This window comes from Marmota flaviventris, chromosome 13, assembly GCF_047511675.1.
Source record: "Marmota flaviventris isolate mMarFla1 chromosome 13, mMarFla1.hap1, whole genome shotgun sequence".
Lineage (NCBI taxonomy): Eukaryota > Metazoa > Chordata > Mammalia > Rodentia > Sciuridae > Marmota > Marmota flaviventris.
The window spans coordinates 59,569,050-59,838,411 of NC_092510.1; the positions used below are offsets into that span (position 1 = coordinate 59,569,050).

At 33.7% G+C, this 269,362-nt stretch overlaps 1 protein-coding gene, 1 long non-coding RNA gene and 1 pseudogene across 5 annotated transcripts; 1 reads left to right on the plus strand and 2 right to left on the minus strand.

The window, feature by feature from the left end:
* Positions 1–122,230: 122,230 nt before the first annotated feature.
* LOC139701573 (uncharacterized) lies at positions 122,231–215,525 on the minus strand. 4 transcript variants are annotated; one of them, XR_011704118.1, is made up of 8 exons: positions 215,439–215,525; positions 198,827–198,882; positions 139,110–139,270; positions 137,394–137,636; positions 132,293–132,325; positions 131,061–131,203; positions 130,437–130,603; positions 122,231–124,462 (listed from the first exon to the last, which is right to left on the minus strand). It is a non-coding gene; the product is annotated as an uncharacterized lncRNA (long non-coding RNA). The 4 variants fall into 4 exon arrangements; XR_011704119.1 differs by lacking the exon at positions 130,437–130,603; XR_011704121.1 differs by lacking the exons at positions 130,437–130,603; positions 131,061–131,203; positions 132,293–132,325.
* LOC114089319 (U6 spliceosomal RNA) lies at positions 144,294–144,393 on the plus strand (annotated as a pseudogene).
* Positions 215,526–241,692: 26,167 nt separating the features above from the next.
* Positions 241,693–243,024, minus strand: Tusc1 (tumor suppressor candidate 1). Its single transcript, XM_027931098.2, has one exon. The coding sequence runs from the start codon at positions 243,022–243,024 to the stop codon at positions 242,422–242,424; it is 603 nt and encodes a 200-aa protein (XP_027786899.2). The 3' UTR covers positions 241,693–242,421.
* Positions 243,025–269,362: the final 26,338 nt, after the last annotated feature.

Here is a 269,362-nt window from a genome sequence, read left to right on the forward strand (position 1 = left end):
TTAGAGAGTATTTTTAATAAGATAGTAGCATAATTACTGCCATGTGTGCTTGTTTGTTTTTTGTTTTATTTTTAAGAAACTTCTGGCTACTGTGTGGGGAATGAACTTGGTAGGAGCAAGGGAGAAAGTAAAGAGAATAATTACATTTGATAGTATTCAGGTAAGAGATGATATTGGTCCTTACTGGGCAAAGGAAAATAAATTAGAACTAAGACAAATACTACTGTCATTTTGAAAAAGAAAAAAAATCAAAGATGACTACAGTAATTTGGCTTAAATAGTGTGTTTGATTTACTATGACTAGAATGGCTGGGAAGAGGAAGGGGTAATGTAGAGCAGGTGACAAGAGTCGGGGAACAAATGGTACTGTTTTGAACATGGTGAACTTGACAAACATTCTAAACATCTAACTTGCATGTGCAGCTTGCTGCTCCCAGTGGAGGATCGTGCCAGACAGGTAAAGGAGCATGGAAAATCCTGAGAGCCATGAGACTGAAGATTACCTAGGGAGTGAGGGCAAAAGGGAGCAAAAGTTCTAGACAAGTATTCTCAGAGACTCCAATATTTTACACTGACTTTCACATGATATTGGCAAAATATCCTAAAACATTCCCACTTTTATATTCTCCATGGACAAGATAGAAAACCCTGTCATATTATGCTTTATATACCACCATGGTGAATTTGAGTCAGATCCTCTCTTAATTCCTTTCAATCCTGCATTATTATGGTTTGGATATTAGGTATCCCACCAAAGCTCATGTGTGAGACAATGCAAGAAAATTTAGAGGTGAAATGATTGGGTTGGGAGAGTTTTAATGTAATCAATATATTAATTTCATGATTGGGATTAACTGGATGGTAACTAGAGGCAGGCAGGTGTGGCTGGAGGAGGTGGGTCATTGGTGTGTGCCTTTGGGGAATATATTTTGTCCTTGGTGAGAAGTCTCTTTCTGCCTCCTGATGCCATATTCTGAGCTACTTTTCTTTGCCACACCCATCCACCAAGATGTTCTGCCCCAACTCCTGCCAAGAGCAATGAAGTTGGCCATCTAAATAAACTTTTGAGTCCCAAATAAACTTTTCCTTCTCTAAAATTGTTCTTATCAGGTTTTTTTTTTTTTGGTCACAGCACAAAATGATGGATAAAACATGGCTTATTTCAAAATCATTCAGTATTACAGTAATTAAGTATTAAATTTAATTATTCTTGATTTACTGGGAAAGACAGAAAATAGGAGAAACTCCACACACTCAAACTTCACTGAAGGCCTTGAGTTTGAACAAGGGGATGCACAAATTAACTGCAGTGTAAGAATAGGGAAAAAATGCTAAATTCTTCCTCACAACAGAATGAAAAGAATTTTTTTTAGTAATTTTCTAAATTTTCAATCACTGAAAATGTACAAGTTAAGCCTCAGTAAGCATCGGGCAAAGACCCTTTGGAGGACATTTTTTTCCTATGTTCATCTCTCTTGATAAGTGAATAATTAAGAAAAAAATTGACCAATTCACTTTTGAATTTCCTACTATATTTTCTTTAGAATGTAAAGAAGGGCAAGAAACCTCTTTCACTGGGATCCAGTATACTTATGGATGGATGCGAACCACAAATTTTGCTCCAAGCTTTCTGGCAGCAAATATTAAAAATAATCATAAACCACACTCTAATATGATTTATAGGTTCCATAAGACCATGGAATGATCCACTAGATAAAAGTACATAAATAAAATTTTAAAACATACATGTGTATCTGATTCAAGAAACAGAAAATTTCCCCCAAATGTCTTTATACCAAGGTCAAAAGCATAAGTTGAAAAATAATGCAGTTAAAATACCTTGGTAGTAAATATCAAAACAATTCCAAGGGTTGTTATTCTCACAACAACATTGTAATCTATATAGGGAAAACATTATGATGTTTTCAACATTTATTAAAGAAAGATATGGGTATCAGTCTTGCGAATTCTCAGATTTTATGAAATGTTTTAGGCAAAAGTGAGCCACAAATGTATAACTAAACTAAGCCTGACTTTCATTCTGTGTATTTTAGTATAAGTATAGACTTCACTGGGGATATAACGAAAGCTTTGTTCAAATTCCTTGAATTTGCTCAGGCCTTGCTTTACATCCAGTTTGTAAGGTCAAATAGAACACTTTTCATTATATTTGGCTTTCTTTACCTGTGTTTTGAGTCCTTGCCTCTGCAGAAATCAATTCACTCTTTAAAATATTAAAATATTTAATGCACAAACAAGAAGAGTAGATGTCAGCAGCGTCACATTACCACGTTGCTCAGAATGAAGGGGATCTGTGCGTTCTGCCCAGCACCAGTCACAACAGAGAATGAAGCAGTGAACCTGAGAGCTAGCACTAGCATCAGAAGTCTACTTAATATTCACTAAGGGTATCTCAAAAATGTCAGGTCCTGCTCTTTAAACTTTTATTGTGCATCTGTGCATTTTCTGCCCTTTGAAAGCCCTGATTCACTAACTTTTAAGCCAATGATGAAAATATTTCTGGATTCCATTGAGACAAATTGAAAAAAAAATTGTCATTTAATGTGGTAATAATTGGCTGAAGAGTATTTCAGAATTCAAATCAAAAGGGAATTCTGGGAAATTTCCTAGAGGGAGAGAGACACAATGTGTCCTAAGAGTTAACAATCTGCATATAGTAAACTGTGAGAGAAAAAGAATGCACTAAATAACTTCATCATTCAAGAGCTATATAATGTTTTGAACAACCAATAAAAAAAAAATAAAGTTCCTCTATAAAAAAATAAAAATAAAATAAAATAAAATTGAAGACAAAAAAAATAAAATAAAAAAATAAAAAGTCTGATAGTTCATTGTTAAATAGATGCAAAAATACTCAACTTATTTAAAAAGCAAGACAAGGGCCTAGGGTGGTGACACAGCGGTAGAGTGCTCACCTAGCATGTGAGAGGCGCTGGGTTCTATCCTCTGCACCACATAAAAATAAATAAATAAAATAAAGGTATTGTGTCCAACTGCAACTAAAAAAATAAAAAGAAAAAAAGAAAGCAATGACAAAATGCAAAATCATTCTGTGATATTATATCACCTTTCTCCTTTATATGAGTTTATGTGAGGCAAGAGTTTTCAAATTATTTGATGAAATTGGATGAATTCATTCACTGAGCATTTATCAAGCTTACCAATCCAACTGAACATAAAAATCAAAGGCTTGAGTCAGGTATGGTGGAGCACACCTACAGTTGGAAAGCTCGGGAGGCTGAGGCAAGAAGTTCGAAGTCAGCCTCAGCAAGATAATGAGACCCTAGCAACTTCACAAGATGCTGTCTCAAAATAAAGTATAAAAAGGGCTGGGAATGTGGCTCAGTGGTTAAGTGCCCTTGAGTTCATTCCTGGTTCCAAAATAAATAAATAAATAAATAAAGGTGTGGTCCCCTACTGAAGAAAATAAATGACTTCATAAAGAAACCAGACATATATATACTAGTAATTATGAAAGAAGTATAAACAGTGCTCTTTGAGACATAAGAAAGGAAAATGTAGACCAATAATTAATCAGAGAATATAAACATTGATTCTCTTATTAAATTTCCAACTAGAAGAAAGAATATTCAGCAAGGATTATCAAGATTATCCAAACAAAAATAGTTCATTCATTTTCAAATTGATATTTCACCTAAAATCTGACTATCATGAGGCCGTCTTTTTGGACCATATTTAACAGTCATATAAAGTCTCATCTCATTGAACTAAAGTACAGCTTAATATTGTCTTATTTAATTAGTTGAAGTAGAAGAATTCAATTTTTCTTCATCTAATATCAAAAACTGTCACTTCTTTTAATATATTCTTCATCATTGATTACCAGCTATAGAAGAAGATATCATGGTGTCAGATTTACCTATAGAAGTTTTTTTTTTTTATTCACACTATACCCTAATCCTAAACATTTAGATTTGCATTTGATCATTTTTCCCCTAAACCCAAGAATTACTATCTTGGTTTCTACAATTATAGTTCTGATATTGTCAAAGCTTTCAGTTTTTTTTAAATTTAATATCAAAAATGTTACTTCTTTCAAAATAAATGAATAAAAGATAGATGATTATTCTTGGCTAATGATAAAAATATTAAATATATTATGCTATTTTTCTTTTTCCCAACCTACCAGGAAGATTTGTGTTAAGTACATTAACTTTGTCACTAGCATATTGTTTTTTAATCTCCTACTCTTCTTATTTGCCCTTATGTATTCTGTATGTCATTCAGGTCATTTTATGGGATATCCATTTCCTATTGCTACTGGAGCAAATTATCACAAATTTAGGTTTATAAACTCTACAAATTTATTATTATATAATTCTGGAATTCAGAATTTCAAAGTGAGTATCTCTGGGCTAAAAAACATCCAAGTGTTGGCAGGTCTGTCATCTCTTCTGGAGAATGTACAGGAAAATCCATTTTTTGCCTTTCCCAGCTTTTAGGACATGTTCAATTCACTTGCCTCCTGACCCCTGTGATCTTCAAAGTCAGTTATAGCCAGTAGTCTTTCCCATTATTCTCTCTCTGGCTTTGACTTCTGCCTATCTCATCCATCCCTATTTAAGGGCACTTTGTGATTACATTGAGTCTAATGGGGTAATCCACTATAATCTCTTTAACAACAACTGATTAGAAGCATTAATCCCACCTACAAATGCATGCCCCCTTTACTCTATAAGATATTCACAAATTTTTGGCATTAGGATGTACATGTTTTGTTGGTGTGGGTGGGGAGGATTGCTTATTAGACCCTCCACATCTGATTATGAAAGTAAACCATCGCTAGAAATAACATGATGATCTGGACTTCTAGAGAGAGCTCATGAGGAGATGCCAGTCTTTGTTTAATTGCCTTCAGCATAGATCCCTTAATTCAAAATATGTATAATGTTTTCCTGCTGCCTGGCTCTGTTAGGAAGTTTAGATTCTGATCTGCTTGGGGGAAACACCTAGGGAGAAGGTAGGCTATTTGTAAAGCAGAAGATACTGGGCATTCCTGGGAATCCTGTTATAAATTACTTAACAAACATTTAGCAGCTAGATGTTATTAGACTTGATGCTGGATGTTGAGGGAAAACTTGAAAAAACAATGAAATTGTCTATAGTCTTATAAATATTGCAATTTAATATAGCAAATAACAAACAATTTGACTGATACATAATAGTAAAACTACAAAATAACTACTAAATTGCTAGCTTTTTAAACATCAAGGGTTCCTACATATATAAGGATCAGAAAAAAACTCAGAAGGATATGTCTAAGCCAAGGTAAGCAGACTGATGTTAACACCATCTAAAATGTCTCTTCAGAGGCTCCCAGGAATAACTGTCATAAACTCTGGATATTTCTGCAAATATATGGATTCCTTGACCTCTTTACAGATATGCTAAAGACAGATTCTCTGGTACTAGATACAGGGAATCTGTATTTTAAGAATCTTCTCAAATGTTCCTTTCTACCATTAAATTTTATCAGCATTATTATTCTTGATGTTAGAAGGATCAAGCTATGGACTTTTGCTGCAATGCCAATGACAGTATTTTTGTGTTGTTGAACACCCCTATTTTAGGATGAGAATATTTCTACAGAGTTGAAAACCATAGAATCAAAAGAATCTTAGAGAACAGAAAGTGGTGCCACCAAAGCAAAACTGAAGCTGGTTAAATGATGCCTTTGTTATTCCTTGAACCATGGCAAACCTGGGGAGTTGTACTATTTTAGGCCAAAAGTATGCTACAGAGGAGATTGCTGACTTATTTTTTCAGCTGGGTGAGGTAGCATGTACTGTGATTCCAGCAGCTGGGGAGGCTGAGGCAGGAGGATCATAAGTTCAAAGCCAGCCTCAGCAATTTAGTGAGGTCCTAAGCAACTTAGCAAAACCCTGTCTCAAAATAAAAAACAAACTTTAAAAAGGAGCTGGGAGATAGCTCAGTGGTTAGGTGCCCCTGGATCTGATTCCTGATACCAAAAACAAAGAAACTTATCTTTTTAACTAAAGAATAATCACTACCAAATTTTACAGACATGGGTAAACCCTTTAAATAGTAGACAACAAAATGACAAGTAATGTAATTACACATTTTAGAACACTTTTCATAGTTATTTCTTTGGTTTCTGAGGCTTTTCAATCTGTGCACCACCTGTGTCTAAATCTCTACAGGTCTCCTTTCATGATGATACAGCATTCTTATTCATTCAAAAAAATAAAATAATATAGTGGGAACAATATTAAAATATTGAAAACAAGAACTCTATTTTTGAATAATAGGAAGGTATGTAAAATATACCATATGACTATTTAAAATTAACTTTTGGAAAAGAGTACACATAGGTAATATCCATCTAGAAATAGAAACAATATTCTCTTCTGCTATGGTTTAGATGTGGTATCCCCCAAAAGTCCACATGTTGAGACAATGCCAGGAAGTTTGTAGGAGAAATGATTGAGTCATAGCTTTAACCTAATTAGTGAATTAATCCATGATGGGATTAACTGAGTGGTAACAGGAGGCAGGTGGGGTGTGGCTGGAGGAAGTGGTACATTGAGGGTGTAGCTAAGGGGTTATATATTTGTTTCTGCTGAGTAGAGTCTCTCTCTGCTTGCTGATCAACATGTGATCTGCTTCCCTCTGCCACATTCTTCTACCATGATTCAGCCTCTCCTCAAGCCCCAGGGAATGAAGCCAGCCTTCTATGGACTAAGACCTCTGACACCATGAGCCCACAAAAAAACATTTCCTCCTCTAGAATTGTTCTGGTCAGGTCTTTTAGTTACAGCAGTGAAAAAACTGACTAAAACAAACTTCTTAATAATATGATCAAATAACACCAAACCAAGCAAAATTCAAATAAGAGAAAAATAGAGGTAGAAGTTCTTCACATTAGCCTAATATTTTAATTCAGAAGTGGAAAAACTAGATCTCTAGAACCAAATCTGGCCCAATACCAAATTTGATATAGTTACTGAGTTAGGAATGCTTTTTACACATTAAAAGGATTGAGAAATTATAAGGAACAGTAATATTGTGTGATACATAAAAATTCAAATAAAGTTTAAATTTCAGTGTTCATAAATAAAATTTTCTTGAATTCCAGCCACAACCCATTTGTTTACACATGGTCTGTGTTCCCTTGGCTGCCACACAGCAAAGTTAATAACTGATTTTTTTTAAGTAAAAAATTTGGTAGTTAGATTACACTGGTTTGAGTTTAATCATGTTCATTTTTCCTTGAGATTTTGAATCTCACTAAATATAAAATATTTATTATCTCAGATTTCTCAATTATATTTTAATCCATAATTTTCAAATTTTATGTTTACCCTGTGTTAATGTTATTAATATCTTATTAGTATTAATTTTAAGGGATAGGTTTTTGTATCACTTTTTTAAAATTACAGCAAACTATTTAATAGGAAGTATTTCATACCTATCACACTTATCTGATATGCATGATATGTAGTGGAAAAGCCAGAATATGTCACCCTGAAATATATGTCACATAGGCATAAGGATTAGTTTGAGCTAAAGACAGTTGAGAGGCACAGGAAAAGCTCTGTGCCTTCCCTCTATTTGCCTAAAAGTAGGGCATGAATTTTCAAAGATGTCCCTTATCTTTTCTCTCCTAGGAATTATAAAAGTTAATCACTGGAGACAACTTTAGACCTCTGGGGCTAGAGACTGCTCCTGGGGAATCCATGTAATGTACCTCATAAGTAGCTTGTGTGTACCTTTACTTTCCCATATATTTACCTTCCTAAGGTTTCCTGCCCTTGGAAGCCTACAACAAATTTACTTTCACTCCTCTAGAAATGTATTTTTGTTTGTTTTGGTTTTTGTTAAAGATACTGTATAAGCCTGAGTTCTAAGCCACCTATTCAAGTTAGTCATCTGTGGCTGCTCACATGTGTTACACATATGATACGCATGTTAATAGTCTTTTGTTTGTTTTCCCTCATTTTTCAGTCTTTTGTTCTAAGTCCCGAGCTGAGGATTTATCAGTGTAAAGGGAAAATGAATTTTTCTCCCTACAGTCACATAAATACGAATATATTTGTTTCAGGCCTCTCTAATTATAATGCACAATACATGTGTTACATGGATTATTTTATTTAGTTCCTCCAGACACTGTGTATGATATTCATTATTTCACTTAATCCCTAAATCAATCACACCTGGAATGTGCTAGAATGAAACCCATTTAACATATACATTTCCCAGAATTTACACAGAATTTACAATTTCCAGAGTCACACATCTACAACTCAAATAGTTTAATCTAACTCCATAGCCCATACTCTTATACATTGTTAGTACTTTGTGCTTTTAGTTATATATGTAAAAAAAAGATGACTACATAAATAATGATTAAAACAGTAGTACATAAAATGATTTTGTAACATTTATTTTAATTTCAAATAAATCCTTTGCTGTTTCAAAAATTTATCCTTGAATGACAACAAGGAACGGTATGCCATGTGTTGCCACATACAGCTTGCCTATGCCAGGGAAAGGCAGAACAAAAGGAACAATACGCCTTCATCTTTCTATCTAAACAGGCTGAATAGCCACGTGGACTGGCACACATTCTAAAAACCTCAGGGGAATCCACCTAAAATCATCTGTGAGACAGCAGGTGTAAATTGCATGAGGAAGAAAAGGAGGAAAACTGTCTGCTTACCTGCTGGAAATTACTCCTGGTTTTCTAATATTAAATTCATAACAAATAAAGCTAAATGATTAAATTGTCCCAACTGAAGACCTATAACCTTTCTAATATAAATCAGAGTTTAATTATTAAGGCCAGTATCTATTAAGATTGTCTTGATGCTGGGATCCAGAAAAGCCCCTTCGCCAGCCACTCTTTGAAACATGTTCCCAAGAAAAAACTCACAATCTTTATCTTAGGATGCAACTCACTTAGAATAGAATTAGAATGTCTGAAGATGTTCTAATCGAATTTTGTTAACACACAAGATGTATAGATCATTTGATGCTAGAAAATACTTGTGACAAATTTACTAATGTGAAGTATATTATGAAAGAAAAAAAGGAGACACGAGTCAAAAATTTATATGTATAAATTTAAGATGTCAAATCTCTATTTTTTCCCTTGATGAATGACTTTTGCTGCAAAAAGTCTAATATTTAAGGATTTTCCACACATCAGTGTCTTTATTAGATGTTTCATATATCCTATTTAACATAATTCCCATAACAGCCATCTGATACATGCTTTTTTCTCATCCAAAAATTGATTTGAAAAAAAAAGGACAAAACAAAATAGCTGGTGTAGATTAAGTCATTGTTCATGTTGATCACTGACTTCCTTTCCCCTTATTTATAGTGGGTAGCATGTACTTCCCTTCTCTCTGACTTTAGACTTATCCGAATGAATTGACTTGGCCAAATAGAAAAGCTGTAGATGACAGCAGAGGCTAAAATTGCACTTCACCATTGGGCCCCCTCTTTTGCTTCTGAATTGTATAAAAAAGTTTCTCTGGCATCTTAGTACTTTCCAACTGAACTCACAAAGCTGACTACAGTGACCAAAGACCATGGGCAAGAAAAATGTATTTACCACTGAGATTTTGTGTTACATTTAAGGTACCAAAACCTGATTAATATGGAAATCGGTGATGAGGAGATATCATAAAACAAAGTAAAAACAATCAACTGGGAAGAAAAACTGAAACATGTGTCATCATTCTGGGATTAACTTGCAGGCAGCAAAGAAACAACACTTATATGCTCCATATTATATAGTGGCCAGATATTCAGTAATTTTAGTAATAGTTACTTTAAAAAGAGAAAATAACATTTTGATGCAGATGGATGAATGTATGTGTGATTTTTCACAGTAAAGTACTACAAAAAGTAAGGAGTCCTTTTAATAATACAATAGAAACAAAATAAACACTAGCATGTTTTCAAACAAAGTTTAGAGCAGTCAGAAATTGAATGGCTGGAGAAAGGGGGAAAAAAGAAAGATTTAATGTCTCCTTCAGCACCATTAAAAGTTAGACAGGCTTTTTCTTCTGCCTTTTTAAAAATTTATCATCTTGAACTATATATTTTATTGTTAAAAACTTATTTTTATTTATTATTGGTACATTAGAATAATATATAACAGTGGGATTCATTTTGCCATATTTGTTCATATATATAGCTTGCTCAATCTCTTTTTCCACTGTCTTTCTGTTCCATCACTCCCCCATCTATTTTTGTAAAATCCCCTCTATTTATATTATTTGTTCTAATTAGTTATACGTGACAGTAGAATGAGTTTTGATACATCATATATAAATGGATTATAACTTCTCATTCTTCTGGTTGTACATGATGTCAAGTAACACTGATCATGTAATCATATATGTATATAGGGTAATAATGTCTTATTCATTCTACTATCCTTCCTATCTCCATATGCCCTCCCCTCCCTACACTCCCCTCTGCCTAATGCAAAGTATCTCTATTTCTCCCTAGCACTCTACCTCTTATTGTAAATTAGCATCCACATATCAGAGAAAATGTTTGGCCTTTGGTTTTGGGAAATTGGCTTATTTCACTTAGCATGATAGTCTACAGCTCCATCCATCTACCAGGAAATGCCATAAATTCATTCTTCTTTAATGCTGAGTAATATTTCATTTTGCATATATGCCACATTTTCTTTAACCATTCATCTGTTTAAGGGCATCTAGGTTAGTTCCATAATTTGGCTTTTGTGAATTATGCTGCTATAAACATTGATGTGGCTACATCACTGTAGTATGCTGATTTTAAGTCTTTTGGGGAGTAGGATAGCTGAGTCAAATTATGGTTTCATTCTAAGCTTTCTGAGGAATCTCCATAATACTTTCCATAATAGTTGCACCAATTTGCTTTCCCACCTGCAATGTATGAGTATGCCTTTTCCCCCACATCCTCACCAACATTTATTGTTGCTTGTATTCTTGATAATTTCCATTCTCACTGAAGTGATGAAATCTTTGTATTTCTCTAATAGCTAGAGATGCTGAACATTTTTTCCATATATTTGTTGACTGATTGTATTTCTTCTTCTTGTGAAATGTCTGTTCAATTCCTTATCCCATTTATTGATCAGGTTATTTGTTTTTTGGTGTTGAGTTAATGAATTCTTTATATATCCTGGAGATTAATGCTCTCTCTGAGGTGCATGTGATAAAGATTTTCTCCCATTCTATAGGCTCTCTCTTGATGTTATTATTTCCTTTTCTAAGAAGAAGCTTTTTAGTTTTAATCAATCCCATGTATCAATCCTTACTTTTACTTCTTATGCTTTAGGAGTCTTGTTGAGGAAGTCAGTTCCTAAGCCAACACAGTGATGATTTTGGCCTGCATTTTCTTCTATTAGGCATAGGGTCACTATTCTAGTGGCTGTCTTTGATCCACTTTTAGTTGAGTTTTCTGCAGGGTGAGTGAAAAGGGTTTAATTTCATTTTGCTACATATGGATCCCCAGTTTTCCCTGCACCATTTGTTGACAAGGTTATCTTTACTCCAATGAATGTTTTTGGTGCCTCTGTCTAGTATAAGATAACTGTATTTATGTGGGTTAGTCTCTATGTCCTCTATTCTGTACTATTGGTCTCCATGTCTGTTTTGGTGCCAACACCATGTCATTTTTGTTACTCTGGCTCTGTAGTATAGTTTAATGTCTGGTATTGTGATGCTTCCTGCTGAACTTTTCTTGCTAAGATTTGCTTTGTCTATTCTGGGTCTCTTATTTTTCCAAATAAATTTCATGATTACTTTTTCTATTTCTATAAAGAATTTCATGAAATTCCCTCTTTTAAAATTATTTTCCTTTCTTTTTCTCCCTAGCTTCCACATACCAGAGAAAACATTTGATCCTTGCTTTTTGAGTCTAGCTTATTATTATACTTAACATGATGTTCTTCAGTTCCATCCATTTATCAGAAAATTACATGATTTCATTCTTATTTATGGTTGAATAATACTTCATTGTGTGTGTGTGTGTGTGTGTGTGTGTGTGTATATATATATATATATATATATATATATATAATTTTCTTTATTGATTCATCTGTTGATGGGAACCTAAGATGGTTCCATAACTTGGCTATTGTGAATTGTGCTGCTCTAAATATTGGTATGTGTTACGTTTTATGTGTGAGGTATCCCCGAAAAGATCATGTGTGAAGAAAGGAAAAAAAAGAGTAAAATGATTGGGTTTTGAGAGCCTTAATATAATAAGTGGGTTAATCCATTGATGGGTATTAATTGGGTGGTAATTGTAGGCAGGTAGGGTGTGACTGGAAGAGGTGGGTGGGTCACTGGGGTCATAACTTTGGAGTATTTATTTTTTCCCTTGATGAAATGGTGAGGAATGCCCTCTTTATTCTTTCTGATTGTCATGTCTTTATCTATTTTCCTCCTTTACATTCTTATCCCATGATGTTCTGCCTCACCTTGGACCCAGAGTTATTTATAGACTGAGACCTCTGAAGCCATGAGTGCCAAATAAACTTCTCCTTCTCTAAAATTATTTTTTGTCTGTTCTTTTGGTCATAGCAGCAAAAAAAGCAGGCTAAAACAGTATGCATGTATAATTTTAGTATCCTTATTTTCATTCTTTTGAATAAATACCAAGAAATATGACAGCATGCTCCTATAGTGATTCCTTTCCTAGTATTTTCAGGAGTATCCATACTGTTTTTCAGAGAGGTTGTACTAATTTGCAGTCCCACTAACAATGTATAAGTATATATTTTCCCCTATATCCTCACCAACATTTATTCTTAATGATTTCCATTATAACTGAAGTGAGGTGACATCTCAGGGTAGTTTTGACTTCTACTTCCATAATTGCCAAGGAAATTGAACATTTTTTTCATATTTTTGTTGGCCATTTTTATATATTCATATGAGAAATATTCATTTAATTCATTTGCCCATTTATTGACTGGTTTGTTTGCTTTTTGGTGGTAAATTATTATGAGTTCTTTACATACCCTGGATATTAATCTCCTATTGGAAGAATAGCTGCAAAGATTTTCTTTCATTCTATTCTCTCTCTTAGGCTGCTTCTTGACTCTAGGACCCTGATTTCCCTTTACTTAGGACCTTTACTTTTGGAAAATTTCAATAGTAAATTCTTTCTCTGAACCTTTGAGATATAAATATCCTTTCAGCCTTTGCAGGTCTATAATACAAAAATGTCTTTCTTAAGCACCTGGGAGCCATTTCTTTGAAATGTAGTCATCAGAGAAGACAGTGCTTCCACTTCCTATTCTCTGTTGAAGGGTGGGCATCTACATTCTTTAATGATCACTATTTTGCAAACATCATAGCTTGTTTATAGAAAGAGAAAAAAAACATGTATAACCTCAAGAACCATTCAATGGCATATTTCTAAATGACATATTTCTATTCTTCCTCTAATGTCCTCTGGTAGGTACTTTTCCAATAGTTTACCTTAGTACTTGAAAATTTTCTGACCTTTTGTTTAACAGAGTTGAGTTTAGTTTCTATCCTCTATTGCAACAGTCTTGGACCAAGTATTCCTTGTCAGTTTACCTTTGGTGTAACTTTTCTTTTAACATTGGAAAAACCTTTAGATAAAGGACAAGCCTTAAATAAAAGAGTCTGGGTCTCCCAGTAACATTTGACTTTGTAGCACAGAGTGAAAGCAAGTCTGTAGCAGTAACATTCTTTGTTAAAAACTCTTGAAGTATTAAGAACATTTAGTAGATCTTCTAAGTTAAACAGCAAAACTAGTAGGAAATGTAGGAGCATGAGCCCATGTGATACTAAGGTACACAAACTACAAGTAATTTAGGAGTAATATGATACTAAGGTACACAAACTATAAGTAATTTAGGAGAATGAGAGATGGTTTGAAAAAAATTTTGGAAGTGACTTTTGGCATATGGACTTGAGTTAATCAAATATGTGGAAAACATAGTATTTCAAGAATGTTGTACTGGCTAAGATTCTATCTGCCTCAATTAAAAAAAATAAGATTTTTGAGATATAAAAAGGAATTCATCAGCAAGCCTACCAAAAAATATGCTCATTGATCTTTTCAAAAATGGCCAAGAAGAGTAATAGAAAGGGGAAATTTCTAAAGAAAAGGGTCTACAGCTATAGAGGCCAATGGATTGAGCTAAAATTAGGCCTAATCAAGGAGCATTTCCTATCCCCAGAGTTGGAGAATTACTCAATGAGATATCAGAATTGTTATAGACTAGCAATTGCTACAGGTCTCCCTATTTTTCTATTTGCAATGAAAGTGTTTACTGTGGTTATCTGTCTCTGTTCCACCACTATATGTGTGATTCATGAGAAGAGAAGAAAGCAGATAGATATCTTACCTCAGGTCTTCAGATCTGGTGGCACTACATTCAGATTTGACCAAGTCTGACCCTATGATAACATAATACTTTGAGAATGCTTTGGGGCATTGGGCATTTTCATATGTGGACATACATAGAGCGAATATTTGTGACAAAAAGGAATAATCTCTAGTGACCATAAAAACATCCTACACAAATATCTTGATGGTGGTAAGGTGTGATGCTGAATATGTGACCAGAGATATGAATATATGAAATGGTTTGATAATCTTGGGATGACATCTATTCTCTTTGGAAGAGCTTAGAGAGTTCCAGTTTTATATATGTATCTCTTAAAAGCGTCTAAATTTAAAAATTGTTAATTTACACTCACTAAGCAACAGAATCCACAGGAGAAAGAAAGTAAATATTTAAATATTAATTATTAATAAATGATTAAAATGCTATTCTACTTGCATCGCCACACATTTTAATTAGGTTAAAATAGCATACTGATTTGTATATTTAAATTGAGAAGAGTCTCCTTGGAAATACACATTTAATGCTATAGTGTTTTAGAGTTGTCCTTCAGCACATTTCAATAAACTTGGGTTAAAATCTGAGAATCCTGAAAATATTTATGAGAATATTGCAAATATGATCACCTCAACTGATTAATATCTGTAAGGAAAGGGGTACAGATTTTGGAATAAGATAGCCCACTTACCATCTCTTTGACCATGAACACATATTTTTAACTTCCTCCCTAAATATCAGAATCATTTTCTATAAAACATAGTTAAAATCAAATGCTTCATAGAGTTAGTGTGAAATTAATCGCTATGGTATATGTAAAGTTTCTATTGAACAGTAAGTTCTCAAAAAATTAATTTCACACCTTTCCCTCTGTGAACAGCCACATTTTCCCCTCACTGCATAAGGAATTGTTTATCTGACATGAAATATGAAGTTGGAATTTTTAAATAAATCTATGACTTAGAACACAAAATACTGAACTCCATTCATTATTATTTTCTAGCCTTTTATTTAGTGTTAGTTGTTATCAGAACGGGTTGTTCTATGTGATGAAGTCTTTTCCTGTACACCATAGTGGCTTTGTAGTGTTTATTTGCTGTTATAGTAAGGTATAAGAAAATAAAATTAGCTTAAATTGATATTATTTTAAAATAATAGGCTTTAAATTCAGGAGAATTTAAGTCATAAGAGGATAGGGATGGGAGCTGATCTATACTTATTAAAACTGTTTAGGTATGTCTCCAGATTGCTTCCCTTGAATTTTATGGGGCCAGTTGCTACATGTGGTAGAAGAAGGGTAAGGTGGGTATGTGTGATGTTGAGCTCATACATTGATGCTTGTAAAATAATATGCTATGTCTAAATAGGTTCAGAATTTTGAGGTGACATCTCTTCAGTTGGAGGTGCTCGAGAGTCTTTCTAATTCCACTTTCACATTCTCTTTCTTTAACAAGGCCTGCTCCACTATCCTGCTCTTTCAATGTACTCACAATATCTGTCCACATCTCAGGTGTACCCTACCTCCAATATATACCAAAGGCACAACATTCCTGAGGACTGCTAAGTAAAGTTTTGCCTATCTGTCATTTACACTTACAAAGAACTTCTAACTACTTAGTCCTTTGGGCCATATGCATTCTCTTCTCTATCAAGTTATAGACCAATGCAAAAATCATTGGCAAAAGCAATATTTTATTCCAAATGATTTATGTTTCCCTTCTCTAGTTTCCTATAATTCTCTCACTCTCCATAATAACAACACCCCAAGCCTGCACCTCAATCAAACTAAACCCAGTGTAGTTCATCTACGTTTTCTGAATGCCTGAGAACAGATTCTGAGCATTACAGTCATGTGAACAGTCTCAAAATAGTGATAGGAGATGCTTTTGTATCTTTGGAAATAACACATTGAATTTGAATTTTAGTTTTGTCACTATTTTTTCTGGTATTGGATAAATCACTTAACCTCACTAACTTTCAGTTCCTTTTATTTGTAAAATAGTAAAAGTTATTTTGGAAATGATATGTATGAATACCCCAATTCTGTTCTTTGAATTAATTATGTGAAATCCCTAGTACTTTCTAGGTATTTTTGACAAAATATGCTATGTGGACCACAAGCCTTTATTCTTTTCTTCCTTCCAGTCCCCAACTGCACTCTGACCTCTATGTAGATGTCTATATTTAGATTTGATCATTGCATCTACTGAAGTTAGATATCTATGTTACTGGCAGACTTTTTCCAAATTTAGAAAATTAGAGGTACGATTAATAAAGTGAAGTCAGATTGTTTTGTAACCGGGAATAAATTTTAGCCAAAGAAAATCCATCATAATTTTGGTAGCAAGTTGTTAGATACCTATTGTTATCTATTGTTTTGTTTTGTTTGTTTTGTTTTGTTGACATGTGTTAAAAAATGACATATTTAGTTTTGTGGGTCGTCATTGGCTTTATTTACAATTCAAAAATTGAGCAGAAGCCCCGACTAAAAGTGATTCAGAATGCTGTGCTATACCATATGCACAAGTTACATTATAGCCAGGTAAAAGAAGTGACATTGAAAACAAGGAAATTGGGCCACCCAGAGACAGCCTAATTGGCTACATATCATCTCACATCTCTCTTATTTGAACAGGGTTTGAACAGTTTTCTGCTTAGGGTTAGCAGAGACTTGGCTACTTGTTACAAGAATAGGTTAAGTCTGTTACGATATGAAGTAAGCATATAGTTCACAAAGTACTGAAAACTCAAATATAAACCAAACTTAATATATTCAGTAAACTAGTAGAATAACATTAGACTCCATAAAGTATGCTACGGAAATTGAACAGCTGCAACCTCTAAAGTTGTATTATGCTTTAAAAACCTTTACATATATTAATACAACACAAAAATTAAATGGTTAAGAACATATTCTAATTTATTAGATTTAAAATTGTTTAAAAAAAGAAAATCGAGTTTAAAATTAGAAATTATATCATTGAATAAATCAGTATTCTGCCATGTCTTCCAAATGTTAAAAAATGATTTACCACTTTTACTTTTTAATTCAATTTAATAATTAATTTGCATAAATGTATAATCATTACAGCTGTTCAGATGGGAGAATGACTCTAAATTTTACTCCATATGTACATTTTTGAAGAGTGGAATTTCACTGTAATGCTTAGGGTTTTCACATTATAGAAAAAAAAATCATTTTGAGCCAGCATTATGATTCATCATGACAAAGGCTCAGTTTATGGGATTGGACATATTTGGATTCAAATCTCAGCTCCACTATCTAAATAGTCACATAAGTTTATGCAATTTGCCTAAAATCTCAGCTTCCCTTCCTTCCTTACTAAAGAAATATGAAAGTATTTCTCGTGAAATCCACACACTCCTTCAGATGAAATGAAACAACAAATGGCTGCTGTGTATAGCATAAGCCACCTTTAGTCGTCACTGGATACAAAATAGCTAATATTAGCTTATACAGACTTACCTATTTTTAAAAATGTCATATTAAAACCTGGGGCAAACATTATGCTGAAGCTCCATGTAGAAAATTTAGCAGATATATGCTTTGGAAGAAAGAAACAGAGAAGAATCAGAAATTGACAAAATTGCCTTCTGATTATTGTGCATGGGAAAAGAATGAGACTAATTTCTGAGTGAAGATACATACAAGAGGATCACTGCTCCTGAAAGTGTGGTCTTCAGCATTTCTTGTGTGTACAATAAAGTATTTCCTTCCATAATTCTGCTTTAAAATCCTATTACATGTCGTTTGAAAGTATTAAAAAAGAAATTGTTTCTGGTGACCTTCTAACTAGAAAGAGATATGAACCTTTACAAAAAGGTATTCTGTATTAGAAAGCAAATATGTCAGAACCATTTTTTTTTTGGTTAGAGCTGTAAGAAGATACACAGAAAATTACCTTAACCATTTCATTTAAAATGGTCCAGAAATATCTGGCAAGTTGAAGCTTGCGGTGAATATGTAAATGAAGAGAAATGTACAGAATGAAATTTTACCTGGAAAACTGATTGAGAATACTTAGTGAACAAAGGAAGACCTTTCCTGAGATTATAAAAAATTGTCATAAATACACTTTTTTTGAGCAGCAACATAGGTTTTGTTTGTTTCATAACCTGTGAAGAAAAAATTAAATAAGAGGAATCAAACCTGACTTGTAAAAAAATGTAGGTGATTGCAGCAATAGATAAAATGTCAAAGAATTAGGATGAATCTCTAACCCATGATAGACTTTCTTGTAACTTTGGTGGAAGGGCTTTTCTGCCATAGTTAAAGTGTCTGTTAAGAGGAGTGGTCTGGCAGAATTTAAAATAAAAGAAAACAAAAACTGCTATATCTTTGGAGCTAATCTCTCCCAAGGTACTGAGGTACCTGAAATAATTTATAAGAAGAAATATTCTAAATTAAGATCCTTAAAATCACTAATTATTTCAAAGAATATATTTGAGCCCAGCCTGTTTATTAATTTAATGTCATTTGAGAGATTAAGCATGTCATCTGATTGTGAAACACAAAGTCATGAAAAAAGAACACTTATTGTCTAACATGTAGTATCTGGGCTTAATATATGCTGGCAGTAAAACAAGCTGGAGCTTTGTGGGACATTTGAAGGTCCCAAACTTGTGAAAGGACATTTTATAAAGTTTTGCATTGAAATTAAAAACAAAGAAATGGACATGCTTAAATTCCCAGAGTCAGACAATTGCAGTCATCTTTCAATCAAACCAAGAGGTGTTATTCATAGGTGTTATTCATACTCTGTGCTTGCCTAGAAAATATAAATGAGTTGAAAACATGGGTAGAGGATTGTGATAAACAGGCCAACAGCCCCCAACTCTTGCATTTGTGAGCTTGTACACTCCTTTCTCCAAGTCATGTGTGATGCTTTTCATAGTAGAATGTGATAAAGGTGGTAGATATCACTCTCCTATTTAAGCCATAATATCTAAGACATTGTCTTGCTTGCCAGTGTGTTCTTGTTGATATTGAAGAACAAAGCTGTATGATCACAAGGAAATGAATTCTACCAGCTGCAGATCCAAGCACTTTCTCCTCCCTGGATCCATCATACAGGTGAGAACAGAATCCTGGCTGACACTTTGCAGAGAATGCACATTAGCTGTGCCCAGATTTCTGACCCAGAGAATCTGTAAAAATTTGTTACACAGCATACAAAATTGATGAAAGGAAATCCATCAGTCTTCATGGATTAAGACTATCTACAGATAGAGGTATCTTTGGAATATTTTAAAGTTTAACAATTACTAATTTCTCTACAGATTCTTTTATGAGCATCGTGGTACACATTCCAAAAAAGCCTTTTTTATGCCCAGTAACTATATAAAGTTAGTTTTAAGCTTCAAGTTCAAAATAATAAAGGAAAAAGAACCCTATCAATTAAATATTTCACCAATGAATTTTTCCTTTTAAAGTTTTTAATTTTAATTGTAGTAAAATAAAATTTGTTGTTTGAGCTATTTTTAAATGCATAGTTATGTAGTGTTGAGGACATTCAGAATTTTTTTTTTATCTTGCAAAACTAAAACTACACTCATAAAAAAAGAATTCCTCATTCCTTCTTTTTTGGCTTCCCTGGCATCCAACATTCTGGTTTCTGCCTCTGGCTTTGACTTCTTTAGGTACCTCTGAGAAATAGAATCACAGTCTTTTCCCTCCTCAATTGGCTTATTTCGTTTAGCATAATGCCTTCCAGCTTCATCCAGGTTGCACCATGTAACAGGAGTTCCGTCCTTTTCAAGGCTAACTTCCTATGGCTTATATCTTCATCTGCTAATGAACAAGTGTTGCTGCCATGTTTTCCCTACTGTGAATAATTTTTCTATGATTGGGGGTACAAATATCCCTTTGAGACCCAGTTTTCAATCCTTTTAAGTAAAGCCCTGAAGTATAAGTTCTGGATTCTTAATTCAATTTTTAATTTTTTGGGGGAAAGTACTATTCTACTTTGCATAGCATTTCTACATTTCCATTAACAATTCCCAAGAGTTCCAATTTCTTCACAATTTTGACAACATATATTATTTCTGATTTATAATAGTAGACATTCTAATGGCCATGAGGTGGTAAACCTCATTGTAATTTTGACTTTTGCTTCTCTATTGATTAATGTAGGTGAGCAATATGTGTTTTGTTTCTGTGCTTATGGCCCATTTGTTTATTTTCTTTGGAAAAATGCCCATTCAAGTCCTTTCCCATTTGTTAATCAGGTTGTTTTGTTGTTGTTGAGTATTATGTATTCTTTAAATTTTCTGGATATTAACTCTTACCAGATATATGGTATTTTATATGTTCTTTCATCCTCTAGGTTGTCTTTTAACATTGTTGTGTCCTTTGATGCACAGAAATTTTTATATAGTTCAATTTACATCTATATATTTACATTTTGTTTCTCTGTCTCTTTCTGTCTCTTTCGCCCTGACTCCTCCAAATTAGAATTCCAGAGTTTTCCAGTCCCGGGTTCAAAGTAAAACTTGGAAATAATGATCCTACTTATGTATGTTTTCAACTGTGTAAAGGGAAATAATGCTATAGCTTTGCTTGGAAATATGATAGATACTATGCCAGATGGGTGACATATTTAGAAACATAGAATCCTAAAGCCTAAGATATCAAGACCAACTAAGAGAAATCATGTTCATGCTCCTGAAAAGCACAACTAATAAATCTCCCTCCTAGGTTTTATTTATGTAGTTGAATTCAAAATGTTTTATACAGATAAAGGAGGTCTCTCATCTTTTTTTTTGTTTTGTTTTTCTCACCTCTTCTGTCTAAAATCCTAATGTTGTAGGACTATGTGCTACAGTTTTTATTGAATGAAACATGAATCATTAATGAAGCATGAATAGCATCATGACTCTCACCTTACTTTGTTCAATATTATTGGATATTTGAGGCTTTCCATGGTGTAATTTTAATGGATGAGCAAATCCCAGTTCGGGATCTAATTTTTTTTTCCAGTTCCTCATTCTACTCTCAGAATAGGCAAGCCTTTCACTTGTCAAGAGTATGTATCCTCATTACTTTCTTGCTTGGTTTAAAAGTCACTGCAAGAGAAGAATAACACGGAGCTATAAAGGTTTTCTGATTCCCTTGCATGGGACACCCATTGGAGGTTTCATATGACCTTCACAGATATCACTACCACCACCCGCATCACACAATGGGATTGAATAGAATGATTCATCAGATACAGTTGAAAACTCCAGTCTTTGTGCCATTTGGGGGTGCTTGTCTCCCTTTTCAGTATATGCATTTCTTAAACCATAGGAAAGGAGATAGGCCAGAAGGTGTATTTCTCACCTCTATATTATTGGATTTATTTTTAGTTGGATCTGGGTTCTGAGAGCATCTGAACTTTGTCATTGGAATCATTGGGGAAAAAAAGTGTCTGAAAACCAAAACCTACTTTCCAGGTAGTTTGGGCAGTTTCAGGACATATATTGAGTGTAGCATAGAGCAGCAGAAGCAGTGCACAAACTTTTAGGTGCTGCACGCACAGGTGAGGGCTTTGTTCAGAGTAACTGTCTAACAACGCAATGCACAATGTTCATTGCAGAATTGATATGAAATTTGACATATATACCATGTCAAGTAAGTCAATCCATAAGGAATATGAAGAAAGTTGGTATTTCTCAAAAATGTCTGTATTAAAACCAACTCACCTTGATGATAAAAAAACAAAACCCAACTTTGTAAATATAAATAATTGTCTCTCTGGATGTCTCCTTCTTTACCTTTAAAATAACTGAGTTAATTTCTCAGTTCTCATCTCTTTTGAAATATATATTATGGAAAATCGTGATGTATATGGGAAAAGTGGTTCAGTAGATATGTACATGATGATATGACTTCCTGTACCTCATAACAGGTTCTTTCTTTATAATTCAAAGCAAATTATTAGCAGAGAGGCTAATTATAACACCTCATACAGTTAATGTGGTGTGATTAAATGTGGAAATATGAATACTGCAAAGGGTGAGCTCCTCACAGTAAATTCATCAAATGTACATTTCACATATGGCAAATTTCTTATGTGTATTTAAGGTTATAAAGAAGGAAGCATGCATGGCATGCATATCTGTGAATATTGATGGAGTATACTTTTATATAATCTATTTTAGCTACCATCAAATCCCCAACACATATTTGTATGTAATAAGGTATAGGCTCCATTTCTTTCAGGATCTTTAATAACCATCTCTATGACTATTACAAAATATTTGAATGAAAATATGTAAATTTTGTTGCTCAATATGTAGATATGGTAAGGGACAGGGTGATATAGTGAACCATGCTATATATTAGATGCATTTTGGGGGGGGGGGCTTACTTGATAATCATTTGTCACCAAGAATTAAATTAAACTTTTGTAGGAGTCATAAATTTTGAAGCCCAGAAACACTATAGAGAAATGAGTTCATGTGATCTCATTCTTTTACAGTCATCTCAGTCCCCACAAAACTTTTAAGTAGTGTATGTACTGAGCACAATAATAAATGGTTCTGAAGTCTTCCCTTTACTCTTGCTATACATTTTCTTTTCTCCTGCTTTTTCTTTTTTATTACAAGGTGTGCATAGCTATTCAGCAAACAATTATAGATGACAAACTATTGTACTAGTTATGTCATGAATAGCTAAAGAATATGCTGGCAGAGACATGAATAATGCTCAGAATTTTGCACTCAGTCTTTCAGTGCAGTATTACTATTAATTCATTCTAGAATTATACAGACATTAGCAAGGTACATAATTATGGTAATAATTTTCTGTAATATTAGAATGTCATATAAATGTTAGGATTGCTATTTCAGAAGAAGAATGATAGAAGTTTCTCTTATTCTGAGCTTAATCATCAATGAATTAGTTACCTCAATTGCTCACCAAAAAGACTACCTACAGAATGCTATGTCCTTCATAGCAGCAAAAGTTGCTGTATAGCATTATTTATGAAAAAGAAGACCCATCCAAGAGATTTGCAGTATATTCTTGATGAATCCAGGACAGCAGGCAAGTTTGGGTATAATTATGCTTCATTATATGCCATAAACATGTAAATGAAAGGTCAAAGATTTATTATTTTAAATGAATTCAAAGGGAGGGATGTTTTACACTATTAATAAGCATGTCCTTATTTAATTTTTAAGTGCAGACTTTCATATGCCAGGGTTTATTTAAAAGGAGCACATCTGTATGAGATCTATTTTACCTATAACAGTTGAGAAAAGTACATATTTAATGCGTTACCTAATATTCATTCATTTGTTCATTCATTCATCTATTTTATATTTATCAGACATACACACAGCACCAGTTCTGTTCATAATAGGCTACATTCTCTGCAGGAACAAATACCCTTATCTTATTGACTTAAAATTTAAAAAAAAGATATATTTCTTATACAACTTGTATGTTGGTGACAGGATGACTAGGAGCTCGGCTCAGTGTCATGCCCCCTTTCCTCTAGGAAAGCTACTGCAGCTGTGGCTGAGATAACAAATTGCCAAAAACTAGTGGCTAACCACCACCCAGCTGCATTGTCTTACAGTTCTGGAGGTCACAATTCTAAAATGAGTCTTACAAGACCACAATCACAGTGTCAGCAAGGCTGCTTTCTTCTGGAGTCTCCCGAAGGGGAAGAAACAACAATAACAACAACAAAAATGTTCTTTACCTCTTCCAGCTTCTACAAGCTGCTGATAAACATTGGCTTGTAACTGCCACACTTTAAACTCTGCTTCTTTTGTCATACTACCTTCTCTTCTGCTCCTTTTTCTTCTCTCTTATAAGAAACCTTGGGCTGGGGATATGGTAACGCACTCGCTTGGCATGTGCGGGGTGCTGGGTTCAATCCTCAGCACCACATAAAAGTAAAATAAAGATGTTGTGTCCACCAAAAACAAAAAAATAAATATTAAAAAACTCTCTCTCTCTCTCTCTCTCTCTCTCTCTCTCTCTCTCTCTCTCTCTCTCTCTATCTATCTCTAAAAAAAAAAGGAACCCAGAGAATACAGAATAACCTTCCCACTATTCTAAGGGGACCTCTATGATGTAAATCATCTTTCTGGGTCTCTTTTGCCATGTAAGGTGACACATTCACAGGTTCTGGGATGTGGATGACTTTGGTGACCATTTTCCAGTCCACCACATCAAGCGCAGCACAAAGGACAATTTCTTAATCTAGTTGTCACTGACTGAGCTTCAGGCTACATTTTATGTCTCTCATTGGATGGAGCCTGGATGACATATGTTTAAATATTTGGGGTAGAATACCTGTAAAAATGAAAACACAGGTACTGATTTGACCAAGATATCATCCCTTCTTCCCTGTAAATTCCCAGAAAGAATGTTACACCCAATTTTTCTCATTTGCCATGTGTATTGTTTTTGTTTTGTTTTTTGTTTTTTGCATGGTAACTGCCATATTATCCCAAAGTAAAAATTCTTCAAGAATTGGATATTCAGTTATTCTGGGAGTCTAAACAAAACAGATCTCCATATTTCAGAAGAGTTCATTGAGACTATAGACTCAAATTAATAACAAATCTTTACAAATTTGATGTCACGATAAATATGTTAACTAGGTTTAGCAGACACATATCATGTTCAGCTGAAAGACTGTTCCTTTCTGTGACAGAGGTGCTTTTCCACAACTCAGAGAAAGCTCTTTAAAGAGAAGCCCTTTTTTTTTTTTTAAATGATGAGTGTTCCTCTCATTTTTAAAAATATCTTCAGCAGCAAGTTTTAGGAAGAAACTGAGACATAAGAAAAAGAGAGATTTGCTGGAGTTCACAAAGGACTGAAATCTACAATAATGTTCCCGTCAGATAATAAAATAAACAAGCTGCTGACTGAGCAGTTACATTTTTAAATAATTTCAGTGCTATTGATCAAACTGAGAGCATTCTAAATAAAAATGTGTTTACTTATGAATCTCTAAATTGCTTTTCTCTTCTTGAAAATTTAAGTTAATGCATTGACAAGAAGACAAAGGTTATTTCGTAGTTGAAACAAATGTGAATTGGCTAACCCGAATTGAGCTGCTAAATAGTAGCAATCTTTGGATCAACTTTTCTTAGAGTTTATATTTGTTAATTAGTTTATATTTTATGGAACCATGAAGAAAGTGTCGAGCTGTTTTATCCCAAAGATCTGTTAAGTGTATTTCTAGATTCAGCAACACTTTAGGTTTTAGAGTTTGCAGTGCCTGATGAGACAGCAGTGAGCATCCTGTGAATGAATTGTGAGTAGTGAAATTAAGTTGTTTGCAAAGCTGTCTTTTGGGCCAAGGCAAATGAAGTGATCTGAAACTAATGGGCACTTGGCATAAGCCTTGGAACATTACCCTGAATGGCTTGGACAGGTGTCATTTCAATCAAATCACTTAAGTATTCTGTACTGAAATCTCTATTTTGTGCAAGACAGATATTATATATTTGATTTTCTTTGCCTCTCAAAATTACTTTAGACAGATAAAATTTCTTTAGATTTTCAAAGTATTTTGAAAAAAATCAGACTTGTAGAACATTAATATAATCTCTTCATGTTATACTAATATGGCTTAAAAATATTCTTGCACTTGGATTGATGAAAATTATTTTAAGAAGTTAATCTTAAATGGATTATCTAGAAAACAGAATGTACTATGGTCAATAAAAAATGATCTTTTAAGATTATTTTATCATAAATAATAAGTTTATAAAAATAAACTTATAAAATAAGTTTATAAAAATAAATCACTAAAATTGGGAATTTTTTGAGCCATGGTTCAATAAAATATGATGGTTCATGGTTCCATAAAATATAAACTAATTAACAAATATAAACTCTAAGAAAAGTTGATCCAAAGATTGCTACTATTTAGCAGCTCAATTTGGGTTAGCCAATTCACATTTGTTTCAACTACGAAATAACCTTTGTCTTCTTGTCAATGCATTAACTTAAATTTTCAAGAAGAGAAAAGCAATTTAGAGATTCATAAGTAAACACTTTTGAGCCATTAAAAGTAATACTAATGAAACTGATGCTGCACTATTGAATATTACATAGTGTTACATGAAGTAAAAATGAGTCCTGTTTACTAATATCCAAGCTATATTTCCCATAAGGATGGAAACTAGAAGAGATGTAAAATTCGAATGAATGATGTGTTTGGGTTGAATGGTGAGTAATGTTTATTTAACACATTTCTTTAATATCCTATAATGCTATATAGTTTTAAAATTTCAAAATTTTAAATTAGAATTTTATGATAAAAAATAAAAACTCTTATAAAAATCTGCTGGAATGTTGCCTGATTATTTTGCTCTTCCTGTCCTGTATTTTCTTTATTTCTGTTCCCTAAACTCCACCCAAAACACTCTCCTCACTGGAAGCTCTCTCTGTAACTCAGGGTGCTGTTTGGAGGTTTGACACTCACTGTGTTCTGATACTGAGAGTATTCTACAGAGACCTCAGGCTCTGTCTAGCTGTTTCCTTTCCTGACTGCCCTTGGGTCATCCACACCACTAGCTGTAAAATGCCAACAAGAAAATTAATGGACCATCGGCCTATAGCCTGATTCCTCCCTCAGGGAACCTGACTCTGGGGAGCCACTAAAAGGGCAGGGAAAATGTGCAGAAACCTCATGGGAATCGGAAGACATGAAGACAGCTGGTGGATACGGCAAAGCATGTCCCTGTAGAAACTTGTCATGCAGAAATAGTGTGACCTGATTCTCTATGAATATACATTTTATTGTACTGAAAGTAGACCAAGCATCTAACTCTGTAAATACATCTATTAAAAGAAAAGATAATCTAGGTGTACTCAGAACTTTGTATGCATGATCTCCTTTAACTATCATAACAATTCCAGAGAAAAAGTATAATTACCAGTTTAGCACTGAGCAGAGTAGGGTCCTGAAAGACCTATTAATGACTTTCCCAATGACACTAATCTTAGACACAAGAGAGTTCCTGAGCCTTTCTCAGTTCTATACAATATTGGAAAAGAAGGTAATCAGGGTTGCACAAAAATTATAGCAAAACAACAGAACATCTTTTTTCCTAATAATGGAAATGAATCAACAGCCCAGGGCCTTTATTTTAGCTACTTTTGAAAGCTTAATTTGTTAATTAGATGTGCTTTGATAATATAAGCTTTCCTAATGAGTCCATCAAATGTTGATAATCCATTTTGTTTATTTAAACAACCAAAATAATACCTTCAGTTATTTTACTGTGCAATCCCATGTTTTAGAGCAAATAGAAGCAGTAAAAGTCTATAGTGACAAATTTAGCCTGTAACCCAAAGTCCCACATGTATACACTATGTTTCTACTTGCCTTCTTGAAAGTAAACACGGTTACTTTTCATTTCTACTTCTGGGTTCTCATTTGATCTTGACATCTCTTGCTGTCCAGGCCCACTCTTCTGGAGGTAAGAGTGCAAGCTGATTCCATACATGATGAAATGGTGAAGACAGAAGGGAATCTTTATTGGCTCCTGTGTGCAGGCATAGTTCTGGGTCACGACTTCATACATTCTTAGTCTTTCTTAGTCTTTATAGTTAGCCTTCAAGATAGTGTTATTTCCATTTATACTTGTGAGAACACTAGGTATAATAATTTTCCCAATAAGATAATCCTACTGACAAATTAGTAAAGCCAAAATTCTAAAACAGAGATTCAAATTTTTTCTCTAATACACCAATATTTCTTATTTTCCCAAGAGTATCTCAAATACAATAATACTGCCCAAATCTCACCTCTCTGATGGATTTAATGTGGTATATGTATTCTTAGTTGTAAGTCATTGAAACTGACTTTGGTCAATTCAATTTATTTCCAAGATTATTAGAAAATTCTAAGAATCTCTAGCAAGACTGCAAAGACATAGAAAAATAGCAGGACCAAGAATAGATACCCCCAAAACACAGCTCATTATGCCACAGAACTAGTTCTAATCAGATATCATAGCCACCACCAACTATCAAGCACTTCTTGCCACAGCATGCACCATCACCACTTGCATGTTGCCTTTGGAAACTCAGGTGGCTCTCTCTTCCACTGAAGCCTTCCACCTACATGGGTTCTTCAGTGACTCTGTTTCTCTGTCTGGTATTTCCTAATTCAAAGTTGCAGTGAGGCATGAAGTCTGACAGGGAGAGACCATGCTATATACTCACATTTTGGCCATAAGAGGCACTGGAATATCCAGTCTGTGATAACTGGGAGCTTCTTTCATTATAGATCAATTGCCACTGCCTTTTACCCAACTCTAAACTGCTGATCACTATCATCTTTACCAGGGTGGCTAACAAAGTTCAAATTTCAAATAAATATTTTAGCTTCTGTTTCTCATTCTTTTGGCTTAGGAATTCATATGCTTCCTTTAAATGCAAATAGGAACAGCTAAAGAGGAAAACATATTTCTATCATTAGACTAACCCCTTAGATTCTTCTGCTTTATAAGACTATCCCAAGTAAAAGTCAAACTTCTAAAGATGGAGTATAGGGGGAAAAAAAATCATTCTGATCCAAGTTCAAGTTTAAGAAAAAAAAAGTGCAGGGCAAGAAGATTTCAAAGAGGAAGAAACAACTCTTTTCATTATTGCTCAATTGTCTATTCTGCAAACCTGAGAAGTATTATTAGGAAAAATGACTGAAATAGAAAAAAAAAAAAAAGCAATGTAAGAGAAAGTTTCCTTAAATGAGAAATGTATTCATTTAGCCTTTGATCCAACACATTTGAGCACCTATACCATCAGGCACAGGGCTAGGTACTTGGGATTCAAGAAATTATAAAATCATTCCCTTTTTTCATAATGTTTTCTCTCTTCATATCTGGGGTACTCAGAAGTTCACAGACAGTTCTTTGTCAGGAGCTAATTCCTAGGAAACCGAACTTGCTCATTTCCTTCTAAAATATCTACATGGCATGAAATGAAAGTAGATTGCATTGGTTCAGTCAGTGTTTAATTTTCTGAAATCATAATTTGAGCCATACATTCTCTTCCATTCAAATGACTGCTGTCTGGGGATCCTCACAGCAGCCTTGAGTTAGAAATACTCAGATCCTTCCCTGGCTGTCACTGCCTTGTTTAACTGACCCCAAGCACATGAGTTAAACATCTCTGGGACTCCATTTTTTTATCTCTAAAAGAAGGATAAAAATACCAGCCACCTGTTGTGAAGATCAGGGAGCTAATGTGTCTCCGAAGCTTTAAAAATCTCTGGCTCTAAGCCTTTTGCTATCAACGTATTAAGAACAAAGACAAGTCTTTATTGCTTTCACCCAAATGCTGCATTCAAAGGAAGAAAGAAAAGAAAAGAAAAACATAATATTTGAGTTCCACAAGGCTTGAAGGTTATTTTGTATTAGTTTGAATTTCAAACTGTTTTTCTCTGTTGTACTCTTGGCACTGCCATTTTTTAAGTACAGCACTTCATTTGCATAGTAATTACAAAGTTTAACAAATAGCATTAATGTCTGAAAGAAAGAGGTACACTCCATTTAAATTACTGACAGTATTACATTACACATTTTTAACTGCAATTTAAAAAAAAAAAAGGAAAGCTATTCCATCCTAATGTGCTGTACAGATTCCCAGAGCTCAGCAATATTTGTGCTTTAAGAAGGTAAAGTCTCTTCCTGTGCTCTTTAGTGATTTCTAAAACCCTATTCATAAATACTGATTAGGCACTATTTCACCATAGGACAGAGCCCTGTTGGCACAACTCCCTACTCGGAGCCAAATTGGAAATGTTAGTACAGTAAATTAGGCCAAATGTCCTAGCTGTACTGTACATGAAAGATCATCTTTAATAAATAGATGCTAATGTAGCACTTGGATCACTTATAGCTGTAAATGTCAACCTTTGGTCCTGATTCCAGGAAGTTAAAAAAATTCAGGGAATGTGTGTTAGTTCAATGCAAAAAAGAAGAATAAAGAGCAAATATGAAAAAAAAAGCCATTTGTTTCTTGAAAAAGTGTTGATTACCTGGATTAGTAGCAGGTGAGGGAAGGAAAGAAATAAAAGAGAGAAGATCTTTAATTTTTATCACTTACACCCATGTAGTATTTGTATGATTTTGGATTTTGTCTAGCTCTATTCCTTTGTACATCTTATCCTATGTATTTTTTACCTATTTTTTTCATTCTCCTCAATTATTTGTTCATAACACCCTTTGAACAAAACTAAATCTACTAGAAATAAATCAGCCTTGGTTAATTATTCCTTATATGCCATCTTATCACTCCTCACTCACATACTTTTTTACCAAAACAAAATAACACGCGCACACACACAGAATTCACAGGCAAAATGAAAATTAAAATAATACAGTTTAGATATGAAACTCCATTCATATGTACATTTTTTATGTTTTTGTTTATTAGTTCAATTTTTTAAAAATAAAAAAAAATTAGGTTCAAAATCAGGTCAGGTAGGCAATTATATTAACCTTCACTTTGGTCTAAGAGCAACACAGCCCAATTTCAATTATAAAACTTATCTTTGGAGAATCTGGAAATTTAAAAAGACACTATACACAAATTTTATGACATAAGTATTATATAAGAAGTTTGGTCTATCTTGATAGCTTGTCCAAACTTCTTAAAGCATCTCTTCATCACCCAGGAAGTTTGACTGCTTTGGTTTTCTAACATGGCACAGTGGAACCCAGTCACTGAGTAATTGCATATTCCTGATTCCCAGCAAAATGTCAGCTACTCCTTGGACATCTACGTACACTTCAATTTCCCGAAGCTCAGCCTTTTCTAGTAAAAGGGTAATGAGAATTGACTCAGGGATTCCTGGTGAAGGAATTGTATGTAAAAGACTCAGTACAATGCTTGGTGTACAGAGGAAGCCCAATAAATAGATACTAATATAAAATAGATACAAGTACAATGATACCAGTATATCCTGCAGATAGGGAACAGGTTCTTGTTCCCCAGTGTTGAAGATTAAATACCTGAGAGACACTGAGGTAAGGGTAGAGATCAAATTTCATTTAAGAAAGTGATAGAGACAGATTTCTCTGAAGAGGAGGGGATTTCAGAGCCAAAAGTGCATGGCAGGATTTACAACTTGCTTTTTTAGAGACCCCCAGAACCTCCCTTTTTAATTATTGTCTTGTCTTTCTTCCCCATATATATGATTGAGCAGGAAGGAATAGAACATGGAGATTAATTGTTAACAACCAGAATGACAAGGAACAGGATAAGCCACCCATTGTTCTCTCTATGATAACCAGTCTGATAACCAGTTATCATCTTCTCTTCACTTCTTCTCTTTACCCCATCATTCATTACCTACACTGTCTGTCAGAACTTTGCCCTGGCCTTTTTGCTGAGTAATGTGAAATATCCTGTCCACTTAGGCAGAACTGCAGGCAAATTGCTTTTTGGAAAAAACAACAACAACAACAAAAAAACACCTTATGGGGGTCAGTACAGTGGGCCCATTTTATAGAATCATTCTCTTAACCTCGTGTTCCCACCATTCTCAATCTATCACTAACACTAACATCGCCATCTCCAAACTCATGGAATTGTTGGGGTCTTAAATATTTTATTCATAGGTTTAGGCTGAAATGCTAAGCTCTTTTTTGATGATTGATCACTGTTTTAATGAAAACTTATGACCTGTTTCTGTTGTATCTTTAGTATAGAATTTTCTCCACCTATGACAGAAGTTTTGTGAGATTTTTGTTTTTTTCGTGCTGTCATTGTCCTACACTGTGCAAACTTCAGGACTGTATTGCCTATATTATAAACTATATTTTCTAAAATTTCAAAAATACTGTAGTAGTATTTTCCATTGTGAAATTTATGATATTGTCATTCTAAACAAAATAATTTATATTATAATTTCATCCTTAGTGTAAAAAAATTACATAGTGACCAATTACTTCTCTAGGTGGATTGAGACAAGGACTCTAAAGAAGTGCACAGACAGGGGGATTTGGTATTATCTTGAGCTGTGGACTCAGGTAAGTCAAGGAGGCAACAACCATGTAACCATGTAGACTTGGAGACCATGAAACATGTTCTTGGATAGTGTGCATCTGAATTTATACAAAATAGTTTAAAAACAAATAATTTAAGACTACTTTTTGTCCAATTTCAGATATGAACTTCACGTTCAGTGGCTTGGACAAATAATAGCACAGTGAATACAAAAACATGATCTCCCCCATTAATATTACTTCCCTCATACTCAGAGCCTGAATAGGAGCTGTACTGTGGAATACAGTAGGAACCCCATTAAAATTGTATGGGATTTTAAACTTCATTTAAATTTCATTAAAATTGTATATGATTTTAAATTCCATGCCCTTGCAAAGAAATACATATCAATTTTTATAGAAACACTGTGTTTATGTATTTTTGGTAAGAAAATATACAGTCATGGAAGTCTGCATAGGGTAATCACTTGGTATTCACAGCAAGAACTCATAAATATAGAAAAAAATAATTAATATTAATGCATACTTGTTGAATACTTATTGGGCCAGTACTTTTCTAGACTCTGAAGAAGCAGCACTGAACAAAAGAGACAAAAAATCCTTTGCATGATGAGACTTACATGTCATAGAGCTGAGGGTCAGGGCATAAAACAAGTAAATGATATGGTGTGATGAAGTGACAGATGCTGGGAAATATAAAGAAGAGAAGTGAAATAAGGAGAGCCTGAGTTGACTCAGGGAAAGGAGATCCTAATTTTCAATAAGTCCCCCCCCACACCCTGCCAATTTGTACTTTGAAGGTGACAGAGGAGAAAAAATATCTAAGAAAGAACATTCTAGGCCAATGAACTGGCAGGGTTATGTCCCTGAAGTTGGAGCATACCCGACACATTCAAAAGATGAAAAAGAGCATGTGGAACAGGATAACCAAGAGAACTGAAGAGGCTGTAAAGGAGTCCTCAGTCAGATTAAGCTTCAGGTAAGGGCTTTTGTGAGAGCTGCAACTTTTACTCTAAGATGTGAGGCCACTGGAGGCTTTGAGCTGAACAGTGACCAAATCTCAGTTAAGTTTCAAAAGGATGATCTTGCCAAAGGTTAAGAATAGAAATAAATAAAGAACCTAGTATGTTTAGGAAGCAAATAAGTCTAGGGGCTAAAGAGTAGAGACCACTGCAGTGTGTGCTATTCAGGCAGAGGAGATGAGTGCTAAATTCTGATGGACCTTGTTTCTTTTTGGACAGTTCTGTCAATGAAAGGTTTTTAGCACAGAAACATCGGATAACATTTATAGTTCAGAGAACATGCTCAATAGCATCATTTCCCTGTCTTAGAAACAAAAGTATGGTAAAGAAAATAGTTAACAGACTCTTGTTTTTATCTTTTGGTTTAGCTGCAAGTAAAATCAACATAACAGTAATTTAAATAATAGAAAATCTAAGCATTTTCCAGTTAGGAGTTACCAATATGGTTCTTTAATCATCAAGGACTTGGTTTTTTTTCTGTATTGTTTTACCATTCTCATCTGTGGGCATTTCTGTTAGAATTCAAGATGGTTGTTCCATTCCTATCTTTTACATCTCTATTCTATACCACAGAAAGGAAAAAAAAGAAAATGATAAAAAAACATGTTATCTCCTTTTTAAAAATACATACAAAATTAAATCATACCATTTCATACCATTACATCCTTTTGGCTAAGAATTTGGTTTCATTTAGCTGTCAAAGAGGTCAGGGAATACAACTTTTATTCTGTGAAGCCATACACCCAGATATAATCCACAATGTCTATTGCTGAGAGAGAAAGGAAAAATACATATCAGGGGAAACTGTCTGATCCTGAAGCAGTCCACTGCAATAGCTCAGTTTCTGAGTGCCTAACTTCAGGAGATGACTCTTCAGGTGGAGAATGGCAGTAGAAATACAGACATATTTGAAAACGAAATTAACCAGACTTGGTGAACTACTGAATCTGTGAGATGATAAAGAGCCATCTCATTTCTAAGATATTTCTGACTTAGAAGATAGCTTTATATCATTGAGACAATGTCTTATTCCATTTAAGGCTGCTGTAACAAAATATCATAAACGAGGTGGTTTATAAACAATAAAAATTTATTTCTCACAGGTTTGGAGGCTTGGAAGTCTAATATCATGACACTGGCACAGTTGGTATCTACTGAGGGTACAATATCTTGTTGATTATCACCCTCTTGCTATAACCACATATGGTAGAATGGGGACACAGGTGCTGGGCTGCTTTTTAATGCCACTAAACTCACTCATGGGGTTCTACTCTAGTGACCTAATCATCTCCCAGGATTCTTGGGGGTACAGATTTCACATATGAATTTTGGAGGGACACAAATATTCCATCCACAAGTAGAGATTCCTGGAGAAGGAACTGATATGTAAAAATTATGTTTGGTTTCATATAAGTTATATTTAAAATGCTTCATGAACATTGATACTCAGCAGAAATTGTTATTTTTACATTATATTTATCTTTCAAAAACAGATGTAAAGTAAAAGCAGATGTAAACCATACATTCCATTCTTTAAACTATAAAAATACTGTTTGAGTGGTTGAATTCATTTTTCTCTTGACCTTGGAAATTGCCATAGGAAATACATTTAATTTACTAACTGATATATGTTATTTTATTCCTGACCCTTCTATCATTTACTAGCATCCAAGCAAAAGTTACTCATTATTCAAACCACCTTTATTTTATTTTAGAGAATAATTTTGAAAAATGCAAATAAAATTCCTTAAAGTCTGACCATTTCTCTATCATATCTCCTATGGTAATTGTCTATTCAGGAAGACTATATCTAGAAATAAGAGTGTTCCTGATATCAATACAAAAGCAACAGCAATCAGTTGTGTAATAGCATTTCTGCCATCCTGTTAACAGAGACACTTGAAATATAAATGCCTATTATAAGTTAGGGTATCACCTCTGTAAGTACAAATAAGAAATGTACAAATAGGTGCCTATACCCGCTCTGCACCTGCTCTGTACCTGCCTGTTAGCTTTTCCTGTTGCCACCTTTTCAGAGGCTTCATCCTGTAAGCCCAGCAAATTCCAGAAGAGAAACTTTGAGAGATACAAAAATGGCAACTTAATATTATGTTAAGTGCAATAAGGCAGGCACTGAAAGAAAAATACCATATAATCTCACTTATATATTGAATATGAAAAACTCAAAATTAATGGACAGAGTAGAATATTGTTTACTAGGAGCTACAGGTCAAGGATAAAGATTGGGGACATATTATACAAAGGGTAAAAAAATTCAGTTAGACAAGAGAAATAAGTTCAAGATATCTCCTGTTCAACATAGTCACTGTTGTTGTAATATAGATCTTAAATGCTACCCAAAGTCTTCTATGTCGAAGGCTTGATCCCCAGGTAATGGTGCTATTAGAAGTTGGTGATTTTTTAGGAAGTAAGGTCTTTGGTAGAACAAGCTTGAAGGAGATATTGGGACCCTTGTCCTTTCTTTCTTTTTTTTTTCACCTCCTGACTATAATTAGGTGAGCAGTTTCCTTCACTACATGTTTCTGTCATGTTGTACTGTTAGGGTCCGTAAACATGTCAAGATGGTGCCTAGCACTTTGCCAGAGGGAGTGGTTTGTGAAGTAATGCCAGCGAGCCATTAGGATGATGGAGATTCCTTAATGAATGACTGCTGTATCTAGTTTATGTTAATTGAGTTAAGCTGTGTGTAATTAAGGTGATGAGGATTCCTTGATGGCTGATTGATGTATCTGGATGATGTTAATTGAAACAAGCTGTGTATAATGAATTAGGTATAAATACCTCTACTGTCCTACAATAAAGCAGCTCCCGCTGTATCAACCTTCACAAGTTCCTTGTCACTCGCCCCCCCCCCCTTTATTTCGCCCAGCCAGACTGCGGCATTGTACTGACTCAAAAAAGGCCCAAAGACAATAAAGACAAGTGACCATGATCTGAAACTCTGAGTCAAAATAAATCTTTCCTCCTGTTAAGCTGATTTTCTCAGGTATTTTGTAATAGCAATGGAAAGCTAGCATAATCATATCCTTCAAAATTACTAAGAGAGTAGATTTTAGGTGTTCTCATCATTAGAAGAAAAAAAGTGTGTTTTAGCCTTGATTCCACCATTCCACAATGCATCAAATATCAAAATACCATATTGCATACCATAAATATATACAATTTTAGTTATTTAAAAATGAATTTTGTTTCCAGTAGAAAAATTTTAAAATAAAGTTTGTTTCCAATATATAATTTTTTAAATAAAAAATATAAAATAAGGATCCAAATCAAAATAGTTAGAAATGAGATGGCCAGGCTTCAAAGATAAAAATTCCTTTTGACCTTAAAATTAAGGTTGGAAGATAGTAAGGATCTAGATGAAAAGTTGTTTTGCATAAACCATTTCATACACAATGAACTTATTTAATTCTAATATTTAAAATCAGATAGAACCATTTTAATTTTCTAGTTGAAGAACCTGAAGTTTCTAGATTTTTAAATGGTTGTGCCAAGTTCAAGAGTTAAAATAAGAAAAAAAAATAAGTATTTGAATCCAATCAATATGTGCTTTGAAAGCTTACCAATATTTTCTGCTACAGTGAGATCCTTCTCATATGGATCTCAGAATGTACTTTATATTCTACATTATCTTAAGCCAACTTAATTCTCAATACTGCATTTAATGAAGATTTTTATTATACAATTTGCTAATTATTGTACTCTACTGTCATATCTGGATTTACTTATCATAAGTCCCCTTCCTATAACACAGGCTCATTGTGTACTTCCTTAAGTTTTGATTGATGTGTCTGTTAACGTGTCCATTTATTTACTCAGTTCTATCTGGTCTTTTAGTACCTACCACAATACTATGAAGTAATGGGGGTGTAGAGTCCATGAGTTATAATGTCTCACCTTGAGAAAACTAGAAATAAAAAAAAAAACAGCAGAAACAAACAAACAAACAAAAATGAAAATATCTAAACCAGGAAATAGTGTGGATAGTTTATGGAGAACAGAGGATAAAAAAAAAAATAAAAACAGGTGTGATTTTAAGTAAGATTTCATAAGAAGGACACAGCATTTAAGCTAAGCTTTAAAATGAGTTTTTAAAGGAGCTTATTTAAGAATGAGCTTTTGAAGTGGGGAAAAGGAGATTGGCCTTTGTTGGCAGAGGAAACAGGTGTGCATAAGCATAATGATTTGAAACAGCAGCTCTGAAGCTGGATTATCTGGATTCAAAGTGTGTGTCTGCCTTTTTCTAGATTAGATAAAATACTTTAAGAAGTCTTCCTACTTCTGTAAGCTTTAGTTTCCTATACCTTAAAATGGGAAATGCTACCACAGAGGATTACTGTACAAAGCAAATTGAATAGTACGTGTGAAATGTATCAGACTACCTATGTAGAGAACACTCATTAAATATTCATATTCATTTGTAATTCAGTATGATTATACTTTCATTATTTAATAAACTAATTATTGATAATGTTAAATGTGATATTCTGGTTAATTACATATTCTAGTTGTCAGGTATATTTTATTTGTGAATTTACAATTTTCTAAAAATTAGAATAGAGAAGTTAATTTCAGGTATCAGTCTTCTTGTGCTGCCATAAATATAAATAGGATGGCCCCAACAGTAGAAATTATTTTCTCATAATTATGGAAGTTAGGAAGTTCAAAATAAAGGTACTGACAGATTTGTCTTCCTGAGAGAGATCTTTCTATCATGCATATGGCCACCTTCTTGGTGCATCCTTGGGTGACCTTGGTGAATGCACACAAAAAGAAAGGAGATCTCCTCTCTTCTTCTTTAAGTTCAATGATCTCTTCATGATGGCACCACCCTCATGACTCACTCTAATGATCATTACCTTCCCTAGCCTCTTTTCCAAATAACAATCAGATGGGGGATAACAGATAAATTTGAGGAAGACCTAAACATTCAGTCCACAGCAAAGGGCTCTTTCTTGCCAAACATCCACACAGAAAAAATGCCTCCCCCACCCAACCTCAAGAATCAAAAAAGGATCCTAGATTTCCATTTTCAGCAAGATCTAGAGTAAAGCCTGAATCACTACCACCATCAAGTTCATCCCATAACACCATTGGACTGATATTAGAGAAGGGCTATAGAAATTTGGAACTTTCAAACCCCTGAGAAGTACTGACCCACTAAGAAGTGTCAGTGAGTCCACATAGTGAGACTTCACTTCTACTGCCACCAAGTAGTAATGAGGTGCCCTTCTTCTTCCACATTGGAGGAGGAAGAAAGGAGAATCAGAGATTTGACCATTGCCTAGTGATAATGAAGCCACTTGACTCCACTCCCCAGGCCCTTATTGTTGGTGCACCTAAAATATAGGTAGTAATGAGGAACTTCTACCCCTTCCAGATAAAAGAGACCTGTGGTGATAGTGGAGACCTACCCCATGCCTAATGTAACATGGAGCCTCCATCTCAAATGTCAATCAAGGCCAAGGAGGGAACCTGTCCTATTACTTTCTCTTTCTCTTGCTGGAGCAGTGTCAGAGGAAGGAAAATTAAACAGAAGATCTAAATATGTCCAGAATCTCATAGCATAATACTTATGATAGCAAATTTCACTTTAAAATATTACTCCTCGGGAAGATCTCAAACTAAATGAAGAAAATAAAAATAGAACAATTAATAATACCAAGATGACAGAGATATTAGAATTACTGAGCAGATTTTAAATTGACATTAAAATATAGCATGAAGTAATTATTAATGCACTCAAAGCAGGTGAATAAATAGAAAGTATCAGCAAAGAAACAGAAATTTTAGAAAATAAATTTAGAGTCAAAATAACCAAAATGTTTTACAATCCACAGATGGGCTCAAAATTAGAGTTTATAGGTCAGAGGGGAGAAGCAATTAACTTGAATTCAGAGCAGTAAAATTGTCCAGTGGAAATAAGAGGGATACACTAGACTAAAATAAGAAACAATCTTAGGAAGCTGTGGGACCAAAAATAACTTCATATAATTGGAGTTGCAGAAAAGGATGAGTAAAAGTCAAGAACTGAAAATGTACATGAAGAAACAATGGATTGATCAATCTGGTAGACATGATCTATCAGCTAAACAAACACCAGACATGCTGAACACAAAGAATAACACACCAAGACACATTGATAGACCCAACCTGATCTTTTCTTAAAATTGGGAGCCATCTCGCCACAAAGCCATGAAAAGATAATTTCGGCTTCACTATAAATTACTGCAAATTCTGAACCTGGTTGGAATGCCTGCCCGTGCCTTGAACTCACCCATGCCTGGCTCTCTGACCAGATAGCAGCCCTCTCTGAAACTTTAGTGACGCCTCACAAATCTTGGCCTTCCCTTGCCAGATAACAACCCTCTCTGAGGCTCTAATGACCTTCATAAATTCTGATGTCGGAGCCAGCAAAAATGTAAACTACCATTAGTGTTATGCTCATCAGAATTCTGTTATCTGTAACCCCCCTTTGTGTAAATTTCTGGGCTATAAAGCTGGGCTGCAGGAAAGCTGTGGCGGTTGTCTTGTTCCCGCGGTTTTGGGTGGGAGAAGCAGCCTGGCCAGTCGAAATAATAAGCTTGCTTTAATTTGATTTTAATTGGAGTCAGTGGTCTTTTCTTGCGTCCTGGTCTAACAACATTAGAGCTAGAAGTACAGAGAAAAAATATATTGAAAGATTCAAGAAAGAAATAAAATATTATGTATAGGGGAAAATAATGTTAATTACAGCAATTTCTGATCTGTAGTTTCCTAAGAAGATGACATAGTATTTTTCAAGTGCTAGAAGAAAATAATTAATCCAGAATCCTATATCCACTGAAAATATGGTTTGGTAGTGAAGGGTAATTGTGACACTTTCAGACAAAGGAAAGTTAAGAGAACTTGTCTCCAATATACCTATAAAATGGCTACAATAATTTCTCAAATCAGAAAGAATGTGACTGGGCATGATGATGCACACCTGTTAATCTAGTGACTCAGGAGGCTGAATTAAGTTCAAAGTCAGCCTCTGCAATTTAGGGAGTCCCTAAGTAATTTACAGAGACTCTGTCTCAAAATAAAAATATAAAACAAGATGGGGATGTGGCTCAGTGGTTATGTGCCCCTGGTTTCAATCCCTGGTACCAAAATTAACAACCAAACAACAGAAAAAATGTAACAAGATTCATGAATTAGGAATTACCAAAGGTAATAAAAGAATTATAATATGGTAAATATAATACATTTTTACACTTGCTCTTAAGTTTTGCTAATGTTTTATTTCATGCTTAAAGCAAAAATAATTACTATTTAATGTAGCTCATGATGTATGTAAAGGAAATGTTTAAGATGAATGTATACGAATGGAGGAAGTTAAAGGGAATAAAATGGAGAAAAGTCCTCTACATTGTACTTAAACTGGCAAAACAATGACACAAGCATACTGTGAAGAAATCATGTAGATACAATGTACTAGCCACAGCAACCATGGAAGAAAGAAGATCTACAAAGAGTTATACTCATATGTGAAGTGGAATTCTCTTTAGCCTTTTAAACTTAGGGAATTCCTATCATTTGTAGCGATATGGATGAGCCTGAAGAAAATTATATTTATTGATAAAAACCAGGTAGAGAAAAGCAATATCACACAATTTCATTTACATACAGAATCCCAATATTTAAACTCATCAAAGCTGAGGACAGAATGCTGGTTATCAGGGTTGAATGGTGAGAGAGATGGAGAAGATGTAGTTCAAATAATACAAAATAGTTAAGTACAATATAGTAACTATAGTTAATAACAATGTATTGTATTCTTAAAAATTGCAAATACAGTGGACTTTAAGCATCCTTGCCACAAAAAATAATGACTATGTGAGATAAGATGGAAAAAGAAAAAATTTATTATGAACAACGAAATGGGGATATTGCTACAAATATATGAGATGTCCAAAGTATAAAAATGGAACTTTATGAATAGTTCTACATATATAAGTTTGAAAAGTCAGACATAGTGAACCAATTCCTTGAAGGAAATACTACCAGAATAATTTGATATGAAATAGATTATTTTAAGATCTCTAAAACCATTAATTTAATTTGACTCATAATGCAAAATTACCAAAATTTGAAATCTGGAAGTCCAGATGGCTTCACTGGAGTTTCTAACAAGTGTTTAAAGAAATATTAGTACTAATTTTATACAATCTCTTACTGAAAGTAGAAGAGGAAGTATTTCCAATTTCTTTTTATGATACTAGTATTATCTTGATACCCAAAATAGAAAAAGATATCATAATAAAAATGCTATAAGCCAACATCCTTCATAAACAAAACTATAAATATTCTTGACAATATACTATCAACAGAATTTGTCAACATATGAACAGGATTATATATACCATAAACAAATAAAAAGGTATAATATAAGGATAAAGTTTGGTGTTAATAGAAAATCTATCAATATAATCCAACATATTCAAAAGATGAAGAGGAAAAATCATTTGATCATAGAAGTCAATGCAGAAAAGATATTTTAGAAATTAACACATTTATTTTGGGGGATTTCACTGTGGTATATTCATACATACATGTCACATACTTTGAATATTTCTACTCCTTCATTACACTCTTTATCCCCATCTCTCCCCTTCCTCTGATCCCCTTCTCTTCTGTTAGTCATCCTTGTATTTTCCTGTTGTATATATATATATATATATATATATATATATATATATATATATATGATAGAAAACATACAATACTTGTTTTCCTTAATCCAACTTACTTTGCTTAACATAATGTCCTCCAGTTTCATACATTTTCCTGCACATTGAAATGATTTAATTCTTCTTTATGGCTATGCAATACTCCATGGTGTATAGAGACCACATTTTCTTTATCTATTCATCAGTTGATGGGCATCTTTGCTGATTATATAACTTGACTAATGTGAATTGTGCCACAGTGAATATGGGTAAACAAGTATTTTTATAGCATAGCAACTTTAATGCCTTTGGACATATACCCAGGAGTAATATAACTGTATCATGTGGTAGTTCTCATATTAGCTTTGTTTTTTAGGAAAGTCCATTTGATTTCTGTATTTGCTGAACTAATTAAATTCCTGCTAAGAGCACATTGGGTTCTTTCCCCCCCACACATACTCAATAGCACTTATTCATATTTGTGTTCTTTATGATAGCTAGTCTGACTGGGGTGATATGGAATCTCAGTGTAGTCTTAATTTGCATTTTCCTTATGGCCAGACATGTAAACCTTTTTAAATTTTTATTTTTATTTTTTGGTGCTAGGGATTGAGCCAAGGGTTGTTTACCACTGAGCTACATCCCCAGGCAGATAGATAGATAGATAGATAGATAGATAGATAGATAGATAGATAGATTATAATTTTTTTTTTCATTTGGAGACAGGTCTTGCTAACTTGCTGAGCCTTACCTCTAATTTATAATTCTTCTGCCTCAGGGTCCTGATTCACTGGAATTATAGTCATGTGCCACTGTGCTTGGAAAATGTTGAGAATTTTCACAAGTAATTATTGGCCATTTGTACTTGTTCTTTTGAGAAGTTATTGTTAATATATCAATTAAGTTGTTGTTGTTGTTGTTTGTGTTAAGATTTTTGGTTATTTAAATAGTCTGGTGATTATTACTTTTGCAGAAGAGTAGCTGGTAAAGATTTACTTCCACTTTGTACGCTGTCTCAACACACTGTTAATCATTTCTTTTGTGTGCAGAAGCTTTTATATTTGATGCAATTCATTTTGAAATTGTTACTATTGTTTTCTGAGCTATTGGAAACTTATTCAGGAAGTTATTGCCTGGTCTAATATCTTAAAGTGTTCTCCCTATGTTTTCTTCTAACAGTTTTAAACTGTCTTATACTTAGGTCTTTGAATAATTTTCAACTAATTTTTGTACAGGGTAAGAGCTATAGATCAAGTTTCCATCTTCTACGTACAGATATCTAATTTTCCTACTACCATTTATTAAAAAGATGGTCTACTCCCCCAAAAAATGTGCTTAGCAACTTTTTAAAGAATCAGATGACTGTAGCTGAGTGGGTTTAATTCTGTAACCTCTCTGTTGGTCTATCAGACTGATTTTATGGCTACTGGAATAAAATGAGCTCAATTGATCATTCTGCCTTTTTTTTGCTATGATTTTGTAGTATATTTTGAAATTGGAATTATGATACATCCAGCTTTGTTCTTTTCACTCAGGATTGCTTTAGATTCTGTATCTTCTCTGCTTCCATAAAATTATAGGATTATTTTTATTCTAGTTCTGAGAAGAAAGTCTTTGGTATTTTAATGGGGATTATATTGAATCTGTAGATCTCTTTTGGTAATTGACAGGAGTAAACATCAAGGATGAATAAACAACATGAATCAGCAAAAGGACTTGTTTTGGACTTGTTTTGGACTTTGCAGTGACTAAGTGACTTTTTAGTTGTAAACATGTTTTGGTTATAGGATGACTAGATAGTATGCCCATGTTAGATGAGTTGATGATGTAACTAGGTAGTGTGCTTATGTTAGATAAGTTAGACATAAACAAGTTTGTTGTAAACATATAGAATATATAAGCGCGAGGGAAACTCCATGTTTTTGCTCACAACTAACTCTCGTCGCCTGAGAGTAAGGTCGTGCAGTTGTGTGCCAGCCACCTCGTGTATTGCTTTGTGTGGTGTGCGAATAAACCAGCATTTCAAAAGGCAATCAAGTTCGTGCTTGGTGTTCGCGTACGTCGCGGTCCGGGGTCCAGTGCAGATATCCGGAAGGGAACTCCTGATAACCAGACAAGGCTGAGAAGCTGCTCGTGACAGTAATGTGTACCAATCCTTAATTGGTAGAATTAACAATATTAATTCTATTAATATATGAACATGGGATATCTTTTCATCTTTTAATATCTTCCTCTATTTCTTCTTCAAGTGTTCTATAATTTCCATTCTGAAGACATTTCACATCCTTGGTTATTTTTTTAATTTAAATTTTGTAAAATTGTTGATGAACACAAGACCTTAATTTTATTTGTTTATTTTTATGTGGTGCTAAGGAACAAACCCAGTGCTTAGTTATTCCTGGGTTGTTATTTTTTTTAAGTCATGGTGAATGAAATTTCCTGATTTTCTACTCAGCAGGTTCATATTGGTGTCTAGAAAAGTTATTGATTTTTGCATGCTTGTTTTGTATCCTGCTTCTTTCTTAACACTTTTTTATGGTAGAAACTCAGACTAGTGAAGTGAGATTAGAGGAGAACTTCCTCAACTTGATAAGAACATCTACAAGACACCTCAACTAACAGTTTTGTTAATAGTGAGAGACTGAATGCTTCCCCTTTCAAAGCAAGATCAATAATGAAAGTCTGTCTGTTCTCACCATCTATTTAATGTAATGCTGCAATTTATTTTCCCCCAAAATATGGCAAAAATATGAAATAAAGTCATATTTACCTAAGTGGAAAAAATAAACTGTCCTTATTTGCAGGGGATATAATTTTCTATGTAGAATATTACAAATAACCTACAAAATAAACCTCCAAGAATGAATAAATAAGAAAGGCACAGCATAAAACATGAAAATTCATAAGTCAATTTTGAATCTATATACTAGCAAAAAACACATGAGCACTAAATGAAAATACAGTATCATCTGTAATTGCTCAAAAACCATGAAAATCTAGGTATAAATTTAACAAAACACAGTTTTTCTCACTGAAAACTAAAAGTACAGATAAAATAAATTGAAGAAGATCTAAATAGATAGAAAAACATCTCATATTTGTGGATTTGATGACCCAGTCATCTATGATGTCAACAATTCCTAAATTAATATGAAGTTTAACACAATTCATACCAAAATACCAAAATGATATTTTTGTAAACTTATACATTTTTTTTTCTAAAGTGTATATATAAAGGCAATGGATGTAGAATAACTAAAACAAAGAAAAAGGCAAAAGAAACTATTATACCTGATTTCAGAACTTATATAAATCATGTTAATTAAGACCATGTGGTATTGGAGAAGGGTTAGACATATACCAATGAAACAGAAAAGAGAACCCAGACATTGTCTCACACAAAGGTGTCCATTTGATGTTTCACAAAGATGCAAAAATAATTAAATGAAGGGAAGATAGACTTTTAAACCAAATGGTCATCCAGAAATTGCATATCCATGAATCAAAAACCTAAACTTGTACCAAATCTCATACCTTTTGTAGAAGTTAACTCAAAATGGATTATGAACTCAAATGTGAAATAAAAAATAGTAATAACTAGAAAAAATGAGAAAGACATCTTCAGAATCCTGGGCCAAAGGGCTCATAGACTTTATGCTAAAAATACAATTTTTCAAAGGATATATTGATAAGTAGAATTTCATTAAAATTAATATATATTGTATTATTGAAATGACAAAATGATAAAAATGGAGAAAAAATTAGTGGTTACTAGATATTTCTATGAAAAGAGATATGGAGGGTGGAAAGTGAAAATTACTATGAAAAACAACATTCTCTTGATTGTTTCCTCTTACATTAAGTTCTCCCTTCTTGTCTCTTGTATCCTCCTATTTGATTTTCTTAGACACATCACCTGATAAGCCCATGCCCTGTATTTCACAGGATTTCCCAGTCTCAACTGATATTCAGATCTTCAACAACATGCTCCAACTCCAACAACTCAACTACTACATGCTCTGAGCTTGTCTGGTCACTGCGCAGTTCAGGGTTTCTAGTTCTTTTTCTGCTACTTCTGGACTCCAGGAAATGCTACATTGAATGATGCAATTCTGAAATACAGAGCAATTTCTTCTCTGTGGAGCTAACTGTGAAAAGGGGCAGGAGAATGAATGGGATCCAGGAGATAAATTCACACTGACTCCTCCATAGACTATTCAAGGGATAGTTATTCTAACATTCCTTGTGTCTTACTGTAAAATCTGGCCCATTTGATGGCAGAGCTTCTCTGCTTTCTATCCTAACCTGCCTCATTTTTTGCCTTTCCTTCATTTTTGTTGTCCTGGAATGGAACTTCTCCAAAACAGCATCAGCATCTCATGACTGTCTCCATGATGTTGAAAATAAGACTCGTTAATGCTTATACTTCCTACTGTCATACACAGTATTTTCTTTAAATTTCTAGACTAAGGCACTTAGGAAACTCTTTACACATATATTAGTCTTTGCCATTCATTATGATAACATCCAGTTAACTTGGAGTCAGCATACAAAAAGTGGCTTATAAAACAAATTTGGATTCAGACATTCTTTGCTCTGATGCTTACTGGTCATTTGCATTTGAACAAACTATTCTGACTTTAGGAACACCAGATTAATGACAGAATACTAGTAATAATGCCAAGGACAAAGGACTTTAGGAAAATTAAACAAATGATGTTTAAAAGTAATTAAAAGTCAGCTAATCTATAATCAATATTATTAAATGGTCTAGCTTTTCACATGTTCTTCTCCACAATTATTCTAACCAGTTACAAAGTAATGGCTTTATTACTAGGGTTTCTCTTGTGTCTCCAAATCATTTTCCCCATGTATACTTGCTTTTTGGGGGTGTCACTTCCCAAACTGCCACCTTGGTATCTGAGCACTGAGGAGCAATATTTGAAGCCTGGTAGTCAAGTGTTTATACTGCTGACCATAGAAATATAGTCCATTTACTTTAGCTATTTGCTTTATTTTTCCTGTGTGTAAAATGAGAATAATTGGATATTGTGAGTTTAAACAAGATGCCATTGAGCCCAGTAAATACATATGGCAACTAAAGCACTCCAATGACTTTCCTGAGTTTCTTCTTTCTTCCTTTCTTTTAATATTCCATCTTGTCTTGAGGTGGCAGATTGCTGTAGATAAAAATTGCCAGATTTGATTTCATTTTAATACTTCAGAGACTCTATTTTATAGCTTAGAAACACCCATTTCTGCTTGATTTCTATTTTGCAATACTACAGTAAGGCACTAGTGGTGTGTGTGTGTGTGTGTGCGCACGCACACACATACACAAAAGACATCACAGGATGAGGTTCTTGACTATTGTTTTCATGCATTTTCTTCACAGACTTTTAAAAATTCAGTATCATAATCCTTTTTTCATTAGTGAATGTTTGATGTCCACATGAAAGGATATCACTGCCCTCTGTTACATGTTGTATAAAAAGGGGAAAAAACTAAATTCATAGGTGCATAAGTATTGAATGTAACTATTTAGGAATATACTTAGTGTAAAAAATAAAGACGTAAAGAGAAAAAAAAAATTCTTAATCGAATTAATAAAACAAAAAATAAAGGGGGACCATTTGAAGAATTCTATAGCTTCTGATCCTTCCATGAATGAAATGTGATATTAACTGTAACTACCAATCACTGTAGCGTCATTCAAGTACATTAGCTGTGGAGGGGAGTAATAAATTTAGTACCAGCTTGTTTCTTGTATTGAGTTACTTAGTAATGTTAGTGGCAGTAGAATTACTGTGATCAAATGAACACATTTATGTGCACCTGTGTAATTTAAGTGAGATGTTAAATCACAAAAATGTAAACAACAGTGTGTACTATTTGTCAGAAACTTCCAGGGAAAATTGTCAACCTGGACTTTATTGCTGCTCTGAGGAATGAGTGCATGCTGCTAGAATCAGCAGCTCCCTTGAGCATTTCTCTGATAGGCTTCGCCTTCGCTTGCTGTTGAGATCCCAAGACCCAGTACCTGGCTTTCAGTGTGCTGCAGCAGGTTGTGTATATAAGCAAAGAGACCCACCCTATTAATTAGCTTGTCCAGCTGAAATACACTTTGCTTTTTATTTTTCACCTCAAAGCAATTTATTCTTCTAGAGTTATGCTGTCCAATTGAAACATAATATTAATCACATATGCAATTGACATTTTCTAGTAGCCATGTTCCAAAAAATAAATAAAATAAAATAAAAGAAACAGGTGTGTACTTTAGACTTACAGCACATATCAATATGGATCAGTATACTTTCAAGTGCTTAATAGCCACATGCATTGAGTGGCTATCAAATTAAAGAGCACAGACCTAGAAGCTAGACATGACATAAATTTAAATGGTTTAGAATTCTGAAAAGGCTTTTCTGAATTGCAGGAAACAGTAATACTAAGCAATAATTAGAAAACTTTTGGAGTAATAATTATTCAAAATTTCAGTATTCCAGAGGCAGAGTTTGGGTATGCAGCACATGTGGGTGGAAAGAAAGTGGCAATATTTAGTAGATTACTCGCTTTACATTTTAAAGTTAATGATTTATCAAGATGACATAAAGAGGCAATCAGGCTGAGCTGTGGAGAATAATTCATGTCACTGAATTTGCAACTCAATAATAACAGGATTAAAATTAGAACTGAATTGAATTAAATTTTCTGGTTATATATACCATACATACTGGATTATAAAGAAGGAAGAAGAAAATTCCTTTTCTTGAAGGACTCAGAGTCAAGTGGGTTAAGAATGTGATCTATTAATAGGGAAAATTTAAACAAAAATAAAATCTGACTAAATACAGAGCAATTTAATTCAGGAATATTGTTAATTCCTAAAAATAAGTAGGGCAGTTTATCCTGGCAGTACATTTTAACAATGAAGAAATTCTGGTTTTCCAATTTTTTTAGCATTAAAATACTTTTCATATCTTGAGACAAAAGCATTTAGTTTGTGAACATCTTTTCAAATAAACAAACCAATATGTGTCACATGTCTAGCCAAATATGCTTTTCACATAGATTTTTTTTAATTCACAATTTCATAATATGATTTATAAGCTATACTGTTTCTTCATGACGGAAACAAAGAGTTTCAAAGAGTTCTTAAAGACAGAGGACATAATCATGATATTTTATGAATGGATAGGGTATAAAATTCTAGATGCATTCTGACTTCAGATTTATAAATATAACATAAAATATGCTCAAGTTTACATGTTGAATTGTTACTAAGAATCTCTTGGTCATTTGTTTCTATTACTTATCATGTTTTTCACTACTTTATAGTCATAAAAGAGTAATTTTTATACCATAAAAATCTAATGATGTCTATTTCATCTTACAAAGACAAATAAACAGTTAGTTTTATATTCATAAAACTTTAAAATTTCTCAATTTGTAAGTGTCCAAAAATAACACTAAAATACTTTGCTATAATCAAAGGATGGAAATTTTAACCATATTTTCAAATATTAGTTTAATAAATGTTTTTTAAATAAATATGTTGTCTTAGGGAATATTTGAGGAAACACTCCATTTTATTCACTACAGGTGTGAATATGACTTTAAATATACTTCCTGATATATAATTTTATAATATTTCCATAAGGCTCCTGAAATCTTGCCTTTATTCTAAAGAAAGAATAAACCTTAGTACTAAAGTTTAAGGCACTTATTTTCAACTTAATATGTTTCTTTTTTATTAAAAACAAAATATTTAAACATTAAAAAAATCATAAAAATGAATATATCTGGTCATAAAAAATGATGTTTCTTAAAGATTTTTATAAGAATTTGTTACACTTAGCAAGACCTCAATAAACTGCTGTTTATTAAAAATTAATATAGCAGTAATAATCATATTTTTAAAGTAAATTTTAAAAAATCAAAATTATAAATTAGTGACTACCAGATCAATTGTCTTTTCAAGCATCCTAAAAATGAAACCTCTGTCATTTTTTCATTAATGTTCTATTCATTTGAGATTTAACCCAGTACATTATAATTGACATTGAAGCTAAATAAATTTCTAAAAGCTTTTTTGAAGATTTCATGAACAATCTAAAAGCTACCTACCATGAAAGGAAATACTCATTCATCTATGACTAAAATAAGGTTAAGAAAATAATATGACAACAACTGAAATTAATTTCATAAATAATGTTAAAAAATAAAGAAGCATCATTACTGAAGATAGAAGGAAACCAGTCTTAGAACCAAGCATTTAGTGTGAGTGCTTGCTACACAGCAGCATAAAACAAAAGAAGCTCCTCTATGTCTTGCCAGAGTTCCTATTTTCTTTCAGTTGTAAACTACATGAACTAATTTTTGTGAGTATAGAAAGACTGACAGTATTTTCACTGGGAAATAACATATTTAATGAAAACCAGTTATAGTAAAACTGTGAAGAAGCAACTTCTAAATGACCATAAAACAACTGTTTCAAATTTAGCAGTTCAGTTGAATTCATTCACTGTGTTATTCCTAGGCAAATTTTTCAGCACAACAGTTAAAGCCAGAAATGCAAAGTGGTTCAAAATGTCATAAATGTGAGTAATCTGATCAAAACAAGGTATTTCAAAAGCGGTTAACTTTTAAAATAAAAGTTATGCATTGCAGGGTAATCATGACTGCTGTGCCACACAGATAAATGTTTGAGGTTATCCCAGAGCAAAGATCTTTAAAAAGTTCCTGAGAAAAATAATGAAATTTATGTTCTTTTACTTTTAAAAACGTGTTTCAAATTTTCTTAACTTTTCGGCGATAACCAGCACTTATGGTAATGTACTAATACTAAAATATTTTTAAAAACAGTGAAACAAACTGATCTGCCCATTTAAGATTATAGCAATATTTTACCAATAGTAAGTACTTAATTTCTTTTTGAAAAAAAATCACGTTGCAAATAGAGATTTTTTTAAAATAAACATTTTGAGGTGTTTCTACCATTGTATGATCTGTTCTCTGAAATATTGTATTAACCCTATGTACATATATTGTCAGTTTTAAAATTGGAAATCTGTTTTCTGAAAATTTGATATTCTTTAAAATAAATAATTTTAGTGAGTCATGAATGTATTAACTGCATATGTATGTAAAGAACAACACCTTCAGGATTGTTTAAAAAGCAAAGCTAATTAATATTTTTAAATGGAAATTTATGGTTTTCCTGAATTATTTTGTAATTGGAAAACAGGTTTAAATAGTGAGTTTTAGGAATTGTAAATTATGCCAGTGATTCAAATCTTGTATCTGAATTCATATTTCTCAAACATCACTTTCTTATGGGCTTCCTGCAGAGATTCTGACCTTGTTACACTTTGGCTTGGCTTCCTAGACCTTCCTTTGAAATCTCAGTAGAGGCCTCCATGATACCTTAACTCCAGCATCCTCATTCCTGCAGAAACAACACCACTTGAATGATGCCAAGGTCTATTGCAAGCTTGAGCAATAACCAGAAATCTAGAACCATAACTGTAGTGGCGTTTGAGTAGGTTGGTAGCTGAGCATTATGGAACAAAACCTGGGAAAACATCTAGGTAGGCACCCCTGTTCAAGGGTATCCACCCAAGATCTATTATCAAATAAGCTTTTATTTTCACACCCTTTGGCCTGCTATAGGCATGACCTTATTGATTGTCAAGAAACCCTCAAGATGTGTCTCCTATTTTCTCTGTGCAAAGTACTTAGCTTCTCTTCATTGGCAATAATCTCTTCAGCAACTATATCTACCTTGGCTCCAATTTTACATGTGTTTTCTGACCAAGCTGCAAGATTTTCAAATCTATTCTGGCAACTTTCTGCTCCTAATTCTCATGGTAAACATGGCTAAAAGCTGCCATCAATGCCCATGTCACTGCCTTAATGTTGTTCTGTTTTGAAATGTCTTCCACCAGATATGTTAGTCCATCACTTTTAAGTTCAGCCTCACAGAAATTCTCAGGGCATGGAAAAAATGCAGACAAGTTATTTCCCAGAATGTAGAATGTGTGACCTCTACTCCAATTCCCAATTAAGTCCTCATTCCCATTTGAAATCTCATGAGCACAGTCTTTTTGCCCACATTCCCTATAGAATTATGGTTTTTTGAGCTCTCATTAGAATCACCCATTCTAACAACATTCTAATGTTCCTCTGGACTGCATCTTTCAACTTTTTCAAATCCTTTCCAAAACCATTTTCAAAGTTTCTGGACCACAAGTTTCAGTTGAGTCACAGCAATAACTCTACTTCTGATTCCAATTTATGTGTTAGTCAACTTTCTGTTGCTAAGATAAAAATATCTGACAAGAGCAACTTCAAGTATGAAGAGTTTATTTTGGGTTCATGATTTCAGAAGTTCAGTCCATGGCAATCCGGCTTCCTGTTCTGGGTGAATAATATCATGGCAGAAGGGTGGGATGTAGCAAATGTGCTTAGTTCATGGGAGCCAGGAAGCAGAAAGAGAAAAGGAGAATCCAGGCACAACATATAATCTCTAAAGGCAAACCTTTAGTGACCCACTTTCTCTAGCCACACCCACATGCTCACAGTTACCACCCAGTAATCCACAGAAATTATAAATCTATCAAAAGGTTTCACCTACTGATTAGGTTACAGCTGTCATAATCTAATGATTTCACCACTGAACTTTCCTGCATTACCCCATGAGCTTTTCAGAAGCCATCTTATACCAAACCATAACAGAGTTAATATAAAAAATAGGAGGAAATATATGACAATGGTGATTAATGTAGAATTAATGGCAACTTGGTTGTCAATTATTTCCATGGCCATATTTCTAAGTTCTCCATAATAATAAAAGAAACTAGATATTAGTAAATGGTTAACTCAATTGTTTCCAATTTTTATTGTCTTATAATAGTATATACATTACCAAGGTCTTTATGTAAAAGCAAGGAGTATGCAGAGTATCACACAGATAACATGGAAACTGAGTATTCACTGGGGAAAAGTACTCCCCATGTAAGAAAACATGTATTCTTTAATTCTTCCAAATATTCAGCGATACAAGTGGTTCAGACATTATGGAATAATGTTTGGATCGCCATACTGGACAATAAATTACAGCCAGCTGAGATATTTGCTGAGGGAAAAGGGAGTATAAAATGGACTGGAAGAATGTGATTATTTAATCTAATGAAATCGTCTTATCAGCTTCAGGAAATAGTGCTACAATAATTCTGATATTTCTTATTTATTTTGATAAGAATGTTTGAATATATATTAACCAAATATTTTCTTCCCTTTCTTAGTCTGTTACCATTTATCTCAGTATCTAAGTTATAAGATATATAAGAAGGATGATAACCTGAAGCCTTAATTTACTATCCTGGAATAGGTCAGTCTGTCTTTGATTGAGCAGGGAGTAGTTACAGAATATTAGTGGAAGGATGACTGTTATTGTCTTTATTTGTAGATTAAGTATGGTTTTAAGAGATTTGTATAGGGTGTCAAGTTGACAGGGGCACACTGTGATGGCTTTACATGTGTAAAATTCACTAGTCTATAATAAAATTCTCAGAATTCCCTTACTGATATGTTCAAAGTTTGATTAAGATGCAAGGAATGTTTTCTTGCAAGAGTCAGAAATTGAAACAATCTGTCATTTTGAAGTATGTATATACTTTCTCCTGCTTATTCAATCAAACTACATCTACTTGTTGCTTTGCAAGGATTTTTAGATGAGATTTCAGTCTAATGAATTATGTTAGGCTAATCAAAAGGTTTATTCTAGGTGGGTCTGATTTAATCAGTTGCAGGTTCTTTCCAAATAGTTTTAGGATTTCTTAACTTAATTTAGGATTTCCTTAACTTAAGAGAATATTAGCTGTAAGTAATAGATTTTTGTCTCACTTGTAGATTTCTCTACTGATTACGTACCCTAAAGATTCATTTATGCAGGGATATATATATATATATATATATATATATATATATATATATATATACATATATATATATATATATATATATATATATATACATATACATATATATACATATATATAAAAATATATAAATATATATATATATATATATATATATATATATATATATATATATATATAAAATCTCCATCCTACTGATTCTGCTTTCTACTTGAATCCTGACAGATATAATTGACATTAGGAAAAGACTTTTAATCAACAAGTATCTTTGTTCTAATGAAGATAACAAAGGCAATAGCACTGGTGGCAACTTAAGGCCTATTAACCCCTCTACTGGTTTTCAATAGATGTATCTTTAAGTATCATAGTTTCAAATCCCATAAGTTCTAGATGGAATTTGTCTAAGCTTCAACACAGCCTTTACCCATTTCTCATGTTACAAAATTATATTTGGCAAACTAATACTTATCATTAATCAGAAACATAATGATATGCAGTTATTATTTATATACAGTTATTATTTACAGTCAATAGTGCAGTCTTGTGTTTTATTTTGTAATTTAGGAGGAAGTTTGTCAATTTGTATATGAGAACTAGAAATCAAATCTTACATAATAGATTACAATAATAATTTGATTACACACTTATTTCACCATTTTCTGTAGGCAACAAAAAACCATGGTTACTAGGTCCTTGTGACATTATCAATGTATTAATCACATTATTAATACATTGTATTAGTAATAATATGTTAATAATAATAATATAATATCATTTCATTGTATTTATTTTTTGTATTTGTGTTGTTTGTATTTTGTATTTGTATTTGATGCAAATGGCTAAGATGGGAACTAGGAAAAAATAACAAGTTTAATACTAAGAGGGTAGATTAACCTTACTGTGTTTACATCAAGATTCTGTTTTTTTTAGTTGTTTCATAATGTAAGGAACAAATAAAATATGGAGACAAGATGAAATTGTTGACCCACTCTGAAATAAGACCTTTTGTTTTAAGCACCTTTGGTAAAAGCAGTGTATGGCTTCTTTCATTAACACTTTACAAAGGAACATGCTTTAAAAAAATAACATAAAATAATCTTTAAAACTAACATTTAATCTAAATACTTAAAGATTTTTCTCAAGTTTTTTTTTTTTTTTTTTTTGAGGGGTGTACCAGGGATAGAACTCACCTCAGAGGCACTCAATCACTGAGCCACATCCTCAGTCCTATTTGTATTTTTTTCAGAGCCAGGATCTCACTGAGTTTCTTAGTGCCTCACTTTTGCTCAGGCTGGCTTTGCATTTGCCATCCTCCTATCTCAGCCTTCTGAGTCAATGGGATTACAGACATGCAACCACTATGCCTGCCCAATTTTTCTCAAGTTTAACCAATCAAATATTATCAGAATTGGAATCAGTACCCAGGGACCAAATGGCTGGAATTCAGCACACTATTCAGCTTTGGGTTTCCATGTACTCAGAGACACAGCTGATGTGCCTCTAATCCCAAATGCAGTGCTTGATTATGAACTGCCTGGTTCATATCCTGCATAAGCATTACCTCTATTTGGCAGTCTAAGACCTATCTTTTAGAGTTGTGTGGCTAAGTACAATGAGTGAAGATCTCCACAAGATAGCTTGCAGCAGAGCTCTAAAATCTCAAGATACAAAGGACGTTTCCGCAACTACCCTCATTGCTTTGCTTGGAACAGATAAGAGAGCCTCTGTAATTCTTTCTCTTTCCTCTCTCTGATATATGGCACATTCATATGATCACAAGATTCTTCTTGCCTTTTAATTGAACTTCAGTTCCACTATGGGGCCATACTAAAAGAAGACTCATGCTTCCTTCTTCCTATTTATAGGGAAAATATAGGAAAAATTTATAGGGAAAAAAATGTAAAAACAATGCTTAAACTTTGGAAGCAGAGAGAAACTCCAACTTTGTCAACTAAACTACTAAATAATTATAATATTTCCAAAAGGATAAAATTTCTGCTTCCCCAGCTGATTTTAAAATTTTATCATAAAAGTCCAATTATTTCTGTATATGGTTAATCATCACTATTAAGATTGGCAAAGAACTTGAAAACCCAAATAAACAGCTATCTAGAGTAGAATTCTAAATTTAAAAAATCCTATATGTGCACCTAATAATATTAAAAGCAACCTTACAAATATTTTGAAATAAGTTTATCAACATGTGAAGATATCCATGCTCTAAACAAAAGCCTACATTCAGTTTGTTCTCTATGTTATAGCATGCATATATATTCATAATCATAGCTATAAGGAAACGTATAGATAGTTTATTCTCATTATTCATGATATTCATGTTAAATAAAGTCACTGCAAACATAGAACTACGGAATACCAAACAATTATTCCCAGGGGAATATTTCACTCTCATCTCACATGGATCATAATCTTAAATCCTAAAAGCCACCCATTCTTGAAGATTTTATATTCTTTATTTTACAGATAAGATGAGTTCAGACATGTGGAGCGACTTTTGTGAAGATGTTCCTTTAATATATGCCAGAGCTGGAATTCAAACCCTGCTGGAGATCCTTGTCCTTTGCTACGTTGTTCCCAAATGTCTCCAGCTTTTTCGACATCTTGACATCTTCGTATGAGAACTGGGACAAGAGAGACTTTTTCCACCTCAGCTGAAAACACACATGATGGCTGACTTAAATGTTCTCATGTTCTACACATGTCTTCAACTGGCTACAGAAGAACTGCCAGTATTGATTTTGAGGTTGTAAGTAAATTTTAGTCAGATAATAAGTTTGTAGACAATGGAATCCACAAATAATGAGGATTGGTAATATATGTGGTCTGTAAACCCAACTCAATAAAATGTTGTGCTTTGAAATACACAAAAATAATAAAAAAAAATATTAGATATATGATTATGGATAAATTTGTTAATTACCCTTCATTTTCTAAAATGAATATATGCTAATTGTAAAATCATGTTTTAATAGAATAGCTAGCTATAACTGTGTTCTTGCCTATAGGGAAAAATTGCAACATCATTAGAAGCATGTAGATTTTTTATATGCATTTTTTTAATTTAAATAAAAACTGATACTGAATTATCCATATTGGAGTATTCACATTAAATTACATAAGGTGGATAATCAAAGCTTTTAACTGCATGTTATACGAAGTAATTCAAAAAGTATAAAAAAGAAAAAATATTGTAATTGTTTTAACAAAAACATTTTAATTTTCAAATGCATATATTTCTTTGTACAGTTCTGTCCCAGTTTATTTTTGCATCCATGTGTGAGTTTGTGTGTAAATCAACGCATGTGTGCAGGTGTGTGTGTCTGTGTGTTTCTCTCACTACCAACAAGTCAGCATTTAGATGAGAAAGAGAAAATGAAGAAGAAATAAGGCAAAAAAAAAATTCACAAGTGGCATTCCAAAAATTCATTTAATTTTTATTCTAATGTTCTAAGCAATATATGGAAATGACTGCATTTTGCAAAAGCAATTTCCTTTCTGGCCTGATGAAAGTAAAAAAATCCCTGTATGTTCAAATTCATTTCAAACTTCAAAGGACAGAACAGCCTTGGCATTGGCGTGGTTCTTGCAAGCAGTTGGATAAATTGACTACATAATGAGTCCTTGGCTGTCCCTAACCAAAACTTTGTTGGACAGGTTCATTTACAATCCTCAAACAGAATGACCTTCCATCTGGCTTAATGGCCCCTGGATTGTTGCAAATGCGACCTGACATTTCCTTATGGGTGAGTTATTAAATTATATCACAGAACACAATAACATAATTTGGTTTCAGAGCCTAAGTGAAAGTGATAGTCCAGCAGATTAAGATGTAAAATTCCTTTGCAAAATTAAGTTATTTATAATCTGATGCATATCCCCTTGTTTTATCTGCCATATAATAGAATTACTTTCCACAGTACGGTAGCCGCCTATACTGACAATGCTGACAGAACAGAAAGAGCATTTGAAGAGGGAAAAAGAACTTCAGAGAGCAAGCAACTGACTTTTATAGTTATCTTTCTGAAGTGAAATCACTTGTAATTTTTATTTTGTTTTTTTCTTTCCCTAGTAGAATTGATCCATTTAAAAAAAAGGAGCTTCTCTCTTATACCTAATAATATTAGACATGCTTAACACTATGAGTAACAATTCCTTGATTCAACCTGAAATACCTGCCTTGAGATAACTAACAGTAATATATTTCACATTTTGGCATTTCATCTATTTAGCTTCTTGCAGCAGTTGTGATTTAGAGAAAGGTAAACCAATGTCTCATTTGTTACTATACCAAACTTTTTTGAACTTTACCTGTGCCTCTTTAATAGTCTGTATACATTTCAAGAACCAATAAAGCACAAAGAACCACACATTTTTACAACTATTTATGTATGTTGTGGGACTTCCCTTAGTCAGACTTTTAGCCATTAGAAAAAGAAAGATTGAAAGTAGGATCTCTTGTAGAGACAAATAGAATTTCTGATAAAGAGATGCTTCTGGCACATCTCACAATAAAGAAGAACTTTGTTCTGCATTGTTTAGACTTTCTCCTATAATTTCCTAGCTTTCCAAAATATTACCCTTTATTCTGTTTACTAATGAGTGATATTTATTTGCTCTAATTAAGGCATTAGTTGACCATTCATTCAAGCTGCAATTTTAAGCACCTACTAAAAATAGGCTTTATAAAAATATAAATCTATTTATAAAATATAAATATTTATTTATAAAAATAAAGACTGCAATAGGAATAATTGTAATGTTAACTAATGTTTTATATAATAATAGAAGCTTCACTGAGGTAGAGATCTATTTAAATTCATATCTGTGTCTAACAATGCCTAAAACATACACGAAACATACTAGAATTAGAATATTGATAAATATTTGTGATATAGCATGTTCTCTGTGCTCCATATATGTATTTTCAAACTGTTAAGATGTCCCTACTTGGTAGATACTATTATTTTCTCCTTCTTCCAACCATGTTAAATTACTTTTCCAAGGTCATGGGACTAATAATGGTCAGTCACGTATTGAAGCCAGAGAGTCTGTTTCCAGAGCCTGCTGTTTTTTGAGCAACTGTCCTATTGCCTGCCTCTGCCCTCAGCAACTCATCCACATGTGCAAACTAAGCTGCAATGAAGACATCCAAAATAAAGCTTTTGGATGGATAAAAAAAGATTTTTTAGTGGATGATCTTTGCACACTTAGAAGGGCATTTTTGACACTATAAATTACACTGTTTCAACTTCTTGCAAGAAAATGAAAAAACTTCAAGTCAATGAGAACTAGCAACTTTACTTCAGTGAATATCATTCTCACATCACTAATTTTTATCAGCATTTAATTCCTTTCACATTCTATCTTCCAAACTACATCACTTATAGCTTTAAGTCCAAGATTAAAGCTAATTCCCTACATTAAACCTTCCCTCATTTAACAATATTTACCAGCTCATGCATCTCTTAATTGGGCCATGTCGCTATAAATCCGAATAATGTTACTTCAGGAGGAAAACATCAAACTTATGTGAAGTCCTGGAGACTCTACCAGATAAATATTTTTATTTTTGCTCCACCAGTTCTAAGTTGTTAAGTAGTGCCATTTCTACTGATTATCTATCCTTCCCCAAAATAGTCTATCTCTCTCTTTCCTTGTTTCCTTCACATTGGTGTTTTGTTGTTTTATTTCTGTGGCGTTGGAGATCTAAACTGGCTGTAAACTTTCTTGAGGTGATGACACATCTTAAATAAGTATGGGCACCAGGTCGTCTCCACACTGTTAACATTTTCACATGGTTCTTTCCCAAGAGTTAGAGGAACTCACAGAGTGCTCAATAAATGTCACATTTATTTTTACATCATGGCTTTTAAAGCTTGCAACTCATTTCCCAAATTAAAGCTCACATGTTCTTTGTAATGCTTTAGAGTATTACAAAACAGGTAATATAATCAGTGTTTTACAGTGAAGAAACAAAATCCCAAGTTCAAAAACTCATGACCAGCGTTAGCCACATAGCAGAGTTATGGATTTCCATCTTTGCCTCATTTAAGATGAGTGAGGTGGCCAAAACTATAAAAGGTCATTGCCTTGTTACATAGATATTATTAGCTAAAAGTCTCTCCACCTACTTCTCCAACTTCCCATAAATCCCCTCTATATCACCCATGTGCCTGCCAAACAAGTTGCCACTGTAATGCTACTTTTCCAGCCTCAGGGGTTCTATTTGTTTGTCCTTCCTCTCATAGACCATGACTAGTCCCGTCTCCCCTTCCTTTCTAAAATTCCATGGACCAAAATCATACTAGCTTTAAGGGTCAAGTTCAAATATTAATGACATTCTAATAACTTATTTACCACCTAAAGGTGAATTTCCCCATGTGGTGCACACCTATAACTGACGCTTATCTATAAAGGAAGTTGCCTTATGTTGTAGTTTTCTTTTTTCTCAATTTAGTTCATCTCCTAGGTTGTGAGACCCCATGGGCATGGGAAATATATATGTCCTGACTGCCTTCATCACACACTCTCACTAGTAGATATGCTAGTACACAGGCTCTCCAAAAAGGAAACATGGAGAAGCAATGACGTACTATATTTGCCTATCCGGGTGGTATAAATACTCCTTCCTGACAAACTCAAAGTTGCCAACAATTAAAAAAATATATCTCCTTCCTGACAAACTCAAAGTTGCCAACAATTAAAAAAATATATCTATTGTTTACCAATAGATTCTTGCTAGTTTTAAAAGATGGCTCATATATATGCATCCACACCCTAGCATAGTTTTATGCACACAATCAGCAATCAGTGGCAAGTAATGAATGAGGTCAGCATGAAGGAATGTGGAACAGATTGGTAAAAGGGAAGAAAACTAAGTAGGAAAAACTCTGCTTTTCAGATTTCCTCTAGTGCTGATAAAGCAAGACAGTATATTGTGACAGTCCTGTTTCCCATTATTCTTGATGAAGTTTCTCCTAGTCCGCTGCCCCCTGACATACACACACACACACACACACACACACACACACACACACACACCATTCTTTGCCACTACTTTTACTCTTCCGTTGATGCTTCTCCTTCAAAAAAATAAAAATTAACTAAGCAGGAGGAGAAAACCCACAGTAGTAGAATTGGAAAAACAAGAGCATTATCATCCTTCACAATTCATAATGCCCCCTTCCACAGTGCTTTTATTCATCCAGGCTAGGTAGATAGGTCTTGTGAATTCAAGCATTTTATGTCTCCAAGAGTTTACCCCACCTTGTCACCCTCCCCTGGCAGACTCCTTGCCCTCCATATCTTTGTAGCTAATGGCTCCTCAGGGAATTCTTGAAATGGAATTGCTAAAATCTCAGTTTGGCTTTACTTAGATTTTTTGCCATTGGGCACAAAGAACTTGCTAAGGAACATGATATTCAATTCTACCTGAACCAGCCTGATAGCTAGAAGGCAGCTGTAACATTTATTTAGTTATTCAGGAGTCTTATAAATTTGTACCCATCATGAAAATGCCCAGGGAATAAACCAAAGAATTAGCACATTAATTATAAGTAAAACATTAGAGAACAACAGTGATTAGGCTTAAATTAGTTTTTAGAGCTATCATTCACTCTAGGACACAAATAAAAAATATATATAAGAATGGGAGAAGCCAATGCAACTACTAAATGCCAACTTATCTATATCATCCATCTACCTACCTGACTAGGATATGTAGTTAGATTACCTGGAATTCTCTGTCCTTATTTTACCAATTTTTACCTCTGAAATCCCACAAAATTCAGTGAAACTCTCTAATTTTCATATTCTTGTCTAGAAGGATGTTGGTAGTGTTGCTAATGTCTGGATTTATATTATTTCCAATATTCTTTGAGTTTTCATTTCCTCTGACTTGTAAAGAATGGCATACCTTAGAAATCATGAACAGTTACATATTTCCATTGAGATGGAAAGAGCCTAAAAAGCAGCATAAGACATTTAAGCTAGGTAAAAAAGTGAATTCGATATTAGTGAAATTTTCAAAATGAAGTAAAGGTTATTTATTTTTGTAGATGATGCATTTTTTATTGCATACCAATTTTACAGCAAAGTTCTTTCCCTTTCACCAAAACAATCTATAAAGATATTTCCTCTGGGACTATGTCACATCAGCTCTTCAGAATGAACTACCCTGACCAGCCTCCTAGAATCAGTGTCAATGTTTTCATTATTTTACCTTTTAGCACTTAAAAGATATGTCATAAGTCTATTTTTTGTTTTGCTTTTCATCACTCTTGGTAGTTCTTGCCCACTAGCCTACAAGTCCTTCATAGGAAATTTAAATGTGTAATGATCACCTTTATATCTCTAGAACCTAATGTCATGCCTGATACAAAAAATATTTGTATACTGAAAGAACAAACAGAAAATAACAAATGATGAATCCACAATGAAAACAAAAATTTTACTTATTCTTATGGAAGCAGAGTACACACATCATTGTGCATACAGTTCATAATAGGATACCAAAATCAATTTAGAATACCAGATAAGACAAGTCCCAACCCTCCTGTGTCTCACATTTTTAAGTTTTCAAATAAATATCAGCTTTGAATCACTGTTTCAATTTCACTCTGGCACTTAATTTAGAAAAATTCATAGTTCCTGTTGAAATCCTACAATTAATATTTCCTTAGTGGAGAAAAGGATTTTCTAAAGCTCTAACATAATGTGCAACACCTACACACATCTTCAAACCTTGAATAACAGTAAAAATAACTTCTTTATAGTTAATTGCCCACCAAATTTAGCAGAGGTTAATTTTATATGTTTGTAATTATATGTGTATATTACATATGCAATTATATGTTTATATATAGGTGTGTCAATATATACATATATACATGTGTGTATGTGCATATGTATATTTATTTTTCTTCCCATATTTCACTAAAGTCAAGTATTATTTTTCATATGATTAAATGGCCTCCTTAGATTGATGGTGGGGAAAGATACAACAACAAATGCTGACTTCCACTTTTGCATTTTCAAATGAGAAGGATATCTCAGTCACTTGTAACACATCTTAATGGCTTCATTATATTTTTATGGAGCACCTGAATTGCTTGGAAGCAGCTTAATTAAAATGGTGCTTGTTTTATGGTTAACGGAAATGCAAAAAGCACATATTATTGCAGCACAATCTATCATATTTTTTTTTTTTTTGCTGCAGACTCAAAGACAGTTGAGACTGAGCAGATTAATAATAAACATTTGAGCACCATCAGAATTAAGATGTCTGCATCTTCTTGGACCTGAGATTCTTGTAAACTTTAACATGATCTTTCATTGAATCTACTACCTTAATTAATGAATTGCTGACCATTATGTATTCTGTGGTCTGACTGTACATTTGCCAATTCTGTATATTAGGGAAGAAAAGGAATTTTCAGTAAAGCAGCAGTTGTCAGTAGGCACAATTTTACATTACATTTATAGTTGGTTTCATTATTATTTTCAATAGAAATCATTGGGAAACTAAAAGACATAGTTGTGAATCCTAATTAAGTAAAGGCATGCTGTGTGGCCTAATTTACTTATCTATCTGTGCTTATTCCCTTTTCTAAAGTAAATTAATTTTTTATTGGAAATAGTGATATGATAAATTTTTGTGTGTTCCTGACTACAGACTGTTGAGGATAGGACAAAGGTAGAGAATTTCAGAAGGGTTGTATGGACAAAACTATTCCTGTAGTACCTGAGCATGCCATCTGCAGAGAAATTCCTAGAAGTTTCTCAAATAACTAATTAGCTCACCATAGACTCTTGCAACATTGTTGGTTGACTCCCCACAGACATTTTTCATTTTTCTGATCAAGATAAAGTTAGAATGTTCAAGCTCTTAAATTTCTATGCCAGAACTGCTCTCCTTCTCCTTTGGGAGTAGAAAACTGTTTAAAAATACTAGGGCTGTTTAAAAATACTGCTTAACTTGAACATTTTCATTATTCACCTAAACCTATAATAAAACATTCAGCCAATCATTTGCCATATAGTCAAGAAATGCTGAACATTTACAATGTTTCTGGCACAGTTAAGGTCAAATATTATTGCTTTTGTTATGAAGCCCCAATTATTAGGTAGAGATCTGAGATATAGGAGAGGTTATAGGTAATGTGATCCTCAGAGGAAGAATGAGATTTTAAACTTTAAAATATGTGTATTTTTGTGGGTGCATTCATAAAGAAATTTTCCGACCACTGCATTGTTTTAAATTTTCTACTATGAATAAAAGAATTGCTCTGATTTATTAAAAATGTCAGCACACAAGGCAACTCCTAGAGTTTTATAAGTGTCAGAGGCAACAATTTTCCTTTCCTGGAACTAGTTTTGAATTATAAATTACAATGGTTATAGCTGATATTACTTACTCACCCTTCTTCAAACATACATACACACACGTGCACACACACATCATATTCTGGGTAAATTAAGTTACATAGAAAAGAAAGAAAAGAAGTAGAGTATTCTAGGTTTAGAATCCAAAATCATATATTTCCTTTACTGGAGTAACATACCATAATGGAAAATTACCTCTAGTGCCACAGTCCGGCTGCAGCAAAATAACCGGGGGATGACGAACAACTTGTGTACATTGATACAGCAGGAGTGGGAGCCGTTTATTGTAGGACAGGAGAGGTATATATACATTCCACACAGCTTATCTTAATTAACATAAACTAGATACAGCAGTCAACCAATAAGGAATCTCCACACTTAATGGCTTGCTGGCGTTACTTCACAAACCACTCCCTCTCACAAAATGCCAGGCGCCATCTTGACTTGTTTGCAGACCCTAACACTCTAGTTGACAAAATAATAATTTGGGATGAAATGTTTTCCCTAGTGTTTGGGCAAGTGAAGTCTGGTACAGTGCATTAAGTGGAAGCCAAGAAGATATGTCCATGCAGAGGAAAAGGCCTTGCCAAGATAGAGGAGTAGGAGATCAGAAATATAGTCACAAGTTAGGGAATGGCTGGAACCACCAGAAGCTGGAAAATTTAAAGAAGAATTTTGTTTGAGGCTTTTGTAAGCAGTGTGGTATGGCTGGCATCTTCATTTCAGACTTCTGGCCTCCAGAATTATAAGAGAATAAATTTCTTTTATTGATAAGCTAGCAAGGTTGTGGTAATTTGTTACAGGAGTACTAGAAAACAAAGAATTGGCAAATATTTTAACTTTTCATAGGATCCACTGTACACTGGAATGAATCTGTATAAACAAAAAATGTAAGTGATGGCAAATATGCTTAGCAATTCTTAGAAGTATATGAGAAACTCAATATCACACGAATCAAGATCATTGGCTGCAACTTTTCTCCTTTTCTTTTTCCTTTATTACAAACCCCTTTTGATATTATCCAGATAAAAGTATCATTGTCTTTTTGTAAGTTATCACTTTTGCTCTGGATCTTAGAAGTCCCAAAAATTACTAGTTAACTGCATTTTCTCCTAATTTTTATGGATTCTCTTTTAAGTTTTCAAGTTCGGGCTGCATACTATCCTTATTCATAGAGTTGCTCTATTACAGCTCTATTGTTGTCCTATAGAAAGTCAAAGGAGGCTTTGAATTTCTTTATTACATATGATAGATTACTTTTCATATCAATCTATTTCACTTATTATCACTTATTTTCTTTTTTAAATTTATCTCAAAATACTAAGAATAATGTCCAAAGTTTATTTCCATTTTAGGTAGTAAAGCTTTTCATTTAGATAGGTTCTTCATCTGCCACTTGCATTACTGTGATTATACCCTATTTCAATAGTTTATTAATTCTCATTTTAATTTTTTACTGTTAACTATCCTATCTTTAAATGAGGTAAAATAGTCTATTTGTGTTTTCTCTTTTCCTCTAAATAGGCTGGGTGGATTTTGAAATGTGTCCTTGTATTTTGTTTCCAAAAGCAATAGTCAACTTTCTAAATACACCACATGTGTATTTATTTAATCTTTTCAATAACTCTATACACTGGGCACTGCCATTGTTATCCTCCTTTTTTATTAAATGAGGAAATGGAGATACAGCACATCTCATAATTCATTTAATGACCAGAACATGGAAACCACATCAAAGGTGCGATTTGGTCTCCAGCAGTGGTCCTTCATCTGGGTACCTTGGTGTTTCACTGATACACTGGCATTTCCTTGGAAAACTTGGTAATGAAGGGACATATGCCCAATATCATTCTGTACAACTCTGAGCAGTTCCATGGCTCACAAAACTGTGAGCAGTCCCAGAAGAAACATGTGTCTCTTCCTGTTCCAAAATTTTCATCAATAAAATTCTTTCTGGAAACTACCTTTAGGATACCAAATTCCATCTCACATCACCACCATCTAGCTATACCGTTCTTCAAACTGCTCTTGTTGTCTAAACTTTCTCTTTTTAGAACCAGACCTAGCATACTTTTCATAATCAAAAGTGCTCATCAAATGAGTTTTCTAGAAAGAGGAGAACTTTCCCGACCTCCTTTGCCATAAGATTCTCTCTTGTCTGGCTCTAGAGAATCCACCACCACCTGCAGCCATCAGGGGTAGAAGAAATGATTGCATTTGCTTTTACATTGGCCTTTTTCCTCCTCTTCCGTCTAGAGCTGTCTCCGTGTTCCAATAGTCGTTTCTGTGGAGTTTCCAGCAGGAATAGTGAGATGTGTATGTTTAAAAAGTCATCATATCCAGCATTCTACTTTTTTGAACTGCCTTCTCAATAGTTCTGGCAGCTTTTCTTTGAAATCTGACACTTCACAAGATATACATTGGTTTTTAAGTCCATGAATAAAACGTCCAGTCATAGTCTTTCATTCTCCAAAGCTAGGAAATCAGTTCTTTCATAGATGTCTATAAATTTGAATGAATATTTGCATAATGATTCATGTGTATATTTTTCCTTCTTTCCAGAGGATTCTTAGAGGGCAGTTTCTGTGTCTTGTTGATATTTGTATTTTTCTGTCCTGGATGATTGAAATTGAGTGGATCGATGAATGAATGAATATTACCTAAAGCCATCCTGCCATTTTTGCACTGTTCAAGAGGTTTTGTGCTAGAAATGGTTTTGCTATCAATAACCACCTTGAATAACTGCCCATTTGTAAAGTTAAGGCAAAAGATTTTCTTCCATATTAGCAATTTCCTAACTGGGCATAAGAGCTACTAGTGTTTCTTGGAAAAAAATAAAAAATCCTCAAGTCCTCCTAGAGGCACCCAATCAGAACTTGGAAGAAAAGGCAGGGATGTTGTATTTTAATAAGAACTCTACATGAGTCTTGTGATCAGACACTTTTGGAAAAAGTTGAATAAATTTTTATAAACATTCTTTCCAATAGCATTTATTTTCTTCTGCATGTTTTTAATGCCCTACTTTAAGATTCATTACTGTATACAAAATCTAACTCCAATGTTATACTTTTTTCCCTGGAGACTTAGAAACTTAATGCCATTTTTTTTTTTTTTGATTCACAAGATTAAAGCACAGTGGTGTTTTGCAAATAATAAATATCTGAGATGAGTCATTGCATGTACTCTGCACAGTCGTATCCCCCCAGGCAAATAGATGAAAAAAGTTGTGACTTGCTTAAAAGACAAGTTATAAATAAGTGTTGAATTTATTATTTCTATTTTTAAAATATATAAAAGTAATGTTTAATACAAAATGGATTCCAATGACATTTTGTTATAAAAATCAAAAAGTCTGGTATATTTAGTAACAATGTTAAATAATTATTTACAGTAATTTTCTTGACTGCTATTATTTTTCCATTAATAGTCAAGAGACAGCCAATTATAAGTTTCTATTTATCATAATATATTAACTAAATAACTAATGCCTGCGAATAGATTTTAAAAGACAAAATGAAGGAATAATTGAAGAGATTGAAAAGCATGTGCAAATTGAGAAAAAAAATGGATTTTCTAAGGGACTGAAGTTGACATCTAGCAAATGAAACATACTGTTGACTAAATGCAAAACACAACACATCAGTCAAGATGGTCAGACAAGCAGAACTATATGAACACACTAAAAATGCAAAGGACTGGTATTCTCAAACAAGAACTCTTTTCAAATTTTCTGACAATTTAGAGGAATCTATTTTGACAATACAGAAACAAAGGGCATCACAGTGTGCAACATGATCACCTATGATGATCAAATCAGACCAAACTATGAAAATTTGGATAAGAGAAATTTATATCAATGAGCTTGTACTTATTTAAAGATTAATTTTGGATTTTTTAGAACTTAATTTTTATGACTTTCTTCTTTATACAAATTTTAAACAGAGAAGACCAGTGTGGCACATAATAGTTAAAAATCTAAATTCTGGGGACTTTCAACAAATTGCTTACTCCAGATTTTCCTCTGGAAAAGGATAATGTTAATAATGCCCAATTTATATGGCTGTTGTTTGATATAAATGGATTACATGGTATGATGGTTAATTTCAGATTCCAACTAGTCTAGACTAGATTATGAAATACTTAAAAGATTGGCACAGCATTAATTTGGTGTATACATGAGGCTGAGTCCAATAGGATTATATTGTGAATCTGAATGGACCAGGTGGGGAAGATATGTCCTTAATGTGAGCAGGCACCATCCAATCAGTCTACTGGGAGAGAAAGAACAGTAGGCAAATTGGATACTTATGATAGACTCTATTTATTCTGCCTTGGACATCAGAACTCCAGACTCCTGGCCTTTGGAGTCCAGGACTTATACTAGAAGACCCCTGGTTTTCAGGACTTCATTCAAAGACTGAGAGTTTCACCATCAGCTTTCCTAATTTAGAGGTCTTTTTCCTTGGGCTGAGCCATTCTACTATCTTCCCAGTGTCTGTATCCTGTAGACAGCTTGTCTTTGGACTTGTCCATCTCCATAATTACGTGGGCCATTTACTCTAGTAAATCCCTTCTCATGTGTCTGTATACCTTCCCTATTGGTTTGGTCTTTTTGGAAAACACAAACTGACACAAATGTGTGAAAACGATTGCTTCAACAAAGTGAGGAATCACTAACTAGTAGCAATTTAATAGTAACAGCTACAACCAACTAAGCAGTAATGTGTCAAGATAACTCAAGAGCATATCAAAGAAAATTTTATCTCTCTAGCTTTAACAATAGGCAAATTTGAATCACTTCTACTAGGAAGCATAATGGCCTTCAAAGATGCTGCCATGTTATCCTAAGAACTCTGGATATGCTATTTACATGACAAAGGAGAATTAAGGCTATTTATCAGCGTAATTTGAAATGGGGATATTATCTGGATTATCCACATAGGATACATATATTTATAAGCATTATTAAAAGGAAGGAAAGCACTAGTCAAGTAGAAGTGAAAATGGAAGTAGAGGTCAAAGTGATTATTATGAAAAATGTATTTAAAATCTAGACTCTCCTCACCCCTTCTCCTTCCAAGGAGAGTAGTGACTCTTACTCACGTAGTAGACAAAAAGTAATAATTTTTTCTTACCCATCACCATGTTAATGGCTGACACTCTATAACAAAAGAAAGTCTAACAAGAGAAAAGCATAACCAATTTATTTAACCAAAGGTTCACGTGATAGGAGATTTCGGAAATGGATACACAAAGATCCAGGGAATGTTAAACATTTTTTCATATACTTGTTGATTGAGTGTACTTCTTCTGTGAAGGCTCTGTTCAGTTCCTTAGCCCATTTATTAATTGGGTTATTTGGTTTTTTGTCTTAATTTTTTGAGTTCTTTTTATATCCTGAAAATGAATATTTTATCTGAGGTGCATGTGGTAAAGATTTTCTCCTATTCTGTAGCCTTTCTCTTCACATTATTGATTGTTTCCTTTGGTGGAAATGAGCTTTTTAGTTTGAATGAGTCCCATTTATTGATTCTTGATTTTACCTCTTGTGCTTTAGGAGTATTTTTAAGGAAATCAGATCCTAAGCTGACATTTTGAAGATTTGGGCCTACTTTTACATCAGGTACAACCAGAAGAATCAGAAATTACATTCCATTATATATGATGTATCACAGTGCATTCTACTGTCATGTATAACTAATTAAAACAAATTGAAAAATATTTTTAAAAAAAGAAAAAATATATATATCCAGGGGAAACTGTATACAATGTTTGTATGCTTACTTAGTTAACTTAAGACCAGATAGTCATAAAGGATTAGGATTAGACAACAAGGGTATGAGCTGATGGTAATAAACTGAAGGGAGCTGTTGTTCAGATTCTTCTTTGTGTCCTCATTCCTTTCCTATGGTATAGAGCATGTCACATGATGGTCCCCAGGGGAACAAGGATTTAGAACTCTTTTTATAGCCTCAAGGAAGGAAGGCAGAAAAGATCTGAAAATAATGCTATGCCAAGAGACTTTATTTTGAAGTACCATCTTCTGAGTCCATATAGATGTTTCAAGAATTTTTTTTTATTCTGAGCACAAAGAAATTGTTATCTTTTTTAAAACTTTATAAGAAAAGTTGCTTTGCTTAGAAAGGGAGGCATGGATGCCTCATGTGATAGAAGAGGGAGAGAAGAGAAAACTGATGAAGGAGAGTCTTTGGAGAAGGTTGGATAAGTTGAGTATTTTGCAGTAACATACAAAATGTACATTTTTTATATACTTCACTTATTTCTTCTGCTTACAATTATCTCACACAAAATATAATCTTTCACAATTTTAACATATTAGTTTGTTTATTTATTTTATTATCCTCTTTTTGGCCTGAGAAAACTAGGTCTTTGGACCCATCAAACCAGTTATGTAGTTTAAGCATTAAATGTGATCACACCTGTACATCTAAAATGTATTTGGGAACCACAGGTCTTTCAACAAGCAATTTGACACAGAGATTCTTATTTTAGTCATCACTGTATTCTCTTTAACATCTACCCTGGCATTTTGAAGAAAAGGGTTTATGTGATATAGATCAGGAGCACAGTTTCCCAAAATCCTTTTATAGATAATGTGGCAATATTATTGACATGATTTCCAAGACTGCTTAAGTTTTAGCCACTCTGATATTGTTTTTATTTATTTATTTATTTTGCAATTTTTGCTCAATACTAAATAGAATCTAGAGAACATCTTACCATTTTCTGTCAAGTTTTGGCTTAGGCACATATGAGTTAAGATGTGGTAGACTTTGAATGATGAGGTCTGAGTTCAAAGACAATGTAGACTATTTATAAGCTTTCTGAGTTTGAGTCACTAGTATAACTTATCTCATCCTTTATTTTCCTATCTAATTACTGAGAAAAATAATGTCTAACTCAAATAATTGTTTTGAAGTTTCATGTATGTACTATGTTATATTTAAGCTTCTTACTATATTCACCATATAGAAATTTTCTATATCTGTATCTCTTCTTGATTAAATACTTGAAAGTAATGGTAACATTCTAAATAAAAGCTCTGTATATTACTAATCAGAAGAATTTCAGTTATTAGTTCCTTTATTTAAATTTTGAGCATTGTTTTATCCCAGAAATTCTTCTGTGATTAATTACATAAAGTAAATGTTTATCTCTTAATACGGTAGATCATTCATTGCTTGATTAATCCACACAGTGTTGAATGGTTTGGTGGTTCTGTCCAGATAGAAGAAACAAGAAATTGGGGTGTCTTTCAAAGAAGCTTAGGTAGCGCAATGTCTATTTATATAGAATTTGAAATGTGTGTATTTACCCAGAACTTGAAATTTCAGGGAGATGAACTACAAGAGATCAATTCTGCTTCTTTGTTTTTAGAACACATTTCTGTCCTCCTTAGTTGTATGACACTAACACAATTCACACTAATTTCCCCAAAGTTGAAATTTAACTAAACTGTTTTAAGTATTAGATACTATTGTCCTTCTCTATCATTTCACTTACTGAGCTGGCCTTTGGGAAGCAAGCAGAACAGTTGCAAGAAAACTGGGAGTATATCTCAGAAGGAATCAGATCTCTAGATTACCTTGATCTAGATCCGATTCTCTCTAGAATCCCTAACAGTACTGGAAACAGCTCAGCAGCCAACAAGTGTTCCTCTTACAGTATCTGTTTTCAAGAGGAACTATATGTGACACAGATGAAAGTGACCACAGCAGAAAGCATGGATTCCTCTTTTGAACTATTCAAATGATTCTAGTGTTTCAACAAGGAGTATAATCCATAAGTATCCAAGATTTCTGGACAATTTTTTATGGAAAATAAGACTATGAGAAATTTCGGGGACAATAAGATGTTTAAACAACTGACCCCAAATTAGGTAAGACTTAACTTACAGGCCAAGCAGATGACATTTGTTATACTGGTTAGAAATGTACAATCTTATGGATAAATCAGGTAAGAAAGTAAAGAATCCTTTTTTTTTTTTTAACATGTGAGGAAATGATGAATATGATAACCACTAGTGAAATAGGAACAATTAGAATCATAAAGTCTTGGGTTTGCAAAGCACTATTTGAAAGATTAAAATGCACAAACTTTCATTTTTTAAGCTATGAAGTTATTATGAACAAGTACCATTGCATTGAATTAGCAAATATATCTTACACAAGGTCACATGTTTCCAAACTTCTGCCAAATAAGCAATTCTGGTTTTAGACAGTAATGGGTCCTAGGGAAAATCACTTTGAAGTAATCCGAATTAAGAAGAAGAAAATTTTATTTCTAATTCACCACAAAAACAACAAGGAAAAATGTCTCCTACAAAATTTGGAAGGAACTAAAACTTTAAAGAGTAACCAAATAGAAGAAAATAATAAACCAGAAAAACACTATCTATAGATAAAATGCTGGGCTCTTTAATATTTTTACAGAACAAGTAAGCTCTTGTGAAAATATTCCAATGAGGTTTTTAATGCTTATTTCCTTTGAAACATTCCCTAGCTTGATCATGTCTAGTAAGCATTCTATGGACAAGTAAAATATATAAAATTGTAATATAAAACACAAAAGATATAGTCTCTATAAACAATTATTTTGTTTTATGGTATATTACATACTTATATGTACTTAATCTTATAATCAAATTTTAAAATTTAATATCTGCATGTCATATATTATCCAACAATAGGTACAAATCAAACTATATCATATTCAAATTTTAAGCCCTTAATTACATTTGATCTACTTAAGCTTTAATAGGTACATACTTCTGTTTAATTTTTTTCTCACATATCTGTTTATTACTGAAATGTATATATTTTACTCAGTACAAAATTTTTCACAATTGTTATACTTTGGAGGAAATTTCTAAATACAAACCTGACCCTCTATTTCTTTATTGTTTTGTATGAAATTTTATTTATTTCTTAGCCTTATTCTTTTTGCTTAGGTTTACCACTGGGAATATCTGGCTTTCTTATTCATTTTGTTTTATATCCAAATATTGCAACTGGAGGCAGCTTGAACATCAAACTAATAAAATATCTATCTCAGGAATCTTCCAAAGCTGTGAGGCAGATTGTATTCATAATGATGTACTCATTTTCTTAAACAGAGTTACAAACTTTTATAAGCTTCAGATGCTATGAAACCTGGATTTTATCATTTGCTAGAAACATACACGAAAGGAAAGGAATGAATACCTTATCTTGCAAAAGGGGACACAGAGAATGTGAACAGCCTTTCCAAGTGCTGTTGCTTACAATTAGATCACCCCATATTTTGTCCAATCATGCCTCCCTGACTGTCTACTCTTCAGCAAACTAGATGTCAAATAGGCAGATTTCTCTGTTTCTTTGAGTCTTCATTTCTAAAGTCATCTCTGTTCCAGAAGATTATATTAAATGAGTATATTTATAATATAAAAGATTATATTAAATGATTATATTAAATGACTATATTATATGATTATATTATATTAAATAAGTTCTGCTTTTCTCTTGTTAATCTATTTTTTATAGCCCCCCCACCCCACCCATGAAATTCCTCATGCAAAATAAAAATATTACTTCTTACCCTTTTGCTGTGGACTGTACTTTACTGGATGCATTTCATTTCAGGTTACTTTTTGTCTCACAAATTTTAATGAAATACATCTCCACACAAAATGATTTTAATTAAGGTTTTTCTTTCTTTACATAGGATTAATTTAGAAGATAGTAAACAATATTTCAGTTTTTAATACATTTGCATTTTAAAGTGATCAAATAAATTAAAATAAACTTGCCCTGTGTTGGGTGTGTAGGAGACTCCCCGCTGAAGTTAAGTTTCCATCTTGCAAGAACATCATGGAATCCCTTACTCCTCCACCTCCTCTCCAAAGGGCACCAAGCCAAAGAACACCAAATTCAAAAGTTTTCTTGACCAATCCCCACTGGACACAGTGTCCAATGGAGGTTCCTGAGTCACCCTGCCAATCAGCACCCGCCAAGTCGCCTAGCAACCTTCTTAAGCCTAAACTTCCTAAGAGGAAGGCTCTCTGCCTTCCTCTTCTCTGCCCTCTTCCTCTCCTTTCTCTCCTCTCTCTGCTCTCTTTCTCTCTGCCCTCCTCCTCTCCTCTCTGCCTCTCCTTTTCTTCCCCTTCAGACAGCCCCCCAATAAATCTCTTGGTTGACTCTCCTCCTAGGATGAGTCACTCGCCTTTCACCTTGTATATCTACATTCTGTGCATGTGTGTAACTAACATAATATTAATCTTTGCATTCTAAACACACATGAAAAGTTCTGTTTTTTGTGGACATCAATAGTTGCTTCATCTCTTAATCTAATTATTTATCCAAGTTATTTATCTTTTTGTTGCTTTTTTTGTCATGAGTGTAAATTGCATTCATCTTTAACATGGATTTTACTTTTATGTTTAATTATTGTCCTGGTGTTTGTAATCATTTCCCCTTAAGTATTTGGCTCTAATAATACTTGGAATGTAAATTCAAGGCTATCATATATTTATTTTAAATCATGCCTCATTTATGATAAATCTCATTCTCTTAGCCTTGAATTTCACTTTGCTTAACATCATCACTTTATCTTTGTTAATATATATTGAAGGAGCAATGCTAATATTCTTCTTGTAATATCTCTGCTTCTTACATTCCTTGACATTCCTTTTGCTATATCAATGATGGTTGGTTGTTTTCACAATCTCCATATTTATAAGAGAGTATTGTATGTATAGATTTTATCATTGTTTTTCTCAAGCAGATCTTTAAACCATCACATCAGTCAAGAATGGAAAAATCCCAAAATAAATATTATAAATTTTAGCATACTCTTACTGCCTCCTCATCTTCCCCTTAAAAACATTTAGCAATTATATATAATATGACATTTGGGATCTGCTTCCTATATGTATGATCTAGAACCATTCTCAAAGGAAGAGAGATCCTTTTCTCATGTTTATTTATTTGATAATTTTATGCCAGGATGAATATTTGTTTCATACTTTGAGCTGATATTCAGTGTTAATTAACTTATTACAATAGTCAACTTTTTACACTTTTGACTAATGTGAACTCTTTCAGTTTGGCTCCTGTGTCCTTGTAATTTACCCACAATTATTTGTTTTCAAGTACTTGCATATTTTTTGGTTTATCTCATTTTAAAATCATCATTTGTTGTCTTATGTTGTAAGAGTCTTTAAATAGAAGTTCTGTTTTAGATACATGTTTGCCAATATTTTCATCCCATCTGTCTTGATTTTTAATTTTATTAATAGTAGTTTATGAAGCACTAATATTTTTGAATGTAGATTAAACTTAACGATTCTTTTATATTCATGCTTTTCTTTGTGTCTTATTTAAGAAATCTCTACCAAATATAAGGTCAAAAATATTTTCTCTTGTGATATTCTTTCATAGGAGCCATTGTAGTCAGCTTTCTTATATCTGTGACCAAAACACCTGACAAGAAGAATTTTAGAGAAGGAGAAGTTTATTTGGCTCATGGTTTCAGAGGTCTCAGGTCATGGACAGTCAACTCAATAGCTCTGGACCCAAGTGAGGCAGAACATCACATTGGAAGTTAGGGACAAAATATAAATGCCCTACAGGGACCCACCTCTCCCAACCACACCCTACCTGCCTAGAGCTACCACCCAGTTACCATCTATCAATGATTTAATGAACTTATTAGGTTAAAGCATTTATCACCATCATTTCACCTCTAAACTTTCTTACATTGTCTCACATATGAACTTTTGGGTTACCTCACATCTAAACCATAAGAGTAACTATAGTTTTAGCCCTTATACTCAAATTAATGATCCATTTCACATCAGTTTTTATATATGTTGCAAGACAAGAGTTCACTTATTTTTTTCAGTCATTATTCTAGCGAGTAGAAAGAGCTCATGATACAGGCTTCAGGTAGACTCTTCAGAAGATGACACTTTAATAGAAGGACTAAAATACTGCTTCTGAAGTCTGTCCTAAGCCTGATCTTAAAAAATGCCTTAAATCAAACCTCAAAATATCAAAGTGATTCCAAATCACTGTCAGACAGGGACACAACTTCCAAACCCTCTCTGAGCTAGGGGAATGTTCTGCCCTTCAACTTTCCACAATTTCTTTCCATGCCCTCAAGAAGTTCTGGATCATACATTAATTCATTTGTCCTCAAACAAAGACTTGAAGAGACCCCCTTTCAACCATAGAATCTGAGGATAACACTCTCTGTGAAATAAGCTTCGTAGGACCTAACAACAAAGATAGGGCTCTTCCTCTGTATGTCCCTTTTCTCAGGGATAAACACCTTGTTCTGTTTGTTTTCCAATATCTGGAAATTAATAGTCCTTACATATTGCTTTGCTTTTTCTTTTACAATGTGGAAAGTAAATTCTTGTCTGTTGCTCCATAGTGGCTGGAACTGAAATATGTTTTAAGTAATGTACTAGGGTGACAACTTTTAGTAGTCAAACTTTTATATGTTTATACTATAAGTGTACCAGGGATTAAATAACACATTTCTCTTTAAAAAAAAACTCATACTTTTGCATAGATCTCAGTTCCTTTTGGAATGTCTTACCATTCTCCCTGTTACCAAATTATTATTTAATTGGACTAATTAGCTTTCAATTTAGGAAGTCTGAGATGTTTGACTCTAAGAAAGAAATTCACACTTGATGTCGTTAAAAGTATAAGAATGTCACCTCATCTGGCCTATAACCAATTGCTGAAAGAGTAAAGACAAGTAGAAAATAAAAGTAATGAGGGGAAATTTAGGAAGAATAGTGGATAAGAGAATTGGAGGCTCGGTTTTATAATATTAAATGAAAAAAGTAGTTCATGAAATTATCCTGTTGATTCTCAATCTGGGCCTCCCTCCTTTATACCACACAGTCTCTTTTCTTAATGAAGTCTCATTCATGATCCATTTACATAAAATTTTTCTGTAATGAATTGACCATGAATTTCCACCACCCAATGACGATTAATGCTTGCCTAACTGGAGTCAAATACTTAAACACAAACAAAGAAATCCACATTAGGAATAAACATCAGAATAAAAAGACAAAAATTTTAAACTGTTATCTTGATTGTAACTTACATATTTAAGGGACTAACTTTTTTTGTCAAGGGTTACTTAGAGAAACTTAGGAAGATTGCAATAAACATCATGTAACAGAAAACGATAAAATGAATCTATATCAAAGACCGGTAGTGAAGAATGCACACTAAATTCAAACATCGGCACCATGAACATGTTTACCTGGTCAGTATGAGAGAGAATACTTATAAATAGCCACCTTTTTCAAAGCATACTCTGAAAATTCACATGGATTTTGCAAAAAACTCTTTGAAATATAAGTTGAACTTCCTCCAAATATCAAAATGGTTTATGAAGGCAGATAGTTAATATTATTCTCTATTTAAATAGATATTTTGTGTTATGGTTTCCATAGTAGGTGTTCTCCAAAAGCTTATGTGTGAGAAAATTCAAGAAAGTTTAGAGATGAAATGACTGGGTTATTAGTTATCTTAATCCAATTAATGAAATTATCCCCAGATAGTGATTAACTGAATGGCAACTCTAGGCAAGTACAGTGTGGCTGGAGAAAGTAGTCCCTGTGGGTCCTGCTTTTGGGGGTATATATTTTGTCCTTGGTAAGAGGAGAAGTCTCAGCTGCTTTCCTCTGCCACACACTTTTGCCATGATGTTCTGCCATACCTCAGATCCCAAGGAATGGAGTTAGCTGTCAATGACCTGAGACTTCGGAAACCATGAGCCTCCAAATAAACTTTTCCTCCTCCAAAATTATTCTTGTCAGGTCTTTTGATCACAGCAATAAAAAAAAAAAAAGTTGACTAAAATATTTTGTTTTAGCCTAATTAATTGTGAGAAATTTAAATATTTCAAATACTCATAGAAATATGATTGAAATTTACTAAAGAACATACTTCCAAATTGACAATACAGTTTCAAAATAAAATCACCCATTGTTCATGTAAACATCTGCTAGATTGTGGCCATTATGTGAAACACACTATAGGGTGGTTTTAATTCCCTTCCTTCTAAGAAATTCATGTGTTTGTAGTGTGTGTGTGTGTGTGTGTGTGTGTGTGTGTCTGTATAACATTTTATAGGACCACTGACAACAGATAGAGGAGATCCAAAAAAACTGTATGTTCTTTTTTTGTGGAAACATAAGACTTATGAAAAGGAAATAACTTGAGACCATGTCTCTAGTGGAATATGTTCCATTAAACTCTTCATATTTTTCCATTTAGTTCAGATGCTCATTTGAGTTTGTGAGATACAAACCAGAGATATAGTAGAAGTCAGTTTTATGTAACTTTGTCTTCTTTGTATAAAATCATTTAGTTCATAACATCTTCTTCCAACGTTATGTATTCTGTTTATAAAACTTGGATAATTCACAAAGATGGGATAGGTACAATATTATAAAAAATATTATAAACAATTAGGAAGAAATAAACCTATAGAATGTGGACATATGATAAAACCAGAGGGAAAAATAGCATTGACAACTACATGTTACATGGTCACCATACACTTTGGGGATTATCAGAGAAAGAAACAAAAATAATTTTGACTTAGTAAGATTTTTGGTGGGGGGCCATGACGGGGTAGCAAGGATTGAACTCAGGGGTCCTTGACCACTGAGCCACATCCCCAGCCCCATTTTGTATTTTATTTAGAGACAGGGTCTCACTGAGTTGCTTAGCACCTCTCTTTTGCTTAGACTCATGATCCTCCTGCCTCAGCCTCCCAAGCTACTGGGATTACAGTTGTGAGCCACTGCACACAGCAAGATTTTTATTCTTATTAATTTTTCATTATTCAGATAAAACATTCATTAAAATAGTCCTCACATAGATAAAATTCCATTATATATATATATATATATATATATATATATATATATATATATTTATTTATATTTGCTATATAACATCACTCTCTTTTTAAGTGACATCTTCACTGTTTTCCCATGAACAGTATGGTCTGATGACCCAGAATGTCTTTCCATTTCCCTCTGTATCATGTTTTTGTAACTCTGCATCTCATAGCCATCATGTGTAGAATGCCAACCTCAATCTCTTTCTTTTGGTGAAAATTCCATATGACCTTTAACATCAGTGCAGTACTTTCTTTCTGAAGACTTTTGTGACCCCCAACACAAGCGAGGCACCCTCATTTCTGTGTGCCATTCGTATTTTAACCAAGTCCTATTATAGCAAGTTTTTTATACAAACCATTGTTATAATTTTTCATGTATCTATTAACCCCAATGCTTTAAAAGAATGGAGATTGTTTCTTATTCAATTCTGCATTCTCGATTTCTACCCCATTATAATTATTCTGTATTTATCAAATACACATGAGCTTTGGCTTCTCTTATATTATTAGCTTAATTATGGAGGTAGCATTAGAAGTGGAAAAATTCAATGAAGAGAATATCAGGTAAAGAAGGAACAAAGATGAGGACTAAATACTTAAAGGCCTTAAAGGGGATCCTATGGTTTTAGGAGCAATTTTATAAAAATATTTATTAATTGATCTGAATTAACCTCACAATTATAGGATTCATTTTTAAAAATCTATAAGAGTATGGAAAAATTTGAGGTCCTTAATATTACCAATAGAATTTGTTTAAAATTTCATCTAAGGTGAGTTATTATTAAAGGATGGTGCCTCCTTTAGTTTGCACACTGAATGTATTTTTTTATTACATGCATCCTTCTTTTGTGGTTATAATGAACTATCATAGTCCAATTTTATTCCAATTGCTTGGTACAGATCAGTTCTTCTAGGAGCTGCTTTTGAATATTAAGGCATAGAATTAATTTCATTAATGCAATTTTATTTTTTATAATACCACACTATAGCAAGTCTAAATTCTTCATATCAATGCTATCTGTATGGAACTTAATTTACCATTGGAACAATGAGAAAATGCCCTGGCTCCCTGTCCACAAAGTAAGTAGGTATCCTAACAGCTAATCTTTGCTATAATCATCAAAGTTTCACCAGAAACTACAAAACCAGTCACGTAGATCTCAGGAATAAGGTCCAATCCTGTCCACTTTGTACTTTACATAGAACATACATATATTTTTTTGAGCTTTATTAATCGACCTTACAATGGTTTGCCATTTTGTTATAAATAAACAGGAAAAAAGAAAGAGACTTCAGTATGACATGCTAGAGTCATGGAAGAGAGGAGAAGATCATGTGATCTGTGGCTCAACAATATTTGCCCTCTTGAATTCTCTTCTTGTTTCATGTTTGGAATGGTTCAAGAGAAATTGTGGTACCAGGTTCAGGACTCCAGAATAAAAGTAATAGAACATAGACAGAGCTAGAAGAAAGTCATGAGCACTTTGAAAACATTTTTACATTCATGCTTACAATAAATATTGGAATTCAACTTTTTAGTTTTCACAAGGCATATCATGGGACTTCTCAGTCTCCATAATCACATGAATCAATTCTCATAATATATATATATATATATATATATATATATATATATATATATATATATCCTGTGCTGTATCTCTCTGTATATATATTCTCATAATATATATATATATATATATATATATATATATATATATATATATAATTCTTATAATATATATTTATATATCTATATATAATATATATACATTTATATATCTATATAAATCCCGTGCTGTATCTCTCTCTATTTATATATAGAGAGAGAAATATAGAGATATAGATATATATCTATCTCATATTGGTTTTCTTCCAGAGAACTCTATTACCAAGGTGGTTATGCAAATTTAAGTCCCAAATATATTGTCATTTTCTGTGTTAGGGCACATTTTTTTTTCTAGTTTATGTGTCCCTTGAGAGTAAAAACTAAATATGTGCCTTGTATGAATTTTACATCATACAGGCTTAAGGCATTGTCAGCTTTCACAAGTAGCCTTTAAAACCTGAAACACTTGTTTTCCTGCTATTAGAAAATATCAACAGTAAGCCTAGAACTAGTTCCTATTTATTGCTCTGGTTTTATTTCTTCATTTTTGTTTCCAAAGAATTCTGTAAGAGTTTCTATATATGTGTGAATGTGTGTGTGTGCAACTGCTTTTATATATTAAGACATATATCACTTCTCATCAACTTTCTTCATTGATTCATATGAAGAAATACTATTTTAGAGTTCCTAGTTCCTGGTCTTTTTGTTTCCTTGACCCATCTCTCTTCTGAAGTGGTCGGACCTTTCCTCTTCATTAGATCTCACCTTCAATGCTAGTTTCTTTAGCAAAACTTCACCAACCATACCTCTTCATCATAGATTCAGGTCCATATCCATGTATGCCAGTTATCAACTTACTGCTTCTCAGTTCACAATTTATTTTTGTTGCTTGCTGTATAAAAATAGATCAGGGTTCTTTAAATATTTTAATTTTTCTGGCACAACTTTAAACTTAGAATGTGCTGGAGAGATATAGCAGGTGAGAGGATTTTTACTTCTTGTTTTCTGTATGCTTTCTTCAGTCAAACCTTTCATTCTATTTTGTTTTTCCAGTGTCTGACACCTATCCAGTGCTTTTCTCCATGGGCACTTAGGTAGCAGAGAGTTTCTGATGAAAATCTTTCCTGTGAGTAGTTTTTCCCCAAACCCTAGAAGACATATTTCTGCAAATTTTTAGAGGATAGATTTTCAGCAAGTTCTTCTGATGCAGTTCCAAAGCAACTTCACCACCATCCATGGTTAACCTCTCTCAAACAAGATCTGGATCTCAGCCCTTGGGAGGGGAATGTGGATTCTTTCTTGGGTACCCTACCTCAGGTTAAGAGGTAGCAGGTCATCCTTGATTTGCTCTTCCTGTGTTCTTTAGTGCTCTCTTACTTCTCATTAACTAACTGCTCATTATAGTACAGTTCATTTTTTAAATTGAATCTTTCTCATTCAAACTACTGTACATTCTCTCCTGATTGGAACTAGACTGATTCACCTTTGAATGCCTTCCCATAAGATATGTTTTTTTCCCCTATCAATTCATTTGTCACTACATTGTAAGTTCATATCAAGGCCTCTCCTCCACATATTACTCTAGCTGGTTGATAAGTGCTTAATAAATATGCATTGAACAAAAAGTAACTGATAAAATGTTGTCCAACATTTGCCTACATTATGCATAATTGAAAAATTTAACCAACTTAAGTATTGAAGAAATTCATAAAATATTCCCTTTTTCAAATATAAGTATATGCTTTCCCCATGTTTCAAATAACCTAAATTAAAAATTTTTATAAAAGACAAATATAATTGTAAAATGATTGAATATAGAGGTATAGGGGACTTTGGCACATATATGCTATCAATGGAGCTAATCATACTTAACCAAGTTAGAATTTCAGAAGAACATCAAATAGATAAAAATTCAAAATTTATTGTTTTTTAAATATCCTCTTGCTACCCACTGAAACAAACTTTTAATATTTAGGTATTTCATAAAAATCCTTTGTTGATAATGTCATAGTACATTTAACTTTACGTAAATGGCTTCTGACCTCAACTCTCTGGCAAAGAAAATTGGCAATAGTAAAAAGAGAGGAAAGAAATTTAATAAGAGCATCTGCCGGAAAATAATATTTAGAATCCCTATATTTGTTTTTATTTCCTTGTGCCAATTTTCTTCTTCCTGTCTTATTTGGACAGATAGGAAATTTACCACATTTCTCTCAAGAGGGAGATAGTAGAGGACACACAAAGAAAAATGCATTTTTAACTTCCTTTTCAAGCACGAAATAATAAATCTGGAAGAATGTGCAATTTTTCAGAATTAATGTTCCTCATTGACTTTACTCCAAACTTGTAAAAAGCTTTCCTATACTGATGGAGGGAAGAAAGAGACTTATACAGCATGTGGTTTCTTTTGAGATAAAGAGACAAATAACCTGATATCTTATTTGATACCTGGACCTAGGGGTGGGTGTAAAGATTGAATTAGTCACTGTATGAAATTAAAAAACAAAAGCTGTTTTCCTTACTTTCACACACTGAGTGCAGTATAGCGCACTTCTGACAGCACATGCTTGGATTCTTCCCCATGTAACAAGTTCTCCAGTAGATACCAGCTGAACATCTTATACTGTAACTCAGTTCTGATGCTCTTACCTGGAGTTAACATCAGGTCCCACAGGTTAAGGCATCAGTCCCACAAGACTGCTGCACTATAGATGTTGATCACATGTCCCAATTTGTTTTGCCTGTGCTCCTGACAGATTAACTATTACCTAAGGGTTTCCATGACTCCCTACTGGTTCAATTAGTTTTCTATAGAATCTCACAAATAAGTCATGTGAAGTGAGAGAAATACTTTATTCATAACTTTTTAATTAATTAATTAATTTTAATTCTAATTAGTTATATACATTATTTTTAATGTATATATATTTTATTAGTTCTAATCAGTTTTACATGACAACATAAAGCTTTTCTATTCATTGTACACAAATAGAGAATAATTTTTCACTTCTCTAGTTGTACATCAAGTAGAGTCACATCATTCCTGCAATCATACATGTACCTAGGGTAATGATATCCACTATATTCCACCATCTTTCTTACCCCCATTCCTCCCTTCCCTTTCCCCCATCCAAAACACCTCCACTCAACTCATGGCCCCACATTATTGATACACTTATCAGGGAAAACATTTGGCTTCTGGTTTGGGGGAATGGGTATATTTCACTTAGTATGTTATTCTCCAATTCTATCCATTTACAGGCACATGCCATAATTTTATTCTCTTTTAATGCTGAGTAATGATCCATTATGTATATATACCACAGTTTCTTTATTCATTCATCTATTGAAGGGCATCTAGGTTGGTTCCACAGTTTATCTATTGTGAATTGTGCAGCTATAAACATTGAAGTGGCTGTGTCACTGTAGTATGCTATTTTTAGGTCCTTTGAGTATAGACCAAGGAGTAGGATATCTGTATCAAATGGTGCTTCCATTCCAAGTTTTCTAAGGAATCTCCATACTGCTTTCCATATTGCCTGCAGCAATTTGCAGTCCCACCAGCAATATATGAGTGTGCCTTTTCCCCCCACATCCTCACCAACACTTACTGTTGTTTGTATTCTCCCTAACTGCCATTCTGACTAGCATGAAATGAAATCTTAGAGTAGTTTTGAATGGTGCTGGGAAAACTGAAAATCCATATGCAACAAAATGAAACTAAACTCCTATCTCTCACCATGCACAAAACTCAACTCAAAGTGGATTAAGGACCTAGGAATATTCCAGGGACCCTGCACCTAATAGAGAAAAAAGTAGGCCCAATTCTTCATCATGTCAGATTAGGCCCTGACTTCCTTAACAAGACTCTTAAAAGCAGAAGAAATAAAATTAAGAATCAATAAATGGGATGGATTCAAACTAAAAAGCTTCTCAGCAAAAGAAATAATCAATGAGGTAAAGAGAGAGCCTACATTTTAGGAGCAAATTTTCAGTACACATACGTCAGATAGAGCACTAATCTCCACAATATATAAAAAACTAAACACCAAAACAAACAACCCAATCAATAAATGGGCTAAGAAGTGAAACAGACACTTCTCAGAAGAAGAAGTACAATCTATCAACAAATATATGAAAAAAAATTCACTTTATTCATTATTGAGCAGGCAAATTAAGAGATACATAAGACAAAGTATGGGAGAATGGGACATAACTTGCCTACCATCTCTGGGCAAGGCACCTTCTCGACACCTCTGTGCATTCACCAACCCAGAAGTTCCTCAACTCCTGTCATTCGGGTTGTTAGGGAGTCTTCACTATGTAGGCACGGTTCATTAAATCTTGTGCCCTTGGTGATAATATTTGTTCACTCTTCCCTCCTTGGAGCTGAGGGGTAGGGGGTTTAGGATTCAATTCTCTAATCACATGGTTGGTTCTCCTTGCAACCTGTTTTCCAGGTTGAGACTATCCAGAACTCCTCAGCCATCAGTCATTTTGTTAACATACAAAAGTCAATAACTTTAGAAATTCCAAACTTTCAGAAATCTTTGTGAGTCAGTAAACCAGGAAATGGGGATGTTATCCAAATATATATTTATTGTAAATCACAGTGTCACAATCACCCAGAGCCAACGATTTAATCAATCATGTCTATCTGGTGAAACTTCCATGAAAACCACCAAACTACAGAGTTCAGATAGCTTATAGGATGGTGAAGGCACACATATGCTTGGAAAGTGGTGCACCCCAACTCCTCAGAGATAGGAGTTCCTGTACCTAGACTTTCCCAGATTTTGCCCTACCTGCCTCTTCATGTTGTTCACCTTTACCCCTTACAACAAATTCATAATTGCCTGGAACCTGTTTCTCTGAGTTTCGTGTGCCATTCTAATAGATTATTGAAACTGAGTTTGGGGTAAACACTGATCAGTGCCTGGGGAGGCTTGTTCTTACTGGAAGTGAGATAAGAAGGACTCCAGGGAATGTCATAATAACGAAAAGGAAGAAGGGAAACTGGTCACTTCTCTTGTCTCCAATATTTAGGTAGTGATTCAAATAGAGTGACCTTTACCATAAAATAACAGAATGTATTCATAAAGCATCTGAGGAAATACTTTTGCCCAGCGGGCTTGCAACCTAACTTATATATTCCTTTCTTTTGCTTGTAGGCATGGTGCACCCCTCTGCTGCATCTGGCCTGCCGTTGAGAAGCATGGGAGTCATAAAATGTCCAGACCCTATCCATTGAGTCCTCTGGGTTTTTTCTTTGACATCAGTAAACATTATGCTGGGGCTTTTGTAACCTTGGGGTTTGAACACTGAGGAAGTGTACGCAGGCACCCCAATTTATAGCCAACTGGCTAGAGCTTAGGAGGCCAGAACTTGCACTTGGCATAGCAAGTGGGGTCAGCTGAGTAGAACCCAGCCTTTAACTTGTGGAGTCTGAAGTTTACTCCAGGTAGTGTCTGAATTGAACTGCATTGTTGGACACCCAATTTCATGTCTGGATTTTAAGAGAATTAATGTTTCCTGTGAAAAGCAAACAACGACAACAAAAATCAGAACTGATGGCAGAAGTGCTGTTTTAGCAAAAATAATTCCTCATCTTTTATTCCTAATGTCTCTTAATCCATCAATCTTTATTGAGATTTTATCATACTATTCATATTATAAACTTCTATAGGAGATGATCACTGTTCACTAATATTTCTTATATTTTTCTAGTAACACATGGCAGGGTATCCAGATCAATAAATGTCTGCTAAGTTTTCTCTGAGGTGCTTGAGCACTCAGGACAAAACTAAAACATTGAGTCCACAATCTCAGAGCTAATTGCTTCTTATTTAACACTTACAGGAAGAGTAAAGTATCAGAATGGAACTAATTTTCTAAAAAGATTGAGGGAAAGTAATCAAGCATAGTATTCTAGGAGGCAACAATAACATTTTGAAAGTAAATTGCAAATTGTTAAGATGAGATCCATGTAAGGAAAGTCAATAGACACTGGTAACATGCTGAGATTCTGTATAAATGACATTGAGTCAGAATTTTGTGAATAAAGCCTGCTGATTTAGGTCAATGTTGAGAAATTACTGGAAAAAAAAAACAATACAGATGATAATCCTTAAAATCTTTATTCTTCCTCTATAGAAACACTGATCATTCTAGTTGCTGATAGTTGGAGAAAGGAACTAAAAGATTAGCACTTGACATTTCTTCATCCCTTTATGACCTAGTGACAGGAAATGTGTCTTTTCAATTGTGGTAGAAACTGAGTTATATGCATAAGATTTTCCCAAATTAATATTTTCCCAAAATTAATAATTTATTTAGGAATTAGCCATATCCAAAGACATTAAAACATATTTTTTAACATATCTTTCAGTTCTATGAAACCATTAGCCCTGTCTCACCAGGGGGTATTGTTTTCTTTTTCTCTTCTTTTTTATTTTCTTTTAAATAAGCCAAAATATGTATTCTATGCCTAGAATAAAGAAAAACTTTACAGAGAAAATGCTAAATTGATGAACTTAAGACTAAAGCTTAATTGTACCTCCAATTCCTTTCCCAAGACGAATATGTACATACTCTGCACATAGAAATACCTGACATTCTCTCTTTTTGTGTTATTGAAGCATAGTCTTTTATACTAGTGAGTAAATAAATGTTGAATTAGTGGTTTATTTATTATTTTCTACGATTATTTTTATAGGGCTCAAATAGTAAAATTATGGCTACTATTGGAAGTTCATATAATAGAAATATAGGAGGATTATGATAAATTATGAAGTATTTGTTAAAAGTACTGCCCCAAGAGCACAAATACCAATTAGCAATTCAGTGCCATAAACTTTGCATGACAGACAAAAGTCGGTTCTAACACTCTATTTATGGTTCATTTCCAGGCCAACACTTTGTTTCACTGGAGGAATGTGGTATTTTTCAATGAAAACAACAACAACAACAAAAAGGTATGCCACTATTTCTTCTACAGAGTTCCATAACCACCCAGATGTTGAGATGTGCTTTCCAAGCAGGACACAGGTGAAAGTGAAACAAGTATCATGTTGGCATCTGAAGTATCAAATGTTGCAGAGCAGAACTAGAAAAGACCTCTATGAAGCCATGTTGTGCCATGCCTTGGGTTGTGGTGAAAATCAAACTCTCTGCCTGGGCCAATATTTAGACTTTATTTGACCAAATTTACTACATATTTCCTTAAAAAATCTATTCCAAGTTAGAAAGAGGTTTGATAGAGGCTCTGTAAAGTAATGGAAAAGGTTAGGATGGGGATAAAGATGAGGAAGGAATAGGAACTAACATTTATTCCATAATGGACACATGCCAAGTGGTTTTACATATACTACCCGATTCAAATTGATTTTCCCAATAATCCAGAGACATATGCGATTATATTCCACTTAGACAGGAATTAGATTGATAGAGGCAATGAAATTGCCTTTGTCACTGTGGCAAGATAGAGATATAGTAGGACCTTATGCCAGTTTCCAAACTCTACCCCTGCTTCTGCTGTGAATTTGCTATATGAACTTTTGGGGAGTTGTATTACCAAAGTCTGTGCTTTGATTTCCTCTTGTGTTAAATTTAGATAATACCATCAGTCTAGGTGTCTTGAAGAGTTGTTTTGATAATTTGAGATTAAGCTCTAAATCCATTTTTATCATAGGAAAACACTATGCAATATAAGCTGCTTATAACTCATGGGTGACTTACTCAAAATAGAGGGTGGGTCACTGTATTAACACACTTTGCACACAATCTAACTTTTCTACTAGAAGCAATAAAGCCAAAATGTGATTTTTACATGCCTAACTCCTTTGTCTTTCTCAATTGTTTCAGAACTTGAGAGTGAAGGTTTTGCTTGTTTCTGAGATCCATTATTGCCATAATTGTAATTCTTTATTTTCAACCACCAATTGGAAGATATAAATCCCTTGAAAATATCATATCTTGAGCAATTAATGTGATTTTTTTTGTGTGGGGGTGATAGGGTGCCAGGGATTAAACTCAGGGACACCCAGCCACTAAGTCACATCCCTAGCCCTATTTTGTATTTTATTTAGGGTCTCACTGAGTTGCTTAGGGCCTCGCACTTGCTGGGACTGGCTTTGAACTTTCTATTCTCCTGTCTCAGCCTCCCAAGTCCTTGGGATTACAGGCATGCACTTTAAAAAAAACAAAAAAAACTTAGCAACATCTATTTAAAGTGATTTAGTCACTTAAATCTTGGGTCTTACAAACAAATTAGAACTTGCTTTGAAAAAACAGGGAAAAAGGCTGGGTGCAGGGGGTACATGAGTTTAATCCTAGCAGCTCAGGAGGCTAAGACATGAGGATCACAAGTCAGGACCAACTTCAGCATGTTAGCAGCAAGACCTTACGAGAATATAAAGATAAAAAGGACTGGGGATGTAGCTCAGTAGTAAAACATCTCTGTGTTCAATCCCCAGTACCATAAAACTAAACACACACACACACACACACACACACACACATACACACACAAAAAAATGGGGAAAATGTTGAAGAACATATTGTAAATAACTGCATATTTGCATCATTTTTTCAGGAACTAAATTTTAATATTTGATACCAAGAAAATATACTTACAATCTCTGTAAACAGATGGAAGATTAAGTATATGGTTATTAAAATACACATTTATTGTTCTCTAGAACAATATATTTTCCTAATCAGTTTGGGCTTCTTGTGGAGTTTAATGTGATGGTTAAATAAACTGAATTATTAAAAAAATAGAAGCTTAGTTGGTAACATCATGCTTACATGAGATATCAAGTAATGCCTAACTTGTGAGAATATATACAGAATCATAAATATAATTCTTAATAATGACAAAATAAAAGATGAGTATAATTGTTTTAATCTGTATTCACTGATATTATCACCAGGTATATAACTATGTATCTGGAGAAATATTTCCTTTTTGGAATATTCAACAAAGATATTTCATATTTTTCCTCATTAATTTGAAGTAAAGAAAATGTGCTCTACATTGCATGCAGTTTTAGATATCTGTCAAGGATTTAACTATCTAGGATGACATAACTGGGCTATGTACCCTCTTTGGACATTCTCTGATGTGGGCAGCATGTGTATAGTAAGTGTAAGTCTCAGGAAACTTGTCATAATCCTTCTTAAGTCTCCTGTGACATTATAATTTCTGATATTGAGTGGGCTTGAAGGCCAAGTTTAGATGATACTTACTTAAATGCCTTTCTTGTTCAGATAAGGGACTTGGTCTCCTGATGTGTTGAAGTTTATTAATTGTGAACTCTTTTTGGGATTGTTCTTTTATCATCTGTTCCATTATGTACATGATGTTTTTGACAAATTTTTAAATACAATATGAATAAATAAATATAAAGGTACATATTTTAAATCTACTTTATGCCTCAGTTTTAATCAGATATTAATTCAAGATAAATTAATGCCAGAATAAATTACATATAAATAATTATATAAAATAAATAAATGCTATTTAAAATAAATCCTATATGTGTTTTATACACATATACAAAGTCATGTCTCTGTATCCATGAGAGAGTGATTCCAGTATTCCCTGTGAATAAAATCTGTGAATGTTCGAGGCTTTTATTTAAAATAATATAGTAACTGCTTATAAACAACATACATCTGCTCTTATACTTTAAATCATTTTTTGATTACTTATAGCCCCTAATATAATGCTAATAGTTATTATCTGTATTGTTTAGGTAGAATCACAGTAATAAAAGATCCATACATGTTCAGTGCAGGCAAAGTTTTTTTAAAAATATTTTCAATCTATTATTGGCTGACTTCAGATGCAGAACCCATGGGTATGGATCTCTGTATGTGTAAAACACAAACTCCCTAAGTCATCTTGTTATATAGCATTGAAATATATACTGCAAATAATAATTTTCTTGAGAGACACTCATTGTGTTCATCTCACTGTCCTTCATAATAGGACATGTCTGAGAATACACATGAGCAAATACATGTAACCCTACATCATTTGTTCATTGAACATAGTTCTAAACATTAGGATTATACATCTGAGACTGGATAATTAAATGGAGTTTTCAAAATTACAAGATTATTTAAGCAAACAAATTCCTGCATAGGTAAGAAATGAAAACACACACTCAAGAAGAAAGGGAACTTGTAAGAATGCTCTCTAGCCACAGGATTACAAAGATCAAGGTAACTAATGATGGAAGTGCTCATACATTGTCACAGGTTTTGTCAGGGGTAGCTAAATAGTTTGATACTGCTCTTAGTGAATGTCTTCCTAATAACTTGCACAGCTTTATGTAAAAAGACAATTTTTTTGGAGAATGGTACTCAAAAAACTATCTTCGTAAACAGAACAATACTACTTCTCAAACATACCTTTCTCTCTATTATAAAATATTCCTCTTTTAGGAAATTGCACACAGAACAAGGGCATCTGACCCACACTGTTCATCTCAGATGGATAGCCCGCACCTTCACACTCTAACTATTGTCTTTCTACACTTACAATGAAGAAAGCTACTGAAGAGCTAGTGAACAAGCCTGAAGCAAGATGAGTGTCTGGGATGAGAGAAGCAATAGAGGCTCATCCTGGTGACTGGGACTTGACAACTCTCTCTCTGAGCACCTACCTGCATGTTCACTATCCTTCAAAATTCATCCTTTAAACCCCTTAAATATGGATATACATAAATCCATTAAGTTGAATATAGAAATGAAATATATTTTTCTAAATTTCATGAAAAGATCAATTTTCTTGGTATCTTTTCTCATAGAGAATCAGAGTATAAAGACATATAAGTTACCTAATGTCAGCACGAGATGCTTGGTAAAGGATTCATTTGTCACCACTTATCCTGAGTCTCATTCTGATCTACAGTTGTATTATTAAGCACGTGCGCAAACGCACACAGGCACACGTGCACACAAGGCAGCATAAAGGCAATGAATGCCAGTGTATACGAATCACACAATTGTCACTGTTGCCTGGCAACTACTGACAGAAACTGTATATTGGAGAGCCATGGGGTACAAAGCAATGAATGGAAGCTTATCAAATGCATTGATTTCTGGTGGAAGCAAACTGTCTTCAAAGCAAAAACACCTCCTTTGGGTTATGAAAAAGAAACAGAGAAGATTGTTTATTTGCCCATTTTAAAATTATGCTAAATCAACAGTTGTATTGTGACAGAACAGTAACTCATTTTATGAAAAAGCAGCTATTGTTGGTTAAGAGAGAGAGAGAGAGAGAGAGAGAGAGAGAGATACACCTAACAAATGAGTTCTCTGATGTACCCTCTCCTTCTGGCACCTGAACTTCTGTGGCTGCTTTGCAGCATGTTTATATTTTCCAAACTCTTATTCACGGATGGAAGAAATTTTATTAGATTTGAAACTTAGCATGCAATTTTTTTATGTTGAACCAAACTCTCAACTATTTTGCCATTTTAAAATAGTTCATTCCCCTTTCTACAGTGTTTATCATATAGTTGGCTAGAATTTTTGGAACAACAAATAAATGGAATGATTGAAATGAGCATGGCCTCAGTCATTACTCTTGATAAACCATTTTAGTTTACTAGTTATGTTGATTTTTTGGGGGGTCACAATATATCATGTGTCTTACTGAAATTGCAATTTTCTATTTAACGCATGGATATCTTTATTTATATTTTCATTTCTATAATACTTGTTTCCTTCCAAATATTTACCTTTGTTCTCTAGGTTAGGTAGTCAAACACAATCACTCAGACACATTTATAGGAAAAAAAAAGTTTCTTTTAAAGAGGCTACATATTAAATAAACATGGTATCATAAAAAAATTTACACACAATTATTTCAGAGTATACTTATATAACCAAAGATAAACTGTGTATAGAATTTAAAATTTTGGTTCCATTGCTGATACTTAAAAGTACAATCTTCCTATTCCTTCAACTGTGGAAAATGATACAAGCTGTATTTTTAAAAAAGAAAATTGAAGAAAGGAGATACCAGGGTAGGCCCCAGACTTATTTTCATGATTCTAGGACAAAAGTAACTGAAGTGGTGGGAAAAGCAAAATTTATCTATTTATTTTCCAACTCCTGTTGGTGCTCCCACAACAGAACAAACTAGAATAAATTATTCAGGAAATTTTTTTAATTAAACAAATATTCATTAAGCATTTCTTACATTCTGGTTCCGGTTTCCTTTTATAGACAAGTAAACAGGGCCATAGAGATATGAAATAATTTAACTAGCAACAAACTACTAGTCAGTGACAAGTGGACCACGCCTGTCAATCTGAAGCCTAAAGTCTTTTTTTTTTTTTCTTTTTTCTTTGTTTTTGTTTGATTTTGGTTCCCCAGATTGAACCAAGGGGCATTTTACCACTGAGCCACATCCCCAGCCCTTTTTTTGTTTTTTATTTTGAGACAGGGTCTCTATAAATTGCTTAGAGCCTTGCTAAACTGCTGAGGCTAACCTTGAACTTTCAATCCTCCTGTCCTTGCCTTTTAAGTTGCTAGGATTACAGATATGCGCCATCACACCTGGCTTTGAAGCCTAAACTCTGAATCCCTGAATTTAATTTAATCTTGGGATCTCAGCTCATCTGAGCACTCAATTAAGGGGTAATTCTTTTTTTCCCTCATAACCATATATAGGAACTTGAAAATATCAATTCTTACATTTATGGGTCATTTCTAGGAATGCATTTAAGAACTTAAATCTGTAAGTGCATGTTAAAGTGACAAACCATCACAATCTCCTTAAAATTTCCACTTTTACAGTCATTTATTTGTTTTGGCTTCCATGTTCAGTTGGGAGGATTTTTCTTTGCCTATCTATATTGGACAACAGCCTAGAAAAAGAAATTGATCCCATAGTCATTCAATTTCTGTTCGATTTTCTTGAACACCTCCTAATCAAAATGTGAAGCTTAGAAACTTCAGGCCTTTTTTAGAAATGTTGAACTTCTTGGTAATTCACTTGTTTTCATTCCTTCGTAGAACAGACCAAATCTCACAACCTTAATGTGGATGAATAGCATGGATTGATTTAAGGCTGACTTTACATGTGTTCATTTATTGTTCTGGATATAGGCTGTTCAATGTCGCTTAAGGGAGATTAAAATTTCCAGTTCAAAGTTTTTCCATCACAAATTTATGTTTTCTAATTTAAAGAAAAGAAACCATTCTTTAGAACTGTATGACTATTTTATTCCAGTTGTTTAAAGTACTAGTGACTTCATACAAGTGTGGGGGGGTGAGGATGGGCAAATGAATTGTTCCATTTAATGTTAGGTCTTTTGTATTTTTGACTTGTAACCATAAACTGAATTCTGAACAATTCCCTGAAAAACACTAGTTAAGAAAAAGTTCTTCCCTTCCTTAAAAATTGTGTAACTACTTTAAATAAGAGTATAGAAATTAATAGAGGTAATTAGTTGTGTCATATTTAAATCAGCAAGTAGTTGTGTTTCTTGATGTACAATATTATAATCAATTAGAATCCATTTGAGTATAGATCACAGGAAATGATAATATATAATAATATCTTCAAGTAAATGCAGATTAAGAAATTTGTGTTTTTATCTACAAAAACTCAGTCTAGGTTTTTTCTGAAAATGTGAGTTGTGTTTGATAAAATAATTAGAATTAATATTAAGATATCTTGTTCTATCCACAATTATAGCTAAAAATAAATATATCATATTCTAGTTGGGGTAACATTTTATATTGATTGTCAAATAAGTAAAATAAGATCTATATGTAAATAAAAGTAAAATATTTGGGCATAGGGCAAAACATCATTCATGATCTAAGAAAAATGGAAAATTTCTCATTTATTACCATAAATAAACATAATCATTTGTTTTATATTATGACTCCTTTACTTGAGTGTCTTTTGACTATTTCACCTCAAACACTTAGTAATGGAATTTAGGATTGCATAAAGACTAATGCTCTCACGAAGTTTCTGTCTGTCACACAGGCAAAAAGCAGTATCTTCTTCATAATATACAGTGTGGACATGAGCAGTTACCTATACTTCACGTTATAATTCCCATGTAAAGTCTATCCACACAGAGGCCAACAATGCCCATTAGACCAAGAAATAAATTCTTGAATTTTTGTTATTCACGAGCTGCCCTTCCTTGTTATTTCCTTATTTGATGCATTAAAGCTCTCTATGTGAATGGCAGCTTGATAACTGGGAATTCACCATTCATATACAGCCCACCCATAGGAACAGTGATTGCAGCCTTGGGCTTAGGATTCCACAATTAGTTTCCTGCACTTGTACCTGAACCACCACAGTCTGTCAAGACTTCCAGGCTGTTTGGGCACAGGTCCTCCCCTACTTAGTAGATATGCATCATGTGGAAGACCCACCCCATGTGCCATTTTCCTTCTTGTTAAAAACATTTTCCTTCCTTGATAATTTATATCGTTGTGGATCAAGCAAGTTTATAACAAACAAGTTGCAAGTTATGGAATATCTTTATTCACCCCTATAGTTAGCAATGTGTTATGATTGCCATTAATAACAATATTTATTATTGAGTGTGTTGAACACTTCATATATGTACACACACACACACACACACACACACACACACATACTTTCTCATTTAAACCTTATAAGAAACATTTGAGATCACTACAATCATTCATTTTTATCAAATATGACACTAAGGCACAGAAGGTTCAGGGATGCTACTCAAGTTCTCATGGCAAAAAAATGGCAGAATCAGGATTTAAGTCTAAGGACCCTGGTATCTGATTCTAAGTACTGAATTATTACGTTTCACTTGGTTTTTCAATGTTACTTTTAGTAGGGTTGCAAACTTAGTAATTCAAAGAAGGTGGTATTTTAGTCTATGTAGATTTCTGTAAAGATTTTCATAAGATACTTTGAGATGTTTTTTTTTAATTTCTTGTTAAGATAAAGAACTATGTATGAGTACTCAATTAATCACATAATTTGTTCCTAGTTTCAAGAGTAAAGGGTCCATGCTAACCTGGAGGGAAGTGTGTTGTCAGGACAAAAGGCTGTTCTCGATTTTAACAGTTAAGCATATTTAGTAATGTTTTTTGTTTATACATGCAAGACACAGTCATCAGATTATAGATGAGATGAAATTGGAAGAGACAGTAATGCTTTGAATGCCTGAACCAAAAATAACTTAATAGACTGCAGGAAGAAGCGGAACCTCAAAAAAAAAATGATTAGGAAAACAAAACTAAAAAATCAGGAGCATGGAATTTCCTTAGATCCCTACACTGTAGATATGGACAAGCAGCAGTACTGTTGAAAACACTTTTTAGAGGTTACATAAGCAATCAGCTTCCTGTGAATCACCAGTTTGCTGTGGCCATCATTTAAGATGATCCCAGCAGAGATAGTAGGGAGGAAATAGGACAGTAACTACAGAGAAGGATAGTACCACTCTATTATGTTTTTCTGAAACCACAGTTTTTAATATGTATCCTTAATTGCAATTAAAGGTAAGTATGAACAACACATACCGTTGGAGGATGTCAAAATGTTTTGTGAAGAATACTGTATATCTTGAGCATGCTTTTGAAGAAAGGTACAGATGGTTAGCTTGAAAAAGAAATAGAAACATATTTGAAGCACCTACAGGACTTTATTGAAAAGAGTAGACAGTCAAACAGTTCTTCCAAGAGTAAATGCAGGGGAAAGGGATAGGAAGCACAGAAAGACAAGTTTTTTTATTAGTAAATAAAACTAAATTTAAGTAACCATGCCCATTAACTAGGAAGCAGTGAGTTCTCACAAGATTAAAAGCTATCTTTCCCTGGAGTTGTAGAGAAAATTCAAGAACAAACTAGGATGATAGATCATATGTTAATGAAGTTCCATTTAGAGGTGTAAAAATTTAGGGTTCTGTCTCTTGCCACAACTTTGCTTGTCTGTTTCTGAAAATTGAGGTCAGATGAGGACATGCAAGACAGAAAGGATAAATGTTAATAAGTCTGTAGCATTTGGTCACAGTGAACACCATAGACCTGCAAGTCCATCTGACCTCCTTGGGCAGCTTCAGCTTTTGTCTTCTTCAGACCTATAGATCTACTTCTTCACCCTCTGTTCTCTGCCTTCCATACACAACAGCCTCAGATCAAATTTTAAAGATATGAAACAAATGCAGCTGTGGATCTCTTTCATCTCTATGAAAACAATGAGGTCTCCATTACTCATCTGTACATCACCCTATTTCTTGACAGGTACTGTCCTGATGCTACAAATATACTTTAAAAATATAGTTGTAGTATGGGGTAATTACTTCAATGACTGTTATAGAGTTCTTTAATATAATTACAAAGAGAGCACTTTTAATGCAGATCTTCCCAGGATCTGGAGCAGAGTCCTGAAGGGTTTCTACTGATAACTCAGAATTGATCTATTCTGGCTTCTGCTGGCTTGATTCAGTTACTAGAATCTTTTTATTTTTTCCTTTTTTTTTTTTTTTGGGTGGGTGGGGGCAGCGGCAGGTATTGGGGATTGAACTCAGGGGCACTCGACCACTGTGCCACATCTCCAGCCCTATTTTTTTATTTTGTTTAGCGACAACTCACTGAGTTGCGCAGCACCTCCCAGTTGTTGAGGCTGGCTTTGAACTCAGGGTCATCCTGCCTCAGCCTCCAGAGCTGGTGGGATTACAGGCATGAGTCACCACTCCTGGCTGTTAGTAGAATCTTACCTTCATTCTCTGAAAACTGGAAGAAACCCCCAAAACATGGACTTAGTATCAATCAAGTGCCTACCATGTGCTTGACACAGAGTTGTTTCTCTTACATTAACAAATGCATTTATTCCTTATGCCAAATTTGGAAAGTAGATATGGCCGCCTTAATTTCACAGATAAGAAAACTAACAGACACCTTAGGAGGAGGAACTTACTCCAAAATAGAGTATTGGCAGGTGTTAGAGTTGAGGTCCATAATTACACACCCTTGTGTTCATCTCACTGAGGGAGGTGGAAAAGCAAGTGGCCAAGAAATGAGTGAGCTTTCAAAAACCTAGTTCTTAATTGCTGCAAATCTACTCCCTGTAAAGATCTGCCATTTAAAGGCACAAGAATACAAACAACCCCAAAATAATTAGCATGAGACCACAGGGACTCTGGAAAAGTGGAAACATAGGAGGAGAAAGCCAGCCTCCCGGCTTCTTTTCATGCTCCATGTTAAGAATTGTAATAATGCAAGTTATCAAAGCTTCTGAAATAATTACATAGATTTCAATTTTACCATAATTTAAATTTTTCCTCCTTCTTCAGAAGAACAAATCCAATGAAATCACAGAAAATACAGTCCAAGTTTTGAAACTTTGACCAATAAAACCTTGGTATGGATTTTTATCAATGATCTGATCTATTTTTTGTGGACACAGGGATGGAATGGAATCAGATTCTGAGAGAATTTAATGTTTAACTCGCTATGGTATCCTGAAATTCTAAAATAAAAACTTCATTGTTTTAATGATGGTACATCTGCAAAAAATTATCACAAAGCATTTTGAAGTGGCAATATTTTTTTTCCTCACTTTGTAGCTCAAATTACTGTTCCTTTATGTTGGTATAGGTAATTAAAAACACCAACTTAAATGAAAACATTACTATGTAAAAATGTTACAGTATAAAATTCCATTTGAATTGATCCCATTTCTTTCTTATCCCATTTCTTTTATTTGCAGCACGAAGTTCCTTTTGAACAATCTCTAGGTTTATCAGAGAAGTAGGCAAACATCAGATATTGCTATTTTCTTTACAAGATGTAATTTCATAGCGTATATAAATACAATAATTGCTTCCATAATTGTAGAACTTCAGAGTAAGGCAGGATCAATCATCACCACACACTATGGCTACTTGTCCATGCAGGGCAATTAGCTAAGATCCACTGCTCTTGGGTAAAAGGAGGAGGCTGATCCATCTCTTCTGCAGGTTTGCATCAGGACTGACTTTCTGGTTTATTTGGTATCAGGACCAACTTATTTCAGGAAATAAGACAAAAGGATACTTTCTAACATAACTATTTTCAAATTCATTTTTTTCTTTCCATTTTGTGAATTAAAATATCTCACAATTTATTATTTGGGGAATTTTGTATTAGACAATAGTCCCTAAAACATTCCCTTCATATAAGAAGGGTTTTGTGAATATTTGTTAAATAAATGAGTAAGTCAATGAATGAATAATAGTGGTTTTTTTTTGTACCTTGAAGTAATATTAACCTTTATCAAACTATTGTTTTCTGAGCTGTCAAGGACAAAATTACAATTTAGTTTAAAGATTTTATTGACTTTTTTTTTCCAATTCTAGAATTAGACAATACTTCATTCCATAAAAGAGAGTAAGAGACAAGAAGGGAAAGTGGTTTATTAACAGAGAAATCTGAAAAAAAATCATAGAAATACAAACACAAATATCAAGGAGTTCAGAGAACTCAGACAATGTGTATATTTGAAGGATACTGAAATCTTCAGTAGATTAACATTCAACATAAGTCTAAAAGAAGTGATAGAGTTTTGACAGGATGATTAGAAAGGAGACTCCAATTTATTTTTTCTTTTTTAGACTAGCTTGAAAGGTGTTGGATACATTCGAAACTGAACAATAATAATGATTTAAGTGCCTTTTATGATCTTCAGAATTTACAAAGTCATTTAAAGAATTTCTATTATCAAGTTCTTACATCCATCCCACATTAGGCAGAATGTTTACCATGACCCCTGATTTTTAGATAATAAAACTAGACTCATTGATTCCCAAAATTACAGAGATAATTGAAAACCATTACAGAGAAAATCACCTCTCACCTTTGCAAAAATAAATGATTTTAATATTGCCATACTCCCAGATCATGTTAGTTGCAGAAAGCTATCACACTGAGAGCAAAGCTAGATCTTTATGGTAGTAGTGTCAACTCTGCTATGTGCAATGCTATTTGTTATGGTTTGGATAGGAAGTGTTGAAGGCTGAGTCCCCAGTGCAGCAATGTTCAGAGGTAGAGCTTTTAGGAAGTGATTGGATCAGGGGAGTTCTGACCATACCTGTAGACTAATCCATTGATAGCTAAATGAGGTACAGGGAGGAAGTGGAAACTATAGAATGTGACCTGGTTGAAGGAAGTAGATCACTGGGGATATGTCCTGGAAAGGTCCATGGCCCCTTTGTGTCTCTCTCCCTGACTCTATCTGTTTCTCCAGCTCTCTCTCTGTCTCTCTGTGCTTCCTGGCTGCCATATACTGAGCAGCTTTCCTCCTCCGTGCCTTCCACCATGATGTTCTGCCTCACTTAAGGCCCCAAACAATGAAACCAGCTGACCATGAACTGAAACCTCCCATACCATGAACTTAAATAAATCTTTTCTCCTTTCAGATGTTTTCCTCAGGCATTTGTCATAGCAAGGAAAAGCTGGCACATTGTTTAACCAAGAATTTCTGAATCAGCATAATTGCCATCAACCATACTATAATATTATCATGTGATGAATGAAAACAGCTCATACTTATGACTAGGAACTAGATCTTCTGGAGGAAAAGAATATAGGAAGGGAGAATACTAGAGTCTGTACTGATTTAATGACAATTTGCTAGAAAAATGACCTGGTGTATGTCACATAGCTATCTTGGAAAAAGGCTTCAAATTCTACAGATAAATATCAACCAACTTAAAGGGCATCACAGGCATGGTGATGAATGATATAATATATTATTAGATGTTGAGGGCAGGAAAGTATTAATTCCAACAGAGATCTGAAGTACTTCCTCCTGTAGAAAGTCTATATTTGTTGGTTTTAGGAATAGTTCCTAGATTCCTAGGCTGATGTCTCTAAGTCCTGAGAGGAGATTTCAATTTTAAAGTAAAATAGAGGGAGCATATTAAGGGAAGCATGCTTGAGAGGAAACCTGGGTCAGGTGGAAGTATTTAAATGTCAAAACCATTTCCATCTTGTGCCCTTGGTTTTAAATGATTATTGCAAATACTAATTTGTTTTAATCTGGAAGAATAAATAAGAGGAAGAAAGAATATTTTTTTTTTAACCTTTGGTGTACTGGATATTTAGGCAACTGTCAGCATGCTTTTGAAATTATATTTATGGCATTTGAAATAATGCAAATGGGTGAATTTATAACACTTTTGTTAACCCTGATGCCAGATAGGATTCTAAGCCAAACATCTCCAGTAAAACACTTAACTCCCATGCCCCAATCATGAATCCCCCTTTTTTTCTTTCTTTCTTTTTTTTTCCTGGTACTAGAGATTGAACCCAGAAATGCTTTACCACATAGATATATCTCCAGAATTATTTATAGCTAGAGTCGCATTGGTTTTCTCAGACTGGCCTCAAATTTGTAATCTTCCTGCCTCAGCCTCCTGAGTCACTGGGATTATAGGTATGCATCACCATGATAGGCTGTTTTGTCTTATACAAATTATGTTTTTACATACTCAAACCATTTTTAAGCCTCTGTTTCTTTTCTGTCTGGGGAAAAAAAAAAAAAAAACCAGACAATATGACCCTGCCCTGTCTTCCTGTTTTTCAATTGCTGATGTGATTCTACCCAATAAATAGCAACCAATGGTGACTATAGCAATTCAAATTATAAGGGCAAGGTGGAATGATGTGCAGACAAAGCTCAGATGTGAGTTTGTTGATATTTGTAGCAGGAGGTTAATTAGCATTAGCAGAGTATCAGCAGTTGCTTGGACTTACTCATAAGGTACTGGCTGCTCTCAGCAGTATAGTACAGAGGAAAACAAGTCAAAATAGTTTTTGTTCCTCTTACAGAAAAACCATTTACAAAAACAAACATAAAGTAATTGGATTCTTTTTTGTTTGCTTTCTGTTTCTCCTTTCCAGCAAAGTGTTTGATTTAGCTGCTGCTTTTGCTCCTTGTAAGCCTTACACAGTTTGAGCAGGACGTTAGTTGTAATTTCTTTTTCCCTTTTTGATTCCCTATCCCCCACCCCTCTCTCACCCTTTAGTGGTTGTCATTTTCCCCTTAGGCAGAGACTATTTCATTTTCAGTTAATGAGGACTATATATTTAGAGGTGGTTTATGTGTTTGGGTTCACATAGATCCAAGGCACACATTATCCCTCTGATCACTCTTCACCATTTAAATCTTATTGAAGCTTCTTCTTGTCACTGTAAGGGGTTTCAAGGAGGTCTCTCCAGAGGCAGAAGAGACCTCTACTTGGATCTTCCAGGCTCTTGACACTGCAGAGAAAATAATTTTTTGCGTCAAGTTTTAGAAAGAGCTTTATTAGAAAATGAAAGGTGAAGCTATATATTCTCAGAGCACAGTGAGCTCTATCTTGAGAGAAAGAAGAATTCTGGGGGCCTTAGGCTCTCCTTCTAAATGAATCTTTATGAGGGGTGAGTGTGGGAAGGTACTGGGAACCACATGGACCTTGGGAACTCATTTCTTTGATGATGGATCACAGGTGTTTAAAAGATCTTCAGATTGTCATTGTATGTTCTGTCTGGATACCCTTTGGAACGTGCATAGATTATTATTATTATCTTCAATTGTTATTTTCCTTTGATTAAGCTTTAAAAAACAAAACAGGCAATTTTTAGGAATGAGTGAATTTACAATAACGCTAAGATTTGTTGAATTCTCAGACATTTGGGAGGAGTGACAGGCATAGAGGATGTTTCTGGGGAGTAAATTTCATCTTGGGCTTTAAATTTTACAGTTAAATCTCCTTTTCTTTCCCTTTTTTCTCTTACCTAATTTCCTAACTGTAATCTTTGCAACGTCCAGAATCACTCTTGTATCCAATGTTTTTGTCACAAACATAGCTCAGAAAAGTTATACTGCTTTGACTTTTTTGCTTTCTCCATTGGTGCCAATGGGAATTATTTCTTACTGTAGCATTTCCTTCATTTCCTTTTATCTGTTTGCAAGAGAATTTAAAATAATTGACAAACCGTTCCAAATATTATCAAAATAAATTTCCAATGTTTGGTAGCTATAAGACTATTAAATCACTAGGTTTCTTATTATTTAATCATTTTTGATGTTTTATCAAAAGTTTACTGGCATAATCCATTGGGAAATATCAATTAATAATGACAGATCAATACATAAGAACCATGATATGAATTAAAATATTTCCTGCTGTGTAAGAAAAGTTAATAGATTTTTAATGAAGATTTCTTAATTTCTTCATTCTTTCTTTTGTAGAGGAAACTGCGAATGGGTCTATGGAAAATCAAGAAAACATTTTTAAAAGATTCTGATCACAAAGCAAGAAAGACTTAAAATTCTTGAGCAAAATTTACTTCATGGTGATAAGAGATGGGGTTGGGTGTACCACCATTGTTTTTGCAGAAACATGAAGGGAAGAAAATAATAACAATATTTCCACTTACATTTTCTGAGTCAGAACTTTTAGATGTTCCTTAACACATTTAGCTGCAGCTTATATATGAAAATGGCACATTAGAAGATTCATAGATATGACGATTTTTTATTAAACACCATGATTTATTGATTAAAAAGTTGGAAATCCTTCAAAAACTAATTTATCTAACCCTGTTATTCAGAAGATGAGTACCAAAGCATTAGCAATTTAGGGCTAGGCTGGAGTTAAAAGTCTAACCTTTTATCCAGCAGGTTTTCTTAAACCTACAATGCCATATGAGTCTTATCTTAAAAATTATGGTTAAAAAAATCCTTGGACCTAATTTGATTTATATTTTCCTTTTCTCTGTAAAAATTTATAGAAAATATGATCTAACTATATGGGCTGAAGAATTGAACATATGTTAAATGTGAAAAAATTTGTCAGACCCAGTGGTACACCCCTGTAATCCTAGCAACTCAGAAGGCTGAGGCAGGTGGATCCCAAGTTCAAGGCCAGTCTCAGCAACTTAGTGAGGCTCTGTCTCAAGAATAAAACAATAACAGGCTTGTGATGCAGCTCACTGTTAGAGAACTGTGTCATCAGTCCCCAGTATGGGGGGTTGGGAGAGTGGAGGGGATTAAGAGATTTTAGGATTCAAATTAAATACTCAAAGTTATATATGATTAAATTTTATTTCACATTCAAAGTAATAGGCATATCTTGAATCTCCATTGTGGAGAAAACAAAACAAAGGAAGAAGTCTTGTTTATAACTATCCTCTGTGGTTGTACTAAGTAGAAAACTGTTGTGGTTTCCTCAGCTTGCCAATAAATAACTATCTGAACCATTTCAGGAAAATAGAGATTGAATATGGATGTATGGTAAGTGGACAAGAGACATAAAATAAACCCACATTTTCTTTGGGCAGTGGAACCTTTTTTTTTTTTTTTTCCTTTAATGGTCTGATTTAGGTATTGTGTCTCAGAAATGTATGTACATGCATGCATGCATACATACATAAACACATTTTAAGATTCCACAGCAGACTTTGGTAAATAAACATCAGAAATAGGTTTGGGCTGCTTTATACTTGAATGTTAAATTACCATATGAACTAAGAAAGAGAGTCCAGGCTTCAGAAGCAGGTAAAGTCAGTGTGGGTAGGGGGTCGGGGAGTGACTGACTGACTCAGATACCAGAAAAAAAAAGTATGTGAATACCAAACAAGAATGATTATACGAAGGAATTAAAATCTGAGTAATACATGTAAGAATTTACAAATTGATTTGATGTAAATAAAAATTCAGGCTTTCATCTAAATAAATTCTTATAAATTTTTTGTATGTGTGTTAGAACAGGATTCATTTTCATGTTTTCAGAACAAGAAAAATCAGCTATTATGAAATAATTTTCCTCAATTAGAATGTAGTTGGCAGAGGCTGGATTTGAACACATTAATGTCTAGTTCAACAACTGTAAATTCTTAATCATTATATTATATTGTCTCCAATGATCAATTTCTTCCAATCCTTACTGGTACTCAAGACCACCAGCAGGTGTATGATTCATAAATAATATGGATTGACAGAAAGGACCAAGGATTTGCCAACAAATAAGCAAATAAAGAAAGCAACCAAAATTCTCCTATAGTTCTACCCATACAAAATATCCATAATGTAAGAAACCTTGGATTCTTTTAAAAGACAATATTTTCTTCAAATTCTCTCACATGCTTAGCAAGCTGATGTCAGGAAATATGCTACTTTCTCATTCTTTTGGTATATTCTTTCTCATCATAATTCTTTTCTTCAAACACTTAGCACATGGTAAATGAGGGAAAAATCCATATGAAAAAAATGTGGCAAGAATATTGAGGAAGTGATTAAGAACAGATGGATATTTTGTAAGCACCAAAGAGCTCTAAAACAAATGAGTGTTCACAAGAGGTTTACAGGAATTAGCTAACTACTATTCAAATATGGAGACACATATGTGAAAGTCAAATCCAGGTCTAGCTTTATTATGATTCACTAACAATAATAATATCGTGTAAGTATTTTTGTAGATGGCCAAATCTAACTACTTCTTTCTGATCTTCATGTCATAATATGTTGTAAATACAATTTAACCCTCATTTCCCAACTCAACTATTTAATTTCTTAGTCAAATCAACTGCCATCTAATAAATCTTACAAGACAGGAGAGAAAATAGGCCTTTACTGCTAGAAGAGCAAGCACTTTACAAATCCTTAAAACACAGGACTTGCAGTAGCCTGTAATCTTAGACATGTGGTTACAGAATAACCTCCAACACCGTCTACTTCCTAGTCACCCCCAATCAAAATACATGGGTTTACAGTGCAAAAATCTACCAGGTCCAGGTGAAATATCTGGAACAAAGAGCATAAAACAGTACAAGATTACCAACATTAGATGATTATAGGTGTGTTTATTGTAGGGAAGCGGGAAGTGCATAAGTGAATCCTTCTTGTGGACAACAATATTAGAAAAAAATTTGGACCCAGGTTTAATTTTTTAAATGTAATTTCCCAAACCAATTATAAATTAGTAAAATATGGATAGGTGAATGTAAAGACATCATCATCATCATTTTCCCCCAACCTGGCCTCAGTGAAAATTGATCAGCAACATCATCTCCTTTTAATGGGTAGAAACAGGAACACTGAGAAAGTTAGAGGAATGCTCTCCCTTAAAAAAAAAAAAATCAGAAGCAGAAAAGGCAGTCCTCAATTTCATTGGCTCTTATATGTGGAGCAAAAATTTTATTGCTGGTTCTCAAAGACACAAAGTTCTGGAAGGATACCAAAAATCTAGGATACCAATAATATCTAATTATTGAACAGTTACCTAGGGTTAGGTACTGTGTTGGGAGTTTTGTGTGTGCTATTTCAGTTAATTTTAACAGCAATATACAAGAATTATTATACTGTATCACAGATATAAAACCAGGCACATAGGTGTTAAATAATTTTTTCTTGTTCAAAACAAAAACTAGTGGACTTGGAATTGAGTCTAGACAGTCAGAATACAAGATATAACAATATTCTTTTATTAAATTTTACTGAAAAAAAAGGATTATGACAACAGATTAAATTATATTTTGTAAATTTGATATGATATTTGGTATTTGGTGTTTTGGGTAAACAGAGTTTTCATTTGCTGAGTTCTTTTGACTTTATTATTGGGAAAAAGAAAATAACATTTGGGACATATAATTGAATATAACTCCATGTACAACCTGGATATCTGATATCAAAATATAGTCCCTTCTGTCATGCAATCTTTGTAGGATTTGCTAAATCCAAGGATAATGGGCTCTTTTCTCTCCCCTATTGCAATGAAGTCACCTTGTGCATGAATATTTGTAGTTAAGCATTGTCCATGGGACAACATTCATGCAGCATGAAATCACAGGTGAGGGCAGAATGACTCAGAACTTGCAGAATACTACAACCAGGCTTTCATTGTAATGGTCAGGGTGCCACTGTTCTTTATTGCTCTGGTAAGAATCAGAGTGCTGACAGTTTGGAATATCCATTTTCCATGGAGAGGGGACACATAAATTCCAGAAAGAAGCAATTAATGGGCAATATTTTCCTTTTCTGTTTTTTTCTGAGAAGTCCATCAACCATTTTTGTCTACCCCATAAAATTTAATTTCAAACTAATATTGCCTTCAAATTTCTTCCTCTGTTTAATTAGTATCCTTTGGTGGCTATGTTTTACAACATGGTGTTCACTTGCAAACTTTCTTTTATCCAAAGTTTAGATTGCAATTCTCCAAGAAGAAATTTCTTCAGCATAAGTTTTAGCAAGCAAAGAGTCAAAATATATCTGGATTTTAAGTACTTAGCATTGAAAAGATGACAATACATTTATCAACAACTATTGGAATATCTTGTATATTCCCAATAGTGTCTTAGAAACTATCAGGTACAGAAGAGAAATTATGGTTTATCTCCTTAGAACTGTCTGATGTTTTTTCACACACCCCAACCAATTGCCCAGAAAAGCAATGTTAAGAGCTTTTAATTTCTATGAAGGTTTCGAGGGCTTGACAACTGTCCACTCACACTTCTGCAAGTATGTATTGTGTTTTAAACATTAGTTATGGGTGAGGTCCAAGATGTTCAGTCTTAAGTCATACAAGATAGAAAGAGTGGGAAGTAATAAATTATTGATTTTCTAAAACATTAAACGAAAGTGATTTCCTGAGTGGATATGACCTAAATTTGAAACATTGGCCTACAATGTATTAGCTGTGTGACCTTGAAAATGACATTATTTTCCTCTAAGCTTTAGCCCCACATTGGTACCATGACAATCCTTTCTAGAATTGTTATGAGGGTTGAATGACAATATATGTCAAATACCTACCACTTAGCAGCTGCTAAATAAAAAAGTATTATTCTCCACATTTTTATATCAGTCATATAGAGATAGAGCCAAAAAAGCAAATTTAATAAGTATATATAAAATATGAAAATAGAAAATGATTTAAAATTGTGGAAAAAATAGCCCTCTAATGAAACAATCAAATGTGTGGGTCCAAGAGTGTCTTCTTAAACAGGTATGGCATTCTCTCTTGCTCAGCCTTCACTCTTTATGTCATTGTATAGCCACATATCAGTGTACAAAAAAAAAAAAAAGAAAATGGTCTATTGAATCCTTTAATGATTTTATTTTATTTTAACCCAGAGTACAACCCAAACCATTTCTTCTTCAGATTCTTTACTCTTTTATTGAATTAGTGTACTTTTCTTTTTCAAGATAGATTAATAATTCATTTTTTTATGACACAACATCACAGCAACACTCTGAATTAGTGCTACAACTTTATTTATTTTAAAAAAGTAGAAAATGAGAATCTTAGGGAAGACATAATTTGTCCAAAGTCACAAGTCTATCATGGAGAAGTGAATCTAGATTTTTCTGGTCATAATGGTTATATGTTGTAAAACTAACTGAAAGTAATAATAATTTTCTAACATTCTAAGCACATTCACCAAGAAATAGAAAAGTGGGGCCCTTGTGTCTTTACTTCAAAGGCTTTTGAAATGATGTTGCCTCGCTGATACTCTCCTAAATTGGCTTGTCCTATGGGAACAATTACACAATAATCTCTTACAAATGCCTGCAGGAAAATGCTGAAGTTGTACTCTTAAATCTACAACTCCTAAAGAAAATAATTACAAATAGGACCATGGCTAAAACAGATTTTTATTTCTGTGCAATGCATTAAAATATATGGAATAAACAAAGGCTAATTTATTTGTGTAAGAATTGACATACACATTTAATTGAAAGTGGCTATTTGGAGCACCATTATACCTTTTTCATCCAGAAGGAAAGATAATGCTACCTACCTAAAAAAAATAAATAAATAAATAAATAAAAAAATCAAATGACCATGATTAAATCAGCTGTATATTTACCAACTTTGCTAATTTCTAATACCAAAAAAGGGTTAATTATATATATGTTTTAAAAAAACAGTTTTTCCAGCTATGTACTAAGAATGCAGAACACTTCTATATCCAGATATATGGGGGTGGGGGGTTTCTCTCATACTAAACAATCAACCAGTTCTGCCAAAGATTCTGCAGCAGATCTTGTTGTGGATGCCAGCTAGGTGTCCTCAAATTCAATCCAATTCTGACACCATCAGATCTCATAGGTCGAGATTCAACTCTCCCTTTCTGATGTCAATCATAAAACCCCATTTGTATTACCTGTGCTTGTGACCAACTGTCTGTAAATAAAGGTTCCCATGACTCTCTCCTTGGATGGGATTTATTTGTTAGAGCTGCTCACAGAACTCAGGGAAACATTTACTTTTTACCAGCATATTACCAAAAATATTTTACCTGCATATTTTAAAGACTATATACTACAAAGAATTCAGATGAACAGCCAGGTAGAAGAGATGTCTAGAGTGAGGTATGGGAGAAAGAATACAGCACTTCCAAGCCCTTCTCCGGGCACACTACACTGGAGGAGCCCCATAAATTCAACTATCCTAAAGCTCCCCTAAACTGTCCTTTTGGGAGTTTAGGGATGCATGATTATGTGAACATGACTGTTAATCATTAGCTATTGGTAATTAAACTCTCCTTCATACCCTTTCTCCTCCATGGAGCTTGAGGAATGGACCTGAAAGTCCAGAATTTGTAACAAGGCCTTAGTATTTCCAGGGATCTCATTAACATACAATAGACATCACCCCAAGATTCCAAAGGATTAAGTGGGCGTCAAGAAATGTAGTAGATCAAATATATACTTTAAAATATCACACTTATGTTTTATAAAACACCACCAGTAAATTTTATTTTTAATGAAATGAATGAAGTACTTCTTAATCACTTAAAGAGTACTTATTCTTTCTCTTTCCTGAAACTAAACTACATTTTCAAAAATAAAGAATAAAATAAAGTAGGAGTATCAATCATGAAATCAGATACATAGAATTAATATGTTGAGGTAAACTGATGTAAAGAATCATAAGTCATGACCTTCTACTCTTGTGCAGAAGGGATATTAGTCGAAAACAATAAATGTTACATCCAATTTGAAAAGGTTTATGTTTTCCTGTTGTCTAAAATCAAGTAAAATACAAGTTGAAAAATAAACCATGGTAGAGTAACTGGTACCAGATGAGCACACTTGTTTAAAAAATTTTTTTTAGTTAGAAAACTGGACTAAAAACATGAAAAAATGACAAGTCTGTACAAGATTGTGATTATTAAGGGAAAAAATAATGAAGACATTCTTTGTGATTAAAATGGTATTTTGTCTGAAGGTATCTTCCAGATATTGGTGCATAGAAAGGGGAATCCAAGCAAAAAGGAGCAATTTCATTAAGTTGAAGAGGCAGACAGAGAGGCCAAGAAGTTCCTAGCTGGGTACAGTATTATATATCAGGACTGAACCTCCAGTGATGTGCATGGGTGTTTATTTGATTCTTAGTCTGAATTTAAATGAGCATATGAAGGATGAGACACCATAAGCCTTTGCATAGAACAACTTCCAAGGAAAAAGGAAAGGTGAGCACCAGAAGTACTATAAACTATACAACTAATGGGACTCACAAAGACTTTGGAAATGTTTGAACTCTATCCAGCCAAAGTTAAAAAGAACACTGGTGGGACTACATTTCAGAGAGGCCATGCCTTAAGAGTTTGATTAAACTATGCCGAGAATTATGTCCACCCCTGATATGCTTAAAACAAAGCCTAAAATAAGTTTCTAAGGAATCACATTGATCTATATATTAGCTATGAAAATTAATCTAGAAAAAATACACCACTTGTCCAGACACTAAATAATTTATAAATATAATGTCAAGCATTCATTCAAAAATCACTATATATGAATAAAAATAGGAATATGTGTTTATAGTACAATACTAGCTCAATATGTTTGAGGAGAGGTAAAACAAAAAATAATGCATTTATAGCAAAAATGTATCATTCTATGATTCTTAATATAGAAGAAATGCCATATTTTAATATTTTCTTAGCATTAATAACCCTATCATAATAATAGATGAAAATCTAATATAAATGACATTTTGGGTTGTCCTTTATTTCTTCAATGATTAAAAACAACTTAGTCTTCTTTGGATTAGAATTTTTTAAAAAAGTTGTAATGATCTATAATCCACCAATTCACCTGTTCTCTCTGCTATTTATTTTTTTTTTCACATTTTTTCCTTTATTTTTTTATTGGTTGTTCAAAACATTACAAAGCTCTTGACATATCATATTTCATACATTAGATTCAAGTGGGTTATGAACTCCCATTTTTACCCCAAATACAGATTGCAGAATCACATCGGTTACACATCCACTTTTTTACATAATGCCATATTAGTAACTGTTTAAACCACTGTGTGGCATGGATTTTCACCAGCCAATCAAACATTACTGTGGACAGAACACAGTGATGTCCCAACAGAGTGCTCTGAACTCATCATAGTTCTGATTTCAGAGATTTTCCCTGAGATTCAACAGCTGAGGAGTTAGGAGCATAACTTCCAAAGACATATGCTCAGCTATTCTACCATAGAAATCCTGGGATCCTTGGATGCTATTTATGGTCAAACTAAAGAGCTTCACCAAGGCACAGTTCTTCCAGTTTGGCAAATTCCATCACACTCTCTAACTTCAGCCTATGTGCTTCTGTCACATGGGCCACCTACTTCTATCCTCATTTCTTCTTGAACAATTCAAATTTATCATCTCCATCTGTTCCCAAATGCCTTTTTCAAATCTCATTTGTGAGTACTGGAGGGTCAAATCTTAAAGGTAGGAAAGCCTCAATGTGTTCTTTGAAAGATTTTTTTCACAATCAATAACATAAGAAGAGTAACAACAATAACAATAAAAATGACACAAGGTTCATGTTGTTAACATAAAATGATAAATAATTACTACTGAAACTATGTTGACTATCTTACTTTGTTCAAGGTATCCATCACTATCTGGAATTCTGCATTTCTTTTGGATTACTGATTTATATGTGCATATTGGCAACTTAGATTACAAACTCTTTTCAGAAAGTTATCAATATATTGTATTATGTTTTGAATATGGACACTGAGCCCCAAAAGATTCATATGTTAAAGGATTTATCCCTGGAGGATGATATTGGGAGGTGCTATGACCTTCAGGAGGTTGCACCTTAGAAGAGGTCCTTAGGTACATAAGCACTCAAAGGAGATTGTGGAAATCCAGTCTACTTATTTGTTTATCTCCTTCCTGGCTTAAGATGCAAGTGATTTTCTCTGCCACACACTATCTGCATGATATGCTGCTCTTGCTAAATACCTAAAGCAATAATGGTGCTGCCTAATCTTGGGTTGGAGCCTAGAGAACCATGAGCAGGTTAAATCTTTTTTCTTCCCAAGTATATAACCAATATCTTTTAAATTATATATATGTCACAATCAATAACATAAGAAGAGTAACAACAATAACAATAAAAATGACACAAGGTTCATGTTGTTAACATAAAATGATAAATAATTACTACTGAAACTATGTTGACTCTATCTTACTTTGTTCAAGGTATCCATCACTATCTGGAGTTCTGCATTTTTTTGGATCACAGATTTATATGTGAATATTGGCACCTTATATATATATATATATATATATATATATATATATATATATATATCCTGGGATCCTTGGGAAAAAAAAAATATATATATATAATTTAAAATATATTGGTTATATTCTACTCCTTTGAATGACTTTCATTCACTTTCAAAGCTGACTTCAAACATTTGCTCTTCACTCCTGACTCAATCAATATATGTAAGTCTCATTTCTTAGTGGACTGGGTAGAGGGAATATTTTTAGATAATCTGATTACTATTTCCTTGATCCATTCAGAGATTATTAAAATTGTATATATGTCACATATTTATAAATATATTTTTCTATATAATATTTACCATTAAATCAAACCATTTGTTCTTCAGAATATTTTGGTTAACATCATTTAATTAAAGGACCAATCAACAAATGAACAGTGTTATTTTGTTTATTTACATTTATAGTATTCACACTCTGTTAAGTTCTCACATTTAATTTTTCATCATCCAATTGTATACTGAAAAATTTATTTGCATTTCCTCCCAAAGAATACAATTTGGTCCCTGTTTTAATTAGTATTGTTTTTCTTTAAAAAAAAAGATCAGAATATTTTAAGTAGGGGATTATGTTCGGGAAACATGTCATAGATATTATATTAAAGTTCTTTGGGTGTTGACTTTAAGTCAACATTAACTGCTTAATATGAAAAATGGAGGCACACTATGGGAATACAAGCACACATTAATCTGTAATAACCCAGTTCTGTAACATAGTCTAAACAAGGACCATAACAGGTCACAGGCAGCAGGATTCTAGACTCAATGGTGACACGTGAGATCATTGGCAATATGATCAGGTTGATGTAGTTTTCAAAGATCCTTAAATAGCTAAATCAATTGAAAAAACAAACTACAACAACAACAAAAAAACAACCCTTTAACAGACCCATTAATATAACTAAGAAAAGTGATGATGAACTGTCTTAATCTGAAAGAGGAAAGCTGAGGATGTGGAGGCCTCCAAAGAATGCCTATATACTGATCTCTGTTCCCTTAATTCCCCTTTTCCAGTTTAAACAAACAACCAAAACATGGCAACTCCGAAGAACCAGGGAACTAAATGATCTTTAAAATTTCTATCTTAAATATTTTGGGATAAACTGTATTGACTACATGAATCGCAAAGCTTGAGATCTTATTGCTATTTTTATTATTAGTTGTTTTGTTTTTAGTGTAAATTACTTTAGAATTTCTCAGGAGAAGGGTAGGTATCCCTTTTGTCTGATTGATTATATGACCAGAAGGAAATATGTCAATTAATTGACTAGTGTCTATGGGAACATTTTGACTGGCAGGAAGAATCCTTTATCTATGAGTTACACTAGAATAAAATGACCCCAAATTCCAAGTCTTTATTTGTGCATGTAAATATTTGAGAGGCAGATTCAAATGAAGAATTCATTCTGATCATTTCTTTCTCTAGTGCAGAGCAGAAAGCATAAAGGTGAATGTTCATTCTTTTAATTTAGTGGCAACAGATATAAAATTTAAGATCCCTTTGAAATGCAGAAAATGTTCTATCTCTAGACCATCTGCAGCAAATTTACCGAAAACACTCCTGCATCCCTTTTAATAGTTTTATGCCACAAACCAGGAATTTCTCCAAGTTACAATTACATGATGCAAAACAGGTAATTTTCACCCCAATCTCGTGTTTTCATTCCAGATCTTAGTTAATGCTGTCTTGATGGTTGCTGTTTGATGAATCAGCTTTCCTGTTAACTAGAGGTGCAGGGCCATCATCTAATGAAAACACTCTGTATTTTATGACTCCCCGGGCTGCAGTTCTGCATATTAAAATAGAATTTCAATCTCACTGTTAGAAATAAAATCAAACCTAGCATCTGTGGTTTGAACAGAACTGAGAAAAATGCTGCTCATTTAATCTTAACAATATTTTTCATGCTAGACAGTATAAAAAAGAGGCCATGGATATAATTTTAAAATGCCTATAAATTAGAAATAAATTGGTAGAAATCAGCATAATAGTTCAGTGCATGGGTTAGTTCATTATATGTACAAATTTGCTGAAAGTTTCCTGTTCTAGTTAGAAGTTTGCCAAAATATTCACAAATTAAGGTCTCCTGCTGTTTCTCAAATATTACTGGTAGCAGATCACTTCTATTCTTATTGCTACAAGAATTGAGCCTCTCTGATCACTCTCTCAGAGTTTCTTTTCTACCTAAAAATTATTGAACAATCACATTCCAGAAGAAAGAGAAATCATTTCATAGCTCACAGTAAAATAGCAATAGATTCATAAAACAATTGGGCTCTTTCAGTGAAAGGTTTCACCAGTTGTATTCACACAAAAACAAACCAAGATCACATGCAGACAATATAGCAAATTTCCCATTCATCAGTCAATTAACAACCAATAAAGTATTATGGAGAATGCTCAATGTTTGCCTATCTTCTACTTTGTCCTGATTCTTTCACACCTTCTCTCCTATACACACAAGGCATATATACCTTATGCAAGAATATTTAATGCTTTTGGTTCAGTAAAATTTTATTCCAGGAGAATATAATGTAACAAATATAAATATGATAATCACTATTTATTAAACACATACATTTCTCCAATATCATGCTAATTTTGTGCCTACACTTCCTTCTGTTTAATTCCCCAATAACCCACAAAGTAGATGTTATTAATAACTTTCATTCAACAAAGGTAATTAAAATTCAGACTACTTAAGTAATTTTTGCCAAGTAAAAAGACTGTATGTTTGGAAATGAGAATTTGAACTTATGTTTTTGTCATTACAAAGTTCATACCTTTAAGTCATAAGTCATATATAGCTAGTCAATTAGACATACATGGGGGTTTCACATAGCTGGCATGTAGATCTCTGTAGAATATGGTCTTTTATTTATTTATTTATTTATTTTTACTTTTTCATTAGTTGGAATTTTTTTTCTAGACATGTGCCTAGGAAAACTACCCCATTCATAATAGCCTTAAATAAAATAAAATACCTGGGAATCAATCTAACAAAAGAGGTGAAAGACCTCTATAATGAAAACTACAGAACACTAAAGAAAGAAATTGAAGAAAACCTCAGAAGATGCAAAGATCTCTCATATTCCTGGATAGGCAGAATTAATATTGTCAAAATGGCCATACTACCAAAAGCATTATACAGATTTAATGCAATTCCTATGAAAATCCCAATGACATTTTTCACAGAAAAAGCAACCATGAAATTCATTTGGAAAAATAAGAGATCCAGAATAGCCAAAGCAAACCTTAGCAAGAAAATTGAAGCAGGAGGCATCCTAATACCAGACCTTAAACTATACTACAGAGCTACAGTAACAAAAATGGCATAAAAAAAGGTACCAAAAACTTTCACTGGAGAAAAGATAGCCTATTTAACAAATGGTGCTGGCAAAACTGGAAATTCATATGTAGCAAAATGAAATTAAACCTCTCTCTCACCATGCACAAAAATCAACATAAAGTGGATCAAAGACTTAGGCACTACCACAGAGACCCTGCGCCCAATATAAGAAAAGGTAGGCCCAAATTTTCACCATGTTGGCCTAGGATCTGACTTCCTTAACAAGACCCCTAAAGCACAAGAAGTAAAATAAAGGATCAATAAATGGGATAGATTCAAATTAAAAAGCTTCTTCTCAGCAAAGGAAATAATCAATAATGTGAAAAGAAAGCACACAGATTGGGAGAAAATCTTTACCACATGCAACTTCGATAAAGCATTAATCTCTAGGATATATAAAGAACTCAAAAAACTTAACACCAAAAGAACAAATAATCCAATCAATAAATGAGCTAAGGAACTAATGAGACTTCACAGAAGAAGAAATACAGTTGATCAACAAACATATGAAGAAGTGTTTTGACAATTAGAGAAATGCAAATCAAAACTACTCTAAGATTTTATATCATCCAGTAAAAATGGCAATCATCAAGAATACAAGCAACAATAAATATTGGTGAGGATGTGGGGTAAAAGGTACACTCATACATTGCTGGTGGGCCTGCAAATTGGTGCAACCAATCTGGAAAGCAGTATGGAGCATATGGTCTTATAAAAGAAAAATATTCAGTGGAGTCCTCTCACCACTGACAGAACTGCTATTCTAGATAATTTTGACAAAGTGACTTATTAGGAGCACTTTACATATATTATCATATTTAGTCATCAAAAGTTCTAAGCAATAAGGACTACTATTATTCCATTTTATTGATGAGGAAGGGGAGTCTTAGAGAAAGTAAATGATATTTCTTTTGTAAAAACAATTAAAACACTTAAAATAGAATTAGTGAATCAAAGATAAATTGTCCGTACTAAAACAAAAAAGTCATAAGAAGTTTTATGACATTTCATCTCAATTCATCTCTCCTGCAAATCAAAGTGCACACCTGAGAGACTTCCAACCTATTCAGCATCAAACACCTGTTTCAGAGCCAGAGCACACATCATTAGGTTCTGAAGTTTCATCAGGAGATTTAGATAAATTTATCCCTCAAAAATTCAATTTAACCAGACACTTTCAGATGCAATATTCTAATATGAAGTGCCACCACCAACTGTTTGCCACCAGATGCTTTTGACTATCACCTTTCAGGAGTCTTCTTGCCTTTTACTCCTAAAAAGTTATCAGAATGCTACATTATTTTGAGCATATGAAACTCCACATTTGACCTTTAACTTCACTGGACTTCCCTTTTTCTTACCATGCAAAGATGTCATGCAAAGATGTGAAAGGCTAATCTATGGAAAAACCTATAATGTTATCACATAGAAGATAAATATGATTTGAGAAAAAATTGCTATTGCTCATGTGAAGTCTCTTGAAAATTAAACGCCATGTAAGTTCTTTACATTTTTACAATAAAATGTGGTACAAGAATAAATATACCATACACTGTTCATTAAGGTAAATCCATAGGTTCATTGACAGCAGTTCTTGAATGGGATCAAGAGATTTGCCTTCCTACTTTAAACTAGGTAAGTAGCTATCTTCTGTCTTTCAAGATACATACATAGCTGCAATGAGAAGCAAGTGACTTCTGCAGGGTTACAGGACAGGGATGGCAGGAAAGCAGCTGAGAACTGGGATTCTCTTTTTCAATAAACAGGAGGGGGACATGAATTTAATATGTCTTACAAAAAAAAAAACTTTTGCCTATGGGAATTATTAACTATCATTTCCACAGATGTAGAGACAAAAGCTTGGAATGGAAAGTTTGGTTGTCAATAGTCAAACCATGTACTATTCATTTTACAGCCAAGGATCTTTATATAAAGTGCAGTAGCCATTGCAAAATAATGTGTTCATTAATCACATCTCTACATGTGATAAAGAAAATGAGACAAGTTGTGCTAGCATATTATGAGGAAAGACATCAAAACTAATCATTTAAGTAACTTTGATATCTTTATCAATATTCCATATAAACTAGATTCACATTGTTAAACAGAGTCAATCCAATAATTTTATGGAGCACTTAGAAAAATGTTGACATAGTAATTTGAACTCTAGTGTGATTCCAACCTTGTTATAGAGGGATACAAAATAATGATGAAATCCTGAGTCTCTATTACTGAGGATCTACTTGAGAAAAATGAATATGTATCAAATACTTACAGATTCATCTAATGATAAAATGTGTAAATTAGTTTTTATGTGTAGAAAAAAGAAATGAATTGGGCTGTGTCTCTGCATTGAATTCATGTGGGTGGGTCCAGGATGTGGCTTAAGCTATATATTGAAGGAAGTATATATGTAGTTACATTTTAGATAACATGATGACTTTGAGATAATGGAAATGGTATAGTACCCAAATTCCTAATATTCAGATCTGAAATTCACAAAGTTTTGAAAGCAGAAAGTTTTAATAACTCACTTATTGATAAAAGAGAACTTAAATTGATATAAGAATTTTAATGGTATACCAATTATTGTATTTATGTACTTAGCTTCAAAAATATTAATGTTTATTCAGAAATGCAATGATCAGATCCAACTAGGCTTGTAACATAATATATAGATATGTGATTCCATTTGTACTTTTCTAAGATCAGAAATTTCAGAATCCTGTTAAAGCTCAAATACCCAGGACTCTGGGTAAAGGACTGTGAGACTTTATCTGTGGGAATGAGAAAGAGGGAAAAAAGATTAAGACATCAAGGTAGTCAGAATGAATAATGCAAAATTAAGTGATTACACAGAAAATTTAATATAGGCTAATGGTAGAAACTGATGCAGGAGGTGTTAGGTGGGTATCACTGATTCTTCAGGATGAGTGTAATATAGTAACAGTGACATTGAGGGAAGAATTGTACCACAATGAATTTGATATAATAGATAGGATAAAGAGAAAAGCTCAGTTGAAAAATCAGAAAATTAATGTGCTACTTTACTTTCCAATGGTAAGAGCAAGCTAAAATTTCTGATGCTGCTGATGCATGTATAAAAACACATTTAACTATCATTGTTATTATTAACAGAGAAAGACACTATCTGAAACATGGAAGGAGAAAGATTTTAAGACACAATGTAAAGAAAATTGTAGGATTAGGGACAGTGAACAACATAATTAAGTATAGCAGCAAATGTGGAAGTTGACCCTAAACCTGTGTTTTTGTGGTCTGGGGAAAAGAGGCTTATCATACTGGAAACAATAGGAAAACTTGGGTAGTTTCTTTGTTCACTCAAGGCCTGAAGGTAATGGTCTTATTTTTAAAGGGGGACATAGAAGTATCATGGAAGTAATTGTAAATTAAATCAAACACAGGAACAATAATGAAGCATGTATCCATAGATTATTACAAATTTCTAAAATAGCTAGTGGATTTGGATTCATGCATGATAAACCACTAGGATACAAAATAGGCAAATTTTAACTATGTGAAAAGGTTGTTTGTTTGCTTTGGTATTTTTTTTCCCCCAGCAAAATGATAAAATAATTAGATGTCATGAACATATTCTTCTCAATTCTATGACTCAAACATGATCAATTTGCTTTGGACATAACTAATAAAGCCATAGGAATGTCAAAAGACTACCTGGACTAACACACAATCAAGCTATAGAAGAGTTTGTAACAGTCCCTGGAGAGGGACTGGAGGTGGATTGAAAGCACAATTTATAATAGAGCCTCTGACTAATTTTGGAATCCATTTTCTTCCAAACAGCCATGGTTTGACAGGTGACGTCCAGAATCACTAAATGAGCTAATTTTATTATTCTACTTAGCTGCATCATATTTAGTACATGGATTATTCTAGAAAAGGATATGTTATCAAACCTTTTATGGAATATGCCCAATAAATTAAAAAAAATGATTATCTAAAAAAGTTATTTGGGGGTGAAATCACTTTGTTTACCAAGGAATTTACTAGATAAATATTTTAATATTTTACCAAATGAGTGTCTCTATTGAAAACTCTGTCTTCATTTTTCCACTAAAAATAAATCTCATATAGTTTTTGATTAAGCTCCTAGCAAGCATGGAGCTGTTTGTTGCATGTAGAAAGATAAATGATATAATTCCTGTGTCCTTAGATGTTGTAGTCAAGTGTCCTAATACCAAATTCCAACAAAGCATGTCAGGTCTCCAATCTGAAATAGATTACTAACCCAGATAATTAATTTATCCTACCTGATGATGCTGGAGTTTCCCTATCAATATGTTCAAGTGCATGGGTTATAAAGTTAGTCAAATTTTAGTTCAAATTTTTAGACAGTTGTTTAATACATTTATGAATCTTGGGCAACTTATTTTCTGTGGCCTCATTTTTCTCATTTATACTACAGAGATACAAGTATCTTTCCTATAGCACTTTTGTGATGATTAAACATACATAGAGTACAGTGTGGCATAGAGATGTTATTCAAAAAATATTCCTTTTCTAAAATCAATGTCTCATTCTTGTTTTTCTATATTCCTCCAGTTCCTGTGGCTTCCTGGGTTTTTATGTTATCCCATCTTTTGAATACTGATTAATCCATTAGTGATAGAAGGAGTAAACACTTACGAACTGAGACCTCCCTAGTTTTCTGTAACAGCAGTTATATTGCATGGGGTCAACACAGATGAACATGTGCTTAAAATATCATAGCAAAAAATTAAATTTGTTACTATGAATTTATGGTGTTATTAAAACTTACAATTTCCTAAATATCTCTACATGTATTTTCTCATTTTTTATAATTATTTTTAAAGGTACATGCTATAATTTTTCCTATTCTTTAGAAAAACATGGAGAATGTTAATGCAGGTGAAATAAGACATAGTACCTGATTCTAAAATAAATACAGCTGATCCAAAATCCTTGCTCTGCTGGAGATGTGGTATAACTCTGACAATCCCCCAAAGGCTCACCAGCTTCAGAGATTTTCTTGCAGGTTTTAAAGTGCATTATATTAGTTACCTATTGCTTCTGTGACCGTTTACCTCTATTTTAGTGGATTAAAAGCAATAAAAATTTATTCATTTACAGTACTTACAGTTTTGGAAGTCGGCAGTCCAAAATTATTTCAACTCAGCTAAAGTCAAAAGTGTGATCAGGGCTGGTTTCTTCTTGAGGCTGTGAGGTAAGACTGTATTTCTTGGCCTTTCTGAGCTACAAGTGGTAGCCTGCACTCCTTGATTTTTACTCCATACTCAGAGTACATCCCTCCAGCCTCTACTTGAGACATCACATCACCTTCTCTTCTGATCGGATAACTTCACTTCATTTTTTGATTAATTGTTTTTCTCTATTTAGTTGTGTATGGGGTGGGGGTGCTGGGGAGTAAACCCAGTGCCTGAAGTGTGCTTGGAAAGTGATCTATCATCGAGCCACAACCCCAGCCCCTTTGCTTCATTTTTTTTTTAATAATTTTTTATTGTTGGCTGTTCAAAACATTACATAGTTCTTGATATATCATATTTCACAATTTGATTCAAGTGGGTTATGAGCTCCCATTTTTACCCCATATACAGATTGCAGAATCACATCAGTTACACATCCATTGATTTACATATTGCCATACTAGTGTCTGTTGTATTCTGCTGCCTTTCCTATCTTCTACTATCACCCCTCCCCTCCCCTCCCCTCCCCTCTTCTCTCTCTGCCCCCTCTACTGACATTCGTTTGTCCCCCTTGTATTATTTTTCCCCTTCCCCTCACTTCCTCTTGTATGTACTTTTGTATAACTCTGAGGGTCTCCTTCCGTTTCCATGCATTTTCCCTTCTCTCTCCCTTTCCCTCCGGTTACACTGGATCCACCTAGAAAATCCAGGAAACTCTCCTCCACTCAAAATTCTTAATTGAATTACATTTCTAAGGTTTTAAAGTAACATAGGATCTAGAAATTACAGACTGGTCATATTTGGAGAGTCATTATTCAGCCTACCAGGAAGATTCCACTTATCTTCAAAATAACTCCCTAAAATTTCATGGCTAGAAAAATCACTTTGGGAAAAATATAACAGAATTAAATATCATTGTTGACTTTGAATCATAACAGAAATATTTTGATTTATTCTTATCTATTAAATTAGAAAGCTATATTTCCAAATATCAAATAACACAAAATACTAAATAAATAAAGAAGTATTAATAAAGCAGAATTATTTAAAGCATAGCATGTCTTTGTATATAAAACAAGATTTTCCTCCAACAAATACATATTAATGGAACAGATGTATTAAAAGAATAGCATTTTCATGTAACAAGGTTATCTATTACTTATGCTGCTTCTGTACTCACTTTCTTCTATTTCTATTAAAATACAATGCATTATATTCATATTCAGCTGTATTAGCCACCGTTTCCAATATACTTGTTTATCTGATGCAAGGTTAATGCGGTATCAAATAATTTTGTGGAATAAGAATTTCTTGTTATTGAACAGGAGTTATAACAACACCATCAAAGGCTTTGTGTTGGATGTGATACAAAGAGAAGAAAAAAATTATAAAACTAATATAAATTAGGAGAGAGTATTCTAATAATGACTTTCCCACATGACATTTCATATTGTGCAGATTATGAACTGGTCCAGCATGCCAGAAAACTATATTTTTAATTGGTCTTTATAACCATCTTCCCAACCTCTGAAATATATTAGCTAATAAAGGAGAACATGGCTTGCATTATTTAGGGCCTGAGTAATTAGCAAGTCAGTCTCCAGATAAAACTGATAGGCTTTATTATTGTAAAAAATCTAGGCTACCACATTAACTACATCTTTGCTATAATAAAAAAAAAAAAAACACTGAGGTGGCAGAGATCTGCTGTAGTATCTTCTCATCTGAATTGTTTTCAATGTACATCAAACAAGTTTTTCTTTAATTTGAATTTAAATAATGGTTTCTACCAACTGGCTGAGAAACATTAATGCCTTCATTTTCCTTTGGGACAAAAGAAACTGGTTTATGTATCACAAACCACATCTAATTCTTAGTTTCTCTTGCAGTCAATAGCAGCATTTGCTATCACATGCACTGAAATTGAAAAGTGCTGACCAAGGGGGAATATAAATTAAAAGGAAATTAAATACTCTCTAACAGATGAACAGAGTCATTAGTTATGAACTTCAGTGAAGTAAAAAAAAAAATGTAATCAGCAGGGGTTCAGGATTTGTTTGGTTTTGCTTATGTGTATTGTGCATGAGTGTGTGTCACACACACAAATATCCACATTAGAAACACAGGAAACTCAGACCTACTAAAGAGGCTAGCATGTAATAGACAACAAGCATCAAGTGAGGCAAAAATTTAAAATAAGCATTAGAGTTTAACTGAACATGATCCCATGTTCAGGGGGTGACAGAAAGGTGTCTATCCTCTGAGTATAAGAACAAATTTTCAGTGAACTAGACTCCAATTCATTCGTTTCAAAAATGTACTTTAAGGGCTTGTATTTTAACTCATTGGTAGAGTCCTTGCACAGCATATGGCAGGCCTTGATTTCAATCCCCAGCACAGCAAAAAAGAAATGAATTCCTATTAACTGAGTCCCAAAATATGTTCTAAGTTATATAAGATATAGTCTTTGCCTAATAGACCTGTTATGTAATCTAAGAGAAGTTGGGGAGACTTTAAAAGGGGCAATATCCAATGACAAATTTTCTCAAAGATAAATATAAAAATGGAGGTTTAGGGGAGGGGGCATGGGAAGAATGGAGGAACTTTGGATGGGCAAAAGGGAGGGAACATGGGAGTAGATAAGATGGTGGAATGAAATGGACATCATTGCCCTGGGTACACATATGATTGCACAAATGATGCAACTCTGTCTGCACTGTGTACAACCAGAGAAATGAAAATTTGTGCTCAATTTGTGTACAATAAAATGAAATGCAATGTGCTATCATGTATAACTAAATAGAAAAAACATTTTTTTTAAATGGAGGTTTTGTTATATCTTTCTAAGATACTTAAAAGACAGAAAATATTGGTAGAATTCAATTTTAATTTGGAAAAACAATCATAAGAAAATACTTTTAAAAGAATCCAGACAAAATGGGCACAGACTGGGTGTTAGTTGCTATTGTAGAGAAAAATCATGTGGTCTGATATTTTTTTAAAAAAATCATCAGTTTGAATTGGGAGGTTTGGCTTGAGTCTCCCATTAAAGTGACCAGTGACTTGAGTAAAAGTGTCAGGTAATATTACAAATATCAAAATGTATTTTGTTTTCAATTAAACAAGATTACACCTTCACTTCTTTTCCACAAAAATATGCTCTAATTCTTTAGCCTTGGACTAGTTGGCCTTTTCTGTTCCATTTGATATAATGTATCGATTGAGACCATGGGCTTTGTAGTCTGTGCTCCATGCTTTAGCCAGTTATTTGAGAACAACCTCATCAGTCTCACCTGTGAAATGAAAATCATATTAATAACACTTGTGAAATAAAATCATATTAATAACTAGTCATAATAATAATCATTTAAAAAACTAATGAAAAGGTTACACAATGGAGACAGCTTAGAAGGAACAAATTAGAAGGATCACCTAAATATAAACATTTTAGAATTCAGAGAAAATCTGAAGTAGTACAAAATTTCCTTTAGAAGTACTTTCTACTTCCTGTCATATGATATGTTGAGGAGGCTGAAGTCAGAAAGGGAATGTACTGTGGAATGTATCCAGGTCAGAAGACACACTTTGAAAGCCAGAGAGATCACAAGCCTCACTCCCCAGTGTTCTCAGCATGAGGACATGAAAAGCCTCTACCTAGCTTACATAAGTTGAACTGATGTATTTTGTATCATCCAGTGACTCAAAAGAGCCAGGCCTTGAAAAAAGAAGATATGTTTTAACACTGGGCAGGGACAAAATATAATCAGAGAGATGTATGCTAGAGGATTATAGAGATTCAGAATAATAAGAGATAGATTCATACTTGGGAGAACAACGAAGGATTTATTAAAAAGAGCCTTTGAAATGGGCCTGTAGAAGAAAATTTGTGATTTTGATGCATGGAGATGAAGATAAGAGAAGGAATGCCAAATGCAGGGGAAAGTAGGAAAAAAAACACAAGCAGACACCAAATGAATAATAATTATCTTCCATCTCCACAAATGTTGGGTAGTAGACCATGACAAAATACTTGTAATACTTTTTAATCTAGATTTGATATGGAAATTCAAAAATGTTTATTTTTAAGTTATATTTACTTTTAAAAATATTTTTGAGATATAGTTGATTTATAATAATTCACCTATTTAAATTGTTTAATAAATAATTTAATAAGTTTTGACATGAGTATACAGCTGTGAATGAACATTACACTCATGATAGTCAACATATCATACCTATAACTCCTGAAAGTTTTCTGATATCCCTTTATAATCATTATCCCACAACACTGCAGTGAATAAAAGCAATAATAGTGGGCATTCTTGCCATGTTTCAGATCTTACAGAAAATAATTAACAGGTTTTTACCACTGAATATGATGTTAACTGTGGGTTTTTCATATATATGGCTTTGTTGTGCTGAGGAAAATTCCATTTGCTACAGTTTAATTATGAATAGTGTCCCTCAAAAGTCCATTTATTAAAGTCTTGGTCCCTAGGAAGGTGCTATTGGGAGATGCTGTGGACCTTAGGAGGTAGATGGGAGATCCCTAGGTTATTGGGGAAGTGCACTAAAAGAGAACTCTGGGACCCATTTCTATGTCTCTCTCTGCTCCCTGGCTTGATGTGTAAGCAGCTTATTGTGCTATGAATTCCCACTAAGATGTTCCACCCTTGCTAGAGGATCAAAGCCTTACAGCTTTCCAATCTTGGTCTAGAATTTTCAGAACCATGAGTTAAAGTAAACTTTTTCGTTTTATAATTTAATTGCTTCAGCTATTTCATTATAGGTGAAGCTAACTAATACATATCTGTATTATATTGGCTCAGAATTTTTTATCATAAAAGGCATTGGATTTTGTAAAATGAATTTGTTTTTGCATCTAGTGAGAGGATCATGTGATTTTTATTTCTTTATTTAGTTAACTTGAACTATTAGCAGAAGTAGCAGGAAAAATAAATTTTAAAAATGTCTAAATCTTGAAGGAAGAAGTAGAAATACCTGTTCACAAATTATATGATACTATTTACAGAAAACTTTGCAAACCTCACATACCTGCAAAACTAAAAAGATTGTAAACTTTCAGAGAATAAAAATCAATATATAAAAATCAGTAGTATTCTTATACATTAACAATACACTATCTAAAAAATTAATTAATAAAATAATCCCATTTACTATAACATTAAAAATAATATAATGCTTAGGAATACACTTACTAGGGAAGTAAAAGACTGCAAATTGTAGAACCTTGATGAAAGAAATCAAAGCATAGAAATCAAATGTGAAGGCATCTTGTACTCATGGATTGGAAAATTTAATATTGTTAAATATTCATACTACCCAAAGTGATTCATGGATCCAATCTAATCTGTACCCAAACTCTGAATTACTTATAAAAATAGAGAAAAAAATTCTAAAATTAATTTGAAATCACAAAAGACCCTAAATAATCAAAGTAACTTTGAATGAGAAAGAAAATATCTGGAGGAACCTACTTCCTGAATTCAAATCATATTTTAATGCTGCAGTAATCAAAACAATTTGTTACCGGCATAAAGGCAGATAGATGGAGCAATGGAAAGAAAAACAGAGCTCAGAAATAAACCCAGGCACTTATGATCAATTGATCTTCAACATGTATGCCAAGTATATACAATGGGAAAAGGAGAGTTTCTTCAACAATTAGTGTTGGCAGAACTGGTTCTCTATAAGAAAAAGAATGAATTCAATCCTTATCTTATGTGCATAACTCAGCTCAAAATGGGTTAAAGGCTTAACTATAAGACTTGACATGATAAAGCTTCTAGAGTAAAATAGCAGAAAAGCTTGGCATTGACCTTAGCAATGATTTCTTGGATATGACCCCAAAAGCAAAGGCAACCAAGCAAAATAGTAAATAAGGACTTCATCAAATTAAAAAGTTTCTGCATAGCACGGGAGACAATCAATGGAATGAAAAGACAGTGCATGGAATGAGAGAAAATATTTGTAACTCACAAATCTAAAGCATATAGAGCTCCTACAACTTAATAGCAATAAATAAATAAATAAATAAATAAATAATGCAATATAAGGGCTGGGGTTGTGGCTCAGTAGTAAAGTGCTCCTCTTGCTTGTGTGACACCCTGGGTTTGATCCTTGGCACCACATTAAAAAAAATAATAATAAGTGAAATAAAGGTATTGTTTCCAACTACAACTAAAAATATTTTTAAAATCTAATATAATAATAGACAAAAGATTAAAGTATTACAAAAGTAGACATGCAAATACCCAAAGCATATGAAAGATGCTCAACATTACCAACATCAGGGACAGGTAAACCAAAATAAAAAAGTATCATCTCATTCCTGTTAGTGTGGCTATTTAAAAAATAGACAAAAATATAACAACAGTTGACAAGGAAGAAGATAAAATGATATCCTCGTGTACTGTTGGTGGGAAGGTAATTAATGCAAAAACTATTAAGGAACCTCCAATCAAAAATAGAACTATAGGGGCTGGGGATGTGGCTCAAGCCATAGCGCACTTGCCTGGCATGCTTGCGGTGCTGGGTTCGATCCTTAGCAATACATACACATAGAGATGTTGTGTCTGCCGAAAACTAAAAAATAAATATAAAAAAATAAAGTTCTCTCTCTCTCGCTAAAAAAAATAAAATAAAATAAAAAATAGAACTATCTGTGATCCAGCTATCACACTTCTAAATATATATCAAAAAAATTGAAATCAGGGAATTGAAATACATCTGTACTTCCATTTTCATAAGAGTATTATTTGCACTAGCCAAAACAACCTAAATCCCACTGATGGATGAATGGGCAAAGAAAATGTAATATATACATGCAATGGGATAATATTCGTTTTTTACAAAATATTTATTTATTTTTTTAGTTGTAATTGTCAATACCGTTTGCCGCAGTCTGGCTGGGCACAATTCAGGAGCCACTTGTCAAAAGAAACGAACTTTATTTTTAGAACCACACACCACAAACAAAATAGCTCCTCAGGAAAACCTTCAGAGCCCAACTGCCACCACCAGCTTCCCACAAGCCTCTCCACCTCCCCCACTCCTCTTGCTCTTGAGGCCAATTGGCTGGGTCGCATGGGTGGAGCCAAAAAAGTCCCCCAATGAGCAGCTCCGAGGTCTGAAAGGGCAGGGAAACAGCCCAATGAGCATCACCGCAGAGGAGCCAATCAGTTGGCAGCTAGAAGTTGCTGGGGCGGCTGTGAGCCAATCATCAGCTGGCAGCTGGAAGTTTGCTGGCAGCTGGAAGTTTGCTGGGGCCCCTTCGGCTGTGGCTCTCAACAACCGTTATTTTATTTATTTATTTTTATGTGGTGCTGAGGATTGAACCCAGGGCCCGACACGTGCTAGGTGAGCATTCTACTGCTGAGCCCCAACTCCAGCCCCTTATATTCATTCTTAAAGAAAAAATCCTGCCACTTGTGACAAAATGGAAGAAACTGGACATCATGCTAAGTGGAATAAGCCAGACACAGAAAAGCAAATATTACTTAATCCCACTTAAAATGAGGAATCTGGAATAGTCAAACAAATAAAAGCAGATAATAGAATGGTAGCTTCCACTGATAGGAGAAGCCAAAACAAAGAAATTTTAATAAAAGGAATTTTAATCAAAGGTTACACAACTTCAGCTATGTAAGAAAAAAATCCTGGATCTACAACTGTACAGCATAATACTATATTTAACAATGCTATCTTGCATATGTAAATGCTTGCTAAGAGGGTAAATCTTATGGTGTTTTTATCACAAATAATAGTATTAACAAAGTGGGTAGTTGGAAATGTATGAGTTGATGGATATGTTTATAAAGTGGAGTGTAAATATGATTTCATGGGTATATATTTATCTCCAAATTAATCAAATCATGTATTTTAAATATGTACCACTTTTATACATCAACCATAATTCAATGATTCTAATAAAACATATGAGTTGATCAAAAATGGCATTAAATATAGCACATAATAATTTTAAAAATAACACTACATAGTGAAAATATCGACTAAATAGGGAAATATATAAGATTTTTACATTATTACTTAAATCTCTTTCAAGGATAATTGAGTCTTTTAACACAAAGTTTAGTCTTTTGGGTGTTGAATATTTTGTATTCCTATAACTTGAGTTTTCCTTTTGGAATTCAGTTAATTTACTTGAAAACTGTTTTATTCTCTTGGATCTTACAGTTAAAATTTCTTAGGCATCCCCAAAATTAATTATCCCTCTCTAACAAGGCAAGTCCCTCTGATTACACTACCAGTGCCCATGAATAATGAGAGAACCCAGATTGACTGGCAGGAACGGCACTGTGTGAGCCCCAGGAAACATTCTCTCCAATTGTTCTGGATATATTTTCCCTGGCCTCATACAGGTTCAATAGACTCATCCACTGGTCAGTACTATAGATCTAGAGATAGTCACCATCAAGGATTCAGCAAAGCAGAGTAGAATCTCTTTTTGTGCACATTTCCTCTCTATTTTTTTCCCACTGCCTAAATCTAGAGCCCTAATCTCCCACAGTTCTCAGTTCCACCTCCTCAATTCAGGTTTTCCTTCAAGCTTCACCTGGGATCTCCCCTCTGTGCAGCAGCCTGGAAATTTTCTCAAGGCATTCAGCTCATGCAATCCTAGAGCTCATCTCAGATATTTGACATATTGTAGGAATCTCTGTTCTTCATTCAAATCCAGACTTCTTTTGGATAAAATTTAGCATGTCAGAGGAACACTGGAAGGCATAGAAAAATCTCTGTTCCAGGATGTAGATTATACACCTACTTAGCGTCTTCTCCCTGTTTCTTTATACACACATCCCCAGAAAGAAGTAGCCAGTCAATAAGAACACATGGATTATCTGCAGGAGGAACATCAGCAGAGGGCAAAGGAGCTTTGTGGAAGAGATCTATGTTATTGTCCTCATTGCCTCATTTTTATTATTTTCTACAATGATCTCCAAACTAATGCTAGAATTGACATGAGGGATTCTCAAAGGAAACCCTGGACTACTGTCATTACTGTTTCTAAAGTCTATTGCCAGCTTGGTGTTGTTAAAAGAGCCTTTTATTTTGGTAACCTGAAGCCAGACACTTGGAAGTTTCTAGGGTAACTTAAAAGGATTTCAAGTTTCATTAATCTAAAAAAAAAAACTATAGAACACCCAACAATATCACCTAGTCCTTTGATGCTGTACATTAATCTGATTCAAATATTGCATAAGAAATTATATTTGTATAGCCTACCTAATCCTGAATGGGGAAGGCATATACTTTGTACATTAAAAGATGTATTCTCAGTTCCTGAAAATGTCAAAATACTGTGTGTTTTGCATCTTCTCTTCTGATACTGTTGCCAAAGAGCTGATTCCAACATGGTGTCCATTTGTGGCCCCAAGGAGCACCTGAAAGAACTTTATCTATTCATTATTACAGACATTCACATTTGCACTCCCTTTCCTCACAAATGTGAGCCTTGAAACTTGACAATCTTTTCTGCCTGCTTGCAATTTAATATCTTTGATTCCAGTTAAATCTGGGACCATGAGTATATCTCTTAAATTTATTTCTCTTGTTAATCAGATATGATAATCACTGCCCCCTGCATAAAATTATTAGGAACTTACAAGTAAGTAAAATACATCTGTCATATATAGGCTCGGTAATTTTACCACACACTCTAAACATTTTATTTACTATATTAATATTGTAGGCATCAAGCACTACTCCCTTGTAGTTAAAAGCTGAGCACTTTTAATATTCTCTTTACTGATGACCTCCAAAATACTCAGAAAAGTCTAAAGGATTCACCATCTTCCATGTTCAAGGAATCCTCTCCAGGAGCAAAGTCCTATGAATGACTGTACACACCTTTAGTCATCACCTTGGAGGTCCGTGTCATAAGAGCTGAAGAGCAGTCAGACTCTTTTCTCTTCCTCTTCTCCAGTTCCCTCCTCTGCTTCCTTTCCATGTTGCAGGGCAAATATTAATTTGTTCTTAATTCTGGCAGAAAACTAAGGTAATAATGTTTTGATTTCTAATATTCTCAAACTGATATTTCAAGTAAATAAAAAATATATAAATTCCCTAAGCATCGATGATGAATGAATTCCCAAAGAAGTCATTCTAAAAAAAAACCCACAAAAGCCCTGATTTATTATCCAGTACATTTTTCTCTACTAAAAACCCAATACATGGTATAAAACTAAACACAAAGGTCTTAAAAGACATTAAACAATACATTGTGGGATTTTCTTTAAAAATGATTTCATGCCCTACTTTAGGAAATAGAAAGACTTTTTTTTTTTTTTTTTGCAACTACTGGAGGAGGGGAGAAGGTATTAAAATACCATGTGTCTCATCAAATCGAAAAGAACTTTTTTTTCCGAATTTGGTGATACATGGTAGTAATTCACACCTTTCTCTCTCCTACCTTAAAACCCACAGCCCACATCTCCCAAAATATAACAAGTAGGACAGTTTCTGTGAAATATTTAATAAATTTTCTATACCTATATAAGATTACCCTTCAGGTTTTCATTTTTAGGGGAGAAGAGTTATCATGGTTTTCACATAAATGAGAGATAATGCACTCAGTGTTCTACACCATGCTGTTTTCATTTAATAGCAAAATGCCTCGGAGATAAATATGTACTTATTATGGAATTTTTACTAATTTTACTCCCCCCCTGCTCAGGAACAAATTGTATTATTCTGTGTTTTTGTCCTTTTATTAATATTTAAACTCTTTGGTTGCTATATCTTAATTAAAGTCAGTCCTCTGTAACTATGGGTTTAGCATTCAAGGATTTAACCAACCTGAGATCAAAAAATTAATTATGTCTATACTGAACATGTAGATATATTTTCTTGTTGTTATTCTCTAACCAGCACAGTATACAGCTATTTAAATAATATAAACACTGCATTAATTATTATAAGTATTATGGAGATGATTTAAAGACTATAGGTATATACACATAGGTTGTATGCAAGTATTCTTCCATTTTATACAAGAAATGTGAGCATCAGCAGAGATTTTAATATCTTCAGAAGTCCTGTACCTAATCCTCCTTGAGATTTGGAGGAAAGACTGAACTTACCAGGCATATCAGAAAGGAACGTCAGAGCTTCATCTGTGTCAAAGAAGAGGAAATTGAAAAGGTGTCATGGTAATAAAAGCTTATTTTATTGGTTTCTTATCTTAATTGATTCTGCATACTTTCAACAGTTCTAGATATTTTATACTTTCACTCAAAAGCCTCCATTGTTCCCAAATATTTATTTAGTCATATATAATTGTCTTAACTGATCACCTAGGACCATGCAATATCTGCAAAGCTTTATGTCCTAGTATTCCTCTACACATATCCCATGTTTTGTCTAAAGTGGCCTTACTGTTTAAAGAGGCCCCCACATTACTACCTCCTTGTTTTTGCTTAGTTTTACTCTGTTAGGAAGCCTTCTCCTTCCTCTAGTAGTAAAAATGTCACAGAACCTCTTTTCCCAAAACAGGGCACGAAATCATTTTAAAATAAAATCCTGTAACACATTGTTTACATGCCTTTTAAGACCTCAGTACTTCTCCTGTATTAGACATATCTGCATACCTAGTATCCCTTCTAGGGTGACTATTAATTACTAAAGAGCAGTGGCAATGTCTTTCTCTTCTGTGTATATCATGCAGTACTCAGTACAATATCTGAGGTAAGTTCTCAATAAATATTTGCTGATTTGAACTGAATTGAATTTGGTACATTTCTACCCCAGCATGGAAATAAGTTTCTGATTTATAATGAGGATTTGTGGTAAATATTTCAGCTAGACTTACTAGAATTTATCTATTCCATTAAATTAAAGGCAACTGTGCAGTCGCCAAATAGGTACTTAATATTTTTCTGTAAAGTAAACAGGTTTAAGTTTTCATTTAGTGATAAAGATCAAAAATAAAAAGGAAACTATCAGCAGTAATAGTTCCCATTACAGGGAATGAAAATATTTGGCTTTTAATAAGGTACAGACCAGAATGCAATGATAGAAAAAGTAATGAAAAATAGTAATCATTTTTCCCTAGATCTGATTGAAGTCATAAAAAAAGAAAAGGCTCTTGGGTGGCCATGTTGTCAAACAAGAGGAGAATAACAAAGCAAGTTAATCAAAAGAAATAAATTCAAATTTTATCTTCAAATAAACAATATAAGTTAAATTTCACACCTGATGAAAAAAAAAAGGCTATTTCTTAGGGCTGGGTTCTAAGCTTTTCAATGCCTTTGGTTTTCTTCCATCCAAAATAAAGTCGATGGATGAGTTCTTACTTGATATAATATCTCATTTTGGTCAAGATTATTTAACAAATTTCATCACTCTCATTGAAGTCCTGGAACTTGGCACATGGCTTTGACAAACTATCATTAGGAAGAACAGGGAATTTCTAACAGTTATTGGAGAATCACATCATAGGGAGAAGATGGTGAAAATGACTTCTCAATGCACTCATTTTTCATTTCCTCAGTATCACAACTTCTCCATCTGAGTTTCCAATATTTCCATTGTAAATGTATCAGATATCACATTTGTATAGTATGTATCAGATGATTTTCTTGTACTTACCAAAGGAAGGGTACAGAAATCAGAATATGAAAAATATGATTTTCAATTAGAAATGAAATTCAAATGGAAAAGGTATTTTTAATTATTAAGGAATTTTTGAAATCCTATCTAACTTGAAGATGGAAGCTATACTTTATCTAATGGTAATATAAGGGAGAAAAAAAGTAAAATATTGTATCCCAAAAATATAAATATACAATTTAGGAGGAAAGAATATTAAAGCAGGAAAGTTAAAAGAAGCCAATGGATCAATCATATGCTTAGAAAATAAATGTATTTTATGAGGTTTTTTCAATTTCTGAATTTAGATTCCAAGTTTGTTTGGCTTTTTGTTTGAGTTATAGCAAGCTAATTAAAGAGGAAAATAGAGCTATTTATTTACAAAGCTGATTATAGCCATAAGATTATTAAAAAAAAAATAGGAGATGAAGTTTTGGCATTACATTTGATGAAAAAAATCTGGTAGATTTGGATATGTTGATACAATAGTTTCCTGAATATTTTTTCTTATCATCAATTTTATAGTACATTTCATGGGTGTCCTATGAAATCCTAAGAAATTGTTATAAGAAACAACCCTTCCAAAACATTTTCAATAAAATAGTTAATAACTATTGAGTGTTTATTATGAGCCACATTCACTTCTAGGTACTAGGCATTTACTGTCTCATTTAATGTTCATAAGAAAATTGTTAGTGAAATCTACAGAGGAAGACTCTCAGATTTAGATTAAGTGAATTTTTCAAGGTCACACAAGTGCTAAAAGACCCACTTAGAATTCAAACCTAAGACTAGCAGACTGGAAGATGCATTCACCCATACACCTCAGAAACAAAATGAGTAGGGCTATTAAGCTATGAAGTGCTCACATGCTAGATACTTTTCTTATCAATGTGGGTGTAACAATTCGTCAGATGTCATAACAATCCATGAATAAGTAGCATTATCACCCTCCTCTAAAGAGGACTGTAACAAGGCATGAAGAGTTTAAACACTTGCTCAGTATCACACAGCTCATGAGTTCAGAGCAAGGGTTCAAGTCCTAAACTGCCTAGTCCACACACAATGCTACTTTTTGTATGAAAGTTTTAGATAGCTGGGCAGCAAGAAGCTTCAGCATGCATTTTTTTTTTTTGTACTGTATTGTTGATTACTTGCCCTATTGAGGTTTGGTTGAAATAGAAAGTTCAAATGAAAACAGGTAAGAGGCTTTGGGAGTTATCTAACCATGAGATTATAACTAGTTTCATAATTGTAGAAATTGAAAGGAAAAGAATGGATTTAAATCACAGTTTGCTGACTGGGGTTTTGAAGAATGAAAATGACCACAAGTCTCTAAGTCATGCAAAATGCTTGTGCTGTTGGCAGTGGATACTGGGAAGTGGAAAGTTTCTGAGAAAGTAAACAAGATGGTGATTAATGTTTGTATTTATTAGCTATTGTTTCTTTGCTTTATCATTATTTGAATTGATGGGAGGTTTTATGCAGAATTATATTCATTTATAAAAAGAATGCAAGTTGTGGAAGGAGCATTAGTAGTTCATTCTGATTCCATATCCTGACATTTAGTAAACTTTTGATATTGGAATCCACTTTACATACCTGTATCAGTCTTTTCAGTTACAGAAGGGCTATAAAGATCAAAATGGGTCATATATGGAATATTACTTTGTAACATATATAGGGATGAAAACTAAAATGATTATCATTATTTCTCTGTCTAGGGCTCTACTCATGGAAGAAAAACATCCCAGTTTTGTTATGCAAAAATATTATTCTTAAACAAATCAATCAAACTCTCTGTGCCTGTTCTGTAAAATGAACTGTTAGTAGTAACCAACTCATGAGAGTATATTGAAGATCATTACATGATGGATTCAAGATGCTCGTTAAAGTATATAGCACTTAGTAAGTCAAGAAATGAACCACAGAGTAAGTCAACACATGCCATTGCTATCATTAATACTAACATTATTTCTAACTTAATAACATTTATTATTTGGCCATCTAATGTTGCTATGGTCTATTAGGCCATATAAAATTTTTAACTTAATATGTACAAGAAGTAGTACCTCAATTTTTACAAGTATCCTAATATTTGTAGATATTCATGATAATCTCCTAAATAGAAAAGTTTATCACATAATTAATACTCTTGCTTATTTTCTAGTTGTGCAAATACAAAAAAAAAAATGGATGCTTTGCCTTATATGTGTACCTAAAATGTACTGTACTTATTTTTTATTGAACAATCATAATTATTTATCATCCAGTTGTTTAAAGTATTTCTCTTACTATATAGTAAAAGAAGAGTAGTTCTGCTGTGTCACAAATTTTATTTAAAAACACAATGACCTTTATAGTATTTTTTCCTTCATTTTCAATGAGTATGTTGAATAATCCAATAGGGAAGGCATTTTCCTTGACAGAAATTTATTATAGTAAAAAAAAAGTGCTGAGATTACAAAATGTTTTAAAATGTTACCATGTGAATATTATTTTAGTGCATATATTTCTACTGTAATGGCATTTGCCATCTGGCATTCTTGCAAATAAGTCTTCTTTCCTAACACACTGTACATCTTTCTGCCTGTCTTTCTCAGTTTGTGTCTATTCATAATTAATCTCTGGGTTCACGTAATAGGCCTCTCCTGCATGTTCTCTTAGCTAAGGAAACAAGTACTCAAGAGTGTAACACCATAGGCAGGGAACAAAGGATTCACATTCCACACTCTGTGTTAGAGAGTACTGATATGATTCTCAGGAGCCAAGCTTCTTAGCAACGAAAGGAAGGATTTACAGCCCTCCAGCTTTCTGAGCTACCAAAGCTCTTGAAGGCTTTCAAGAGCTGACCTTCTTAGCAAAGGGCTAGATTCTTTTAATGCACTCACTTTCAAAAGGTAGCATACCTGTTTTTCCAGTGTGATGTGGATGCTATTAAAAGGGAGTTTCCATGGATACGGACCTCAGTGGGAATGAAATAGGATTGTCCTCTTTTCAGACTCATTGTTGCTCCAAATATTCCTAAAACCTAGATCATGCCATCCTTTTATGCACCTTTCTTATGGCTAGCATCTTATTTATAAAGTATTGTCAATGATAAGATATCAATGCCTTTCTAAATGTGTAGGTTCAAACTCAAAGGTATTTGTGTGAGAGGCTGTAAGATGAACATGGAAAAATGGTCAGTTAATTAGAGTTCATTGAGTGTGAGCTTTATTAAGGCTCATTCATGTATGGCTTTAGAGAACACACATTAATAAGAGAAACCATCCATTTCTTTGAAATAACACAGAATTTGTCAAATTTAGATCCTTCTTTAATAATGTGAAGTTTAGTTTATATCAAAATAACATCACAGGGGCTGGTGTTGTGACTCCGAGGTTCGATCCTCAGAACCACATAAAAATAAAGATATTATATTCACCTATAACTAAAAAATACATGTTTAAAAAAATAATACTATAAAGTCTCCCCTTCATTTTCTCTCTTGTATTTTTAGTCATTTAATTCTAAGAATATATATGCCCTATAATTACATATTTATGGAATATGATCATCAAAATACATTAAATTCTCTTTACCAAGACCTACCTGAATGTCAAATGTAAAAGAATCAGCTCATTTGTTGAGTCTATTATCTGCCCAGCAATAGGCTTGTCTCTGGAACTGCTGTATGAAGGGGACATCTATGTTCTGGAGAGCTGATGAGACAGTCACACCACCCAGTCTTCATTGAGATATAAGACCTTGCCAGGAAATTTTTCAAGCCTTGAGAAAATAGTTACAGAATATCTGAGATATTTGCCATAAATCAGTGGTGCAAGAACCCCTCGCCTGGTAGAAGAGAAAGAAGTATACAAAATAAAGTTAGAATTTTCAAAGTGAGCAACTGAGCTAACTTTTTGGTATCAGAATAACTCTTCACCTTGACAAATTTTACGAATTCAGGTCAGCAGCATCAATGATTTAACAACCCATCAGAGCATAAGAGGAAAATCAGTGTTGTCTCAAAGATACAGCTGATCAAATTGACTGAAAATTCAGCTAACTTTACTGGATATTAAGGAATTTTAATACAGGTAATGAGTTCTTGATTCCCTTACATTGATTCCTGGTCAGATAAATACAGAAAAAAAACCACATTTTTTTCATGATAATTATGTTATTTTAGTTATTAATACTCAGAAATAAATCACTTATGGAAAATTCAAAATCAATTTGTGGAATAAAAAAACTTTACTTTTTAATGGCTAAAAAGCTTAACTTTTTCATGTATCAGATCCCTTTATTTCACTTGGTGCTCGATTCTCAGCACCACATAAAAATCAAGAAATTAAAATATCACTAATTTTTGTAAGAAAAATCAAGGAATTAAAATATCACTAATTTTCTGTATTAATGTCTATAGGTGAAATCATGTCCCTAGAAATGCATGTCTAACTTCTAAGGAGTGACCTAACAACTCTGTGGCATCTCATTAATTTGTGAATTGCAATCTATCAATCTAACAAACATCAATAATTTCCACAAGAAATTTATCTGTTTCTGTTTGTTTTGTTGTGTTTTTGTTTTTGTTTTTGTCTTGGTAATGTAAAGATGAGAACTCAAAGTGAAGACCTATTGTTATTCTGAAAATCCAAAGTTTAATATTAACTCTCAAATCATAAGTTAAAACAATGAACAAATTAAGAGAAGAAAATGACTTGCTTTAAAGGGCACTATTTATCATATATTCAGATGTCCTTTGAGCAGTGCTTTTTCATGAAAAGTTGCACTTGAATAACCTCACTTAAACTTTAAATTGTTTTCCATTTAATTATGAAAAAACCACCAACAAATAATCATTTTTGTCAAAAAATAAAACTGGAGGAAAGTTATTTCAGGTTCTAACCTTTATTTCATTAAATTATTATTAAGAAGTCAATTTCCAAATAACTTTAAAAGAAACACATTTAACATATGCTTTATTAAGTGCTATTTGTGCTTCTTTAGAAAAGAAATTCAAAAAGATTAATTATTCTCTTAACTCTCTATGGTCATTTCAGCTAAAAACTTTGAAGGATGGGAATGGTAGAAAAAAACTTTCACAAAAATTCATAAACCCTTCAAGTACCACAAATAGGTTTTAGGGAGAATGAACAATTTATTAGATTTATTGCTTGTACTTGATCACATAACGGAAGTTATAAGGTATTCTACAAAAGAAGATAAAATTGAAGGTTGTTGGTGGAAACCGTTATTGTAAAATAGCCAAACGAGAGATGTGACCCAGGACGAAAGAAGATGTTATTTTATCTTTTCTGTCACCTGTATGTGTCTCTCCCTTGAGTCATCTCTGAGTGTTTTCCATTGTTTTATTTCTTATCCTTGTTGTGAAAGAAGTCTTCTTGTTTAGTAAGCAGAATTAAGGTAGTTGAAGTTTATAGAGTCAATGGCTGACAAACAGTAAGGTCAATGTCCATCCCATCCTGGAAAAATTGAGGTTAGAGCAGGTGAAATTATCATTCTGTTTTGTTTTTATGGCTCTAATGGAATGCCAGAGAGTCCCTGACCTCTGCTGCCAGTCATGTCTTACTCTAATAGCAACGTGTAACCTTTGACACTCATTTAAAACAGGAAATAAGGCAAAGAATGGGTCAATATGCATGTTTGGCCAAAGAAAGTCTTTGAAATAAATTCCAAAGGGCTTTCAAGAAAATCATAACCCTTATTCATTTGGCACATAAGCATTAAAGTTATGGTCAGTAAACACACACACACACACACACACACACACAAAATAACCTGTACCATTTATTTTCTTTCTGACCTGAAGACCTATCTACTAAGTTATCCTACAACATAACCATCCACACGTACACATTGTGATTACTGAGAGTATGGGACACTGCTGCTAACTGGCTGGAAAATACAGGAGAGATGCTTTGGGCATAGAAGGTTGTTGACCTATACACCCAAATATTTTTTTTAAAATTTAATGTGAGTTTATTTATTTTCAAAGAATGAGAGAGGGTTTTGTTTTGTTTTTCCCTTTTTTATATGGAGCAATAGCACAATTTTTGAGAAGAGTTAAACATGTGAATGGAGAATGCAAGTGCTGGTGATCGACTGGATACTTGATCACAATAGTGACAACAGGTGCACCACAAGGGGGAAATGTTCCTCATGTACATTCAAATAAAATATCAGGTTTCATCCAGAAAATGATGAAAAAATGTGCAGAAAGTTTCCATGAGGAAGAAAGCTATAGCAGAAATACAATCTAAGGCTTAGTTAGGACTAGCTGCAAATCTTAATTCTATTACTAGAATTATGTACAAGAAGAGATTAATGATTTTGATTAATTATTTTCAATGAATTTGGATAATACTATATATCTTTTAGTATTTTTCTTTTTATATTACTTTTGATTAAATGATATAGTTGTCATTTAATTATTGAGCAACTAGCATAGAGCAGACATTAACTAAATAATTCTTCCCTTCTCATTAACTGATTATATATCTATCTTTATTGGAAAAAAATTAATTTCATTTAATGTGGTGTTATTTATTGAAGTTCCAGAAATAGAACCATCAAGTAGGATATTATATAAAGTAGTACTACGTCTTAATTTGGAATAAAAAGTTTAGACTGATTCTGGCATACACAGAACACATAGACACATACAACACACATACGAAAACACACCTGCACTTTGGAAGATATCTGTAAAAAAAATGTAAACTATGTAGGACAGAAGTCTTGTAAATAGGTAGTGAGCATATGATATCCTTTTATTATTTTTAACTTTTTAAATTATGCATTTACTGATGTTGTAATAATAACATAAAAGATATTAATGTTTATAAACTGCCTACTTTGTTCTTTAAAATTTTTACATTATTGATAATCATTCTTATATAACTTCTTCATTAAAAATACTATAATATACTATAATATCATATTGGTACCATTTCTTGTCTCTCACACTCATAGATACATTAATTCCTGTAATGTATATTAATTGATGGCAAATGCTTCTGGTCTGCATGCCGGATGATGCTAGTCTCACTTCTTATATTAAAATAAAACTTAACTGTTATTTATTGATTTAAAACAATGAATAAGATATTGGACTCTGCTAGTATTTTACTTATACTTTACAGTGATCTGTGGAAAAATAAGATTGTATTTAATTTTCTTTTTAGTGTAGTATTTATGAAGATTTGTTATAAATGCTCCACTTGGTTTGTATGAAGAATAAAGATGCTTTGAAACACTGTAAGTAACATAGTAATTACTTATTTTTAAGAGTTTTGTAGCATTCAATTATGGATACATGTTGAATCCTGGGAGGACTGCTCTTTGGTAATTTTCTTTATTGTGTCAATAAAATGAAACTTCCCATTTATTCTGTGATCAGTTTTGGTAAAGTATGTTTTACTGAAAAAAAAATCATGCAATTGACTGCATAGAGTTTTGAAAAACACCTCATGTTTTGACTGTTATTTCCTGCTTGCTCCTGATTATTATGTATTTATTTCTTCTCCATTATTTGCTTAAGTTATTCTTTTTTAAATTTATATATGATAGCGGAATGCACTAAAATTCTTACTACACATATAGAGCATAATTTTTCATATCTCTGGTTCTATACAAAGTATATTCACACCAACTCATGTCTTAGTTATCCTATTTGTCTCTTTGTCAACAAAATTACTCTTACTAGTTTTAGTGTTTTCTACCTTGAGTTCTACTTTAATATTTTTAATAATTTACTAATTATTTGCAGTTTTTAGAGCACAAAGTTCATTGTACATACAAAAGTTGCTCTACTTTATTACATACATTGTTGAGGTCTTGAATATTCTTGCTTTTCTGACTATTTGATCTGGCTTTGGCAGAGACAGTATACTAAAGTCTCCTATTATTTTTGTGTATCTGACCATTTTGTCTCAAATCTCTTGTACTTTCTGCTTTATGACAGCTCCTGCTTTGCTATTTAGTAGATAAATATTCATAACTGTCATGTCATCATTGTAAGGCACACACTTTAGATTTATAAACTTCTTTCCTTTGCTTGTTTAACACTTCTGTGGCTGCATTCTACCCTGTTGTAACCAATTTTATATCCTTCCTGCTTTTTGGCATGTCTGTTATATTTTTGACCTTGAGCTTTTCTGAATGCTTTTGCTTACACTTGTCTCTTGTATACAACAGAGACCAAGATTTTGCTTTGTGAGCAACCTGAAGATTTTTTGTCTTTTAATAAGCAACTTAATTTCATTTCCAAATTTTGATATGACAATTTTTGTCAGTTCTGACATGTTACTGTGTTACGTGTTTACTGCTTTAGATATCTTTCATTATGAGATAGTTTTCAATACTCTCATTTTTCCTTTGATTTTCTAATTCATAGGATATTATTTTAGTGTATCAAATTGTTAATCTTTATATTAATACCATCCCATGATACTCTCAGCTCTTTATTTTTTGATTGCATATTTTTCCCAAAACTGATAAATAATAAAATTATAATGTATCATTTTCCTCTCCCTCTTGCAAACCTCTCCTTCTCAACTATAAAGTTACAATGAGATTATCTTTTGGGATCCTTTGTTACTGTAGTTAAACAGCACATCCTGAATAAATGTTTTTGGCTTGTCACTGACAGTATTCTCTCTTTCCTTATATATATATACAATAATTTCACCAGAAACTAGCTTGATATTGATGATTCTGGATCAATTCTCTTTTGTGAAGAATGTGCCCTTTAATAGTTAGATGCATGTTTTCTTTTATTTCAAGATCATTTTCCTAATTATAACTTAAAATATTTGCTTTGTTCCATTGTTCTGTTATTTCTTTTTGGATTCCAGTTGTATATTTATTGGATCACCTTTGTATACTTAATATTTCTCCCTTTGTTTTATAGTCCATTTATACCTTCCTTTATTGCAGTTTTATTTTCTTACCTGCTGGCATTTTGATCTGACATTTTGCTATTTAGTGATTATTTCAGAATGACTGATTTTTTTCTATATGATTATTAATTCATACCCATTTTTGTTTAGACTTAATTGTCTTAACCATTTTTTTCTTAGAGTTTTCAGATTCTTGATATTATTTTATGGTTATAAATATAACATGAGAATGTCTTTTTATTCATAATTTTAATTTTTAAATTTTGAGACATGGTCTTGCTAAGTTTCCCAGGCTGGCCTCAAATTTCTGATCCTCCTACCTCAGCTACCACAGTTGCTGGCATTAGAGGCATGTGCCACAGTACCTGGAATGAGAATGTCATTTAAATTCACATTGGAATGATGTTTCATAGTATTATCAGATCAATTAAGTATATTTTTCTCATGAATTTTCTTCTTGTTGCTGAGATTTTCTGATCTTTACCCCTTTAGGGGAAGGGAACAGTACCAGGGATTGAACTCAGGGGGCACTCAACCACTGAGCCACATCTCCAGCCCTGTTTTGCAATTTTTCAAATTTAGAGACAGAGTCTCACTGAGTTGCTTAACACCTTGCCATTACTGAGGTTGGCTTTGAACTCATGATCTTCCTGTCTCAGCCTCCTGACCTGCTGGGATTATAGGTGTGCACTACCGTGCCCAGCCTTTACACTCTTTTTTAATGTAATTATTTTACTCTGTTGTTGCATTATCATTATAATTATTAATGTATTTATTATTGCTAATTAAATGAACTTGGTTTTCTTGGTCCAATTATTAGCAGGAAGGTCCTATGAAGGGTTAAATTTGGGTAAGATAGATTTTCTGTTTTCCCAACTTTGTAATGTTTCACTGACTGAAAATTCCTCTCACATGTGACAATATTACCTTGAATATTCAGTTCCTTTTCCTTTATCTTTCTCTCTGCTTCAACTATTCCTAGATCACTTCAGAAACTTGATTCCAAAAAAATATGGAAGACTGGCTGAAATGTTTATTTCTCCAAGAACAAAAATAAAAATATGTCTTTAAAATTATAAGGATTATAAATGAAGCCATAGTAAACTTGTTACCAAAGTTGATCTCATCACCTCTTCACTAAATTTGTAAATAATAAGGCAGTACCCCTCCTCGTTACAAACTGGTGAATATAAAATGGAGGATACTCCATATTGCATAACTATAGGAAGTGATACAGCACAGAATCCATGAATAACTGAGGATGGGAATGAGGGTCTTAGTCATAGAAAGTGAAGTACCCTTTGATAGCATGGGAGCTTTGACTCATTAAGAGTGGGCACAGCCACAACTCAGCATTTTACGTGTCTGCAAATCCTCCCTCTCCATTTATTTTATGCTCTTCATTGAGTCTGAGGGTTCAAAGGTAATGGAAAATGTTCTTGGATGTTCTTGGACCTCTCCTGTATAGATTCTGCATACTTTCTTCCTTTTTACAGAACATAAAAAATTTTGCCACTATTTGCCATCTCCACTATTTTTCTTAGTGGGTGATGTACATGCCTAATAAAATTAGGATAGATTTTATTTGCTCCTTCAGCACATTTACTGAAATTGGAAAAATACAGAGATTAGCATGTCCCCTATGCAAGGATGACACACACATTTGTGAAGCATTCCATATTTATTATAATGCATCAATAAAAAGTTAAAAACCATAAAAACATTATAATTCATCTTTAAATAAAAAAGAACATAAACTGTTCGTTTTGCAACCTCCTTGATATTGAAGGCTTCTATATTTTGATTCAAAGTGTTATCAACCAGACAGAATCAGAGAATGAAAATAAGCATAAGACTGACCCAATTTGGAAGCAATATTTTAGTAAATGCACTGCTATTAAAGATTAGCAGTTTCTGGGCCAGGGCTGTAGCTTAGTGGTAGAGCACTTGCCTCTTATGTGTGAGGCACTGGATTTGATCCTCAACACCACATAAAAATATTGTGTGTCTATCTACAACTAAAAAAAATAAAAACAAAAAAAAATTTAAAATTAATAAAAGATCAGCAGTTTCCCTTCCTCTAGCTAACTATTAAGAAAAAAAGATTCATTAATATATCAGGGCAGGTATATTTCAAGAGAATAAATAAACTTTACAACAGTGAATTTAAATTAATGTTTTTAAAGGAATTACAATATTAGAAAAGGTAGGTATATGTGATGATATTATCTTTCTGAAATTTAGCCTCACTACATTAAACAATGATTATAATTACACAAGTTACCCCCTGGAAAAGAAAACAAGAGAAGCAGAAGGAGCTTAATATACCTAAGTTTAGCACAGTGCCTTATAGAATTGTACGGCATGGAAACTTCAGTGGATAGAGACCCACAGAATAATAACAGCTTTTTCCAAAGAAACATACTAACAAATATTTTGCATGACACTTATAATCTGAGTCAATCTGCTGAAATCTTCTTTTAACTAGATGAGGTGAACCCTGAGCAATGAATTTCATAATTTTGAACAAACACTCTTTGGTATAAAAAGTGTGGATGGTTTTTAACTTCAATATAAAAATACATAAGTTAAAATTGGAAATTTAATTATTTTAATTTAAGGACTCCTTCTAAGAAGATATTAGTTCATTCTGCAGGGCTTGCTATTTATCTCTTAGCAAAACAACAAGTGATAAATGCAAAATAGTAGATAGGGTATTCCTAAGAGTATCTAAGCACACAACTAGCTCTTAGTGATGGGAAATTCAGGTCAAAGTCTCACTTATTTCTAGAATCTTAAAGCTAAACAAAGCATATAATCACCAAATCCCACTCTCTTAGTTTACAAATGGAAAAATTAAACTCACAAAGTTGAAGTAAAATGCTCACTGTCATACAAGGAGATGGTAACTGATCTATCTATACCTGAAATTCAGTTCTGAGGCTTTTTCTATAAAATTGTAAACTTGTGCACTTCTCCATTACTTTATAGGCTTCAAAAATTCTACCATATAATCTACTCTGAAGTGAAACAATTCAAAATCTTGAGGCTGGCAAAGAACCTATAAGAACATTTAATCCCATCTAATCACTGTACACTATGTGAATGATAACTCTCACTTTCAACAAAATTTGTTTATATAAAAATCAAAAATAATTTATACAGATGCATTTGTTGTTGAAAAGTAAATATTATACATAAATATTGTAAAGACACACTTCAGATGGAAGAAGAAACTTCAAAAAGTCATGATATAGCATGAAATAATTTAGTAATAAACATACATTAAATGATGTTTCAAAAACCAGAAGCAATACTCACTGTCACAACCATTGTAAAGAAATTTTCATCAAACCCATACTTAATTTATATATATTCAGTTGCACACAGTCAGCAATAAATGTGTAATCTTCTTACTTACTAAGTTAAACTGTATGAAACTGGCATTTTTAATTGAAAACCTACCAAACATATGAGAAACTTTATATCATTGATCCCACATGCTTCTGAGTGATTGCAGAATGGGAGATATTAATCCTGATCTCCTCTCCTGCATGCATTTTGTAACATGAGTATTTTCCTAGGTAGAATGTGACTCTATTTAAATGTATTTTTCATTTTTACCAGGGAAGTCTTTAAATACAATGCAATAGCATTGGACATAACATAAATTCATGTGCAATGCCTTTTTGAGAAGGAGCATTTAAAAGGCATTATTAAGGCTAATTTTGATTATACATGTTTATTACATTTAAATTTATGACTTAAATATATAAATTTGAATAAGGTACACATTGATTTATCTGTGAGTAAATTGAAGCCATAGCTAATTTTTGCCATTAACTTTTCATATGATTTACATTTTTTTTTTCTTTTTTAGCATCTACAAGACATTGATACACTAGTAACCTGAAAACTATCTGGACTATCTCCATGTTACACCAAGAATCTTGGAGAACATTTTTTTTTTAAATCACAGCTATTGATTGAATATCATACAACTTCCAATAATGATATTGCTATTGGAAGTCATCTCTTGAATTTCATCCTCCTGCAGTTTCTTCCCCTTGTCACTAGAGTACACTTTCACTTCCAATGAATGGTTTCTTTGTTCTTCTCTGATCTTTAGTTTTATCTTGTATTAAGACCATCCTTCAGCCTGAGAAGTGCCTGTCAATGGCTATACACAGAAATTCTTCCTCTTCCTTAGCTAAGGAAAAGATAGAAGTTGAGATGAGACCCTGTAGTGGCAGGTACAAAAGATGGTGAGGGATGAAGTGGGGGTCGCTCCTGCAGCCATTTTGAGGACAGTGCTATCATGACAGCTTCTCTGTTCTAAGGGCTGGCACCACTTGTGGGAAAAATGGAGCAAAAAAATTAAACATCCATAGTCAAGGTCAAGAATGCTAAGAGGAGATTTTAGTGGATTGGGTGTCAAAACATCATACTGGGTATCTTTCCAAGTATTTAACAGAGGAAGCAAACTACAAGCAGAACAACCTGATTTCAAAATTCTAACAGTTTCTTCTTTCATTCAGAATCCTGACTGTTCAAAATTAAATTTCAATAAAGATAAATGCAATGTGTTAAGTTGTCCCTGAGCTATCAGAATCAGATAAGAGGTGTGCAGCATTGTGGGGAGATCACATAAGATTGCGATAACTCAAATGCTCAATTTGTCAAATGGCTCTTTCTGTGCAGAGAGCTGAAGTATCGTTGTGAGTGTGAGATCAAGATCCTGAACAAGTGCTAGAAATAACTATTTTTCTTTGTGGATGAACAAAGATAAATGTATTCTGAATGACGAGGAGGAAAAACTAAGAGTGCTCAAGCTTACATATTTCCAAATATGTTTCTTCAGAAATAAAACTAACATAAATGGTTCATTTCCTCCCATCCTCATTCCTTTGTACAGTATTTTCAGTTTCAGTAAAAGAAACTATAATAGCATTTTGCATTTGCATAGTATTAGTTGTCTAAAAATTCAGTAATATCATGGATAGAAATGGTGTAATTTATTCTTGCAATGCACCATTTGTGTAAATAAAAGGTTTTTATCCTTGCATTTTTTTTTGTTTTGTTTTCAACATAGAAAAAGTTAAGATCAGGTTGGAATAATCATACAGATAATATAACTGATAATTGAAAATTGCCACATTCATTATTACATTTCCATCAAGACTAGGATTTTGCCACAGTTAGGTAGAAATACCACAATATCAATTAAAGAATATGCTGCCTACCTGCATTTCAGCAATTAGCTTACATACAGGTTTTCTTTCTATACTACCGTCTCTCCTGCAACACTGTTTTGGCTTGAGAAAATGCAAATCTCTGTTGACAATTACTTATATTGAATTTTTAAGAGTTAAGACACGATTGAATCAAAATAAACCTTTATTCCCAAACTGGAAAAGTGCACACTGATTACTAAATCATATGCTGTATCATAGTAGACTTTTTCGGATGAGTAATGGGCTTTCAAATAATAGTAAAGTATAATAAAGCCATTTAAAATAAATGTTTTCATAAATATTTAGTACATTGCTCAGAAATATTATGGTCTAAATGGAACCTGAGTATATTAACTAGCATGAGAACTCAGGTCTCTGCCCAGAATAGCTTTTTAGGAAAAAATAGGTAAAGAATTCAGAAAATATATCAAGAATATTAGGTTCATAATTAAGAACTCAGAATAATTGGGCTTCTAAGAGTCAGAATCTTGGACAGATCAACAAGTCCAGGAAATTTTCTTTAAACAGAATTTTTCCCTATCACTGAACTTTCATTGTCATCAGAAATAACCAGATTCCCTTCCTCAAAAAAATCTTCATAAAATACTTTCCCTTTCAGGGACAGTGATGGATGGCATGTGGTCCAGAACTTTTGTGCAAATACACATATTTTCTGAATCAGGTGCCTGTATTGAGGCTGACCAGCCATCTCTTAATTTTCCTCCTTTTCCATCTGTGGTATTTATGATTTGGGGTACCTACATTTCCAGTGTGAGGGATGACCTAATAGGAATTCTAAATGATACAGTTTTATAAAACATAAAGATCTTTAGCCCAACTTCAAGATTTCATGTAGCACTAAAAATGGTCTTCATCAAAAATTGAATTATAAGCGTGTTTGAGAAATCAGAATCACAGGGGAAATGCTAAAAACAAAATTACTACTATTGGCTATCACAGTAACCTTTATTCGGGTACCATAACAAGTATAAAATGAGTAGAAGTAAATGATGTCTATGAGCCTTCAAAATATTGATAAAAATTAGTGAAAAGAAGAATGATACAGTGTGTATGTGTTTGTCTATGAATAGTACTATCATGTTTTGCCACTGAATTCAGAACACCTTTCAAATGTCAGGATTTGAAGAGACTAAGAAAGTTATTCTAAATCAATATCTATTCTAACAGCTATGATTCTTAACCTAAATTTTTAGGACTCTACAACATATTATTATCCATGTATTCATAAAACACAAGTAGTTAAGCAGTTAGGTAAAAACAATGATGGTCCCTAATATTTTATGGATAGTTCTGGAAGACACATTCAAAATGAAGGACCATTGTAACTTATATTTTCAGTTAAAGAAATAGTATTCATTTATTCGACCACTCACCCATTTTGTCAATAGCTAAAAGTACATATTGAGTGCTCACTGTATAAAAGTGCCTCACTGAGGCACTTTTCTAGGTATTGGGGATATACATCAGTAAATAAAAAAGAAATTCCATGTCTTCACAGAGATTCTGTGTGAAAGACAATGTAAAACTGGTTTAGTCTACAGAGTAGGTTAGAAGATGAAAAGTGGTACTGAGAAAATAAAGTAGGAAAGGAAGCCTAGGGCACACTTGAAGAGTGGGGTATAATTTAAATAGGATAGTCACTGTAAAGAAGATGAAAGCTAAGCAAAGACTGTAAGGAAGGTTAGGAAGCTTACAATGTAGGTATCTTGGGAGATAGCATCATAGGTATTGGGCATAAACAAGTGTAAAATGCAGAGGCAGTAGTCTGCCTAACATATTTGAAGATGGGCATAACTGAAGAAGAATGAGAGGGACAGGAAGTAGTGGGAAAGGAAATCATAGTGGTAGTAAAGAGTGAGGAGACAAATCATATAGGTGATTTTTTAAGCTATTTTAAAGAGAGTGGCTTTCATTCAAAGGAAAATCTGAAGATAGAAGGAGGGTTTTGAGCAGAAGAGTGACCTGCTGTGTATGCATAAGTAGATCTACCCAGAATGCTTTGCTGAGAATTCAATTTATGGAATAGACAGATAAGATAAAAGCTACAAGACCAGTTAAGAAGAAGCTATTTCAGGGCTGCAGAGCTTGCGGAGGCTGCTTCTTGGACCCTGCGCCTATCAGAGCATACACCAAGCACTAAGCAGCCGAATTCCGGCTCCCGGAACTGAGCCCGCGGGGACTGCTTCTTGGAGCTTACACTTATAGGAGCTTACACAGAGCACGGAGCGGCCGAGTTCCGGCTCCCGGAACTTCCCTGGCCCGGGGCTAGGAGCCCGCGGAAACTGCTTCTCGGTCCAGGTCCTGCTGAGGGCCGGTCAGGACTCACCCGTTGCATTGGTTGTCCGGCAAGGGGAACGAAATGCTGCCATTCGCATAGGATACCAACATGGCAGAGATCTGATGTCAGCAGAAAGCGGCGGAGGAGAGAACTTCATCAATACCAGCGGTGACATAAGCAGTTGGTCTCCTGGTAGGAGGGGTGAGGCACAGTCACCCGAGTCTCCTCAATTTGTTGTCGAGCCAGAGGGGAGGAGCCGGGCCACTGCCAGTGCCCGGAGCAGGCCCAGCGGCTCGCCAGCGTGGTGACCGCCTGACCCCAATTGGAGAGGGGGCGGAGCGGAGCCGCCACCCACACCCACAAGGTGGGCAGACCCGCAACCCAGTGGTACATGGGCGTGGTAGGAGGGGCAGGGCAGAGCCGCCGTTCGCGCTTGCAAGGTAAACAGACCTGTGACAGCCTGGCGGGTCAGGCCCAGTGGCCTGCCAGTGTGGTACACACGTCACCCCAACTGGAGTAGGGGCAGAGCAGATCCTTCTCCCACGCCGGGATCAGGCCCTGCCGGTGTGGTGGTCACGTGACCCCAATTGGAGTGGGGGCGGAGCGGAACCGCCACCCGTGCCCGCAGGGTGAGCAGACCAGTGATCAACCTGCAGATCAGGCCCAGGGGTCAGCAGGCGTGGTAGGAGGGGCAGGGCAGAGCCACCGCCCGCGCCTCCAAGGTAGGCAGACCTACAACAGACCGGCGGATCAGGCCCAGGAGCCTGCCGGCGTGGTACAAACACCACCCTAATTGGAGTAGTGGCAGAGCAGAGTCGACGCCCGTGCCAGGAACAGGCCCAGCGTCCTGCAGGCAGGGTAGTCACGACACCGCAATTGGAGTAGGGGCAGAGCAGAGCCTCCACCCGTGCCCGAAAGGTGGGCAGATCTGCGACCGACCAGCGGGACAGGCCCAGTGGCCTGCCGGTACGACAGACACGTCACCCCATTTGGAGTAGGGGCAGAGTAGAGCCGCCTCCCGTGCCTGCAGGGTAGGCAAACCTGCAGCCGACCGGCAGATCAGGCCCGGTGGCCTGCCGGCGTGGTACACTCGTCACCCCAATTGGAGTAGGGGCAGAACAGAGCCGCTGCCAGCTCCCAGAACAGGCCCAGTGACCTGCCGGCATGGTAGCCACGACACCCCAATTGGAATAAGGAGAGAGCAGAGCCGCCGCCCGCACCTGCAGGAAAGATATGCAAGCAGTATGAAAAGACAAGGAAAGAAAGGACCACAAGCAATGCAGGTCAACGCAACTTTAGAAGAGGTAACAGCTGCAGCAGATGGAATGTCAGATAAAGAATTCAGGATATACATGCTTCAGATGATCTGGAGTATCAAGGAAGACATTAAACAGCAAAATCAGACAATGAAAGATCACTTCGACAACGAATTACGCAAACAAATCCAGGAAGCAAAGGATCAACTATACAGGGAGATGGAGGTTATAAAAAACAAACAAACAGAAATCCTAGAAATGCAGGAAGCAATAAACCAACTTAAAAACTCAATGGAGAATACTACCAGCAGAGTAGAACACTTAGAAGATAGAACATCAGACAATGAAGACAAAGTATTTCAACTGGAAAAGAACATAGACAGCTCAGCAAGACTGTTAAGAAACCATGAGCAGAACATCCAAGAAATATGGGATAACATTAAGAGACCAAACTTAAGAGTCATTGGGATACAGGAAGGTACAGAGCTCCAAACCAAAGGAATGAGAAGTCTATTTAATGAAATAATACAAGAAAACTTCCCAGACTTGAAGAATGAGACAGAATCCCAAATCCTAGAAGCCTACAGGACGCCGAATGTGCAAAATCATAAGAGATCCACACCTAGACACATTATAATGAAGATGCCCAACATACAGAATAAGGAGAGAATTTTAAAAGCTACCAGAGAAAGGAAGCAGATTACATTTAGGGGTAAGCCAATCAGGATAACAGCTGATCTTTCAACACAGACTTTGAAAGCTAGAAGATCCTGGAATAACATATTTCAAACACTGAAAGAAAATGGGTTCCAACCAAGAATTGTGTATCCAGCGAAATTAAGCTTCAGGATGGAGGATGAAATTAAAACCTTCCATGATAAACAAAAGTTTAAAGAATTTGCAGCTAGAAAACAATCTCTTCAAAACATCCTCGCCAAAGCATTACAGGAAGAGGAAATGGAAAATAACAATGAAAACCAACAGTGGGAGGTAGGACTGTAAAGGGGGGGGGAAATAATCAAAGAGGAAAACAAACCATGTTTAGTAACAGAAATAAACAAATATGGCTGGAAGAACAACCCATATCTCAATAATAACCCTAAATGTTAATGGCTTAAACTCACCAATTAAGAGACACAGGCTAGTAGAATGGATCACAAAACAAGACCCAACAATATGCTGCCTACAGGAGACGCATTTGATAGGAAAAGACATACATAGGCTGAAGGTGAAAGGTTGGGAAAAATCATATCACTCATAAGGACTTCGGAAAAAAGCAGGAGTGTCCATACTCATATCAAATAAAATAGATTTCAAGCCAAAGTTAATCAAAAGAGATAAAGAGGGACACTACATACTGCTTAAGGGAACCATACACCAACAAGACATAACAATCATAAATATTTATGCCCCAAACAATGGTGCAGCTATGTTCGTCAAACAAACTCTTCTCAAGTTCAAGAGTCTAATAGACCACCATACCATAATCATGGGAGACTTCAACACACCTCTCTCGCCACTGGACAGATCTTCCAAACAAAAGTTGAATAAGGAAACTATAGAACTCAATAACACTATTAATAACCTAGACCTAATTGAAATATATAGAGTATACCACCCAACATCAAGCAGTTACACTTTTTTCTCAGCAGCACATGGATCCTTCTCAAAAATAGATCATATATTATGTCACAGGGCAACTCTTAGACAATATAAAGGAGTAGAGATAATACCATGCATCTTATCTGATCATAATGGAATGAAACTGAAAATCAACGATAAAAGAAGGAAGGAAAAAGCATACATCACTTGGAGAATGAACAATAGGTTACTGAATGATCAATGGGTTATAGAAGACATCAAGGAGGAAATTAAAAAATTCTTAGAGATTAATGAAAACACAGACACAACATATCGGAATCTATGGGACACATTGAAAGCAGTTCTAAGAGGAAAATTCATTGCTTGGAGTTCATTCCTTAAAAAAAGAAAAAACCAACAAATAAATGATCTCATACTTCATCTCAAAATCCTAGAAAAAGAAGAGCAAAACAACAGCAAAAGAAGTAGAAGGCAAGAAATAATTAAAATCAGAGCTGAAATTAATGAAATTGAAACAAAAGAAACAATTGAAAAAATTGACAAAACTAAAAGTTGGTTCTTTGAAAAAATAAACAAAATCGACAGACCCTTAGCCATGCTAGCGAAGAGAAGAAGAGAGAGAACTCAAATTACTAGCATATGGGATGAAAAAGGCAATATCACAACAGACACTTCAGAAATACAGAAGATAATCAAAAACTATTTTGAATCCTTATACTCCAACAAATTAGAAGATAGTGAAGGCATAGATAAATTTCTTAAGTCATATGATCTGCCCAGATTGAGTCAGGAGGATATAGAAAACGTAAACAGACCAATATCAATTGAGGAAATAGAAGAAACCATAAAAAGACTACCAACTAAGAAAAGCCCAGGTCCGGATGGGTATACAGCAGAATTTTACAAAACCTTTAAAGAAGAACTAATACCAATACTTTTCAAGCTACTTCAGGAAATAGAAAAGGAGGGAGAACTTCCAAATTCATTCTATGAGGCCAACATCACCCTCATACCGAAACCAGACAAAGACACTTCAAAGAAAGAAAACTACAGACCAATATCTCTAATGAACCTAGATGCAAAAATCCTCAATAAAATTCTGGCGAATCGGATACAAAAACATATCAAAAAAATTGTACACCATGATCAAGTATGATTCATCCCTGGGATGCAAGGCTGGTTCAATATACGGAAATCAATAAATGTTATTCACCACATCAATAGACTTAAAAATAAGAACCATATGATCATCTCGATAGATGCGGAAAAAGCATTCGACAAAGTACAGCATCCCTTTATGTTCAAAACTCTAGAAAAACTAGGGATAACAGGAACATACCTCAATATTGTAAAAGCAATCTATGCTAAGCCTCAGGCTAGCATCATTCTGAATGGAGAAAAACTGAAGGCATTCCCTCTAAAATCTGGAACAAGACAGGGATGCCCTCTCTCTCCACTTCTGTTCAACATAGTTCTCGAAACATTGGCCAGAGCAATTAGACAGACGAAAGAAATTAAAGGCATCAAAATAGGAAAAGAAGAACTTAAATTATCACTATTTGCAGATGATATGATTCTATACCTAGCGGACCCAAAAGGCTCTACCAAGAAACTATTAGAGCTAATAAATGAATTCAGCAAAGTGGCAGGATATAAAATCAACACGCATAAATCAAAGGCATACCTGTATATCAGCGACAAATCCTCTGAAATGGAAATGAGGACAACCACTCCATTCAAAATATCTTCAAAAAAAATAAAATACTTGCGAATCAACCTAACAAAAGAGGTGAAAGACTTATACAATGAAAACTACAGAACCCTAAAGAGAGAAATAGAAGAAGATCTTAGAAGATGGAAAAATATACCCTGTTCATGGATAGGCAGAACTAACATCATCAAAATGGCGATATTACCAAAAGTTCTCTATAGGTTTAATGCAATGCCAATCAAAATCCCAATGGCATTTCTTGTAGAAATAGAGAAAGCAATCATGAAATTCATATGGAAAAATAAAAGACCCAGAATAGCAAAAACAATGCTAAGCAGGAAGTGTGAATCAGGCGGTATAGCGATACCAGACTTCAAACTATACTACAGAGCAATAGTAACAAAAACAGCATGGTACTGGTACCAAAACAGGCGGGTGGACCAATGGTACAGAATAGAGGACACAGAAACCAATCCACAAAACTACAACTTTCTTATATTTGATAAAGGGGCTAAAAGCATGCAATGGAGGAAGGATAGCATCTTCAACAAATGGTGCTGGGAAAACTGGAAATCCATATGCAACAAAATGAAACTGAATCCCTTTCTCTCGCCATGCACAAAAGTGAATTCAAAATGGATCAAGGAGCTTGATATCAAATCAGAGACGCGCCGTCTGATAGAAGAAAAAGTTGGCTACTATCTACGGTCGGTGGGGTCGGGCTCCAAAGTCCTCAATAGGACACCCATAGCACAAAAGTTAATAACTAGAATCAACAAATGGGACTTACTCAAACTAAAAAGTTTTTTCTCAGCAAAAGAAACAATAAGAGAGGTAAATAGGGAGCCTACACCCTGGGAACAAATCTTTACTCCTCACACTTCAGATAGAGCCCTAATATCCAGAGTATACAAAGAACTCCAAAAATTAGACAATAAGAGAACAAACAACCCAATCAACAAATGGGCCAAGGACCTGAACAGACACTTCTCAGAGGAGGACATACAGTCAATCAACAAGTACATGAAAAAATGCTCACCATCTCTAGCAGTCAGAGAAATGCAAATCAAAACCACCCTAAGATACCATCTCACTCCAGTAAGATTGGCAGCCATTAAGAAGTCAAACAACAACAAGTGCTGGCAAGGATGTGGGGAAAAGGGTACACTTGTACATTGCTGGTGGGACTGCAGATTGGTGCAGCCAATTTGGAAAGCAGTATGGAGATTTCTTGGAAAGCTGGGAATGGAGCCACCATTTGACCCAGCTATTCCCCTTCTTGGTCTATTCCCTAAAGACCTAAAAAGAGCATGCTACAGGGACACTGCTACATCGATGTTCATAGCAGCACAGTTCACAATAGCAAGACTGTGGAACCAACTTAGATGCCCTTCAATAGAGGAATGGATAAAAAAAATGTGGCATTTATACACAATGGAGTATTACTCTGCATTAAAAAATGACAAAATCATAGAATTTACAGGGAAATGGATGGCATTAGAGCAGATTATGCTAAGTGAAGCTAGCCAATCCCTAAAAAACAAATGCCAAATGTCTTCTTTGATATAAGGAGAGTAACTAAGAACAGAGTAGGGACGAAGAGCAGGAGAAGAAGATTAACATTTAACAGGGATGAGAGGTGGGAGGGAAAGGGAGAGAGAAGGGAAATTGCATGGTAATGGAAGGAGACCCTCAGGGTTATACAGTGGAGGAGGTAGAGAGAGAGGAGGGGAGGGGAGGGGAGAGGTGGGGAGGGGGGAGGGGGGAGGATGGGAAAGCAGCGGAGCACAACAGACACTAGTATGGCAATTTGTAAATCAATGGATGTGTAACTGATGTGATTCTGCAATCTGTGTATGGGGTGAAGGTGGGAGTTCATAACCCACTTGAATCAAAGTGTGGAATATGATATGTCAAGAAATTTGTAATGTTTTGAACAACCCACAATAAAAAATTTAAAAAAAAAAGAAGCTATTTCAAAATTCAGTGCAAGGAGTATATGGAGATAGACCTATGGTGATTGTAGGAGCAGTGATGAGAAATGGGAAGACTCCAGATATATTGTGAAGAGAGAACCAACTGAATTTTCTGATGAAAGGTGTGAGACCCCAAACAAAAACAAACAATCCCCTTAGGTGACTACAGAATATTTTAGCCACAGTGTTTGGAAATATGAAATTATTACTAAAAGACATGTGAACAATTGAAGCAGGACCTCATTTGTGTGAGTGGAAAATGGGAATGATTGCAGGAAAGAGAAGTTTGTGGGAGATCAAAACTAGGGTGCCTTAGAGAAGAAAGGTGAGAAATGGCCTAGAAGAAACAATGAAGAATTATGATACCTGTGCAAACTCTAAGGTCCAAAGTAAGGAGAATGGGAGCAAAAATAATGCTACTTAATAAGGCTACAAGGAAGGCCAGTGTCCTGGCAGGAGTTGGATGGTTATAGTGATGAGATGAACAAATATTCTTTCAGCGATCACATTGGTACATAAAGGAATTTATTAGTGATCAAGAGAGGACAGGAGTATTTTTAAAATTCTAGATTTTATATTGCTTTTTCAAATCAGAGTCCAGTTTATATTTTCCAAATTTGCTCTTTATGCTTTTGCTTTGGTATAAAATTAATTTTGTTTAGGGAAAAAATGGTTTCTTTTGAAATCTTTTTTTACAAATAGTTCTTATAAATAGACCTTTATTAATTTATTTATATGAAATGCTGAGAATTGAGCCCAGTGCCTCACACATGCCAGGCAAGTGGACTACTGCTGAGTCACAACCCCAGCCCCCTCTTCTGAAATCTTAGCAGCATTGCCCAAAAAGACGTTTCTTCAAAAGTTTGATGTTACCCAATAATTTTTTAAAAAATCTTTTATCTATGACCCTGAAAGAAAAATCAAAGTCTCTGATACACTAAGAAGTGTCTTAAGGCAGTTTCTAATGAAATGATAATGGCAAACATTACATATATGTAGAAAGAGAACCAAATAATGAGGCTAGCAATGGGAGGCAAAAAACTGGAGACACAGTATTTTTAAGACCCTTTTCTCTATTTCGTTCTTCCCTACACTCTAAGCTCCTTTACTTTAGTTTATCTATACTCCTTTGCATTTAGCCTACTTTTTCTTTTAATTCCTGATTGTCCTTTTCCTCCTCAACCTCTAAATATTCCCCCTCTATCTTTTTGTTTCATCTGTTTTTCTCCTTTACAAGAATTCTTTCAAATGTACATAAGTGGTGAGTTCTTTTTCCACCACAGTCCTTATTTTTATCCTTCCTATCAGCATTGTAGGACATTTGTCGTCTTATATGAGATTCTAGCTATGTGCATTCATTTGTACTTATGGAAAGGTATTGCTCACTATTCCTTGCCTTTGTTGGCAAAGGTCTCTCATTAATAATTCTGACTTCACTTGCTACCACCAAGTTAGTAAGCAGTGTGCAGTGACATTTCAAACATATTTAGAATGTCTAGTGAGTGTAAAAATGAAAACAATTTCTCCTTTTTCATTCTGTTTCTTAAGACAAAAATAAAACTGAAAGAGAGAAGAGAAGCCACTGAAAAGCTTTTTTTGTTCTTTTAAAAATACTTAACACAACTTAAATAACTATATTTTTATAAGTCCTTGGGATATTTGATATATTTTAATCTTCTATTTTTCCAACCTCCAGTTTTTGAAAAAATGAAAACTCATAGATAGTATTAAATAAAGCATTCTATAACACTTCCAAATATTTTCTTTAATATATCTGACATATGATGATACTAAGATGGTAGATTTTGGTGGCTAATTGCCACACTTCATAAGACAGATTGTGTCATTATGAATCATGACATTGTCAACTACTAGATAAATAACTTTGGGTGAATTATTAACTTTTCTTATGTAAAATTATGGGCAATAGTACTACCTCCATAGTCTTGTTGTAAAGATTACACATAGAAAATACTGAAAACTGTGTCTGGTAAGTAAATAGTAATGATGCTAACAAAGTTAGCCATTACTGCTTTCTAACACTTTGGTATTTCTAATGTTCATACATAAATGTAATGTATGTTCATAGAAGGAAAGGAGAAAGTTTGGAGATATATCTTTTTTTTATAAACAAGCTTCAGTAAAGGCAAACTGATGTATGGACAAAGTTAATTAAATGATTTTAAGTCAATTTATATGGCTAGCTAAATAATAACAGTCATATTTTAAAGGTATAAAAACATTAACACTTAGAATAATAAAAGCAAAAAATGAAGTGAATAAAAAAAACAGAATAAAAATATGTCTGCCTCTAAAATGACAATTTGTATTTGTATTAAGGCTTACTAATATTTTCTTATATTCAAGCAAAATAAAAAAATAGTGCTTAAATTTATTCATTACAAATAGATATGATTTTATTTTTAATCATGTTAAGAAATATGTAAGGTATACTATCTTATTAAATTTTCAGATTTTATAAGGAATAATTTCAATGCCTAAATTCAAACTATGGCTGAATTAAACATGTAATTATTTTATAAATTTCAACTTATAACTACATAAGAATAATGTCATATTCAATGATCAGAGAATAATTTTATGACATTGTTTGTTCTTATTTTAGTTCATAAATTATATACAAGATTATTTCTGTACTAACTCATTTTTATGGCTGTTTTCAAAACAAAAATCAAGATATATTATTCTATAAATCTGACTATACTTTTTACAAGTAATTAAAGTTTGGAATGTAGGATGAAGGTAAGTATATAGAGTAACTTGATACAAGTGTTTCCTTTAAAGTCATTTGACAATATATCTGAGTCCAATTTTTTCCAATAAACCCTTGTGAATAATCAGAAACACTATAGGGAGGCGTATTCAGCAAAAAAACACATTTCTGTCAAATGTGGTTGAATACTTTCTTCCTTTCTATGTAGTACTGCCTTCTAGTACTTTATGAACTGAATTCAAAAGGAAATAGTCTATACAGTTGTCATCCTCCTACTTAGCCAATTATTGATTTCTGAAGTACAAAAATAACTTCAAGATTTATTAACAAATTAAGTGAATTTCAAAAATCTTAGCTGTTAATTCAGATAATACTGAGCTTAATCCTAAAACAAACAAACAAGCAAACAAACAAACAACAACAACAACAAAAAAAAAAAACCTTAGGAATTGGAGTGAGAATTAAATAAGAAAGTTGAGATCCCTTGAATTACTAAATCACCAAAGCTTTTAAATGTTGGTATTGGGGAAGAAACCTCAGACCTTGGATTATTAACTATTCTTCTCTACTACTCCTGCTTGGCTATGAATCATGCAACTTATGAAACCAGCAGAGGTGGGAAGATGTTGTCTCTAAGGTCTTACAAATTCAGTCTGTAAGGATTACCTCATTATATTAAAAAAGAATGGATCTTAGCATCTTAAAATAGCCATTAATTCTGTTAATGCAAAATGTTTATTTTCCAAGGTAATGCTGTCTGGCTGGGACTTAATGCATACTTTTAATCTTAAACTTATTCAACTTCATAACCAGAAAAAAACATTCAAATAGATAGAACTCTAAAAACATTGATTTTTAAGTTAGATTTTAAGGTAGTTAATATTAGATTTATTTAATAAAAGTTATTGAACAGTGAGGATTACAAACTGCCATCAAAGTGGTCAGTTGCCTCTATTTCTGGCTCTTTGTCATTATTACCCCTCCATCTCTTTCTCAGGGAGCTCTGTGTTACCCTCTTTTCTATACTCCCCAACCCTTGTTAACAACTTCTACTCTCAAGTGTGCCTTGAGATGAATGTGTCCTTAGATAAAATGTTTTCTCTCCCATCCTCTCCAAACTAATTTCTTCCCACCAGCTCTTCAGTTTTTATAGGAAATAAGTATAGACACATGTACATGCACATACAATTACATCCATGTACATTTCCCAGCAGCATTGCTTGATACATGTCATCTCTTTAAAATATTTACAAAAAGCGAGAGAGAGAGAGAGAGAGAGAGAGAGAGAGAGAGAGAGAATATCACTGTCATTGAATATCTACAAATTCATACACCCTTAAAGTATATTAAAGTGGTTAAACCAAGGAGGTCAGAGAAATAAAACTTGAGTCTGACACATCCACACAAAAAGATACTTTGTTAAACAGTTTTAAAATTGCTTCTCTTTGTGGATTTAGGTTTATAAGTAAATGTTAAAGGCAGTGACTTAGCAAACAATTAATATAAGAAAAATCAAATTTGTAATGGATATGTAGAATAACTCACAGAAGCCATCAATGTAAACATTAAAGGAAGGATTGGTGAAGGGCTGACTTGCCTATTATAATATAGATAGCCATGATAAATATACTATGCTTTTCAAGAGAGATTCATTCTTTTCAAACTCCTCTACATATTGTCTTTCATTGTAATTTCTGTCATAGTTTGAAAATTTTAATTAAAAAATTTATTTCCAATGAATAAAATATTTAAATATGATCTATATTTAAAACATCCATAAAACCTTCTGTGAGTAAGAGAGCAGACTTGAAAAAATAGAGTCGATCCTAGATAGAAATAATTATTATCATAAATTTGTCAACTTTCCTTTAAGTTATTCTGTAAATTTCACATGACCAATTAAAACACATGTATATTTTCTTTTGTAACTATACAAGTTTTAAGGTTGACATGGAAAAAAATATTGAAAGAAGTATCACCAGAAAGTTCTGGAAACAAAAGACTATGAAATGAGTGGTTCTTTATGAATTATGAAAACATTTTGAAATCTATAGTAATTTACAATTTATGGTATGGTTTCTAGGGGGAAAATATCAAAGAGACATGTAAGAAAAGACTATAAAATTAAAGGATAACCTCAAATTCATGTGGAAGTTTTTTTAAAATATAGATTTTCATAACATTGAGGACAAGATGGATTATACTGGTGAAGAACTCTTGAACCTTACTAAAGGAGTCCAAACTCCATAAAACACATCAGTTTCATAATGGCAAAAAATATTTTTTAAAAATGTATACACAAAACATTTACCCCCACAAATTCCACATTTTGGAATTTTATATGACAGGTTTATGTGAGAATTTTTATTGTAAAAATATTCATAGTAGTAGAATACTGGAACCAAAGAAATATTTAAAGTATACAACATCCATTAAATAGTTTACTACTCTATCTCCAAAAGTAATGAGTTGACTCTATGTGCCTATATGTAGCAATTTCAAATTTATACCACTAACATGGAAAAACAATTGCAGAGGAGTATGTTATTGATTGCCTTTAAAACATGAAGCAAATCTAATATATGAAGAGATGTCTTAACATTTCTTTATTACCTCCAAAAGAAGTGGTAAGTTTTTCCCTCTGAAGAGAGCTATGGATAGCTACCAGATATGAAGAGAAGGGATATTTAATCTTTTTCTGTGTACATTTGTAGTTTTTGGTTCTTTACACAGTGCACAAATTTCCGGTTTAAAAAATAAAATCTTAAAAGAAAATATGCAGAGCGATGCCGAGAGGTGTCGGCAGACACTTTTATTATTTGGACTCAATGCTAGTTTTATTGTCCATGTAGATTTGGAACAAATTTGAGAGTTTTGATAGCTTTCTGGAAGCTTCTTTATGTATTGTAATATTTGTATTTGTTTTATATATATACATTTTTTAAAAAATAAAGCACTAACACCTCTATGTAATATGTAACCTGAATGAGAAATTGCTTTGATGATGTATTAAGCTATACATCATCAGGGCCAGCTGCCACTCTGATGATGTATTAGTGCAATAAATCTCAAGGTGTGACACATTGGAAAACGTATTACTCAAAAGAGAATGCTTTCTAACTTAAAAACTGATCCAACATAAAATTCAAAGAGAAAACTATGAAGAAACAATTTATCTATTGCCAAGAAGTGATATGCAAGCAAAGATGTCCTCTCAGAGCACTTTTTTTTAGGCATTAGAACTTCAGCAAACTCAGGGGAAATCAAAACAATGTTCTCTTTCCTTTAGCATCCAAAATCAATCCTGCAGATAACTGGTTAAAAGCACCCCCAAGATACCATCAGAGTGGAAAGAAGGTACAGCAAAAACTAGAGTTCTAGGAGTGATTGTGGGGGATGCCTGCAGACTGGGGTTATTTTAGAATATATCGCTAATTTATGTGAGGATTAGTTCTGAGGACTGAAGAACTAAAAAGTTGCAATGGAAATGCAGAACTTAAGTCAAGAGCATGACAAAATAACATGGTAAAAAGGAATGTAAAGTCAAGTACATATTGCATATCAAGTTCAAAGACAATTTGGGGACTTTCCTAGTCTAGAAACTGATGTCAGAAAAGAAATTTCATGGGTTGATTCTGGATATTGTCATATATCCATTATGTAACTTAAGGAATATCAAAATAAGATTTTAGCATACAAACTAGAAGGCAAAATGGACTGACATGAAAAAATTCTGTTTCATCCATATGAAGCACTGAAGAATGTTCCCATGAAAATCTGTCTCTTTGGTTATTTCCAAGCTTGGGAGTTTTGAAGTGACTATAGAATGTGATCTTTTAGATGTTACACCACTGGTAAGCAATGGGAGCAGCTAGCTCCTAATTCATTCATTTAAACATTAAGTAGATATTATAAAATTGATACATGTGTGTCAGATAATGTGGCCAGCTCTGAGGACACCAGAGTGAACAAAACAGACATGGTAACTGTTTCCTTTGCTCATGTTTTGTCTCCCTTTTATCCCCTCCTTCTTTCAATGTTCAGCTCATGTTTCATATGCCTCATGTAACCATGCATGAGCAAATCAACTCAAAGTATGATCTCCCTCTTCTGAATTCCACTGAATTTCAGAATTGGAAGGAACATTCTAATCTAGTTCCACAATTCACTTTACAAATGAGAAAACTATGACCTTAAGATGACTGATTTATATGCCCAGGGATCAACTGGCTTATTTGCTATCAATGATAGGAACCAGGTCTTCAAATTTTTTTCAAGAATGTCTCCAATTTATTATATGTGTGTACTTATAGCTCTGTGACACTCATTTGGCACATGAACTATACTTATTTTTATCTTTACTTTTTGGCGCATAATATATACTTTTCAGAATTACACAGAACTTTTTGAGAGTACATCTAATTTTCTATGTATTTTCCTCCCTCCCAACCCAGGATTTAACAATCTTCCTGACCTAAGAAACTGACTCTCTACATGTTAATTTATTAAACCTCTTAAATCACTAAGCTCTGAGAGAAGAGCCATGTCAAACTATGTTCTTCATGTGATCTGAATCATGTCACTATTTTTTTTAAACGAATTTTGACCCTCTCCTAACATTACACTGAAAAAGGGAATTTCATTTGTATATAAGATTGTGGCAAAAGCACTTGAAGAAATGCCAGTGATTTCCAGGAAAAGAACTAACAGATGAATAGTTAAGCTGCCCAGTCCTATTCAGATTGATATATTTTGTTCTATGGAGAAAAAAAAAATCTCAAGTAAAACTTTTAAACAATTAGACTGAATAAAATGATCCTTGTGTTAGCCAACTTTTCCCTGCTGAGACTAAAGTACCTGACATAAACAACTTAAAGGAAGTAAAATTTATTTTGGCTCATGACTCAAATTTATTTTAGTCCATGGTTGGCAGGCTCTATTGCTTTGGACCCGAGGTGAGGTAGAACATTCTGGCAAAAGGGCATGGAGGAGGAAAGCAGCTCAGCTCATGGAAGCCAAGAAGCAGAGAAAGAAAGAAAGGGGCTAGGAATAAGAAATACCCTTCCAGGGGATGTCTCCAAGGGACCTACTTTCTTTACCTACATCCCACCTCTCACTGCCTGCCCTATCTACCACTATTCCATTCAGGTTGTGAATGGATCAGTGGATTAATCCACTGATGGTGTTAATACCCTCATGATCCTATTACTTCCCCAAAGCCCCACCTCTAAGCATTTCTGCACTAGGGCCCAAGCATCTGACTTGAGTGTTTGGGGGGATACTTTATATCAAACCTTAACAGTCCTAAGACCCTCAGTGCTGAATCTGAGTGAAATAGCTGAAGTAGGAAAGAAGAGGCAAACCAGTTAGCCAGGCAGTTCACTGGCAACAGACAGGAAGGCTTTTGTTGCAAGCATGATTTCTTTAAGGATTAAAGTGAAGAACTCCTGCAATCAGCTCTGGCTAATGAAATTGAGGATATTGCCACAAATTCCTGTAGGATTATTTTAAAGATATAAACTTAATACAAATATTAATTACTTCAACACATAAGAATCACTTTCCACTCCTCCCCCTTTTTCAGGTTTCATTTGAAAATCCAATTATACAGAAACGCTGTTTTAATTATAATATTGATTTTACTTCTTTGCTAGGAGTGGGACTAATTCAATTAGTTCTAATTATGTGTATAGAGTGGTCAGACTAATCTTTCAGGATGTTGGCCCACTAATTCTATACTACTTTTCTTCACATCCCAGTCTGAGAGGAAAATTAAGGCTCTGAAAGGCCTGAAATTGTGCATATGTTTAATAAAGGAAAACAAGGAAAAGGGTGAAATAGTCTGTAAAAGAATTTGACAATTTGACAGTGGTTTTTCAGATGCTAAGTTTTGCAAATCAGATTTTACTTTGCTTTTGCAATTAGCAACCCCAGCAGGGTTTAGAGAACTCTTATAAGAAGTAAGAGGAAGATTAATGGTACAGAAACAAAGAAGAAATAATGTTAAAATTATTTTTTGATTTTAAAAACACTGAGGTAATATCAAATGAAGTAGTCTTAATAATTTACCTAGAAATGAAAAGGATGTTTTGTAGAAACAAGAGGTGGTATGCTGCTATCAAAGCAAATTGTATTGGATAAACGCAGGAAAGACTTTATTCAAAACTATTGCAATAGAGGAGACTCAAGACAGTCTGAGCTCAACTCTGAAGACTCAAAGGACAGGAAGGAGATTGTAAGCCATCTGTGTTTGCCAATTGGGTTTACTAAAGGAAAGTAAACTATTGTCTTCATGAGAAGAGAAAGTTTCATAACTTGAAACAAGGTGCTCAGAAAACTTGGGCTCCTACCTCCCCATAGAGACTAGAAGATAAGGACACCATCTTCCTTGAGGGTTGCATTTCCAAAAGACAACTCCCAGGCCCTTGAGAAAGACAGTTCTGGGTATAAAACCAGTAAAAGACTATAAAGAGATTTTGAAAGCCAGAAGGCAGGAAAAAATCTTAGAATTTCCCCTCATACCTTAGTCAACTCCTGCAAACCTGTTGTTGACAATGTTCATTACAATCTAAAGCCGCCTGATCTCTTTCTCAGGCATCCAACTAGACTCAGAAAACTTAATGAATCAAAAAGAGTTTTCTATATTCTATCAATTGCTATTTAAGATCATGATCTTAAGGTTACAGTCTTTCACTTCCAATTTATGCTGGGATAAGCAAAACCCGTGGAATTTAATCTATTTGGAACACTATCCTCATATGACCCAGATTTTCAGGAAGGCCTTTGGTCCCAAGGTCCCCACTGTTCTCTTTGTGTAATATCAGTGTAATCACCTTTTTTTTTTTTTTTTTTTTTTGGTACTGGGGACTGAACTCAGGGGCACTTGACCACTTAGCCATATCCCCTGACCTATTTTGTATTTTATTTAGAGACAGGGCTTCACTGAATTGCTTAGTACCTTTCTTTTACTGAGGCTGGCTTTGAACTCAAGATCCTCCTACCTTAGCCTCCAAAGCCACTGGGATTACAGGCCTGTGCCACCAAGCAGCCAGTGTGATCACTTCATATGCCTGAATTTCACTCTGCTGATGGCCCAAACACTTAGAGCATGTGTGAAAGCATTGAGGGGGAACCTTGTGTTGTTTTCCATGTCCTAATTCAGAATTAATCTTTCTATTTTGGTAACAAAGAAATGAAAGGGGTAATCCTTAACCCTTTCAGAAAAGAAGATAGTTTAAACCAGATGAACATCACACATCACTTCTTTAGAAAGTCTGTGAATTCCAGTTTTGGAATAAGGGCTTTTGTGGCTCTGAGATTTTTATCAGGTTAGTAATTTCCTGTTCTAAGAAAATAAATGTTTATAATTAGAGAAGGAAACAAAAACGACAAAAATTAGGTTTATCAGACATGGTTAGCAGAAAAGCCAAATTATTGTAGAAAACATTTTTTAAAAGTATATCAGTGATAATCTTGGTAAAGTTCTAAGCACTTTACTTATATTAACTTGGTTAATACTCACTTTCCCTATTCTGCATAGAGGAAACAAGGAAAGAGACTGTAAGTAACATGTGAATATTCAAAACTAGAAGGTCATTTATATTTTAAGCTCCTCCACATTACAAAAATGTCTTTCAAAAACAACTTAACAAACTGTAGTTCCAACGTCCGTGTACTAGATATCGTGTTTTGTTCATAACAGTGAGGTTATTTCTTATTATCTTATCAGTTTAATTAATAAAAAACAGTATTTAATTATTGCTTGATTATTCACTTTTTAAATTAATATTGTTTGAGCTTTAAAAAATTTAATTGTATTTAATTGTAATTATTTATTTTTAATTTGTTTTTTCCTACTGAAATAATGTGTGTAATATTGTATTGTATAATTTATATGAAATCATTTATATATATATATATATATATATATATATATATATATATATATATAGTAATGCTTTGTTTTTATTTTACTAGCTAATGTATCTGTTCTTGTGCAATTCTTCCATATGGGCATCTCATTGAAAAAGTATTCAGATTTAATTTAAAAATAACTATTACTTTTTTTTTTCCAAAATATATTGGGTTATTATAGACTATATGAAACAGAGCTAGACATTAGAAGTACATTCAGGTACAAAAAACTTTAAAAAAAGAAGAAAAATTCCACTGATTCAAATTGAATTTTACTTATAAATTAATATGTGAATTATGACATAATTTCATAATTCTAAAATCTTAGAACAAAAACATGGCTTTTATTTCCATTTAGCTTCTTTATGTTGCTTCACATTTCTTACAAAAATTTATTTATAGGAATTAAATAGTCTAAGTAGTATGATGAATTTAAAAGATAACTATTTATATTTTATTTTCACTTTGCCAATAAATAGCACCCTTTCTAAATCCCATATTTAACAAATAAGGTTTCCACTGATTCTATTGTATTATTTCATATGCATTTATTTCCTTCTTAATATTGATTGGTTCTGTCTTTGCTTTCTACTAAGTGCATATTTATTTCCTTTACTTATTATACTGAATCTTTTCTAGATTATTTACTTTTCATCATATTCCTGCTCTATGGAAATTTGTATTGAATATCACCTTTAGACAACATGTTGTTTGATTTAAGACTCGTATTGCAAGCTTACCATTCAGTCTTTTCTTATTTGTGATTTCAGGTTGCAAGTGTGCTATCCTGAGAAGAGAATCTCTGTATTATCTGTGGCAGCCTGGACTTCTTTCTTTGCCACAGCAAAGGAAGCAGTACCCTGAAATAGCAATTCCCAAGACATTGTTGTGTGGAAACTTCAAGTTCCATCCTTTTTCCAGTGTAGCAACTAACATAAGCATTTCTGCCCTTTGTTATATTAGATTGTTTGCAAAACTACTCGAACAATAAATACATGAAAATAATTATTAGGAATGATTTGGAAAGAGCGAGGAGCAGGAGAAACAGTGTTTTTGGCCTTCGGTGTGTCTAGAGAATAGAACGTCATTTCTTGAAGATGAATTAATATTATCTTGTCTAGTTTTTTGTGCTTCTCTCATCTTTTCATCTATATGCATGTGCTTTTTTTGATTTCACACCAAATACATACACTTCTTCCTGAGCAGAGCTTCTCTAAGATCATTATCAATGCTATTGTGGTTAACGTCAGTGAGACTGGACTTTCTTAGTGTCATTTTTCAAAGTGCTGCTGACTGTGCTGTCTAAGGAATAGTGACTCACAAATTACTTCTGTGTCTGAAGATGGAAAAAAAATGTTAAGTCAATTTCTTGAATTAATTAAGAGATAACATTGATATAGGAATGGGCTAGTGCCACAAATAATTATCACTTGAAATTACACAGTCAAAAAGGCCAATTAAGGAACCAAATATAGCTAATGAGAAAATTTAATTGATAATGTTTCAAGCTGCTGGTCTGGTTCTTTATTTTTTCTATGGCTAAGTAACAACAGTAACAGCAGCAACAGCAACAAAAACAAAAACAAAAGAAAGGAAGAGAGGCTCAGCTTATTTTATATCAACATGTTCTTGTGGATCGCAGTTAAATTTTGTTTTAAGCTATATGAATCCACTATTTTATTTCCATCGTGTCTATACGTATTTAGTTTGTTAATTATTTTCCGAAATAAGTATACTTTCTTCCACTTTTTAAAAATTCTAAAATTCTCAATAGTTGTTCCTATATTTTATACTTCCTGGTTAATAAATAAGTTCAAATTCACCACCCAATTCTTATCTTTCCCATTTTCTTCTTGTTAATATTGCACACTGTATATGTTTTATATTCTGGAAGACCTGCCCCCCACCAAAACTTTTTAAATAATACTGGATAAAACATAAAAGTTATAGTTTAATAGTTACTTGCTACATAGGCAATATAGTTAGTAATATTTATAGCCAAAAATAAAAGGAGGCAAAGAACCAAAAGAGATAAGGGGATCAATGAACTTTCATCTTGAGAAAGTTTCCTATTGCTCTGTTACTTTGAATTTAGTTTTCATGGAACATAGATAAGACAAAGTCTAGAATTTATCCAATATGTGGTAAATAATAGAAGATACAGACACAAAATGTCACTGAATGAGCTAGAAATATTCTTGCTCTTTGCCCACCTGAAGATAGGAAAGAAAATCTGGAAGAGAGGGGGAAAAAATAAGAGGAAAAGGTACATCTTAAAAACCCAGACTTACAATCTAGTCTTTATAAGATTTTTCAGCCTGAATTTACTCTTATTGCTTAAACTAAAATAATATAAAATGAAAATAAAGACGTATTATATTGGTAGTTTTCTTAGGCCTCTGGCAGGGGAGACTATCTTTCTTGGAAGAATTCATACTTTTAATTTATACCTCAAAAGCATCAGTTAATATGGCAAAGAAATGTAAAATGCAGAAGAAAATCAGGACCACAAATGAATTAATTACAAACAAATCCAACCAGATTCACCAAGACTTTTTGACTCATAGGAGAAATGGAGGCAAAAAGTGATAAAGAAACAAAAAGAGCTTATTTGGACTGATCAGATTTACAACTCAGGAGACAAAATTTTCCAGCAGCTAATATGAGTCTTAGAGATTTCAAATAAGTTTTAAAGCAAAACTCACAACTACGAAGTTGTTTTTTTTTTTTTTTTTTTTTTTTTACCAGGAATTTAGATTGGTATAGTCAGGATAGCAAGCTGTCTTGTAAGACAGGGGTTGAGAGTAATTTAAAGACTATGCATAAAGCAGTTTCAGAAAAGGAAGGGGAATGGAAAAAAGCAAAGACATTCTTGGAAAAGGAAGGAAGTTAGGGGCAAGGTGACCCAGGAGGCTATGTAAGGGCTTGGAATGTTCTGCTTTAATGAAAACTATAGCTCTTATACATAAACTACAGGCTGTAACAAGTTCTGGTCTCGTGGTGCTTCAGTATGTTATAGGAAAAGGATGTACAGCTTACACAGGGTCAAAAGTTTATTAGGAGGTACAGAGCCTGGTCCTATCATGTCCTCTCAGCCAAATATTTTAGAGGGTCTCAATCTGGCTTTATCTGTTTGGTTTTAGTTTTTCTACTTCAGCTTTTGGAATTATCTGATTTATATTTTTAAAAACTAATATTCAATTATTTAAAGAAATGAAAATGGAAGACAAAAGTTGGATAGTGTTGAAAAGGGATAAAAAATATTAAACCAGATTTGAAAGATGTGTGTATCAACTTCAAAATATGAAAAACATAAAAATGTTATAAATATCATAATATTAAACAACATTATAAATAATCTATAAGAGAATTAATAAGCTAGAAGATGTAAAAATAATCAAGAATGCAGCAGAGAGGGAGAAATTATGTAAAATATAAAGTAAGTTACCTAAAAACTAATGACTGCAGTTATCTTAAAAAAAAAAAAAAATCAAGTAATGGTAGTTCTATCTTCAGTGTCCTGACCAAAAAAAAAATGTAAACCAAGAAGATTGTAAAGCAAAAATGTCTCTCAAATTAATTTTACTGATAAATGAAAATGAGTTTGCCTTTTTCCTCATGAGATGGACTTCTAAAGGGTTTAGTTTTATTAGAAGGAAATGAAACAAAACAGAGTTCTGAGATGCAAAATCAAATGATTAATTAGATGATAAAATTTTTACTTAAACATATATCAAGTATTTTAATCAAGAATAAAATCCTGATTACTTTTTTTAAAAAAATTGAATTAAATTATCTTGGAAATACCAATAATTTGCTGAGAATGGTTGAATTTAAAGTGTTTCAAATGTTTTATATTTCACTTAAAGAGGGCAAATATGTTCATTAACCTTTCATTTAGATTGAGGAACTGTGATGCAATTTCCAAGGAAATAACTAAGAGAACAGAAACAGTGTATTCAACTTTCTGACACATAATGGTAAATAAGGACATAAGCAAGCAATAATAATCTAAAGATAGTTAAGAAAATAAAAAGTACAAAATTTGGTGATGCAATTAAATTCAACTCCTATCAGTTATTACAATGTATGAATGAAATAAATTCTCAAGTCCAAAAGAAATTAAGCAGACAGAACATAAAAAGTCAACATGCATAATTTTTATAAAATCTCCAATAAAATGTAGAGATGTTTTAATTCACCATGAAGATAAAGCAATTTGAAACTTATATAGAACTAAAAGAATAGACTTAACATGAAGGAAGAAGTAGCAGAATTCCAAAGAGAAATTCAGATCATCATATTAACCAGAGATATCAACACCTATGCAATAATTACAAAGTCAGGAAGACAAAAACAGTAAGTATATTGTTTGATCAAGACAATTAACAAGCTTAGTGCAATAAATATGTATAAAATATTGCATATGAGCAGAGATTTGACTTTCATTTGAAGAGCTCATCAAGCATTTATGAAAATAACCATAAGCTAAGAATAGCACACAATCAATCACCAAATGTTGGAGCATACAGCAGTTCAGAAGAAATTTCAGAGACTAGCATAAGTACCATGGATCAAGGAGGAAAATATAATGGATTTTTCTTGTTTGTTTGTTTGATTTTGGTACCAAGAATTGAATCTAGGTCACTTAACCACTGAGCCATATCTCCAGCCTACTTTTTATTCTGAAACAGGGACTCACTAAGTTTTGAGGCTGGATTTGAACTTGCTGTCCTCCTGCCTCAACCTCCTGAGTCATTGGGATTGATTATAGCTGTGTGCCACTGCAGCAAGTGAAAATGATTTAATACATGATATAAATATGACCAAAACTCATCCAACCCTGATAAACATGTAGCTAAAGTAAACTTGAACTTCGCAAAACTTAAAAATTGTGCCACACAATGAGATAACTAACTTAAGATATTAGAAAATGACCAGCAATAACATAGCCTGAACAAAATAGTATATGATAATAAAAAAAGTAAAAGAAAAAATATATAAAATGGAAAGTAAATGGCCAATAAAAAGAATCTACACTCAGCACGTTTTTTAAATTTTGTTTTGTTTTGTTTTGTTTTTTTAAACCTTAAAGAAATTGACAAATTTTTGGTATTAAAAAAAAATGAATGGTTACAAGCTGATACTATTTGGCTTTTACAAATATTAATTAAACACAACATACAATGAATTTTTAAAAGTAATATTTACTGAATAATATGTATCTGATATTAAAATTGAATGGAAACTTCATATTTCAAAATTTAAGAAAATAGGAGTATATATGAAAAAATTTAGATTAGGAGGCATAACTTTTGTATATTGTTACATGGTATATAATTTCCCCATAGCTAGTAATGTAGATGATCTGTCTGGTTCATTTCTTGTATCAGTAGATATTAGAAATAAGTTCTGTAACTAGAAGTTACCATCCATAAGAATTCAACTTGAAGCAAGGGGTAATCTAAATAATTTTAAAATCAGTTCATTTATTAGGTCAAAATGGTATTAATACCTTGAGGAAATCATTTAAACTAAAGAAAGTTGTTCGTGTTCTTGAAAGATTTCATGATTCTATCATATTTATAAAATGGAGAATTTTATTTATACTCTTTTTGACCAATACATAAATAAGCCTCAAAACTTGACTTTGCAAAATATATTCTTTTCCAACTATGAAACATGGAAGTGGAAAAATGCTCTTTCAATCTAAAAAAATGCCTGTAATGCTGAAATTATCCAAAAAAAATTTACCTTTCATGGTGCCTTGTGTAAGGGATGTATTTGAGGTATCATTTCCATTTATCCAATATAAAAACCATGTCAAACTGGAACTTAATTTTTCTCATATGATTTTGGTTTAGCTTATAGGTTCTGAAATAGCACTTCATGGTAGAGTAATTGTATTCTGAAACTAAAATAATGTCCAAACATGAGATAGTATTATCACACCATATTATAATTCCTCTAGATTATAACTTTGTGAGGGTATATAATTAAGGCAACTTCACTGCTCTAAAATCATTACTAATCTTCGTGGCTGACTGTAATAAAAGTGTATTACTTATAGTCCTGAGGAGACTGCTCCATAAAGTCATCCAGAATTCATACATTTTTTATATACATTCTTAGAGTCATTTTGCTTATGGTAGAGAAAGAAAAATAGAGGAGGATTATATGTGAGGATTTATTGAACTACACCTACAATATATTTTTCACTTCTATTGTCAAATTGGACTGGATATAATATTAAATAATTTTGTTCCCTATTTCTGAACTTCATACTAAATTTTCCCTTTAGTAATTTTCTTTATTAAACTACTTTACAATGATGGATACACATTCAAAAACTTAGGTTCAAGTATACTTCACTGTCTCTCTTGCTGCTTACTTTCTCTGTAAACCACTTGCAAAAAAGTATGCAGCATGATGAATATTTAGTTATTATAAGTAATCAGCAGAGATGCAATTACAAAACTAATACTAGCATCACAAAAGCTGTGTGTCCATGACATGGAAATAAGAGCAAACTCCGATAAATAAAATACTGTTAATTTATCTACTGGCACACATGAACAACTTAGACTTATAAAATAAAATATTTTAGACTATTTTAACTTTTATCTTATTTAACATCGTGAGAAAAACAAAAACACTTCAAAAAATTAAATAAATGTTAATCACAGGGTAAAGTGAACTCCCCCAAAACAAAGGCCAAATGTTTTATCTCATACAACAGATGCTAATTCACAATAAAGGGGAGGAGGTGCTAGAGACAATTTTCTGTAATTCTTATTTGCAGAAAAGTTTTATCAGAGTACTAATTAATATTGCCTACTTTGTTCCTAACGAACTTCAACTAAATTCTCAAGTCAAAAGGCATTTTTGTAATAAGCTTCCAATTTCCTTCTACTTTATGACCTTCAATTTTGTCATTGTGTACAGAGTTTGTTAATAACACATAAGTCTCCCATGATAAGTCAGAATGCTCCTTAAAATGAAGAGATTACAAGCTGACACTATAAAGTAGAATTTTCCTCTAGCAGAGATAATAGTTTACTTCCTACTCTACCAAGCATCATGTAATTTTTTATTAAGTCATTCTTTAATAAGTCATTCTTTGTTTTGACTGCCAAACTAAGCCCATAATGAAAGAAAAATTTCCCCCCAAACTTCTCTATCATTAAACATATGAATAATTCTAGCCATCTGATGCCTCCTGATGAAGTCCATTGTTAATTCTGTAATGATATCATCCTGATCCCAAGGTGCACTGACTGAAATCCTTTCCTTTCCCTTTATCAATTTTCCTCATTTTACTAGTTGATACCACCATACACCCAAGCTGCTAATATAAAATTTGTAGCTGTCATTTATTCCTTTACCTTCTATGTGAATGAATCATCCAGTCTCTATAATTATGTTTAAAATTTTTCCTGATTTCTCCCTACATTGTACTATGATGTGAGAGCAATAAACACCTATTTTAATAAGCCACTAAAATTAGTGATTGTTTGAGTAGTTGACCTACCTTAATTTATATGCTGTCACAAAATTATAATCTAATCGGATTACATTTTAGTGTGCTAGCATCTTACTATGCCTTGGCATTCTTTAAACCTCAGAATATAATTATTCCACCATAGAGTGCAGTATTATAACTTACAAACTGAAGCTAGACTCACCTAGCAGAAATTAAATGCCATTTTGTAAAATGAGGCCAAAATTTACATGGAAAAGGAAGTCATAGAAATGTAAAATCATAGAATAAGTTACCAGAGACTTAAAAGGAAAAAAAAAACTTGTTAAAACAGTTCTTTTCAAGCTGTTTCTCTTTTTATGAAATTATAATAAGAATCTGTTTTATGTCTAAATCTGCTTTACGCAGCTCTGTGCTGCAATGTGTCACTTCTTTCTCTGTCTTTTCCAATTCATTCCGCTATTTAACAGCTGAAAGTATACCTGCTCTGCCATTTCTAGAGACTAATTGGCACTTGCACTAATTGCATGAGGTGTAATATCAGTATAATGGCAGTCATCTTGTTTTGGGTCATGAGGCTACTGGTTCTCTGGGCTCTGTAACAAGTCTTTCCATTACCATATAATATCCTTTAAGTGGGTTTTAGAGTTTATTTTCAGGTATTAATTGGTGCCCCCTTGAGTCTAAGAATTAGAAATGTCAAGAGTGACAGCAGTTATAGTGTTGATAGTTCACTTCACACTTCCTTTCACTTTCACTACCTGCATTTTTCTGATTATTTTCCCTTTTTCTGATTATTTCACCTGTTGTTAATTTGGCACAATGCAAAATGCCTGTCCATTAACTGTTTTTGCAGATTGACCCTAGTGTGGGAAATGTGTACTAGAGAGCTTATATTTTTAAAGTTTAAGGAGAAAATTGGACTTCCCAGACCATGATAGTTAATTATAAATTTTCGGTGAGTCCTTCAGAATTACTAAGCGGACGTCCTACTCAAAATCATTGAAAATTCCCCTTTTGTCAATGTTTGAGATTCATGTCATTTTCTAAAATATTTTAAGATAAATGTATCATGTATTATAACTTATTGATGATGTCAATCCAAGAAAACCAATAATGTTTTCTTTTTATATACATTTCCGTAGAACCATATAGGTCATTTTTTAACTCAGGGAAATTTTTTTTATTACTTCTGGTCTGTATTGATTGACATCCTACACATAGTACATATAAGAAATCAATAACATGAGTATAATTTATGTTAATAGGCACTTACCCTGGCACTTTGAGATTGATTGTGAGATCAGGTCAAGGAACCCAAAGCAGGTCATTGCTGTATTAAGGTTTTATTGCATTAACTGAGTATGTGAAGTGTTTTCAAAACTTAGATAGGAAACATCATCTACGGGGGTTTCTTATTTAACACAAAAGGAAGATGTCAAGTTAAATATCCCATTGGAATGAAACAAATGGTTTCTCTGGGGCTCAGGCAGATAGAGCAGCTTTTGGCTTTGCTCTTCTGGGCCTTGCCTTTGTACCTTGGGGCCTTGCCTGTGTCTTACCAGGTTCTTTTACTAAAGCTCAGGTAGGGAGATTGGCAATTATGACTGACAACTGGGTTTCTATCCTTCCCTTCCTCTGTGAAGGTACTCTCCACACCTTTCCTTACCCTTCTCCCTCAGGGCCTGGCTTTGGTTTGTGGCTGGGGAAGAGTTTCTGAGTGAACACCACAAAGTTCTGCAGTGCCACTGTTAATTGCAAGGAGTGGAGTGGAGTACTCCTACCACTTCTAAACTCCCCTGGTGGATGGCCAACAAACTCCACCAGCAACAGAAAATGCTTGTCCAGGTCAACAGTGCCAGAGCCCTTCTGTTTGGAAACACTTATTTTAAAATAATGTACTTAAAAAAATTAAAACTTGAAAATGGGAAATTATTTGACATGGATTTAAATATGTAGTGATGTTTCATTTGGCAAAAAATTGTCAAAGTAAAATTTCATGATGACACCAAAGAAATTTGTTTGATTCTGCTTCAGATATATAGATATGAAAGGACAAAGGTGTTTTTTGTCCTTTAAATTTATCTTTTTTAAAAAATATTTATTTTTTGGTTGTGACTGAACACAATATCCTTATTTCATTTATTTATTTTTTTGTGGCGCTGATGATCGAACCCAGGGCCTCCCACATGCTAGGCGAGCGCTCTACCAGTGAGCCACAATCCCAGCCCCTTAAATTGATCTTAATGAGTAATTTTACATCATATTGGAGACTTGTTAGTTTCTATTAAAAATGGTTTTCAGAAAAAAATATCTCAAAACTGAGTTGCCTCCTTCTAAGAGTTGTGTTGGAATAGTAAACATTGAATTAGAAAACAATGGGCTGACACTGGTTTTACTTCTTAAACAGAAGGCCACTAGGCAAGACATTTGGCTTCTCTATATTAGTCCCTCACCTGAAAAAGTGGTGCTTTCATCAATGTTTTATATGTTCTGCCCAAAGTCAGATTAAGTTATTTTAGAACTGGCTTTTACAATTTCCTTTAGCTTTCAAAAATACCACTATTGCTGTGGAAGTTACATTTTATCTTGAAAAAAAAAAAAAAAACAGATTCAACAATGGGTGAAAATTCACGGGTAGCACATTTGATAGCAAAGAGAGAATAAAAAGGTGCAGGGAAGCAGACTTCCAAAGGGCCTTGTCTTCTGTGAGCTGAGAAGACATTCCAAGGACATATGCAAGGTGCTCCATGAAAACCGGACAGGCCAGAGGAGCTGGGTTGCAATAAGAGGTGAGGACAAGAACCCTGTTCTATGTCATTGAGTCTTGACATTCAGGACACATGTTCACTAGTGGGAGAACAAGGAACTCTGAGTCTTTTTTCTTTTTTTTTGAGAGGTGGAATCTTGGAATTTTATTAGCTCAAATGACTTAAGAAAAGACCAAATACATGACAAACATAAGAAAAAATATTGCAAAATATATCCTATTGGATATTCTTAAAATGTATCAACCTTAGCCCCACTAGGAGAAGAAGAAATAGCATAAATATATAATAAATTAAAAATATGACTTAAAACCTAGGATATATTTCATGGCAAAAGGTTTCCCTTATAGAAGTTTTCCATAAAAAAAAAAAAACCCTGATATTAAGCTGGGAACACATTAGTACTCACAGAATCAGGTGCATGGTTTCAGAAAAGAAAGAGGAAAGCTTGGATTGCTTGTGGTGATGATCATTTTCCCAGATTTGTAAAATCCTTCCAATTTCAAAAGCTATGTTTCATTGTCATATTAAATGTTTTTTTTATTATTATTTTTTTATTGTTGGTCGTTCAAAACATTACATAGTTCTTGATATATCATCTTTCACACTTTGCTTCAAGTGGGTTATGAACTCCCATTTTTAGCCCATATACAGATTGCAGAATCACATCAATTACACATCCATTGATTTACATATTGCCATACTAGTGACTGTCGTGTTCTGCTACCTTTCCTATCCTCTACTATCCCCCCTCCCCTCCCCTCCCCTCCCTCTTCTCTCTCTACCCCCTCTACTGACCTTCATTTCTCCCCCTTGTATTATTTTTCCCTTTCCCCTCATTTCCTCTTGTATGTTCTTTTGTATAACCCTGAGGGTCTCCTTCCATTTCCATGCAATTTCCCTTTTCTCTCCCTTTCCCTCCCACCTCTCATCTCTGTTTAATGTTAATCTTCTTCTCATGCTCTTCATCCCTACTCTGTTCTTACTTACTCTCCTTATATCAAAGAAGACATTTGCCATTTGTTTTTTAGGGATTGGCTAGCTTCACTGAGCATAATCTGCTCTAGTGCCATACATTTCCCTGCAAATTCTATGATTTTGTCATTTTTTAATGCAGAGTAATACTCCATTGTGTATAAATGCCACATTTTTTTAATCCATTCGTCTATTGAAGGGCATCTAGGTTGGTTCCACAGTCTTGCTATTGTGAATTGAGCTGCTATGAACATCAATGTAGCAGTGTCCCTGTAGCATGCTCTTTTTAGGTCTTTAGGGAATAGACCAAGAAGGGGAATAGCTGGGTCAAATGGTGGCTCCATTCCCAGCTTTCCAAGAAATCACCATATTGCTTTCCAAATTGGCTGCACCAATTTGCAGTCCCACCAGCAATGTACAAGTGTACCCTTTTCCCCACATCCTCGCCAGCACTTGTTGTTGTTTGACTTCATAATGGCTGCCAATCTTACTGGAGTGAGGTGGTATCTTAGGGTGGTTTTGATTTGCATTTCTCTGACTGCTAGAGATGGTGAGCATTTTTTCATGTACTTGTTGATTGATTGTATGTCCTCCTCTGAGAAGTGTCTGTTCAGGTCCTTGGCCCATTTGTTGATTGGGTTGTTTGTTCTCTTATTGTCTAATTTTTTGAGTTCTTTGTATACTCTGGATATTAGGGCTCTATCTGAAGTGTGAGGAGTAAGATTTGTTCCCAGGATGTAGGCTCTCTATTTACCTCTCTTATTGTTTCTTTAGCTGAGAAAAAACTTTTTAGTTTGAGTAAGTCCCATTTGTTGATTCTAGTTATTAACTTTTGCGCTATGGGTGTTCTATTGAGGAATTTGGAGCCCGACCCCACAGTATGTAGATCGTAGCCAACTTTTTCTTCTATCAGATGGCGTGTCTCTGATTTGATATCAAGCTCCTTGATCCATTTTGAATTCACTTTTGTGCATGGCGAGAGAAAGGGATTCAGTTTCATTTTGTTGCATATAGATTTCCAGTTTTCCCAGCACCATTTGTTGAAGATGCTATCCTTCCTCCATTGCATGCTTTTAGCCCCTTTATCAAATATAAGAAAGTTGTAGTTTTGTGGATTGGTTTCTGTGTCCTCTATTCTGTACCATTGGTCCACCCGCCTGTTTTGGTACCAGTACCATGCTGTTTTTGTTACTATTGCTCTGTAGTATAGTTTGAAGTCTGGTATCGCTATACCGCCTGATTCACACTTCCTGCTTAGCATTGTTTTTGCTATTCTGGGTCTTTTATTTTTCCATATGAATTTCATGATTGCTTTCTCTATTTCTACAAGAAATACCGTTGGGATTTTGATTGGCATTGCATTAAACCTATAGAGAACTTTTGGTAATATCGCCATTTTGATGATATTAGTTCTGCCTATCCATGAACAGGGTATATTTTTCCATCTTCTAAGATCTTCTTCTATTTCTCTATTTAGGGTTCTGTAGTTTTCATTGTATAAGTCTTTCACCTCTTTTGTTAGGTTGATTCCCAAGTATTTTATTTTTTTTGAAGATATTGTGAATGGAGTGGTTGTCCTCATTTCCATTTCAGAGGATTTGTCGCTGATATACAGGAATGCCTTTGATTTATGGGTGTTGATTTTATATCCTGCCACTTTGCTGAATTCATTTATTAGCTCTAATAGTTTCTGACTCAATCTGGGCAGATCATATGACTTAAGAAATTTATCTATGCCTTCACTATCTTCTAATTTATTGGAGCATAAGGATTCAAAATAATTTTTGATTATCTTCTGTATTTCTGAAGTGTCTGTTTTGATATTGCCATTTTCATCCCGTATGCTAGTAATTTGAGTTCTCTCTCTTCTTCTCTTCGCTAGCATCGCTAAGGGTCTGTCGATTTTGTTTATTTTTTCAAAGAACCAACTTTTAGTTTTGTCAATTTTTAAAACTGTTTCTTTTGTTTCGATTTCATTAATTTCAGCTCTGATTTTAATTATTTCTTGCCTTCTACTTCTTTTGCTGTTGTTTTGCTCTTCTTTTTCTAGGATTTTGAGATGAAGTATGAGATCATTTATTTGTTGTTTTTTTCTTTTTTTAAGGAATGAACTCCAAGCAATGAATTTTCCTCTTAGAACTGCTTTCAATGTGTCCCACAGATTCCGATATGTTGTGTCTGTGTTTTCATTAATCTCTAAGAATTTTTTAATTTCCTCCTTGATGTCTTCTATAACCCATTGATCATTCAGTAACCTATTGTTCATTCTCCAAGTGATGTATGCTTTTTCCTTCCTTCTTTTATCGTTGATTTTCAGTTTCATTCCATTATGATCAGATAGGATGCATGGTATTTAATATATGATCTATTTTTGAGAAGGATCCATGTGCTGCTGAGAAAAAAGTGTAACTGCTTGATGTTGGGTGGTATATTCTATATATGTCAATTAAGTCTAGGTTATTAATTGTGTTATTGAGTTCTATAGTTTCCTTATTCAACTTTTGTTTGGAAGATCTGTCCAGTGGCGAGAGAGGTGTGTGGAAGTCTCCCATGATTATTGTATGGTGGTCTATTAGACTCTTGAACTTGAGAAGAGTTTGTTTGATGAACATAGCTGCACCATTGTTTGGGGCATACATATTTATGATTGTTATGTCTTGTTGGTGTATGGTTCCCTTAAGCAGTATGTAGTGTCCCTCTTTATCCCTTTTGATTAACTTTGGCTTGAAATCTATTTTATTTGATATGAGTATGGACACTCCTGCTTGTTTCCGAAGTCCATATGAGTGATATGATTTTTTCCAACCTTTCACCTTCAGCCTATGTATGTCTTTTCCTAACAAATGCGTCTCCTGTAGGCAGCATATTGTTGGGTCTTGTTTTGTGATCCATTCTACTAGCCTGTGTCTCTTAATTGGTGAGTTTAAGCCATTAACATTTAGGGTTATTATTGAGATATGGGTTGTTGTTCCAGCCATATTTGTTTATTTATGTTACTAAACATGGTTTGTTTTCCTCTTTGATTATCTCCCCCCCCCTTTACTGTCCTACCTCCCACTGTTGGTTTTCATTGTTATTTTCCATTTCCTCTTCCTGTAATGTTTTGTCAAGGGTGTTTTGAAGAGATGGTTTTCTAGCTGCATATTCTTTTAACTTTTGTTTGTCGTGGAAGGTTTTAATTTCATCTTCCATCCTGAAGCTTAATTTCGCTGGATACACAATTCTTGGTTGGAACCCATTTTCTTTCAGTGTTTGAAATATGTTATTCCAGGATCTTCTAGCTTTCAGAGTCTGTGTTGAAAGATCAGCTGTTATCCTGATTGGCTTGCCCCTAAATGTAATATGCTTCCTTTCTCTTGTAGCTTTTAAAATTCTCTCCTTATTCTGTATGTTGGGCATCTTCATTATAATGTGTCTAGGTGTGGATCTCTTATAATTTTGCACATTCGGCGTCCTGTAGGCTTCTAGAATTTGGGATTCTGTCTCATTCTTCAAGTCTGGGAAGTTTTCTCGTATTATTTAATTGAATAAATTGCTCATTTCTTTGGTATGGAGTTCTATACCTTCCTGTATCCCAATGACTCTTAAGTTTGGTCTCTTAATGTTATCCCATATTTCTTGGATGTTCTGCTCATGGTTTCTTAACAGTCTTGCTGAGCTGTCTATGTTCTTTTCAAGTTGAAATACTTTGTCTTCATTGTCTGATGTTCTATCTTCTAAGTGTTCTACTCTGCTGGTAGTATTCTCAATTGAGTTTTTAAGTTGGTTTATTGCTTCCTGCATTTCTAGGATTTCTGTTTGTTTGTTTTTTATAACCTCTATCTCCCTGTATAGTTGATCCTTTGCTTCCTGGATTTGTTTGTGTAATTCCTTGTCGAAGTGATCTTTCATTGTCTGATTTTGCTGTCTAATGTCTTCCTTGATACTCCAGATCATCTGAAGCATATATATCCTGAATTCTTTATCTGACATTCCATCTGCTGCAGCTGTTACCTCTTCTAAAGTTGAGTTGACCTGCATTGCTTGTAGTCCTTTCTTTCCTTGTCTTTTCATACTGCTTGCGTTTCTTTCTTCTTGGTGAAACTGTTGTTTTTGAAATTTCCCCCCCCCCATATATTTATATTGCTCTTGTATAGTTGAAAAGTCTCCCTTGCAGGTGCGGGCGGGGGCTCTGCTCTGCCCCTCCTCCAATTGGTGTGAGGTGTCTACCACACCCGCGGACCCCTGGGCCTAATCCGCCTTTCTGTCGCAGGTCTGCCTACCTTGCAGGTGGGAGCGAAGGCTCTGCCCTGCCCCTCCTACCACGCCCGGGGACCGCTAGACCTGATCTGCAGGTTGGTCGCCGGTCTGCCCACCTTGCGGGCACGGGTGTCAGTTCTGCTCCTCCCCCACTCCAATTGGGGTCACTTGACCACCACACAGGCGGGCCGCTGGGCCTGATCTGGGCGCGGGCGAAGGCTCTGCTCTGCCCCTACTCCAGTTGGGGTGAAGTGTGTACCACTCTGGGAGGCCGCTGGGCCTGATCCGCCAGTCTGTCGCAGGTCTGCTTACCTTGCCGGCGTGGGCGGCGGCTCTGCCTTGCCCCTCCTACCACGCCTGCAGACCGCTGGGCCTGATCTGCAGGTTGGTCGCAGGTCTGCCTACCTTGCGGGCGCGGGCGGCGGCCCCGCTCCTCCCCTCTGGCTCGACGACAAAGCAAGAGAGACTCGGGTATCTCTGACTCACCCTCCCTACCAGGAGACCAACTGTTTCCGTCACCGCTGGCACCGATGAAGTTCTCTCCTCAGCCGCTCTCCGATGACATCAGATCTCTGCCATGCTGGCATCCCCTGTTCTATGGCTGAATCCCATTTTCTTCTCTTCCAATAGGCGGAGCTGTGCCCTCTGAGCCGAGCTTCTGCCCTCTATGTGCTGACAGAAATCCCTGTACGGTGGCTCCTGGGAGTCTCTCAATCCTGTTAGTCCAGAGCCCTTTCACTTATCTGGCCCCTCCCCCTGTTCCTCCTCCAAGCCAGCCAGCCAGGTCCTGTTCACCAGAGGTGGTTCCCCAAGGATCTGATTACACTTGCAGCCCCACCGCGTGTCCTATATCCCGAACGATGAACACCCTCTCTGTCATTCATCTAAGCCCCAGTGCTGTGGTGGGGTGATCTGGGAACCAACAGTTTAATTTTTCCAGACCCCTTTGGTGGGCACGCCCCCAGAATCTGGCGGCTGAGATCTTGGGTGTCGCCGCTGGTGTTAAGGGGAGGTGGGTATCTGGAATCCCCTCTGATTCCCTACAGACACGCCCCTGGAGAGATTCCCAAGGTTTCCTGGCTGCTTGTATCTGGAGGGGGTGGGAGTCACACACCTGCTAATGTGCATTCCGCTGGGAAGGAATTCCGTCGGCGGAACTCCGGTGATGTCACCTCTCTGCTATGGCGGGCCCCAGGCTCCTTGCTGGAGTGTCCAAAGGGAGGGGTGGGACTGGTCTGTCTCTGGTTGGTTTTCAGCTCCCGGTTCGCTATTTCATGAAGGCTTGGCGAGAGACCTCTTCCTAGAGTCCCTGCACCGCTCCTGCTGCGCTGCGCCTCGGAGGCTATCCGCCCTGACGCGGGGGCCGCGTGCAGGCAGCCGACAGTCGCCGAGTCGCGCGGGCAGCGGCTGGCGGGTCTGGACCTCTGCGCTGCGTGGCGGAGATTCACTCGTCTAGCGCAAACTGTCACCTCCAAAAATCCTACCGATTCCCAGCCGGTCTCTCTTTAGTGGAATTTTGCTAGGAGTTTCTCAGCAGGTCGAATCTAAGCGTATCCATGCATCTCTCTGACCCCGTTGTTGAGGAGGTACTGAAAGCGCTGCCTCCCCTCTCGCCACCATGTTGGATCTTCGAACTCTGAGTCTTATGTAAAAAAAAAAAAAAAAAAAAAATATGCCGGAGTCTTCTGGAACTTGCATCTCTATGAAGAATGTGAGCTTGACCTCGAATAACTGTTATCTATATTTTGGAATTTCTTTAAAACCAATTTCTTCTGAAAACATGCTTTTTGTTTCTTAGTAGTTTACTTTAATGTTACCCACAGTTCTTTTGAAATAATTTTTAAATTGCTTTCTTGTGTAACAATGTTTACTAGGTTTATATTAAAGTTTTTAAATCAACATAAGTAACACTTTACCTTTTATCATTATAATCTTTTAGATTAGGGTTTTCTCTATTTTATTATATTTCAACCAATGTAATGATTTTTTTTCTTAGCTTTTACTTTATTTACTTTTAAGTCCATTTATTTCATTGCACCTTATTTGTAATGTAGCCTGATTTATTTTTTATTATTCTATCCCATTATTTGCTTCATTTTAACTTTTAAAAAATATGTTTTGTTGATGTTTTTATATTTTAAAATATACTGATGTGTGATACAAACACAGTATTTCACCTAGGTTGAAAATAGTTTTAATTTTCTTACAAGTGTGTATGCGTGTGTGTGTGTGTGTGTGTGTGTGAGAGAGAGAGAGAGAGAGAGAGAGAGAGAGTAGGTAGTTGACCAGTAAGGAAAATATTTTATTTTTGTTTGCTTTTTAGGCCTTATTTTTGGAAAGTTATTATTACTGAGACTCAGGGAATACCATTATTTTAGGAAATTCACCAGGCACGACTACTTAACTACAGAGGCAAACCACTATTGCCTGTTCCTGTAGACGTACTGGGAAGGCCATTTCTGAACACTAATGCTGCAGACTAACCTACCCTAAGTCCTCTTTAGTCACATAAAAGAAAAACAACTTTGGGGAATGTCCCTAAGGATTGAAGACCATTTTGTATAAAGAAATACTATACCTGAAAGATTGGCTCTCACCCCGTTTGAGGTAGACTAAAGGTTGTGAGAGTGGAGATGAGCTGTGGTTGCCTTGCTTAGGCAATCTATACTTTTAGGGAGTTCTAAGAAATAACTTATTTTATCCTTAGTGGATTTTCAGGTTAGAATTCCTGAGGTTCAATTCTTACTGGACCTTTTTGGCAAGTGTATTATCCTGGGCTTCTTACTAAATTTCAGTTTATCTCACTTTCCACCTCTGTTAAATTGTGCCACTAAGTGCAATAATCTTATATTTAATTAAATGAATTTATAAATCACATAGAAAAGTATTGATATAAAAGAAATGGCTAGATGAATGCTAGATGGTTTTACCTGCCCTCACCGTGATATAGTTCTAGGGACATGCTACAGCTGAGTCTTGAAACTCCTTCTTAAAGACCAAATCTGGCCATCAGCAAAGTCAGACAGTGGAACATTTTTCTCTGCCTTTCCCAGAACATTTTAGTGTAAGCCAGCACCATTATCAAGAACAGAGGAGAGTTGGACCTGTTGACAGGATGCCCAGAATTCACATGTCAGAGTGCAAGCTATAGTAATAGCAGCACCCACTGAGGACAGAGGAAACAATACTTCATATACCCCATGGCATTCTAAGGGTACAAATCCAGAAAAGAATAGACTGGTCATGTGCCATGCAGTCTTGAAATAGCACAGTCCATTTGCCTTATCTTCCTCTATGTCATTGCATTTTAGTTATCACTTTCTAATATAACAAACAATAGTATACTTATGTATTGAAATAATTTTATGATTTTTTTCTCTACAAATTAGTATGAAACTCCCAGGATGTAATAATTTTTGCTCATACGCTTACTTCTTCAGGATATGTAATGCATGGAACAGAATAGGTCCTCAATAAATATTCAAATGAACAAATAGTAAAATGCAAATGATAAATTAACTGAGAAGGGATTTTTAAATACAAATCTAATGAAATAGAATAAAATATTTAAATATGTTTAGTGAAAAATGAATGATTCTGGGCAAATAATGCATGGTAGGTGGTCTTTGGTGATTTCAAAAATACAGAACAGGAAATTAATAAATTGTTATGGCATGAAATAAAGAAAAATAGTGTCCAATTCCTTGCATTAAGCTTATCAAAAGTGAGTTATTTTTTATTTGTTGATTTCACCCACTGATATAAACATGAGGTATATATTATTAAGTTACTTCCTCTCAGAAAATGACACAACTGACCATCTGGTTACTAAAATCAAATTCTTGCATCACTGTGCTTGATTCTGTTCTTTCCCTCATCCCTCATATTCATTCCACCAACCACTCCTCTCAGCTCTGCTCAAACAGACCAAATATGTCCATGTCACTCTTTCTCCACCCCTGCCTGTGGCACCTTCTTCCTCTGGATCCCTGCAAGAGTATCCTAAATGTCCACCAAGCATCTGCTCTCACTTCTGTCCTTTTCTTTTTCTTCAAAACTTTCAGATACATCTTATGAATCACATCATGCAGTCTTCTGCTTAAAATCTCTCCTATGTCTTCCTGTGATACTTAGAATAAAATTTAAACTCTGAACCATGTCTGTAGAACCTCACCCCTCTGACTTTATTTTCTATTCCCTGTCATACTACAGGTTCACCCCTCCTTAGAACCTCTGTATGTTTGGTCAAATTCAGGACTGTCTCCAGTAAACATACACACACACACACATACTTTCCCATGGCTGGCTCTGCTGTTCTCAGAGGGATTTTTGTTTTTGATGTTTTTTACACATAAGCATATACCTGTATTCTTTTCCATTTTCATATAAGTATTTGGAAGCACATTGTTCATTTATTTGTATTCTTATTTAATAGTTGCTACCCACCTAGATGTAAGGCCCAGTATAATAGAAACTGCCTTTTCTTTTACATGGAAACATTAGAACGCAGATTAACATTTTAAAGGAATATGTGATGTCTTTGTACTTTATTCAAAACTGGAAATTCCCATGTAAGAATTGATTTCCCTTGCAAAAAAAAAAATACTGTGTTTTACTACTACTTTGGAAACATAAAACATAGAAATGGAATCTCCTTTAAAATACTTTCCATGATCCTTTAACATTTGTTTGTTTTGCTTTGAGTACTATAAAACTGATATGTACCATCTGGGGAGTGTCTACCTTATGCCAAATTTATGTTAAGTGGTATAAAAACATTATCTTAAAATCCAGTGTGAACCTGTGACAAAAGGAGTGTTGTTATCCTTATTTTAGATTTCTGGAAACTAAGGCTTAAATCCTATTCAACATATGTATGTTAATACTCTAATTTGACTAGCATACTTTCAACCTCAACTTTTTTCTATATTTAAAAACTTAAGTTTATCCTGAAAATGAGTTGAAAGCCAACCATCGAACATTCATGCAATAAACATTTACTGACCACGAAAAATTATAATCAAGTAAGAAAGAGAGCATAATACCTGATATTTAAAATAAATAAAATAAAATATGCTCTAACACAATAGGATCATTGATTATAAAATGAAGAAACTGAGTCAAGAGCAATAAGAAGGATGATGAAGTACATGGAAGCCTAGAAACAGTTTGTAAGTTAGCCTTGGGATGCTTAGGGACTGCATCCTATACAATAATGAGGGGACTGATCAGCTCAGGTGAAGAGCTTCTGCTATCTCTAAGACCTATTTTGGAAATTAGGCTTATAAAAGGCTCCAGGTATGTATGAAATACTTTGTCTTAATGCTAAGATTAGAATGTTCTTAGATTTCCAAGAGAAACATTTTTTATTTCTCTATGAAACATATTCCAATTAATCTCAGTCCCTCATGCCTTACATATATTCTAATTTGTGTGATTTAAAATCGATGGGCACTCAACTGGGAATCCCTTCACAGTGCTTTGTAGCACAAAGTAAGGAGTGGCTATACTCACTACTCACATGAACTAAGTAAACTATGTCATTTCCTTATGATTCAGTTTCCTTTAGAGTGACAGTTCTAAACTTATCCACAAGGTTATAAAGGGTGGGGTGGGGGAAATCACAGACAACATATACCCTAGGCACAGAGTTGTGGCAACAGATTTAATCCTCATTGATATGGAATTAAGAAAATTACCTCACATGCCTAATACTCTTATGCTCAAAATTTTTGTCAGTAATTGTCCACTGGCAAGAGCATTAGTCTCAGAACTTCAGGCTACGTTCAAGAAAGTCTCTAATCTGACCCAATCCTACAATCTCAACTTTAATTTGCCCCATCAAGCACATTGCCAAGCATAACTGGCAACTCTTACAAGTCACAGTTGTTTAAAACAACAAGATACAAAAAGGTTATATTTATTGAAGAAGATGAATTTATTTTGCATATAGAAACCATATACTCTTTCTCTGGCCATAAAAGCCTAACATCTTCCTCTGTGGTTCCACCCCATCTCTCCAATCTCAGCACTTGTTTCAGGTTAGATTATTCCCATGAGTGCTTATATTGGATATTTGATTGCAGGAGTCAATATTAGTTCATTATTATTAGTACCTATGAACTAAGTCTATGTAATTATTTTATTATATACCTATGGCCAAAATAATTAAAGTTGGGAAAGAGATCACAGTAAAAACCAATGAGAAGCAGTGAAAATGTGTCCCATTGTGTTTATGGGAAATATTCTAGCTCTCCTTTCTGGTCTGAAAAAGAAATCTTATCCTGAAAATGAGTTGAAAGCCAACTCCAGCACAACACTGAGGAAGGTTAAACTTGGTCAGATAAACTGTTCAAAATGGAGAGGAAAAAAATGGGTTTTCATATAATTATCTTAAGTCCCAAATCCAGTATTATAAGAAAAAAAAATCTACCTTTGAGTGATTTATGGAAACAAATACATTTCTTTTCTCATTTTTCTTCCTTATACTTTTCCTTCATTTTTCTGCTTAGGCAAGTTAGATCTTTCTGGGGAGATACTTAAAGATTTCTGACCAATACTCTCCCATGTTTAAAAAAACTCTGAAGAGTTCGACATGTATCCTTCTCATAAGAAGTTTACATTCATTTTGGAATAGGAACTAGAAACAAATAAAAAGTGAACTAGGTACACAATCCAATTTACATGGCCAAATAACCAATTGTGACAATAGAGCCAATGGTGCTTAAGGCAAGGATTTGATTTGGGTCTGAAAGGTTAATAAAATTTAAACTAAAATAAATAAATATTTAAATGTGAGCCAAAATAAATTTAAATCTGCCTCAAAATTTTCAATTTTTGTAGCTTTGCTCTCTCATTCTAAACAACTTGACATCCTTTGTTTCTATACACTAGCATTAAAGAATTTCAAAGATTATATTAAATCTGGTACTATGAAAAATAATTTTTGTTTACCATTGACTTTTAAATGTGGTTTTACTCTTATATTTGACATCTGATTCCAGAAACTATTATCATGCCATTTGGAGATATGCTTATGTTTATCATAGTGTTTTTAACAGAATACTCTCTTAAAAAATCCATAAAGTTAGCCAATCAAGAAGATGAATGGTCTGCAGCTGTTTTTTCCCCTCCTATTAACACTCTAGCCTTATCCAACTCCTTCATTTATCCTTCTGTTTTCAAAGGAGCTCTTAATTACTTCCATCCCCATTTCAGTTGTAAATGTCTCTTTATTACCATTCTTTCATTAGAATAAATCCTCCAACCTATTCAAGGACCTGACACTTCACCACTGATTTATAAGTGATTCAATTTTATTAATCAGATGCTAGCCCTGGCTTTGGGATAGCTGCAGTACCATGGCTAGTAGCTGTTGATGAAGGGTCCTCTTTCTTCCTCCTTGTTTCTTAAAAAAAATATGCAGGTACATTTGCAGCTTCAGCTTCTTTTTTGAGGAAGATTGAAATTAAAAAGAACTAGTGAAAATAGAAAATCTTGTAATTGTTTTGAAAAGAGTTATTTCACATTGTTGGCTGGTGGAAGCTATAGTTGCAGTGGGGAAAAAGTGACCTATAAAGGATTTGTCTGAAATTTTCCATTAGAAATTCCTTCTTTATAGATTTCAAGCTACTGCTGAAATTACTGTCATGAGACCAAGCCATGACTCCATTGCAAAATATTCTAAAAGGATAATTAAACTTATAGGTAACCAGGCTATACAAGCTTCATAGATTTTAATATTTCTATGTATGTTCATAAATTCCTCTTTAAAATATATATGAGACACACTAAAGATTATATATATGTATATATTATATTTATTGTTCTAGTTTTTCTCTAACTGTGACCAAAATACCTGAAGACAACAATGTTAGAGTAGGAAAAGTTTATTTGGCACTCAGGGTTTCAGAGGTCTCAGTCCATAGATGGCCTATTCCATTGCTTTGGGCCCATGGTAAGGCAAGAAATCATAGCAGAAGGGTGTAGAGAAGAAAAGCAGTTCAGAACATGATCACCAGGAAGCAGAGATAGAGCTCTGCTCACCCGAGGCAAAGACACACCAGCAGTGATCTATTGTCTCCAGCCATACCCTACCTGCTTAGAGCTACTAACCAGTTAACCCATTCAAGTGAATTAATGCACTGATTAGTTTAAACCTCTTACAACATAATCATTTCATGTCTAAACTTTCTTGCAGTTTTTCACATCTTAGCTTTTGGGGGACACCTCACATCTAAAGCATAACATTCATAAACTATTAGACACATACACTTATATCTAACAATTGTGTTTGTGTGTGTGTGTGTGTGTGTACATACATACATAAATACATATTAAATTGTTCTTGGCCTAAGCCATCCACTGGCCATATTTTATATCATTGATGTAGATCCATGTATTTATTTCTATTTGTCTTCCAAGTTTTCCATTGCTCGCACTAAAAATAAATTAGATTAAAACTCCTCTGCAATTCTTGACAGTATGAAACCAGAGGAAAGGGTGTGAAAGGATTACATACTTAGATTTTGTGCTTGAAACCAAGTTCTGTGTATGTTTTTACCAGAAAAAAAAAATGCATTGAGTGATGATGGGTTGGGGATACAGATGGCAAAGGAAATTGCTGTTTCCCATTTGGTTATTGCTTCATGTATTATTTCTATAAACAAAAGGAAGGAAGAGTTAACTACCATTTGGATATTAGAATTTCACATAAAATTCCTAAGAAAAAGAAGAATTTTAGAATAGAAAGAAGGAGGCTTTATCATGTCTTCATTCACAAATTAATAATCATGTGGCCCTTTAGAAGCATTTAAAAATTCTCTTAAAATCAGTTTTGTTACCTGTAAAATAAACTTAACATATTTACCCAGCAAAGTCTCTGTGAGGAATGAATGAATTAATCCATTCTATTAGTTTAATCCATTAGTTTATTCTGTGTATTTTCCAGATAGATCTTTTTTTTTTCTGTCCTCTGAGTGATCCTCCAGGCCTTTCCTGTCAATCTACCTCCTCTGACTTATGAAGTATCACAAACTTTATGTTGCCTTTTTTGTGGAGAGTTGGTAGTTTGTTCAGACTTTGAAATTACTTGTCAAGAAGATCAAGCTGGATAAAGTCACAGCATTGTTCCATGATCTCTGTTGAGCTTCCATTTATTCACTTATTCTTCAAGTCTTATAATCTCCTTGGAAATAGTGAAGATTTTTTTGGATCATTGTCTTACTTTGAACTTATAAGGTACCTACGCACAAAGTATTCTTCTGACTACCCTCTCTAAGTTGAACTCCATTTCATTATCTGTAATTTCCCTGTGTATTTCCAAATTCTTCCCTAAAATATTAATTTGATAGTTTCAAGACCTTTTTCTTTCATTGTATGCTCAGCATATAGCATACTACCTTACAGATAATAGGCAACCGATCAGTATCTGGTGAAGAAAAAAAATGAATTAATAATATATTATGGCAAAAAGTGTGTTCTATCTTATTACTCTCAGAACCACCTTTTGACTTTCATTTCAAACTTTCAAATCTTACAGATGTAAAGCAATGTTGGAGAATGACACAGAGAAGATATAAAATCAAAGAGAATGTCCCACAAAGCAGAAAAAAAAGTCATTTCCAAATACTTCACCTGCTAGTTATAACACTGCAACTGGAGAAAACTCCTATGCAAATCCAGTCATGCAAGCCCCATTTAACTCAGGAAAATGTGTAGAAATTGATTGAGTGAGCAGCTGGTGATATTGTAGTCAGGCTCTCTGGAAGTTAATTGGGAAGTGTTGTGAAAAATCCTGACATTGTACATGTAGCTCTGCTGCCTTCCATTGTGCCCGAGACACTCATCACACACAGTTGCTCTCTACTATTACAAAATAACTGGATGCCTAGGAGTCTCTGATGACTCTCATCAATAGCCTGCTAAGAAAATAGAGGAGGAGGGAGTGATGAGCTGGAGCTAGAACTTCTGTAATTGGAATGAAAAGGCCCTTAATCTTGTGGGTTTTTACTTCAGTCATGAAACATTTTTATTCCCCTACATATAAAAACAAAGTTTTTCTTTCAGGGTCTCCTTTTGCATTATACTCATGGAAAATCAAGAATTGAAATTCATAATTTTATTTTCTTGGTGTCTTGTTTATACAGTTGCATGGATTAGGTATTGTCTTGAAACAAACCTCCCAAATTTACTATGTAAAACAAGAGGTGGACATCTCTTATTTCTCCTAACTCTTCAGTCCAACCTGACAGTGCTGATGTTGCAGAGTGGGCTTGCTCCTACGTCTTATGAGCTGACAATCTGCATGGTGGTCCAAGATGGCCTTGCCTGCAAGAGTATGACTCTATATATGTTGCTCACATCTTAGTGATATTCTATTCCATGCATTGAGCTCCTTGCCAGGAATCCAAAGATCAATAAATAGTGTTCTTTGACCTTGATGAGTTTAGTCACAAAAAGAGGTAAATAGATCATATAAATGAATATTACATTCAAATACCATGGACAGTAGATATTCCATAGTTATGGAGAGAAGTTTGTGATATACAGGAGGGATACCAGAGAGGAAATAATCAACCCTGAGTGAAAGGGAGGAAGCAGGACAAAATTTGTAAAAAGTGCTTCTCAAATTAAGTCTGAAAATCTTTGCAACATTTTGCCAGGTCCATAAGCCAGGAGATAGGATCCCTACTGGAAAGGCCAGGTGAACAAAAACACAGATATAACCTGAAATAGTTCAGTAATTGTTTGGTAGGAGTTAAGTAGCATGAGATAAAACTACAGAGATAGAGATGGATTATTGGTTTGGGGATTTGTGTATGCCAGACTGAATTTTAATTTTACCTTTAATATAATAATAATAATAATAATAATAATAATAATAATAATAATATATTTTAAAATTATCACTAGGCATTCTCTTAAATGACATGGGTATGCCCTTATCCACATTTTAAAAATATATTAAGAAAGGATAGAGAAGTTAAATAACCTAAGAGTAAGTAATATGATTCAGTCCAATATTAGTGATCCCAAGTCTTTAACCACTATGCTTAGGGAGCCTACTAATGGAGGCCACTTATAGGTTTAAGTAAAAAAGAAATCATCAAATTTCCCTTTTACTTAAAAACAAAACACTTATTTACAGTACCATGAAGGCTATAAGTTATTGGAAAAGGAATAACCATTTTGAGGCTATAGAAATAGTCTTGGTTAGAAATAATGAAGATTCAAAGATAGACATTAACAGTGAGGACAGAACAAAGGGATTTCTGACTTAATTGAATAGAAGGCAAGAGCACATGTGTTATATATCACAGGTTGACCACCCAGGTTCTGAGGGCAGAAAGTCTGAATCTGAATCCCATATCTACCACTCACCTAAGTGCTTAAATTTGTGCATAGTAATGTGGAGTAACATCTTCCTAAGTAAGATGTGAGCAGTAATTAAAGACATATAAAGTTCTCTGCAGAATGACCAATACAAAGTTACCTTTCAATAAATGGAGAAGTGTAGCAGGAATTTGAGATAAATCTGTGAGTAGAGTTTGGACACATATGCTATGAGGTTCAGTTGCTCAGTAAGTCTCTAGAGTCCAGGAAGAAGATTTATGATGAAAAGGTAGATTTGTGAGTCATTAGCATTGTTAAAGTCATATGTGGTTGGGATAACAAGAAAATCAGAGAAAGGCAGCATTTAAGTGGTGGGGAGACCAAAATGCTAAGAAACAAGAACTAAAGAGCAAGGAGAAGCAGTCAAATAAAGCCAAGCTTTGAAGTCATTGAATGCCAGACACTATCATATATTACAAATGTTAAAGTAAATAGGGATGTTTAACAGGCATCTTTCATTTAACATGATCAAAAGAGAACTTCGTGATTTTTCCAGCCATTTTCACAGTCTCAGTAGATGGCACTGCTGTTCATCCTGGGAGTCAGGCCAAAATCTTAGGCACCATACTTGATTATATTCTTTTTCTCATGGTCCTCTCCCTCCAATCTTGCAGTGATCAAATCCTTTGAAACATAAAAAGTGAAGTCTTGACCATTTTTATCCCCTATACCACTAATCTATAGTCAAAAGAAGAATACATAAATCTTCCATTCTATTACTAAGAATGTAATATTAAGTAAAATTGAAAGCTCCGTATATGATGAATCCCTGACTTAGCCTTTGCTTTGCTTCGTGGCATATAATGGGGCACTGAACTAATAATAAACATGCCAGAAATATTTGTTGAATGTAAATAAGCCAATTCATCACATCATGTTATTGAGAAGTCAAATCTTTGTAGGTTAGTTAATTTTGGCAATTAACTATTTTGTGAGTTAACCATAATGCTAAATGTTTCTAGGGGGATAAAGACTTTGACACACTCAACATGCTTCTGAGGCATTTTAATTAATTATTGTGTTAACATTTTATTGAGGATATTTTCTATCACTCAATTCAAACTATTACTATTGAATTTATAATTTTCATGTATATTTTTCCCTTAAGAGTAGCTATTCATTCTACTTTATAATACCTTGAATTATGTATGTTTCCCTTTTGATTCTGGCTTTTCCCGTATACTTATAAATATGAATCATATTACCTGTGTTGACCTATTTTGAAATCTCTTCAATTTTGAAGTATATATTTTATTAACTTATTAAATATGCCTTTTACTATAAGATAGCTTAAATTATTTGCACAAGAGGCAAATTATAAGCAAACATATTGATATTTAAAGCCCAAAAGGAGTCTTGTATGGATCAAAACTGACACATATGATTGATTGAAGAAAGTTATGTGACAATTGCAGTGACTCTGTGCACCAGGCAGAGAGATTGCAGAATGATCAAGGACGCCTAACCAGAAAAAAAAAAAAAATTACTTGATTTAATGTCCAAGAATGCTGTGGGGAAAAAACGGTGCATTACAAACAGGATTAGGTACGTACATATTTGATATATTTTCCCTTAGAAGAAGCCTGATCACAGGAAAGAGCTCTGTGTCTCCAAGGAAGATGGAGACTTCCCTGGTGAGTAGGTTTGGATCTGATTTATCCCCTAAAGTTTCGTGAGCTGAAAGCTTGTTCCCCAATGTAATAGTAGTGGGAGACAGTGGGACCTCTAAGCAGGATTTATCCTTTTCTTGAGGAAGTAAGTTCCAACTGGGTTTGTTACCAATAGTGGGGTGTTATAAAGCCATCCTGGTACTTCCTGTGTCTCTGTCTTCCACAAGGCCTCTTCCATATGTTGTGCTCCTTTCACTTCCACCACTCCTGCCATTGTGATGCCATCCACTATGTTATATCACCACTTGAGACCCTTGCTGGATGTGGTGACCCAATTTTGAATTGTAGCCTCCAAATCTTTGAGCTAAATAGACATCTTTCCTTATAAATTACCCAGTCTCAGGTATTTTGTTAGAGCAACACGAAATGGTCTAAGGCAGTGGGCCAATCTCAGCAGCCCAGTCTTAGTTTCTAGAGAGGAGTTGGATCTAGATGAAGTATGAAGCTATTCTTGAGAACACTTTCACACTGTCCCCAGGAACCTAGATGCCCTGGGAAGAAGAGAAATATGTGATACAATCTAAAGACCTATGTTACTCATGTCACAAAAAATTCTCATGCAATACCCTCTTTCAAAGGAGCTGAATACTATAATAGGAAGCCATTATCCTTCAGGTTGGAGAGAGGAATGAAGACTAGAGAAGGAAATAAAACAGTATGAAAACCTGGTAGGTATTTCCAGAATAGACATATCCTCCTTTTTTGGAGAACCTGAGATGGGCATGCTTGGAAAGTGTTGCTGAGGTTCTATAATTTAACAGAGTAGTAAGACAGCAGATTAAGGGAGAAACTGCTAAAACAATTTTGTATAGGAATAAGAAATAGTCAAAGATTATGGGAACATAAAATATACAGAAAAACCTTTTATTCTTCATTTTGCATACACAATCATTTTCCTATGGCAATCCAGCTTTTCTACTTCCATAATAAAATTTCAGTAACGGTCACTAATGGCCTGTTATTTATGGATTTTTTTTCATTTTTTAAACTATTCCACAAATATTTATGCAATGCTTACTAAAGTCTAGACATATTCAAGGCACCTGTTACTCAATAAATGCCATTTCAGTGGCGAGGTTAGGGAGGAAGGGAATTAAAATTGATTTTTATTATTCTTTTCAATTGGAGGACTTAAGCTTCCTAATTTTATGGTAAGTAAGGTTGATGATTTTATTTATGAATTTTGCCAGGAAACCTAAAAGTAATTAATTCTTCCAAAAACCACATTCACCCTTCCCTGGAGAATTCCTAATGGAGATGAATAGTATGAGTAGATACAAATGGAGAGTGAGAATTAATGGAAATTAATAATATTAAGAGATACAAATTGAGAGTGAGAAACAAGTTATATTATTTTTTGTTGGCTTGTATCAATACACTACTATAAGATTTCTAATGAATGTCCTAAAGTTCATGACTTGACTTGAGCTTAAAACCCAATTCAGAGAACTTCCTGCTCCTAAGATAAGCCTTAATTCTAGAACATTAATAGTGTATCTTATTCCATTTATAGTTATACCACAATTTACATCACTTGTCCTAATATTGACTTATACTTTCTTTATGTATCATCATTATTATAAGCAATGATATGAACCCATTTGAGAGGTCCTGGGAGGCCAGGCAGGCTTTAAAAAAGAACCCTTTATATATCCATCTTCTGCTGAGTAGGATAAATACATGAGAATAGAATTACTGAGTCAAAAGGTACATACATTTTTGAGTGTTTTGACATAGGCTATCAACATATGTTCACAAAAATATGTAAAAATATACAATTGTAAAGGAGATTATGAAGATATGTTCATTCCCTACACTTTTTCAAATGTGGAACGTTGTAATATATCATTTTCTTTATCTTTTGATTGCTAATCTGCATTTCTGTGTTCACTAATGTTGCTAAAGTTAGCCTTATAGGTTTGTCATTAACAAGTTGGGACAGTACATTACTGCTTCAAATAAAATTACAATTTCTAGGACAGAAACTTACCCACTGATCCATTTAATTTCGAAGAAAGTACAAGTCCCTAACAGAAATATTTCTGTAAGCAACTAACCATCTTTACATTTTTAGGACTGTACTGGCAGGAAGTAATTGAAACCCAACCAAAACTAGTTTAAACTATCAGAAATATTTTTATTTAAAAATTCCTAATAAGACACATGAGCACTAGAACTGGAGTCAAATACTCTCTCTCCCATATGTATAATATTTCTCCATTTTTTTTCTAAACTTTTATTTTCCAGATATTGGGGTTGGAGTTAGGAGAAAACTTTTTTTTTTCCTGATTACAAATTTTGAAATTATTTTCTTATTTCTAGTTTTTAAAACTTCTAGAAAACATCTGTGAATGGCTATACTGAGTTTTGTTGTTGTTGTTATTTTATTTACTTGTAGGATTTTTTTTTTGTTTGTTTGTTTGTTTGCCAAGGGATGGTGGTGATTTGTTTTTTTGTTTGGGTGGGGGGGTGGGGGGGTGTTTTACTTTGGTACCAGAGGTTGACTCCAGGAGGACTTAACCACTGAGTCCCATCCCCAGTCCTTTTTATTTTTTATTTTAAGACAGGGTCTCAATAAGTTGCTTAGGGCCTTGATAGATTACTGAGTCTGGCTTTAAACTTGGGATTCTCCTGCCTCAGCCTCACTAGTTGCTGGGATTATAGGTATACACCACTATTCCCAGTGGGTCAGATTTTTATTAAGAGAATTGGATGCTAAAATGGGAGGTTTCCACTACATTATTGAAAGAAAAATTACTTTTTTTTCCAAAGAAAGAAATATGATTTCTAAATGAAAAAAAAAAATGGGTTGTTTAGACAAGTAATGTGATTACTATATTATTAATAGTATTCATTATTAAGTTACCTTTCCTGAAGATATTGACCAAGAGTATTGTAATGAACCTCTTGCATGTTTTACACCTAGAAATGAGAGAGAGAGAACAATTTGTTTAGATAGGACTTTCTCTCATGTTTGGTATAAACCTTTGTTTAAATGGAGTATTAATTAGCCAAGTCATTCCAGTAACAATGACAGAATTTGGGAAAGAAAGAGTTTTTCTTGCTCATCTACATAAAAGTGGAATTAAGAGGCTCAATGATCCAGTGTTTTTGACTCAGAAAAAAGTTGTCAGTTTTCATGGAAGGATAGACCTCATCCATATTAAACCTTATTAAACCTACATAAGTTCTTTTCAGGTCTTCCTAGGACAACCACCAGTTAACAGTTATAACTGGGTAAGAGATGTAGTATCACAGGAAGGTTCTACATACCTCAATAGTCATATATGCATATAGTAACTAGGTTTCACTTATTAAGGCATAAGGAACCTAATTGTAAATATCCTACTATTCATTTAATATTTTGAAATCTTTAAGTCAAGATTAAAAGAAATATATTTCTAAGTGCTCATTCTTTTCCATAGGGACCATGGATATTTACCTAGTTAATATAACTTACTAAGAATGAAAGTTAAAATTAAAATGTGATATGAATAAGAGTTAACTGCATGGGTCATAGATCATAACTACTTAGTAAAATTACCGGAAACTATATATGGCATATTTTCTTGTGGCATCATCAGTCTTAAAATAATTGAATTGCTTATCATTTTTCATCCTAAAGACTTAACACTCTAAAACTATGTTCATGCAAATTCCCTATGTCTGTTCACTGATAACCCAAGAGGTAAACACAAAATAAAATATAGGCATCATGAGAACAGATTGCCTATATAAAACTTTTTGTCTAAAATTTACAAGCTCAACCTCAACATAAACTAGTAATTTTGTAATAACATTGCACTTTGAAGGTTACTGGAAAGAAGAAAGGGAGGGTTAAGTCACTATATTTTCAGAAAAAAATAATATCTAACATAACACAGGAAAAGCTTTTATTGAAATAGTGACCAAAGTCTCTCTAGAGATCAAATTAGAGATGAAAGGAGAAACAATCAACAACAAAACTATTCAAGCTTTCTCTAAATTTTTATATAAAGTTAATTTTACTTAATGTACCTTCAGTATGCAACCTTAGATGGAAGATATCTTAGGCTGGTGTAGCTATAACAATATACCTGAAGCTCGGTATACTATGATGAAAAGAGGTTTATTTACCTCACAGTTCTGAAAGCCAGCAATTTTACGATCAAGTGGCAACATCAGGCAAAGGCCTTTTGCTGCATCATAACATTGCAGATTGTATCACATGGTTAGAGCCCATGTAGAGTAGCAAGTGACACATATGGAAAATAAGAAGCAAGAGAGCAAGCCAAACTCACTTTAAAATAACATGCACTCCTGTTAACCAATCCAGTCCCACTAGCCAGGTACCAATCCCTTCTAATGTTGGAGCTCCAAAGGACCTAATAACCTCCCAATAGGTCTTAAAATCTTAAAATTTCTACCACCTCTCAATTCCATTGTACTTAAAGACCAAGCCTTCAGCATATGAATTTTTGGAGAACAAACCATATCTCAATCATTGCAGAATATATTTTAACTTTTATGATACATACAATTTAATTTATTAATAACTATCTTATATTTCAAAGCTAAATTATTTATTGACTTCAAATAATTTTTAAAAATATGATATAGCTAAGATGTGATTCTTTGGAAACAATCCAGTTGAAACTGTCTCTATTCAGTCATCTATGAGGATGTGGGTCATGCTAGAAGATTCATTTACCATATAATTTATCAAGATATCAAACTTACAATTTTTTTCTGAAAATATGATTTTTTAATTAGTACTATGGGAATAATTGACAACCAAAATGATCTACCAACTTATAACTTACATGCCTTTCTTGCTAAATGCATTTTTAGTGTAAATATAATACTAATAATTTTGCCAACCCCTCCTTATTAAGGATTAGTAAAAGAGTGGTAAGTATGGCAACGTATCAATTGTAGGTGTTCCCCACTTAGCTGCATATGAATCAGTCATCTTTTTCTGTTTGTAGCAGTAAACCTTGAAGCATAGTAAATCCAAAAGCTCTTCAAATTCTGTTGGAATTTACTTAGAATCACTTTCAAATATGGAAGGCATTTTGCCTTAAAAACTCTTGATACTCTTCTGAATTTGTTACCCTTTAATCTTACTGTGTCTGCAGGCTTACATTATTAATGTATGCATTAAATATATTTGAGCACCTGTTACATGTTAGTAAGTGTCCTAGGGGCCAAAGATACAAGTTGAATGTTTAATTTGTGGAATGGAGAGAGAGAGAGAGAGAGAGAGAGAGAGAGAGAGAGAGAGAGAGAGAGAGAGAGATGTGTGTGCACACACATGTTCTTAATAAAGCTAAAGGGATAAATGAGTGGAAATGAGAATTTGGGGAATGAAAAGTTGAGGCAAAACATGTGTCTCCAGATTTGAAGCATGTAAAAAGTTTCCAGAGTAAACAAGGGAGTTCAGAAAGAAATTATTTCAGACTTGAGAAATGACATGTTCAGTCTGATCAATCCTATTTGCACCACCTGGCCTGCAATATTCACCAGTGGAAAACATCAGTCGGGATACTCTTCTTAGGCCATATTTTTCAGTGATTTCTCAAGGTTGCTCTTCATAGCCATGATCTCACTCTTACACTTGTCACTGACTCCACAGGTTATGAAGCAAGTATCTAGTCTCCCTAACCATTCTGATTTCATAGAGCAGGTGTGATGTTCACCATTTGGGACTCAGCTAATGGTGCCTCACTCTGCCCATCACCCCTCACTCAATACTCAGGTTACAGTCATCTGTTCCATTTTCTTCAGAGCTTATTATTCTGGTCATAATAGTCTGCCTTCTTGGAATGGCAGTTTAATTATATTCAGTGGCTTCTTTTTGCAAAGGTTGAGCATCTAAAAACTGACAATGAGAAGGCCATCTCCATTGCTAAGAAAAGAGTTTTATCTTTATGCTCTTTTATTATGTCCTTTGTATAACATCCTTTTCTTTCTCCTACATTTGAAGGGAACACAGAACAAAGTAGTCAAACCTTTCTAAAAATGTTAACATCCTAAGTGTCCTTGCTGTCCAAGAAACAAAACCCTACAAAATACTTAATTTGTTCATGTTCCACTGTGAAGAGCTTATATAGATGGCACTGACTTACAATGCAGAGAAATGTGTTCATATATAAGATCTTTAAAAGTTTGAAAAATCATTACCTAAAATTGAAAATTACATATATTGTACATATGCATACACACACATATGTATACATAGCACACAGTGAAGCTGATATATTACCTTCTTAAAATGTACAAATATCTTTAATATTGTAAACTGTGATGCAGATGTTCATATTATTTTTTACTGCTGCATTATAATTACTCACAGTTTTGGGATTCATTATGCCATGTTTATACATGCACATAACTGGATCAATTTCATTCCCCAGTCTTCCTTTTTTTTTCTCCCTTCTTCTCTGATCTGCTTGTTTTACTCTACTGATCTCTACTGATTTCTCAAGGTTGCTCTTCATAGCCATGATCTCACTCTTACACTATCACTGACTCCACAGTCTTCTATCATTATTATTATTTTAATTAGTACACTATGATTTTATATATTTGTGTATATACATATAAAACCAGGATTTATTGTGGTATATTTCTCCAAGGACATAGAATAATTTGGTAGATTTTGTTCCCCCGTAGTTTTCTATGTCTTCCTCTTCTCCCTCCTTCTTGATCCCCTTCTTCTACTCTATTGAAAACCTTTTTTATTAATAAACTAAAATTGTTAAGTGGCCGGAAAACTACAGTGGCACATGCCTATAATCCCAGCAGCTCAGGAGGCTGAGGAAGGAGGATCAAAATTTCAAAGTCAGACTTAGCAACTTAGTGGGGCCCTAAGCAACTTAGTGAAATTCTGTCTTCAAATAAAATGTAAGAAAAAAGCTGGGGATGTCACTCAGAGGTTTAGTGCCCCTTGATTCAATCTCTGGTACCCCAAAAAAATGTTAAGTGAAAGTTTTTGCTTTATCTTAAAGATAATATTATATATAAAACTATTATGAGAGGTAGATTTTGTCATTATGATTTCTTAATTATTTTGATATTTTACCAACATATGCAAAAAAATCAAACAATTATGTCATTAATTCTTCTTGTAAGCAATTTTATTATTTCTATGTTTGCTATAATAATCTTTACTTTCAACAACAGTTGTTTCTTATATCTATAAACTGGTTTCTCAAAGAATGTCTAAATATTTCTGGAATTTGTGGTGAATTATAGATGCAAATAATTTGAAGTTTTAAGTTTGCTTATATACCAGTTCTTTATTTTTGGTATCAAGAAAATACTATAATTTGAAGTCAGTATATGAAAGTATTAAAACAAAATTAGGTTGCATATAACTCTCACCCTTTACCAACATAAAATACAGAATTTAATGGGAGTAGGTAATATCTGGCTGAATTGTACTAAAATTCTTTCTACGTTAGCACAAGTAGTCCTTTAGAAGTTAAGAATTCAATTCCCCCAGTTCCCTGGTATATTACTTTTTAACACTTGCTATTAATTTTAATGAAAATGATTGAAAGTAATATTCACTAAATGTTTTGGAAATTTTCCAATCTATGTTAATACTTAATTGAAATGTGCCTGAGGCACTTAACATATATTAGCCTTACACTGATGGTTGTTTGGTTTTGCATAGGACTAAGAAAAATTGTAAATAACAGCAATGCCTTTGGGCAAGGAGCCTGGAAATTACAAACTTAAGGTTAATGAAAATGACCTTTATGCATAAGTGTTACTGTCAGAGTTAAAAAAAAAAGAATGAGTTACTTGCTAGTTATGAAAGCTAAACAAAAATAAAGAGCACTCTGATACTCCACTGCTGTTTTGCAATGTCTTGACCTTATATGTCTTTCTTATTTGGGATGTATTTCCTTTGTACAAAGATTTGTTGTAATATATAACATCCCACTTTTATCTATTTCCTTGGTTTTGAGTTAGTTTTAGGTGTATATGTAATACAATCATTTTGGAGTTTTTTATTGCAAAACATCATATGATTTGTGATAAATTCTAAATTCTGCTCAAGTTGTAGAGAATTAACAAAGAGGGATATATAACTACAGGATATTATTTTGGATCAACTTAGCAGATATTTAACTCTTTACTGTATCTCATAAATAAGGTATTGAACTACTAGACTACTAATTTTAAAAAAGGAAAAATGATCTCTGATCACAATAATCTTGCATTGAATTGGGTAAACAAGAGATAGGTACTGAAATAGCTAGGTAATCAACTAAAGTTTAAAAAAAATCAAATCACTTCAATTAGAGACACACTTTCTTCCCAAATTTTTCTTTATAGCTATGAATAAGATGTCTTAATCACTCAATCACTCTAGGTTTAACAATTTATCAAAACTAGCATTATAGAAATTAAAGCACAAGAATTCTGGAAGACTTTCTTACTTAATTACCAAAAGGAGTTTTCTACTCAAAGATTAAAGTCACTAAACTGTCATTATTATTGCAGACATGTACTGCTAACTAATTTTAAAGGAAGCATTAGGAAGTTTTCTCTGAAAGATACTAAACATACATTTAATTAGAAATGTTTGGGTTCACTTGAGAAATCAGAACTCCTATTAGCAAATCTTTTGTGCATAGAACAACTGTAGTTATAACAGAATGTAAAATTGTGTACAAGACACTTGAGAAAGTATTGACAAAGATACATAAAATTTAAAAGGAGCACATATGTTTTGGGTTCTCTTTTCTGAAATATATACAAATTACATGGACTAAGGTATAAAAATGAAAAGATATTTACAGACATCAATTTTGTCATTCAGTGTTATTGCAGCCAAAGATATGTAAGGAACATTTGCATACATCTACCTTCAACTCCAAGACCAACAACATCAATTCATTCAAAAACCAAGTCTTGACCCCTTCAACATTTTAGGGTTGACTATCCTTAAATCCTTTCCCCTCTCCTGCTTCTGTTTCAGATGGCACTTCTAGCTTATCTATTCTACTTTGCTTCCTCTTACTCTGTTTGCTCAATTGCATTTGCCTATATGCTCCTTTCAACTCTTCATCGTAGGGTATCCATAAGCCTCCAGAGCCTTATTCCTATTGTTCATTATTTTATCCATAATCCATTATGTCATAACACTTCAATTATTATCTCTGTCCAGACGGTTCAGAGTCCTGTATTCCCAGTTCTGAGTCCTCTCCCAAATGCTCAATGGTAATTTACCTCCCTCCCACCCCAACCCCTCAACGTCTCTATCTGGACTTGACAAATCTTGGGCATAATTATTTCAAAAGTTTCTCCCTGAGTTCTTTAGTACCTACTTTCTCCTCTATGCCAAAATGTCCCTTGATCTCTTTACTTCATCCTACCATTCTTCCTTAGAGACTCAGGTTTGATGTCTCTTTTTCAGTTGTGTAATTGTAACTTCCAAACAGAAGCAAAGTCCCCTCTTCTCCAAACACCCTTAAAATATATCTATGTTACAGTTTTTTTTTTCATCTACTAAAATATCCTATTCATGGCAAAGTCTTCCGAAGCTAAGGATTTTTGAATCTTCTTGAATTCTTTCTCTTCTTCCTCCTCACACTTAGTCACTTAAAGCTATAGCTTTCCCTAGGAAAAGCATCTGTTTTGATACCTTCTTTTAAAATTTCAGATCCCCTTTTTCAAGCCAAAAACTTCCTCATCTTTCCTCTAAACCACAGTAGTAAAGATTCTTTATTTCTATATGTGTTCAAGTAGTTTATTTTTAATTATTATTATTAGGGATATAGTAATGGCAGCTTCTTCATCTCAGTATCTACCACAGAAGAAGAAGCAGGAAATATTAAATTCCTTTATATATTTGATTATTCATCTTTTTACGACCTGTACCTATACCAATCTACCTGGCATAGTAACCTCTTAACAATAGGTATCACACTTCTTTGCTGTTTGGTTTAATACTATTCCACTTTAAATCCAATAAACTTTATTGTTATCATCACCTCCCTCATAATCACCAGCATCAGATATCATCAGCATCAGTATCAGCATTAGCATCACCATATTAATGCCTTACGTTCATTTGTCCAATTGTCCAGTTCTTTCATTTTCAAATAATATTATTATATTAACTGGTTAAAAAGGATAACATAACAATTTAAAATCAGATTAATAATTTTTTCAGAAGATAAAGAATAGTCTGAGAACTTAAAAACATATAAGAATTAGTATTCCGTAAATGTAAGGGGTTTAAACTTCATAAGAAATAAGTGGTAAATAAATTATGCTTGTAAGCCATCAACAAGAGTCTTTCATCAGTCTTTCTAATGCAGGAGGAGGATTCTTTTCTTCTGACTTTCCCTTTTCTCACCAGTGACCTAAGCTGAAGTTACACAAATTCAGCTAGAGTAAGAGGTTCAAGTCTTCCTATAACCTATCTCTTTATCCTTGAAGTACCTCCACTTAGCCTTTATTACTAAAAGATTTTTCAGCAAACAGCATTATAACTCAAAAAAGCCAGTGCTTTGTGAAAAGCAAGGGAATCAAAAGGAAGGCGATTCTAATTCTTTTTTTTTTTTTTACATAACAGTAGAATGTATATTGACATATTATATATACAGGGAGAACAACTTCGAATTCTTCTGGTTATACATGATGTGGAATTACACGGATCGTTTATTCATATATGAACATAGGTAAGTAATGTCCAATTCATTCTATTATCTTTCCTATTTCTATACCTGCTCCCTTCCCTTCATTCCCCTTTGCCTAACCCAAAATACTTCTGTTCTTTCCTGTCCCCACCCATTATTGTGAGTTAGCATCTGCATTTTAGAGAGAACATTTGGCCTTTGTTTTTGGGGGGACTGGCTTATTTCAATTAGCATGATATTGTCCAATTCCACCATTTACCTGCAAATGCCATAACTTCAATTCTCTTTATGGCTCAGTAATATTCCATTGTGTATATAGACTACATTTTCTGTATTCATTCATCTGTTGAAGGGTACCTGGGTTAGTTATATAGCTTAGCTATTGTGAATTGAGCTTTTGTAAACATTGATGTGGCTGTATCACTATAGTATGCCTATTTTATTTCCTTTGTGTAAATGATGAGAAATGAAATAATTGGGTCAAATGTTGGTTCTATTCCAATTTTCTTAGTAATTTCCATACTGTTTTCCAGAGTGATTGCACCAATTTGCAGTTTCACCACCAATGTACAAGTGTACCTTTTCCCCATAACTTCCGCAACATTTATTGTTATTTATATTCTTATAATTGATTCTGACTGGAATGAGAAAAAATCTCAGTGAAGTTTTAATTTGCATTTATTTAACTGCTAGAGATGTAGCAATTCTAATTCTTAAGAGCAAAGTCCATGTGAAAATATTACTAACTAGGCCAGCACCTCAGAACAAGCTATTAATGAGATTTAAGAAATTAATGCATATACATTTCTCTTGATGATATTCTGATGTCATCCTGAAGATTTAACCATTGGTTAGCAAGGACTAAGATAATCCAATTCTTCTTTATCCTGAGGAATATTGTATAGCAAAATCCCTAATCTGTCTTTTTAATCACTTTTTATTTCACCACAATAAATGTTAATGAACAATATTTTTCATCCTATGCAACCCTGAAGTCTAAGCAGAACACAAGACAACACCATTTAGAAAAGTAACCTAAATTTACTGCTTAGCACCTACCAAAAGAGAAGAAAAACAAATAAAACAGCCAAAAAAAAAAGCCAAAAGAATTAATGAGTATATATTATGAATAAGATCCTGTATTAGCATATATTATTTCTTCTAATCTCTATGACTTATAAAAGTGGGTATAATGTATTTTCTATACTCAAGGAAATTAAAATCAGAAGTCTTAAAAAATTGTATCTGAGATTCAAATCCAAGTACAGTTTTAATTTTAATATGTATAAAATTAAATTAAATTAATATATAAAGAACAGGCCTCAGTGACTAATAAATCAAATTACAAGCAAAATAAAAAAGAATTTGAAAATGAATAAAGGTAATTTATATAATTAATGCATCATATAGAGACCTTGTATTTTTAAACTCTTTGCAAATTTTAGGTTAAACAGGTAAGATAGGATGTTAATTTGGTGAACAGTTATATTCCTACCAAAAGAAGAGAAACAGTTGTTTCTCACTAAACAAATGTTGAGTACACAAAATCTATACAGCAACAGATGTTTGGAATTTGACAGTTAGCCATGTAATTTGAATTAAAAGATGATATCTAAAAAATCTCATAATATAGCAAGAAGTGAGAAATGCAAACTCAATTTAGTGTCATATCTGAAATAGCAGCAATAGTAGCAAATACAGCCTTAAGGAGTATGGAATCACCCCATTTTCTAAAGTGTCCTTATTTCTTAAGAGTTAGGAAAACAAACAAACAAATCCCTTTACTGTGCTTACACTTGCTGCAAATTTATCACAAACAAATAAAATAAAGATTCTTTTATCAATTAGACCTGTGACTTTAAGCATTCAGGCTTCTTGAAATATTCATCTTCCAATCAATGAGTTAACAAAAATAGACCTGGAGATCTTGAAGATAATTAGGATGGGAGTCCTAAGACCTTTTAGCAACTCATGCTGCAATCTGTCTTAACTCAGCATCAATGAAAATGTTAATTTTTATCAAAACATAAATATAAGGTTAATTATTCAAACATATTTGGTTTAAATTCTATTTTACCATGTCAGTGAATTTTAGATCTACTTTGAAAGGCAAAAAGTAGCTTTTGTTTATACATGAAACAATGACTATCATGTCTACTGACTAAATCAAATCACTCCAAGGTTTAAGGTCAGGAGGTCTTGACAGAATTGGCATCGAAAACCCTTAAGCTAAAAATTCATACACTCAAATACATAAATTTTGACTCTGTTAAGTTGAATAAATAAGATCAGAAAGAACTGAAAACAAAAAACAGTACTGTCAAACCATACTGTCATGTTTAATATCTCTTGTACAGAAGCTGAATCATTAGGTTCTGAAATTTTATTTACTTATAATTTATTTTAGAACTGACTTAATTAATATTCATAGCTTTCCCTTCCTGTTCTTTGTTACTAAAATTAATACAATTTTAAAAATGGAGCTCGTGTTTGGTTAAGAGCTTAAATCTATTTTATTTTAACTTATGCAAAATCAACTGGAGAACTAGAGATAATTATCCGAAGAAATCAACCAAAAACAAAGTTCTGCAGCACTCACATATAATGAATAAATAAAAAAGATATTTTAGACAAAAACTTTACAGATGATTCTTTCATTTCATTTTAGAGGCTCACTTTTGGCACAGTACTTAGTTCCAAGGAGCATGTGGTAGGCAGAGTAATGCCCTCCCCCAAAATGTTCACACTTTAATTCAAGGAAACATGATTTTCTACAGGTTCCAGAAGCATCACATTCCTGCCACCACTTCCATCCTTACCCATGTCCCATTGAAACACATTTCATGCTTCTAATATCAGGCACTATAAGATAATAAATCTATCTTTTTTTAAGCCACCAATTCTGTGGCAATTTGTTATAGCAACAATGAGAAACTAGCACAAATATACTTCATAAATCTATTACTCATAGTTCCTGGTTAATTTCTTAGCATTAGCACTCCTAATACTTAACACAGTGCCTGGCACATTGCTAAAGTGTCTACATTTAAATAATTACCTAATTTAACTTTCATAGTAGATAAATTAATCAGACATATGTGTTGATTCCACACAGACACTTCATAATATCTTCTGCAAGTCACTGAATAATTTTTAAAGGCATTTGTAAGATCAAAAAAGACAGGACTTTCTTCTCAATTTTCACTTTTTTGTGACAATAAATTTTCACAAAAGTACAAAGGCATATATATGTATACAACAACGTTAGAACAATGCTATGAAAATATCATCAAAGTTCTGAATGTTAAAGAGAATGCAGGAAATAGAATGTTATTTCAGAACACTTTTCTTATAAAAGCACAAATGGAAATTTGATTCTTTATTCATAGCACAGGTCAGCTAAATACTGATAATAATGCTGATTCAAATTAACCTAAATATTTGTATTTTTTGTACCTGTATACCTATACAAGAAGAGAAATAATATTTTCATGACTGCTGATTCTGAGGTAAATTTCTCCTTTTTCATCAGAAAAAAATGCATAACCTCTTATTTCATAATTAAACCTATTGTAAAATTATATAGGTTAATAAAAAATTAAAAAACTTATTAGTTTGTGATTATACATGCAAAAATACACTCATCCTACTTCTATTTTGCTATTCCTCAATTATCACTAAAGAAAGAAAAGAATATAGGGGAAGAAAGTCCCAAATAACTCATTAAGTACATACAGACATGTCTTTTCTACTAGCTTTGGCCAGGAATAAAAAGAGAAATGTTTCCTGACATCCTAACAGAGCACAACTGAAGGTAATGTGCTAGATTTGAGGGAAAGAAAAGAGGATAAAAGTATTTTCCTAGCAAACCTAATAACTTGTAATGGAGGAGAGGCATGGTTAGAAACACCAGAATGTATTGAATAAATAACTAGAAAAGATGTATATGTAAACATCCTACCCCACTGTAAATTAGAAAAAGAAATAAAAAGAGCACTGTCGTGTTTTTTGGATTTAAGCAAATCTGAGTCAAACTAGTCCTGTTTTGAGACTACCAAAGGATTCCCCAGGTAAGAAAACTGTGTTTGTATATTATAGGTTTCTTCATAACTCACAAGATATCATTCTATCTGGGACAAAGGTCAAACTACATTAAGAGAACATAAATCCAATTTAACTTAGCCCAGCTGATGAAATTGAAGGACTATTTGACTTACTTTGAAACTCTGAAAAATATAACCAGGTTAAAATAAGGGTAACAGATTAAGTGAGGTATGAAAGGAGTGTGAGAAAGAAAAAGCAGATTTTAATATACTATGATCAGGTCTGTTTAACTAATTGAAGACTAATCTGAAGCTCACTCTTGAACATAGATTCCAAAGTCAAACAAAATTTTAGAGAGCTAAATTCAGCATTATATGGAAGACAGACAACCACAATGGATCCATGTTAATGCAGTAATATAAGGGTGGTTTAATATCTATGTGTTATTAAACTTATTAGCAAATTAACACTGTAGTTTCATTCTTTATAGAAAATTAGAAAACTCAACACCAATTCTTGATAATATTTCTTACAAAATATAAGAGAAAAAAAATTATTTAGAAAAATTAAAACAAGCCGGGCTTGGTGGGTCACGCTTGTAACCCAGAAGCTGGGGAAGTCGAGGAGGAGAATTACGAGTTCAAAGCCAGCCTTAGCAAAAGTGAGGTGCTAAGCAACTCAGTGAGACCCTGTCACTGAGGGCTGGGGATGTGGCTCAGTGGTTGAGTGCCCTTGAGTTCAATCCCTGGTACAAAAAAAAAAGAAAGAAAGAAAAAGGAAAAAAAGAAGAAAAAGTAAAATAAGTTTTAAATCTTTGTCAAGAATATGATAAATATATATATATATATATATATATATATATATATATATATATATAATTGTTTCTATTTAACACACTTCTGAAAGTCGTAGTGTGCTAAAAAAGGAAAAGAAATAAAATTATTATAATTGTAAGCAATATAAAAACATTATTATCATTAAATAATATAATGACTACATAAAAACAAAAGCATTTGTGGAAAAAATAAATAATGAAATTTAACATTGAAACTGAATATATGGTTGATATGCCATAATAAAATAAATTCTATGTACAAGGAGGAAACAGAATATAATAAATGTTATCACATCATGACCATCATCTACCATTTAAAATAGTTATCAAAAATAAGACAGTTAAGAAATTTCTAACAAAAACTTGTAAATGTTATATAGAAATATATAAAATTTTATCAAAATGTATTAATGATGACTTAAATGATTAGAGAGATATATCATTCTCTTGAAATTAAGACATCCAAATTTATGTAGATTTAATATAATAATCAAAATTCTGATAAAGTTATTTTTGGAGGGAACTGAACAAGTTAATTCTGAAATTTCTATGAAAAAATGAGCCCAAAAGCCTCAAACAAAAGATTCCATATATATGAGTATAAATCTCTGGTGTAAAAAAAAAATCAGAACAATGACTGCATCCTACAGAGATACACAAAGTGATTAGAGGAGGCTTGAGAGAACTCTTTGGATTATGCTAATGTTCCATAAATTGATAGCCATTTGAGCCACATAAAAGGTGTCTACATACCTGAAAGTAATAAAATTGTACAAAATGCTTTGTGTATTTGTTTACTATATGCAAATTTTACCTGAAAACGTTTATCTAAACAAACATCAAAATATCATTAATGATATAATGATATGATGAAGTGTTTGGTGTCAAAAATGCTGATATTCTTAACTTAATTTGAATAAATCAAAAATGGGTAGATTGATAAGAGAGAGAGAATAGGGAGAGCTGCAATAAAGCAAATATTCATATATTTTTAAATGATAGTCAATTTATGAATAACCAAAAAATCTTATACAGCATGTAATCAAATGTAATTGGTATGACCAGTTTGAGGTACAAAATAGCACAATCTATAAATTGAAATCCAAGACCCTGCAATTTCACTTTTTTTAGAAGCTTGAACTAATCATTTAGAATGTTACAAGATACATCATACACAGCAAACTGAATAATGCTCAATCCTCAGAAATAGATAACAGAATGAGATTTTGTTTTATCTACAGTGAATTATTTTGGAGAACATAAAAAAAACCTGTGCCACACATGTGTAAGTTTTAACAGAGACTATGTAAATGAATGATATACTTATTATGCATTTTAGAGACACTTTTATATATGATAAAATTGTATTTTTAAAAGGGGGAATGATAAATCCAAATTTCAAAATAACAATTTATTCTGATTACAAAGTAGATGGGCTAAATAAACACATACTTCATGAAGCAGTGTTTCTTATATTCTAGTTCTTAAATTGAGTGATGAATTCACAGCTGTCAGTTTTTTGTTATGGTTCACATATTGCATCATATATACATATATATTAGAATATATATATATATATATATATATATATATATATATATATATATTTCAAATTTTTTCTTGGAAGAAAAATGAAGTATCCAACCTCAAAAAAGACTCAGACCATTGCTCTCTTTATTAGAGTTAAGTGCTATAGTCTAACATTTTAATAATCACAGCTTACATTTTAATAATCAAAAATAAAAAGTCATTCTGGCTAGAGTGAGATGAAATGTTAAAGTAGTTTTGATTTTCATTTCTCTAATTTTTAGATATGATCAACATTTTTTCATTAGTTTGTTGATTGATTGTATTTCTTTTTCTGTGATGTCTCTGTTCAGTTCCTTTTTCATCTCACTCAGAATGGCAATTATCAAGAATAGAAGCAATAACAAGTGTTGGTGAGGATGTGGGAGAAAAGTTACATTCATACATGGCTGGTGGGGCGGCAAATTGGTGCAACCAATCTGGAAAGCAGTATGGAAATTCCTCAGAAAACTTGGAATGGAACTACCATTTGACCAGCTATCCCACTCCTTGGTTTAGACACAGAGGACTTAAAATCAGCATATTACAGTGACACAGCCATGTCAATGTTTATAGAAGCTCAATTCATAATAGCTAAACTGTGGAACCAACCTAGATGCCCGTCAATAGATTAATGGATAAAGAAAATGTGGTACATATACACAATGGAATATTACTCAGCCTTAAAGAAGAACGAAATTATGGCATTTGCAGTTTAATGGATTGAACTGGAGACTTTCATGCTAAGTGAAATAAGCTGATACCAGAAAACTGAAGGCCAATAGTTTCTATGATAAGTCAATGCTGATCCAAAGTGGGGCTTGTGGTCGGGAAGAAGGATGGAACTTTGCATTGTGCAGAGGGGAGTGAGGGAACGAGATAGACATTATTACCCTATATACATGTATGATTACACTACTGATGTGACTCTTGACTCTGCACAATGTACAGCCAGTGCAGTGAGAAGTTGTGCTCCATTTGTGTACAATGCATCAAAATGCATTCTACTCTCATGTACAGCTAATTAGAACAAATTAAAAGTTAAAATAAAAAAATATAAAGTCCAAAAGGAGAGGTGAGAAAATTAAATACCTAAGAACCACTAACCTTATTCTATGCAGAATTTTCTTTCCTTCTACATATGTTTATGCCATTGCTGGTGATACACAGGAGTATTAATACTCTGCAGATGTGCTTATTATTCTGTACCTCAGTTTATGCTTGCATCTCTGGAGTTGCTGTTATTTCTCCAATTTATCACAGGAGAAAACTTAGTTTAAGAAAAGTGACCTCTCAAATCACAAAACAGGGAAGCTGAGATGGCAGAATTAGAATTCAGTGTTGCCCAAAATTTGAGACCAAGATTTTTCTCATTACATGTAGTCCCCGGCGATTTTAAAGGATTAGTTTCCTCATCTAAGTGGACATATCATACATTTATAAAAGAAATATTTTTTAAGAAAACCCTCAACATTAAAATAAAATAAGTTACAATGGGATTGTACCAAAACACATTTAAAGATAATATAGCTATAGCAAAAGATAATAAATTTAGTTTTTAAAAAAATTTAGATTAGTATTTGTATATTCTTCTCATGTTCTCTGATTTTTAAAGATTTCATCAGTATCCTCAAGACAAGAACTCCAATACTACCTTAAGCTCAACTTGCAAAAGATGAGCACTCTCGTACACTGATTATACTTCAGGCTAAAAATATCATATCAAGGTGGGACTATTCCTACAAACAATTTGCAATAAAATATAATCACCACAATTCAAGTGTCAATTTCATATTTGTCTTTGAATTCAGATTTACTGTAGCTCCATGAAAATAAAATAGATGCTACTAATCTAGTATGCTTTAGTTGTGACATGTGTTCATGGCTTTTACGTCTATGAATAGAAATAGATTCTCATTTCAATTTCTACTTAAATTTCTTTTAGGGAAGCATAGATGTTAACCTCATTTATTTTAAACCTCAGGTTAGCTTTATATGGGCCATCTCTTGGCTAGCCTCCAGATTTGCTGCAAATATTAATGACTTAAAAAATAGGAAAGTAAGAGTAAAGTACCTAATATACACTCCAGCCTTTACCCAAGCCTATGCCACAGTAAGAAGTGACACAGAACTTCTAAACATCTACTTTGTAAATAATTCTCCAAACATTTTAAATTAGATACACAGCTGCAGTTTTCTCAGAAGTAATATGAAGTATCCAACTTCAAAAACAGGCTCAGACCTTTGCTCTTTATTAGAGTCAACTGCTTTCTTCTTTCTCTGTGACAAACTCTTTTTTCCCCTCTCAGCTGATGACCTTGCTTCACACTTTGTGAAGAAAATAGAAAAAGAAAGGAAAACCTTTAGACCCTACAATAAATCTGCCAACTCACCTGTGTCTCTTCTCATATTATCTGCTCCTTTTCTGCTACAGTTTGGACATGAAGTGTCCCCCAAAAGCTCTTGTGTTCATACACAAATGTTCAGAGGTGAAATAATTATATTATGAAAGCTGTAACCTGATCAGTCCAACCCAGTTTGAATGGAGGTCATGGGTCACCAAGGTCATTCCCTGGAAGAGAGCACCAGAATCCCCTGAAGTCTATTCCCTTCTCTTGCTCTGTTTCTAGTAGCAGAGCACCTTTCCTCCACCACACCCTTCAGCCCTGACATTCTGTCTCACCTGAGATCCAGAGCAATGGGGTTAGTTGACCAAGCACTAAATCTCTGAAACTGTGAGCTTAAAATAAACTTTTCCTCCTCTAATTGTTCATGTCAGGTATTTTGGTCACAGCAATGAAAAGCTGCCTAACACACTTTCTTATGATGAGAATGAAGTGTCCCTTTTCCCTTCTAAGGCCAGTCCTTCCACATCTGTTCACGATTCCATTCTCTTTTCTCTCTTTCCTTTCTCTCTTGTCCTTTCTATTCATCTTTCCTTCCTACAGGATCATCAATCTTTCCCTCTCTGTGTTATCATTCCCACTATTTAAAACCAAAGCAAAACAAAATAAAGCAAGTTTCTCTTGATCCTGTATACTTACCATTACTATTTCTTTTTTGTTGTTGCAGCTTATTTGGTCAGAATAGGCTTGAAAGAGTTGTCCACAAATCTGACTCAGTATCTCTCTGTGTGTAGGGGTTCAGGGTACCTTTCCTTTATTTCTACTTATATTTCTTCACCAGAAGATTTCTTCTGCCATTAATAGCAATATGCACGAATCTTCATCTCCAGCCCTGCTCAGTTCTTTCACTTTCATAACCTTATATCCAAGTATTTATGATAAATCTCCAGACATATATCTAAAAGGTACCACCTTGACTTGTCCCATAGCAGTCAGATTGATGTTTTGGAATGTAAAATGAAACTATGCTCAAAATTAAGGGGTTATCATTTAGAAAAACATATAATTTTTTAAAAAATTTTCAGATTATACAGGGCAAATCTGGCTCTCAGCTACTATTCCTACATCATTCCTAACCACTTTGTTTCTTAATTTCCTCTGTTCACTATAATTTTACATATCTTTTGGACTTGACTATGACCGTGCATATATAGTTTATCATTTTAATGTACTTTCAGGTTTCCATTAATACTGCTAATAGTACTATTCTTCACTTGTATTGTGTAATTCTTTAATTGAATTCAAGTTAAAATTTGGATTAACCCAATACTCATATTTCATTTTTTTGATCACTCTTAATATTCTTGAAAATCTTCATTACTGATTTTTTAAATAGCTTATGGAATTTGATGAAGAGAGATCTTGCTGGTGCTGTTTACATCATCATTTCAGATCCAAGACAAATATCTGCATCTTAGGCCACACAGGGACTTCACTGAGATAATTGGATATACCAGCTCTAGATTCTTCAGGAATTCTGATTTTTGGTAACTTACAAGGATTCTCTGGACTTTACTTTTCACCATACATAAATTTTTAGAAGCAACTTTATTTGAAAATGTAGTTTCTAATAATGAGTGACAAAACATTTTGGTTTTACTCTGCCATAAAAGTAAATTATGTCATATTTCCCCTCATAAGAAAGTTTGAGCTAAATGACTAATCAATCACAGTAAACATTTTATCTCTGAATGATATCTATTCTTTTATTTTTTTAATTTTAATTTGACTTTATTTCAATTGCTGAATATAATTATGTTTAGAGTAAACTTTAAAAACTATTCATAACTGGAATATATACATTTTAAGATATAAATTAAAGTACTTCAGCAGTTATCCTAAAATGGAGCTCATGGGTTTTTAGTAGATGACAAATTCAGTACATACCTAAGCTGTGTGATGTAGTTTTTAAAAATCACTGGATTTAAAGGTGCATTAATAAAAAAATATAATGATGCTCTAAAGGAGATATGAATAATCTCACTGTATCTTGGGCTTATTATTCAGCACTATTCCATATAAATACTAGGGCAAGTCACATGTGTGCTTTCAAATATTCTTGTTGCAATACTAAAACAGTAAAAAAAAAGTATTAATTCTGTATTTACTCTAATATATCTAAAATGTTATCATTTTAGCATATAATTAATATCAGAACAATTGTGATATTTTACTTTTTTCTATATGTTTTAGATCCTCTTTTTTATCCTTAGATCAGATCTCAATCCACATTATCTATATTTCAGATATTCAAGTCACATTTATCTAGTGTCCAACATATAGATCAGTTTAGTATTAGAAAACACCAATGTAAGACATAAGCACATTTAAGAAGATGTTAGAGGAAGTGAGACTCAAATTTCCATCTTATAAAATACATGGGAAATTTAAATAATATAAACAGAGAATGGATACATCATTTCCTCTGAGCTCTACTTCAGTGATTCCGTAATACAGCATTTAGATATTTCTATTCGCATAAACATGATTTTGTACTTTACCTCCCGCTGCAACAACTTTAAATGCTGCAAGTAAAAAGCTGCTAAAAATTACAAATTGCCACCTAAGCCTCTCTGCCTTCATGATGATAATTAGTCCTATTTTTGAAGGACCAGAAATTATTGCCAAACAATTAGATTCATCTCTAGGAAAACTTAATCTCTTTCTCTTCAAAATATGTTTTTGGAAGAAGAGAAAAATAATGTGTTTCCACTTAGAGTTGAGTTTTAGGGGTTTTACTTTTACTTTGTCTCTAAAATTAATGAGTTGGTGAGAAATTATAAAGATGAAGAGAATGAAATGGAGCAAAAAAGGGTTTTGTGCATGTGAACTAGGAAGGCTCAGAAACACTGAACACATGCTTATACTACTTTTCTATTACTTCTTTCAGTGTAATCTTCTCATTTCTATTTGTTCACCTAACAAATTCAAACTAGAATTTGAAATAATTTTTAAATCAAAAAGCAATAAATTACGCTGAGTTTTAAAAAGGATATTTCTTATTTATCTTTTGTCTTAGTCCATTCCTGCTGCCATAATAATATACCACAGACTAGATAATTTGTAAATAATAGATGCTTGCTTTGCACATGACTAGAGCTGGGAAGTCCAAGATCAAGGTGCTAGCACATTTGGTGTCTGGTGAGGTCCTGTTTCATAGATGATGTTTTCTCACTGAAACCTCATATGACAGAGAAAGAGGAAGGTATGACTACTGTGCCTTATTGTAGTAGTAGAGGTGTATGTGTGTGGTGGGGGTGGGGCGGGGCAGAAAGACTAGGAGCTCTCTGAAATATCTTTTCAAAGGCCTAATATTATCCATGAGGATAGCCCCTAGGCCTAATTACCTCCCAACAGCCCTACATTTTTATATCATCACCTTGGAGTTTAAGTTATAACATATGAATTCTGGAGTGGTATATACACTCAAGCCATAGCATCTTCTTTTAATATGTGTAAGTTTTCCAAGATAGTGACAGATTATATTTGGGATATTAACTAGCACTTAACATAGGATCCAGCACAGCAGGTAACCAACATGTATTCCACATGTTAAAGATTGCTGGTTTTGTTAACAAAATATGGATTTTGGAGAAAAATTCCCTATCTTTTATCATATGTGTGTCGATTTAGACCTAATCTCTATAATGCTGGAATACAAACTACAAGGGTAAACTTTGCTGTTTCTTTCCCTGCATAAAGCAACAGGAAGACCATATCAATGCTCAAATTTATGTCACCTGGCTGTCTGCTTCATCAATATCCATGTAGACCAACAGAGCAAATAATCCTCATCATAAAGGACTTACTTTCAAGTGGCACAAAAAGTGATAAGAAAAAAAAAATTATATAAACATTGGATGATAGAAACAGTAAGATATGCAGGGCTGGTAGAGTTAGAAGTGATTGAATTTAGTTTTCTTTGGTGAATGTTGAATATATACAATGAAGATACTATATCCATGAATTTTGTACCACGTAACACTTGGGAATTATTTTAATCTCCTTTGACAAACATTTTAGATTAATTGCTTTGATCATTTTGAGACAGAACCAGTTATTTCCAAGTAATATGATGAGAATTATTCCTTGTATCATTTAAAAAAATCAATTTCAATAAAACTTATCTTAAATATTGTTGCCTTTAACTTTAGCAAATCCTCTCTATTTGTCTGGGGTTTTAGATATTCAAGGAACTTTCATGTACACTTACCCATTTGATTTTCTTAACAACACTATGATTTGATATGTTTATGCTGTAAGTAAAGACATTAAATACAATTTATCTTTCTGAAAAGAGAGGACATCCTAAGAGACTGCCATAAAAATCTAGTTTTGCCTTTACCTATAAACATACCTTCACCTATCCTTGCCTTTGCCAACATCTCTCTAATCAGCATCCTGTAGACATGCTTTGCCATCTTTATGCAAAAACCCAGAAGTTCTTTCTCATAAACCTTACAATATTGATGTTAGAAGCCTGATGTGGAAAGAGAGGAAATTGTTTTCTCAGATTACCTTATTGAGATCTCACATTTCTCCATCTGACACAAAACCTGGTTGCAAGTTTCTACTTTGTTTCTATCTTCTACCTGCCACATGCACAAGCACAAAATTTCACATATTGTGAAATTTTCAGCTCTGTACATGCATCATCTGTATTAATGCTACTTATACTAAAATAATCAATTCAAGATTTATAGTCAGTAAAAAAACAAAAATCACATAACTTCATAACCAACAAGACTAGTGATATCCAAGTTTAGAAATAAAACACTCTGATGCAACTTTAAATTATCTTTCGGAATTGTATTTTGCATTGCTTTTACGCATGTCTATTGGTATTGTTTCTTGATACTCAGATTCAACCAGGCTTTCAGTATCACTCAGCCACCCTTTTAATTATTCCCTAGTTGACTACAATTTAAATAATTTTCGTCAGTTTGAAACTTTACTTTTAGAACACCAAATCAGCTATTCAAAATATTTGAACAACATACAATTTAATTTATGTTACTTCAACATATTATTTCTCTGCTTTATTTAAAAGATATGAGCTCACTCAACTGCCTTTCTTCAACCTCATTTCCTCCCCTACACCTTGCCTCTTTTCTCTGTATCTTTTCCCTAAGATTCTAATCTGTTCCATCCTCAGACTGTTTTTCCATTGGCCTGTTAATTCTCACTCACCATTGGATTGTTCTCATCTTCCTAAGCAGAGGTAAATACATTTATAGAAAATCAAAATCCACTTGCATGTACAATAAAAATAACTTCAACAACCTTCCAACAATGTTCTTTTCTCCAGAGGTTTGTATTTAAAAATATTCACTGTCCAATCCCTGGTAATGCCTTAATAATTTATAAAAATCAAACACAGTGCCCCTTAATATCTCTTCACTAAACCTGCTGCTGCCAAGACTTCTCCCTGTATCAATTATCTATCACTGCATAACAGCCTCTCCCAGAGCATAACACTCACTCTAGGGATTACTTATTCCACATAAATTTAATTGTCAGAGGGTACTCCTGATAAGCGGTAACCGAGATGACTTCAACAGGTCTTGTTTGTCTCTGTGTGATCAGTTGACACTTGTCTGGAGGCTGGACTGTTGAGGAGAGGATAGTTGGTTGACAATTGGCTGGGACAGGAGCAGTGATCAGTTTATATTCCTTTCATTCAGCATGGCAGCTACCTAGGCTTCTTCATATAGTTATAGCAGGACTCCAAAAATAGTGGAAGTGTGCATGGTTTTTGAGTCCTAGAAGCAATCCAGTATATTGAGATTTCTGCCACATTCCACTGACCAATGGAAGTAGCAAAAAAAAAAAAAAAAAGTACAGAAATATATTCCCCCTTTTCACAGGTAGAGTTGCAGAGTACCATTCTAAGGTCATGGATTTAGTGATTGATGAAGAATTGGGCTATTGTTTATTTAGACTCTACAATGTTTTGCTTAAATTCTTCATTGCTTTAAACAGTTCCTTCTTTTATCAAAGCTATCTTCTCTAGATCTTCAAGAATTACAATCTACCAGATTTAACCTTACATTGTTTTAGCCTACTCTTTTCAACCTCTTTATTTAGCCTTTGTTTGGTCATTGAATATATGTATTTCTCTAATTCTCTTCTTGTCCTTTATCTCTTATAAATGGGCATGTTTCTCCAATAATTATGTCATCATTATCTTCTATCTTGCTTCAGGCTCTGCTTTTAGAGAAAATGAATTAAGAAACATCCTTCTTCACAGTTTTAAATGAAATCAGACCTTATTATCTTGTAATCATTGTTCTAATTTCTTTCCTGGCATTCCTACCTCCATTTTCTTTTTCCGTTCCTGTAATTATCTACTGCCTCTGTACTTTTAAAACTATCTGATTGTGGCCTCCACATATGCTGTATAATTCTACATCAATCATGTGGAGAAAGCAATTTGATTTTTCTCCAATGAAATATTAATTTCTCATTTTGGAATTTAAGAACTTCTACTATTTGATCCCAGTCTATCTTATCCAGCTTATATAAAATCTTATACACCTTTCCCTTCCATCATATTATAATCTCTTTATTCCTCACGTGTACCCTATTGATAGCCATCATTCATGTTCTCTTAGACTTGAATAACCATCTCATGAGGTCTACTACCAAGGTCCAGCCCCGGCAGGGGGGAGTGAGGGTCCGGGGGTCCTGAAGGAGGAGTGGCGTCAGCGAAAGAAGAAGAGTCGGGATGACAGGTTGCAAGTCACCAGCAACCTCCAGAAGACATCTCTCTACCCCTGGAGGGACTTTATTTTTATACCTTTTTTACAGGTGTTTTTTCAGGGAGTTAATGGATAGCTTCAAAGCCCGAAACTTCTTTGATTTACATAATTTTCAAGAATTACAATCTTTTCTGACATACATTGATTATCTAAGATATTGAGTACATTGTTCAAAATATTTTTCTGTAACCTTAGACAGTCATGATTAAACTTTTACGTTTTAACCTCAATCACTAGGTGCTAGGTGACGCAACTAGACTGCATGACTCCTGACCTATTTTTTATTTCTAACTTTAAAGCATACCTATAATTATTTCATTAACCTTTAACTTTAAAGCATACTTATTATTTTTGGTAAGCTTTCTTACTTCTAAACTAAAATCCCAGTAAAACACACTTAAAGTAGTGAAAGTCTATTATTTAAAAGCCTTATTCTGAAGTGCCTCTAAAATATATCTATGTTAATTTTACATTATTCTATTTTTAATTTCCAAGGTAATTTCCTTTTTCTTCATATGACCTATTCAACTGCTTTCTTAAAGAACTTCCTTGATCCTTGGTCAAAGCACACCAATTCTTACGTCTTTGTAATCTGTAAATAAAGGGTAGGCTTTATACCTCAACTCATTTGTCATTTATCTTAACTATGTGTTTTCCATTTTCATCATAAGTTTCTGTGTCAGTAAAGGAGGGTCTATTGGTTGGGGAATGTATTTTTATTAACCTCTTGTCCTTGAGGGGATAACATAAGCTACATACAGTAGTCCTGGTACTTTTGGGACAGCAATTGTTTTTCTATAGCTAGGCTATTGTACAGGTTGTGGCTTTAGGATGGGGTTGGGCAGGGGGGGCTAGTGTAAATTGTTAACCATGAGATAAATATTTCTTGTTGCTCAGGCTTGAAGAATAACACTATTGTTTGTATCCTGAGAGATATTGAAACGCACCTCATGGCCTGTCTCAATTGTATCCTTAGTCTCATTCTTGGAATTTTCCTACAATCTCAGGCAATATTTACTTTTATTATTGATTGACGTATGCCCTGTTATCCTTATCATGAGTATCATAAACAAAACACTTAACATTTTTAATGGGTCCATTTTCCAGATGGTGAGGCCTTGCCACAGCATCCCCCACGCTGTGACCCTGTCAGACAGCGGGTGCAGGAACACCTTCACCAGTCTACCCACTTGATCCTCTTTCTAACTTTTAATAATCAATCAAATAACACTTCATGAAAATTCTGTTCTTCCTAGTTTATGGAGTTAATATCATCATCCCCTTGGTCTTGTATTTCATATTATATTTCTGAATCTCTGCATTGGATATTAAATATTTTAAGTGATTAAATGGTTTCAGAGATTATATTAACATTGGTCAGGCATTTTATGAATGAGTTATTAAAAATAATAAGTATCTATTGAATGGTATTAAATCTTTTTATATATGATTTTTTAAAAAAACATGGGAATTAATGTCTTAGATTCTTGCCAGTTTTTATAAACCTAACTTTGTACATTTAAATTCAGAATTAGTTAAAGAAAATATCAAATAGATGAATTGAACAAGATCAAATTTTGAGATATGTGATTTAGTTCAATGGAATTTTCAACATGTATTAAATGAAATATAATAAAATTTAAAGCATAAAATAAATAACTAGCATCAGTAGTCACTGTATGTATGCTGAATCAATCAAGTTTCCCATAGGAAACAGATTGGTCACCTAAAGTAATCAATTTAAAATAATTAAATAAAAATTTATTTTCGAAGAATTGAGTAGGGTTTGGGATACTAAAAGAGACAAAGTAGTGCCCTGAAGATAGAAAGAGGATGTTCACAACTTCTTGTCTAGAAATGGTATAGGGCTGGATCATTCATTAGAATCTAAAAACAGAGGACTCTTTGGAGAGCTGTGACCTTAGATAGAATGATAAACTAATGAAGGGCAAATCCAGACCTAAAACTCCTGTTCCTTCTGATAGCAAATCCAACCAAAGACCAACCTGGCCCCAGGTCCAAGGAAACAAGAAAGACCAATAATGTAATAATATAGAGAAGAATGTAAGGGATAGATAATGGATATGGGAAACAAAGTTTTGATTTCTAGTTATCATGTCTTGGACATTTTATATTCATTTGGCTCATGTTTTTTGGTCATGAACCTCAGTTTCAGGAGAATAATTCATACAAATGTGTTTTATCAAGAAATATATTGGTTTATTAAAAATATGAAAACTTATTTTTTTAATTAAAGGGAGTTAGTATGTCCAATTATTTTGTATTTTTGAAGAAATTAAACTTCTACATCAATAATATGAAAAAAGCCATTGTGAAAGAGAGTAGTTTCAGAAACCTTTTTGATTATAGCTTTCTGCTTGAGTACATAATCAACTTCACAGTCAGATATTTTCAAGTCTTAGAATTATTAGTATTACCAATGTGCCTTATTAAAAGCATAAAAGTGCTTTTATTCTTCTCAGAAAATGTTATGAAGCACACAGATTCAATAATATAACCTTTTGGATTCGCAGGTTAATTTGGTGCATCCTCTTATGCTTGATAGGTACCAACATGTCCTGGGTTCCCACTTGAAATATAAAAAAGGCCAAGCAAAGAGACTTGTACCAAAAAAATTCCGAGAAATTAATGCTCATCCTCAAGAAACAGTAAGATAAAACAAATTTAAAAATCTAAAATAATTTTAATGACTAATACTTTTTGTACTAAAAGCCAAAGAACATAAATAAATTACGCCTTATCAATAATTTTCTTACCTTGGTGTTCTATAAGGTCTAAGACTCATAAAAGACAAACCCTACAACTGAGCTTTTTAACTCCCAATCTTCAGTCTCTACAAGGATCTATAAAATGTTGTTAAACACACACTACAATTTACACATTATTTACTATAGTAAGAACACATTAGAACTCATAAAAGAATAATTTTTAAAAGATAATATAAACAAAAATGTAAATAAAAGATCAATATTTTTTTTACCTGTTTTTCATTATATCTGTATATTCTGCTTTGAAGATTATTGGTCTGTAGGATATTCTATAGTTTATCCTCTGAAATCAAACAAATTTGACTTTCTTAATGTTCATTATACAGGCAGTGAAACCCAAAGCTCCTAAAAAAAGTCTAGATTCAAGGATGAAAGAAGAAAAAGGACAAACTTTTTATACAAGGTATTTTCAAGGAAAAAAATTATAGGATTTAATGACTGTTTAAATATAAGAACCATTAGAGAAGAATTACAGAATCATTTCTACATTTATTTATTTATTTATTTTTCTTCAGTAATTAAACAAATGCTGATTACTTAAATTATGAAATAAAAGAGATGGGGAGCCTAAGTTTATTACTATTAATTTGAAAATGCCTTCATGTTTGTTGGCTATTCCGTTTTTCTCTAATACAGAGGATTTTTTAAGTCTTTTGCCTCTTGTGGGTCTGGTGTGCTTTTCTTATTGATTTACGGGAGTTCCCAATATATTGAGATATTAATTAATATTTTGTTCATTTTATATTTTCTTATTATCTTCTTCAACTTATTATAGACTACTCAACTGTGCTGCTAACTTTTGAGAAAATAGTTTCTTTAGTCAAATCAAGATCTTTTTAATTTGAAGAATGTTGTTTAAGGAAGGTTTTACCATCATAAGTCATAAATGGATATTCCAAAACTGTTTCTTAATATTTTATAAAAGTTATCTTTTAAACTTAAGTTTTTAATCTAATGTAAAAACAGTATATATGTGATATAAGGTGTCAGGCAAAAATAATTTTATAATTTTCCCATTTGTATAATCACTTTTTACTGTAGTTCTATTGAAAAGTTCATCTTTTTTTTCCACTAAACTTCAAAAGAAAATTCTTCTACAAACTAAGTTTGCATACAGATGTGGGCATGGTTCTGCCTTCCTATTCTACTCCTGCAGTCATCCACACAGCACAAAAGATACTGTATGATTGCAAAAATGTTGCAATAGAACATGTTTCAGTTTTCCTTTTATTCTATAGTTCTGATTTTGCTTCAGAAAGCATTCTTGTGCTTCTTTTCTGTCAATGTGTCTGACTATTCAAAGAAATTCACTATCCTGACTTTTTATAATATAGCTGAGTTTTAACTTTTAGTCTTTGTTATCTGATATAAATTGAATCATAGACTGTTTTGTGTGTATGCTTTGTCTTCTTTTGTTCAATGTTTCTGTTTGTGAGAACTCCATCTTTTGTGTGCCATTGTAAAGTCATTGTTATCATTGTATAATATTTCATTTTCATTGTTATTAAGGAAATTCCCTAACTTGAACTAACTTAAAGTATAAGAATATGTGCTTTGTTACAATACTGGAAGCCAAAAGTAAGACACATTGCAGGCATGACAACTAAATTTTCATTGATATCTTTAAGAAATAAGTTTTCTTCTATCTTTCTGTCCTGTCAGTCTTGTGATCACAAGGTGACTATATGTTGCCCTCTGTGTTCTGAAAAGTACAAAGAAAACCTCTCCCCAGTCAAGGAATATAAACCTTTGTCTACAAAAAAGACATTTTCATCATGAAAATTAGCAAAATTTTCAAAGTTCTGCTCTCTTCAATATCATCTATCCATCTGTCCCCAAAAGTAACACATGTAAAAATTACAAAATTTAATAACAGCCACACAAAGAGTAAAAAACAAAACCTTTTTTATGGAATAATTATAATGGCCAAAAGAAAGACCACAAAACTAGGAAACTGAAGATCAGTGACAACAGACTTCATAGAAAAAACAAGAAGCTTTTCTGTTAAAATCAGAAATAAATTACTTACTATTTCACCACTGTTATTTAATGTTTGTTTGTTTTCTGGAAGCATTTCTCAGTGAAATTAAACAACAATAATATGAACAACAGGAAAAAAAAGTCTACAAATGGAGAAAAAAGAAAAACTTTCATTATGATCAAGTTCATAACCCACTTGAATCAAATGTATGAAATATGATATGTCAAGAGCTTTGTAATGTTTTGAACAACCAATAATAAAAAAAATTCAAAAAAAATTCAATAAAACAAGAAAAAAAAGAGATGTGATCATAGGCCTAAAAAGTTAAGAAGATAAAATTTTCAAAATTTAGTTTACAAAACAAGAGAATTAAGCAATTTTAATTTTAAAATTAAAATATTTTCTTTCTATGTTCATATTTTAAATCATTCAGAATTTGGAACAGCACAAAGAATAACATTTGTATTAGCAACTTAAAAATCAGTACACTAAATAATGACATTAATTAAAATGCCCAATATCCATATAAAGAAAATTTCGCATACTTGTGGGAGACAGAAAAGGAAAATGGCTTGAACAAATGAAGAGATCATGCTCATTGATAGATAGATTCATTATCAATATCAATTCTCTCTAAATTAAACTTTGAATTTAATTCAATTCAAATAAAAAGACAACAGGATATTTTGTTTCAGAATTATAATTGTGATAATTTGTCTAAAATATGCGAAATTAGGAAAAATGTTATAAAATGTACTGAAGGGGATTACCATTGCTAAAAGGAAATATTTTATAAAGTTATAATGTTTAATCAATATGGTACAGCTACATAAATAGACTGAAAGATTCAGGGAAGAGAGGGCCAGAAATGAAGAAAAAGGCAATTTTATAATTTTGTTAGGAAAAATGAATTAATCAACAAAATTTGATTAATTTTTTAATTAATTTTGAGCGTTTTGATAAAGCTGGGTCCCTATACCAAAACTGAACTCAAAGTAATTTCAAATAAATTAGATTTTTCAAGATTTTACTTATCTATATAAAATCTACAAATCATAGAAGACTGAAAAATTGATCACATGAAAATTTATAGATTAAAAACAGCATGAAGTCAGGAGATTTTAGAAAAAAAATAATGTTTGCACAATCACCCTTCAGCACTCCCAAAGGTTCACATGAAAGGAAATATAAATGTCTCTAAAGTATGATCTTTGTGAATGTCAACTTCTAAAGCAGTATAAATGGTGATTTTAGCTTAATCTCTGTTGTTATAGGAGACATGCAATTTAAAACATACAATGTTAACCATATTTTTCATCTGTGATATAGCTAAAGACAAATATTTGGTACTATATTACCTGGCAAAAAATATAAAAAAACAGGCAGTGGCAAAGCTTTTTTGTTGACATATTATCAGTATGAATCCTAAAGAGAGTAATTTGCTATTGTCTTTTGCAATTAACACTGCATATGCACTGGTCATGGTGACTTGACATATGCATGTAATTCCAGCATCTCTGAGAGGCTGAGGCAGGAGGATAACAAGTTCAAACCAGCCTCAGCAATTTAGCAAGGCCTTAGCAACTTAGCAAGACCCTATCTCAAAATAAAACATAACCAGGCCTAGGGATGTGGCTCAATGGTTAAGTGCCCCTGGGTTTAGTGTATGGTACAAAAAAAAAATAATAACAATAAACAAAAAACTGCACATCCTTTTTCACCTAAAAACACCTTTATATGAATTTATCACAGACATATATTCATAGAAATACAAAATAAAATATATTTATAAAAATTTGTAATGTAGCATTGCCATAAAGAGCAAAAGTTAATACAATTCAATGAAAAGAATGAGGCACCTGGGAAGGTCTTGATTTGGAATAATATCCACATAATAGCTTTGCTTCTGCTTGTATTTGATGGTAACAGTAAATATTCCCTCTTCTTTGCCTTGTACAACTGCAAGAATGATGATTCTGGATACTAACAAGAAAATTATTTTATGATACAGGTATTGAAACATTATTGTTATACATAATTGTATTCAATTTGACAAAGTCAAACATGTATGGAATTTGATATACTTCATTTTAGTCCCTGTTGTCCTCCCTCCTAACTTTCTTTCCCCTCCTCCCACCCCTGTTCTCCTTCCTGTACTCCATTGATCTTTCTTTCATTCCTTTAATTTTTGTTTGTTTTATAACAGGTTTCATTCACTTTATTTTTCTTGCATAAAAACCCCCATGTTGTAGCCACAGCTGGAGCCTGGGTCCACTGCACAGATACTCTAGTGTGAATTTTTACAAGATGGTCTCTGGATTCCTGATAGGGAGATTTGGTGAACAGTTTCTTTCCAGAAATTGGGGGTCAGGTAACTGTATGTCTTAGACACGGCATAAAAGGCTGCATTGGCTATAGAAGAGAAACAGCAAAGAACATTGGTGGCTTGAGAGGAGAGAAGCCTCCAACCCCTAGACCAGAAGCCATTGAACTCCTAGCAACTGAAAGTCCACTTTGGGACAGGTCTTCAGGGCATAAGACAGCCTTCCTCTCTTTCTTTTAGAATACACCATGTACACAATGGGCCTGTGTGACTCAATGGAGCTGAGAAAGGGGTGTTTATTTATTTTTGATTCGTGCTTATTACATATACAAAAAGGTTAAATACCCTGGGTTATACTTATGTATGCACACAGCATGAGTTTGTTCAAATATTTCTACATTTCCTCCCCTTTCCAGTTTCTCCTCCCTCATTCTCAAATCTCATTCTTCTACTCCACTGAAATTCCCTATATCTTTATAATATCAAATCCCCCTACACATATTTTTTTTCCCTTATTTTGCTGTAGGTTCCACATATGAGAGAAAACATTTGACCCTTGACTTCTGAGTCTGGTTTATTTCATGATGTTCTCTGTTTCCATCTATGTACCAGGAAATGCCATAATTTGAATCTTTATGCTGAATATAATTTCAATGTATATATATACCACATTTCTTAATTCATTCATCTATGTATGAGTGGACCTTTTTCCCCCACATCCTCTTCAGCATTTATTATTATTCATATTCTTGATAATTGTCATTCTGACTAGTGTGAGATGAAATTTCAGTGTAGTTTAAATGTGCATTTTCTTTCCTAATTGCTAATGATGTTGAATATTTTTTCATATATTTGTTGGCCATTTATATTTATTCTTTTGAAAAATGTCTGGTTAGATTCTTTTACTCATTTATATGTTGGGCTCTTTGGGGTTTTTTTCTTGCGGGAGAGCGTTAAACTTTTTGAGTTCTTTATATATTGTGGATATTAATCCCCTGTCAGAGAAACATCTGGCAAAGATTTTCTCTCATTCTGTAGACTCATTCCTTTTGATGTGCGGAAGTTTAATTTGATGCTGCTCCATTTTTTGATTCTTGGTTTTATTTCTTGAGCCTTAGGGGTCTTGTTAAGGAAGTTGGTGCCTACACCAATATATAGAGAGTGTTGGCTTTATATTTTCTTATAGCCGTTGCAGTTTTTGGTCTAATTCCTTAGTGTTTCAATTGCTTTGATTTGACTTTTGCGCAGAATAAAAGATAGGGATCTAATTTTATTCTTCTGTATATGGATATCCAGTTTTCCCAGCATCGTTTGTTGAAAAGATTATCTTTTCTCTAAAATATATTTTTGGTATCTTTGTCAAGTATCAGATGAGGGGTTTTCTCTGTGTTTTTTATTCCATTGGTCTTCATGTCTATTTTGATGCAAATACCATGCTGTTTTTTTTGTTTGTTTGTTTGTTTGTTTTGTTTTGTTTTGTTTTTACTGTAGATCTGTAGTATGATTTTAAATCAGACATTGAGATGCCTCTTGTATTGCTTTTCATGCTCAGAATTGCTTTGGCTACTCTGGTTCTCTTATTCTTCAAAATGAATTTAATTACTGGTTTTTCTAGTTCTGTGAAGAATGTCATTAGTAGTTTGATTCAATGAATCTGTAAATGGCTTTTGGTAGTATGGCTGTTTTGACAATATTAATTTTACCTATCCAAGATCATGGGAGGTCTTTACATCCTCTAAGGCCTTCTTCAATTTTTTTCTTAGTGTTATATAAATTTCATTTAGAGATCTTTCACATCTCTGGTTAGATTAACTCCCAAGGATTTTTTTTTTTTTTTGAGGTTATTGTGAATGAAATGGTTTCCCGATTTCTTTTTCAACAGAATCACTGTTGGAGTACAGGAAAGTAATTGGTTTATGAAGGGTGATCTTGTAACCTGTTACTTTGCTGAATTCATTTATCAGCTCTAGAATTCTTCTGGTGGAATTTTATGGCCTCTAGATATAGGATCATGTCATCAGCAACAAGAGACAGTTTGACTTCTTCTTTTCCTGTTTCTGTTCCTTTAATTTTCTTCTCTTGCCTAATTGCTCTGGCTAGAGTTTGGGGAACTGTATTGAACAGAAGTGGTGAAAGTAGACATCATTTTCTTTTTCCTGATTTTAGAGGAAATGTTTTCAGTTTTTCTCTGTTCAGTATGATGTTGGCTTTTGGTTTGTCTTATTTAACCTTTTTAATGTTGAGGCAAATCTGTTCTATCCCTAGTTTCCCCAGTGGTTTTTAACATGAAAGAGTGCTGAATTTTATCAAAGGCTTTTTCTGCATCTATTGAAATAATCTTATGATTCTTGTATAGTTCTTTTTAAGTGGTGAATTACATTTGATGTAGGTATGTTGAACCAATCTCACAAACCTGGGATCAAACCCACTTGATCATAATGTATTTTCTCTTAATGTGCTTTTGAATATGGTTTGCAGATATTTTGTTAAGAATTTTTTGCATCTATGTTCACCAGTGATGATGGTCTGTAGTTTCTTTCATTGGTGTGTTTTTGTCTGGTTTTGGTATTAGCGTTATACTGGCTTTATACAATGTATTTTGGAGTGTTCTCTCCCTTTTGATTTCATGGAATAATTTGAGAAAGACTGATGCTAGTTCTTTAAAGGTGTGGTAGAACTCAGCTGAGAATCCATGTGGTCCTGGGCTATTCTTTGTAGGTAGACTTTTAATTGCTGTTTCATTACTTGGTATTGGTCTGTTTAGTTTTTTTATATATATCTTCCCAGTTCAATTTGGGAAGGTACCATGTGTATAGAATATTGTCAATACCTTCTAGACTTACTAGTTATGAAGTATAATTTTTCAAAATAGTTTCTAATGATCCTGTGGATTTCAGAAGTGTTCATGGTGATATCTCCTTTCTCCTTTCTCCTTTTTGTTTATTTGGGTCCTCTCTTTCTTTTGGTTAGTTTGACTAAGGGTTTATCAATCATATTTATCTACTCAAAGAAACACCTCTTTCTATTTTTTTATTCTCAATTTCATGAATTGTGGCTGTGATTTTAATTGATTCCTGTTTCCTAATGATTTTGGAATTAGTTTGTTTTTCCTTTTCTTAGGTCTTGAAATGCAACATAGCTTATTTATTTGGAATCTATTGTTTAATGTAGGTACTAAATGCTATTAATTTTCCTCTTAGAACTGCTTTCATATGGTCACAGAGATTTTGATATGTTGTATCTCTGTTTTCATTTGTTTCTAAGAATTTATTTTTTTCTCTCATTTCTTCTATCGTCCATTCTTCACTTAAAAGAGTATTTTTCAATATCCATGTGTATATATGGTTCTTATTATGTTTCTTGCTACTGATTTCTATCTTCATTTCAGTATGATCTGATAGGATGCATGGGATTATTTCAGGTTCTTTGCATTTGCTAAGACTTATATTGTGATCTAAAACATCATCTACTTTAGAATACTTTTCTGAGCTGCTGAGAAGGTGAGTTTAGGTGTTTTGGTATTAAATATTTTGTAGATGTATATTAGGTCTGCTTGATTTGTAGTATCATTTAGGTTGGGGATATCTTTATTGATTTTATGTTTGGATGACCTGTCTATTGATGGTAAGAGTGTGTTGAAATCACTCAGTATTATTATATTGGGATCTATCTTGGATTTAATGTTAGGAAGAATTTTTAAATGCATTAACATTTGGGGCTAATGTATTGCATATTATTAAGTCTTCTTGTTGGATTGTTCCCTTTATTAATAAATAATGGCATTTTTGTCTCTTCTGATTAAATTTTGCTTAAAATCTGCTTTGTCTGACATGAGAATAGTTACTCTTGCTTGTTCTGAAAACTCCATTTGTATGAAATATTTTTTCCATCCTTCTACTTTCAGCAAGTGTGTGTTTTTGCCTATGAGATGAGTTTCTTGCAAAGAGTACATAGTTGGATTTTGTTTTTCAAATCTAGTCTGCTAATCAATTTCTTAATTGGAAAGTTGAGAGCATTTAAATTCAATGTCATTATACATATGTGTGTGTTGTGCCATGCCATTTTGATTTGTTTAATTCTGACTTGATTTTCATTTAAGTGATTGCTCTTTTAGTGGTCTTCATCAGTTTGGTAGATTTGGCATTTATTTGAATATAAATATATCTTTGAATATTCTTTGTAGTGATAGCTTAGTGATCAAAAACTCTAGTAGTTTAGCTTTGTCAGAGAACATGTTTATTTCTTCATCTATTTTGAAAGATAACTTTGTTGGATATTGCTATTTTGGCTGACAATTATTTCTTTTAGATATTGCAATATTTCATTCTAATTCCTCCTTGATTTTAGGGTCTAAGATGAGAAGTCAGAAATAAACTTTACTGGTTTGCCTGTAAATGAAACCTGATGTTTTTCTCTAACAGCTTTTAATATTCTTTCCTATTTTCTATGTTAGGAATTTTGATTATGATGCACCTTGGAGAGGTTCTATTCTGATATTTTCTATTTAGTGTCTTATAAGCCTCCTATATTTTGTTGTCTTTCTCATTTCTAATATGGCGGGGGGGGATTCTGTTACTGTTCCATATAAGTTGCTCTTAATGCCTTTAATTTGTATCTCCATATTATCCTATATTCCAATGACTCTTAAGTTTGCCCTCTTGATGCTATCCCAGAATTCTGATCATGATCTTTTACTTTTTTTTTTTCCTTTACTCTATAGTTGGGTATTCAAGTTCATATACCCTGTGTCCAAGACCTAAAGTTCTGTCTTTATGGCCTGACATTCTTTTTTTTTTTTTCTACACATTTTCAAGTGAATTTTTCTACACTTTCAAGTGAATTTTTGATTTGATTCCTTTTGTCTTTCATTTGCAGGAGTTCTGATTTGTTTATTTTCATTATTTCCATTTCTTTATTGAAATGGTTTTTTATCTCCTGTATTTTCTCTCTTAATTCATCCCTTAGATCTTCTTTGAGTTCATCAAACGTTTTAAGAATCAGTTTTTTATAGTCTTTCTCTGGAATTTCATCTAATTCCATAGCTGTGAAATCCTTTGTTGGGGTATTGTCAATTTTGGGGGGAGATTTGTTTGCCTATATCATCATGTATTCAGAGGTCTTGGACTTGCACATAAATTGATATGAATTTCCCTTCCTCTTTTATACATTTGTCCTTTTGTGTATAATTACCTTTTTTGTTCTGGAACTTTTCAGGAAGTTCAGATGTCCAGGACATCTCTCTTTCTCCCCCATATTCCAGGAATGGAATACATCTAGGAGTGCAGACTGAGGTCCCTCTCTTGTTATTACTCCATGGGGCCTGATTGTTGATTATAGGTTGCTGTCTCCCAGTTAAATGTGTTGAAGTATTACTAAGGCTAAGGTAGGGCCAAGTAATGCATTGGATGAGATTTGCTGTTATTTGCCTGAGTTTTGTATATGTTTTCATCAGGACACCTATTTGGCAACTTAAAGTTTTCCAATCACTTTCCATCCATTCTTAGAGGAGGGTGGAAGCCAGGAATAACAATAATATCCGCAACAGATGTACAGCCTCTGTTTTCTAACTTGATATCTGTTACACTAATTGTCGCCTATGTAGGAATAATGGAGTCAGTACTTAACATAAGCACTAATAATAAAATTCATGAAATAGATTAGGCATAAAGAACAGGTATCTTTTACATCATCCACTGTATTAATAATCACAGAAACATGAATGAAATGGGATAGAAATTACATATACAATATAATTATTTTAATGGGAGTATCGTTTCTTAAGTGAAGGGAATATAGAGGGGTAGGAAGGCAAGAGAACATCTGAAATATTTGAAAAGTGAACAGATGAAAGGTAGTGATGACAGCTATAGGAGGAAGAATACAAAAATTACAAAATGTAATTTTTAAAAAAGCAGGAGAAGAGGGAACAGGAAATTTTGAGTATTAGTGGATGTCAAAAGTGAAGAAGCAGCAATAAGAGGGACAAAAAACAAGGTACAAACAAATGTAATATCAAAATAACACAGATCTACATATAATTATGTACCACCTACTCAAAGCAAAGTTAAACAATTAACAAGTGAAGAAGAAAGTAACTAAAATGAAAGTAAAATTATAGTAACATATATTTGAACCTATTGGTACAGTGGGACACACACACACATACACACAATCTTACAGAATTTTTTTAAAAAGTTAAAAAATAAGAAAATATGATAAAATGATTTTAAAGAATTTTTAAAGATTAAAGAAAAAAGTAAAAAAAAATAGGGATACATATGGGGAGGTATAAACACTTAAGGAAAACAAACAAAAAAACAAACGTTTATGCTGAGTGGGTCAAAACTGGTGACAAGAATAAATTTTCATTTTTTGTATTTATTTCTGGGGTCTATAACCCTTGGGTGAAGGACTAAGGATTGTTAAATTCATGTGTTCCTCACCTAGCTGCCAGTTATTGTGTATAAGAGCCAATGCTGATTGTAGAAACTCTCAGCTTCCCATCTCCTAGTATAGGCTGGGATAGACTAGTAAATGCTGACAAATTGTATATTCTTGTAGTGTGGTTGGTGCAGACTTCTAAATTGAAAGCTGCAGCAGCTGGGGTTTGGTCTTAGTTGACCCTTGAAACTCTGTCTTTGGTTTTTTTGATATTTAATACATGCCCCTGTTGACAAGGAGATGTTGATCTCTGTGGGATGTCTGGAGCACCAGGAACCAAGGGATGTGGCTGTATGCCTTCAGCACAGTTTTCTTTACACCTATCTCAGTCACTATGGTCCAGGAAGACTCTGGGGCTCATACTAAGGTACTGATGGGTCTGCTAGCAACTTCCTTTATGAGTTCCCAAACTCCTGTCTCTGATGGTAGCCTCACAGCATTGATAAATGATTCCTATGCCAGCAAACCCAGTTCCTGCCCAACTATCTGCCCACAGGCCAAGCAATTTTGGTTGCTTTTTCACTCAACAACCTCCCCCACTGCCTCTGGGTCCATAAAGATCAGCCTCCCTCTCTAGTCCACAGTTCCTCAAGGACTTTTTTTTTTCCTTTTTCTGCCATACTTTTGCCTCTTGCCTGTGCTTCTGCTATTGCTGCTCCTAGCCAAGCAGGTGCCATCTCTAACATATTATATCTTATTTTATGTTCAAAGTTTCTGAGGGTCTGTGTCTGTATGGTTTCTTTTACTGTCTAGTTTTCAATTTCAGTGAGTTCCCTTGGTTACCTACATTGCTAAGGAATAGCATTTCTACTTTTTTAAGTTTGGTGCTAAGTAACTGCTGGGAAGTGCACTCTTCCTTTAGTTTACCATCTTTTTGAAATCTGTTGATACAGGGTTAAAGATATGGGGATAAAAGTTTTACATGGACAGTTGACAGAGGTGGATTCAAATGTTTTCTTAGCTGAGTCATACAAAGAAAATAGTGCAAACATATTGCATATATGTTAGTATCTTAATGGGGAGATTAATATAGCATTTCACTAAAAATATTTTGGAGTAAAAAAAAAAAAAAAAGATCTAAATGATTCCTATGCCAGCAAACCCAGTTCCTGCCCAAATATCTGCCTACATTCTATGTAATGGACTGGATGTTTATGTTCCTCTCAAAGTTTGTATGTTGAAATCCTAATCCCAATATGCTGGAATTGGGAGGTGAGGCATTTGAGAGGTAATTGGTCCACAAATGGGAAGACCTCATGAACAGGATTAGTGGCTAAAGCTCTCTCTTTCTGAGATGTGAGGATTATATGAAAAGTAGGCATTATGTTGACCTATATTATCATCTCCATTCTATTCTGAACCAACTTTCTTCAACTACTTGTTTCTGTCCTCATCTTTCTGTAAGCCTTTGCCTTTTATTTCCATGTTGTCTTGAAGAACATAGATCAAAATGTGAAGAAACAGAATAAACAGCAATAGAAAATAGGATTATCAATATTAACAAGATAATTACAGTTTATTTAAAATAATATTTTTAATTATAACTATAATAGGATTATAATAGTATTCTTCCATCATCCAATAATGCTCTTGAAACTTTTGAAACACACATTTAATCTGGGAACACAATGAAAATGAACACCAGAAATCAGTTATGATTAGAGAAATTATGTTTAACAAAATGATACTGAGAAAAATATGAGAAATAAATATAAGCTATACTATTTAATTATTCAGCATACTTAAGACTTTTAGTCACACTGAGAAATTCAAGCCTCAATAGGCATTTACATATGTAAAAGAGCAAATGTATACATCAAAGTCTTCTTTATATCATTATATTTATTAAAATTTGAATTATATTTAAGGTAGAACATTAATTAATTCTTCAATTCAGAAGACAAAAGTCTAAATTTTAGAGCTAAAGAGTTCTCTTGAACATCATTAATATTTTAGAACTTGAGCATTCAAATTAACTCTCACTAAAAATTCTTGAAAACTGTCGCAGCACACTTCCCAGCAGTATTGTATTCTAGAGAAAGCTTGAATAAAGAAAACTGCATGCTAAATTTGGATAAGATGAAATCTGACCATTAGTAGAGTACCATGTAAAATGTAGATCCCTTGAAAGTTAACTTGTTAACAAAAATTTCTGAAGGACACAGGTAAAACCCTCTAAGAACTCTTTCAGCTCTAAAATTACAGAATTTTAGTCCATAAAAAATAAGATGAACAGAAATCATTTCCCCCTCAAGTTATACATTTAGATTTACATATGAAATAGGATAATGTTTACTAAGTAGAGGCTATTAAAACCATATTTTAATGACATACAATTTTCAGAGATGGTTTATAATTATAGGAATGCCCTCTACAAAATTTAGTAGATATATTTCCTTATTTATTTTAAGCAATGTCTTAGAGTTTATACCCATATGGGTAGTACATATGGGAATGAAAATGCCAATTTTTTTCAATCTATAAAGCAAACACATTATATTTCTATTTTAAAAGTTATACATATTCAAACAAAAATACCTGTTCATATACATAAATGACTTTTTAAAAGTTTTTAAAATATACAATGTCACTTACATCAAAGGAAATGGATACTACATTGAAAATTCACCTATCTATATGTATATACATTTATGTGCATGCACGGGCATGTGCGCATCTTTAATTTTTGAATTTCAGTATCTTTCTATTTGATATTCCAGGAACTTAGTGCAAATAAAAAAATTAGGAACAATTATAAAGTCACTAGTTAATATATGCCCTTTGGAGGATATGACTCTGATGACCCAATCACCTTCTATTATGCTCCACTTCTTAAAGGTTCCACCACCTATTAATGCCACCACAGTGGAGACCAACTTCCAGAGTCTAAACCTTGGTATCCAAACTATACAAACTATATACTGGGAAATAAATAGATTCTGAATATGAATTTCATAATACATAATATCTGTAATGGATTAACCACATATAATTTAATTCTGATCATTGAGATATAGTTTAATTCTGATCATTGAGATAGAATAAACGTAACTTAGGCCTTAAAATTTGAAATTTTAGCAATGGTTAATTCTAATAGTCAGTTATACATATAATTAAAATGTTTTCGTAGATATTAAACATTTTTGTTGTATAAATAGATGTGTATACTATCTATAGCAGACAAGACAGGTAGATGAAAATAAAATTATAGTAGGAAAAATAGAATTTGTAGTTAATTTATCACTAAATAGAAGTATAAATAAATTATGTCATTCATGAAGGTTTTCTGAAGATTTTGTAACAAATTCTCAGTAAAATTTATTCCCTTTAGCAAAACAGAAAATAGTCTTTGACACTGGAATCAAGATCATGCTGCTAACATTTGTTAGTATATATTATTAATTCAATTTATTAAATAATTGGGTGTTAGTTTCATTCTGGAATATTTATGAATTGGCAATATTATGTGAGAGTATTTAAAGAAGACCAAATGTTTTCAAATATTTTTCAAATATTTATAATATTTAAGAAGTTTAGCAAGGGCCATTTCTTCTATGAGCTATATAAGTACTTATTTTTATTCCTTTGATTCATATCCTAACTTTTATAAAGGAAAAGATAAATACTTTTTGTGAGTAGCAGCTATAAAAATGCTATGTAAAATGCCAATTCTTCTCATTGAATTTGTTTGCTAAGACACATATTTTTGGATTTTATTTATAAAAATTGTAAACTGTCTTATTGAAAAACTGATCTGAAATTATGAAAATGGCAAACTACAGTTTTAGTTTTAGATCAAACTGATCCTAGACCAAACTTTCTAATAACATACTTTAATATAATAAAACATTTTTCATATGACTTTATTGGTTACCCTGGAAAAACCACATCATCAAACTTGAAATATATATTAGCCTTGATGCACCTTCTATGGCAATTCCCCTCAGAATTTTTAATGCCGTTACGGAATTAAGCTCAAAAGTAATCTGTGTGAGGGTGCACTTCAATGCTTTACAAAATTTTTTTCACCAGTAAATTTAACAAATTTAATATTCAATCAGACTTAGGTTGTAAACAATTTTTAGACAAAGTATTTAAGACTATACAACCAACTACTTTGTTTAGTTGTTGAATATTCACAATTTTGTAACAAGTGGCAAATATTTTTGAACACTATATTAAATTACCCCCTTATTTTTTAAGGTTTTATCTCTCCTGTTTGCTTATGAGGAAGGAAAAATGTCAACATAGTCAAAATTTACATGTCTGATAATACTCATAAAGTCATATACAAGCAAAATCGAGAATGCAATACAAAATGTTAAGCAAAATATGCATTTTCAATTTTCGTGCTTTAAACTGCAAGTCTCACCAATTGAGCACTTAAATTGAAGCAGGCATTTTGCTTATCTCAATAAAATTTTTACATTTTGAGGTAGATGCTATAGTCCTTTTACTAATGAGAAAACTAAAGCTTAAAGAAATTAACAAATTTAACCCTAATTTACAATTAAATAGCAGTAGGGTAAATAAACTGTCTTCTAAAAATATTTTACTTTGTTTCCCAGTTAGAAAATGAAGTAAAGGGGCATAGGATTAATTTTCATATACTTACCTTTTCTTGCCAAGTTGCTTCTATATTTTGGCCATAGGGACAATTTAAATATTCAAAACTGAGTATCAATCATCTATAAGCAAAATGGAAAGTGTTTTCAATACTTCAAAGTAGAAGAATAACAAAAATGAGTTTCCATTGCACGTTGGTTTGTAATAATTATTTGCATTGCAATAAATACTCTGAACTTTTGGGCTATGCCATGTGTAGCACATACTCTATGCCATATGTAGTAACCAGCTCTACTCATCATTTGATTTTCCCTGATGCTTTTCATTACTTAAATACTCTTAAATCCATGAGGCTCAGAAAACAATACTCCAAAGTATGATGCTTTATCATGCTTAATAATTTGTGAACTAGAGGGCCCTGGAAGAAATGGTCTCTGACTTTTTTCCTATGTTTCTTTCCCTGCTTGCTGCTCTCTTCCTGGCAGGTTATTCAAAGTAGAACTTGCTTTTCCCAAGGCAGCTCATAGAAACTAGAACAGCTTTACCTCAATTACAAAATTTATTTTCAAACTTTCTCATCCTTTTCTGCTCAGGAGCAGGCCATAAAGAAATTCTCTGATCTATTTTGTCTGATAGTAGGTCAAGAGACTCTTAACTCTAGAAGGGGTCTTGTCCTTAAGCCCAAGGAAAGAATGCCATATAGAGAAGCCAAGATACCATACAGGTCTTTACAGGCTATAACCAATAGGTCATACACTTTTCATGAAATCATAATTCTACAGGGATGTCCATTCCTCCCATCTAGTCATAAACACAGGTTTCACTGAGTTTTTAATTTTAATTTCCAAAGGCTCTTGTGTTACCTAAAATTTAGATTGGATAAATTTGCCATGTTTTTTTTCTTGTTAGCCTGTCTTTAATTATAGAAGTATTGACCATGACCTTTATGATGGGTGAAAAAAGAGGTCACACTTTTTGCCTCTATAGTTTTTATCAGGTACAAAGTTATCCTCTTCACTACTTAGTAGGCCAAAGTGTTATTCATGAACAAAATGCAAAAAAAGTGATCTTAGAACGTTTTGTTATTAATCTCTTTTTCCTGGCCACTACAAAAACCATGATGAAAACCAAAATGATTCCACTTGGGTGTTTTTGATGTACAAGTAACTTACAATTTCTTAAAAGCTGTTAAACAGTTAAAATAATACAAATTAGCTACACATTGGTCAACCTCTAATATTAATGCAATAATAATGAAAAATGCTTAGATGAACTAATCTTTACATTATTTTAAAAGATCAGTTACATAAAGTAAAAAAAAACCAAAAAACAAAAAAACCTTACAAAGGATAACCAAATCTAGATATTAAAATAGGGAAGCTATACATCTCTTAAAGACACATATAAAATTTTAACACACTTCAAATAATAGTCATGGGAAGGTTTTAGATTATTTTTAATGGACTACTTTTATTTACCAGTTCAAAGGATTACCTATAGGAATATACTTAAAAATTCTCTGGGGTGAAACAAATCAGTATATATTAAATGTATGCGGACTAAGTCAGGGGCAGACAAGAATTTCTAAGTCATAAATATCATCTTCTTCTTTATAAAAAGGTAGTACTTCGAGGGATATCCATTGAATACCTATTTATAAAAACACACACTCAAAAGTATTGGCCACACAAGAAATAATAACTGGCGGCTTTAGTGGATTAAAGAAAAAATATCAAATTCGACCAACTCAAGATGCATTATTCAGCCCTCAAAGAATTATTATTGAGAAACAAAAAATACACTTAGAAAGGTTCATGAATTAGGAAGAACTTCCAGGAACCAGTTCTTGCTGTTTCAAAACCCGCGCTTCTGTTGCAGGGCCTCTTCCGGTGGAACCAGCAGGGCCCAGAAGCAGGTGCCCACACACATGGGGGCTCCAGAGCCCAGACACTGGCAGGACTCCGCTGGCAGAGGCAGGGCGCCACCGGAAGTGTCAGGTGGTGGGCTGGAGGCACTGAGCTCAGTGGTCCAGCAGTGCAGGGTGGGGAAGCAGCGAGCGCAGAAGGAGGGGCTCTAGGGACGCCCCGCCTCTCCCGGCTGAGGCCCGAGGCTACAGCCAGGGCCCTGGGGGAGCCGGGTCCCGGGCACAGAGGCTAGAGTCGGGCTCCTGCACAGGCGGCTCCTCCTTGTCCGCACGCGGGCGTGGCCCTTGCTGTTCGAGGTGCAGCTGCAGCAGGGCCCTGCGGTACATGGCCTCCAGCTTCTCCAGCCGGGCCCTCAGGGCCCTGGGGCTGCCTGGTTCATCCTCACGGCGACTACCTCTCTCCCTCCGGTTCGTGCCAGCCTCCGGGGGACCCAGGGCCGCCTCTGCGGCCATCCGGTCGCCGCCCTCCCCCTGGAGCCGCAAAGCCTGACGGAAGAGGCTGCGGTTCTCGCGCTTCAGCCGCCGGTTCTCGAGCCGCAGCCGGGCGTTCTCCTCGCGCAGCCTCGCGTTCTGCCCGTCCCGCTCGTCCCGCGCGCGGATGGCCTCCAGGTGGCTCGCTGCCAGGTCCGCGAAACGCTCCTCCAGCTGCTGTCGGGCGCCACCCGCACGGCCTCGCCAACTCCCGTCGCCTCCGCCACGCTGCGGAACCCGGCCCGGGCGGCCTGGCCCATCTATGTCCCCGCAGCCACAGCTCCCGCGCCGGGTGGCGCCACCACGCATGCGCCACATCCGTCCGGTCCTAACCGCGCCGCCAGCACCCAGGGCCCGGGGGCCGCGAGCCAAGGCGCGGACGAGTTCGGGACCCGGCGGGGCGGTCCGGCGACAGCAGAGAAGAGAGGTGGCGAGCGGCGACTGCTGGCTTGTGGCCAGAAGAGGCCGGGAATTTGCCCGGGTTGAGGCGTGTCCTGTTTCCCGCGGCGGAGCTACCCCCCTGGGCCTGCTATCTCTGGGCCCAGCTCACACACAATGCCCCGGGGGAGCTCTTTCTGCTCATCCCTCTGGCCGGGCGGGGAAAAGCGAGTATCCTCTGCTGGGCGCTTCCGTGCAGGCCTGGGCACTGCAGGAACCTGCCGGCCTCGTCCAGTCCTGCCCTCCAGCTCAACCACCAGTGGTTACTTTGCTCTTTATATGGCAGTCTCAAAATCAAAACTAATACTTCTAGTAATAAGTAATGGGACAGAACTATGAGGCAAACTGAAAAGCTGTCATTATTTCATTTAAAATTTAGCGGTTAAACCCATCCCTGTGCTTAATAGAACATTCAACAGAATGGCCCTGAGCACTTGTCTTGAGACTCTGGAGCAAGAAGAGGTAGCACTCCAGATCATACAGACAATTACAAGTTCTGAACAACCAGAAAATCCACTTTGTAAATTGTTTGGAACTTTACGGAGATAAGGTGATAATTGGTTTATTTGCTCAAGCCTTAAACCTATGAAACTTAAGATGTGCCCCTTTCATTGAAGAAACTGAATATCTGGCAAGTTTCAAAATTTCTGGGGAGAAGTGCATAACAAGTGAATAAGTTTCCTTGTTTTTAATAATGTTCACCCACAATGTATCTCTAGTATTGTAAAGTAAGAATTAGGTATTGGTGCCAGAATATCTTTGGGGAGATGGGGGGAAAGAATTATATTTTAACAAGGTCCTAGGTAATTCTTAGGTTTAATAAAATCTCCAAACCACTGGAACAAGTAAATGAATAAGAATACACAAGAGGAGCTGGGGTTGTGGCTCAGTGGTAATGCGTTTGCCTAGCATGCGTGATGCACTGGGTTCGATTCTCAGCACCACATACAAATAAATAAAATAAAGGTCCATCAACAATATATATATAAAAGAACACATGAGAACCCTGGTTCACAGATCTGCATTTTTGTATGAACGGTACAAATAAAATTGTGACTAGGAGAAAATACAGTTATTCAAAATTTTTGTTTTATCAAGTAAGATCCTAAAATACCTCAAACTGTTACAATCATTTCATGAAATAAGAAAGGAAGATGTAATCTCAGAATTTAAAAAAAAAATGTAAATGTAGTTTTATGGGAGATCATGCCATTCTTAGTTTCCATTAAAAGCAGACATTGTAAACCTTGTTGCAGATAGTAACTGCCTTCTCCATGGCCTGTGGAACCAAGAATATGTTCTTTTGGTGTATATAGAAAATGCAGGAGAAAACATTTGTATTAAGGAAAGATCATGAACTCTCAGGTTTAGAGATTTCGGATTTTGAGGGCCTGTGGAAAGGTAAGAAAGATGTGCCTCTTCTACAAAAAAAAAAAAAAAAAAAAAAAAATGGCATTAGAGCCATTCATCCCCTGGGTGTTTTGTTTTACTTTTTGTGGGTACCACTCCTCACCATACTCCCACATTTGTAAATCTAGTAGTATCTCATTTTTACTGCTTCCAATAAAATTAGGCTGTATTCCTTGCAGAATATCTTCTAAAATTTTTGTAGCTATTGTGATGAATCATTAGCTAGTGGATTTTTTTTACAGAACATTGGCCTGTGTTGAATGGAAAGGCCTGCTGGCATATCCTCTATACACAACACTCAAATCCTAAATACACTCTTGTCCTGACAAATGAATGGAGTGATGTAAAATGCTATGATAAGCAGACATAACTGATCAAGCAACAGAAGATCCAATAAAATTGCCAATCTATTTGATATATGCTAATGGCAACTATCTAATTTTTTATGTATTTTTATAAAAGACAGAATCCATTTTTACTATGACTGTGAGGCAGGCAGGTGGTATATACAACTATATTTACTTTATGAAAAGAAGGAAGGAAGAAAAAGGAAGAGGGGGAAGGATGAAGAGAATGAAGGAAAGGATAAAAGAAAAACATTAATCCATCAAAAATATATCAATAATAGTAATGAAAGTATTCTTAGGTATCAATGAGTGTTCACCTATGGTTAGTGGAGATTGCACCAATCAATCTAAACAGGATGTAGAGACAATGTAATTTCTAAATCAAAATAGGATTTGGGGCAACAGAGTGACTAAAATGATCACTGCCAAAATTATTGACTTGTATTTAAATTTATATTTACTTACACTACTTTGCCAATGTTATATATCTGGAGATGAGCATTACATTTATTTCTAAATATTGACATACAAAAGGCTGCTTCCCACTTCAGTGAGTGGTCTATATATGAAAATATCATTGGACAAGTAATATAACAAACATATGGAAATAAATGAAAAATTTAAGATAAATTATAGAACTGATAAAATTTAAAAGAAAATGTAGGGCTATAATGGACCTTAAAAGAAGAAAATAAATATATGTGGTTCTAATTAGAAAAAAAATATAGACATTGTGCTTTCTTTGATGAATAAGAACTTCTAAACAATAACAAGTTGTTTGGTACAGAGAAATCTCAAAAGTACATGAATCCCCAGGTGCGTTGGCAGAGGCCTGTAACACCAGCTATGAGAAGGCTAAATTAGGAGAATCACAAGTTCAAGACCAGTCTGGACAACTTAGGAAGGGCTTTTCTTAAAAGAAAAAAAGGTTGTGTGTATAGGTAAGTGGTGGTAGAGTGCTTACCTAGTATGTGTCAGACCCTGGTTTCAGTCAACTCTTCTTTTTCTTCATATTCATCTCAGTCCCTTTAGCTGCTCTTCCTCAACAGTAAGAGGTTAAGATTCTCCTATAATAAAATTGACAGTTTTACCCCAATAAAAAGATATAAAATCCAGTAGAATAGTTGTACTTTATATTTATGAAACCAATTGTTTCTTAAAAAAATAATTGGTTATTCAAGAATTAGTCTTTGAACTTTGAGTTTCTTACAAATGATTTGGAATAAAAGCATAAAAATGTAGTAAGTCATTTTATGGTACTTGGTTTTGCTATCTTTTTGAAGTAACAACTGTAATTTCAACTATTTGTTTTCTTCTTCCTTCTAGTAAGAGGACATTTTAAAAATTGTTCTTTTTAGTTATACGTAATAGTAGAATGTATTTGACATGTTATAAATATATAGAATATAACTTCCCATTCTTGTGGTTGTACATGATATAGAGTTACACTGGCCATGTATTCATATATAACCATAGGAAAGTTGTGTCTGATTCATTCTACTGTCTTTCCTATTCCTATCCTCACTCTTTTCTATCATCCAATGAACATCTATTTTTCCCTCCCCATGCCCTATTGTGTGTTAGTATCCACATATCAGAGAGTACATTAGGCCTGTGCGTTTTTTTGGGGATTGGCCTATTTCACTTAGCATGCTAGTTTCCAGTTCCATCCATTTGCTGGCAAATGCCATAATTTCATTCTGTATAGTTAAAATATTCCATTGTGTATATATATCACATTTTATTTATCCATTCATTTGTTAAAGAGCACCTAGATTTGTTCCATAGCTTGTGAATTGAGCTATAAATATTGATGTGGTCAGGTCACTATAGTATGTTGATTTTAAGAACTTTGGGTGGACGCCAAGGAGAAGGATAACTGGGTTAAATTGTAGTTCCATTCCAAGTTTTCTAAGGACTCTCCATACTGCTTTCCAGAATGGTTAAGGTCCCAATGTGTATGAGTATACATTTTCCCCACATACCCACCAATATTTATTGTTAATTGTATTCTTGATAATTGCCATTCTGACTGGAGTAAGACGAAATCTCAGTATAGTTTTGATTTGCATTCCTCTAATTGCTAGGGATGTGGAACATTTTTTCATATCCATAAACCTAATGTCCATTCTCTCTATTCACCAATCTAAATTTCAATTTTTTAATATATATAATTATATGTGTTATATATAATTATATATATAATTTTATATATATATATATATATATATAATATATATATATATATTATAGTTGGGCACAATATCTTTTTTTGTTATTTATTTTTATGTGGTGCTGATGATTCAACCCAGTGCCTCAAATGTGTTAGGCGAGCGCTCTACCTGTGAGCCACAACCACAGCCCCTAAATTTCATTTTTAAAAGTTGTTTTCTGTATCTTAGGTAAAAGAAAAAACAGATGTATAGACAAATTTATAATAATTGTGCTTTTTAATATAATGCCTCAAAATATTTTTTGTAGGTAATTTTGAGAAGATTCATATCAACAAATTTGAGTGGGAATATTTTTTCCCTACATGTTAAACCTATGTTTTAGTATTTCTCAATCTTTAAATAAAAGCTTTTGAATGTATTTATTAGGTTAGTACCCTCATCAGAAAGGATACCAGAGTGTTTGCTTCCTCTCTTTGCTTGTGCCATGTGAGTACATGAGGAAAAGGTGGCCATCTGTAAGCAAGCAAGTAGGCCTTCACCAGGGAATTGAATGAGTACCTTGATCTTAGACTTCTCAACCTTTATGACTGTGAGAAAAAAATTCCTATTGTTTGAGTCACTCAGTTTATGGTATGTTGTTATAATAGCCTGAGCTGACTACTACACTACGTTCTTTTTCTTTTTTTTTTCGCTTACCTGGATTGAAAAGAATCCATCAAAGTGAAATTTATATTCCATCATGTCATATATCTAAGTGTTCCTCAATTCAAAGTGTTCTTTACTTGGTTTAAACATTGATAAGGTGGAAATGTTTGTTGTCTTGATTGTGGTATCATTTCACGATACACAGACCAAGATATCATGTTATGTATTTTAACTATATGCAATTTATATTCATCAATCATACCATAAGAAAGTTGAAGAAATAAACATGGATAAAGTAATGTATATACCAGTAATCGGATAACCTCATGCTGAAGTTCTTCCCTGTGTCATTAACATTTCTTTTGTGAATGGGTCTGTAAATAGGATGTGAACTCCTGGATGCGAGGAACCAGTTAGTAGTGTATATGCATTTATGATACAAATGGTTTTTGAATGGGATGTAGAAAACATTTAACCTTCATTTTTTTGTATAATCTTAAAGGAAGATTGTCCCAGATAAAACTTCTATTTAATAAAACTTCTATTTAATGATCAAAATTTATCTATTCAACAGGCTGAACTAATGAAATTTACCTAGAAAGGTTTATAGGCTGCTGGCATTATTCAAACTGATAAAGAAGGAGGTTGGCATTCACTGCCCTCTTAATAACATGTTTTGTTAATGACTACTAGTCTTAATATGTAGTATTGATGATTATTTTTAAAGAAGTAATGAATAAGAAGTATGGGTCTGGAGATTGTACATATCTGATTTTGACAAATACCACACCTTTGCACCCCAGATATGTGGCCTCGGACAGCCTCCTGAAACCATGGTGTCCTCATTTGTCACATGGAAATAAAATCAGTATCTACCTCAGGGGGTTATAGTGGGGATTTTTTATATCTTAAAAAACAGAGGCAGTCAACAAGGAATACACAATAACTTCTGGGTATTATTATTATTGTTTTGTAGTCTATTTTATTTTACAAGGCAGACATTTACAGAATGAGTTCTTGTGAATAGCCAATGCTAGTTAAAATCCTCATTTGAGTTATTTGACTAAGGAGACACCCCAAATAAAATATGCTGCCCCTTTGGGGATATGATTCTTATTTCTTGATAGTTCTCATTAAGTGTTTGAGTTCTAAAATCCATATTTTGTAAGCCCCATGTGCTGAAGAGTTTGCTTAATCACATTCTGAGCTTCATGTTTGCTAATATTCTCTCTAAACCCCTAGCTGAACATGGTTTATTTTCTTGAAGCAGATTTATTAGGTCTATGAAGAACATGTATTGATGCTTGGTAGCATGAATATCTCTTTATTGGAATAATTACTGGAGAGTTAGGAATTGAAAATATTGATTGCATTTATTTAGTCTTTTGATATGGACAAAAATATTAAAAGCCATCAAACACTAGCATTGCCCTTTGACAGCATCATTTAATTCTAGCTACAGGGAAAATTGTGACATAAACAAAAGCAGCATGACTTATCTATCTTCATTAGGCTCCTTTCTACATGGGGGGATATACCTCCTTCCTTCAAACAATATAAAAACACTAGCTGGACTAATAAAAGAAGGAAAGTATATTATAGATTAGCAGAAAATAATGTAACTGAAAGCAAAAGGCACCCACACACACACACAAAAAAAAAAAAAAACCTTGGCCACAAAAATAGCCCCAAATAGACATTTTAAGATAAGAAATGTCTTTGTTAGTTCTACAATATTGTTATTTCATCATTTCTTAAGGAATTGGAACCCATGTTGTTCATTGGCCATATGTGGTTATTTAAAGTTAAGCTTAAATTCATTAAAATTAAATTAAAATTTAAAAATAAGTTCCTCAGTTATACCTTCCCCAATTTGAAGTAGTCACATGTAGCTTAGTAGCTATAAGGTATTGAACAGAGCAGATTTAGCACATTGCTATTATCACAGAAAGACCTTTTTGGACAGCATTGGGAAAATTCATATATTCCACTTCTCACTCTAATTATAGGTTTCAACTTTCAGAAACCATGTTGATATTGATAATGGAAAAGAAACTGCAAATGATCGTTCTGGGTATTTCCAGCATTTTCTGTATGTATAATTTCAAGCCAACAAACAGTTCTATTAACAACCTTGTACATGTAGGGCTACTTCTTATTCAATATACATAACCTATGTTAGTGATTCTGTCTCAATCTGAGTTCTTAATTTACATACATATCATTTAAGTCAGTAATAGAAATTTTCAAGAATTTTTCAGTTAGAATTTAAATATCTATGAGATGAATTCTGAAGCTTAAAAACAAGTAATTTAGTTTTTGTCTTGTATCTGACCCTCAAACCCATGGTGTAAGCTCTATCTTCCATTCAAGAAGAACTGTTCTGTAATTCTGGGCATTAATAAGTCATTCTTATTTTCAGATATTAAAAGGCTTCAGATATTAAAAGGCTACTATTATTAAATACACAACCTTAAATTTTCATCTATTGCGTAGCTTCTCTCATAAGGGCAGTAACTCTTCCCATACCTTAGATGGGAATCACCCAGCCTGCAATGAAAAACAAGAGTAAAATTGATGTCTACTTGCTTCCATGATCCACCTCCTCACTCTTTGCTAACTATTATTTCTAGCTCCTTCAGAAGCAAGAATGGGGTAAAGTGAAAAAAGAAAAGAAGAAAAAAATCACAGGTATCTGATGCTGCCATCCCAGACATTGGATGCCCACATGCAAGGCTTTACTCTCAAAAGGCATCTTAGTGGTTCTTTGGACATCCCACACAAGTCCTCATTCATAGGACATTCCATTTTCTTCACCTCTAATGACTCTCTCCTCAACTCTTGCTTTGGTGTTGAATGCTGCACAGCCTTTCTGTCATTTTGCCTTGCCTTCCACAGATAATCCTTTGGGCATGTCCTTTGCAGAAGACTAAAGCAAAAGTTACATTCTTTGCTTTTCACTTCAGTCTAGGCTCAGAAAGTGTATTTCACTCTTGCTACAGTCTTTTCATTTTGCACTGTTATCACTGAACTTTGTCTAACCTTGAACTTTAGATTTATCCAGGCTCTAGTGTCTTTGTCCTACAAAAATCAAGAGATTCCAGACCACTTTCATCACACTTTGAGGAATTATAAACCAAGAATATAAGTCTCTGCTATTGTTCTGGGTTTGGTTTAGGCCCTCTTAGACAAAATAGACACATGTAATCCATGTGTTTTGGCATTTGAAGACAAGATGAAACAAAGTCTTGCTACATTTTAAACTGATAAATTACTTATTTTAGTGAAGGCTACACATTGATTCATTTCAGCAGTGTTCATGGAAATTCAACTATGAACCAGGAACTGATCAGAGCTTAGGTATAAAAATGTGAGTAAAATAAATATGGGCACTGAGCTCATGCAGCAGCAAATTTTTTGAAAGATAGTATAAACAGCATGGTCTTTGGAGTCAAACTCAGAATATCATCAACCAATCTCTCTTCCTCACCTTCTCCTTGTTCTGAGTTGTTGAATTTCATCCATGTAATAGAGATGAGCTCCTTTAACATTCATAGCTCTCCATTTCATATAAAAATATTTAGAATATATAAAGTGTCAGCACATTTTAGCAACTGGAAAAAATGTATTACAATCGTAAACTATAAAACTGCAAACTCTCAGATTATGCTGGATTCTTGGATCTCCACCTGTGTTTTTAAATATTTAATTCAACCCAATCATCTTGAATCTTTTTTCTATGCTAGTGATTTCCATATTTGTATCTCAGTCCCAAAATTCTGCTCTCGAGTTCCAGTTTCATATACCAATTCTCATTCAACATACCTTTTAAACTGTATCAAATTTGCTTCAAACAAAATTTTCAATATTCAAATCTTAATGTACTGTCTCCTCCTAAGCCATTTTTCTCCTAGACTTTTCCATTTCAAAACTAATCCTGCCACACAACTGTTTGTTTAAGCCAGTTTTATTTGATTCCTCCTTCTTTATAATTCCCACCCCTAGTATATAATCCATTTTAAGTCATTAATTTCTTTAAAAAATATTCTGATTTAGCCAACCATAGCAGCACACACCTGTAATCCCAGCAACTTGAGGACAGAGTCAGGAGGATTAAAACTACAAAGTCAGCCTAGGCAACTTAGCAATACCCTGTCTCAAAATAAAAAATAAAAAGAGTTTGGGGATGTCGAGTGGTAGAGTGTCCCTGAGTTCTGTCCCCAAGACCCCCTCCCCCTAAAATCTTGATTTTTCTCAGCATCTCCTCTGATATCACATTGATTCCATCTATACTACCACTTGTCACTGGTTTATGCAGTAATTTCTTTAGTAGTCTCAATCTTTACCATCTCTATTTGAGAATGTTAAAAATTATTTATAATCATATTTTGTTTATTTTACATTAATTTGTAAATTCCATTAGAAGATATTTTATTTATTCTGCTAGTCTGTTAAGTTACATGAAACAAAGACTGTATTTGATTTATTTATCCCTTTATACTATTGAAGTCAATGTAAGTGCTCAACACATATTTGTTTAATGAATGAATAAATCTTAGGGTGGCCAATGGCTTTTTTTTTACACCTATTAATGGACTCAAATCCTTGATTGCTAAAAAATGCAGTTATTACTGAATTAATCTTTTCTAAGCTTAATTTTTTTTCCAAACAGGAAAACAAGAGGACTTTGGAAATCAAATATTCATAAACATTGGCTTAGTTTAATCACATTTGTAGGAACTATCCAGATTTAGAAAGAGATTGAACAAGAGGCAACAATAATCCACCTAATTAGTAAAATCTAGATTAGGCTGAAATGACAAGGCTTTGCAGAAAACAGTGTAGAGTTGACTGAGCACTTTTAAAAACGTTTGAGTTTGGAGAACTGATTCTATACAATGTTTTTCTATTACCAAAAATAGCAACCTTAAGCAAGACAAATAAAACCTATGTCTATATTTTGATCATATCCTGTATCATTCTGTATCACTGGATTCTCCCCAGGATGAAAACTGAGAAGTTATTGAGGGGAAACTGGCAAACAGGCAGACAGGAAGCAGCTAGAATACATTTTAAAAACAAGCAAATCTTGAGAATTGAGAAATAGACAAAAGTATCTTAAGGGCAATGGAAATTTTCTCCTCAGTCCTCTAAAAGTTCACTTGAATAACCTGACAAAGTCAAATTAAATAAAAGGTAGGCTCCAAGGTAGGTTCCAAGGCCTCTCAGCATGTCAAAGCATCAGGCTTGAGGGTGCCATTTTTGGAGACCAACACTGTCCAATGTAGTAGGTGAAGTTAATTAAGTTTATCTGAGGACACTGGGCAGATGCAATGGCCTAGTACCCACCCTACAGTTAAAGAAAAACCATATGAAAAAGTTCACCAGTAATAATTTATACATTAGGAGAAAGGTTTTTGCATACGGTTGTGTAGAAGCAGCAGAGTAAGAAACCGTAGATAAGCATGTTCCTCAAAAGAGAATAATGGAGTAGAAAAAGGATATCTGAAATGGGAGCCAGACAGGGGGAAAAAGGAATCAGAGGCTGCAGCTACATATTAGATTTACTTTTTTCTCTAAGTACATTTTGGCTAGACATATAGATTATGATTCCCCAAGGTATATTCAGAAGATCATATTTTTAAAGTGCAACTAACCATGTTAAAGTAGATGAATAAAAGGCAGAATGATAAAATCAACAGGCAATGGGTGTACCAGGGATGGCAAATATGTGGCACAAGTCCTCTCTCCAGTACCTATGCGAATAAAACTAATCTTTCACTCTCTTCCTATTAAGCTTAGACCTTCTTCATACAGTGTTTTAAGTACCCCTTACTACCTGTACTATTACAGGGGATTTAAATTTAGTTTCATCCAGGAGCAATCCAGAAAACAAAGAGTTGAGCCTGTTCAGGGCCCTTCAGCTTGCATATTCCTGAACTTTGGTACTTGAATGTTATCTCCCAATATGTCAGCTATAGCCAGAGGAAAGAAACAATACTCTCCTTTGCAAGGAATGTGAATTCCAACCAACTTTGAAAGAAATCATTGAAAGTACTCCCCCCAATTCATAATCTGGTGAACCAGCCCATGATTCACAGGAGACTTTTGTTTAAGTTCTAGGATTGGTTACTATTTTTCAATGGATGAAATGTTATATGAAATATATACAGATATTTATATGTGCATTTAAAAATTATCAGTCCCATATACGTTTATCTTATATGGCATGTGGGAATACCAGAAATACATTTGTTTGCTCAAGGTAATTTGAATTAGTTATAACAAGTACAGGATAGATTATTGGTCATTGGATTTCCTTTATTTACTTGTTCCTGAGAGAGAGAACACAATTTGGCAAGCTCTGTAGTATAACATCAGTGATGTTCCAATGAGAGGGATGAGATGGAAGCATCCCAATCAGCAGCCCTATTCTCAAAGCAAGCTCTGAAACCTTTTGTTTGAGAGGCTAGAAATAAATACTCTTTCCTTATTCCAGATATCAACCAACAACAAACAAAAGCCAAATCTTTTCTAAAATCCTCTTAAATGTCTCCGATTAGGACTGTCAACTGAGCCTATTGTTGCTTAGAGATTTAGAGGTTTCAGGGGAGAATCCAAGAGAAGGAACACTGTCTGCTTTAACAGCTTTGACTTGAAAAAAAATTATTTTTTCTCAGCCACCTCACAAGCAAGAGGCATCTGTCTGGGGATGAGACGAAGGGGTGTCAGAACAGAGCTATCTATCAGAATATGACTTAGGGGAAAAGACTATTCATACTGAGAAAAATAAAATAATTGAAGTCTGTAGAATGAAGACTGGGGACAAACATTCTATATGCTAACAGGAATAAGGGACTCAATGGGCATATTTGCAAGTGCAAATGTGTTTCACATTCCTTTTATAAGGAATGTGCTGCTGGTTTGTTTGCTTATTTTTAAATTTAATTTATTTTGTGACAGCTCAGTGATTATCATTTCAGTGTGCTCTTTTCTATTTTCATATACAGGAGTGCTACTGCCCAAGAAAGTGGAAGGCATGTTCATGTCTCCAGCAGGACTGAGGGTCCTCCCAGCAACTACTGAGGCTACCTCTGCCTGGCCCTGGGTGAGCTGGGGCTGACAGTCACCCACAGACCACATTTCCTCTGCCTGGTCAGAAGGCTCTGGTCCCTGCTCATGCTGGATTTGAATTTTTGTCCCTAAGTCCAATCCCAGGTTCTTGTTCCCAGTATTGTTTTGGATTTCATGGGGATGGGCCATTGATTTGCTGCTAATAAGGCTGTGGATTCCTGGCCTAGATCCTTATTGTTGGTGAAGCTCTTTAATCAGCTCAGACTGAACATTTCCTTTAAAACCCCATCTTGCAGAGATTCAAGGGAGAAGAAAGTAAATAAATTGAGATGATAAGAATTCTAGCAGATAAAGACAGGATTACAGCAAATTAAAATTCCCTGTTCTTGTTTCCAAACTATCTGCCTCCTATGTCCTGAGAGTTGCCATCTTCTCATTCCCATCACCCTCCATTTTTAAACAAAATGAAATATTTTAATGAACATCTGAAATCATAATTTTTATTAGGAGTTATGTAAGTCCTAATGGTGAATGATAAAAACCAAATAAATATTTAATAATTTACAATCAAATTCTGTATTTACAGCACACCTAGGCATGAACTCCTTAGAAATTATACATATTCAAAGCCAGTGGAACTTATTTCTTCTCTTCCCTTTAGTCTCTATCACTTCCTCACTCTCTTTTTTGTTGTTGTTCAGTTCTTATTTTATTGCCTAGTTTCAAATGAAATCCTATCAAATTGAGATTTCTACTTTAAGGGTTTTGTTTTTTCTAGATTTAAAACTACAGAAACAGCTCAAGTGCCCCAAAAGTAAAACATTATTTTGGAGAAAGTGAAGAGATACTAAACATATAAACATATTTTCTGTTAGCATATATAAGAAGAGGCAGAGTTTTATCACTGTTTATTCAAATAAAATTCTTACTTGTATTGAAAATCTGAAAGTTGCTCCCAGCATAATCAGCATGACCTCTCATGGAATTTCTGCTGGTTTCAAATAAGACAATTGTGAAAATACAGCTGCCTCTGATAGCATTAATTTATGAAAATGTCACTCTCTGACCTTGGCAAGTTGCAGTTCAGCTTTTCAATGAATATCTAGTTAACATCTAGTTCTTAGAACTTCAAACTCAGGCTGTCCATCAACTTGCATTTTTATCCTATGTTCTGGCTCTGACATATGGCTCTGTGTGTCCCATTCAGGGAAAAGACATGCCAACTCTTTTCAACTAAATTCATTTAGTTTTTCTTTAAATACACAAATGCTCATATAATCCATTCCTCTTTTACTTCTTCAAACCGACTTTGTCTTGAACAGAAACTCATAGTCTGTCCACAAGAAATTCACAGAATGCAGGGGAAAGGACATTTCAAATAAGGCTGTGATGTAGGTAGTAAACATAGGTAGCCCTGAGTATGACTTTGAGCACAGGAGGGGTTACTTGAGCATTGTCACAATGGTGCATGTGTTTTGTTTAGATTTTGGTCTCAGGCATCAATGCTAGCAGATCTTCCAATCCCTGGGTATCTGGAAGCAGAATGCAAACTACGTAGAATGCCTACTTATGTATGGCCTTATCAGAGCTCACTGAGTGCTTGTGTTTCACAAGCCTCAGGTAAACTCTTTTTTTCTCATGTTTCATGCAGGTACCTACTGGTCTCATTTGACATCCCAAACTAATTAATATTATTTACAGTATGGCAGCAGAAGTACATATTATATAGTCCGAGCACTAAGAAATTCATTATATATAAAATCACACAATATATACAAAAACATATATAATGTAATTTAAACAACATTTTCACAAAATAATATTTAGCCTTTTATATATGATGTCTATTTATATGTCCTATTTAATCAAGAAAATATTTTCAGTTATTATCTAATACATTGCAATCTATAGTTACAAAGATATTATAATAGTTACACAAAGCTATAACTAGTGGCAAACATGGTTTCATAATCTGAAACACAAAACATTCTAATAAAAATTTTATTGTTAAAAAATATTTATTTTTCTGCTTGTAGTTTTCATTGAATATAGGAATAATTATTTTAATAAATACATTTTGGGTAGAAAAATGCTCATTTTTTGCATTCTTTTTTCTTTTGATTGTTTTATTTGAAATTTTTAAAGAGATTCAAAAGATGATGATTTAAAAATATTGTAAATTAAAAAGTATGATAAAGAGGCCAGCACTTGAAAATATCAGAATAAAACAATAGTGATGTCTTACAATTTTAAGGAATTTTCAGCAAATTTCTTTTGTAACTTCCTGCTTGTTTTTTTTTTTTTTTTTTTTAATGTTGCCTGAAATCACAGATTTTAACTGTGCAAAGTGTATGGAAAATTCCTACACAGACCATCCACGGAAATCCCAAGTGAGAGGAAACCATTGTATGGAAAGGCCTCAAAAAGCATTTTGTAAGAAGATCAAACAGACTCAAGGAAGATTAAGTAATTGGATTAAAAGCCTAAAGCTGGTTAGCAGAGAATGGGGCCTGGAATCCATGTGCCTGACCCATGGTGTGTTTTGTTTCTATTACACCAGCACTCCCCAGTCTTTTCTGATCTTCACAATTATTTAGGATACTTATTAAAAATGAAAATTTTCTAAACACTTCTCCTGGAGATTGTGATTCATTAGATCTCAGATAAAACCCAAGAGTGCCCATTTTAACAAGTATCATGCTTGATTTTTACAACCAGACAAGTTTAGGATATAAAAGCATAAAAGTCTATGCTTCTAATCAATTTATAAACTGGATTATTGGTTTCTGGTATAATACAGAACATTTGTCATTAAAGGCAAACAGGTGAAGTGCAACAATTTTTCACAATTCCTTGTGTATCTAAAAACAAATCTTCTGTCTCTTAAATAAGACATTTGTTTTGCCCACTTAGAAATTAGCAACAATGTTCTAATCATAGAACACAGTTTTGTTTCCCATTCTTTTTGATTGATTCTAAGACTGTAAGGACAATTCATTGAAAAGACTTTAAGACAGCTTTCCCTCTTCAATTTGATAACTTTTACAATGTTTCTTCTTCATTCCCTTGGTTACATCTGGAAAGTTGCAATCATCTGGAATTGCAACATATCTGCTCTGTCTCTTGAGTGCTAAGGCCCATCCCTCCAGATGCTATCTGCTTTTTGCATATATATTATTCCCTGAAATATGTTTTGCCTGAACATACTTGTATTATAATCTAGACCTAATTGGTCTGTGCTCATATTCTTGATCTTGGAAGCTCTCTTTTATACCTTGACCATTCTTCTACTAGCTTTCATATGGCTTCTTCAAATGTTAGGTCCTAGCTTCAGTTTTGACAACTGAGACATTTTTCATGACTACCAATGAGCAAGAGTTGACTACTTCCTCCACTAATTTTCATTTTAGCACTGTACTGATGTCCCCATTTAACAATCTATATTTATTTCATGTGCATACTTATTTACGTGGGCTGCATAAGACTATAAGTTCTGTGAGAGCAAGGGCCATGCTGTGTTTATCTTTATATTTCTAGTACTTAACGTAACATCTGTCTCCTAATAGTCACTGTTCAAGCTGGACATAAACTTCTCATAGTAGCCTGTTAATTTTTCTGTACTATTTCTCTTAGTGAAAAGAACCACCAATCAACCAAGTATTCAAAACAGAACTGTGTATTGGTTCTCTAATGAATAAATCGAATAGATCTATCAATGGATTCCTTTAATAAATTTTCAATGTTATTTACTTCCAGTTTGTTTACCTCCCTCCCCACCTTCCTTCCTTTTTTTTTTTTTTTTTTTCTTCAAATGTGTATAAAGTGATCCCTGTGTGCTAAGCATACTTCTAGGTACTTTGGACTAAGCAATGACCAAGAGACAGAAGCCTTGCCTTTAAGGAACTTACCCTCTGTTTCTCCCACTGTTTAAAGTTCTGTTTCTTACTGGGATTACTCCATCAGTCCTTTATGTCACAGACATTCATTGGTCTCCCCATCATTAGTTTTATAACTTTCAAGTCTACTCCTCATATTACTCTCCTAAGTTAGATGACCTCTCCCTGCCTTATGATTTGAGTGATTTCCCTTCCCTTAGAGTGCAAGGCAGCCGTTTTGTGCTTTTTGTCTGGTGTTTGTGTTGTGTGGTGCAACATCCTTTCCAGGTATCTCTCTCATCAGGTTCTTAATACATATTTCACAATCCAAATTGCTCCTGGGCAACAGCAGTGCCTTTCTCAGCTCTGCAACAAGGTTCATTTATTGCTTGCTCATCTTTCCTCTGACCTTTGTCTAGCTAACTCCCATCCCTGATTCACAACTTGGCTCATATTTCACATTCTCTTAGATAAAGTCTGCACTGCCCCTGGTTGGACCTCTTTTTTTACTTATTTTATAGCATGGAACGCTTATCTCTTTCAAAGTGTTGATCAAACTGTACTATAATTGTCATTTTATTCCTTCCATTATATTATGAACTCATTGAGATACCAAATTTGAAAATTTTCTTAGCCCTCAATAAATGGAAGCAAATGAAGGATTATGTTCCAATTTGAGGTTTTAAAATTTTAGTTGGATTCCTAGGCTTTACAATCCTAGGTCTCAAAATTGTACTGTTTTTGCAGAGGATAGTGATGATAATGGCTAACAGGAAATATTATTGCTTTTCTTGATTCATATTTTCTTCTGAGGCAAATTTGGATATTGGAGACATTATGTTCTGAGCCAAAGAAAATTCAACCTACTCGATTTACTTAGGCATGCCTTATGGAGTCATAAAAACTCAACACTAATTTAGGCTCTACTTAGTCACCATTCCTGTGATTAGAATTCTGGCCAAAGCTGTCCTTCTTGGGGGCTGGATTTTTTATAGTATTTGTCAAAGCTGGGTTTTGTGAGATAAAGTGAACCTATGCTCTGGCGAAGGTGGCGTTGGAAAGTACATCAAATTTAAAAACAAAGTATTTAGGAATTGGATAGTAGTAAAGAGTCAGTATGTGCAACAGGAGAGTCTTCAAAAAGCAGAATATAGAGGATTTCTTGGACAAAAAGTATGGGCAGGACCAATTTTTTAAATGGGAGTTGTTAAAGATGTTAAACAGGCTGTAAAGCTACTTTGTATTCCTATAGCCATAAGACCTTGGAAAAGGAAGAAGTCTTACAATAACATTATAAGAGGAATGGTTAAGGATTGGATATTTAAAAAATAGCTCAAGTCTATGCTAAAAGAAAAAATGTGATGGATTTAGTGTAGTGGTTCTAGAGGGCAAATACAAGATTAGCATATGAAATCAGAAAGAGACATACTAACAAAAATTAACAAATTTTCTCATAGTTCAGAAAGTTCAGCAATTAAATTGTAGAATAAATTGCATTGTAAGAGGATAAAAGTGCTAAAATACAAGCTGATTATCCATCCATCAAGGATGCTATATGTAGATTTCTGCTCTGAGTTGAATGCTTTTGAGTTGGATAAATGCTCACATTTTTCTTGTAACTGAAGTCCACAATTGACATTATTTTCCTCCCAATTCAGAACCTCACTTTTGACAGCAAATTTATGATGTCCAAGTTATCATCTAAAGAATCATCTACTAGTAATGGATGGATTTCAGCCATTTGATAGTTGACATTGGAAAGGAGATGGCGTGTCTCAGAAAATACTTGTTAGAACAACCCAACATCTCAGATGAGAAATACAGAGAAAAAGAATCAGATGATCATAAATAAAATATCCTGTCTATCAACTGGGCAAAGCTAACCTTAAAATGTCTCAGTATGTTTAACCTCTGTAGTTTATTTTAAAATACTATATTTATTTTACTTGGAATTCCATTAGATGTTCAAATAATTTTCACCTATCCCAAACATATTGTGCAGTGACTCATCGGACATCTGTGGCAAGTAAATATATACAGTGTATTTTTAGAGTAGCAAATATGTGTGTATGTATTTATAGTACAAACAAAATTAAACCTGATCTGAAAAAAAATGAATTCTTTAGTCCTGACCACTCCTGTACCAGTTTCATCTTTAGAACCTACATTTTCATGCTTTAATTTTCATATCACCTCCCACCTTCAAATGCCAAACTTAATGGAAAATTGTCCTTTCTCCTGTACACTGTTTGCCAGAGAAGTTCCTCTGCAATGACTGTTGAATGCTTTTAATTCCTATTTACGGATTTAATAGTTTTGCATTGATGAAAAAATAAAAAAACAGATACCCTTGGTACATCCACCTCATGGGTTTATCTAGGAGATGTTCTATTGATCCAAAAGAATCAGATTAATTTCTGCTAAAGATGAGAATGTAGTAAGAAAGCTCAAACAGTATGTGGATAAGGAAATTGCTTGTTGTATCACAAATATTTGCTGCGTATTTTTCCACTTATTTCTTCTAATGGCTATCCTCTGCTTTACATATAGCTCAAATTTTGATGTCCATACTGTCATGTGAAATAACAGAAAAAGAAAATGAAGAGTACCCATAATATTTTGTGAAAAAAGAATTAAAAGTAAAAATATCATTCATGAATTTTGAATTGTGGTGTTCAGGTTTATTTGGATAACTGGAAAATTTTTTCTTTGTCTGTTTTAGATAAACAAGTTCCCTGGGATAACTTTTCAGAGTATTAATTACTGCATTGGAAAAATGAGGTAGGAAATAGAAAACTAAGGATTTTCTAGATCAAGCAATAATATTTTCTTTCTTCTCTTTAAAATATCAGAGATTTCTAACCTACCAACATCTGCTGAATCCGGCCATGCATAATCTTCAAAAAATAGTCTATGTTTCATTTATTTTCAAAATATTTTTCCATTTCAACAGGTTTGCATGAAGTAAAACATTTACTACAAATAGATAAATTTCATGAGGGAACTGCTTTGACAGTGTCCTAAATGAATAATCAGAGAAAAATGTTGCAAAATTATAGTCAAATATTCTTTTAAGTAAACTAAATTTTAAAGTCCAATTTTACTCTTCAAATTGGACAATATTCTAGTCATCTTGTTTAGAGAGCATATGGGAGTGCTACAGAACAGTTAGAGACAAAAATAGAGTCTGGGTTAAAATCAGCCAGAAGAGACCCAGGAAGAATAGGTCTAGTGTAAAAGTAACACCAGCACAACAAAGGTAGATTACTGTGAAAGTGCCACACAGACTGGATATCATGTGGCTGCCAAGGTGGTACCAAATCTGATCAAAAGTGCCCAGAGCAAGACAGAATGGAAGAATCAGAAACTCGTGATTCAGACTCAAACATAAGATCAGAAGATGAAGCAGAAGCCAACTCAAGCAAGAAGTAACAGGAAAGGGATGATAAACACCTGCCAGAACATTTGCATAAATCTAAGCCAAAGACATGTATGTTCACCCAATTCTTGAAGCCAGGAAGGAGATAAAACCCAGCCAGTAAGTCACATGGTGTTTTACTTGGATTGGAATGTAAGTTGTCATTACAATCAATAAATAAAAATAGTCAGTTTGTATACATATAGACATTTAGGATTTATATTCCATGAAGCTATAAAAATGAATATAGAAAATATTGATATGTATTGATTTTCAGGATATATTTCCAAGTGTAGAAAGCAGTGAAATGGAATACTTACAGTATGTTTGCTTTCAAAGAAGAAAGAATAAAATATGAATATATATGCTCATTTGTGCAAAAAAAAGTTCAAATAGAAAAATTCATAAATGAAAGAAATGAGTAACATAGAGAGAAGATAAGAATGGAGTAGAAAGAATGAGGAAAAGGGAGTGGGTTGGAAGAAATAAGGGAGGGAGAGATGCTTTCCTGGGTATATCTTTTATATAGAGAGTTGAATACTAGGATTTCAGCAAGATTTCACACACAGAACAGTAAATACTCAAACCCAAACTAGCAAATTGCAATATAAACAATAACAAATGAGTAACATAGCCCTAATTAAGGCATCAGGAAAAAAGAAGTAGATTAAACAACTTCCCAAAAGAGTAATTTCCCAAATACTGGAAAGATACAGGAAAAAAAAAAGAAAGAAGAAAAAGAAAGAAGGAAACAAAGAATAGAATTATACACAGTGGTACACTACAGTCAGTAAATGTTAGTTTCACTTCCATATGCATTAGCAATTCTGAAGCTATCTTATATGAATGTACCTTAAAGAAATAAATTATAGGTCATGAGACACAGGTTTCTCATTGTCAGCAAAAGGAGTTACAAACAAGCCAATGGAAGGCTGGAATGAACTCTGGGATGTTGGACTGGAATTACACATTTTCATTGAACCTCATGACTTTTTAAAAATAAATATGTGAATAGACAAAAAATAGATTTAGACATGGGTATGTATGCAACTATACAACAAGTACTTTCCAGTTCTATTCACTGAGATGGCTTAACAGTAATAGGATCTAAGTACCAATGAAGACACCTCATCCTTAGATCATGGTTGCAATTCTGAATAAAAACCAACAGGTTCCTCAAACAAAGGGATGATTACAGGGCTGGGAAATTTATGGGCAGATACAAGACAAGTCCAGAATATTTAGATTGCTAAAATGTTAGGAAGTGAAGAAAAATGTGAAAACAGAGAGTCACAAAATTTGATTTAAAGGAACTGCCCAAAAAATAGTTAATAATTCCAGAGGAAAAATAAAAATTTTAGAATGAGGACATCTAGAAAAATTACCAGTATCATCAGTATTAAGACATTATCGCCATCATGTACCTGCTGATGGCACATTCAAAGGGCATGGAATCATTTCTGAACATTTTTTTTTTTTTTACACATGAATAACCTTAATCTAATAGGAGAAAATATCCTCAAATTTAGGACACTTTGCAAGCTAAATAAGGAGTATTCTTTAAATGTGTCATGGTCATGCAAGACAAAGAAGAGCTGAGAAATCCATCCCAGGTTGTAAGATAATGAAAATACCTGACCACTAAAAGTAAGGTGTGGCCCGGAGTTGGATCCTGGGTCAGAAAAAAAAAAAAAAAAAGATGCAAATGCAAAAATTCAAAAAATTCCAATAAAAGGTACAGATTAGTTAACAATATTATCTCATTATTAGTTTCTTGTTTTATATAATTATATTTATGTAAAATATTTTTATTAAGGGAAATTTCATGAAGAGTATCCAAACACTCAGCCTTAATGTTGCAATATTTTAACATCTAAAATTATTCTAAAATATGAAGAAAAAAAGGATGTGTATTAAAAAAATAGCACTTGAAAAGTATAACAAAGAACTATTTGTATTAAATGCAATATTAAATCAAGCTTTTCCAATTATCAATCACTCATCATCATAGCAGGAGCTTGATTATATATCATTCCCTAATTTGGCCAAGTCCTTAGTTTATTCAATGTTTTCCTGAATTATATAACCATTTATCTGGCAATTTTATCAACATAAAAACAAAACTTCCATTGGAGTAATTTTCATCTTTAGACTTTTTAGGCACGATATTCCACAGAATGTATGTGGGGGACTAAATAATGTGAATTTGCTTGTAGTTTCTATCTAGTGACAAGGACACTGACTAGCTAGATGTCTTCTGAGTTTATTGCAAGATTGTACCATAGGAAATGTTTGACAGTTTGACCAAATGACAGTTCCTCTGTATTAAGGAAGAAGATTGACAGAAATAATCTGATCAACTAAGTGGGCCCTAACTATCATCAGGGTGACAGGTGTTACATCTATTTTTCTTGTATGTCTCCGATTATAGCTTCCAAGGCTACATAAGCAAACTTAACCCACTATCTACACAAAGATGCTGGCAATCTTCCAGAATGTTATGGACACAACAGCCACGAACCAGACACCATTTTTTCATATGTAGCAACTACCTTGATTTCATTAATGACATTGATCATTGCAGAAATGCATTCCCTGAAAATTATTCTGTAGAATGATGATTGTTAAGGGATTTAAATGATGTTTACAAGAGGTAGAGGAAAAGAGCTTTCATTTGTAAATGTATCTGTAAGAAAAGATAACATAGCCATGTATTTGTCTGTTATTATAAACATGAAAATGATGTAAAATTTAAATGTTCACCTTTGGTATTTAAATTTTAATGTAAATACCTAAATTTAGATCTATTCCTGAAGGTTATATCCTGACTTCATTAAACAAAAAATTGGTTAAGTTTACGGAAAGCATAAAGGTTTTCTTTATGACATGAAGCCTCAAAATCCCCTCAGGATAATAAAAATCCTGATTATCTTCAAATTGTATTATATGTTTTCAAGAAGAAGAAAAAAGGAGATAGCATGTTATAAAGTGATTTGGTCATATAAATTACTAATAATTATCTTTTTCTTCAGAATATCTTAAGGACTAGTATCTTCTGGAACATATTCTGAGAGATGTATATTAAGTAACAGCAAATCAATCACCAAGTAATCTTTAAATATAAGATATAGAAAAGTCTTTGTGTTTATAGTTGTGCTGAGGAAGTAAGGTTTAATCTTAGACATCAATAAGAGATCAAATAATAGCAGTACATTAAGATGCCAAATCAAATGATTCAGACAATCATCTCTCCAGGAAAAAATTGACATGATGTAGAATCAATAGTGGAAGCAAAAGGGGAAATTGGAGCTAAGCTTTAATGTGTAAGTAACTTTTGTATACTAGACAACAAACTTGCATATAGAGTACTCCACACACAGTAGGTGTTTATTAAATGCTTGTTAATTAACCAACTAGCCTAAATTCTATAGGCCTCAGAGGAAACTTGGCCTGGCTCAATCTGGAGAAGTCACCAGTAAACTTTGCAACTGGCAGTGAGGCGGTAAAAGAGCCTTGGCAGGAAATTCATTAGAGCCACTTTGAAGAGATGGCCCAAGCAACCTGCAGTGAGATGTTTCAGGATGTTATGCTTATCCTGGAATACTTCCTTCAGAGATAAAAACTTGACCGGAGTTTTAGATGCTTTAGGGTATAGTCTATCATCTCCATCTGTCTCAAAGAGCATGTATAAATATCTCCCTTCTAAGAAAGAACAAGCCCATTAAGTTATGACTGTGTCATCCATCCTTCCACCTACCTCCCACTCAATCAAAAACAGTGGCTGAGCAGGTCATACAAACAAGGCACTATGATGGGTATTAGAAGAGGCAGAAATGTTTTTTTTTGCCAATTTATCTGGGAGAAAAAAAGGCCAATGTATATTTTTTTTAAAAAAATTCTTCAGTATATGATTCATATCTTACTTAGCTGTGCACTTTACTGCCACATACTACCATAGTGTGTACTCAATAAATATATTTAGCCTGAATTACTTAGGACCTATTTTTTAAATCCTATATACAGGAAAATTAATAATATTGCCAACTCATAAATGATTAACTAGTTTGAAAGAAACTTTGGACATTCTGGCTAGATGGCAGAAGAAATAAATACTCACAGGAGCTTCTACTTCGGCAAACACTAAGAAATATAAACTGAAAAGCAATAGATAATGTTAATTTGTGTGTTAGTCAGCTTTTCATTACTATAAGAAACACCTAAGATAATTGACTTAAAAAGAGAAAAGATTTATACTGGTTCATGGTTTTAGAGGTTTCAATCTATGATTGGTCGACCCTGCTTTGGACCAGTGGTCAGGTAGCACAATATGGAAGAAGTGCAAAGCAGAACAAAACTATGACCAGGAGCAAAGGAGGAGTCAAGGAAGGGGCTGGGGTCACAATATCCCCTTTGTGGGTATACCCTCAGTGACCCCCCACTATGCTGCACCACTCAAATATTCATTATTTCCCAATAGTACCAAAGGATGGGGAACCAAGCCTTTAACCCATGGGCCTCTGGGAACAGTCCAGATCCAAATTACAATAGTATAGGAGATGGAAAGTGGTAAACTGAAGTGAAAACTATTGTAATGATTTTTATGTTACTGGAGGAATTAGGAGGAAAAGTAGATTTAGATTGTGTTAACTGATGTATGCAATAGTCCCCCTTATCTGCAGGGTCACTTTCCATAATTTCTGCTACTTACAGTTAACTGCAATATACAAAAAGTATCTAAAATATATTTTAAAATATTACATGGAAAATTCCAGAAATAAATAATTCATAAGTTTAACTTTTAATATAGCATTGTTATGATTGTTCTGTTTTATTATTTATTACTATTCATCTCTTACTATGCTTAATTTAGATATTAAACTTTATATGTGTTCATGAAAAATATAGTCTCTACAGGATTCAGTATAATCTGTAATTTCAGGCATTTAGTCAGTCTTGAAACCTGTTCCTTTTGGGCAAAGATGGTATACTATCCGTGATGCGTATTGTAAAAATATAAAAGCAGAATTTGTATGTTATATCCCATATATTCCAAAGCTGTAAAGGAGGAAAAATAAGGAATGACATACACTTGATCAATTCTATAAATAAGAAACCGTGAGAATTAAACAAATGAATTATAACTAGAAAACATTTTAAAAGAAGGTGATAGATAAGCATATATCAGTAATCACAATACATGGACATTGGTTACTTTGTCTTTAAAAACAAAGATTCTAAAAGAAAACCCAGGTTATACTTTTATATCATAAAGGGTTTTAACAAAATACATCTGTTAGTACAGAAAAGTTAAAACAAAGAGATTAAATCTATTAGCACTTGTGCATGTGCACACATGTACATGAAGAACACCCCTACATCATGTTTCTGTCATGTGAAATAGACTTGATGTAAACACACACACACACACACACACACACACACACACACTACTGTTAATTGATGATGAACTGACTATGAAAACTCATTAAGAAACTTTAACACTCATGAATCTGTGTGCTTATCAGTATGGCTTTATCACATTTGTCTTAGTGCACTTGCACTGCTCTAACAAAATACCTAACCCTAAGTAATTTCTAAATAGCAAAAATTTACTTCTCACAGTTCTGGAGTTTAAAGGTCCGTCAAGTTTTCAATAATGTTGGTAACCATTGAGCGATCACTCTGCTTTCAACTTGGTGCCTTTTTGCTGTACCTTCCAAAGGGAACAAATCTGTGGCCTCATGGCAGAAGGGAAATAAAAGATTAAGCAGTTTTCTGAGTCCTCTTTTAATATGGTGTCAATCCCACTCATGAGGGCAAGGGCCCCTTATGACTCACTCACTTCCTACAAGAACCCATCTCCTAATATCAACACTTTGGGGTTTAAGTTCCAACATATGATTTTTTTTTGAGGGAGACACACATTCAAACCATAGCAATAAACATAGAAAAAGAAATAAAAAGATGAATTGACATATTTCTAAAGTTATTAGGAAATTATCACAGTTCTATCTAGGGGCTGAAAGGTTAAATATTCAATCTTTTTTCAAAGAACTCACATTGTTCAAACTAATGTGGAAATTTGAGCTAGATATTGAAGGTTACTTAGATGAACAGGATATAAAAAACATTCTGAGTAACAGACTTGCAAAATAGTTTCAGAAATCAAGATCTAAGTAAGCCTGAAGTATATAATTATGCCATGAGCTGATATTTTGAATAGCTTTATTCTTCCTAAATAATCCCATCTTTTGATAAGATAGTTAAATAGCCTACATTAAAAATTCAATATTGTGCTGGGTGCAGTTGCACATGCCTATAATCCCAGCAGCTCTGGAGGCTGAGACAGAAAGATCAAAAGTTCAAACCCAGCCTCAGCAAAAGTGAGGTGCTAAGTAATTTAGTGAAACCCATCTTTAAGTAAAAATACAAAATAGAGCTGGAGATGTGGCATAGTGATTGAGTGCCCTTGAGTTCAATCTCCAGTACCCCCCCCCCAAAAAAAATTCAATATTGTTATGCTGCCACAAGTCTTATGAAAAGATCCATCTCAGTTTACAAGTGACCAGGAATTTTTTAAAAAGTTATTTTGGTATATGTCCATTAATGACAGAATTTTATGAAATTCTTGCTTTTGTATATATAAACAAACAAAAAGTTAAAATTTCCATATATTGTCTGTCTTTTTCAAAATGCAAAAGTTTTAAAAGGTCAAAATTATCTTCTTTGATATTGAATTCCTATTGCAGGGACCTAAATGCAGATGTAAATTTATAATGATTACATCTGATCGCATTAAACAGGGGATGGGTAATCTAATTTCCTTTGATCCTTTATAAAACTATAACATTTAATGAGCTGTCTCTATAACTTTTATGTATCCAGTATTGTTCATTTGAATGTTATTAAATATTTATGAATAAATTAATCTAGAATTTGTCCCCTAACAAAACTTAGATCTTGAATAATCAAAGAGCAAAACTGTTGAAATTATAAGGATTTTTCATTCAAAGTTAGGACTCAGTACTGTAACTGTTCTTATTTGTTCATTGTTCAGACCTGTTTATGAGAACAGGTTTCATTTGATGATTTATCTTAATAGTTCTGATACAAACAAAGTAAATATTATATCAATGTATGGATGAATAAACAAGCTAAGAAGTAAATAAATAATTGTATAATACATACCAGGAAAACCCTTCTATTCAAAAATTTAAAGGCACCTGAGATTTTTAAGAGTCTTTGGTTAAGTTCCTGATCATCACTGGCATTTTT

Excerpts from the sequence above, each read along its gene's own strand:
- Tusc1 (XM_027931098.2), bottom strand. The coding sequence starts at position 243,024 with ATGTGGCGCATGCGTGGTGGCGCCACCCGGCGCGGGAGCTGTGGCTGC.